The sequence below is a fragment of the Lepus europaeus genome, chromosome 3 (genome assembly GCF_033115175.1).
Source record: "Lepus europaeus isolate LE1 chromosome 3, mLepTim1.pri, whole genome shotgun sequence".
Taxonomy (NCBI): domain Eukaryota; kingdom Metazoa; phylum Chordata; class Mammalia; order Lagomorpha; family Leporidae; genus Lepus; species Lepus europaeus.
In genome coordinates, this window is record NC_084829.1 from 159,780,120 (window position 1) to 160,060,231 (window position 280,112).

A 280,112-nucleotide genomic window follows, 5' to 3' on the forward strand; every position below is an offset into this window, starting at 1 on the left:
TCCTCCCCATCCCAAGTCGGACGTTCAGTGACAATCGGCTTCCACACTCTGACAGGTCTCCCACGCCCACACCAGGTGGGCTCACCTGCCCTGGGGAGCAGGACTGGAGGCTGGGCTGTCAGGCTGAGCCCCTGTCCCAGGTGTCAGAGGAGCAGGTCTGAGTGGATCTCTCTGTGTGTCTCAGAAACAGGGTCTCGAGGTGTTAAACTATCTCAAATCAATGTCAAGTTCTGTTCGAATGACACCCCCAAGTAAAGGAGGGGCTCTAGCGTGCAGTGGGCCCCAGCAGGGAGCCGAGTTCTGGGAGTGGCATTGCTTCTGCCCCTCCCCACGAGCAGGAGTGTATTAAAGCCACTCTTAGCCCCACTGCTCCACGGGTGGGAGCGGGAGCCGTTGGTGTCGTCCTGAGACCTTTTCTTTGAAACTGGCCACCAAGGCAGGTTGCCTTTCTCTTTGTGAAATTATCACTGTGTTTGTCTTAAGGTAAATAAGCCTGAGCATTTCTTAAGCTGTAGCCACTTCTCGGGACGGTGGCCAGACACCTCGGGGTGCATTTTTCCCCTGGCCCTGTGACCCTGGCACCTTCTCCCGGGTGGGTGCCCTTGGAAATCCAGGTGGCCTCTTGGCTCACCTCTAGGCCCTTTCTGAGCCCAGAGGTTTTGGGGTATTTTCCTTGCAGACACAACTGTAGCTCTCCCTGCCTGACCCCCAAAAAGGTGGGGGAGCTTGGACGACCTAGCATGGCTGCCAGCAGCATCCCCATCCAGTCAGCCGGGCACCTCCCCTTGGGCAGGAATTGTTGACACTGGTTAAAGTAAAACAGGCTTCCGTGACAGTTTTCCAGAAACTTCCATATGCAAGCATGCTGTGCTTGGTGGGTTACCAAAGGGAAGGGACCCAGTGCTGTGTCACCAGAACTGTGTTGACCGGAATCCCGTCATAAAGGAACAGCTGGCAGGACCACTGACACAGGCAGCAGCTCTGGGAAACTGGGCCAGCGGCTCTCCCAAGTCCCAGCGGCAGGATTTTGTGCTTCGTGGGTTTCACTGCAAGCCCAAGGCAGGTTTCCTTCTGCTGTCCTGCTGGAGTAGGTGAGAGGCCCGGCTGCAGTCTCTGGTCCCTGGGGTGCAGAGGGGCACACCTGTGGGTGATGCTTAGCTGCGAGTGAGCATGTGTGTGCGTGTGGAGAGCCACTGCTCAGACGTTACACAGTGTATGAACGCTTACCTGCGTGTGCGTGTGGAGCCGCTGCTCGGACATCTGCCCGCGCTGGCCCCGACTGAAAGTGCCGCTCTCCCAAGAGGCCAGCCAGAGGGCACAGTGCCCAGAGGGTGAGAAGGTGGCTGGGGGAGGGCACTGAGGAGGTGAGCAGGAGGCCGGACACGTTGCTGGTGGGTTTGTCACTGCCTCCCTCCCACCGGGAGGCTGCTGGGCGCCGCAGCTGGGTGGGTGGACACTTGCCCGCCCTGTAAATTTCTGAGAGCATTCTGGCTTTCATAGCCACGTGCCTCCGAGCCCTCCTCTCCCCAGAGGACTTGTGAATCCATTTTCTGCCTCAGGATGGTGTGATGGGTAGAGGCGGGACAGTGCTCGGGTAAACATCCCAAACCCAACACCACAGCCCCATTCAGGGGCCGAGCACCCTGGTCCTGAACTGGTCTCTACCAGCAGAGAGGCTCATGGTTCCCGCTCGCCCTGCGGGAGGCTGAGGGGGTGAAACCAGGCAGTGCAGCGAAAAGGAGCGGCGAGAGACCGTGTGACAGCACTGTGGCTGCAGGCGCCCACGGACCAGTCCAGGATTGCCTCTCCCGGGCTTCTAACACGCCTCCGCCCCCGATCGTTTCTGAACACACCGCTCGGCTCAGCATCCCCTCCGGCCCTCCAAGGTCAGGCTGTAAGCTGGAGAAAGACGCATGCCTTCTGGGCAGCGCTGGTTACTTCCTGTGTCCTTGGAACATAACCACCGATTGCGAGGTAATCTTCCCAGTGCCAGTTTACTGTTCCTCAGGGGTGGGCTAGTTTCATTCTCTTCATGGGAAAATCCGGAATTTGCTTATTTAAACTGGATATATGAATGGACAACAGCCAGATCATATACAAAAATGAATTCTGACCCACGGCCTGAGGCAGCAGCCCAGGAAGACAGCCTGCTGTCCATGAGGCTGTAGGCAGGCTGATGTGCTATGGTTGGACTGTAGGAAGCCATGCTGTGGTTCACACTGTAGGCGAGCTGACGTGCTGAAGTTGGACTGTAGGAAGCTATGCTGTAGGCAGGCTGATGTGCTACAGCCGGACTGTGGTTCAGGCTGTAGGCAGGCTGACATGCTATGGTTGCACTGTAGGAAGTCATGTGGTTCAGGCTGTAGGCAGGCTGATGTGCTCTGGTCAGGCTGTAAGAAGTCATGTTGTGGTTCAGGCCATAGGCAGGCAGGTGTGCTCTGGTCGGGCTGTAGGAAGTCATGCTCTTCAGGCGGTAGGCAGGCTGACATGCTGCAGTTGTAGTGTAGGAAGTCATGTTGTGGTTCAGGCTGTAGGCAGGCTGACGTGCTGCTGGGCTGTAGAAAGGCAGACCCTCCATCTCTAGCAACAATTTTGGCAGCCAAACAGATCCAGAATGACCCAGATGGAAGAAAACTGACAAGTTCTCTGATATTTGTCCCCACATCCACCTCTGGTCCGACCACGGAAAGCCAAATATGCACCCCAGAGCAGTCCGGATGCCCCGGCTTCCAGCGAGCTATCTGCAGCTTCCCAGGGCCGGCAGCCTCCAGTTAGGGCGCCCCAGGAGCCATCCCCCACCTCCCCTCTGCAGCCTTCCCATCCCGCCCGCCAAACACAAGTGATGTGGCTGAGTGTCAGGCTGCAGCGAGCGCTCAGTAGATTGCCTATGTGTTTCTCCTTTTGTTGATTTCTATTGCTGCAAAAATATAAAAAAAAAGGTCCGCAGGTCTTCTCAGGCCAGCTCAGCCCCTAGGCTGCCCTCCTGGAGCCAGTGTGCAGCACTCGTCCTGGCCTAGGGCTTGGACAACCCTGGGAAGCTCAGTGATGGGCCTTTCCCTTCCATCTGAGTGCCCCAGGGGGATGCCAGCCACTTCCCCTCCTGTTGGAGCAGGCCCCAGGTGGATGCCAGCTGTTCAGGGGTCCCTGGGGCCCTCATCTGCCCCTGACTTTCCCATGTGGCCTCTTCATTGCCGGCGACTGAGAAGAGGAGAGGTCTTCGGCCAGAGTCCAGCAGAGCCGTTTCCTTTCGTGAGTCACCTCCCAGCCAGTTGGAGTTGTATTCATGGCCACGTTTCTGGAAATGAATTCTGACCCCTGGGGAGCAGAGAGCTTGGCATGGCGCCCGTGTCACCCACTGGCTTCAGCTCAGGGGCGTGCTCGCCTGGATTGAGGAAGGAGGGCGGCTAGGGCCTGGATTCGGTGGGAGGCAGAGAGCGCCAATGAAGCAGGAACAGAAGATGGGTTAGACCCGCGTGAGTCTGGCGTCCTTGAGCACGCTTGCTATGGGAGAATCACTCGCATGTTAGAGTTTGCAAGCTGAGTGAGGGAAGTGCCTTCCTCACTGCTGACTGTCAGAGGGCGGGAGCTCATTTCCGTTTGAGCCAGCTCGGGCTTTGTGATGGGGTTTCGTGACCCAAAGCTGTTGGCACCAAAGTAAACTTAACTTTGAATTCCGTTTTCTGTAAACTGTTGGAAATATGCTGGTACATGTTGCAAAGCAGAGTCATCCCGAGATGCTGCGGGAGCGTGGACCAGCAGGAGGCTCCGCCTCCGAGGCCACCTTGCTGGGTGCCGAAAGCCAAGGTCACCGGCATCCATTCTGCAAGCCAGAGCACTGGCTTCTACTGTGCTGGGACAAAGTCCAGGCTGCTCTTCAGTCCAGAGGCCCCCATGGCCTGGCCCCGCCTTCTCTCCTGCCACTCAGGGCCAAAGCTGTGGGCTGCTGTATTTCCGGTACAGTCTCACATGAGCTCTGTGCCCCACCTGGAATTTCTCCTCCCCTGGGAAGTCTTCCCAGATCCACAGAGCCTGGACTGAACTCACTGAAGACTTGATCAAAGTGTGTGGTTCTGTTTCCATGTGTCCAGTAGACAGGACAGGCTCTTACTTGATTCCAAATTCCCACTGCCTACTGGTTATTGCGAGTAAAATAAAATTAAAGTGCCTGGTTCCACCTCCACGCCTAAATGAAAAGCCAGGGTCTTTGGTTGTGCAGCTGCCTGTGGGTCCAAGCGAGCATCGCGGGCACTTCAGCATGGAGATGGCGGGGGATGGAAAGTGAGCCGCAAGCCGAGCAGCAGCGAGCAGCTCAGAGCCCAGGGTCTCCACCAGAACGGGTGACATCAGAGCAACTGGCCCTGCCACCCCACATGGGCCATGGGGCCCGTGGGTCAGACCCCTCCGAGTCCCAGCCATGGGAGGCCGCATCAGCCAGGAAGCATCCACGCGTCAGTGCAGGGACATTCTTACTGCTCTGGAGCTCCCCAAATTGTTACCTGCAAACCACAAGGCAGCCCCGGGGCCCCCTGGGGGCTGAGGGGTGGTGGCGTGTCCTTTGGCCCCTCCTCTTCCACCTCCATCTTCAGTGGCATCCCTAATAATCACTTCATTACACGATGGGGCCATGGTTGTGCCATGTCAAGGAAACAGGGAAAGTTGGGACTTTGTGTGACACGTGCAGGAGTGCCTGGGGTGGGTGTGGGGGTGCAGACGGACTTGGGGGCCAGGAAGGCCGGGCCCTGGGCTGTGGCCCCAACTTCCTCTTCTCATGTTCTGGGCTTTGGTTTGTGAGCCTTTCTCACATCCATGGAAGGGAGCAGGAGCGTCCACCGTGGTCCCGGGGCTGCCCCGGCCTGCTGGGTCCCTTCCCTGTGACCCGAAGCTGAGGGGAACCCAGAGCGCTCACGGCTGCCTGCTCCATACCCTTCCTCACTTCTCCTTGCGACTCCCGTGGAGCTGGGGCTGGGCACAGGATTCTCTCCTACAAGTCCTGTGTCGTCCCCACCAGCAGGCCTCGGATTCACGGACCCCAAGGGCCATTTTGTGGGCAGCGCATGCTCATTACCTTCTCCCCACCCCTGTCCCCAGACCTGTGTCCCTCCCAGAGCTGCCCAGTGCTGTGTCCCCGGAGGCCGACTGGGGGCTGCATCCCAGGAGCTCCCATCTCACGTGACCTTAAATGTGGGTGCGTCTTCAGTGGGTGGTCAGGGACGTGGAGCTGCTTCCCAATGAAGCCACAGCGCCTGTCGCCAACACAGTCCGTCTCCCACGGGTTCTCAGTGGAGGGTGAAAGCGAGACACACCGGGGTGCAAGACTTTTTCTACTACTTCCTCTGGGACTACGAGCGGACGGGCCGCACTGTAAGCTTCAGCTGTCTCAGGGCTGCACTGATTGTACTGCTCACCTTGTGACCTGTTAAGAATACTGAGTGTGTGCCGGCGCTGCGGCTCACTAGGCTAATCCTCCGCCTTGCGGCACCGGCACACCGGGTTCTAGTCCCGATTGGGGCACCAGATTCTATCCCGGTTGCCCCTCTTCCAGGCCAGCTCTCTGCTATGGCCCGGGAAGGCAGTGGAGGGTGGCCCAAGTGCTTGGGCCCTGCACCCGCATGGGAGACCAGGAGAAGCACCTGGCTCCTGGCTTCGGATCAGCATGATGCGCTGGCCGCAGTGGCCATTGGAGAGTGAACCAATGGCAAAAAGGAAAACCTTTCTCTCTGTCTCTCTCTCTCCCTCACTATCCACTCTGCCTGTCAAAAAAAAAAAATTCATAAGAAAATACTGAGTGTGACAACGCCAGCAGGTGCGTCCAGCTTGACTTCTTGTTGCTGGTGCTCAACCCATCTGGGGAGTGTTCTGATTAAGAGCCAGAAACACACTTCCTGTGTGTGAGAGCTGAAGAAAGATGCAGCAGTGAGGAAGTGCACCCACCATGAGCAGTGCACTCCCGTCCCGTTTTCTAGGTAGAGTGTCTTTGATCTTCCTTCATTGGGTCCCTCTCAGAGAACAGGAGTTGTCTGGAGTATTTTTCATTTGACGATGCTCTACAAATCCCCTTATGCTCTCAGAAGGAGTAATGCCATTTAATCGACAAAGAAACACACTAGAAAATGCCAGAGCATCTGTACACGATGTGAATGTGTGTTTCAAAGAGAGATTCAAAGGATGGATTTTCAGTTGTATCTTTAAAAACGATTTGAGATGGAGAGAGAAAGAGCTCCCACTGGTTCACTCCCTGAAACAGCTGGGACTGGCCTGGGCCATATCTGGAAGCTGGCACCTCCATCCAGGACTCCCGGTGGTTGGGAGGAACCCAGCGACTCCAGCCATCACCACTGCCTCCCGGGTTCTGTCTAAGCCGGAAGCTGGAATCAGGAGCAGGAGCCGGGGACAGACCCCAGGTGCTCCAACGAGGATTGTGGGGGTCTTGACTGCTAAGCCAAACACGTGCCCTGCTGTTTCTTTTATGCTACCAACGACTTTAAAAGTTGTATCAAAAATATGAGACATCTTTCCCGAAGTTCACAGAAAATGTGTTTTTTCAAAAACTCTGCATGGGTTTCCAAAAAAAAAAAAAGTTCACCCAAATAAACACCTTTTAATCCTGTTTTCCCATAAACATTTTCAAGTAGCGCTCACACACTGCATCCTGTTCGTTTTCATTTAGGTGAGCAATGGATTTCCCTCAGACAGTCTCATAAAGAGTACTGGCCTCATGTATTTTTCAAGACCTCATCGACATAATCTTGATTCCTTAAACAAACACTGGGGCAGAAGTGCAGCACTTTCATTGATCTTAATCTTGACGGACATCAAATTAAATCCTCATTACGTCCCAAACAACCTTAGGTGCTAAAACTGAATGACACTCAGTTCCTGCCTTCTGGGACTTCATACCCTGGCGGGAGGGGCACTAGAAGTCTGTCCATCATCCACCCTCCCCTTCCCTCTCCCTACCACCTGTCAAATAAATGAATGGATATTTTCAATAGTTTTTTTCGTAGGGTGATGTGTCACTTAAGTTCTTAGGTGAAAAAGCAGGATTCCAAATAGTTGATGTGATGTGGTTCCTGTTGTGTCAAACGTTAAGGAGTGGGGACCAGCGCTGTGGCATAGTGCAGTGCCAGCATCTCCTATGAGCACTGGTTCAAATCCCAGCTGCTCCACTTCTGATCCACTCCTGCTGATACGCCTGGGAAAGCAGTAGAAGATGGCCCAAGTGCTTGGGCCACATAGGAGACCCAGAAGAAGCTCTTGGCTCCTGGCTTCCACCTGGCCTAGCCTTAGCCATCGCAACCATTTGGGGAGTGAACCAGCAAATGGAAGGTCACACTGTCTCTCTATCTCTCCCTCTCTCTATAACTCTTTCAAATAAATAAAAAAATACATCTTAAAAAATAGAAAAATAATAATACACTTAGAGTGACAGACGCCAGGATGGTGGTTGTGACCGGAAGGGGACACCTGGAAAGGGGCAAGGCAGAGCTTCCGGGGCAGGAACTCTCCCGTGTGGCAGGGGTTACATGGATGAATATGTGCACAAGATGCGAAGGATTCTTAACTTTTAAGTCGAGCACTTTTGGGTGTTGCACGTCCCCAGCAGCTCCCAGCCCTCTGCCTCCATTCTACTCCCAGAGTGCTGAAGCCATACCTTCAGCCTCCACTGAGGAGTGAGTGTCCCTGACAGAACTGGACCACTGTGTCACTTTCCTATCATGGCAAAGTAAATCGTCCCAAATTTCACCCAAAGCATCAGCGACATGGTGATTCTATTGGGGTGCTGGGCGTGGGTGGGCATTTTTTTCTGCTCCCTGTGTTCTCTGTTGGTGTCACCCCCATGAGGCCGGCGTGCTCACGTGTCCAGTGGTTGGGCCGACAGTTGGCCACAGCCTCCTCCGGTCTCCACACAGCCTCTCATCCTCAGGGTCTCTCTCCACGTGGTCAAGCTGGCCTACAGGGAAATCCAGATTTCCTCCCACAGAGACTGGCTTTCAGGAGTCTCAAAACAGAAAGTGCAGTGCTTCGTAAGCCTAGGCACAGAGGACACACAGAGCGCCTCCCAGCTCATTTCACTTGTCCAGCAAGGTCCAGATCCAGCCCCGATTCGAGAGCCCATCTCCCGGTAGGAGGGATGGCACAGTCACAGGGCAAACAGGTGCCCTTTGCACAGCAGCCAGGGGACCGACGTGACAGTGTGGGTATCGGGGTATGCCTCGGAGGTAGCTCGCTCATGTTATGTACAACAAAGGCCACAGCCAACCACCCACCCCTCATTCACACACAGTCAGGGCTTCTGAGCATTTTAGTGCACCACTCTTCCAAAGGAGCACTCACCCAATTCACTGGCTCTAGGAAGAATACTAACATAAAGGTTGAGAGACAAACAAAAGGAAAAATCAAGTCAGAGGACCCCAAATAGCCAAAGCACTCTTGAGCAAAAATAACAAAGCAAGGAGGCATTATACTACTTGACTGTGAAACATGACAAAGGGGCCGGTGCTGTGGCATAATGGGTTAAAACCCCAGCCTGCGGCACCAGCATCCCATATGGGCACCCATTTGAGTCCCATCTGCTCCACTTCTGATCCAGCTCCCCACTAATGCACCTGGGAAAGCAGTTTAGGATGGCCCAAGTGCTTGGGCACCTGCATCCACGTGAGAGACCTGGAAGAAGCTCCAGGCTCCTGGCTTCAGCCTGGCCCAGCCCCAGCTGTTGCAGCCATTTGGGGAGTGAACCAGTGAACAAAAGATTCATTCCCTCCCTCCCCTCTCTATCTCCCCGTAACTCTGCCTTTCAAGTAAATAAAAATAAATAAATCTTTCCTTAAAAGTGTATGACAAAACTTTACTAATTAAAACCACATGTTTTCTCTCTGTCTCTCACTGTCCACTCTGCCTGTCAAAAAAAAAAAAAAAAACACATGTTATTGGCATAAAAATAGATGCTTGGACCAAAGGCGCAGAGACCCTAGGAGTCAGCCTGTGCATCTACAGCCAGGTCTTTGGCAAAGGTGCTGTTAAACATGCGTGAAGAAAGGACAGTCTTTAACAAATGGTGCTGGGGAAACTGGATATCCACATACACAGGAATGAAACTAGACTCTCTACCACGGACAGATGGATTGAAGACTTAAAATCTTTAAGAACCGCAACTTTGAACCACTAGAAGAAAACACAGGGCAAAGGCCATCAGGACATTGGCATGGGCAAGAATTTTCTAGATCCAAACCTGCCAAAGCACAGGGAATAAAAAAAATAGACAAATGGGATTTCCCCGACTAAAGAGCTGCTGCACAGCAAAGGAACCAATCAATGGAGTGCGGAATGGTAGAAAATATTTGCAAGTTACGCATCTGACAAGAGGATAATACCATGATATATAAGGAATGCAAACAAAATAGCAAAAAATATTTTTTTTTCATTTTAAAAATGGGCTTGATCCCAGGCACTTTTTTTTGCCAGGCAGAGTTAGTGTGAGAGAGAAGAGAGAAAGGTCTTCCGTCCATTGGTTCACCCCCCAAATGGCCGCTATGGCCAGCGCTGCACCAATCCCAAGCCAGGAGCCAGGTGCTTCCCCCTGGTCTCCCATGCGGGTGCAGGGCCCAAGCACTTGGGCCATCCTCCACTGCCCTCCCAGGCATTTTGACATGGGTTGCCAGCGTCCCACGCTGCGGCTTAGCCTGCTGCACCGCAGCACCTACGCCTGCGTGTGATATTTCATTTCATTTCTAGTTGTTTGGGGAAGAGAGAACAGAGAATCAGTGGCCCCACAACGCTGGAGCCAGGACTTGTATTGTCCTCTAGGGGTTACTGTACTTCAACGGGAGAGAGAGCCTGGGCTGGGAAAGCTGAGGAAGGCTTCCGGGAGGGGTGTAAGTGTTCTTGTTTGATAAGCTGTCTATAGCCAATCATAAGATATTTGAAATATGGCACACGCTGGACTCTCAGTCTCCATCTCATTGCAGAAAGCAAATGTGCACGTGTGTTTCTGAGGAGCTGTTCTTAGCACGCCTCCTTCTGCACTGTAGCCTGGGTATTACAAGTCTCAACTCCATTTTACATCATCTTGAGATAGAGAACAAATGGTCACTTTATGAATTGCACTCAAAACCTGTGTACAATGCTGAGAAATTATGGGAAGATATGCAAGGCCTGATGGGACAGGCTGTCTAGCAGACAAAAAGCTGCTCCAAAATGCAGAGGGAGGGCTGGCATCGGGGCTCAGTGGGTTAAGCCACCACTTGGAACACTGGCACCCATAGCAGAGTGCTGGTTTGAGTCCTGGTTGCTCCTCCTCCCATCCAGATTCCCACCAGTGTGCCTGCCACCACATGGGAAACCAGGACAGCATTCCAGGCTCCTGGCTTTGGCCTGGCACAGATCTGTCTATTGAGGACGTTTGAGGAGTAAAGCAGCAGATGGATTGTGTGTGTGTGTGCGCGTACATGCTCTGTCACTCTGCCTTTCAAATAAATTATAAATGTTTCTTTTAAAAAATATAAGGAGGGAAGAAATAAATGTGATGATAAAAAGCAAGGGAGAGTGGGTGAGGTCAGAGCATCCAATAGCTGGCAGGAAACCTGGGAATTCTGAGAATAACCGAAGTGAACATTAGACCTGCCTGGGGAGCCCTGCGAAGCGGATTCCTGGGCCGTGTTCTGGATTCCAGCTGTGCTGGATTCAGGTGGGAAAGCTCCAACAGCATCGGGAACAGCTGCTTCCCAGGAAGGGACCACACCACACCCAGAACACCGGATCCCTGGCAAGACGTGCTCAGTGGTGCGTCTTCACTTTGCACACGGGGTGACCCTCGCCGGGACGTGGTTGGTGACCGCGGTGCGTACGGGAACCGCACCTCGTCGGACGGACTCCACAATCGTTCCAAAATATTCGTTATGACCCCGCGGTTGTGGGTTAGAGCGTCAGACCGCGGGAGCCCCAGCGGCACCCGGGCTCCGCGGGCGCTGTCCGCGGTGCTGAGCGCAGAAGCCGCGTTTGCCTCCCGCCCGCACTAGCCGGGGCGGCGGAGGGCCGCGCCCTGGGCTTTCTGGCCCCCGCGCCTGCCCCTCCTCCTGCCTCCCCCTCCTCGGTGCCCGCGGCCGGCCGCAGGACCGGGACCCTTGCCCCACTCGCCGGGCCTGGCTCCCCGCGCGTTCGCGGCGGCGCCCAGAGCGCGCCCGGCGCCCGTTCCTGCGCGCCCCCTCCCCACCTCCCGCACCTGCTGCTGCTGCTCCTCCTCCTCCTTCCCGTCAGGCCCGCCCTGCGCGCCGGCAGCCGGGTCCCCGGGCCGGGAGCAGACGGGGCGAGCGAGGCCGCACAAAGCGGGGAGCGGGCATGGACGCCGAGTACCCGGCCCTGGAGCCCCCGCTCTGCGGCGAGCTCAAACGCCTGTGCAAGCGGCTGCAGGAGGCGCTCCACGAGCTGAGAGAGGACCTCGCGCCCTTCCGAGATGACCGCTACTACCGGTAGGCGCGGCGCGGCCGGCGGGGCGCGGGGGCGCCCGGCTGCGGCCCCCCATTCCCGGCCAGGCGAGTCCTGGAGCCGCCCCGGGGCGCCGAGCCTGGCGAAGGTCGGGATGGGGGCCGGGTCTGGGCCGCGGCGCGCGCTCCAGGGCTCAAGGGCAGACCCGCGCCCCTGGGGAGAAGGGCCTCTTTCCATCCCCAGAACGCGGAGCCGAAGTTCTCTCCTCCCAAGAAAGGGAAAGGGAACCGCGGGCTGTGGTGCCCACCTGTCTCTTCCTCCGGGGCCTGGCCACGCTTCCCTTCCCGGTCCAGCCCGCCGCCCCCGCCCCGCAGGCGCGCCTCGGCCTTGGCTCGGGAACCTCAGCGGTGGCTGGGGGAGCGGGGGGACGGGAGGGGCGATCTCTGGGGCGCGGCCGAGGGTCTCGGGACTGAATGGCGCCGCGGTGAGCGCCCCCCGGGAGCCGGGCTTGGCTCCCCTTTGCATTCGTTTCTGTCTCGCGCTCCTGCGGTGGCCGACAGCAGGGCGGCTGCAGCCGTGCGCAGAGCGCCCGCCCCTTCCTCCTTGCTCGCCGGGGACACTCGGTCCGGGGGCCGTGGCTGGGTCGGCCTAAAGGAGCCTGGTGCCAGACAGGGCCTCTGCCGGGGGACCCGAGACCGGGACCTCGATTGGTCTTGTTACTGAGTAGCTCCGCGGCCTGGCAGAGTCACCGGGCTCTGCACCTCGGGCTTCCGCGTCTGTCGGATGGGAAGCTTGAGGACTGGGGCGGGATCTGAGGCCCGCCCCGCGCTGACGCTGGCTCTGGAATGGGCGCGGGGGAGTCGCTTCTGAGACCCCACCCAGTGCTGGCGGAAGACGCCTCACTCCGGTCTCCAAACCTGCTGGCTCCCGGGGGCTGATCGTGGGCGCGTTGGCTCGGGGTAGGGGTGGGAGGAGTCAGGTCGTGTGCGGCGCTGTTGAATGAGCTCTAAGTCCCCCCCGCGGACTGGCCGTGTGCTAGAGAACCCACAGCTGGCTTCAGATCACGTTTGATTTCCAACCTCCCTCTCTACTGATTTTCCCACTTTGCTTGTTTTGTAATGGCGTCCTCTGTTTTCCTGGGAAGATCTCTTTGGGAAAGGAGGTCGCGACTCCTGGAAGGGCCTCAGGGCAGCACTGGGGACCCCCGTTGACTGTCTTGTTCACTCCCCTGCTTGCTCAGCTGAGGGCCTGGAGCACCTGTTTCTGCTGCCGACCTGGTGTTGGGGATAGAGCAGTGAGCGGGACAGACAGGGCCCCTCTGGCCACAAACACGTGAGAACGTGTTGTGCAGCCACGTGCGATAGTGACAGGGTGCTGCGTCGTGAAGGTGTGAGGGGCGCGTTTCGAGGAGGTCGTGTTTATTTGAACACTGAAGATGGGGCGCATGGTAGACCACGAGCTGGGGAGGAAAGTTCCGGAAGACGAACACGTGCTGTGTCCCTTGTGCCATAAAGAAGCGTGGTAAGTTCACAGAACGGACAGGAGGACTGGCTGTTCTAGAGCGACGTGGGCGACGACAGGTGTAGAGCCTTGAAACCAGACCGGGGAAGACAGATGTCAGCCGCGTCGCGTGTGACACCCCTGCAGGGTCCTGAGCCTTGGAAGTGACAAGGGTGCCGTCCTAGAGCCCGCACCTGCGCTTCTGCTCCAGACGCAACTTCACCAGATGCATTGCATCTTGAAGACAAAGTCCCCACGGCTGGGGCGGTGGGTGATGAATTCCGCCTCCCCGGGGGTGAGAGCGAGGTGGCCGCAGAGTTCACAGCCAGGCTGACTCACCGTGTTTTGCAGGAAGGGCCCGTCTGGTTCTCGAACCATCTTCAAATGCTCCATGACGCCTCCTTACCAGTGGGTTGCACCTTCACAAAACGAAGTGAGAGACTTGTTGCTAAGTTGGAGAGCGGACAGCTACAGCGCCTGTGTCCGGCTGGCTGCTGTGGCCTCTGCTCTCCCACCGTGTTCACTTCCTCATTGGTGACTTGTGACTAAAATGCCCCAGCTCTTTCTTCCCTGCAGGGCTGGGGACTCGCCTCACGCGGTTGACAGTTTTCTTATAATAGGGAGAGGCAAGGAACCCAGCTGCCCTTGCTCCATTGTCAGAAGGTGCTTGGCGCCTCTGTTAGCCGGCACAGCTGTGTGTGTGGGAGCTGCCTCACCCAGAGTTCTGGAAAGCTGCAGCCCACGGCGGCTGCACCGTGTGCTGGGGACGGGGCGGGAAAAGCAGTCAGCTGGGGAGCTGGAATCCCGGGCTCCCATCTCCACTCCACCCTTTGCTAACTCCCAGCCCGGTGCAAACTGAATTTCAGCGGACGATCCGTTTCCACCTCAGACAAATGAAGCCTGCAGCTGTCATCCTCACCCAAGTGTCCTACGATCAAGGTGCCTCCTGAGGGTGACGCTAAGGGTGCTCCCAGCCACAGACAGAAAACACTGTAGCAAACCCGTCTGCGCAACACGGTGATGGACTAGGTCGTTGGCCCAGCAGCTTCACGACATCACCCAGTTCTCCCTGCTTAGCTCGGTAGCACCTGGCCCCACCTGGGTGCTGATACCCATGCGGGCCCTTGCTAAGCTTCTCTCCCACCTTGGTGGGGAGAACTGTGGCTTTCTGTGGTTCTCTCTACATGCAAAGGAATAGCTTGACATCTCCAGGACAACTCCCAAGTCTCCTCTCCACCCTCGCCGAAAGATTAGCCAGGAGAAAGACAGGCGCGCTGACGAGGTCATGGAACCCTCACACCCTGCAGGAGGCGGGCTGGAAAGCATGGAGCACTGCCTGGTGAGGAGCCATGGCCAGCACCTCCCCTCAGGCTCTCACCCTACAGAGATGCGCCCGTGTGTCCATCAAGAGACAGGTGCTACAATATTCACGACTGCAGGAGTTGTGAGATGGGGAAGCCCCAAGCTCGCCACATCCACAGCTATGTTAGAATGTATCGATGCAATTGACCTGGTCCACGATGAGATATCATGTAGCAATACAGTGAATAACTTACAACTACATGCAAGGTGCTTCTCACACTCGAGTACAACCACTTGATTCCATTTCTGTCAAACATACCGAGCAGGCAAAACAACTCGACACCGTGAAAAGTGAGGGTGTGGTTATGCTGTACGGGGACAGGAACCGGAAGGGGGCAGAAGGTGGCTTTCTGGGTTCTAGCAGCCTTGAGCTTGTTGGCCTGGGTGTTGACTGTACAGGTCCCTTGGCTGTGAGTGTTCCCGGCTGTGTGCGCTGTGTGTGCATTTCTGTGTGTGTTGCAGACCTTAATCAAAAGCACACAAGAAAACCAAGCTCTGTGTCTCGCTGAGAACGAGGCCACTGGCCCTTCCTGGAGCGCACACAGGCAAGAGGGTAGGATTGGACTCATGCCCATGCGAGCCCCGCGTGACGGTGGGGCCGAGCTTCCCGAGGTCTGGGTCTTCCGGGGGGGATGAGGAGAGGTACAGGCCGGTGGAGCTGTGCTAGGAAGAAGGAAGGCACAGGGAGACAATCCGCTGTGCCCACGCCATGAATGGGAAAGGTTAAAGCAGTGTTCTTGAAGGTAAGCAGGTGTTCTTGAAGTCCCCAGAAATCTGTGGGCGGCCACCTGCTGGTCTGTGGGTTTTTTTTTTTTTTTTTTTGCTGTTGTTTTGTTTTGTTTTTAAATATTAACTTACCACTGTAAAACATAAGGGCAGCAAAGTTGGGTTTGAGTTTTCATGGCCAGTGACATATGTGCCATTGGGTGTGTCCCCACCTAAGAGGCGTCTGGAATCAGCAGGTCATCTCCGCGGATCCACCCTAGCTGGGGCCGTCGGTCTTGCTGGCCTGCATTAGCCAACACACGGAGCCTGCACAGGGCTCAAGCTTCGGACCAATACGCAGACCGCATGCCAGTGTAGTGACTGGGCTGACACAGTCCTATGGGGTACACATGGGGTCCCCCAGGGCTGGGGACCTCACTGACGAAGATTCTCCCAGCTGGCTGCACCTTAGAGTCACCAGGGGTGGGGGGAGCTTTAGAAACACTGCTGCTTGGGCCCCACCTGCCGGGTCTGGTCTGATTGTCTGGGCTGAGTCTCAGCCGGGCTGGAGAGCAGGGGTGTGTGTGTGTGTGTGTGTGTGTGCGTGCGCACAACCTGACCCCATCTCCTCCCTGGATGGTCTTGCCAAGGGGACAGCAGCACTGGTGGTCACCGGCCCGAGCTCCTCTCAGCACAGAGTTCAGTAGCTGCTATCAACCACGGTCTCAAACTGGCCAGCCCCCCTTGTGGATTCATGGATCCACGCCCCTGGCAGGCTGCGGTCAGGGTGAAGGTCTGAGAGCCACGTTCTCCATGGAAGCCGAGGCCGCATGTCTCTGCCTAAGCCAGCCAGTTTGGAGGACATTGGTTACTGGTTTGGATGGGATGTTCCAGGGGCCCCCTACTCTCTGTGTTCCGAGCCATTGGAGGTGCCTCCCTATAGCCTTTGATTGACAGCTGCCAGTGTGCTTCTTCCTTCGTGGTGGGAGGGACACAGCAGGTGTCCCGTGATGACGCTGTAACTTTAGTGCTGTTGAGGCGTGCGCGCGTGTGTGTGTGTGTGTGTATGGATATTTCTCCCAGGTCCTCGTCATGCACAAGGAGAAGCATTCTTAGTGCTGATATGCACAAGATGCATTCTATTGAGATGGTGAGAAAGCAGACACACACACACACACACACGTGAGCATGGGTTGCCCCATACGGAGATACCCATCAAAAGTGGGCAATGGGCTTGAAGGGGGAAAGGGCTGGGGGAAGAGAAACAGAGCACTCAGCACCTCCTTTATGAGGTGGGGGTCTCTACAGACACGAAGCCACCTGGGGGTTTTATGATACCCCCATAAATCGCACGTGGAGCTTAATTTCCGTATTTCTATGGTATCTTCCCCCAGATCCTGGGTAGAGCAAATCCATCCGGGAAAGGCAGCAATTGATTGATTGACAAGTAGAAGAATAGAATTCCACACAGAGCAGGTGGGGGCAGGGGCGGGGCAGGGAGGCGGGGGAGGTGGTTTGCAGCTACCCGCAGCTCAGCAGATCCTAAACTAGCTGCCTGCCCATCCCCTGTCAGTGCCGCTTCTCTGTCGCCCTCATCTCAATGGTAGAGAAATAATCTCATTAAACATCTACGTAAGGACGTGGCACCAAGTGCAAAGGAGGAAGCAGCAGCTCTGTCTTCCATTTGGTGCAAGGTGCAGGCCCCGGTTGGGCCACGGACCGAGGTCTGAGCAGATACATGGATGAGGGGCTAGGGTGGACGCTAGGGCTCAGGCGCGGCTCATGGCAACACCTGGGCAGTGCCCCTCTCCCCACTTCTGCAGGCTCCCCTCCCATGCCCTGTGGTCTTGTTCTGTCCTTTATGTATTTGTTCTCTGGCTCCCTCCTGCCTGCTCACAGCTTTTTGTCCGCGCACACCTCCCTCCAGGAGTACCCAGGTTGTCTTCTCCAACGTGGTGGCCAGCCCAGCTGCTCCCCACCACACGTGACCAAGGGCTCAGGCACAGCCCCTGCCCATGGGCTCCCATGTTCCTCCTTCCTCACAGCGGGTTGGGACCCTTAGCTCACAGCCCCCTGCTGCCAAATTCTTATGCATTCAGTTGCTTTAAGCATAGCCCAGGGGTGGGCATTGGGGGTAGCTGTTAAGACATCCCCTGGGACGCCAGCATCCCATTTCAGGGTGCCTGGTTCCAAGCCCCAGCTCCAGCTCTGCTTCCAGTTCCAGCTCCCTGCCAATGCGCCAAGAAAAGCAGCAAAAGATAGCCCAAGTTCTGGGGCCCCTGCACCCCTGTGGGAGACCCAGATGGAGTTCCAGTCTCCTGGCTTTGCCCTGGCCCAGTCCAGGTTGATGCAGCCATTTGGGGAGGGAAACACTGAATAGAAGACCTCTCTCCCTCTTTCTTCTCTCTCTCTCTCTCTCTCTCTCTCTCTCTCTCTCTCTCTCTCTCTGCCTTTCAAATACAGGGAACTACCAGTGCACAGCTAAGAGCCCTTTCCACGTGGGACCCATGATTGCTTTCTCTAAGGGTTCCCTGGGGCCGTGAGAGGGGCAGCTTGCTGCTGGCATGAGCCCTCGCCCTCTGCTGGCGGGCACGGGTCTGTTGCCCCTCACTTTCTGAGCCGGGACATCTCTGCTGAGCGGCCCCTTCCTCCGTGCCTGCAGCCCTGGGCTACGCTGAGGCATAGTTAGGCCGGCCATGCCCAGGGGGCGTCCCAGATGCTGGGAACCGTTTACCTGCCTGGAATTGAAACTGTGGTACAGTGCTGCGCACCTGTGCGCCCTCCTTCATGGTTGGTTATTTTTATGTGCACCCTAGTATGAGAGCAGAGCTAATGCCTGCACAGCAGAGCTTGGTTTTCAGAGCTGTACGATTTGAGAGGAAAAAAAATAAAGATCCAAATTTCCTGGACAGCAGAGCAGGTGTCAGCACCGCCCCTCCCCAGCTGTTCTCCGGGGCCCTGGCCATCCCTGGCTGCAGTGGTTACACAGCCTGGCAACCGAAGCAGCACCATGTGCCCAACGAGAACAGCCCGTGCGGCTCAGGCAGGACATCTGAAGCCCACAGCAAGCCTTGTGCCTGGAAGATGGGGGCCCACCTGCACCGCTAGCGAAAGTCTGCACATGGGCGGCGTGGACGTCAGATGCTCAGTCCCCCGCTATCCTAGAGGCTCCAAGATGGAGGTGCAGCAGTGCCGCGGACCGGCTCTCATGGAGACTCAGACCAAGGGAGAACAAGGGCGAAGGCTCGAGGAGAATCAGGAATCGGCGGGGAAATGACAGACAGACACACACGTTATGAGTATGCTGCTGCGATTTATTATAGTAAGGCTTGGGTTTATATAGTAAAGAGGACAATGCTACAGGCAAATGTTAAGCTTTTATCACAAAGGTTGGCAAAATGAGGTAAAGTTTAGTGGAACAATGATGTCATATGAGTGGTTTTACGAGGAACATAGTGGGGGCATTGTGGTTAATGTTTCCAGACAATTTACTGAGAATGAGAATTGATCTTTGGGTTAATGGGTAATTTTGTCTTATGAACTGTTTAGGGGAATTACTGCCCAAAGTTCCGCTCGCCTTTTAGATACTTGGAGATGACAGAGTCCCAACCCCCAAGCAATCTTAACATTTTTCTACCACTATAGTCTGAATGATACCATCGCCATAGGGCAGGCTTCATCATGTCCAGAATTTTCCTTCATTTTTCCTGGGACAATAGACACCATGGCCGCCGCATCCTGGCGAGATGGTCCATGAAAGGCAATTTATCCTAGCGCTGTCTTTTTCCCATCATGATTCACCCATCGAAATCCCCATTCATCATACCGGCCTGTATATGGTAATGGTTCTAAATTTACACCAGGGGTCCAGCGGGGGCGCGTCCACCTTTTGCCATTAATCAGATACTGCTCATAACCCCCCGGCAAAATACGTTTGGGAATTTCTTCTAATTCCTGTTTTCTTTTTTGACCAAAGTCACTGTGCTCATTTCCAAGCAACCTTTCAAGCCTAATTTCCTCTAAAGAATATGTTGAGCCACTGAGCAATTCTCTTTGTTCTACCTTATCTAAGAAGGAACCTAATGATATGTTTTGACTTGTATTCCTGGCTTCCTCGTAAACAGCTTTAAGAAACGGAGGGGCAAAGATTGTAATGTTCTCCATAATCTTATGGGAAACGTTAACTTCTTTCTTTTGATTTTCTTGTTTTTGATCATTGTGAGGGTAAGCAGTAAAGTGTAAACACAGCAGGTAGATAATGCATAATGAAATCATTAACAGAGCAGGGACACAGCGTCCCCAGAGCCAGCAAGGGCACGTCTTCGGCTTCCATTGTGTGAGCCAGGGGTCATTATAACCGCTGACTGCACAGGAACCGCCTGAGGCCCCGCTCCGCAGAGCTCTAACCTCAACCCTGCAGCCTTAGACCCCATACGCAGCACCATTCTGCTACGCAGGTATCACAGCTGTGGGCGTAGCAGTTCCTCCTTTTTTATTTGTAAGACGAAGCTCGAAAACTTCCTGCCGGACGCTCTGCAAAGAATTAAATATGCATTTTAGAATTCCAGGAAGAAAAATTATAATGATTAATACAACTAACACTACTATACCCATATATATGAGGTAGTTTTTCCAATTTAAGGGGTTTAGGTTTCTAATTCCTGCTTCTAAACTAGTAGCAATGTCTTGCAAGTCTCCTATTTGCAATTTAACCTGACTAGCGGCAGCTATATCCTTTTGTAACGCATTTAGATCATGAGTAATATCATTATCATGCCATACCCCTTGCAAATGTGCTTTTACCTTTTCCCATGATTCAGAGGTGTTATAGGGTAAAGGAGTGACGCAGATTGACTTAAAATTATCATGACAGCGAGCAGAAAAAAGTGTCTGTAGGTTAGCTATATCCTGGCCTAAAGCTAAGACCACTTCCTCTAACACATTGATTTTGGCTTCTAATTTTTGATCTATTGCTTCTTGTGTGATTAATGCCATTGTGATATTTCTATTTAATGTATTGACAAAGTGCGCAGTCTGAATTTCTTGAACTAGGGCAGTAGTGGCAATAGCAAAGGTAGTAATTATAGTAATTAAAGCGGTTATTCCCAATATTAGAGCAGCTACAAAGCGTTTTGGACGCAATAGTCCACTTAAAAGATCTAATACTTGCAGAGCAGAATTATCATACCAACTTTCTTTTCCTAACTCAACAGGTAGCAGCACAAATGGCGGTCTTCGTACTAGAAGTATGGTAGTAAAGTCTTTAGGTTTAGCAGAGGTAATACAGTTTGTCATTTTACATGCAGCACAGGTTATTTTATAAGAACGACCTTCCTTAGTTATATTAACAGCTTCAGTCTGAGCTAACAATATAGCACTGGGGTAAGCTACGCAAGCCTTTACACCTATTGGTTGAGGAGCAGTGTGATTAGGTTGTTTTTCTAACAACATATTAGCAGCAGCAACCAAGCGAAACAAATCAGTGTGTTTTCGAGTTACATTATTTTTCACAGCAAACCAAAAGGGTTCTACAAAGCCTGGAGAGAACCAACGACGCAGTGGTTCCCCAAGTCCATCATAAGTGTACCCATGAAATTTTTGTTCATGATTTTTTATATATTTTTCATATTCTCCAGTTCCCGTGTTAGAATTAGAAAAGTCCCAAATGGTTATATCACCCTCCTTAGGCTGAAACCACGAAGCTGATTTTGCGAAACCACATGATAGCCAAGTAGGAAATTTGGTTAAAGAAGAATCCCATGTTCTATCAGCATTTTGATATTTTTTGACACATGGGGTTATTGGCATATCTATTTCTGCGATTGAGGTAAAATTATCATTGTAAATTGGTGCTCCCAAAGTTTGAATTTGAGTTTCCCAAACCCAGCGCTTACCAGGATCATTACGATCTGGGCCGTCTGTTAAGAATGTTTCATATCTTGTGGTTAAACAGCCGTTAGGCGCTTCTCCCAGCAGTGTCAGGCAAATTGGCAATGAGTCTGCTCTTCCTTCAAATGAAATTATTGAGGAGGAGGAGACTCTTGCATCAGAGTCCTGAGTACCGCCCAATCTTAATGAGTCATTTGTTAACACCTTCACTGGCTCCCTATCTAGCCACCCAACCGGTTGTACAATAGGAGGACTAGGCACGTATGCCCAATAGGGAAGTCCCTGAACTTTTGGAGCTGAAACCAGAGCCAGGAAAGCTACAAATAGATAGGGAACTGTACGGGGCTTCCCCTGTTCAGTAAGAAGCTCCTTCGCTTCCCGAGCCAGATGACGAATCATTGTCCAAGTGATCTTTTGCCTCTGCTGAGTCAGCTGCATGTTTTTCATTTTGTGTGCCAGATGTTTCTTTTGTTTTTTCCAGCGACGTTTCTTGCGGCGCTGTTCCAGGGACCGTCCTGATGAGTCTGTCCGGGATCCAGACGGGGGAGTCGGCATCCTGTGGGAAAACACAAGCATAGCCTCGTCCCGAGGTTATTAGCACATCTGGGCCTTTCCATATTCCAGTTAACAAATCTTTCCATAAGACTTTAGGCAAGGGAGTCTTATACACCTCCCTGTCCCAATGCCTCAAAGCTGCCGTGAATCCTTTTTCATCGACATTGAGATGATTTAAAACAAATAGACTGTGAGACAATATGTGATGGGGAGAAAAATACGTATTTGCATTTTGCAATCGCTCCAGTTGTAATTTCAATGTTTGATGAGCTCTTTCAATAATTGCTTGTCCTTGGGGATTATAAGGAATACCCGTAATATGAGTTATGTGCCATTGGGCACAAAAATTTGCAAATGCTTTAGAGATATAAGCTGGTCCATTATCAGTTTTTATTTGAGAAGGAATGCCCATAATCTGAAAGCACTGAATTAAGTGCTGAATAACATCCTTTACAGCTTCCCCGGTTCTGGCGGAAGCGTGGACAAAATGAGAAAAGGTGTCAACAGTTACATGAACATAGCCTAACTTTCCAAATGAAGAAACATGAGTCACATCCATTTGCCAAATTATATTGGCTTTTAGCCCTCGAGGGTTTACTCCCATTTTAAGAGGATGGTGTGCCGGTGGGCAATGTGCACATTGTTTTACTATTTGTCTTGCCTGTTCCCTAGTAACGGAAAACATTTTTCGCAAAGAGGCTGCATTTTGATGGTGAATATTATGACTTTCTAATGCCTCCTGCACTGTAGCTACAATAGGCTGGGTATGCATATCTGCTATGGCATTTCCTTCTGCCAGAGGCCCTGGCAATTTACTATGGCCTCTTATATGTCCTATGAAGAATTTTGCTGTTCTTTCTCTTATTAATTTTTGTAATTGTCTTAATAGAGTAAGAATGGGTGATTTTCCTGATAAGAGAGCTGTCTCTAGAGCCGGAAATAAATTAACCACATACTTAGAATCCGAATAAAGGTTAACCGGTTGTGGAAACTTTGAAAAGGCCAATATGACTGCTTTTATTTCCGCCTGCTGGGCAGAGGTTTTTTCACCACTTTTAACATATACACCATGCTCTTTAGAATAAACCACAGCACAACCTGAAGATGACCCATCAGTAAAAATATTTTGAGCTTCAGCTAAAGGTTGCGGCGAAAACCAGACTGGAAATACCAATTCTACATGTCTTGCAAATTCTATAATTGGATGTTTTGGATAGTGATATTTGATTTGCCCCGCATAATTTTGTAGAGCTATCACCCAATCTTCATTATTTTGCATTAATTCTTCTACCTGACCTTTATTATATGGGGTTACAATTTCTGCCGGTTCTTTGCCGAATAACTCCCTTGAGCGAGCTCTTCCTTTAGTTATTAGTAATGAACATAAATAGGGGTAATCCGCAAGCATTTTTGCCTGAGTATGGGGCAAGTGGAGCCATTCTAACACTCCTTCCTGCCATAGACATGCTGTTGGAGTATAAGCTGTGGAAAAGATTAGCAATGTCCATGGTTTGTCGTAACTTATTTGATGTACTCTTGCTTTTGTTAATGCTTCCTCTACCAACCGCAGAGCCTGTAAGGCTTCTGGGGTCATAACCCTGAATGACTTTGGGTTAGCATCTCCATGTAATATGGAATACAAAGGGCTTAATTCACCTGTGGTTATTTTTAGATGAGGTCTAAGCCAATTAATGTCCCCCAATAGTTTTTGGTAATCGTTTAACGTTTTTAACCGATCTCTTCGGATTGTAATTTTTTGAGATATTATATAGTCATTTTTTATAACTTGACCTAAATAGGTTAAAGGTCGATCTCGCTGGACTTTATCAGGAGCAATAACCAAGCCATGGGCTGTTAAAGTTTGAATAGTATCATACAACAAATCGTCTAGTACAGCAGAATTCTCATGGGCCAATAATATATCATCCATATAATGAATTATATATGCAGTAGCATATTTTTTTCTTATTATTTGCATAGCCTTATCGACAAATTTTTGACATAATGTAGGAGAATTTTTCATACCTTGTGGTAAAGTAACCCATTGATACCTTCTATAAGGTTGTTTAAAATTTGATGAAGGTACACTAAAGGCAAAATGTTCACAGTCTGCCGGATCCAATTTTATGGTAAAGAAGCAATCTTGTAAATCTATTACTATAATCTTCCATCCTTGGGGGACAGCAACCGGTGACGGCAACCCTGGTTGCAAGGGTCCCATGTCTTTCATTACTGCATTTACTGCTCTTAAGTCTTGTAAAAGCCTCCACTTTCCAGACTTCTTTTTAATTACAAACACTGGCGTATTCCAGGGACTTTTTGACTCCACTAAATGTCCTTTCTCTAGTTGTTCTTGCACTAGCTGCTCAAGAGCCTGTATTTTTTCCTCTGTTAGGGGCCACTGACTCACCCACACAGGTTCTTGAGTCAGCCATTCTATTTTATCTGCTACCAAATTTTCTGCAGCGGCCCCTATATAAAATGCTGTTCATTTAAATTGTCTGCTGTTACTAAACGAACTTCCATAGCATCCAGCAAATCTCTCCCCCACAAGGTAAAAGGTAGGGAGGGAAGAACATAAGGTTGTATGTAGCCTTCTTTGCCTTCACATGACCATTTTAACATGGCCGAACTTTGTAGAACACCACTGGCCGACCCTAGGCCAAGCAATGAGGAGCCTGTCCGATGTACAGGCCAGGCTGAAGGCCAAGCAGAGGATGCTATGCAAGTTCTGTCAGCTCTGGTGTCTAAGAGCCCCTTAAATTTTCTACCATTGAGAGAGACTGTTTTAAATGGACATTGGCCAAGGTCTTGAATAAAGAATGCACTTTCATCGGTACTGCCAAACTGGCCTTGGCCCCTTTTTCCCGTTAATATCCTGTTTGGGAGGTTTACATAGGGCAACAAAAGCTGAGCTATTCTTTGACCTTTATGGATTTGAATCGTTTCTTTTAGAGGTCTGATCATTATCTTTATATCTGCCTCAGTATCCGCATCCAAGACACCAGGGAGGACTTCAAAATTCTTTGCATAATTTGAACTTCTGCCGATTATTAATCCTACAGTTTGAGGCAGCAATGTCCCTTTCACACTAGTGGGGATTAATGTTACCCCGTCCCACTTGGATACTATAATATCTTTTGAACTTGCCAAATCCAGACCAGCACTACCTGGTGTTGCCCTAGGCAAATCATGTACAGTAAATTCGGGTGCTTCAGGATTTAATAGTTGTTTCTGCCTTGGTGGCTCCTCTCCCTTTGGTGTGGGGCTAGGAGACCGCCCCTCACCTAGTTTTTTGTTTCCTCCTGTTTCTCTTTTTCCTTATTTAAAGGAGTCCCATCTTTATGGAATTTGGACTTACACTCATTTTTCCAATGTTTTCCCTTCTTACACCGAGGACACAGCCCCGGCGGCCCCTGCTTCTTTGAATCTTCTTTTGGATGTTTGCACTCCCTTTGCATATGCCCTGGTTGACCACAACTATAGCAAACATCCATGGACGATGATTTGGTGCCTCCTCCATATGTTTTTTTAACGTATGCACTAAACTTCTGACCTTTCATAGCTGCAGCATAGGCCATTCCCTGGACTATAGCTGGTGAGGCATCTAAACATGCTTTTATGTAATCCTGAATAGTTCCTGTCTTTCTGATAGGCCGAATTAAATCCTGACACAGAGGATTAGCATTTTCCCAAGCCAATTGTTTTAAGAGCATGTCTGTCCCCTCAGAGGGGGGCAGCATTCTCATGACTGCCTCTTCTAATCTTGAGATAAAATCCTGATAAGGCTCCTCAGTGCCTTGCCAAATACCTGCCAATGTTCCTGGCTTGGTTCCTGTAGGTGGCAAGCTGCGCCAAGCTTGCACAGCATTAGCCGTTATTAGTGCCAAGATATCTTTTGGGATTTTGGTCTGAGCATTTAGAGGGGTGTATTCACCTGACCCCATGAGCATAGACATTGTGGGCTTAGGGCCTCTTTTCTTAATCGATTGAACAATAGTTTCTTTACATTTATCCTCATACTCCGTTCTCCAGAGGATAAAGTCTCCAGGATTTAAAGTTGCTTTAGCTGTCTGCATCCAATCATAAGGAGTCAGCCATAGGCTGGCTATCATATCAACAATTTGTAGGGTATACGGTGCTGTGGCGCCGCTAGTTCTAACAGCACTTTGTAGTTCTTTAAGGGTTTTTAAGGGCAGAGGTTCCCAAGTGGGTTCCTCGTCATTTTCAAATGTTTCTGTTACTGGAAACGTACCAAAGGCAACATCCCCATTTTTTCTTGCTTCCGCTATAGCACCTTTAAAGCCCATAGGGGGAATAGGAGGCGGGCGCCTTTGTGGTCTGGAATGCGGTCTCCAGTCCGTCTCGTCCGCGTCCCTATCCTCATCTTTCTTCACTGCATTGTACACCAACGGAGGTGCGGAAGCCATAAGCAGAGTGCATTCCCCGGTATCGGAAGCTGTTTCTCGGCATAAGCCTTCAAATGGGGTAGTTCCCGCCAACAGTTCCCTAATCTGATACCAAAGTTGATATGCTTGTGGGGGCAAGGTATTTTCGCCCTGGTTCTGCACATACCTACGCATTTCTTTGCCAACCTTTTTCCAATCCTCTAAGGTTAAAGAGCCTCCCTCCAGGAACCAAGGACTAACCCTTCTGAGAAAAGAAGTAAAAGTTTCTACTGTTTTCACCGAGACAGGAAATCCAGATTTAGTCAGCATTTTCTGTAGCATGACAACTAACATTTTTTCATTCTTGGTCAATGCGTGCCCCATGGTTCCCTAGATTACTTACTCTTAGCCAGTGATCCTTTACCGGTGGGACTGCAGTTCCCTGGTAAGATCCGTTCCTGTTCTGAAGAAAGAAAGAGAAAAGAAAGATTACCTGTCCTTCAAGTCCCTGTTCGGGCGCCACCTGCCGCGGACCGGCTCTCGTGGAGACTCAGACCGAGGGAGAACAAGGGCGAAGGCTCGAGGAGAATCAGGAATCGGCGGGGAAATGACAGACAGACACACACGTTATGAGTATGCTGCTGCGATTTATTATAGTAAGGCTTGGGTTTATATAGTAAAGAGGACAATGCTACAGGCAAATGTTAAGCTTTTATCACAAAGGTTGGCAAAATGAGGTAAAGTTTAGTGGAACAATGATGTCATATGAGTGGTTTTATGAGGAACATAGTGGGGACATTGTGGTTAATGTTTCCAGACAATTTACTGAGAATGAGAATTGATCTTTGGGTTAATGGGTAATTTTGTCTTATGAACTGTTTAGGGGAATTACTGCCCAAAGTTCCGTTCGCCTTTTAGATACTTGGAGATGACAGAGTCCCAACCCCCGAGCAATCTTAACATTTTTCTACCACTATAGTCTGAATGATACCATCGCCATAGGGCAGGCTTCATCATGTCCAGACAGGTAGCACAGCAGGGCTGGTCTCTCCCGAGGGCTGTGAGGAGAGCCGGCTCCAGGCCTCTCCTGAGCCACAGACACCCCTGGGCTTGGCCCTGGCCACCTTCCCCCTCTGTCCCCACATCTCGTTTCTTTTGTGTGTGTGTCTCTCTGCATCCAAATGTTCCTCTTCATAAGGACTCCAGCTGCATTGGATTAGGGTGCACTCGTAACGACTCAGTGTTTTGTTTTCAAGATTTATTTATTTGAAAGGCAGAGTTGCAGGAAGGCAGAGAGAGAGAGGTTTTCCATCCGCTGGTTCACTTACAACGGTCAGAGCTGGGCTGATCTGAAGCCAGGAGCCAGGAGCTTCTTTTGAACGACCCAATCTTAACTCGACCATCTGCAGACTGGTTTCCAGATCAGGCCAATGTGCTGACTCTGGGGACGTGGCTCCGGCCATCACAGGCTCTACTGGGAGGGGACAGCTCGTGTGTGGACGCAGGGCTGCAGGTTTAGGTGTGTTTCTGTGAGCGATGCCTAACCTCGGCGCTGCACGCTCCATGAATGGTTGCCAGAAGTGGGGCCTGCCCAGCCTGTAGAGCGACCTCAGAGCCCTCGAGGTTTACAGCCAGGTCAGCAGTGTGGGTGGAGCTGGAGTCTGAAGACATGGGCCGTTTGCGCCCTCTGCCAGGGGTGTGCGAAAGCTTCCCTGTGTTGCCTGAGCTGTTTCGGGGGCAGCCTGGGAGGGGTGTGTGTGCGTGTGTTGGGGTGTGGGATGCCGTGGGCTCTGGAGCTGCAGGGTCAGGCATGGGGACACCAGCTCACCCTGGTGGGAGCACGGCCCGCCCAGTGGCCCGGGAAACCCCTGCCTCCCGAGGCCCTGGAACAAGTCCCATGGCAGTGAGGAGGCCTCAGGAGTGACCGCGGGTTATGCCAGTCTCGGAAGGCGGGGTCCCGGCCATGCAAGTGAGCTGTCTGCTGGGCTGTAGTGGACGCACACCTGGGGGGGGGGCGTGGTCAGGGTCCAGGGCCCCTGGATTCCTCACCTCCATGGACTTCCCCACGATGAAATCTTAAACTCTCCTTCATCCTGCTTGATCACGCTCCTTTCTGGTCAGCGCCAGCTGCCCTGACCCTGAGCAGCTGTCCGTAGGCCAGCCTGGGTCCCAGGGCTGTGGCTCCCGCCCCAGGCTTTCTAAAAGGATAGTTTATAGTGCCACCTTTCCTCCCCTGAAATGAAATTCCTGGGCAGCGATGGACACGTCGTCCCCACTAAAGTGTCCTAAAGGCGGCAGGACAGAGGGTAACCAGGGCTGAGACCCGGCTGTGCTCCGGCAGGACCTCCCTAAGGGGAAAAGGCACTGCGCGGCCCATGGGTGCCCCCCGTGCCCCCAGGTTCCGCCTGGCCCTCCTTCTGCAGGACACGGCCAAGCCCTCCCAGGCTGTTCTACACCAGTGTTCCCGCCCCAAACCCCTTCCTCCCTGCCTGTACTTACCTGAGTTGTGTGTTTTAACCAGATCTAGGAAATCAGGAGAAAGCCCCTTGCTCTTTCAGTTTTCTCTAAAGATTTGTTTTATTTATTTGAAAAGCAGATTGACAGAGAGACAGGGAGAGAGACATCTTTCATCTGCTTTTTCACTTCCCCAAATGGCTACAACAGCCAGGCCTGGCCTAGGCTGACACCAGGGGCCTGGAACTCCATCTGGGTCTCCCACGTGTGTGGCAGGGACCCAAGCTCTTGGGCTGCCCTTCGCTGCTTTCCCAGGCACACTAGAGGGAGCTGGATCAGAAGCAGAGCAGCCAGGACTCAAACCAGTGCTCTGATGTGAGATACCCATAACCCAGTGCACCACAACACCACCCTCAGCCCTGGTACTGTGTGTTCAAGGCCAAGCAGGGTCTGTCTGTGACTTTGAGAGCTGACACTAGACGGGCCTGGGAATGGCCCATCTCGGCCTTTACTGGAATGTGTTGGAGCAGCTCGTGGTCTGTTAGGTTGGAGATAGCTTGGGGGAAGGGCCGATCACTTGGCAGAAGCGGGGCCACGTGCGGGTGCACGCACACCAGGGACACACACTCAAGACCACCAGCAGCACTGCCTGCGGGGTGTGAGGTCATGGGTGGGCGGGGCATTGTGCTGCCGACTCTGCTCCCAGGGGATGGAAAGGTGCCATGACTGAGCCCAGCGGTGCACTGTCCATGCTGCTACTCCACGCACAGGGCTGCGCACCGTCCTGTCGGGTATTTGTTCCTGGGGTGGTGCGTCCAGCAAAGCCGGGCTGAGGCGCACTGCATCCTATCGGGACATGGGCACGGGCTTCTAGTGCCGAGTGGGCCTAACTCCCAATGTCTCCAGTTCCTCTCATGGTGTGGCTGGCAGCGGCTGGACGTGCCAGCCCACGCTCCTGGGGGTCTGGGGGAAGAGAGCCTCTGTGTAGGGCTCCGGCCAACTACGGTGGCCTCAGGGTCAGTCTGGGAAGGGCAAGCGTGTTCCTGCCTCCCCGTGATGTGGGTGCTCCTGGACCAGGGCGCCCATCCCTGCTCCTGCAGGCTGTAGAAGGAACTGGGACTTAGCGGCAGTTCCCATGGCTGAGAACTGAGTCAGGGAGACCGAGAGGTGTTAATTGTCACTTTATAAAGAGATGCCGTCAGGCGGCACTTAAGACTGTTTTTAAAAAAGATTTATTGGGGCTGGTGCTGTGGCGCACTGGGTTAATGCCCTTGCCTGAGCGCCGACATCCCATATGGGCGCTGGTTCAAAACCTGGCTGCTCCATTTCCAATCCAGCTCTCTGCTATGGCCTGGGAAATCAGTGGAGGATGGCCCGAGTCCTTGGGCCCCTGCACCTGTGTGGGAGACCTGGAAAAAAGCTCCTGACTGCTGGCTTCAGATCGGCGAAGTGAACCAGCAGATGGAAGACATCTCTCTCTCTCTCTCTCTCTCTCTCTCTCTCTCTCTCTCTCTCTCTCCCTCTCCTCTCTCTGTGTAACTCTTTCAATTAAATAAATAAATAAATAAATAAATCTTTAAAAAATAAAAAAGATGTATTTGAAAGGCAGTATGAGAGAGAGAGAGAGACAGAGTCTTTCCATCCACTGGTTCACACCTAAAATGGCTGCAATGGCTGGATCTGGCCAGGCCAAAGCCAAGAGCCTGAAACTCCATCTGGGTCTCCCACGAGGGTGCAGGGGCCCAAGCACTTGGTCCGTCTTCTACTGCTTTCCCAGGAGCATTTGCAGGGAGCTGGATTGGAAGAGGAGCATCCAGGACTCAAACCAGTGCCCACAAGGGATGCCGGTGTCGCAGGTGGCAGCTTCACCCACTGAGCCACATCTGGTCTCCACTTAGGGCTATTGGATGCAAGCAGTTTCAGTCAAAAAGGGGGTGCAGGATGATTCGCAGAATCAAATGGCAAAAATGCAAGTGGCCCACGGAAGGAGCCACAGGCCCATCTTTCTGATCTTTCTCGCCAGCGCCCCACGCCTCAGCTTCCCAGCCTCTGCACGCCAGCATCTGCTGCGGGGCTTCTCAGAGTGCTGCTGCCCGTGCCCCACTGCAGGACGCTGCTCGGCTTGGGGTCAGCCTGGACATGGGGTTTTACGTATCCAGGTGACGCTCACTTCACCCTTGTAAGCCAATTTGGGGCTCTGAACTTTGGTGCCATCCGCCCTGAGGCTCCATCCATGCTCCCTCCCACGCTCAGGCTGCCTGTGTAGCAGGAAGAAATCACCAGCAGGTGGACACCAAAGGAAGTCAGCGCTGAGACCAGATCATCAGTCTCCAGTTCATGGTCCCCACGTGTCCTGTGTCCCCATCCCTGACATCCTGCGGGGTTTTCCCAGGCCCCTCATTTCCCAACAGATCCCCCCCCAATCCCCTTGGCCCCTCCCAGCCTCGCTTCCCCCCGGAGCTGTCCTGCTGAAGGTCCTCGTGGTTCCAGCCTCTGCCCCTTGAGCCTCTCACCACCCCTGCCCCCTGACCAAGGACCCCTCAGTACCGATGGGCAGTCCACGCTGGCTGGACTGGTACCCACAGCCGCTGGCTCCCCAGTGGCTGCGTGCAGGGCTGGGCCACATCACCTGGATGCAGGCCAGACTGACCTGGGGGGGCGACAGGTGACAGGACAGCGCCCCAGACTGCTTGTGGACACGGCGGTTTCTGTGGTTCTCTCTGGCGCCGCCCTATGGGACTGCGCAGGCAGCCGCGTGTGCTGTGGAACTGTGGCCAGTGGAAGTGTGCTCCTCCCACTCCCGGCCTGATTCCTTCTCGCTCCTTCATGGATCCTTGGGACCGGTTTTTGCTTCTAAGTGAACGTAATTACCAGCGTGTCCCAGTCCATCCCCTGCTGTGACTGTCCCCGGTGGGACTCCCAGCACGGTTCACGTGGACACTTTGGTCTCAGGTTCCGTTTTCAAGGGAAGACATTCTTTAAATGCTCAGGTAATTTTTGCCCAGCAACTCACAGAAAAAACACAGGCCAGAAGCCGGGTGACCGGCTGTCCTGGTTTGCCCAGGGCTGAGGGCGTTCCCAGGTACAGGACACTCAGAGCTGATAGGTGGAAAGTCTCATGCAAATCAGGACACCTCCCCCCCTCGCCAGTCACCAGGGCAGATGATGGGAGCAGTGTCTCCCACCCCCACATGACACCCGTCCTGGCCCTGCCACCCCCTCCCTGCCACTTCCTATCTTCTATTAGAAAGCAGGCCGCTCTACACTGGTCCTCCAGCCAACCCCATTGAGCCATTCGTTCAGCACACACATTTGGGTGTGCTGCTGCTGCTGCTTCTTTTTTTTTTTTTTTTTTTTTTTTTGACAGGCAGAGTGGATAGACAGAGAGACAGAGAGAAAGGTCTTCCTTTTTTGCCGTTGGTTCACCCTCCAATGGCCGCTGCGGCCAGCTCATTGTGCTGATCTGAAGCCAGGAGCCAGGTGCTTCTCCTGGTCTCCCATGCGGGTGCAGGGCCCAAGGACTTGGGCCATCCTCCACTGCCTTCCCGGGCCATAGCAGAGAGCTGGCCTGGAAGAGGGGCAACCGGGATAGAATCCGGCGCCCCAACCGGGACTAGAACCCGGTGTGCCAGCGCTGCAAGGCGGAGGATTAGCCTGTTAAGCCACGGCGCCAGCCTGGATGTGCTTCTGTACCAGGCTGGGTGCCAGGTCCTGCAAAGGGGAAGACAAGCCAAAGCTGGCACCACGAAGCCACAGAAGACAGTGGAGGCACGGCACTGGAACTGCATGTTTCCATCTGAGCACTGGGACTAATGCAGCCACAGTCCGTGGTGCCAAGGGCACACGGGGGACGTGCAGGGATGCTGGGGACTGAGTCCTGCAGTGGCAGCTGCCCAGGGCGTGGGAGAAGGCCATGCAGATGGGAGTCGGGGAGACCATGCTCCTGGTTCCTAGTTTTGTGATTGTCAATGGCGGAAACCAACAGGTGCCAAGGAAAAAAAGGCGTTTATCTTAATGGTTGCTCAGGGGATGAAATGAGATGCGTGTGAACTCCTCTGCACGGTAGTAGCCTTGAGAGTGACTGTGAAAGTTCTGTGCACAACCACTCACCTTTGGAGATGAAGGAAAGAAAGGAAGCAAATGCTGCATTTTCTTACGGACTTCAACACTGGGGTAGCTCCACTCCAGAGATGATGCACCCCCCGCTCCTGCTCTTTGTTGTCCCTTCCTCTTGGATCCGGGCTGGTTGTGATCTTCCTACTAATGGGCCGTAACGCTGAATGACAGCTGAGCCCATGGGAAGCCTTGTGGCTGCGCTGTGGTGATGCAGAGCATCCATTCTAGGAGAAATCACCCCCCCTCCCCCATGGCGGAAGCTGATTGCTCTGAGCCCTCGGTGCTGTGAGAAAGCCCATCTGGTCGTGTGGAAGAGCCACACTGCAGAGCCCTGCCCAGCCATCCCACTGCAGGCCCCTGCCCTGTGAGTGAAGACAGAATTTTGGATGAGTCTTCTGGTGCCTGCAGCCCTAGATGTCACCTAAATGCATCCTCAATAAATGGCCTCAAGGCATCTCAGTAGGTGGCATGGATGCTGCCAGCGACAACCCCCGCCCCTCAGCTCCTGGTACCTGTGCCCTGCGTGATCCCCACCTCCTGAGTGTGGGCGGGACAGAAAGAGCAGCAGTGATGGGATGTCCCTTGTGAGACTAGGTTGTAAAGGACTGTGACCTCTGTCTGGCTCTCGCTCTCCTGGTTCTCTGCTCTGGCTCCCTCTGCTGAAGCCAAGCTGCTGTGTTGGCCACGAGCCCCACGTGGTAGGGATCTGAGAGCGCCGAGAATGAGCTACGTCTGCCCACGGCCACTTGTGGGGACGGGAGGCGGGTCCTTCCCTGGTTGAGCCTCGAGATGACCGTGGCCCTGCTGATACCTTGACTGCAATCTTGTGAGCAACGTGGAGCCAAAAGACCCAGTGAAGTGCATCGCGTTCCCGACCCCTAGAGGCTGTGAGATAGTGAAGTTGTGGTTTCATGCCACTGGGATTGGGGAGCTATTTTGTGTAGCTGTAGGAAACTTGTACAGCTGCTACCTTTTAGGGGAGCTTGTTAAGCAATAATCAAACCATGGGAACAAGTCCTATGACAAGAAAGTAAAAAACAGCAGCCTGCAGTGTTGATCCGGCTGAGCAGAAGATTGCCTGTGTTCCTGGCATCGCTCAACTGGGTAAGAACGATGCAGTATTGGAGCCAAATGAGCTAGACCCTGAATTCTAATGACCAGTCTTAGGCGTGAAGATGCCTTGGAGAAGTAAGCTCCCGTATTGGCTGCCTCAAGTCGAGGGGGCACGCCTCCCTCAAATGATGGCAGGGCCTGGGACAGGCAGTGGGTGACCTCCGGCTCCTGCCCTGCTGGCTGAAGAGAGGATGAGTCCACTGAAGATGGGTGTCCGGGGACCATCGAAACTACAGCCCGGAGATGGCTCCAACCGCAGCTGGCGTCAGCCATAGCAGGGGCTTAAGGGGAGGTCTGGACTTGGATTTTCCTGCCTTGGCGTGAAGACTGGGCAATTGGAGTCCTTGGGACTGAATTCTCTGCCCTTTGCAATGAGTATGTAAGTGAGTTTTCCTGTTGAAGAAATCTTGCACTTACGGGTATTACAAGGTACCCCTAGTGTGGTTGTATTTGGACTAAGGGAGTAATTAAAGGCTAAATGAGGTCATGGGTGGATCTCTGATCTGATAGGATTCATATCCTCATAGGGAGAGACGGGGGAGAGAGAGACAGAGACAGAGAGACAGAGAGATCCTGTGCACACACCCACTGAGAAAAGGCCATGTGAGCACACAGTGAGAAGGTGGCCATCTGCCAGCCGGGAAGAGCGCCCTCCCCAGGAACCAAACTGGCCAGCACCTTGATCTTGGACCTGCAGGTCTAGGGCTATGAGAAATCAATCTCTGTTGCTTAAGCCACCCAATCTATGGACGGGTGATGCTGCATGGGCAGACTAAGACAACGTGTAAGGGAGAACTGGAAAATGCCCTTTCTGTTTCAAGCCTATTTAACTCTGTCCAGAGTAGGAGTACTCACTGTTAGTCATCGATGATGACCATTATTAGTACATTAGGGGACGAGACCACAGAGTATATCGACAGAATGCCAGAAAAATGTTAGTTGTTAAAATAAGAAGTAGGTGGGGCCAACGCTGTGGCATAGAAGCCTCCACCTGCAGTGCCAGCATCCCATATGGGTGCTGGTTCGAGTCCTGGCTGTTCCACTTCTGATCCTGCTAGTGTGCCTGGGAAAGCGGCAGGGGATGACCCAAATGCTCGGGCCCCTGCACCCATGAGGGAGACCCAGAGGAAGCTCCTGGCTCCTGGCTTTGGACTGGACCAGCCCTGGCTGTTGGGGTCACTGGGGAGTAAACCAGCTGATGGAAGATCTCTCTCTCTCTCTCTCTCTCTGCCTTTCAAAATAAATAAATAAATAAATCTCTTAAAAAAAAAACAGTACGAAGTGGGTTTGAAAGCCTTGGAACAAGCAGTGGCTTTCCTAGGGCACCAAGGGTTCTTAGAAACGAGACTGTTCTCTTGGCTCTCTCCTGCTCTCTTGGTTCTGCTCTCTAGTCTCCTCCTCTTGTCTCTCTTCTCCCTTCTCTCTGTCTCTCTCTCTTATAGTCTCCTCTTTTTCCTTTGCCGCCCCTTCACTCTGGTCTGTAGGGTGTTTCCCAATAAGCCCTTTCCCGTAAAAAAAAAAAAAAAAAGAAACGAGACTGTTGAGTCGCTGCCATCAACTTTCAAAAATAGCGAGTGGGGGAGTCGGCAAACTAGACTGGTGACTTGGCTTTAGTCCAAGGCTGGAGGAAAATGATGTCTTTAATTTGGCCTTTAGAGAATGAGTTGAACATTGGGTGTAAACCAGAGGTTCTCTAGGGATAGGTGGTGTCAAACCCGTGTAGGTTCTGGAGTTAGAGCCGACCCAGATCAGATACTCCACTCGAATGGGGTCTCTGGGGAATGCTGCAGACACGGTGTATGTGAACCTTAGAGGGCTTTTCAAAACTGTTGTACCATTTAAGGATGCGCGGGAAGCCTGCATTTTAATATTTATTTTGAGACGGAGAGAGACCTCCCAACCAATATCTGTGACAGCCAGGGCTGAGTCGAGCTGAACCCAGGAGCCAGGATCTCCATCTGGGTCTCCCGCTTGGGCATCAGGGACCCAAGTACATGAGCCATCGCCTGCTGCTCCCCAGGGTCTGATTGGCAGGAAGCTGGAGTCAGGGGCTCAAACCCAGACACCCCGAAACGGGATTCTAGTGCCCCAACCATCACCTCGGCCGCTGTGCCAGCAGCCCGACCCTAGGAGGAGAACGCGAGGCTGTGCTTGGCGAGAGCATGGTTCATTGGCAGCCAGCTCTGTGCCTGCTGAGTGCGCTGGTGGGCTTGGGTCTCACTGGGAACTCAGCAGTGGGCGGCTGAGATCATGACTCCTGGGGCACCTGCTGCGCTCACAGGACGCCCCCCTGAGAGTGGACGAACCCGAGGGGCTGAAGCTGCCACCCCCACCCCCACCCCACCCCCTCCGGCGCTTCCCCTGCTGTGAAAGCCCTTTCCTTCCAGTGTGGGGGTTTAGTTTGCGGGGTGCTAATGGGCTTTCTTGCCTTGGTTCCGGCCGTTGCCTCCCCCTCTTCCACTCCATCTTCCTCAAGACAGCCCCGCGAGGTGCGGGCTCTCCCCCACCTCCCTCCTCCCACTCGGTGAGCCTGGTGCGCCCTTCCCCAGGGATTTGCCAGTCTGCTTTGCTGATGGCAGGACTGTCTCACACCTGCACCCTCCCAGGAGCAAGCGAGGATACATCAGGAAGGAATCTTGCCTCAAACCCCCCCAGCAACGTGGGGACAGCGGACGTCCTGACCAGCGCAGAGGGTCTCAGAATGTCCAGACCTTGGCTTTGGTGCGTCCCTGACGGCAGGAGTTCAGAGCTGAGCGCCGCGATCCCGACCGAGGAAGGTGCTTGGGGCGCTCGGCGGACACCTGCTCTCCACGGGAGGACCCGGGCTCGCCCCAGCGGAGACGATTCAGCTCTGCAGGTGCAGGACCCGCGGCGGCGCTTCCTGGGGCGCAGAGCCTGCAGCTCCCGTTAGGAGCCGGCCCGGGTCACCCCGCGAGCATTTTCGGCGTCACAGAGCCCTTTGGGGACAAGTCATTGATTCTCTGCGGGGGAAACACGCAGACGGGGCCGAAGCAGGACCCGGGGACCCCCAGGCCGGCAGACGGGTGAAGGGATGAGCGGATGAGCGGAGGGATGGAGGAGGGAAGGCGCCCGGGGCCGGAAGTAAGAGTCCGGGCTCCTCGGTCCTGCAGGGGAAGCCCCAGCCCCGGGGCCGCGCGCCCCGAGCTCGCGCGCCCGCCGCTTCCGCGCACGTGACCGGCCGCGTCGCGCTCTGATGCGTTTTCCTGGGCCGACAGCGCCCGGGCCGCCGTCGCTCCGGCTCCGGCTCCGGCTCCGGCTCCGGCTGGGGCTGCCGCGGCTGCTGCGCGACGCCTGGCGGGCTCGAGGCGCGCGGGCCGGGGCCGAGCGCGCGGGCCGCCGAGATGGAGCCGTGAGTTCTGGGGCCCGGCGCGGGTTCCAGCGCCCGGGGTCGGGGCGCCCGGGAGCCCTGCCTGGGCCCCTCTGCGCCCACGTGGGGTCGGCCGCGGGGAAGGGGCGCCGGAGGCTGGGAGCCCGAACCCCGACCCGCCTGCCCGCCGAGCCGGAGCTGCCGACGCGGCCGGGGTTCCGGCACCGGGCGGGCGGCGAGCCAGCGCGCCCGGGAGGGGCCGGGCCTGCGCGCCCGGGGGCCTCGGCTTCCCGCTCGCGTGTGGTGACGTGGGCGCGGCGGAGCCCGCTGGGCCCCGGGGTGGGCTCTCTGGGAGGCTGGGGATTGCGAGTTGCACTCGGGGGCTGCAGACCTCGGCCCCGCTCCCTCTGTGCGCCCGGGACGCCACCCCTCCAGCTGGCTTCCCACGCGGCAGTGGCCCTGGGGGTGTCCGGAGAGCGACCCCAAGGAAGGGGTAGCCGGGCGGAGCCGCGGGAGGTTCGGGGGCGCCTGGCACCTTGGCAGGAGCGGAGGCCGAAGGCGGGTCGGTGTGGGGTCTGCGCCTTATTTGGGGCTATAGGGGCAGGAGGGCTTTGCGCTGGACACCGTGGGAGAAGTCACTTCGAGGGGGTGGTCGACTGTGCACGCACCAGCGATGGACGGGCGCTTGCTTGCCCGATAGTTTATTACTGTGGTAGCTCGCTTTATTTAGCACACGGTGGGAACCCGGACTGGCACGGAAACGGATGTTTTGAGGATCTTTTCTTTCATTCGGTGCCGGGTAGCCGTGAGTTAGCAGGACCACCCCTGCACAACTCCAGGGGGCAGCATTCACGTGTGTGCTGTGTGAATTGCCCTGCTTGGAATAGGAAGGGAGCCCCACAGAGTGACAGCCGCATGTCGTGGGGGGGCCGGCCACCTGCCTCCTGTCGGTTCTCACGGCAGCCCGAGGTGGGCCTAGGAGAGGGTGAAGGGGGCATCCCTTGGGAGTCCTGTGCTGTTACAGGACAGAGAAGTGGCCCGGATGGAAGCTGTTAACCAAGGAAAGGCCCCCAGGGGAACCTGCGCACGCAGCGTGCACGGTGGACTTGGTGGAGCGGTGGACGGTGTCCCACTGTGTGGTGCTAGCAGCGCACCTCGGGCTCCGGGAAGCCCCAGGTTGGGGTGCTGGGGTGTGGCTGGCTGTCAGACAGCCACTGTCATCCAGCATTCAGAATGGCACTGAAATAAAGTTCTCCCCAGAACCAAGGCTGGGCATTGAAGTGCACCCTGAATTTAGGTGCCCGGTGGGTTCCGACTGTTCTGGGGGTGAGGGAGGTGAGAGGCAGCCGGGTCGGGCTTGGAGGAATAGGAGAGCACAGAGCTGCCCGCAGGAGCAGGTGCACTGCTGAGGGGCTGGGGGCGGCCCCGCTGCAAACCCTGCCCTGGTGCCCTTCCCCGACACACCCAGACTGTCCACCACATCTTGCAGAGAGGCGGGGGAGGCTGGTTAGGACACCTGTGTCTGGGTTCAGCTCCCAGCTCCGCTCCCTGAGAGGCAGCAGTGGTGGCTCAGGTGGTCGGGTTCCTGCCACCCTGCTGGCAGAGCTGGATTGAGTTCTAGGCGCCTGATGCACCCCTCAGCTGTTGTACACATTTGGGGACGTGAACTGGTAGCTAGGCGCTGTCTCCCCAACTCTCTCTCAAGCGGCGTGCCAGTCAGAAGGAAGAATCTTCAGTCCTTAAACCCTCGCCCTGGCGGTCAGCCCTTCTCTGACATGCCAGGGTGGGGCACGCCGTGGGCAGCTGCCGGCCTGACTTGCTGCTTGGACCCCGGAGAGCCATAGCTGAGCCTGCCTCACGTGCACTGTCGCCCTCTCTCTCTGTAGCGTTTCTCTGCGGGGTTCACTAAGGTTGGCCTTGTGTGTGCTGCTTGACACTTCAAGCCCTTTAAAACTTTTTTAAAAAATTTGTTTGGAAGTCAGAGAGACAGAGAGGGAGAGAGAGAGACCTCTCATCCCTGGGCGACTCCCCCAGTAGGTGCAGCGAGGAGGGCTGGGCTCAGAACTCCAGCTGGGCTTCCCACCAGGATGGCAGACTCGCACGCTGGAGCCGTCCCCTGCCGCCTCCCAGGGTGTGTGTCCGCAGAAGCTAGGACCGGAAGTGGAGCTGGGGCTTGATCCCAGGCGCTGTGGTTAGAGATCTGTACGTGTCCCAGGTGGCATCTTGACCACCGTGCGGAACACCAGCCCCCACCCCCAAGCTTTTTGTTTGTTAACTTCAGAGGCAGAGAGGGAGAACTGGCATCCACTGGGTCACTCCCCCAGCGCCTGCAACTGCTGGGCCTGAACCCCGCATGTAGGGGCCAGGACTCCAGTTACTCGAGCTGGTGCCTGCTGCCTCCCTGGGTCAGAGGGGCAGCAAGCCCTGGAGTGGGGGACCAGGCCTAGGCACTCGCCCACCCCCAGGCCAGCTTCTAGAGTGTGGTTCACGTGTCCCTTTAGTTCCAGAGCATGTGCATGTAGAAGTCTTTGAATTAGAGCCCCGTTTTTGCCATCAGCGAAGGTTGCCTGGGATGGTTTCAGGGTCCGAGTCTGCTGGGTGTCCTGCTTGGGGGACACCGGGTGGGGTCAGTAACCCGTTCCTGCACACACCGAGTTAGGTAGCATTGCGATTTTTTGAATATTTTGGGGGGAACCAAGACGATCCCTAGAAACAGTGAAGGGGAACTGGAGCTGTCGTTTCTTGGGGTGCTCACGAGCAGCCTCCCAGGTCAGCTTTGCTTACACCGGGGAAACTGGGTGCAGGGAACTCAAGTGGGTTCTCAGAGCTGAGAGCGAAGCCTGCGTGGACCCACGCGGAGCCCACACCTGACCACTGCACTTGACCCCTGTCAGGGACAGCTGCCGGGGCTTGCCACGCCCACGGGTGCCACCATCACAGCGGCCCTGGGCAGGAGGCGTGGAAGGGCAGAGCCGTGCCGCGCAGCTCACTGCTGGTCCCAGCTCCAGAAGCTTCCAGCCCAGGCTGCAGGGCCCGGTGCTGGGCTGGGCGCCGCTCCTGCGGCCAGCGCACGGCCTGCGCTGAGATAAGCTCACCGGCCAGTCGTCGAGCTGTTTCCTTATTTTCCTTGGCCGGGAAGGGGCATTTGGTGACCTAAGCAGCACACTCCCGGTGCACGCCCTGGGCTTGTGGCCGAGAGGGGACGCACGCACACGCACGCTTCTTTGAGCAGCTTCCAGCTGTGCTCATAAAAGTGCATTTTGAAGTTTTGGGCTCTGAGTGTCCCCTGTGGCTTTCTTGAAGTTTGCTTCGCTGTTGAGTAGCTTCAGAAATTACTGGGCAGGTGATGCTGGCTGTGTGACGTTTCAGCTTCACGCTCTGTTCTTCCCCTCAGAAATTTCCTTTCAAAACCCATTAAACGGCAGGTGTTTAGAAAGGACAGGTTAGGGTGAGCAGTCGGCGTGGTGGGAGGGTGTGGCGGCCTGCTTTCTGCCCTGACCTGCAGGTTCAGAGCCCGCCTCCACTGCCTGGGGCCTGAGCGGACTGAAGCCCGCCCTCAGGCTCTGCTTTCTCAGGTGTGGAATGGGCTGATCATTCCTGTCCCCCAGGGGAGTGCCTGGCCTGGGAACAAAAGGGTGCCCAGGAAGCACCGGCCCACCCTCTCCTGCAGTGGCTAAAGCCAGAGGGCGAGTGTGTCTGCAGAGGTGGTGTTCAGATGAAGAGGGCAGAGGAGAAGCACAGCTCTTTTTTGTTGTTGTTAATTATTTAAGGTGTACAGACTGCATGAATTTCATATGTACAGATTTAGGAACACAGTGATCCTTCCCACCCCACCCTCCCACCTGCTCACCCTTCTTCCTCCCCTTCTCCTCTTCCCACTCTTGATTTTTTTTTTTTTTTTTTGACAGGCAGAGTGGACAGTGAGAGAGAGAGACAGAGAGAAAGGTCTTCCTTTGCCGTTGGTTCACCCTCCAATGGCCGCCGCAATAGGCGCGCTGCAGCCAGCGTGCTGCGGCTGGCGTACCACGCTGATCCGAAGGCAGGAATCAGGTGCTTCTGGTCTCCCTGGGGTGCAGGGCCCAAGCACTTGGGCCATCCTCCACTGCACTCCCAGGCCATAGCAGAGAGCTGGCCTGGAAGAGGGGCAACCGGGACAGGATCGGTGCCCCGACTGGGACTAGAACCCGGTGTGCCGGCGCCACTAGGCAGAGGATTAGCCTGTTGAGCCACGGTGCCGGCCTTGATTTTTTTTTTTTTGACAGGCAGAGTTAGACAGGGAGAGAGAGAAACAGAGAAAAAGGTATTCTTTCCGTTGGTTCACCCCCCAGATGGCCACCATGGCCTGCGTGCTGTGCCAATCCAAAGCCAGGAGCCAGTTGCTTCTCCTGGTCTCCCATGCGGGTGCAGGGCCCAAGCACTGGGCCATCCTCCACTGCCTTCCCAGGTCACAGCAGAGAGCTGGACTGGAGGAGGAGCCACCAGGACAGAATCTGGCGCCCCAACCGGGACTAGAACCTGGGGTACTGGTACTGCAGGTGGAGGATTAGCCTAGTGAGCCGTGGCACTGGCCCCCACTCTTGATTTTTTTAAAGCTTTTATTTATTTACCTGAAAGGTAGGGTTACAGACAGAGGGAGGGAGAGACAGAGAAAGGTCTTCCATCCGCTGGTTCACTTCCCAAATGACCTCAGTGGTCAGAGCTGAGTGTGTCTGAAGCCAGGAGCCAAGAGCTTCTTCCAGGTTTCCCACATGGGTGCAGGGGCCCAGGCACTTGGGCCATCTTTTACTGCTTTCCCAGGCCATAGCAGAGAGCTGGATAGGAAGAGGAACAGCTGGGACACAAACCAGTGTCTCAGGTGGAGGCTTAGCTTACTATGGCAGCAGCCGTTCCCACTCTTAACTTTTATAAAGATCTATTTTCAGTTAATTTATACTTATAAGATTAACCCTACACTTGTAAAGAGTTCAACGAATACTATGAAGAAAAAACACTGTTCCTCAACAGTAGAGACAAGGGCTATAAATAATCATCAGACTTCAAAATGTTAATTTCACTCGAATACATTGCATTTTAGGTACTCCATTAGTAACCACAGATTATGGAAAACATGGTATTTGTCTTTTTGGGACTGGCTTATTTCACTAAATATTGTGGTTTCCAGTTGCATCTCTTTCGTTGCAATCGATAGGATTTCATTCTTTTTTATGGCTGAGCAGTATCCCATAGTGTATCTATACCATAATTTCTTAATCCAGTTATTATTTGATGGACATCTGGGTTGATTCCGTGTCTTTGCTATTGTGAATTGAGCTGTAGTGAACCTGGGGGTACGGATCACTCTTTGATCTGCTCATTTCATCGTTTGGGCAGTTTCCCAAGAGTGGGATTGGCAGGGTCAGGTGGTGCATCTGTATTCCGATTTCTGAGGTATCTCCATACTGTCTTCTACAGTGGCTGTACCAGTTTACGTTCCACCAGCAGTGGATTGGGGCACCTTTTTCACACATTTTTGCCACATTTGTTGTTTGTTGGTTTATGTATGAAAGCCATTCTAACCGGGGTGAAGTGAAACCTCATTGTGGTTTTGATTTGCATTTCCCTGATGGCTGGTGATCCTGAGCATTTTTTCATGTGTCTGTTGGCTATTTGGACTTCCTCTTTTGAAAAATGCCTGTTTAAGTCCTTTGCCCAATTCTTAACTGAACTATTTGTTTTGTTGTTGTTGAGTTTATTGAGCTTTTTATGGATTCTGGTTGTCAATCCTTTATCAGTTTCACCGTTTGCAAACATTTTCTCCCATTCTGTCGGTCGCCTCTTCACTTTGCTGAGTGTTTCTTTTGCAGTGCAGAAGCTTCTCAGCTTGATGGAACCCCGTTTGTTAATTTTGGCTTGGGTTGCCTGTGCTTCTGGGGTCTTTGCCTCTGCTAACGTTCTGCAGGGTTTCCCCAGTGTTCTCTAGTAATTTGATGGTATTGGGTTGTAGATTTAGGTCCTTGACCCATCTTGCATGGATTTTTGTGTTAGGTGTAAGGTGGGGGTCTTGTTTCCTACTTCTGGGTATGGAGATCCAGTTTTCCCGGGATCATTTGTTGGAGAGACTCCTTGCTTGAGGGGTTGATTTTGGCTCTTTATCAAAGACACGTTGGTTGTAGGTGTGTGAGAAGCACGGCTCTTGCCTGCAGTAAGTAACACGGTTGGGTTCTTGCTCCGATCCGACCACGCTGTCCAGGCGCGGCATGTTGCTCACTTCCCTTACGCCTCCTGCAGCCCCGTGGGACAAGGGCCCTGTGTGCTCCATTTGCAGGTGAGGAAACCAGGCCTGGAGAGCTCTTGCTTGCCGATCGTCTGAGGGTTGGAGGTGCAGCCAGGACCTGGGCCAGCGCCTCGAGGCGAGGTGTGAGATGTGGGAGCAGGCTGAGGGGCTTAAGACCCTTGCTAGTGCTCAGGGCCTCGTGTTTAGGTTCTGAGGTGAGAAGTCTATGTCGTTGACCCCGGGGCAGCTTTGCAATGCTGAGTGTGTGCAGTCTCCCCACCCGCTGGATGAGGGACTTGATGAGATGAGATAAACCCCGCCTCCCTGGCTGACCCTTGGCCTCGGGGCGCCGTGCTGGCCACCGGCAGGGTGCTGCTGGCACTTGGTGTCTGTGGAGGCAGCGGTGGTCAGGGCTCGAGTGTTCTTCCCATGTCTTCATCCGTGGTCTGAGACAGCCCCGCGGGGTGTTCCCTCGTGGCCTTGCCCTCCCACGCTTTGGCCGTGTTGCGGTTCTGTTTGTGGTGAGTCAGGCCCTTCCCGCAACCACGCTCGCCTCCCACCTTTCTTGGCAGCGCTGTTGTACGAGCCCTGCGTCGGGGGAGCAGTGCTGCATGGGCCCGTGTGGTGGCTGCAGAGTTGCCAGGCGCTCGGCCCAGCTAATGCAGATGTAGACGCTGTGGCGGCTGAGCCACGGTGGCCTCCGGGGTGGCAGGACCGGGTCCTAGGCGAAGGCCGTCTGGGCAGAGGGGAACCGCATGGGGCTGCTTAGGCCCATCGCTTGTGAGGTAGAAGGCAAAGGCTGGAGCTGCAGCTACGTTAAAGGATGGGGGTGGGGCCGGGGAGTTGGCACAGTGGTTAAGACACTGCGTGGGAAGCCGGCGCCGTGGCTCAATAGGCTAATCTCCACCTAGTGGCGCCGGCACACCGGGTTCTAGTCCCGGTTGGGGCGCCGGATTCTGTCCCGGTTGCCCCTCTTCCAGGCCAGCTCTCTGCTGTGGCCAGGGGAGGCAGTGGAGGATGGCCCAAGTGCTTTGGCCCTGCACCCCATGGGAGACCAGGAGAAGCACCTGGCTCCTGGCTTCGGATCAGCGAGATGCGCCGGCCGCAGCGGCCATTGGAGGGTGAACCAACGGCAAAGGAAGACCTTTCTCTCTGTCTCTCTCTCTCTCTCACTGTCCACTCTTCCTGTCAAAAAAAAAAAAAAAAAAAAAAAAAAAGACACTGCGTGGGATGCCACCATCAAATCAGCCTGGGTTCAGGTCCCGGCTCTGTTTCTGATCCCAGCTTCCTGCTGAGCCACACCACGGGAGGCAGCAGGGGATGGCTCCGGCACTTAGGCCCCTGCTGCCCGTATGGGAGACACATGGGGTTCCAGGCTCCTGGCTTTGGCCTGACCCAGCTCCAGCCATTGTGGGCACTTGGGGAGTGAACTAGTGGATGGACGATTTCTCTATCTCTTTCTGCCTTTCAAGTCAATAAGAAAAATTTTAAAATATAACATTGGGAGAAAGAAGTTCAGTTTTGACATAGGCCTCATATATAAATGTCAGTCCACTTTGCACAGTGGTCACTCCTGGGGGATCTCCCTGATGACCTTATCTGGTCCCAACCCCACTGAAGCCCACTGCAAACTCTAGAGTCCAGTTCACAACGAGGACCGAACTCCAGCTTGGGCTTTGGAGGGGTGAGCCATGTTCAGACCAGCATTGCAGCAGGAGGAAGAGTAGAACATGGGGGAGAAAACAGTCAGACTAGCGGGGCCGGCACTGTGGCATAGCGGGTAAAGCCGCCACCTGCAGTGCCGGCATCCCATATGGACAGTGGTTCGAGTCCCAGCTACTCCACTTCCGACCCAGCTCTCTGCTATGGCCTGGGAAAGCAGTGGAGCATGGCCCAAGTGCTAGGACTCCTGCACCCATGTGGGAGACATGGATGAAACTCCAGGCTCCTGGCATCAGATTGGCACAGCTCTGGCTGCTGCAGCCATTTGGAGAGTGAACCCAGCGGATAGAAGACCTCTCTTTCAGCCTCTACCTCTCTGTAACTCTGACTTTCAAATAAATAAATAAATCTTAAAAAAAAAAAAAATAGGCCGGCGCCGTGGCTTAACAGGCTAATCCTCCGCCTTGCGGCGCCGGCACACCGGGTTCTAGTCCCGGTTGGGGTGCCGGTTCTGTCCCGGCTGCCCCTCTTCCAGGCCAGCTCTCTGCTGTGGCCAGGGAGTGCAGAGGAGGATGGCCCAAGTGCTTGGGTCCTGCACCCCATGGGAGACCAGGATAGGCACCTGGCTCCTGCCATCGGATCAGCGCAGTGCGCCGGCCGCAGCGCACCAGCCGCGGCGGCCATTGGAGGGTGAACCAACGGCAAAGGAAGACCTTTCTCTCTGTCTCTCTCTCTCTCTCACTGTCCACTCTGCCTGTCAAAAAAAAAAAAATAATAATAATAATAATCAGGGGCCAGCGCCGTGGCTCACTTGGTTAATCCTCCACCTGAGGCACCGGCATCCCATATGAGTGCCAGGTTCTAGTCCCAGTTGCTCCTCTTCCAGTCCAGCTCTCTGCTGTGGCCCGGGAGGGCAGTGGAGGATGGCCCAAGTCCTTGGGCCCTGTACCTGCATGGGAGACCAGGAAGAAGCACCTGGCTCCTGGCTTCAGATCAGCACGGTGTGCCGGCCGCAGCGGCCATTGGAGGGTGAACCAACGGAAAAGGAAGACCTTTCTCTCTCACTGTCCACTCTGCCTGTCAAAAAATGATAATGATAATACTGGTTTAGGGACGTGGGCGTACAGGGAGCCTTGACTGATGGGTGGGAGTGGATTGTCTGTGGAGGGGCGGGGTGGACGGTGCTGAGGCGGAGCCTGGCTTGCCTGTGCTGGGATCATTGTTGTTCTTAGAGTTGCAGAATCCACCTGCGGAGGCTGGTGCTGGGTTTGAATGTTGCCGCCTCTCAGCCTTGGGGTCGAGGGCAAGCCACCTCATCCTTCCGTGATGGGGTCCTCAGAGTACCGCCCTGAGAAGGTGTGCTGATGACAAGGGCCAGGGGGACTCGGGTGCGATGCAGGGTGGCTGGGAGCTATAGGGCAGGATCTGGGGGACCTCAGGTGCAGGTGCAGGCTATGAGCAGCCGTGTGAAACCGCGAGGGAAGCAGAGTCTGGGAGGTGATGGCAATAATTCTGTTAGGAGTTGCAAGGCCTTGGGCAGTGGGATGGGTGTGGGGCGTGGAGAGGAGTGAGGAAGCCAGGACGCCCCCCTCCCTGCTGGCTGGGGTGTAGGATGGAGGGCGGGGTCTCAGCGAGAGGAGATCCAAGGCCCCACCCTCAGAGAGATGACGCTGAGGTTTCAGACTGAGGAAAAGGGACGGCAGGTTGTGGGCAGTGGAAGCCGGTTTCTCCCTTTGTGTTACTGGGCTCTGTGAGTGTTTGGTTTTCAGCCTATTGGCCATGAGGCAGTGAAGGACTTCCAGGTGAGAGTGTCCCGGGAGAAGCTGGTCCAGAGTGGGGTAGACTTGGGCAGATGTCTGGAATGGCCCCCCCCCCCTTATGATTTTAGAACTTTATTTGAAAGTAGAGAGAGCGAGAGCGAGGGAGCTTCCATCTACTGGCTGATGGCTGCAACCGCTGGTGCTGGGCTAGGCTGAGCCAGGAGCCAGGGACTCCATCCCAGTCTGCCAGTGGGTGACAGGAACTTGAGTATTTGGGCCGTCACCCACTGCTGCCCAGACGCATCCGCAGGGAGCGGGGTTGGAAGTGGAGCAGCTGGGATCCCGCTTCCCTCCTGCCTCCCCTCCAGGGGAGCAGCGGGTCCTGGCGCCGGAGGGCAGAGCTGTGGTGTCGCGGCAAGTGTCCTGCTGTCTCGGTACCTGTTTCCCCGCCTGTAACCTGGGTCTCTTCCTGGAGACCATTTCCAGCCTTGGCGCTCTAAGGCTCTTGGGTGCGCGTCGTCTGTGGACCCCACGTCTGAGTTAGGATCACCTCCCTAGCTTTCCCTTCCCCCCTGGCAGGGCCCAGGGTCGGGGTTTGGACCGGAGTCCTCTGGTTCTGCCCGTCAGGACACTGCCCTGAGAGCCTCCGGGCAGTGTGTCCTCCTGCCCGCGTGTCAGTACCGCCACGTCAGAGCAGCGCTGGCTCCCGGCCTCACCTTTGCCCCAGGACGCCAGCCGACCCCACAGCTGCCTTCCGGCCTGCAGAGGGGTGTGTGTGTGTACACACTTGTGTGAGCTGTGCGCGGGGAGAGTAAACAACCTCCAAGGCCAGGCCTGCCCCTCCCTCCTGCTGCTGGTGTCAGCCCCACCTCCACTCATCCTGTTGAGGTTGGGGGTCTCCCTCGGGGGCCCGGGGAGGGGTCTGTGGCTACTCGCCCGGGGCAGCTGCCGCATCTCTGGAACCTGCGGTTTGGTTGGGATGCAGCCCTGCCCCACGTCCACCTGAGCTGCTTCTGAGGGCGGGGCTGAGCGCCGGGAGGGACCCAGGGGCCCGCAGGCCCCCAACCCTTATCGCCTGACCCTTACAGATTTTTCTTCTGTTTGCTGGCCCTGATTGGGGAGTCCTAAAAGAGATAGGGCCACTGTACCCCGCCACCGCACCCCTATGATTTCTCCTGCCGGGAGGGCAGGCTGCAGCCTCTAGAAGGTTCCCTGGTGGTGTTGGTCAGTCGCAGCAGACTGCAGGCTGCCTGCTTGGCCACGTCAAAAGCAGACACCCCCGAGGCTGGGCTGCACTTCCCCAGGAGGACACAGGAGATCTGGGGTTGCGGTCCCTGGGGCTCCTGGTGCGGGCATGGCTGTGACAGCTCTCACCAAGCACGTGCCCGCACTCCATGTCGCACTGGGGCTCACCAGGGCAGCTGCAGGCGGGCGTGGTGCCCTGGGGACATAGGAGCCACAGTGCTCAGTGTTCCTGTGATGAGGCCTGGGGTTGGCCTGTCCCCCGCAGACCAGGGTGGGGTGTGCGGTCCCACTCCAGGGAGAGCCGTCTGCCGGCTTCCGCTGCCAGGGGTGTGGGGAGGGCGGCTGGGGCGGGACGCGTCCTGGGGCTGCCACAGACCCCTCCTGACCGCCCCCGCGTCGGCTTCCGTCCTCAGGCTGGCGCCCATGCGGCTCTACACGCTCTCCAAGCGCCACTTCGTCCTGGTGTTCGTCGTGTTCTTCGCCTGCTTTGGCCTGACCGTCTTTGTCGGCATCAGAGGTGAGTCCAGGCTACAGCCGCTCCATTCTGCCGGGCACGCCCCCCGGCCGAGGACGCAGTGTGGAGGGAGATTACCACTCGTTTCTTCTGAACCCACAGTGTGGGAGGGGCTCAGCCCTGCACCCCGACTTCTCCCTGAGCAGCCCTGGCCTTGCCTGCGTGGGAGCCGAGGGTCCCGTTGGCCTGGCTTGATCACATGCCTCTTATAGGCGACACAGATGCTTCCTAGAGAGCCCTGTGCCAGACCCCGCCCCGGGCGCTGGCGGCTGGCGGGGTGCAGCAGGGTGTGGGTGCACACCAGCCGGGCGCTCGGCTGAGGGGGGCCACAGCGGAGATGTGAGGCAGCCATGTGCCCTGCCACGTTCCCGGCAGCGCCGCGTGAGGAGCTCGTCCCCATGGGGCCTGCAGACCCAGTTCTGCCCTCGCCTTCCGGGCCCCTGCCATTCCACGGGGCCCTGCAGCGTGGCCAGGTGCTCTTCCCCTCTGCCTGACATCGTTTTCAGTTTGGGTGGTTTCTGGTAGGTGTTTGCTTGATTGATGCACCTAGCATTAACATGTGAAGGACAAGTAGGCTTAACCTGTCCCGGAGGCATTGGGCCCCAGAAAGCTGGTTCCTTCATCTAACCTGGGACCAGCTAGGGAATGGGCTGAGGAAGCCGGAGCAGCAGCAGCCCCTCGGTGCAGGGTGCTGGGATGATGATGGTACCATTAAGTCACCAAGAGGTGACAGTGCTGTGAGTCACAGCACAGGGGACAGCCACTGTCTTCCTTGATGTCCACAGCTGTCCTTTAAGAGTGGCGGGGACGTGCTCCTGTTCTCATGGTCTCCCGTCTCAGTGGGACCTCAGCCAACTCGGGTTTCTGTAGGCCACGCCGTCACCGCAGCTGTGATCACATCCAGCCTTCGTGCTGAAGTGGAGAGTGACCGCCAAGGCCCAGAGAGAAAAGCGCTAGTGGGATTTCACGTCCCTTTCCTGCTCCAGCTACTGTGTTCACAAGACAGGGTGGTCTTGTGTATCTGTCTGTGTATTTATTATCACGAATTGGCTTGTGGGATTTGAAGATGGAGAAATCCCTGTATCTGTAGTCACCTAGACCGAGACCCAGGAGTGCCCACTGAACACCAGTGCCAATGCCTGGCACCGGGAGGGCCAGTGTGGCACATGTTCCAGTCCACATCTAAGCGTGAGTCCAGAGGTAGAAGACTCTCTCTGGTGCCAGAAGGGAGACGGAGAGAGCCCAGGCAGAGAGAGTGAATTCTTCCACAGTCGTCTTGTTCTGTTGAGGCCTCCTGTGGGTGGTTGGAGGCCACCACACTGGGACGGGGGATCTGCCTGCCTCCGTCCCGACTCAGGTGTCGTCTCATTCAGCGATGTCCTCACAGATGCTCTAGAGTGACGTTTAACCAGGCACCCGGGCGCCTGTAGCCCGGTCACGTTGACACAGGGTTAACCATCACGAGCGCTTGTTTATAATTGCCTCACGTGGTAAGGTGACTACCATCTCAGAGTCAGGAGTGCCTTGGGACCTTTGAGTTTGTCATTCCCATTTTTTTTAAAGATTTATTTATTTTATTTGAAAAACAGAGTTACAGAGAGTGAGAAAGAAAGATCTTCCATCCGCTGGTTTACTCCCCAAATGGTCACAATGGATGGAGCTGGGCCAGACTGAAGCCGGGAGCCAGGAGCTTCTTCCAGGTCTCCCATGTGGGTAGCAGGGGCCCAAGCACTTGGGTCATCTTCTACTGCTTTCCTGGGTGCATTAGCAGGGAGCTGGATCGGAAGTGAAGCAGCCAGGACTCAAACCGATGCCCTTACAGGAAGATGGCATTGCAGGTGGTGGCTTTACCCATCACGTCACGACATCCCCTGGTTCTTTCTTTAAAAAAATTATTTATTTATTTTTATTTGAAAGATACACACACATACAGATCTTCCATCTGCTGTTTCACTCCCCAAATTGGGCTTGGCCAGGCAAAAGCCAGGAGCCCAGAACTCCATCTGGGTCTCCCAGGTAGGCGGCAGGGACCCAAGCATTGGAGCCATCAACTGCTGTCTCCCAGGGTGTGCATCGCAGGAAGGTAGAGTTGGAGTGGAGCCGTGGCTCAAACTCAGGCGTCCGTTAGGTGATTGGGCATCCCGAGAGACAGCCCGACTCTGGGTTTTACTTCTTGCCTGACTGCTTGCCTCCTGGGCTAGGAGACCACTCAGGCTGCAAATCTGAGAGAGGCCTCACCGCGGCCCCAGCCTGCTTCCTGCAGCGAGACCGCTTCTCAGTGTTGTAAATGCGGCGCGGAGAGGGTCCCGCCCTGGGCGGTGGAGCGCCAGGTGCTTCTCCCGCTTTCAGTGGGGAATGTCGGGGTCACGGAGGCAGCCCAGAAACTGGCGCCGCAAGATGAGAGGGGCGCGCTTTAGAATACAGTTCCAAATCTAACTGAAACGGTTCACGGTGTTTCCTTTGACTGCTCCTGTTAAGGCTAAAGCTTTGAAGCATCGCAGCCCAAGAATCTGGGTGGTGAAGGGTTCTGGGGAGACGGCGGGGCAGGAGCCCTGGGAATGTCTGGTGGGCGTGGCTGGTTTGGAACTTGGGAGTCTGTTACGGGCTTGCTACTTCCGGGGGAGCCCTGGCCATTCAATTGTGCATGACTTTGCTCAGTGCGGCTCTCAGCACGGCAGCAGCCACATCCCTGGAGCAGCCCACACACAGCTGGGCAAAAAGGCCCCGGGCCTCCAGACGACAGGGAGCCGTGCTGCAGTCCTGGTGGCCTTCTCTGGTCACGGAGGTGCCGGGAGGGGCGCTGTCATGCTCCTCCTGCCATGGCTGCAGCCCCCGTTTCTGGCTGGACTGAGTTCCAGTGTTTACAGGGCCGGCACGCCCCCACCCCACTTGCTTTTCTCTCTCCCCTTTGGGAGCCAGCCGTTGGAGACTGGCACATTCAAGGGCAGCGCGATGCCCAGTTGTCCCCCGTCAGTGGCTCTGCTTCGTGCAGTCTCAGTGCCCGTGGTCTACGTTAAACAGAAACCCCCAGGAGTAAACTGTCCCCAGAGCCTTCGTTTCTGTTCTAGAGGATTCTGTTAGATTGTTGTGAATCTCGCTGCATCTGATTAGAAACTCTCGTGGGGAAATGATGGTGCGTCCAGGACTCGGCACTCTGCAGGTTCAGGCATCCTCTGGGCACCTTGGAGTGGATCCCCCAGGGATACGGGGTCACAGAACCTGCCCAAGAAGGGCGCAGGCTCGGGGAGGACCGCGAAGACCGGGAGGTTCCACTTCAGCCTGGCTTTTCACACAGACAGTTCACGAACAGACAGCTCACGGACAGACAGCTCACGGACGGCTCACGGACAGACAGCTCACAGACACACAGCTCACGGACGGCTCACGGACAGACAGCTCACGGACACACAGCTTACGGATGGCTCACGGACAGCACACGGACACTCACAGACGGACAGCTCACGGACAGACAGCTCACGGACAGACACGGACAGACAGCACACGGACAGCGCATGGACAGACAGCTCACAGCACACGGACAGACAGCTCACAGACAGCGCATGGACGGCTCATGGACAGCTCACGGACGGCTCACGGACAGCTCACAGACGGCTCACGGACGGCTCTCGGCAGCAACAGCACAACAAAAACAAAGCAGCAGACCCTGGGAAGGAGAATGTGACTGCAGAGAGATCACTTGATTCCGTCCCAGTGTTCAGTTTTCCACCCAAACTCAGAAAGGATACAAAGACAGTGAAGGAGACTCCCCTGGACAGAGCCTCAGGGAGCTAGAGGAAGGCGGGGAACGCTGGCCAGCACAGAGCTACCAGCGAAGACACAGGAAACCTGACGGCAGGAACTGCAGCTGAGGGCGCGCGGTGGCTCAGACGGGGGCCTCCAGAGGCGGGGGGAGAAACCGCACAGCTGGGCAGAGCGTCTTGGCAGGTGTTCAGTGTGCGGGACAGAAGAGGAAGGTTGAAGGAGAGTGGACAGAGCCCGAGGGGCCCTGGGGACACCGGGCAGGCCGGGATCTGCATCGTGGAGGACAGCCAGAGGGGGCAGAGGAGGTATTTAAAGAAAGCGTAGCTGAGAACTGCAGGTCTGATGAAAGACGTGCGTGGAAGCGTCTAGGAGCAGCAGACACGATCTAGGACCAACTCAGAGGCACTCCTGTGGAGACCCAGCGTTCCTGAAGATACCCCCGGATGCCCTGTGAGGAGCCTTGCACGTCGGAAGGGTGGGCTGATACGTTCAGAGTGCTGGGAGACAGCTGTCCACCCGGGGCTCCACGCCGGGCAGAACTCCCAGTGTGGGGCGTTTAACCACCAGTTAAGACATCTTTGTCTGGTCTTAGAGTACCTGGGTAAGGCTCCTGATCCCATCCTGCTGATGTGGGCCCTGGGAGCAGTGAGGCCCCCGGCACCCCTGCGGGAGACTGGCTGGCACTCCTAGCTCCCAGCTTGGGCCTGGCCCAGTCCTAGACACTGCAGGTGTTTGGAGAGTGAGCCAGCAGATGATATGACTCTCAATTTCTCCTTCTCTCTGTCTCATGTAAAACATATATATACATATACATATACATGTATATATATGTTTTACTTATAAAACATATATGTATATATATGTTTTATTTATAAAACATTTAATATTTATAAAATATTTATTTATAAAAATATATATATATATATATTTCAGTGAGGGAAACGTTCTCAGATAAATAGCAGCTGAGAGGGGCTGGCATTGTGGTGTACCGGGTTAATCCACTGCGATGCCAGCATCCCATGTGAGCACTGGTTCGAGACATAGCTGCTCCACTTCCAATCCAGCTCCCTTCCAATGGCCTGGGAAAGCAGCAGAAGATGGCCCAAGTGCTTGGACCCCTGCACCCACATGGGAGACCTGGAAGCTCTGGGCTCCTGGGTTTGGCCTGGCCCAGCCCCTGCCATTTTGGCCATTTGGGGAGTGAACCAGTGTGGAAGATCTCTCTCTCTCTCACTCTCTCTTCCCTCTCTCTCTGTAACCATGCCTTTCAAATAAATAAGTACGTTAATAAATAAATAAATTTTTTTTAAAAAGCTGAGAGTTTGTTGCCGCTAGACCGCCTTGAAAGAATTACTAAAGGGAGCCCTGCGGATTGAAATGAAACGATACCAGACGGTGATTCAAAGCCATGTGACCTCAGTAAAGACAACGGCAGGGGAATTACAGAAGCTCGTGGTAGGGACAGGTGTTGTGGGGCAGCGGTTAAGCCGCCACTCAAATGCTGGCATCCTGTATCACAGTCAGGCCCCGGCTGCTCTGCTTCTGATCCACCTCCCTGCTAATGCACCTGGGAAAGCAGTGGAGGGTGGCCCAGGCACCTGAGTCCCTGCCACCCACATGGGGGACCCGGATGAAGTTCCAGGCTCCTGACTTTGCCCTGGACCAATCCCAGCCCCTGTGGCTGTTTGGGGAGTGAACCAGCAGACAGTCAATCATTCTCTCTCTCTCTCTCTGCCTTTCAGATAAATAAACAAATCATTTTTTACGAATGCTGATAGTATTGTAACAGTGGTCTGTTATTTTTTATTTTCTACACGATTTAAGAGATTAGTACATTAAATAATGACTAGTCTAAAAGCTAGTATTATTGTAATTTTGATTTGTAACTCCACATTTTATCTTCTGCATAATTAAACTAGTCCACTAAAGTTGAACGGTTTCGGACGTATGTAAAGATAAAATTCCGTCAAAATTATGAGAGCACAGTTGAACGGTGGAGAAGGAGCTGTGCAGAGGGTTTCCACGTTGTTGACGCTGAGCTGTGAGTCAGAATTTGAGTGCTGTGACTTTAGGGTGTAAGTGAGAGACAGAGGAACCAAGAGGCATTTGGAAAGCACGTCCATCACAGAGAGCAACATGGCAGAAGTGCGTGCCTCTTCATCAGTAATTACGGTAAATGTAAATGGCTTCAGTTCTCCAATCACAAAGCAGAGACTGGCAAAATGGATTTAAAAAACCCAACAATCCAACTAAATGTTGCTGGTAAGAAGTTTGTTTGTTTGTTTGTTTGTTTTGGGGGGGGGGTTCGGCGCTATGGCTCACTTGGTTAATCCTCCGCTTGAGGTGCCGGCATCCCATATTGGCGCCAGGTTCTAGTCCCGGTTGCTCCTCTTCCAGTCCAGCTCTCTGCTGTGGCCCGGGAGTGCAGTGGAGGATGGCCCAGGTGCTTGGGCCCCTGCACCCACATGGGAGACCAGGAAGAAGCACCTGGCTCCTGGCTTCAGATCAGCGCAGCGCACCGGCTGTGGCAGCCATTTTGGGGGTGAACCAACAGAACGAAGACCTTTTCTCTCTGTCTCTCTCTCTAACTCTGCCTGTCTAATAAAAAGTTTTCTGGGGCTGGCAGTGTGGTGCAGTGGGTTAAAGCCCTGGCCTGCAGTGCCGGCATCCCATATGGATATCAGTTCTACTCCCGGCTGCTCCTCTTCCGATCCAGCTCTCTGCTGTGGCCTGGGAAAGCAGGAGAAGATGGCCCAAGTCCTTGGTCCCCTGCACCCATGTAGGAGACCTGGAAGAAGCTCCTGGCTCCTGGCTTCAGATTGGCACAGCTCCAGCCATTATGGCCATCTAGGGGGTGAACCATTGGATGGAAGACCTCTCTGTCTCTACCTCTCTCTGTAACTCTTTCAAATAAATAAAATAATTAAAAAAAAAAGTTTTCCATGCAAATATATACCACAGGATGCAGCCATTCTTCTTCTGACAGAGTATCTGTACATCCACAGTAGCATTGTTCTTATGTATTTTACGCAACAGAAACATTTAGGGGGCATGTGTGGTGGCATGACAGGCAGAGCATCTGCTTGGGACGTCCACATCTCATTTTGGAGTACTGGGTTTGAGTCCTGACCACTCTGCTTTTGATCCAGCTTCCTGCTAATGCACCTGGGAGATAGTGCGTCATGGCCCAAGTACTTGGGTTCCTGCTACCCGTGTGGGAAGCTCCTGGCTGTGGCCTGGCCCAGCTCGGGCTGTTGGGAGCATTTGCTGAGTGAACCAATAGATGGAAGATTTCTCTCTCTCTCTCTCTCTTTCTCTCTTTCTCTCTCTCTCTCTCTCTCTCTCTCTCTCTCTCTCTCTGCCTTTTAAGTAAATAAATACATCAAAAAATTTTTTGAGAAGCAATCTATGCAGCTTGTACACCTGTTATTTCAGGAAAAGCCATATGCTGTTTTTTTTTTTTTTGTTTTTGGTTGTTGTTAAAAAAAAAGATTTTATTTATTTATTTGAGAGATAGAGTTACAGACAGTGAGAGAGAGAGAGAGAGAGAGAGAGAGAGGTCTTGCAATAGCCAGAGCTGCACCGATCTGAAGCCAGGAACCAGGTGCTTCTTTCTGGTCTCCCACGTGGCTGCAGGGGCCCAAGCACTTGGGCCATCTTCTCCTGCTTTCCCAGGCCACAGCAGAGAGCTGGATTGGAGGAGGAGCAGCTGGTAGTCAAACCGGTGCCCACATGGGATGCTGGTGCTGCAGGTGGAGGGTTAACCTATTATACCATGATGCCAGCCCCGCTGTTATTATTATTAGTATATATTGTGCCACTTTATGTCCCCTACTTATAAATGTATCTGCAAGACTGGTTTAATGGGGTGAACAGATAAGTCTTAGTTGTTGAGAAGAGATCCTTACACTTTGCAACCTTCATAGAGTGAGTCTGCATAGCTGATGTTTTCTTGGATCCATGTGTTGGAGAGAAAACTCCCATAGATAGGACCATGGAGCGTTCCCATGTTCCCATGGAAATCGTATGCACTGCACGTGGTCAGTGGTGTTGGTGTGTACTGGGAAGTCACACACAGCAGAGTGGATACTCTGTGTGTGTTTTCTGCATATTTATAATCTAAAGAAAGACTTGGTTTTAAATAAGACCATATCTGTAGACTGCACGAGTCCTTCTTGGCATTTGAAAAAAAAAAATCAACAAATGATCACCGTAGCTATAACGTGTTTTCCCCTTCTCTTCTCTGTTACACATTAGGACCCAAAGTGATCCAGACTTCTGCAGCTAATTTTTCACTAAATAATAGCAAAAAGGTAAGTAGGACTGGGTATGCGCGGTGGCTGGCGGGGCGTCACGGATGCCGATCACGGGCGGGTCCTGCTGCCAGGGTGTAAGAGCGGCTGCGTGTTCCTTTGTGTCTTGCTTCTCAGACACACAGAGTTCTGCTGCCGCTGTTTCCCGCTGGCTTCCTGGGCCCTTGTTTGCTGAAGCTGTCTTTTCCTCTGTGATCAACACCTGAGTCCTTAGGAGAGTGGTGTTGCTGGCAGGGAGCACAGGCGGCCACTCGGTCCCCGAGCCCTTGGTAGGGAGCAGAGGCGGCCACTCGGTCCCCGAGCCCGTTAGCAGGCGACCCCGTGTGCCTGACCTCGTCTCACTCAGTTTGCCCAGGTGAAGACGTGAGCTCTGTGTCCCTTTTCTAATGGTACCCCTTCTTTGCAGCAATTCTGGGGGTTCCCTCACATGAACTCAGCTTAAATGAAAACCCTTTTTTTTTTTTTAATGTGCTTTGATTCTCCAGTTGGAGACTTTTGGTGTCTTCAGTAGGCACTAACTCAGAACCCAAGCAGCAAAGCCCTTTTGTGTTTCTGTCAAGTGCGCACCTTGCACCTGCAGGGCACCCGAGGGCGGAGCTTGAACCTGAGTGTTGGACCCAAGTCCCTCCTCTCGCTGCTCCGTCCACCCTGCGGGCTCTCTGCTTCCACAGCTTTTCAAAGGGACAGAGGAGGAAGAATGCCCTAAGGCTTAGCCTTCGGGTTGCTCCGGCTCCTGCTAGTGTGGAGGGGCCCTCGGCTCAGCTGTCCTCACGTTTTCCTCGCATCCCTTTAGTTTTCTGTAACTCCTGGGCCGATCCCGTTGGAGTTTCCTAGCAGTTTTTGTTTTTTTTTTTTTTCAAGTCTCTTTTTGACCCTGCAGATAGCAGCTTCCCCCTGAGCCTGGCTTGTTCCCAAAGACCATCCTCACTGCAGGGACAATACAACTGTCCCTCGGTGTCCTCGGGCGTCGGGTCCAGGAACACCCTGTAGCACTGCGATCAGGGTTCTGACATCCAAGGCTGTTGTCTCTGCACGTAGCCTACACATCCCCCGTGCACCTCCGGTCACCCTGGGCCACTTGGGACTCCCAGCACGTGGAGAGCGGTGCAGGTCGTGGCCACCGCGTGTCACCCAGGGGGCGATGACGAGAAGCCGACTGATTGGTGCAGGTGCAGTGTCCTTCCCCTCGCGTTGTTTTAGCTGTGGTTGTCAAACCCCCAGCTTCCGAGCCTGCAGGTGTGGAGGGCCGGCCGTGGGTCCTCGAGAAGTTCTTGGACAATGTGTAGCATGAAAAACTCGTTTAAACAGCATTTGTACCCAATTAGTCTGAACTTTCTGAAGTGCCCTGGGTGTCGTGGCCATGGGGGCCTGTGGGCAAGTGTTTGGTCCCAGGCAGTGTCCTGGAGGTTGGAACACAAAGCAACACATTCAGACGATGCCGAGGACTGCTCTACCCCACCGAGGACCACGGGTGGGCTCCACACACGACTCCCGTCCCCCACCGCCGTGCATCCCAGAAGACTGCAGGAGAGGCCTTGGGAGCGCGGCCCCCTCTAGTTTTCCGCTGCAGGCCAGTGGCCGAGTGGCGCTCGGAGGTCATCCCAGGCCACCACCTTGGGAGTGAGAGGTTCTGTCTCTGGGCCCTCTGCTGCTCAGCACCGCCCCCCAGCCTGCTCTCACGCTGGCTTTTCTCTGTTATGTAAACGAGGCTGCAGGTGGGGAAGCCAGGCGCTGGGACAGAGCTAGGGGCTGCAGCCGAAGTTAGTCCTTGCTTCCAGAAGGCAGTCACTTGTGTTTCCAGAAGGAAAGTGCGCCGGAGCTCGGGCTCAACGTGAATCTGTGTGTTAAGGAATCTGTGTGTTGTCTGTGCTCAGCAAATAGCTTCCTGGTGTCACCTAACTTGTGTTCTCTTCTGCTGCAGCTAAAGCCCATTCAGTTACGTTCAAATCCACTGTCGACGTATAATCAGCAGCTGTGGCTGACGTGTGTGGTTGAATTGAATCAGTCAAAAGGTACGGGGCCTGGGGAGGGCATTTCACCCAGCGACTGTGATGCCCAGAGCCCCCATCAGTGTCTGGGTCAGGTGCTGCTTCTGGTCCCATCCAGCTTCCTGCTGTGAGCACCGGGAGGCAGGCGGGGATGGCTCAAGTGGTGGGGTCCCTGCCACCATGTGGGAGGCCTAGATCGAGTGCCTGGCCTGGCCGCAGCCCTTCTGGGTATTTGAGGGGTGAACCGGTGGGTGGAACCTTTCTCTGTCTTAAAACAAAAAGGATCCTGAGGTTTCCAGTTTCAGTGTGGTTTTCTTCGTACAAAACATTATATTTAGAGATTGAAAGGACTTTACACCATTTGGACCAGTGCTCAGAGAGAGATGTTTGTTGTTACAATAGCAGTGACTCGGAGCTCCTGGGATGCCGCCCAGCGGGCACCACCAAGTCACCACCAAGTCACCGTGCAGTCCCTGCTGAGCACGCACTGGCCCCCACGGCGGCGGCGGCGGCGGCACGGGGCAGGTGCCGAAGCTCCAGCTTTTCCCAGCAGGGTCCTGGGAGACAAAGCAGGGATTGGCACCCCAGAGACCCGGGGGCCGAGTGTCTGGCGACAGTCTGAGTTGTCACAGCTTGAAGGGGCAGGGGGCTGCTGCTGGCATCTCAGGACTGGGCCCCAGGCACGCCCCTGCCCAGGCCAGGTCCCAGCAGGGCTTGTCCGGGGTGTCCGCTGTGCGAGGCCGAGGAGCCCCACCCAGGGCGTCCCTGGAGTAGCGGACTCACTTCTGGGCGTTGGAATGTGCTAGTCTAACGTCATCCTGGGGAGAACTGGGAAGGGGCTCACCCCAGTTGTTTTCTCAGGTTTGCGATTCCGGTGAAGTTGAGGGAGAATTTGGAAAGATAACCCTGTGGCAGTCATTGCTCCCTTTTCGTAACATGGAAAGCAAAAGTGAAATCTGTGTCACCACGTATTTGTACGTCTAGCAGTGGTCTTTGACGAAGAGACACACAAAAAAGCTAATTACGGGCATGTCTAGCATTTAATGCCAGCTTCATTTTTTTTGATCTCTGGTTTTTTTTATAATAAGAATATAAGCCAAAAAATAGCAAATTATATAATCAGGAAAAATGAGACATGTATTTCTGTTTTGGTTAATGACAATTTTAGGTGGGGAAGGGAAAATATGATTGTATTAGCCATGAGACACAGCATATTATGCAGTAGAACCAGCGGGCCCGAGTGACAGGCTGGAGGTGGAGTGTTCTGGGCCCCTGAGGTGGGGGGTGGTCTCAGGACTGCCGGGCTCTCTGAGTGACAGCCGGGCAGCCCCTCTGGAAGCGTGACGCCGAGCCTCCCTGTTTTGTAGAGACCTCCATTCAGACGAGCTTCCCCTTGACGGTGAAGGTGGACGGTGTCGCTCAGGATGGAACCACGATGTACATTCACAACAAGGTCCACAACCGGACCAGGACGCTCACGTGCGCAGGGGTGAGTGTGGAGGCGGCTGCGCACCACCGCACGCCTGCAGGTGCAAAGTTGTGCTCCAGGAGAGCAAGTGCATTCACGCCTGGAAAATTCAGCTCAGCCGTCTCTTCCAAGTTCTTAGCCACTTGCACATGCATACACACACGTGCACACGTGTGTGCACTGACATCCTGCCGCATCCCCTGCACACGCACCATGGCTGTGGTCATCATCTGGGTGGCTCACTGCCTGGCATGTCCGCACACACCACTGGGCTGCGTCTCCCGGAGGGGGGCCTGCCGCACGCTGTGGTCACTCGGGGTTCCAGCCGTGCGCTGAGTGCCCGTCCTTGCTGGGGGTAGGATGCCCAGGCCTCGGGCTCAGCGGCAGTGTGGCTTTGGGACAGGAGACTGACAGCCACTGCCGACCCCTGCAGCACCAGGCTGTTCAGAGTGTGAAGGCCCACAGCGGGTCCCTGCCAGCCCGGAGGCCTTGTCGGGACTCCCCAGGTGACTGGCAGCGGGGGCCACTTGGAGAGTATCGGAAACGGCAGTGCACTTGCCGAGGGCACTGAAGAGGGCTGTGGGAGCCAGGCGTCCCGAGAGCCCCTCTCGTAGAAGGAGCGGAGGCTGGGGGCGGTTGGAGCTGTGCCCACCCCCACGCAGGTGACGGTGGAGGGGGCAGAGTCCCGCTGTCCCGGGACTCCTGCATGCCGGCCTGTCTGTCCGGGAAAGAAGGAAGTCGCCACGTGGGGAGGACCCCTGGATGGCAGCAGCCACCGCCGCTGGTCCCTGTGCTGACAGTTAACACGGGAGGCTGGAACGTGTCAGAGCTCCGGCTACAGGGTGGGCTGTGCCGGCAGGGCGGCCCCCTCTCAGCTGGCGCAGTGTCGGCCCCCTGACCTCGGCAGCCTCTGGCGCGCCCATCGCGGTGAGCTGGTGTCTGAGGAAGGCAGCCAAGTGGCTGGCCCTCCCGCTGCCTCCCCGTCTCGTTCACGAGTGGCCTGAGCAAGCTTCTGGGGTGTGTTTCCCCATCTGCATAGCGAGGGTACAGTCTTTCCCCCCATCTTGGCAAAGCGGCGAGAGGTCAGGGTGAATGATGTGTGTGGCCGTGCACAGCGCTGGTGGAGCCTCGGGCCCCCGGGGCTGCGTGCAGGAGGTGCGCCATCCACGGGCCGCACTTCAGCAGAGCTGGGGCGTGACGGCAGCCGGGCAGTGGGCGTCCCCCTGCCGCTGGGAGGGCCCGGCTTCCTGGCACACAGGGCCTTTGGGTTTGAAACAGGGACAGGTGGTGACCACACCCAGAGCCTCGGTTTCAGGAAGACCCAGGCCGCCGAAGGGGCCGGCTTGGCTGCACTGTTGCTCCCGGGACCTGGCTGCCGTGCTGTGCCCCTGGAGAAGGGCCCTTCGGTGCGTGTCCGTGGGGAGCCCACCTCAGTTCACACTGAGACCCCCTGGGGAACATCTCTGTTCTGTCTGCTCCAGGCTCTCCCTAGCCCTGCAGAAGCACTGCCCTGGCCTGAACAGGGTGGGCTCTATCATGTACATTACAAATATGTTACCTTGAAAAGTAAAAAAGAGGAAAAGGAGGAGAGAAAGGAGAGGGAGGGAGGAGGGGGCAGTGTTGTATCCCTAGAGCTGTACGGGTGAGCCTCATGGCTCTGCTCTCTTCCTGTTAAAGAAAGCCGCGCCCTAGGTCACAGGGACTCACCGCCCTAGGTCACAGGGGACTCACCGCCGTCTAGATGGCCGTTTCTGTGACGTGGAGAGAGACGACGGTCTTGCCTTGGTGGCAAGGTTGTCCATGCTGGCAGCCGAGAAGGGCAGTGCTCTGCTGGTTCACTCCCCCATCCCTGAAGCAGCCAGTGCTGGGCCAGTTTGAAGCCAGGGCAGCACATCCGCGGCTTGGGCTGGGGGCCATGGACCCTCGGGTGCCTTCCCAGCAGCTCTGGCAGAGTGGAAGGATGTAGTCTTTTGCTGATGAGAGAAGACCAAGGGTCCCACCTGCACCTGTCAGAAGTGTGTGTCTGCCCTGTTCCTGGTGTTTGACCTGCCCCTTCCTGGGGATGCCACACCCCCGCTGTCCCCTCCTAGAGGAAGGGGAATCGGCACTCACATGCCCAGAGCCAGCCAGGTGGGCAGGAAGCCGTGGCTCAGATGGGATAAAATGTGGCAGGTGACGTACTCTTCTAACACGGGAGAGTCGGCGGGGGGGGCAGGATGGAGAGCCCCGAGTGTGGCGGGCATCAGGGCAGGTGGTCAGCCGGAGAGCTCAGGGACACGAGTGTGGTAGGCATTGGGGCAGGTGGGCAGCCGAGAGCTCGTGTCCCCAAGTGTGGCGGGCATCGGGGCAGGTGGGCAGCCGAGAGCTCGTGTCCCCAAGTGTGGCGGGCATCGGGGCAGGTGGGCAGCCGAGAGCTCGTGTCCCCAAGTGTGGCGGGCATCGGGGCAGGTGGTCAGCCAGAGAGCTCGTGTCCCCAAGTGAGGCGGGCATGTGGGCAGGTGGTCAGCCAGAGAGCTTGGGGACACGAATGTGGCGGGCACTGGGGCAGGTGGGCAGCCGGAGAGCTCGGGGACATGAGTGTGGCGGGCATTGGGGCAGGTGGCCAGCCGAGAGTTCGTGTTCCCAAGTGTGGCAGGCATCAGGGCAGGTGCAGCATTGCCTTGTGACCTGGGCCTTGATGCTTCCATCAGACTGCTGCACGCTGGCTCTGCTCTACGCGCTCTACAGGTAGCAGCCTATGCTACCCAGGCCTTCTCTCCTCCAGGTGCCCTCACCTTGTAAAGCCCTCTTATTTACAACCAGATCTGTTTTCTGACCCTGACCTCAGATCTTGGAAGTGTGGAAAGCCTTTGTTCGCTGTAGGGGCAACTGCCCTGTTGAGAGCCACCGTGACAACAGGTGCACCTGGAAAGCCTCAGAGCTGCCCGTTAGTTCTGGGCACTGGCTGCACTGCCTGGTGGCACGGGGGGCCGTGCATCCATCCAGGTGACAGAGCCATGTCCCAGGTGTGCTGGCCCACGTGGCATGGCCGGCCAGAGCTCTGAAGGGGATGTCGCTGGCTCTGGACACCTGGCCAGTGAGTAGCATGCACATTTGTACCCCAAAGTGAGGGCTGCACCTCCCCGCCACTCCTGCAGGGGCTGACCAAACAGAGCAGACCTGGTTCTTAGTCCCCAGGAGGAGAAGGGTGTGCACGACAGGCAGTGAAGTGTGCACACGGCTGTTCTTGATGTGGTGGGGCTGGGACAGGCTCCCGGGGAGAGAGGGAAAGGTGTCGTCCACCCCGTGTGTCCTGATCGTGGCTGCAGGGGGACGGGCGGGCAGGCTGGGCACTGTAGTTTTACAGAAGTACCAGGTTTGGGTCTTTTGCATTGTTACCCTTTTAATGCAGGTGACATTTTCAGTCATCCAAATCAGAAACATTCTAATTACTTTAAGCTATAGTATGCTGCCGAAAACGACCCCGTGGTTCTTTTTTTTCTGGGACGGTTTTGGCCAGGCTCCGAGTCTGGGCTCGCGTGGAGTTCCTGGAAACGCGCAGTTCTGCTCCCCTGGTGCTGCGTGCGCTCCCGTCGTGGGACGGGGTGGGGAGTCCGCTTTGCCTGCCTTAACGACACAGGCCCTCCTTGTGCCTCTGCAGAAATGCGCGGAGATGATCGTGGCTCACCTCGGCTACTTGAACTACTCGCAGTACACCGTGACCGTGGGCTTTGAGCACCTCAAGCTGCCCGTCAAGGAGATGCACTTCACGGTGAGTGCGCCTGGCCCCGTGGCCGCACACGCGGCCCTGGCAGCCCCAGGCCTCTATGAGTGATTGCACGCATCACAGCAGCGAAAGAACGTAACGTTGGACAGCGGGAGACACGTAAGAGAGCCACAGTGTCTTACTTAAACGTGGAAGCCCCCGTAGCTTAAGGGACCAGCATAGAAGTGGAGAAGTCTTGGTGTTCTGAGCGTGTTCCAGCTGGAGGGTCACGAAGGGTTCTGAGGCACCCCCACCGTCAGGAGCACAGGGCCGCCTCCCAGCCTGGCGAGGGTCCTCAGACACCGCCGGGGCTGCTGGGGGGGGGGGGGGCGCTGCTTTGATCGTGGGGCTGCCTTTCCTCCTGCCTTTGTCCCTTCTGCCCGTTCAGGGTCAGTATAGCCAGCCCGGCGACCGGGATCTGACGGGGACTGGGTTCGAGTCCTGGCTGCGGCTGCACCTGCTCCCTTAGGTGTGGAGTAGCTGCTCTCAGGGGGGAATGTTAAGTGAAGTGCTAGTGGCACCTTTAGAAACGCCATCCTCACACCGGTAACGCGCCCTTCCCTCCCAAGGCGGGGCTCGGAGCCTTTGGGTGCCTCCGTGGGGCTGTGCCGTCTAATCCCAGCCTGTTGTCCCCCTGCTTACTCCCTGTCTGCCTCTCCCCACAGCCCCGGCGGGCCCTCCCTCTGGGCATTTCAGATGAGTGGAGTCGTGCACATGTGGTCTCCACCATTTTCCAGTGTTTAAAATACTTATGTTCATTTGTTTATTTGAAAGACAGAGACAGAGATGTTTGCTCTGCTGGTTCACTCCCCCATCCCTGAAGCAGCCAGTGCTGGGCCAGTTTGAAGCCAGGGTCCCAGAACTCAGTCCAGGTCTCCCATGGGGCTGGCAGGGGCCCAAGGGCCTGCTGCCTCCCAGGGTGACATTTGCTAACCGCTGGATTGGAAGCATGGAGGCTAGGACTGGAGCCAGGCAATTTGGCATGGGGTGTGGGTGTCCCCGGGGGCGTCTTAACCACTGTACCAGACACCTGTCCCGCTGAGTGTGGTCCCAGCTCGATGACGCCGACGTTCTGAGGGCTGCTGTGGGTGTCCCCGGGGGTGTCTTAACCACTGTACCAGACACCTGTCCCGCTGAGTGTGGTCCCAGCTCGATGACGCCGACATTCCGAGGGCTGCTGTGGGTGTCCCCAGGGGCATCTTAACCACTGTACCAGACACCTGTCCTGCTGAGTGTGGTCCCAGCTCGATGACGCCGATGTTCCGAGGGCTGCTGTGGGTGTCCCCGGGGGCGTCTTAACCACTGTACCAGACACCTGTCCCGCTGAGTGTGGTCCCAGCTCGATGACGCCGACGTTCCGAGGGCTGCTGTGGGTGTCCCCTGGGCGTCTTAACCACTGTACCAGACACCTGTCCCGCTGAGTGTGGTCCCAGCTCGATGACATGTTCCGACGTTCCGAGGGCTGCTGTGGGTGTCCCCTGGGCGTCTTAACCACTGTACCAGACACCTGTCCCGCTGAGTGTGGTCCCAGCTCGATGACATGTTCCGATGTTCCGAGGGCTGCTGTGGGTGTCCCCGGGGGCATCTTAACCACTGTACCAGACACCTGTCCTGCTGAGTGTGGTCCCAGCTCGATGACGCCGATGTTCCGAGGGCTGCTGTGGGTGTCCCCGGGGGCGTCTTAACCACTGTACCAGACACCTGTCCCGCTGAGTGTGGTCCCAGCTCGATGACGCCGACGTTCCGAGGGCTGCTGTGGGTGTCCCCTGGGCGTCTTAACCACTGTACCAGACACCTGTCCCGCTGAGTGTGGTCCCAGCTCGATGACATGTTCCGATGTTCCGAGGGCTGCTGTGGGTATGCGTGCTTCATCCTGGTATTTGCTGAGTAATGCTGAATTGTGGGGGTGGGGCCTGTTACTCATCCATCCATCACCTGACGGATATTTGGGTCATTTCTGCTTTTTGGCTATTGTGAACCTGCTTTGTATTTAGGGTTTTTGTGATAGATTTTTTTTGTAAAGATATAGTGATTGTTTTATTCGAAAGGCAGAGTGGCAGGGAGAGACAGAGAGAAGGGGTGGGGGAAGAGAGAGAGAGAGATCTTCCATCCACTGGTTCATTCCCCAAATGTCTGCAGTGGCCAAGGCTGGACTAGGCTCAGCCAGGAGCCAGGGACTCCATCCGGGTCTCCCATGTGGGTGGCAGGGCCCCAAGCACTTGGGCCACCATCTGCTGCCTCACTGGGCACCTCCGCAGGAAGCCGGATTGGAAGAAGAGCTGGGGCTCAACCCAGACACTCGCGTATGGGATGCCAGTGTCACAGGCGGCTACTTCACCCTCTGTGCCACGCGCTGGCCCCTGTGTGTGGGCTGCCAGTGCCCATACTGGGAGGGGACGGAGGGGCTGGGCTGTATATCCTTCTCACCTGCTCTGAGCCTCTTCCAGGCACGCTGTGCCGCTGGGGGAGCAGCGCTGCCCCCTGGGCTCGCTGAGTGGGGCCCTGTGAGGCTGATTGACTTGGTGTTCGCGGGCCGGGCGGGGCTCCCCAAGTGCGCCTTCTTCTTGGTCTCCCGGTGTTTGCCGGTGGCCCTCGGTGCCTCTGCCTTCACGGTGAGCAGGGGTTGCAGCTTCTTCCCTCTCTGGCTCCCGCCGCCCTTCCTGCGGCCGTTGGGGCCATCTGGCCCAGGGGCCTGCCGCCCCGGCGGGAGGAGCGCGTGCGCTGGGCTGTGCCGCAGCAGCCGCATCGCCAGTCAGGACCCGCAGGCTTCCCGGGCCGCCAAAGTGGGTCTCCACCCTTCTCTGTGGCTGCGTGGCGGTCATTCCCGACAGGCCTGAGATGGTGCCCTCGCGCTTCCTGCCCCAACCTCTGCAGCGTCTCAGTGTGCACCTGGCTTCTGTCTTTGGCTCCTTGGAGCTTTGTCCTCAGACAGTGTGACCCCCATGTCCGATTCAGCTGTGCCCCGCGTTCCTGGGAGAGGCAGAGCCCAGGTCAGGTGGAGGCAGGCGTGCGGAGCGCAGGCACGGACTCCGCTCTTCCAGGGCCGTCTGGGAGAGGCGCGTGGTTCCCACACAGGGCCTGTGCCTTCCTCCTCTGTATCAGAGCAGCATCTCTCAGCCCCGTGGTCGCAGCACCTGTCCCCGGTGGCCCTGTGCCGCCCTGCCCCGTGGCTGCAGCGGGGCCACTGGTTTGTCTTCGATTGTGGTTCCTTCCTCCATCCTTGTATCTGTTTCTTCTTAAACTTGCACCTAAAGAATTTGGTACGTGTTTTGGCTAAGCCAGGTGCGCGTCAGTCCGCCATTGTGCACAGAAGGCTGGCGACGGGATCTTGCCGTTGGGCTCAGAGAGGAAATGGTTGCAGATGGAAGCGGCCATCGCCTTGGGTGACACCGGAGCCGGAGCTGCGTTTCTGGTGGCAGCCCGGGGATTTGTCACCGGTGCCACCTGAGATGTTTCTGCATTTTTGTGTTTTTCTGTATTCCCAGGGCCCAGCAGAACCTGGCAGCTGGTCAGCCCGCAATAAATATGCATGGATTGCATCAAGGAGCAACACTGTGGCGCTTCACAAGTTAGAATTCGGGTGCTGGGCTGGTGGTGTGGGCAGTGGGCTAAGCATCGCGTGGGGAGAGCAGGCCTGAGACCTGGCTACTCTGCTGCTGACCCAGCTCCTTGCCACCGTGTTTGGAAAGCAGCGGAAGATGGCCCAGGTACTTGGGACCCTGCCACCCATGTGGGGGATCAGGATGGGGTTCCTGGTTCCTGGCTGTGGCTCGGCCTGGACCTGGCTGTCGTGGCCATATAGGGAGTGAACTGGTGAATGGAAGAGATAGTGTTCTCTTTCTCTCTCTCTCTCTCCTTCAAATAAATAATACGTCTAAAGCAAGAAGACACACTCTAGAGTGGGCAGAGTTGACCGCCTACCCCTACACAGAATGTAAACCACTTTATTAGGAAGAAAAGAAAGAAATGTGGGTAATCAACAGACTTAGAAAATGAAGTTTATTCTTACCGTAAACCAAGGAATTAGAGTACAAGAAGAAATACCTTTTTTTAATAAATTGATCAAATTGCAGCTATTTTAAACAAGACAACAGATAGCATCCTGGGCTGGTGAAACCCAAGGGCGCGCGTTTTCTCACCCACAGTAGTGGGGTGTGCATTGACTTAACTTTAGGGGGCCTTGGCAATGCCTCTGCTTGCATCTGCATTTTGACCTAGTAATGCTACTTCTGGGGACTTAGTCTAAGGAAATAATTAGAGACGCACACAGAGAATTATGTTTGCTCCGGTCCTCCCAGCGGGAAGTGGGGAGCACTCTGCATTGAAGCAGTAGAGTTCTGGCTAGATTAAAATAATAAACGAGTCACAAATAGGATAGTAGCACAAAGTATGTGTTGATAAAAAAAGAAAGTGCATGAATTAGAAGTGTTTAGGATGAAAGACTAGTGGACGGCTACCCTGCGGTGGGATTGATGTTCAAGTTCTTTGTTTTCCTGTTTCCAGTGAGGGCTTTTGCTATCTTTACTATCAGGAGAGAAATCACTGGGACAAACAGCAAGTCCCAGAGGACTGATATGGGGTGGGGGGGACGCTGAAGGGGTGAAGGGGCTGAGGGGGCAGGCCCGGCTTTGCTAGCTCAGGGGCTGGAGAGCGCAGTCCCACCTTTAGTGTCACAGGCAACCCCGCTGGACGTGGTGACTACGGCCCAAGACCCAAGAGACCCGCATGCAAAATGTCTCTGTATCTTTTGAAGATGGAATCCATTATGGCGTGACCTGTCATCTAAGCCTCCAGCAGAACTCCTTTTCTTTCAGGCTTTTAACATAATTAAGAGCATGTTTAGGTTCATACAAAGCGGGAAGGAGGGTGGAGCCTCCCGTCCGCCCTGGTCCCCCACGAGAGCAGAGCGCAGGCCACAGCGGGTGAGCTGGCACCCACGGCCGTTGCTTCACGTTCACCTGCTGGTCACTCTTGTGCTGCACGTCCTGTGGGCTTGGGCAAACACGATGACACACGGCCACCACTGCAGTGTGGTTCCGAGGATTGTCACCGTCTGGGACCCCTGCTGCTGCCTGGCAGCTCTCCCCGCAGCCCGGCAACCACTGGTCTTTCTACTGTCCCGGTAGCCTTGCCTGTTCCAGAAGGCCATCGGCTTGGAACCAGAGAGGGTGCAGGCCTTACACCCGCCTCCTTTCGCTCCGGTACCTGCATGTCAAGTTCCTCCGTGCCTGGCCGCGGCTGGCAGCTCATCACTCCGCTGTCCGCATGCCTCCCGCCACCCGCTGCCCGCTGTCGGACAGCTGGGTTGGTCCCAGGCTTTGGCAGTGACTTGTGGACAAGGCTGCCTTCAACATCCACGGGCAGGCTCCCGTGTGGACGCCAGCTTTTGAGTCTTTCAATTAAATACCAAGGAGCACACCCAGAATTGTTTCGGGCTGTTGGTTATAATTCTTTTATTAGGAAATGAGCGCCATAGCACTCGTCACATTTCTCTCTTGGCATGGGCTGCTAGGGATTTCAGAAAGAAGTTTTTGCCAAGTTGTGGTAATTCCTAACATCCAAATAGAGGTCTCTGGTGTACTGTCTACTGTCTGCCTTTGCTGCCTTGCCTTTTAAGAGTTGTTTCTGTTTTATCTCAGGATTGTATCTATGAAATCTGTTTTCTTTCTATTAATAAATTTTAAAAATGTAAGGAAAGTTGTTTCTATCTTATCTGGCTTTTTGTTTTAAGTTCCCTGAACTCCTTTTGGAAGCAGACAAGGTGTAGTGAGTCCGCACGTATTCCAGGTCTCTTGGATGTGTACGCACACCTACCGCAGGGCTGAAGTGAACAGAAAGCGCGGCGGTGGCGGGGTCCGGCCCGCACACCCTGCCGGTGAGGGCGCACACGTTTCAGCGTGCCCAGCGGTGCCGTGTCGGCAGCCCCACGCAGGCAGCAGCGTGTGCAGAGTGGGCGGCTCAGGTCCCCCACAAGCCCAGAGCAGAGAGCCGTGAGCAGATACCGAAACGCTGTGTGATCTCATTTGTATAAATTACCACAATAGGCAAACGCGCGTGTGCCCGTGAGTCAGGATCGGTGCCGTCACTCTTGGGTAGGCTGGTGACTTGAAGGGGGCGTGAGGGGCGGGACTTCTGGGCGCTGGTGGGGGTGTCTGTGGCCCAGGTGTGTGCGGCTTGTCGGCGTGTCGCGCTGTGCACACAGGACGCAGGTGTGGTTTCCTGTGCGTGTTCTCTCAGTGAAGAAAACCCGCGCACCTCAGAAATGAGCTCGCCAGGGTGCCGCTCGTGCGCCACGCACGTCCTGAGACGGCGCTTCTCCGGCGGACTCCCAGCGACCGTCCCGACGGAACTGGCTTCTGAGCACCGTCCGTCGTCTTGGTTAGCGCTTCCCAGGGCATCTCTGGCTTCCGATGCGCTGCCCCAGCCTGGAGCCCTGGCCCTTACGTGAGAGGCCGCTCGCCAGGGTAAGATGACCCTGATGGCGTCCCTGACCTCCAGAGAGACGGAGCTGTCACCACGGCTGCCCCGACGGATGAGCGGAGCATCTCGGCCTGCTGTGCGGGCTGTCTCCTGGCTGTCTCCTGGCTGGCGCTGGTGCGTGTTGCCCTAGTTTGACAAGCAGTCTTCTCCCTTCCTTTTGTCCTCAGAAACTGTGCGTCACGGACGTCTGGCGTGCTGCTTTCTGCTTCCGTGCGTAACTTGGACGTAGTGGTGATGGCCCGTCTGTGCTAGGGACACAGGGTCTGGGAAGCGCACAGGAATGGGGGCTGGGCGTCCGCCACCCAGGTGCTGGTGACTGTGGGTCTGGTGCGGGCCAGCAGTGACAGCAGCCGCGCTCCGTCGCAGGCTGTGTGGCTTCAGGGAGCCACGTGACTGGTCGTTCCCTCCCCCCAGCTCCCCTCAGCCCGGCTTCTCTGTAGTGTCTCTCCTCTTGGTACCTCTGGACCCTTGGCCGTGGCTGAGGACAGGGCCCCAGGCCGAGCATCTGCTCAGTGCTGCTGGGGTCTGAAGCTGCTCCCTACTGCCTCCCTGCCCCTGCGTGCTCCACTCACGTGCCCTGTGGCTCCTGGATTGTTTCCTCTGAGTTCGCTTACTCACGTCTGCCCAGGACTGACATCCCTAGGCACGTGTATGTAGGAGCAGGTGCACGGCTGGGCCTGGGCCAGACCACAGCCTGCAGATCGTAACGGAGGAATGGCCTAGAGCTGGAGTGGCGCTTGTTCTGAGGGTGGCTTCATGGTCTATGAAGGAGAGCAATGGCTTTGTGACGCCCAGGGGACCGCGACAAGGTCGCCAGCACGTGGGGTGGCAGCGCCTCTGACTTCAAAGGCAACCGCCGAAGTCTTAGTGGTTTCTGGCATTCTTGCTCTATTGCCTTTTACTTACTTTACAATTTCAATTTCAAAAATATATTTTGGGATTAAAAATGAACAGAAAAACAAAACCCCAGTCCTAATTCCAGTGGATCTGGAGGTATCCACAGGGCGTGTTCCCTGCCCGTTACCGTGCTGGCACTGTCTCCTGGGCCTGTCCTGGCTCTGACTCACTAGACCCCGCGTGGCTGGGGGGCTGGTGTCTGGTGGTGGCTGGACTGTCCATGCACCTGTTGGTGCAGCTCCATGGGAAATAGCCCCCCTGCCTGGCCTGGCCTCAGCGACATGTGGGCAGCTCCTGTCAGTGGCCGCTTACCTGGAAGTGGGTTCTTGCCTCAGGCAGGACCGGGCCCTGTACAGCAGGAGGCAGTGCCACTGCACAGACTGTGATAAAGGCGGGGCTGGGGGGCGGTGGGCGGGACCTATGTAATAGCATTAATTTTCTTCTCCTCTTCCACTCCCCGCCTTAACTCATGTATTTTAGAATTAAGTACATGTGTTGGTTTCAGCTGTGTTTTTTGACTAAAGCGCTGTTTCCTAGTTTGGTTTTGGCATGAGCCAGTCCTTTGCTGTTGTTCTGCTTCTTTAAGAGTTCTGTCCCTTGAAGCTTGGAAAAGAAGATATATTCCCGTTACTTTAAACACAGTTGCTGTTCTTCTCCCTCATGGTAGCGATTTCTTTTTCTCTTCTTGATTGAGCCTTAACATCTGCGTTTTTCTCTTTTTCTTTTTTTAAGATTTATTTATTTATTTGAAAGAGTTACACAGAGAGAGGAGAGGCAGAGAGAGAGAGAGAAAGGTCTTCCATCCGCTGGTTTACTCCCCAATTGGCCACAATGGCTGGAGCTGCGCCAATCCAGAGCCAGGAGCTTCTTCCAGGTCTCCCACGCTGGTGCAGGGGCCCAAGGACTTGGGTCATCTTCTACTGCTTTCCCAGGCCACAGCAGAGAGCTGGATCGGAAGTGGAGCAGCCAGGTCTTGAATCAGCGCCCATATGGGATACTGGGCTTCAGGCCAGGGCGTTCACCCGCTGTGCCACAGCGCCGGCCAGGCGTCTGCATTTTTCAACCAAGATGTGCGCTGTGCTTTTTCCTGTTTTCGTGTGAGGTTCATGTCCACACCCGCCGTGTGCCCACACTCACCGCCGCAGTCACTCTGCAAATGATCTGCTGGCGTGAGACTCAGCCCTGCAGCGAGCACGGATGTGCTGTGGTTCGGAATTGTGGTAGCAGCTGTTCACTGAGCTTCTGCCATGCATAACATTCTGCACACGTGCTCTGCTGCACGGGCCGGCACTGTCCCGGGAAGTGGTCACAGTGTCCCCAGCTGTGGGGGCGACGTCCGGCCTGGCCTGGGGCAAGTGCCCAGCTGGGAAGAGGAAGGGCTGGCGTCTGAGCCCAGCCTCTGGTGTCAGAACGCAGTGCCTCCCTCTCTGTGGTCTCCGCTTTCCCGGCGTCCTCAGTGGCTGGTTGCTGATTTGTGCCGGACAGCTGTACTGATGTGTACTTAATGCACAGTGAGGTGCCCTGATTTAAATGCGGGATTGGATCCCCACAGGACCCGCCCCCCAGCCAGTTACTGAGCACACCCCCGGCCCCAGTGCTGCCTGTCTTCCAGGCACCCGCCGGGCTGCTTCCCTGATGGGCTCACTCCGCACGTCTGAATTCTGTCCTGCCACGGGGGCCCCACAAGGTGCTTGGTGGTGGTGGTGGGTGTCAGGGGCCCTTCCATGTTCCTGCGTCACTGTGCGCTCACCTGTTGGGGAACTGTTTCCAGTCCAGACAGCTTCCGTGCCGACTTCACATCCCGCAGCCTCTCGGGGTCTGCGCGGCTGCTGACCCCTCCCACCCCCTTACGCAACCACCCGTCTTCACCAGGCTTCTTGGGGTGCCCCCAAGTGCAGCTCAGTGATGGGGTTCAGGGAGTGGCCTTCCTGCGCTCTGTTCTGGGGGTTGGTTGGGGTGGGGAGGAGCTGCTGCCTCCTGCCCTGCCGTCAGCAGGTGGCGCCTGCACGCTCCGCTCCGTCAGGTATCTGCTTGGCCCCGGTGGAACCAGGCAGTGAGCGTGGGGATGGACAAGCTGAACTGCAGCTCACTGTCCTGGTTTCGGGTTCACATCTGCGTGTCTGACTTACACTGTCTTGGGAAACATCCTACTCATTCTTTTGTGTCACTTGACAAATATGTTTCTGTGGCAGGCATTAGGCCCAGCGGGGAAGGCACTGGTTGGGGTGCCTGGGTCCCACGGCACCATCCCCGGGCCTGGAAGCCAGCACTGGCTTCTGACTCCAGCCTTCTGCTGGCGTGAATCGTGGGAGGCAGCAGCGATGGTTCGAGTACTTGGGTTCCTGTACCCCCCACTCCCCACGGGAGATGTGGATTGAGCTCCTTGCTGCCGGCTGCCGGTCTGACCCAGCCCAACCATTGCAGGCATTTGGAGAGTGGACTGGTGGTTTGGAGTGCATGTTCTGTGTCTCTATCTCTCAAAAAAAAGGAAATTTAAAAATCTGTTCCTTTTAATAGCGTGGCTTTTCCTAGTAGACAAATTGACACGGTTGATTGTTGGTTGTTTGAGAGGCCGAGAGAGAGACAGTGAGAATTCCCGTCTGCTGATTCATCTCCTAGATGTCCACAGTGGCCAGGCAGGGCTGAGGCTGAAGCCGGGAGCCAGCAGCAGCATCCCGGTCTCCCCCGAAGGTGGGGTGCAGGAAGCCATTGCTCGAGCTGTCAGTGTGGCATCTGAGGGTCTGCACAGCAGGAACCTGGGGCCAGCAGGCAGAGCCAGGACTCCTATGTGGACGTGGGCGCCTTACCCACTGGGCTGCATGCTCGCCTCCCCTTTTTGATCGATTTAAAATCCAGCTGCTCTTAATTACGATTTCAGAATCGTTCTCTGCCACAACCATCATTAATACAACTCTCGGAAGTGTTTTCAGCTCCTGGTAGTCAGGACTTTCTGATACCTGTGTCTTTGAGAGTAAAATGTGCGGAGTGTCAAACATGTGGGAAGGATAAAGAAGTGCATTTGAATCGACCTCCGGGCTTGTCTGGCGATGGCCACCGTGCGCAGTCTGCTCGTCTCCTGGGGTGCGTTTGCTTTCAGGTCACTCTGTCTGCTTCCCGTTGCAGTGGAAGACTTACGACCCCGCATTCTCCCAGTTGGAGATCTGGTTCCGATTTGTCTTCGTGGTGCTCACCTTCATCGTCACGGTGAGTGCCATCCGCGCACGGACAAAGCTGGTGTCGGCGGCTCTGTCGTCTGAGCATGGAGACTGATCTCCGAGAGGCTGCCCCCGGGGTCAGGCTTCTGTGACCGAGGGCCCTGTGTGTCCATGCCGTGCTGAGCACGGAGAGGAATGGCACTCAGTGAGTGCTGTGTGTTCGTCCTTACAGATCAGTCAGGTTTCCGTTCTGAGCGATGGCAAAGGCCACTCCCCCTGCGGGGGGCGGGGTTCTCCATTTGACCACCTCTGGCCGCAGGTTCAGCATATTTGGGCAGCTGTGCTGGGCCTTTCCATCTTTGGGCTTTCCAGAAAGAGGCCAAAGAGAAGCGGTTCGGGAACGTGCACCTGTGGCTCTACTGGGATGCGAGGGTCAGGTGCACACGCAGGCCATCGCCCACCTTGAGGGCAGCGCCTCCCCCGAACCCAGGGGCGCTCAGGGCCTATCTCTGAAGATGAGAGGGGCCGCGTGCTCCGTTGAGTGACCTGTGCCCTCTGCAGGGTGGCCGGTCACCCCAGTGCTGACAAGGAGGGGTGGCGTTTAGGCGATGTGTGGCTGCATCAGTGCAGTGGTGACCCCTCCAGCGGACACCCCGGGAACATCTGGGGCTTTGCAGACTCGCCATCCAGAGAGTGACACAGGCACGTGGTGGGAACGTGGAGGGCAGGACATGGGCACTGGAACCAGCAGGGAGCCCACGGCCTCGGGGTCCTCGGTCCACCCTGGCAAATGTCCTAAGTGTAGGAACCTTGCAGTGTGACCCGTCAGAGGCCCCTGCTGTTCCTGGAGGCTCTGGTGCCTGGTTTCCTGGGGCCCACAGAGCACGTTCCTAAGGAGAGATGGGTCTGAGCCTCGACCGGCGGCTGGGACTGGTGGTGGTGGCTCCCGGGCCGGGAGGTCCAGGCTGCCTAGGAATCACTGGCTTAGATTAAATTACAGACGGAGAGGAAACGACAGGACACAAAGCAAGCAACCCCCAGGCAGGCCTGAAGCCACTCGTTGTATCGTGTTCTGTGGGCTGGCGCTCCTTCTTCAGGGGCGTGATCTGACGGGGGCCGTGGGCCTGCTCCACTTGGGTTTTCCTCGGGGACCCCAATACCATGGGTGACAGCTGTGCTGCGGGAGCTCGGGGCCCTCCTTGGAATCCACAGACGGGGCTCTAGCCCAGGGGCTCCCTCTGAGCTGGGCTGCCTGGGGGTGGGGGTGCGAGGACAGGTGCTTCCTCTCTCGGGGGTTTCTGGCTGTCCTCTCCCAAGCTGCCCCGCGGGTGGCCTGTGACCTCTGCCGCCGGCCTCCGCAGCAGTTAGCTACTGTGTCTCGGGCACGGCCGGGGCCTCCGGATCCGCAGCAGCCGCGCAGCATGGAGGGTTGTGTGGGAGACTCGGCCGTGCCACGGCGGTCACGGGCCTCGCTTGGCTTGCAGTGCCTGTTTGCACACTCGCTGCGGAAGTTTTCCATGCGGGACTGGGGCATCGAGCAGAAGTGGATGTCCGTCCTCCTGCCCCTGCTGCTGCTGTACAACGGTAGGTGCTGTTTTGTTTCGGGGGTGGCTCCGTCCCAGAGCCCCGAGGGCCTGTGGGGGTCCCGGGAGGAACCCCGCTCCCCAGGCCGTGGCAGATGCCGCTGCTTCCGCAGTCCGCACTGGGACGTGCTGCAGACACAGCAGTCCCGGCACAGGGCTGTCTGCCCCGTCCGCCTCTCCTGCCTGTACGTGCTGCCCGTGCTGCAGTGCAGGACTCCCAGGCAGGGGAGGGGCCCGCGCGGGGGCCCTTGGGTGCCGGGCGCCCGCGAGCCCTGGGTCAAGTCTCCCGCTCGCTGCAGATCCGTTCTTCCCGCTGTCCTTCCTGGTGAACAGCTGGCTCCCGGGCATGCTGGACGACCTCTTCCAGTCCGTGTTCCTGTGCGCCTTGCTGCTCTTCTGGCTCTGCGTGTACCACGGGATCCGGGTGCAGGTGAGCCGCGGTGCCGCCCCCGCTCTGCTGGGGGTGCACGGGATCCGCGTGCAGGTGAGCCGTGGTGCCGCCCCCGCTCTGCTGGGGGTGCTGCAAGAGCGGGGGCCCCGGAGTACCTGTTGTGGGCTGCCTAGATGTGGCTGGGGTGCCCGCGGCCTGACGGGATGGGCGCTTCACTCGGCTCAGGGAGCCTGCTGGCTTCGTGTCTCACTTGTGTCTTCTTTGCAGGGAGAGAGAAAGTGCTTGACTTTCTATCTGCCCAAGTTCTTCATCGTCGGGCTGCTGTGGCTGGCGGCGGTGACGCTGGGGGTGTGGCAGACGTGAGTAGCCCTGTCCCGGGGAGCCTGGGCCCTGGTGGGCGGTTGACACGGTGGGCGGAGCCAGGCCCGGCTGTTCCTAGATGGCACCCCGTGTTTCCCGATCTTTGCCAGCGTGGCAAGTGGGGAAGGGCCGTGGCGCCCAGCACCGTGCTTCAGGCAGCAACGCTCGCACAGCTCCTGCCCCTGCCGCCCCCAGAGGCACCCTGCTCCCGGGCCCCTCCCCGGTTCTCAGGGTTCATCTCTGGTGCTGCTCCTGTGCTCTGCAGGGTGGCCGGGCAGAAGCCGAGCGTGGCAGAGCCTGATGCCCACCCCAGGAGGGCTCTCCCCGGGGGCGCCCAGTGCACCCACGTGACCCATGACCATGGCCGTGGCGCGTGCCTCCTGCCTCCCCGGCTCCCTGTCTCCCGGCCGCCCACTCTGAGCTTGAGGTGAACCTCCGGGAGTGTGTCCCGGCTTTGTCTGTGGCTGCCGTCTGTGCCACAGCGGTGCCTGGAAGACACCTGGGCCTGCGGGAGCGTGGGGCGGGGATCTGTGTGATAACACCGCAGCCGCGTGCCGACAGCACCTTGGCTTTGTGCGCCTGCAACACGTGGTGTAGGTTCCTCGTGAACGTAAGGGCCCTTCTTCCAAGCGCTTCACTCTGCGGCGGGTAGTTTGTGCTAAACGTTTCAAGAGTTGAGAGAGAAAACGCGTAAGCCTCGTTGCCGGTTAACCTGCGATCCTTTGATGACATCGCTTTTCAGAGTTAACGAATTGCACGATCCCATGTACCAGTACCGCGTGGACACGGGCAACTTTCAGGTAAGGGTCGTTCCTGAAGCCCGGCCTCCTTTATCAGACTCAGGGCAGAGGCGGCGAATTTGGGGAGAGGGTTTGAGTCACACGGAAATAAACTTTTAAAAACTGTTTTGACTCCATGTCTTTGGCCTCTGGTTGAAGACCAGATTGTAGGGGAATGGCAGGCGACTCGGAGCAGGTTTCTGTTGTTGCTGTTCTTTGAAGGTTTGCAGGAGCGCGTGGCCTGCCTGGGGTTGTGGGAGGCAGCGGGGTGGCGCCCCTCCGGCAAGAGGCCCAGCGCTTCCTGTCCTGCGTCAATCCCGAGTGTGGCTCCTTCTGCTCCCCTGGGCCACCCCCCTGGGTGCAGCTGGCGGCTGGGCTGGGCTGGGCTGGCCGTCCTGTGTGCCCGGAGAGAAAGGGTCCCAGGCCGATTGTTGGCAGCCAGGGGAGGAGGGCCCGTGCTCGGTGCACGGCCACGTGCTGGCCTGGCGCGTGGGCCGTGCTGGGGGCAGGAAGCGCAGTGAGTGGGGTGTTCTGAAGGGTGTCTGTGTGGGGGCCATGTGTGTCCAGGGCGAGGCCAGCAGCCCCTCCCTTCCGCTCTGCCGTGTAGGGGGCTTTGGAGGTTGCTGAATGCATGCAGGGTCTTTGAAAAGTTCCTAGAAGATGCATTTAGGAAAAAACTCTGCACAGATTTCAAAATCGTTTGCCCCAACACAGCTTCCCTTTTAATCCATTCTCCAACACATTTTTGAAGTCCCTGCGATGCTTATGGACGACATGCCCTTCCCCCTGCCCCCTTAGCGTCTGACCCTGTGAGGCCACAGGGCTTGGCCCGGGCACACGGAAGACAGCAGATGGGGACTGAGCTCTGGGCGGCACGGGGCTCGGCCCGGGCACACGGAAGACAGCAGATGGGGGAGTGAGGCCTGGGCGGCACGGGGCTCAGCCTGGGCACAGGGAAGACAGCAGATGGGGGAGTGAGCCCTGGGCGGCACGGGGCCATGAGAAGGCGCTGTCCCAGAGGCACAGGCTCCCAGGAGGAGGTGGCTTCTTTATTTCTGTGCATCCTCTGGGGGCTACCCTGAACTGCAGAGAGGGGGGAGGAGAGGACGTTGTGGCTGCACCCATGGGGGGCGTGTGGACTGTCAGGTGGGCTGGGGTCGTGGAGGCGTGGCAGGCTCTACACAGGGACTCAGCAGACCCCCGGGACAATGGCTGCTGCTGCGTGTAGGTAAAGCAGTAGAATGCGTGGTGCTAATCCGTGGCTGCCATAGCCTTTTCCTGGCACAGCGCCCTCGTGTTCTGCGGGGGTGGGGGGAACTGAGGGGCAGGGCAGGCTCACACAGCCGAGAGCCGCTGAGCCGGGCTGAAGGCAAACTCCCCGGACCGCGTGTGTCTTCATCTGTGAGATGGGCAGCCGAGGGGTCTCCCCTGAGGGTTGTAAGGGGCAGCGGCGCCCAGCAAAGTTCCGGTCTGCCCTTCCCGGGCCTCGGCTCCAGAAGGACAAGGCTGGGGACTTGAGTGTGGTGGCCGCAGCCGGTCTGGAGAGGCACAGGTCCCTCCGCCTCAGAAGCAGATCTGGCAGCCTGGCCGTCCCCAGGCCCTGCCGGCTGCCCTCCCCACAAGCCTCCGCGACCCCAGCCTGCCACGGCCTCTCATTCACCCTGCATTTCCCAGAAAACAGAGACCCAGAAAGGTTGGGCCTCGCCTGGGGCCTCTCGGGGTGCTGCCTCTGTCCCGATGGGGGTGGGGAGGGCCAGCTTCTGCCCCGGCCCCTCTGCCTCACGAGGGCTGGGTGCCCCCGTCCACAGAGGGGCCCAGAGGCCAGTCTGCCAGGAGCCTGTTCTGTCCTCCTGGAGTGAGCTGTGGGGTGCTGGGCCAGAGGCGCCCCGGGCCTGCTGTGACCCAGGCGGGGGGCTTGTCTTCTCCAGGGCATGAAGACCTTCTTCCTGGTGGGGGCAGCCGTGTACATCGCCGCCCTGCTGTTCTTGGTCGTGCGGGCCTGTTCCGAGCTGCGCCACATGCCGTACGTGGGTAAGCACCGGGCCAGGGAGCCCAGGGACTGTCCCTTCCCACCAGCTGGGCCCTGCTCTCCAGCCCCCTAGAGCCACAGCGGGCCTAAGGCGATGACCCTGGCCGCTTGGTGGGAGGCGCCAGGCCTGGGTGGCTGTGTTCTCAGTCCCCAGCTCATGGGGCCCTGTCCCCTCGAGGGGTCCCAGCCAGCGTGGTGTCGGGGTCTCGCTGGTTCCCACCGAGGGCTCCATGAGCTGCGAGCCTCGCTCCAGGCTTGAAGTCCAGAGGGAAAAGGATTTGTTCGGGACCTTTTGCTTTGTTTCTGTTTTTGTTTTTTAGATCCTGGAGATGAGAGTGGGATTTACTAACGGGAGGCTCTCTTTTTCAGATCTCAGGTTAAAGTTTTTGACAGCATTAACCTTCGTGGTGCTTGTCATTAGGTAAGAGCACCTCACTTCTTGGAAGAGGGGAAGACTGGCCTGGAGGGGAATTCTGGGGGGGGATGGCCTAGAGGAGGTGAATTCTGGTGGGGGGGATGGGGTTTGGCCATGAGGATGTGAATTTGGGAGGGGGGAGACGGCCGAGAGGCGGTGAATGAATGTGGGAGCGAGGTCGGGGGAGTGCGTGCCGCGGGTGCTCCCGGCCTTGTGGGCAGACGTGGCCTGTGTCGGTGGCACTGTGCTCTCCGGCAGCAGCTGGCCGGTGGTCTGGCCGTCCCAGCTCTGAGACTGGAAGGCCAGACACAGAGTTGCATGCCCACGTGGGTGCACATGCGTGGGTGCTGCACGTGAACAGAAGTTTCCGTGCAGAAATCACAGTGACAGACGAAGTCGTAGTGGGGTGGCGGTGGCCAGGTACCTGAGGCCGGTGCCATTTTTCACTTAATGTCTGCACCCGTTTTGCAGCATCGTCATCCTTTACTTAAGGTTTGGAGCCCAAGTATTACAAGACAACTTTGTAGCAGAACTGTCGACCCACTACCAGAACTATATCCTTTGAGCCTGGAGACGCGGCCGCAGGAGTGCCCCCTGGAGCCGTGGTTAGCATTGCAGCCTGGTGCTCCCCGTGGCCGGTTCTCCCTTCTGGCCGCACGTCAGCCCTGGGAAGGGGCGGCTCTGTCACTCCTCTCCGTGGGCGGGGCTTAGCAGCCCCCCGAGGTCACTGGCCTTGTGGCACAGCCTGGTGCAGTCCCAGAGCTGCTGGCCTGGAGCTGTTGTCCAGGAGGGCCCCGAGGTCACCCACGGTACCCAGACATAGCTGTACAGGGCTGTGGGAATGTAGCCACGGAGGCTGCGTGTTGAGGACAGGGCTCACGAGTCCTGGGGCCTCCTTCCACCTTCACTGTACCCAAGCCAGCGGAGCAAGCTGTCGCCTCCCAGGTGCCCCGTCCTCATTCCGCCTTGGGACAGCTCTGCCAGGACTTGGCACATCTCTCGGCGCTGGGGATGCTCGGCCGTCAGTCCTTCGAATCGTGGGTTCCTGCTGTAGGGGCTCTCAGTAGGCAGGGCGGTCCCATGCTTTGTGATTGGCCTTTTGTCATCCTCAAAGCAGCTGTCACACAGGGAAGGTTCGGGATGGCTGGCTTGTTCCACCCTTACCGTCTGGCGACGCTGATCAGCCGTGTGCTGTGGCCTGCCGGCCCCGGGTGCTGGAAGAGGAGGGCCGCCAGAGCTGCCCCCGGGGGCTGCCTCCTGTGGCTAGAAGAGGTCACGTTCATCCATCCTTTACCAACACCTCTGCCGTAGGCTTCGACGGCCGTCGGGGCCGGGCTTCCGGGGAGCAGCAGACGGGTCTGGGGGCGGCAGGGGCGGCCAGCCGCACGCCCACAGCTCCTTCCCTTGACTGGCGTCACCAGCGGAGTTCCTGTCTTTCTACGGCTTGTTGAACTTTTACCTCTACACTTTGGCCTTCGTGTACTCTCCGTCGAGGAACGCGCTGTATGGTAAGCCCCCCGGGGTCCGCGTCACCGGGACAGAAGCCTTGGTTCAGGACACACTTGCGGTTTTCCCTGAGTGCTGGGCTGGGTGCTGTGGCTCTCAGCGCTTCTCTGTGGGTGGGAGAGACGAGGCGCGTTTACATGGTAAGCTCTGAGTTTTCGTTAGAACACACGGACCTTGACCCTGAACCCACGTTGTGCCCTGACTGCACACAGTGAGTTTGTCTCGTGAGTGAGTCTGCACTAGCAGTGGCCTGTGGAATACGGGTGTCCCGAGCTTTCAGAAGAAACAGGGGAGTGGGTGTCCAGCCTGGTGGTCAGAATGCCTGCAGGCCACCCGGGAGTGCCTGGGTTCAGTTCCCACTTCCACCTTCCTGCTAGCATGCCAGGTGACGGCACAAGTCATTGGGTCCCTGCTGCCCACGGAGACCTGGACTGAGTTCCTGACCCCAGCTTTGGCCCCGGCTTAGCCCTGGCTGTTGCAGGCATTTGGGGAGTGAACCAGTAGGTGGGAGACTCTCTCTCTCTCTCTCTCACTGCTGCACAAGTAAAATTTCAAAGCCAGAATGTGCCAGCCCTATGTCACAGGCAGGAGAAGAAGGAGAACTTGCTAGAACGGACAGTGCTGCCCTGGCACCCACAGTGATCCAGCTTCCACAGCACCCTCACGAACGGTGTCTCATCTGAGTGTCGCAGGCACCTGGCAGTGCAGGTGTAGCTACACTCAGATCACAGAGACCCTGCAGGAGCGAGGACGAGACGAGGCCAAGTGCCGGCGGGAGCAGGCAGACAGAGCCGCATCTCGTGGGGCCTGTTTCCCATGCCCCTCGGCGTGGGCACCTGGAGCATACCTGCTCCTCCCGCAGGCTCTCACGTGACCCTCACGTCACCCTGCAGGCAGGGCCACCAGCCCCGGGTCACAGATGCTGGTCTGAACGGTGAGATCGGGCTGGGGACCCAGCCCCGCGCTGACCGCCTCTGTCGGCTTTCAGAGTCGCAGCTGAAAGACAATCCTGCCTTCTCCATGCTCAACGACTCGGACGACGACGTCATCTACGGGTAAGCCGCCACCCCACCGGGGCTTCCCGGCCTGCGGTAGTGCTGGACGGGTTCTTGTTTTAAAGTGATCTTCGGGGTATTGCAGCGTTGACTGCGCAGGCCGCGCGGCTCCACGGTTTTGTGTTTTCACGGGGTTCAGGCTCAGATGTCCTGGGCCTGCTTTCTGCTGGGTCCTGGTGACGGGGCAGTGGAGCGCACGATGGAGGCGTTGGAGCGGGGCTCCGCGTGCGGGCAGAGGGGCTGAAGAGCCCTCCCGGTGTGTCCCCGCAGGAGCGACTACGAGGAGATGCCCCTGCAGAACGGCCAGGCCATCCGCGCCAAGTACAAGGAGGAGTCGGACAGCGACTGAGCGCCCGGGGCCGCGCCCGCCCCGCCCGCCCCGCCACACTGCAAGCCGAGAATCCCCGTTCCTCGTGTGTTTACGTTTTTAAAAGGAAACCAAAATGGAGAGCAAATCTAAATCGGCCAAGTTTACGTCAGGGCAGCTCCATCTGTCTGGGAGGGGGGGGCTAAGTGTCAACAGCCGGATCCTCTCTGCAGAGGTTTCGGGTGAGAGGTTTCCATGGTGACAAGGAAATCGCCCATTTTCAGTAGAATTGCTTACCGGCACACTCCAGCTCCTGGGCAGCCCTCCCGGCCGGGGCCCGGCTAGCAGCCCTGCTCTCCTTCCTGCCTCCCGGAGCTGGGCCCGTGGCTTGTTTTGACCCTTTCGTCTGTGCCTGAGTGGGGCCGTCCTGCCTGTGGGCGGCGTCTGCAGACCCCTAGTGACGACGGACCACTGGCAGGGTGGCGGCCAGGCCTCAGCCCGGGCGCTCCGACGCAGCAGGGTGGCGCTGGCTCTCCCCACAGGGAAAGGCTGCAGTAACCTACCGGTTCCCAGCTCCGGGCTGGCTCTGAAGGTTGTGTTGAAGGACAGTGTGTGCCCCTGTGGCTGGGGTGGACAGCAGGGGAGCTGCCTCCATTCCAGTCAACAGCAATTTCTGCGAACTGTTGAACGTGAGATCCCGTGAGGCTTTATTTTTAAATAAAAGCTAAATAAGCGATTGATAGATTATTATAGATTCCTTATTACCAAAAAGATTTTCAGTTCCCCATTTGGAAACTAACTGAAAAGAAAGTGAATGGCTTACGGATAAGCACCTGTGGGTGGGAAGTCACTTGTCTGGAAGTCTCTCCTGGCCGTGAGTCCCGCCGTGGCCGGGCGCGCAGGTGCACAGCTCCAGAAGGGACGCTCATGGTGCTGCTGCATCTCGGGCATCCTAGGAGGCTCAAAGACTCCACGTGCAAGTGTGGTGCGGATGACCTGCCCGAGGCGCCTGACTCGGCGGGATGCCGGCAGCCGTGGTGACCGGTGATGCAGAGGCCCGGGAGGACCGTCCGCTCCGCACACAGCGCCTGCGTTTCCATCTATGCATTCACAGCTCGTCACTCAGAGCCGCAAGTGACAGCCACTCCAGGACCCTGGGCCCCGCAGGTGCAGAGGAAGCTCCTCCTTAGGGCTTCTCTAACTTAACGATAATGTGATGGGACCTTCATATGGATTCCATTTAATTTGTTTTAAAAGACTTGTAAATATGAATGAAGCAGCTGTTATGTAAGGGTGATTCAAGTTTACATGATTTTTACACTTGCAACGGTGTGAGATGACTTTTTTTTATTCTGTGTATTGCAAAAAGGTTTCTGTTACCCAGTTTTACAACTTCTAATACGACTACTCTAACTATGAATAGTTGATGTAGGAACGGATGAAGACTGGCAAGTGCTGACTGAGGCACTCCAACACGTGACGTGGTTACAGGCCTTACGGTCACGAAGCCGTGTCCGGATCTGGAATGCTGCTGTTCACCAGATGTAAAAGCTTCGCGCATTAGCCGTGTGCATTAGCACAGTGCACGTCACGGGTCTGTGTTCTGTGGGGCAGCAGGAAGCTGGGGCCGAGTCCTCACATCCACCCTCCAGGGCAGCCGCGAAGTGAAACAGTAGTGTGTATTTACTTTCTGTAACTAAAATGACAAAGTGCTCAACAGGAAAATGGTTGTTAAATTGTGTGCTTTTGATTTCTCCTCCCTGATGTAGTAGATAAGCATTTTGCATGCTCCGTGTAAGAACTGGCTTAGTGTGTGCAGCACTTAGCACGCCGGGTGACAGGCGTCATGTGACAGGCGTCATCCCTCCAGAAACTCGGGAGGGTGCCAGCTTTACTTCAAAGACATCAAAGTTTCGCAGACTTGAGTTCTTCATGATAACGGCCTGACATCACTGCTGGGTTTTTATATTGGTCTAGGGGAGTCTGGAGGCATCCCATGTCCCCAGGGGCCTCATTGGCCACGTGGGTAATAGGTCTGCTTGATTTATTATTCAACCACTACAGCCCTGCAGTGGTGCCATTCTCTCTGAAGCCCTGGTTGAAAGGCCAGAGAAGGGGATGTATAAAACGTATTCATGGTTGGTAAGGTTACTGCTGTACATAATTAATATTATAAGTTTGGATAACGTAGACCCGGCCCACTGAATGGGCAGGTTAGCAGACAGACGTCACCAGCGTCGAGTATTTCATGGGCTAGTTCCTGAATGCAGCTACGTTACCTAGGTTACATGGTGGCCACTGACTTCTCAAATCCTGCCCACAGCAGAAATACAGATGCTTACAAAGGGATGGTGACGGGGGCTGCTCTGTCACCAGGACTCGGCCAGAGGCGTCAGAAACCAGCTGCCTTAGAGGGTCCTTTTGAAAACACACACACACACACACACTCAGAAGAGAGAAACCTTACCGCCCGGACAGAGGGAGTTGCTTCTGTTTTTTGCTTTGCCTTTGTTACGCTGTTTGTCTTTGTGCCGTGTTAGGCATACCGGTAAGTCTAATACCACACTCTGCAACATTTTCTGTTAAGAAAACTGCCTTTTTACACACAAGCTGTACATATCTGTGAACTGAAACACTCGCCATTACGCTCAAAAGGAAGGGGGGGGCGTGGCGTGGCCGTCCTCCGTGGGCAACAGGAATCGCTGTCTGCTTAGGGCAAACTCGCCTCCTGGGAACGGCTTCATTCTGACACTCCCTTTCTGCAAATGGTAATAAATTTTTATTATTCATTCCTTATCTGTGTCTGACTTGTTTCTTTCTGGGGTAAATTTGGCCACTGCAACACGGGGGCGGAAGGCTTCGACGACAAGAACAGGCCCATGGACGTGTCTGACCTGGCCCTCAGCAGGCTCTGTGGAGGAGGAAGAGAAGGGGAAGGCTGGGGTTGGAGGCCTGGCCGTGCACCCTAACCAGAGACCCTCCAGACGCGGTGTGTGACTTTCAGGAACTGCACCGCGCTGGGGACACGGAAGGAGCGACTGGAAGGGTTTCCCAAGCCGCCGAGTCCAGGAGCTGCAGGGGCCGTACCAGGGGACCAGTGGTGGAGGGGGCACAGCCTCGGGCAGCGTGCGAGCCGGCAGCCGCCCAGCCGCACCCCCAGCCTCTGCAAGGGGGCGGCGCGTGACGTCTGCCAAGGGCCCAGCAGAGCCGGCGGGCTCCCGCTCCCGCGGGCGAGGTGGGCACACCAGCGTGCTAGAGGCGGGCCCGGGGCAGTGCCGCACCTGTCCGGCACTATGAAGATCCCACCTGGGAGGCGAGGCAGACCCCGGAACACCACAGACTTGAAACTTGAATAATTTATTCTAACAAAAGTAAAAAGTATGGAAAATTAGTATACTTGAATCATTTCAGAGAGAAGAGCTTCCCACCAGGATTTGAGTTTTAGCACCTTTGTAAAGAAACGTTCCCCGTTAAGAGGGGGCGGTGCAGGCTCTGCCCGCCCACTGGGGACAGTGAGTGGCTCGCGGTGCACAGCGCCTGGACACTGCAGCCACGGGTGTATTTCTCTACATTCTGAGAGTGCCACAGAACACAAGATACCGAGAGAGGTGTGCACGGACGCGCGGTGAGTGATGGGCAGACGGACAGAAGCGCTGAGGCAGAGCGGTGACCAGGGGCTCAGATGGACAGGCCGAAGGCGCTGACGATGCAGTACATGGTCTTGTTCTCCCATCGCACGGTGCAGCTCCCTGCGGGAAAGTGGAGCGGCGCTGACCACCGGGAAAGTGGGCTGCGTGTTCAGACTTCTCCCCGGGCCACCCCCGGCACCCACCTCTCCGTGGGACACAGGCCTGGCAAGCCTCTGGCAGAGGTGATTCTACTCAACACGATTGCGCAGTTCTGGATTCTGCAGTATTCACGTTCACAGGGTGAGGGATCTTGGGGACAGACCCTAGTCCACAGCTAAGTCCCTTTGTTTCCCGCACACCTGACACCCGGCCTCACTGCAGTGCGTCTGCGTTCTGGGACCCGTCACGTCGGGTCAGTGTGGAATGCGCCACTCGTGACGACACCGTGGCATTTACAATTTTACAAGCTCTGGAGCCCTTCTGATGCTCGCATTAAGGACGCCCGGCCTGGACTGCCACCCCAGCCTGGTGGGGGAGGAGCCGCCTACCGTCGGTGGAGCTGTCCCAGAAGCAGGAACTCGCCGTGTGCAGGCCGGCTCCGTTCTTCTGCATGATCACGCAGGTCACTGAAAGCAAACAAAACCTCTCGTCAGAGAACGCCTGGCCACGTGGCCACGTGACCGCCTGCCTGCTCAGCACGGGCGCATCGCACGGTACAGGCACAGAAGGCCTCGTCCACGGACGGACAAGTCAGCCCGCCCCTCCCGCTGCCGCCTGCTCAGAGCACCTGCTGGGCAGTCCCGCAGTCCTGCTTGACCCATGCCCTGGGACGGGGCCGGCGGCCAAGTGGGCCGAGTGTGCTACACACGTGACCTGTGCCCTGGGACGGGCCAGCGACTGAGTGGGCCAAGTGAGCTACACACATGACCCGTGCCCTGGGACGGGGCCGGCGACCGAGTGGGCCGAGTGTGCTACACACGTGACCTGTGCCCTGGGACGGGCCAGCGACCGAGCGGGCTGAGAGAGCTACACACATGTGACCTGCTCCAGGGATGGTGTGGAGTTAGCACACCACCTCTTTCCTAGCACGGCGAGGGAAAGAACCCCCACCCCACCCCCGACACAGGTCAGAAGCGAACCCCTCACCGATGTATTTGAACGGTTTCCCCAGCTTGGTGAGCTGGCTTAACGTCTGCTCCACGACGTTGGTGGTCCACTGGTTCACCTTGCTGTGCTGGTACGCGTTCCCGCCGATGGCGCTCTCTATAGCCTGCAAAGCAGAGCCCGTCAGCACCCGCGAGCCCGGTCCCGCCAGCGTGAGTGAAGCCCGCGGCGGGGGCACCTGAACAGGGCCGGGCTTCATCTGAGCTGACAAAAACAGCTACGTGGAATCTGTCCAAAGTGTTACCTGACCACTGGGTTCAAAGTTCGCTGCCGCTGTTCGTACCTGGAGCATGCAACATGCTTTTTTCCTACTGAGGCCAGAAAACACCTTTGCTGTTCCTTTCTTTAAAGTATATTAGATATGGGGCCGGGTAAACGCCCTGGCCTGAAGCGCCAGCATCCCATATGGGTGCCGGTTCAAAACCCGGCTGCTCCTCTTCCGATCCAGCTCTCTGCTATGGCCTGGGAAAGCAGTAGAAGATGACCCAAGTCCTTGGGGCCCTGCACCCACGTGGGAGTCCCGGAAGAAGCTCCTGGCTCCTGGCTTCAGATTGGCGCAGCTCCAGCTGTAGTGGCCAATTGGAAAGTGAACCAGCGGATGGAAGACCTCTTTCTCTTTCTCTCTGCCTCTCCTCTCTCTGTGCAACTCTGACTTTCAAAGAAATAAGTCAATCTTTAAAAAAAGGTATATTAGGTACTTTTATCTAACATAGCTAATGCTACATATTAGGTACATTTTTATCAGCTTTTTGTACAAATGACAATGCACACACTATCCAAATGATCATATATTCAAGAGCATTTTTCCCCAGCACTTGCTGGGACCTCCTGCCACATAAGAGCGCTTTCCAGATAACTAAGAACAGCCTGTTACGTTCCAAAACTTGCTGAGCTTCGTGGCAAACGCGCTGATCCCACACTCCCTGGAGAGAGTGCCGGCTCGCTCTCTGCTCTCGCTCAGCGTGGCGCTGTCCACACCAGCATTCTCCCGGGTCCCCCCTGGCAGCTCCGCCCCCTTCACGCTGCTGCCAGGGCACCCAGGTCTAAGCAGCTTCCCGCTCTACCCCTTCCTAGCCTGCTGTGCTGCAAACCAGAAAACTGTGCTTTTACGGCCTAAAATCAAAGCCACTCAGTGAAGGCCACGTTTGCCTGCGGGCACAGAGGAGAGCAGTGGTCGGGTCTGAGGTGTGCAGAGCGGGCATGGAGCCGGTGACCCTGCTCTGTAGCCAAGGCCACACCCAGACTGCTCCCCAGAGACCTTCCTCTCTGTCCTGGGGCTCCTGGCAGTCCCGCCCACAGCCCCCAGGGGACGCGTGGCGGGGCACAGAGGTGTTGTCCAGGGGGCCCCGTTCAAGCCGAACCTCTGGCAGCCCTCTCCGCAGCTGGAGACCCACTGTTTTCAGGGACGGAGGGAAGCCCTGCTCCAGCCGTGGACCTGCCCGAATGTCCTGCTGTCCAACACAGAGTGCACCTCCCACTGCTGGGCCCCGCACCTCCAATGGAACCGGCTGCCTGGTAACCGAGTCAACACAGTGCAGCAAACAGGGGCAAGCGCAGGCTTCCTGACCGTCCTCACTCCTGGCCTGTGCCTGCTGCCTCCGGCTCCCTGCTGTGTGCACACACAGTGTCACAGCCCCCGCAGAGCGACAGGGACTCACACGGGTGCTGAACCGAGCCTTCTGCTTTAGATACTGCTCACAAAAACAGGCCGCGGGCCTCACGGTGGTCAGTGATTTACATGGGAGTAATCTGCATTAAATTCAATTCCAAGCAACAAACAGAACCTCAAATGGTGCCTTAAATTCAGATCATCCGATGACCTGGCCAACGGCTTCGGTGTCGCTGCGCTCAGTCTCACCCTGGCAGGGAGGCGTCCCTGCTGCCCAGCACCTCAGCCCCACCTGCCTCCTGCCCTTGCCTCACGCCCACGTACATCCCCGCCCCAGGGCCTCTGCATGTGCCCAGGTGGGAACCTCTTCTCTCTCACCCTGCCCCTCCAGACTTCGGCTCAGGACAGTCCCTGTGCGCACGCACGCGCGTCAGTCCCCCTTTCCCTGCTCTCGGCACCCACTGGTAGCACGTGGGAGCTTTGTCTTCCACTGCGATGCTCTGACCGGCATGCGGTCTCCCCCCCCACTGCGTGAGCTGCAGGAGCACGGGCCCCGGTCTGCCCCCCGCCTCCCCGGCCCTGGCCGGCTCCCTCAGTGCCTGCCCGAGTGAGCGATGAGCCGTCCCTTGTCTTGTCCTCCTCCTGGGATGCTGAAGCCGGTGACCCACACGTTCCAACAGTAACTCGAGTTGGTGGTGGGAGGAGTTGGTGGTGGGAGAGAAGCCACCGAGCAGCCCTGAACGCCCGTGGGCTGACGGTCTTTGCCTCCACGTGTCCTCCACCGGACACTGGAAACGCTGACTCGTGGGGCCCGAGTCCTCTGCGAAAGGTCAGGGTCAAGCCCTGGGAACACGCAGTGGAACGCTCTGTGTGTCCAACGCCCGCCCGGCGGACGCACACAGCTGACCTCGCCCGGGGTCGCTCTCCGCTCGCTCCCGTGAACACCCTCGAAGCCCCAAGCGGGACTCAGGCACAGGGTGGAGCGCTCCTTACCTCTTTCACGATGTTGCTCACTTCATCAACGACGAAGGCGGTCTGTGGGCAGAAAACTCAGTTCAGCGGGGCTCATCGCAAAGGCCTGTTCCCAGCGCGCTGACAGCCTGCCTGGTTTGTGAACAGCTGGGGCATCCTCAGCGGGCTTGGTGCCGTGGGAGGGGCGGGCCCAGCAGCCCCCGAGGACCAGAGCGAGTGGGCCACAGCCAGGAACCAGAAACCCTGTCTGCGACGTACAGGTTTTCTGTTTCATTTGCACCTTGCCAAAATCCAAGCGTCACTTTCAGCCAGAGTTCAGTCCCCGCTCCCGCCTCTACTGTTAGGAGCACTGCTGGCGTCCCTTGTAAGTGAACGGAAGCTGCTCCACAAGTCCGGTTCGAGGTGGAGTTCTCTCTTCCCTAACGAGAACAGATCCGGGGGACTGAAACCCAAGAGCAGCTCTAAGCCGTCACAGTCAGCAAAGTTGGGGGCGGCGGCGTGGCCCAGCCGTTTAACCCACCACCTGCACCAGCTCGAGCCCCGGCTGCCCTGCTGCCTCCGTGGCTCCCTGCTGATGGCCCGGGGAAAGCGGCAGAGGACGGCCCAGGACCTCCTCTGTTTGGGAGACCAGGATGGAGTTCCTGGGCCCTGCCGCCATTTGGGGAATGAGCCAGTGGATGGAAGATCTCTTTGTGTAACTCTGCCTTTCAAATAAACAAATCTTTATTTATTTATTTATTTATTTGACAGGTAGAGTTACAGACAGTGAGAGAGACAGAGAGAAAGGTCTTCCTTCCGTTGGTTCACTCCCCAAATGGCCGCTACAGCTGGCGCACCACGCTGATCTGAAGCCAGGAGCCAGGTGCTTCCTCCTGGTCTCCCTTGCAGGTGCAGGGCCCAAGCACTTGGGCCATCCTCCACTGCCCTCCCGGGCCACAGCAGAGAGCTGGACTGGAAGAGGGGCAACCGGGACCAAAACCGGTGCCCGTATGGGATGCCGGCACCGCAGGCAGAGGATTAACCAAGTGAGCCACGGCGCCGGCGCTAAATAAACAAATCTTAGAAACAAACATTTTTTTCGTGCTAGTTCCAGATAATTATTTTCCCAACACTGACCTACTTCAGGACCAACCCCCAGCTGGGGGGAGGTGGGCCGCCAGCAGCACCCTGGTGCCTGTGAGCCTCTCCTCACGGGAAGGGGCAGCTTAAAGTCACCGCTGTCCCCGAGTGCCACTTCCCTCCGCACCTGCTCCTGGGAGGGCGGCCCGGGGGACCCGCCGTGAGCACCCCAGGGGAGAAAGGCAGAGAGCGCCCTGCTTACACAGCGAGTTCTCCCCCTGCCCCGATCCAGAAGACCTGTCCTTTCAGGAGGACCAAGAGCTGCTGGCCCAAAGCTGTCTCACTTGCTACACTGGATAGGAGGACAAAACCAAGCCAGCCAGTTGACGACAACCTGCAGCGTCTGAGATTCCAGCGATCCAGGGGGCTGAAAGGACCCTTCCATGTGACTGCAGCGACCCTAACCCACAAAGGAGACCCCCTGAATAACTTCCCGTATGGTTAAGGCGGGGAGGGGGCTAAGGGACATTCTAAGGTACTTAGTGGAAAGCAGAGTGGCCGTGGGCGCGCTAGACGGTCCCGGCTTCCACAAGAAGGCGAAACCAGGAGCTGAGAACACAACCACACGAAGCGACCCTGTACGCAGGTCTTAGGTGAGGGGCTGGGGGCCGGTGGGACTGGGGGGGGGGGGGTCCCTCGCGTTTGAGAGGCGGGAGCCAGCCCCTGCAGGCGAGCTCGGGACGAAGTTCTCCCCCACGGCAGCTTCCTCCCGGTTACGGGCGGCTCAGCCTGGCTGCAGCACAAGTCCTTCCAGGGCTGCATCAGTCACCGCCCCCCGGGGAGCCCCTGAACCCCCTCCTAGGGACCCCCCTGCTGCCCTGGGCGACCCCGCCAGGCAAAGCGCAAACCGGAACCCCACCGTGCGTCCGTCGGGCCCTGCTGTGCGCCCCCTCGGGACGTTGCAGCTCCACTTCGAAGCCGGCCTCGCCCCTCGGCCCACGGCGCGCAGCACCTGCTCGGAACCCCACCCGGGGGCTGCTCCCCGGGCCGGCGTCCGCCTGCGCCCCCACGAGCAGCCGCCCCGCTGGGCTCGCAGACAAAGGCGGGCGCTGCCCCGGCGCCGCCGCGCCTCTCCGGCTGGGGCCGGGGTCGCGTCATCCCCCGGGGCCTGCGCTCCGAGGACGCCGGGGGCAGCCAGCGCGGGAAGCAGCGGCCGCCCCGAGGCCCGGGGGACCCGGGCAGCGCCCCGCGCCGCCGCCGTTAGCCGGAGCCGCGGACAACGGCGGGCCAGCCGGCGCGGGAAGAGGGCAGCCGGGCCCCACCCGCGCCCCGGACTCCCTCTCCTCCACCCTCCGTCACCGATCGGGCGGCTACCTCCTCAGCACCCTGGTAGTCTTCCATCTTCCCTCCGGCTCGTCGCCTCCGCCTCCTTGAGTAGAGCGCACTGCGCAGGCGCACGCAGGCCCCGCCCACCTACGGCAAGCCGCCCCCGTGTTCCTCCCCCGCGCGCCACGCCCCAAGACCCGGCCACGCCCCCAGCCGCGGGCCACGCCCACCGTCCCGCTGCTCGGGCGCCCGCCGGGTCCCCGCCGCCGCAGTCGCCCCGAGAGCGGACTCCGAGTCCGGCGGTCTTTCCAGTCCTGGAGGCGGTGGTGATTCCCGCGCCTGAAGGCGGCACGCGCCAGAGTGGCTGGGGCCAGGCGCCTGGGGGCACGGGATTCGGACGCCGGAGTCCCTGGAACAAAATTTCCCTTGGAGAAGCAAGTTTCTCATATATACGGTAAATAAGAATTTCTCCTTTTTAAGCACCATTAAAAGAAAAAAAAATACTTTGGGTGGGAAAAGTGTGCCACACCGCGCCCTTCCGGGCTGCCTTAGCAGCGAACCCACAGACCGGCGCTGCACACCCCAGGGCCTCTGTGGGACCTGCTCGTGCCGCCGGTACACCTGTCTGCAGGTGCGCAGAACTGTGGCTCTGGGGTCGCTTTTTCTGATCCCACCGAGCCCTTGAAGTTGAGCTGTCACTTCAGAGCCCAGCCCCAGGACGAGCTGACCGTGAGGAGCCCAGGCAAGTGCAGACCCCACTCCAGGTTGGTGCCTCTCAGCGGGGTCACACCCTGCTGTGACCAGCTGGGCTGTCCTCAGGGTCTCAGTAGAGCCCCTGGGAGGGAGCCTAACCCCTCGGTCTCCCGTTGGCTCCGCTGTTGTCAGACCACAGCTTACTCCTGCTGGCGTTTGGGGGAACAGACTTGAACCCATCCTCGCTCTAAAATCCCCTCTGTAGGAGGCCTTCCCTGACACCCTTCCTCCTCCTCTCCCCACCCCGCGCCTTTCTCGCCTTGGAAGTTTGTGTTTATGGTCTCTCCATCTAGTGCGTAAGTTCTAGATGGGTCCCCTTCCGCTCATGCCGTCAAACTCTGCTGAATGGCAGGTGAACCTGCCGCCTGGGACCCTAGCATCACATATCAGGTGTCAGTTCCAGTCCCGGCTGCTCCACTTCCAATCCAGCTCCCTGCTGATGTGCACGGGGAAGCAGCAGAGGATGGCCCAAGTCCTTGATCCCTGCCACCTGTGTGGGAGACCTGGATGCTGTTACAAGCATTGGGGGAGTAAACCAGCATATGGAAGATCTCTCTCTCTTTCTCTCTCCCCTTTGAATTCATCAGATACATCATTTATTTAATGAATCCATGGATCCCCATACCCATGGGTGTTAGCCTTGCCTCAGATCCGAATAGAGAACTGGGGAGTGGGGGACACGGCAGTTGCTGCCCCCTTGTGTGCCACAGAGAGCTGCTGAGAGGACAGAGCAGTGACCGGCCGGGGGCGCTCTGTCCTGGATGCTGCACCTGACCAAGGAGAGGCACCGGGCAGACGGGCAGACGGGTGGTTCTGCAGCACCTTCTCTCCTGCGCCTCCGCTTCTGAACTTGACTTAGGTTTTCAGGCCCCTTCTTATTCTCTGGCTTCGACTCGCCCGGTCAGTGTGTCATTTTTGTCCCTCGGTGCACATGTGACTCTGATGTTGCTGTGTGACCTCCTGCCATTGCCAGCCTCACCTGAGACCACTTAGCTGTCCTCCACCTATCCTTTCCCTGTCCTCTACCCTCTGTGGCCCTGAGCCAAATAAGCTTATATATATATATATGTGTGTGTGTGTGTGTGTATTTATCTGAAAGGCAGAGTTACAGTGGAGCGGGGTGGAGGAGGGGAGAGAGAGAGGTCTTCCATCCGCTGGTTCACTCCCCAAATGACCGCAACAGTGAGAGCTGGGCTGATCTGAAGCCAGGAGCCAGGAGCTTCTTCCAGGTCTCCCACATGGGTGTGGGGCCCAAGGACTTGGCCATCCTCCACTGCTTTCCCAGGCCATTAGCGGGGAGGGAGCTGGAGTGGAAGTTTAGCATCCAGGACTCAGTACCCATATGGGATGCAGGCACTGCAGATAGTGGCTTCCTCTGCTATGCCAGGCACCAGCCCCAGGCTTTTTTTTTTTTTTTTTTTTTTTTTTTTAATTTGACCGATAGAGTTAGACAGTGAGAAAGAAAGACAGAAAGAAAGGTCTTCTTTCCATTGGTTCACTCCCCAAATGGCTGCCACAGCTGGAGCTATGCCGATCCGAAGCCAGGAGCCAGGAGCCAGGAGCTTCTTCCAGGCACCCAAGCACCTGGGCCATCCTCCACTGCACTCTTGGGCCACAGCAGAGAGATGGACTGGAAGAGGAGCAACTGGGGCTAGAACCCGGCGCCCATATGGGATGCCAGTGCCACAGGTGGAGGATTAACCAAGTGAGCCACGGCGCCAGTCCCCAGGCTTTTTAACTCTTGTTTCCTTCTGCTTCTTTGGGGTGGACCTGCAATCCCACTAATTCAATGTCTTAGAACTATGTGCAAGGCAAGATGTACAGGTTTCTGCGGGACATTGTCACTGAAGGGAGTGAATTTGCTCCACTGCCCCTTAGAAACTTGCCAAGTCCAATGAGCCTCCTGGATGGCAGTGCATCTTAGATCTAAAGAGAATGAGTCGCATGCATGCAAATCAGCCGAAAACATGCAAATGTGCATGTAAAAATATTGTGCGTGACTCAGCTTCTGTGCATTGGGTACCACTTTCCAATTGCAGCCATCAAGAGACTTTTATCAGGTGATCATGGGAGGTGGCATTTTGAGTGTGCCCAACAAGTGGATGAGTTCTTGTGTTGATCTGTCCGCTCATCCAACAACCGTATATCCAGCACTAGCTCAGTGTCAGGCTCTGAGCTTGGTGGGGGCTACAAAGTCTCTAAGACATGGTCTTTTGTTTTTCCTCTCTCAAAGATGTATTTATTTATTTGAAAGGCAGAGAGGGAGAGAGAATCTTGCATCCGCTGGTTTGCTCCTCCAGATGCCTGCAGCAGCCAGGGCTGGATCAGGCTGAAGTCAAGAGCCAGAAACTGCATCTGAACCTCTCCAGTGGGTGTCAGGGGCCCAGGTTCTTGAGCCATCTTCCATTGCCTTCCCAGGTGCCTGAGCAAGGAGCTGGATCAGAAGGAGGGCAGCCAGGCCGCTAAGCAGTGCTCCCGTAGGGGATTCAGCATTGCAGGCAGCGTTAATTCACTGCACCACAACGCTGGTCTTTGGGATAGTTTTTTTGTTTAAAAACTGGTTCCTGTAATTCAGAGGGCTTGAATCTCTAGGCTTGGGGGTTGTGTGGTACTTGGGAGAACATGGGGGCATGGTGTGGTATTCTGCCCAGTGGTGTTCGGTCGCAGGGTGAAGGACTTTGAAGTCAACGTGGCAGTTGGCAGGTCATAGCTACCATTTCCAGCACCTCCCTCCCGCCAAGAATTAGATCCCCCAGAGGCGCTGGGGCACGAGCACACTGACTCATAGCTGCGAGGGGATCTCTGTTCAAAATAGCATTCGGTTTCCTGCAGTAACTCAGGGGTGTGAAGCCTGAGTTTGCTTTTGAATTTTGGCGTTAGTCGTAGGTTAGCAGGTGCAGCGTGCCACCTTTCTCTGTTCCAGTCAAGTCTAACTGCACACTCTGTTGAACCCGGGACCGGAATCACTCAGCCTTTCTTTATCAAGCATGGGTCTGAGAATCCTAGCAACCAGCGCATGATTTCAACAATGTCTCCCAGTGGCATCCCAGAGTCTGAAGCTGTTCACAGCCCAATCCCATTCCGTGGCTACTTGAGTTTTTCCCTCCTTTCGCTGTGTCTAGGAGTGTGTTACAGGGATGTCACATGGGGTCATGCTAAGTCAACAATAATAATCCAAATAGAAGAAGATGGCAATGACAATGGCGGCAATGTCAAAACACTCAAGTCCAATGAGTGTAACATAATGGAAAAGAAGTTCCTGGCTGACATGTATCTGAAGTGAGAGTCCTGTGTCAAGAAATCGTGTGCTAAAGAGATTAGCTAAGACGTGCCTATATTTAGGTCAGCCCTCTGGTGAGCTAGGAAGCAGGGGCACCATTGTGTTGGAATATTTCCATGCCAACTGGGAAGAGCTGTTGCTATGGCTACCATGGACCCTTCCTTGGACCCCATCTCCAAGTCCAGTTGCTAATGTATGGCTCTCTGCACAGCAAGGCTCCAGCTGGCTTTGTGTTTAAATTGGTTGATATCATGCTTAGCTGTCAATATGTGTATATGAAAAAACACACAGCAGAGCAGTCAGGCTAGGTGGATAGGTGTGGCCTGCTGATAAACGTCGACTTCCGGTGGTTGATGACAACAAAGACCTGCTTGTCACTCATGTTATACAACCCATGTCTTCTTTTAAAAAAAAAAAAAATGTTTATTTGAAAGGCAGAGAGAGAGGGAGAGAGAAAGAGGTCTCCCATCTGCAGGTTCATTTCCCAAATGGCTGCAATTGTTGGGGCTGGGCCAGCTAGAAGTCAGGATCTAGCAACTCCATCCAGTGGCAGGGGCTCAAGTACTTGGGCCATCCTCCGCTGCTTTCCCAGGCACAACAGCAGGGTACTGGATGGGAAGTGGAGCAGCCGGGACTCGAATCAGCACCTCTATGGGATGATGACATTACAGGTGGGGTGGCTTAACCTTCTGCGCCACAATGCTGGTCCCACCGACTCATGTCTTCTATACTGATGGGGCAGCCATCTCTGGAGTCACTGAGGCACAGGGACAGAGCGCTGGCCTGAGTTCCGGTGTGCATCACTTCTGTACACATTTTACCCAGGACCAGTGTTTGGCCGCCTCTGGGTTTCCAGGGCAGGGACACTCAAGGGTGAAGTCGCCCCACCAAACACACGCAGCAGGTTTCCGTGGTGGCTTCATTGCCATGTTCATCCTGTTAGTCTGGCTCCTGTCCCGTTCTCCAGCTCAGCCACCCCTCTGCCCCCTCTGCTGATCTGACCTCACCCCCTGGCCAGCCCTGTGTCACCTACTTTGCTTTCCAATTTGCTGTAATTTATACCCCTCCATTTCAGCACCCCCCTGCGTTCAGTCCTGCCACCTCCTGCATCCATGTCCTTACAGCCCAAGGCCAGTGATCTCCAAACTTCTTCATGTCCTCCCCACCCCTAGCAGGAACAATTCTCTTTGTATTCCAAACGTGTGTTTATTTTGAAGCAGTATGGTCAACTGTGAATCCAGTAAACATTAAGTTTTAGTTTTTAACTGTTTTTGTTTTCATTAGTGAGCCAGAGAGAGAACAGAGTTCTCATCCCCTGGTTCACTTCCCAAATGCCTCAATGGCTGGCGGTGGGGCTGGGGCACGGCCAGGCGCTGGGAACACAAGGCAGGTGTCCCAGGTGGGTGACAAGCACCCAGCACCCATTCACTTGGGCCACCGCTACCTCCCAGGGTCTGCTGTAGCAGGAAGCTGGAGTCAGGGGCTTGAACCGCTCAGCTATACAGAGCACTATGTCGAGATCCCGCTGTGATACCACGACACACGCAGCCGGGCAGGCACCATGAGAAAGGCAGGCGGCATCAGGTGGGCGGGCAAGGGTGTGAAGCAGTCAGACCGTGGTGCTGGTAGGAGCATCAACGGGCACAGTCACGTGGCCAGCTTCTGCCACAGCGGATCCTGTTGCTGACCTCGATCCCAGCATCCCGACTCCCGGGCACTCATTCAACAGAAACCTGTGCAAATATTTACCCGAGAGACTTTTCCAAGATGTTTGTCGTAACATTCATCACGGCAGAAAAACACAAACGCTCATTACCCCTGCCAGAGGTGAATGATTTCTCTACGTCTGTACTGTGAAACACATCTGTGAGAGTGGGCAGAAGACGACCACCTGCAAAGGGAAGGCTGGCTCCACACTCAGTGCTGAACAGGAGCCAGACAGGAAAGAGTTAAAAGCAAAGGATTCCTTTATACAAAGCACAAGGGCACAAAAGTGTGCCCGGTCAGGGTAGAGAGTGAGTGGAAGAGGGGCAGAAAGTGCTTCATTCTCTCTCCTAATAGGGGTGTGCTCAGTCTGGGGCCCGTGGCAAGCTGCGTCTGCCTTCCTGGGCCAGCAGATGTGACTGGAGATGTGGGGATTCCATTTACGCCTGAGGTCGGGGTGAAGCCCCTGGCGATGGAGACCACTGGAATATCTGAAGTCCTGGTCCCCCCAGGGGCTCGCCTGGGGAGGGGCACACGTTCTGAACACCAGCATCGGTGTGGTCTCTCCTCCAGCTCTAGAGCTGACACACCCCCGTGTGGTGCTGGTGGTTTCGCCCCTGGGGCCCGGGAGGAGGTAGAACAGCCTAGTGGCAGGGCTGGCCACACAGCGAGGCCTGGGGCCAGCAGGAAGGAAAAGTTCTTCCTCCAGCTACCAGAAGGGACTTCCTTATCTCCAGAGAGGTTCCCCGAAGCAGGTGCAAAGGTAGGAGGTGGGCCCAACCCCAACCCCGGGAAGAGGTGGTCCTGGGGGCAGGACGGTGAGTTTGTTGGTTATTGTAACCTCTTAAACTGATGACATTAAAAGGACGGGCAACAAAAGCAAATGATAAATTAGATGAAGGCTGATTTCAATTTTATTGAGTAACACACATTTAAAATGTGGGATTATAATGATTTTAATGGTATGGATGGAGTAACTTCAAAGTTAGTTAAAAACAAAATGGAAAAATACTATCTAAAAGCCATAGGGTTTGACTTTTTTAGATTTTTAAAAAAATTTTTAAGATTTATTTTTATTTGAAGGGGAAGAGTTACAGACAGAGAGGGACAGAGTGAGTGATCTTTCATCCACTGGTTCACTCCCTGAATGGCCACAGTGGCTGGAGCTGGGCCAATCCAAAACCAGGAGCCAGGAGCTTCTTCTGGATCTCCCACGTGGGTGCAGGGGCCCAAGCACTTGGCCATCCTCTGCTGATTTCCCAGGCCATTATTGCTGTTTTGCTCTGGAACAACTCCATTGATTTAGAGTCTTTGATCAGCCATATCTCTGGTTTGCAAGGGGAACACAAATGTGTTCTTAGAATTTAAAAATTTAAGTTTGCCAGGGTCTAATTTTAATTTCATTAAGCTTCCTTAACCCCTAAACAAATTTCTTGGTAAGAGAGAGACTATAGAGGATCATACATATTAGATATGCTTATTAGATATTAAGGATCTATGAAGATGTTCAAATTGGTGTGAAAAAACTATTCAGCCAAGAGAGCATGCGAGCAGGAGATTCTAATTTCTTAACTTCTCTGCCTTAACAAAGCGTAAGGTTTTGAAAGTAAACAGCCTCAGATTAGAGTAGCTTTGATTTTGCCAAGGTGTGCTGGCCTCATCTGTTGGACAGGTGCACTTAGCTCATCATGTTGCAATGAGGCTGAAATGAGACAATGTGTGTGAAGGATCTGTCAGCGCAGGGTGAGTGCTTCATAAATAGCTGTTGCTACAACAAAAAGTTTCACAAGGATTATGAACAGGGCCTGTAACAATATAATATTCATTCTTTGACCTTCTATAAGAAGGCTATGGTGCCGTGAGTTAATCACAGCTGCAGCTTCAGAGTCCCAAATGGTCACTGGTTCAAGTCCTGCTGCTGCTCCTCCTCCTCTTCTTCTTTTAATATTTATTTTATTTTATTTGAAAGTCAGTTACAGAGAGGTAGAGGCAGAGAAAGAGAGAGAAATCTTCCATCCACTGGCTCACTCCCCAAACGGCACCAAAGGCCAGAGCTGAGCCGATCTGAAACCAGGAACTCCCACGCAGGTGCAAAGGCCCAAGCACTTGGACCATCTTCCACTGCTTTCCCAGGCCAAAGCAGAGAGCTGGATCAGAAGAGGAACAGCCGGGATTTGAACAAGTGCCCAAATAGGATGCAGGCTGCGGCCTCACCTGCTAAGCCACGGCGCCAGGCCCTGCTCCACTTCCGATCCAGCTCCCTGCTAATGCACCTGAGAAAGCAGCAGAAGATGGCCCAAGTGCTTGAGCCCTTGTCCCCATGTGGGAGACCTGGATGAAGTTCCTGCTTCCTGGCTTTGGGCTGGGCCAGCCCTGGCCGTTGTGGCCATTTAGGGAGTGAACCAGCAGATGGAGGACTTCTCTCTCTACCTCTGCCTCTCCCTCTCTGTAACTCCACCTTTGAAATAAATAAATATTTTTTTAAAAAAAGAAGAATCTACAGGTGAAATAGTAATGAAAGTAGCAGGAAAAATTTCCTGTTCTTTTTTTTTTTTTTTTTAAATTTGAGAGACAGAGAGAGAGAGAGAGGGAGAGAGGGAGAAATGGTGCTCCAATTCATTTGTTCACTCCCTGATTGCCTGCAACCATTGAAGCTGGGAGCAATCCAGGTCCTCCCACAGGGGCGGCAGGAACTTGACCTTCCAGGGGCAGCACTGGCAGGAGCCGGGGCCAGGTATGGAACGCAGGTGCTTGCTTAGGTAAAACTTCAAGTCTGTGTGGCCAGGCACCTGTTTCCCTGCATGGGCGGCAGAGAGCCCCGGGCTGCAGGCTGAAACCGAACCTGCCGGAGGAAGCAGCTGTGGTAAAGTAGCAGGGGCCTGGAGCGGGGCCCCTGAAATGAGCTGTGCCGCCCCCGCCGTGAGAGTGTGGCTAGCAGTTTCCCTTGAGCCTCCCCGTGGTGACGACAGTCACGGTCTGTGGCCGTCCCTGCCCGGCGTCATTTCTTCCCCTCTGTCTCAGCGAGACGGTGAAAGCTGGTTTCCTTTGATCTAATGGGGGCTGCCCAGGGGTGATAGCTGTGTGTCCCTTGACAATGGGGCAGCTGCTGAAAAACTCGTGTCTCGCTGGCTCGTTGTCGTGCAGGGTCGCAGAGTGCCCTCACGGTCCATCGCTGGACGCACTCTCTTGGTGCGACCAATGCAGTGAGCACGGGTGTGGGAAGCCACCGAAAGCAAAGCGTGGCCGGCTGTTCTGGGTGCTGTTTATACAAGCAGAAGGAGCGCCCCCTAAGATGTGACAAAGCCTAGTAAGCGAAGCACTTGTTATCATTGTTAAGCGTTATGTGCTGTGTGCAGGTGCACATGCTGGCTTGTATATGGCTGACAGGAGGGTAGTGGGCTGCCTGACACCAGCACCATCACAAACGTGGGTGATGCTGCCCTGCGGGCATAGCTTTTCCCTAACGTATATCTCCCATGACCTTTCTGAAGACCCCAGTATATGCATGAATTTTTGTGCACCAAAAAATACAAAACCCTTAGCATTTAATTCATCACTAACTGAGTGGGAGAAGTAGGGACCACTGCCTACAGATAAGGAATGTTTCTACTCGCATCCTCCTGTGTCTCCTCTCCCTCAGCCTGGCATTTCTTGCACTTTTCCCCCCGGCCAGATCTACAAGCCAAGGTCAAGTTTTGCTGTTAGGCTGAGGAGGGCGGGCAAGCATTGTTTCCAACTTCCAGCTCAGGACTAAATGTTGCCATCGCTGGCCAAGCTCTCCTGGAAGTGTCTCCCCAGGGAGCCCTTTCCGCCCTCTCCACGTGGAGCAGACCACACCTTCCTCTAAGCATCTCCTTTTCTGTAGACCCTTGGGTTGTTAGGTGCATCCAAGCGAGCTGTGATGCTGTTGCCTGCGTGTGCATTTTCGGCAGGATTGTGCACACCTTGGCTGTGAAGTCTCGCCGGTTTTCATGCCCTCAGGACCAGGTGCGTGACACCTGAAGACTACTAAAGATGCTGTCGTGCAGTTGATGCAGGAGGCACCGTGGCCCCCTGTGTCTGCTGGATGCCCAGCGCCCACTGGGACGCGGCATGACTGGAGAGAGACCCGGGAGGAATGCGGGAGTCAGCAGTCCTCTCTACCCAGCCATCTCGCTTTCTACCCATTTCCATTACCAGTTGCCAACTGTGGTCTGAAAATATTACCCGGAAAGTTCCAGAAGTAAATAACACCTAAATTTTCATGAACTTTTACTGCAATATGTTGTTAGAATTATTCTACTTTGCTGTCAGTAAGTGTGGTTAGTCTCTTACGGTTCCTAATTTATAAGTTGCACTTTATCGTAGGCATGTATGGATAGGAAAGAACGTGCTGTATTTAAGGCACAATTCTATCCAAAATTTCAGGCATCCCCTGGTGTCCCAGGACATAGCCCCATGGGGGATGGGGTGTCCATGCCTTGGCCATAGTACTCCCCACTGATGCCTGAGTCTCCGCCAACCCAGAGAATGGCTCAGTTTCCCGCTCTTAGCCTTTGTGGGGGGCATGGCAGGGGGCAGTGGAGGGAATACAGAGCTCACCCTCTCCTCCAGTGCTGGGGCTGCACTCGGATGACTAGCTGGGTTCCTGAAACCAGCTGGTGAAGTGGGATGATTTTCTCCATTGCGTGGAGGAGGCTGGTGAGTCTCCCAGAGGTTATGCCACTGGTCCAAGAATATGTGGCCACATGCAGGAACCAGGGCTGGTTCCCAGGCTAGCTAATTCCAAAAGCACTGCTGATATGGGATGGCTTATATGGGGAGCTTCTCTCAGTGGCTGGTGGACACATGTTCCCCCCACGTGATGCAGGATTTATTTATTTTTTAACTGTTAAATAGAATCAGACTGATAAGTGGAGTATGGCAAAGCTCCATGTGGGTGGACGGAGCCTGTTGACACCGTGGCTTGGATGCAGTAAACAAAATTTAGAAGTGTGTTGAGTGAGAGAGGGAGTGACGACTGGATAATAGAAAAAGGATCCGGGAGATTTCATTATTCAAGCTATGACATGGTGAAGTCTGCGTGAGATTGCCCCAGAGCAGTGATTCCTAGTGTTCTTTTCGAATTCTGAAATGACTCAGGTTGCCCTATGCTTGTCAGATTTCTGAAGGCTGACGCCCCCTGACCATGCTTCCTGCCCTACTTGAATTGGTGGGTAAACCTACACTTCACAGTAGTCACATCTTCCCGCATTAGGTGGGTAAACCTACACATCGCGGTAGTCATGGCTTCTCGCATTAGGTGGGTAAATCTACACATCACAGTAGTCACGGCTTCCTCCCTTCAAGGTGGGAGTCGCTCATAGCCCATGCCATCCCTGGCAGGGAGGCACCAACTCAGACACAAGCCAGAATCAAGTCAGGTCACCACAGAGCAATATGCCAAGTGGAAGGGAGTAAAGATGGAGGAGTAGTGACTTTGGTAGTAAGTAAGGAGAAGGTTCCAGAATTAGTGAGCTGTTGACCGGGCCCTTCAGCATTGACAAGAATAACTGATGCTCCTCCAACGGCTGCCGTCCGGCATTCACTGAGTCCTTAGTGCTCAGCACCGTGCACCCAGTCCTTTGGGTGAATGAACATTTAGTCATCACAGCAGCTCCTCGAAGTGGGTGCTGGGCTTCTCTCTGCCTTCTGTTAAGTCCCAAAGGGCTTGGGTTCCTCGTCCGACACCTAGTTAAGTGGCAGAGCGTAGCTGCTCACCGGTGGCCAGGCCCCGAGCCCTGCCCTCCTGACTGTCCCCTTGGTTGCCCGGCGTCAGTGGGATCTGGCTGGGTCCCAGGAAGAGCAGGGGCAGGTGCGTGGTCACGGAAGACTGTGTGATGTGCTGAGGGAATAGTGGATGCGCTCAGTGTGGGAGCTGGAACTGAAGAGGGGGCGGGAGGTGGGGAGAGGCGGGTCAGGGCGTCAGAGCGGCCAGCTTGATGCTGCAGAGTTTGTCTGCAGAATGGCGAACCTGGGCTGCTTCCCCGGGGGATGGAGCAGCCGTGGGGACTTCCGGCTCCCTCCTACCACTCGCTTTCCTCTTCCTTCCTGTCCGTTCAGCCACGCTGCCAACGGCGCCTGGGTACAACCCGCTCTGGGCCCTGTCAGTCCTCCACGCCACCCAGCGTGTGCATGTGAAAAATATCCTCACACTCGCTCTGTCACCTCCGAGGGCTGTGATGTGCAGGCCTGCCATTGTGGGGGGAGGCAGAGAACAATGTAGGAAACACACACGTGAACTTTCATAGAATCCTTTTTTTGTAAAGATTTGTATTTATTTGAGAGGTAGAGTTACCAACAGAGAAGAGAGACAGAAAGGTTTTCCATCCGCTGGTTCACTCCCCAGGTGACTGCAACGCCGGAGCTGAGCCAATCCAAAGCCAAGAGCCAGGAGCTTCTTCCCGGTCTCCCACACAGGTGCAGGAGCCCAAGCACTTGGTCCATCTTCTACTGCTTTTCCAGGCCATAGCAGAGAGATAGATCGGAAAAGGAGCAGCCAGGACTCGAACTGGCACCGCAGGCGGAGGCTTAACCTACTACACCACAGCGCCGGCCCCTCACACAGTGCTTTTACCTGCTGTGTTCCCTTCTAAAACATCACACAAATCACAAGCATTCGAGAGAGACATGCTTGTTTTATCCATGTTTCAAAGAATGTGGAAAGTAACACAATGGGGGTTTTGATTTCCCGCTGGATGGGTGGGCGGAGACTGTGTGGAAGCCTGCTCTGTCTGGATTCATAGTGCTGGGGCGTGAACAGTCATAGCTCACACTCTTGGTTCTTGCCTTGGGTCCGTTCAGCTCGCTCATCAACTCCATCTGCTGCCCTAAAAGCCAGTATTAGCTGGGGAGACGTTTACTCAAAAACAAAAACACCAAAGCTTTAAAACATACATTGTCACATAAGGGCATCTTGTCGTGGGGAAACAGACTCAGCGAGGAACCGCTGGAGTGATTCTGAGCGATTCGCAAGGTGGAACACAGAAGGGAATCTCCAAGTTGGCAGGTGACACGAAGCCTCTACGAGAACCAGTCCCAGCGGAGCGGACGTCACAGGCAGCAGGGCGGCAGAGCTTGTTCAAGAGAGGGGAGGCTGCAGCTGGGGTGGTTTAGGCCATCCCCATCCAATCTGTCATAACCTGGAAGTCAGAGCAAACCGGAATTCATTGCCTGAACAAATGACCTGACCAACCAGAGCCCCCAAACCCCACACCCACACCACTGAAAACAGCCATGCACCAGCTCTCTGTTTCTCTCTGCCCCGTTCTCCTTCAAACACAATAATATGTGAAAAAATCCATCAGAAAATTAGATAATTTAATTGACCTTAGAGATAATGGAATCATGTAATGCAGTGGTTCTTTTTTTTTTTTTTTGAAGAATTACACTTTAAAAATAAAATATTTTATTTACTTTTTTGAGAGGTAGGTGGAGTTACAGAGAGAGAGAGAGAGAGAGAGAGAGAGAGGTCTTCCATCCACTCATTGACTCCCCAGGTGGCCACAACAGCCGGAGCTGCACCGATCCAAAGCCAGGACCCAGGAGTTTCTTCTGGGTCTCCCATGTGGGTGCAGGGGCCCAAGCACGTGGACCATCTTCCACTGTTTTCCCAGGCCATAGGCGAGAGCTGGATTGGAAGAAGAGCAGTCAGGTCACGAACTGGCGCCCATATGGGACGCCAGCACTGCCGGTGGAGACTAAGTCCACTACGCCACAGCGTGGACCCCCGTGCAGTGGCTCTTAAACTCATGAGCCCCAATGCTCATTCTTCATAGAACATATTTTGTAACTTACCTTTTACTATCCTGAAATAAAATTCATATGTAATCTAACCTACCTACACATCTAATAATTGTCATGATGGTACAATGTTATGACTGTGATAAAAAGAGAACTAAAGGGAGAGTAAGTTACACTACACAAGCTGGACTTGTCTATGGAAACTGTGGTAGAAGACATGGTGAAGCAGCCAGACGTTTGCCTACGTGGACTCAGCATGCCGAATCCACATCCAGAAACGCAGGCTGCTGTTGGTGCGTGGCCTGGTGATTCAAATTCCACAGGGTATCTTTCTGAACTGAAAATAATCCCTTTTCTAAAAAAAAAAAAAAAAAGCTTATTTTTTTTTTATTTATCTGAAACGCAGGACAACAGATTGCGAGAGAGAGAGAGAGAGAGAGATCTGTCTGCTCATTCACTACTCGAGTGCCTGCAACAGCAGGGCTGGAGCAGGCCAAAACCGGGAGCCTGGAACCCCAGCTGGGTGTCCCACGTGGGTAGTAGGAAGCCAGCAGCTTGAACCATCACCGCTGCCTCCCGGGGGGCGTTGGCGGGAAGCTGGAGGCAGGAGCAGCATGCTACCCCCGAGTGCACTCCTGCTGCAGTCATTCCTGCTGTCCCCCTCCCGTTCCCGCCGCACCCCTGCTGTGGTCTCTCCCACCGTGCGTGTCCCCCGTGGACTCTCACTGTGAGCTGCGTCACTCGAGGTGCCTTCCAAAACCTCACGGAAAATGCGTACCATGTAAAACGCTGCAAGGATTTCAAAATGTTTGTCCACCAAAACTAGCTTCTGGTGGCATCCTTCCCCGAACTTTTTGAGTTAGCCTCGTGCTTTTGTTAGAAGCAGGTTCTGCATCCAGCCACATACTCAGGTCACGGCCCTGAACTAGCGCTTGGCACTGGGAAGGTGCCCAACAGCTATTGGCTGAGTGACTCCTGGACGGATCTAGAAAAGGAAGTGAAGTTCAGGTGGCTGCTGTAGGGGTGAATGGCATGAGCTCCCGCTCCTCCGGGGAGGGCGCCTCCCACACCTGCACCGGGAGCCTGCAGGCCTGGGCTTGGGGGAGCAGTGCGCAGTGTTTTCTCAGGATCATTAGCCCCTGTGTCTCTGAAGTAAGACCCAGCCAGCGGACGAATGTGCCCCAAGGAGTCCAGACTCCCAAGTGCTGCTCCCAGCGGCGTGTGCCCGCCCAGATAGGACAAGCGCGGCTCTGCTGGACTGACAGGCAGTGGAGCGGAACCGGCCACGTGGCGCGCAGGGCACAGGGTGGGTGTTTTGAGCCAAGTGCAAAACCTTTGTTTGAAATACTTGAGAACCGGACAAACCAGATAGCTGCGACCCAGAGTAGAAATCCGAGAGCAGTAGGAGGTGGGTTTGTAGGAGCCGGCCAGTGTTCCTTCGCTGGCTGTTTTGTTTTCTTCTTTTTTAAAAAAAGATTTATTTATTTATTTGAAAATCGGAGTTACACAGAGAGAGGGAGAGACAGAGATAGAGAGATTTTCCACCTGCTGGTTCACTCTCCAGATGGCTGAAACAGTCGGCATTGGGCCAGGCTAAAGCCAGGAGCCAGGAGCTTCTTCTGGGTCTCCCACACAGGTGCAGGGGCCCAAGGACTTGAGCCATCTTCCACTGCTTTCCCAGGCCATAGCATAGAGCTGTGGAAGTGGAGCAGCTGGGACTTGAACCAGTGACCATGTGGGAAGTGGCATCATAGGCAGTGACTTTACGCGCTATTCCATACTACAGTCCCCACCACCCCCTCTACCGCTGCTTTTCTCTTTTCCAGAGATTCAGAGCCTCAGGGAGCTAAGATCTGCTAGTTCTGTCTGCTCCCCTGGAAACCCAGCACCCCGGAGGCAGGTAGCTCTGCCCTGCTGGCACCGTGATCCACCAGCCCTCGGAGTGACAGCCCGGAGTCCTAGCCACCCGTGCCTTTCCTGCTGTCCAGCTAGGACATCTTCGGAGAGCAGGTGCGTGCATGTTCGTTGGAGACTGGAGGCCACCAGCTTCCCTTCCCAGGGCTCTGAGACCTCCTGGCCGGCTACCTCTGCTACTAGTGTAAGTGTTACAATCTATCTTACAATAGAGAAACTGACAAAGTCTTGTAGAAGCCCTTAAGTCAACAGTCGGTAGCTTGCAGTCCCAGGAACTTGGATGGGAAAAAAATTACATCTTTTTCTTCATTCTCCTTTAACCGTCATTTAGTATTTCCTTAAAGTGTGCGTATGAGGGTGCTTCACAAGGTTTGTGGGAAAATGGGGTTAAAAGCTGAGTTTCGTGCAGTCTGGGGCAGAGAACCTTTGAATCCGTTCAGAGTTTCTCTGTAAACTTTTTGAAGACCCCTTGAAGAGACAACAAACCACAGTGGAATCATCAGGACTTGCAACTTTGTCCCCAGACTGAAACCGCACGTGTTTTCATGCTGCATTGCATGTTGTAGATGCTTCCAAACAATGTGCTCATTACAACTTAGACATTACAACAGTGGCCAGCCACATCACTGCCAGACCTGACTTCATGTCTCCATGAACTTACATATTGCTATATTGTAATTTAAAAAATGTGTTTGAAAGGCAGAGTGTCAGAGAGAGAGAGAGAGAATCTTCCATCTGCTGGTTCATTCCTCAAAAGGCCACCATGGCCAGGGCTGGGCCAGGCTGAAGCCAGGAACCAGGAACTCCATCTGGGTCTCCCATGTGGGTGACAGGGGTCCAAGTATTTGGGCCATTTTTTGGTTGCTTTTCCAGGCGCATTAGCAGGGTGCTGGACTGGAAGTGAAGCAGCCAGGACTCAAGCTAGCACTCTGATATGGGATGCTGGCATCAAAAGCGGTGGTTTTACACATTGTGCAACAATGTCGGCCCCATAATTTTTAAAAAAGATTTTTGTATTTATTTTGAAAGTCAGACTTGCAGAGTAGGAGAGAGAGAGAGAGAGAAAGTGAGAGAGAGAGAGAAAGAGAGAGAGAGAGAGAGAGAGAGAGAGAGAGAGAGAGAAGTCGATCTTCCATCCTAAGATGAACACAACGGCTGGGCTAGGCCATGCCGAAGTCAGGAGCCAGGAGCTTCCTCGGGGTCTCCCATGTGGGTGGCAGGGCCCTAAGCACTTGGGCCATCCTCTGCTGCTTTCCCTGGCACATTAACAGGGAGCTGGTTGTAAGTGGAGCAGCCGGGACACAAACCAGTGCCCATATAGGATGCTGGTGTTGCAGGTGGTGTCTTTACCTGCTATGCCACAGCACCGGCCCCTTGGCCCCATCATTTAAAAAATATTTTTGTATGTGGGTTGGGCGTTGTGATGCAATTGGTTAAAACCATTACTGTGTGGACAACTACATCCCATATGGGAGTGCCTGGGTTCAAGTCCCACCTCTGCTCACATCCAACTTCCTGCTGATCCACACCCTGGCAGGCTGGCTGAAGTACTTGGGGCACTGCTAGCCACATGGGAAACCTAGATGGAGTTCTTGGCTCCTAGCTCAGCCTAGCTCAGCCCTGGCTGTTGCAGGCACTGGGGAGTGGAGCCAGCAGATAAAGACCTCTTTCTCTCTGTCTTTGTCTCTGTCTTTCTCTTTGTTGCTCTGCCTTTCAATAAATACATAAACTTTAAAAAAAATTTCCACATAACCAACTTCCTCTGTAACCCAATACATTTTATTTTATGCATTTAAATGCCTAGGCTTCAACAAACTACCGCAGATGATGCTGAAGGGTTAAGAACCTTTGCTCGGAGTGTTGCTTTCCTGCTCTGTTAGGCTCCCATTCGTGTGCTGGATGCTGTTAGTGTACTGTGCGTACCCAACCAAGGGAAGGTTAGCTTCTGCTGCAAGGATGCCCGATTCCTAGGGGATTCACATAGACTGAGAACCAGAACGACATTGTCGTCTCTGGATCAGAGGCCCTGGGCAGGACCTTTCAGCGAGCATCAAACAGATACGAGAGTTGACGCAGCTCTCGAAAACTTCTGAAGATCCTAAATAATTGATCGATTGAAGTTGTGGTGATGCCACTTCATTCGTCCCTAATTGATTACAATGTTTTTGAGGTTTTTTTTTATTTTAAAAGATTTATTTATTTATTTATTTATTTTGAAAGCATTACAGAGAGAGAGGGAGAGATTTTTTTTTTTTTTTTAGATTTGAAGTTGCTCATAAAAATAATAGCTCGCGCTTCTCCTAATGTATGGCGCTGATACAGACCACCCATAGACCGCGTGCCTCTGACCACTGAAGCTACAGGATTCACGTTGGGAAGGTTGAGGCTTTTAGAGGTCTGACTCCGTGGAATTTGAAATCGCACGTTATCAGCAGAGCAGGAAGCCCCGAGCTTCGCCTGCACGGAGCATTTTGTCTTTTCTACAGGCGTTTGCAGAGCTGGGCTTCCCGTGGCCACTGGGGGAAGTGCAGTGCCTCCTGGTCCTCACCGCCCTTCTGGTTGCCCTCACCAACTTTCCTGAGCCTGGGGATTGCTTCTGCTTTGCCGAAATCAACTGCTCGGAGCTGTGCATAATTTATAACCATCTCCGGCAAAACCTCAGAACTGAGATACGCCTTTGTCTCGGGCGGATGCCAGAGGCCGCCGCGGCAGCCCAGGTGGCACGGTGACTCGGCAGAGGGACAGCCTCCCTGGGGGGGGGTCTCTCCCAAAGGGTATGACACAGTCAAACAGGGGGGCAGGTGCACAAGCCGAACCCCGGCTCCCCTGAGACGGGGGAGGGAGCTCTTTCGAGGAACACGCGGCCGATGTTGTGAACGCCACTGACCGACGACGTGGGGCCCAGAAGAGACAGAGAACATGGCCCAGGAAGTGGACCTGAACTCCCTGCAGGAACGGGAACGGGAGGTCATCCTGCAGGTCCTCTACCGCGACCAGGCTGTCCGGAACATTGAGGAGCAGAGGATCCGGTAGGCTGTGTCCTGGGCAGGGCTGGGAGCTGCAGGTCCCGGGCTGACGGCTGCTTTCTTGTTACTCCTCTCTCCCCAAGAGCCTCTGCCCGGGGGTGGGTGCAGAGTGTCCTTGCCGTTGAACTGAACTTGAAGGACGGTGAGGACGCGGGGGCGGGAGGCAGGGCTGCCCCGTTGGCAGAAGTCTGCTGTGGTCTGCTTATCCATTCGCATCCTTGGTGAGGATAACTCGAGCGAAGTCTTGGGCTTCTGGGACACTGCTCGAGGGAAAGACCCCAATTCAGGGTTTTCCTACCTCATTTCTGGAGGTACACGAAAGCTCGGGAACCGCGGGCCGGAGAAACCCCCTCCTGTTCTCCTGGGCTTGCTTTCACTTCCCAGTTAAATGCTGACCCTGCTTGGCTGGCTCGCTGACTGGTGCGTGGCAGGGGGCTCTCTGTGGTCTCGGCTGCCCCAGCTGCTACCGAGGGTGAGCACTGACGGTCAGCGGTGTCTGTTGCCAGAGCCTGGTGCCTGTTTATCAAGGCTGAGGAGCGTGGGGGATTTAGAAGATAAGCAGGTGGAATAGGATTTGCTTCTAATGACCGAGTTCTTTCAGAGTCTTCCAAGAAAAACACATACATAAAATAAAACTTTGGACAACCCAAAGCTTGAGAAACAAGGGAGACTTTGTGCTTGACCAGAGGGACAGTGCTGCTTTCCAGCCTCCCTGGTTATTCCAGAACTTTCTAAATATCCCTGTAAATGGTGCTCCACTAGACACTGGAAGACGCTGAGGAAGATGGAGTTTTCTTTGGGGGTTCAAGAGCTCTCAATGACTTAGAGACATTCTGAATATTATTTTTAAAGGTTTATTTATTTATTTAAAAGGCAAAGTGACACAGAAGTAGGGACAGAGAGAGAAAAAGAGAGATCTTCCATCACCAATTCACTCCCCAAATGGCAACAATGACCAGGACTGGGCCAGGCTGAAGCCGGGAGCCAGGGACTCCAACTGGGTCTCTCACATGGGTGGCAGGGACCCAAGGACATGAGCCGAGCTCCACTGCTTTCCCAGGCACTTCAGCAGCGAGCTAGAGGGAAGTGGAGCAGCCAGGACTTGAACCCAGTGCTCATGGGATGCTGGCACCTCAGGCGGTGGCTTAGTCCGCTGTGCCTTAACCCTGAGCCCTGGAATTTTCTTTGATGATTCAAGATCTCTCAGTGACGTGGAGACGTCATTCTGAATATCAACACGGTAACACTGATGCTGGGGAGAGGGCTTTGCTCCAACTTTGGTTCTACAGTCATCCTGGACATCGACTTTCGAAGTCCATCTGATACAATCCTGCTTCCTGGGCTTGACTCCGCCTTCTAAAATTAGACAACAGACATTTCAGAAGAGAAGGCTCTGATTAGTGCCACGTTCGGGGGTCCAGTTCGATGGCCCTGTGCTCTATGACTGTTGTCTAGGGGAATCAGAAGCTGAGAGAATACTGACTGGCTGGTGCCGCTGCTCACTAGGCTAATCCTCTGCCTGCGGCGCCGGCACACCGGGTTCTAGTCCCGGTCGGGGCGCCGGATTCTGTCCCGTTGCCCCTCTTCCAGGCCAGCTCTCTGCTGTGGCCCAGGAAGGCAGTGGAGGATGGCCCAAGTGCTTGGGCCCTGCACCCGCATGGGAGACCAGGAGAAGCACCTGGCTCCTGGCTTCGGATCAGCGCGATGCGCTGGGCGCAGTGCACTGGCCACAGCGGCCATTGGAGGGTGAACCAACTGCAAAAGACCTTTCTCTCTGTCTCTCTTACTGTCCTCTCTGCCTGTAAAAAATAAAAATAATAAAAAAAAGAAAGAACACTGACAACCATAAAATAGGATGGTGAAAGCACAGAATCAGTTAATTTTTTAAAAAAGATTTATTTCATTTATTTGAAAGGCAGAGTAAGAGAGAAGAGAGAGAGGTGAGAGAGAGAGAGAGAGAGAGAGAGAGAGAGAGAGAGAAAGGATCTTCCGTCCTCCATCCGCTGGTTCACTCTCCAAATGACCACACAGCCTGGGCTGGGCCAGGCAGAAGTCAGGAGCCTGGACCTCCCTCCGGGTCTCCCACGTGGTGGCAGGGCCACTCGGGCCGTCTTCTGCTGCTGCTTTCTCAGGAGCATTAGCAGGGAGCTGGGTCAGAAGTGAAACAGTTGGCCGGTGCCACGGCTCACTTGGCTAATCTTCCGCCTGTGGCACTGGCACTCCAGGTTCTAGTCCCGGTTGGGGCACCGGTTCTGTCCCTGTTGGCCTCTTCCAGTCTAGCTCTCTGCTGTGGCCCAGGAAGGCAGTGGAGGATGGCCCAGTGCTTGGGCCCTGCACCCGCATGGGAGACCAGGAGAAGCACCTGGCTCCTGGCTTCACATCGATGCAGCGTGCCAGCCGTAGTGGCCGTTTGGGGGGTGAACCAATGGAAGGAAGACCTTTCTCTCTGTCTCGCTCTCTCTCACTGTCTAACTCTGCCTGTCAAAACAAACAAACAAACAAACAAACAACAACAACAAAAGGAGTGAAGCAGCTGGCACTCAAATCCATACCCCAACATGGGATGCCAGTGGCGTTGCGATGGCTGCCCTGTGCCACAGCGCCAGCCCCAGCACTGGTTAATTGCACTGGGTAACCTATACAAAGCAGGGATGTATGCAGTGTATTTGAGATCTTGCTGTGCCTGGGCTATTAGAATGGACACCCCTTCTCTCTCCTTTCCTCTTCTCTCTCTCTTCTTGCTTGCTATGCTAATGACCCTTGGGCACCGAGAGATGAACCAAGAACAAAATTAGCAGCCAGCCCCTCTGCACCGTAGGTTTATGCTTTGCCAAGGAATCCTCACTGGAAACTGGGAGGGAGGGAGGCTCTATTTTCTCTATTTCACAGTTGAGCAAACCCCGAGACAGCCCTAAGAGGTTGCATGAGTGCCCCAGCTCCCCCAGCCGTGTTGGAACCTGGGGCAGAGGGCTGTGGGATGGCCATGGGCCATGCTGTTGGGGGTCCTGCCCGCAGGCTGGCCTCTGGCGTCCCACCCGGTTGTGTCTCATTAACGCTGTGGGCCACAGGGAACTGAAAACGCACCTGCGGCGTCTCCGGTGGGAAGGGGCGAAGAGCTCAAGCCGGGAGTACAGAGAGAAGTGCTGTGCCCGCTGCCAGCGGCCCCTGGGGCTCCTGCTGAACCAGGGTGCCGTGTGCCAGGGCTGCAGCCACCGCGTGTGCTCCGAGTGCCGCGTGTTCCTGCGGAGGACCCGCGCCTGGAAGTGCACCGTGTGCTTCGAGGACAGGTGAGCATGGCCGGGGCGGTGGACCCCTCCCGCTGAGCCGTCCCCCCCAGACCCAGTCTACAGGTGGGGTGCACAGACCACCCAGAATGCAACGACCTTTCTCCACACGGGGGTTCTTTTGATTGGAATACAAACTTCATGGTATAGACAGGATTGTGTTTAAATCTACAAACGTTTGCAATGGCTGAGCATGGGATAACGAGGGGGTGAGGACGCCTCTGGTGCTGCCAAGGAGGTGCCTTAGCTTCTCAGAGAGTATTTCTCGTGGGACGCTTCAGTCCAAGTGCTGCGGCTTTAACGTCGGGAATTTTGGGGTGACCCTGTGCAGCTTTGAAGGAGGCCTCTGTGAAGGAGGCCGGCTGGCCTGGCCTCACCTGACGGTCGGATAAAGTGCTGGGCGTGCTTCTAACTGGTGATAGACTGAATGTACACCTGTTCCCATCTTCCGGTGCTGGGAGGTTTTCGCCCACGCAGGAACAAGGGACTGGCATTGCTGAACGACTCACTTTGGAAGTCAGAGGGTTCGAAGCCAGCATGAGCTGGTCAGTGGTTCCTTGGGCGTCTGTGCTGGGCGAGAGCAGCCGCAGGGCATCATGGAACTGAGGAGGGAAGTCAGGGACTGTGAGACCCCGAAACGGCTTCTTGTCACGGAAGCACAGGCGTGAGTGGCCGGGGTCGCGGTCAGGAGACACGCAGTGCTGCGTGGGGCGGCGGCCCGGCTCGCTCAGGACGGCTGTCCTGACCTGACCGTAGTCTGCTTAAATATGCTGTCCCTGGACGAGGCTCTGTGGAGCCCAGTTGTCCGGTGTGACTTCCTCGCCCTGGCACTGCACCTGCTCTGTGGCTCTGAGCCTGTGCCCCGCCACACGGGCTGACCCGCGGTGACTCTCCCGCACCTGCTTCAGGCTCAGAGGCCGAGTCTTTCAGGCTTTGCTGCGGCTGCCAGAGAACGGGCGCTGCCTGGGCTGCCAACCATATGTGTGTGTGTGTATATATATATATATATATATATATATACACACATATATATATATGGGGACTTGAGAAAGTTCATGGAAAATGGAATGAAAAGATGAGCACGAAGTTTTGAAATCCCTGCACACGTGGGGAGATCTTAAAAAGTTCATGGGAAACACGTGTCACCAAAAAACTGGCACATGGATTTCAAAATGTTCGCACCCAACTGCCACCGTTTCTTGGCATTTCCCATGCACTTTTCAAAGCCCCCTCGTGGCTGAAGTCTCACGGGCGGCACGGCCTGGGGAGCTGCTCTTCCTCTGAGGGTTCACTGTAAAGTGAAAATCAGAACCGAGGATAAGAGCTGAGGCCAAGGCGCAAGAAGCTGACGGTGGTGAGACCCCGCCCCGGAGGGCAGTGTGCCCGGCCGGCCCTGTCACTTGACCCGCTAAGTACATGAAGTGTGGTTTCCAAAACCCCACCTTCCCTCTTTTGAAATACGGAGGTTCTTCCAAACCGCCCACGCTTGCTGCAATACCAGGAGTGCGTTAGCACAGGAAGTGGCACGGGGAGACCCCAGCAGTCCCTTGGGGCGCTTCCTTCCGCGACCCCACTCCCCGTCTGAATTCTCTCCAGACGTCCACTCAGCTGTTGTGTTATTTCAGGACCAAAACCAAGATGGGTTTTTGGAAGACTTTAGGGTATTTGAATGCCACAACTCCTCACTTATCGGGACCCAGAAGAGGTGTTTTTTTTGTTTTGTTTTGTTTTGTTTTTGGTTTGTTTAATTATGAGAGACAGACAGCTCCTAACTGCTGGTTCAACCCCAGATGTGGCTGGGTCAGGCTGAAGCCAGGACTGGGAACTCATCTGGGTCTCCCATGTGGGCTAATAGGAAGCTAGAATTGGGAGTGGAGCCGGGATTTGAGCCCAGGAGCTCTGATGTGTGACCCAGGGTGCCAGTTGGTGTCCTGGCTGCTCCACTTCCAGTCCAGCTCTCTGCTATGGCCTGGGAAGGCAGTGGAAGATGGCCCAGAGCTTGGGCCCCTGCACCCACACAGGAGACCTGGATGCCGCTCCTGGCTTCGATCTGACCCAGCCCTGGCGTTACAGCCATTTAGGGATTGAACAAGCAGATGGAAGATCTCTTTCTCTTTCTGGTTCTCCCTTTCTCTGTAACTCCGCCTTTCAACTAAATAAATGTATCTTTTTTTAAAGATTTATTTATTTATTTGAAAGTCAGAGTTACACAGAGAGGAGAGGCAGAGAGAGAGAGAGGCAAAGAGGTCTTCCATCAGCTGGTTCACTCCCCAATTGGCGCAACGGCTGGAGCTGCGCCAATTCAAATCCAGGAGCCAGGAGCCTCCTCTGGGTCTCTCACACAGGTGCAGGGGCCCAAGGACTTGGGATCGTCTTCTACTGCTTTCCCAGGCCGCAGCAGAGAGCCAGATTGGAAGTGGAGCAGCCAGGACTAGAACCGGCTCCCATATGGGATGCTGGCACTGCAGGCACTGGCTCCACCTGCTACCCCACAGTGCTGGCCCCAATAAATAAATAAATATATCTTAAAAAAAGAAAAGACAAGCAAAGCGCAGAGATGGATGGCGGTGGTGGGTGGGCAGCAGTGTGAGTTATCCTGAACACCACTGAACCAAAAACTTTAAAAATGCCTAAAACGGTAAATGTTCTTATATATAGTTTGCAACGGTATAAAAATATTTTCAAAATATTCAAATAAACACATTGCATCAAGTTCCTTTTTTTTTTTTTTAGCAAGTTCAGCTTACTCTTCTTTTGTGAGATTGTATTCTTTCCACATTAACTGATAGCACACAAAGGCTTGAATGTCTGACGCATCTACAATTGTTGGAGGTGGACGTTTGGCCCAGTGGTTAAGACACCCACATCCCATTTCACAGTACTTGTTTGGGTTGGATGCCCACCTCTGGCTCCTGATCCGTTTCCTGCTAATGTAGCGAGCAGCGATGGCTCAAGTAATTGGGTCCCTGCCATCCATGTGGGAGCCCTGGGTTGAGTTCCCGGCTTCTGGCTCTGGCCCTGGCCCTGGCCCTTGCAGGCATCTGGGGAGTGAGCCAGTGAATGGAGGATTCTCCCTCCCTCCCTCCCTCTGTATCTCCCCTCCCCCTCCCCCATCTCTCCGCCTTACAAATGAAAGAAAAAAAGATTCTGGGATTTTTAGTGTGAGAGGCTGGGATGTGGTCCTGGGGAGAAATGAATTCCATGCTGGACCTGGCCAGTGTGCTGTGACCTCATGACAGTAGCATCCACTTGAGTTATTCTGTGAACCAGAGAAGATCCCGTGCGTTGGTGGTTGAAACCAGGGGCGTGTGTGGGCTTGCAGAAGTAGGGAAATTACTCAGAGAAAGATGGTCTGGGGCCGCTTTCTGAGTTAGGGGTGAGGTAGGAGTGAGTTGAGAGGAGGGAAACCGATCAAGGAGACTTCATTCTGTGACTCCTTGCAGAGCCATGAGTGGCGATGGAAATATGTTCCCCAGGGAATTAATAGAGAAATGCAATTGGGTGTGGCAGGGAGATGTCTGGATCGATCGATTGATTGATTGATTAGAAAGGCAGAGATACAGATGGAAGGAGAGAGGTCTTCCATCTGCTGGTTCCTTCCCCGAATGGCTGCAGTGACCCCAATGGCTGGGGCTGGGCCAGGCTGAAGCCAGGAGTCAGGAGTCTCCAGGTCTCCCACTCGCGAGGCAGGGACCCAAGGACTTGGACCAAGCACAGTAGCAGGGAGCTGGATTGGAAGCCGAGCAGCTGGGGCTTGAACCGGCACCTCTTATGGGATGCCAGCATTGCTAGCATTGGTGTAACCTGCTGCACCACAATGCCAGCCCCTGAATCTTTTTAAAAAGAGCATGGAAGAGGCCGGCGCGTGGCTCAATAGGCTAATCCTCCTCCTGCGGCGCCAGCACCCCGGGTTGGGGCGCCAGATTCTGCCCGGTTACTCCTCTTCCAGGCCAGCTCTCTGCTGTGGCCCGGGAGTGCAGTGGAGGGTGGCCAAAGTCCTTGGGCCCTGCACCCCATGGGAGACCAGGAGAAGCACCTGGCTCCTGCCTTCGGATCAGTGCAGCGCGCCGGCCGCAGTGGCCATTGGAGGGTAAACCAACGGTAAAAGGAAGACCTTTCTCTCTGTTTCTCTCTCTCACTGTCTACTCTGCATGTCAAAAAAAAAAAAAAAAAGAGCTTGGAAGAGAAGAAAAAGGAATCTTCCAGTGCTGTGTGACAGAAGGCAGGGCAGGAGCGATGTGGCTGCGCTGTGGGTAAGTAGGGGACAGCAGACATTTGTGAAGGCAAGGTGCATAGGGAGCCGGGGACAAGGACTTCCGAGTGTGACTCGGTGTAGAAATCTGTGGTTGGAGTGTGGCCCTGCAGTTCATGATGAAATCCAGGCCAATGCGCCCGTGACCCTTCAAGACCATTCAACATGGGGTAAATTCTTGGTGCGATCCCAGTGAAAGTGTCTAATAAATGTTATTCATTTAGCGAATCATTTTGCAAAACTCTATAATCGTATCCTTATTGCTTTTGAAGTTATATAGCATCGCCTTGCACGTTACTTCTGTAACTTCCTAATTAACTTCCAACACTTCCGTCAGCCGCTGCCTCTACACCTGAACCCAGCTCAGCGCCTGCTGCCTGTCTTTTGAGATCACGGTTTTCCGATGTGCGAGTTCTATATTTTGATTTTATGTTTTACAGGGGAGCGTGTGGGTGCCGGGTTTTCTAGGTTGCTGCGTAAGTGACAGTGCTTTTCAGGGGCTTCCCTCTGGAGCAATGACTTCCCTGGGTTTTAAAATCCTGAATCGAAACCTTTTAATCAGGAAAGTCAGCAACGTATCCTCATCTTTGGAATGTAATGTGACAGACGCCTGAGGCGCGCTTGCTTTTCATGTCATTACCTGGTTTTTATGCACTGGAGATGCGTTGTTTTCCTTGAAATTAAAAGCAGTTTCTAAGGTATGTCTGGGGGGTGTTGCGTTTTCTGGAATAAGCAGCATTCTTTTGAGCTGATGAATCAAACCAGTGGCTTTGCCTGCTTTTAAATTCAGTAACACTTTTCACTCACATCTGATTATTCTTTTAGTTAGAGAAGTTTTAAATGCATGTAGCTTTGAAGTTTATTTTTATATATTTGAAAGACAGAGTATCAGAGAAAGGGAGAGATGGAGAAAGAGAGAGAGAGAGGGGAGTGAGAGAAAGAGAAATCTTCCATCCGCTAGGTCACCCCACAATAGCCAGGGCTGGACCAGGCAGAAACCAAGAGGCAAGAGCTCCATTCTGCTCTCTCTCGTGGGTGACAGGGATCCCGCTGCTCAAGCCATCACCTGCTGCCTGCTAGGGTGCCCGCCAGCAGGAGGCTGGGTGGGAAGTGAGCGGGACCTGAGCCCAGGCTCCCATCCGGGACACAGTTGTCCAGGGAGCTGCCTGACTTGCTGTGCTACAGCACCTGCCCCTCCTTTGACGCCATTGGCCCTGGCTTCTTTGGGGAGAACTGAATTGTTGCAGGGTGGACTGGCCACGGCCTCTGTGTGTGTTGTCCTCTCCTGCAACACTGAGTGTCTTGCTTTCTCATTCGTGTTCTGGGCAAGCGTCTTCGCTGATGCGACTGACCAGGCTCCCGGTTCTGCTGCTTGCTGGCCACAGAGTCCTCCCTGCCCTGGCCTTGCTGGTGGCCTCCGTCTCCCTGGGGCCTGAGCCTCTTCACTCTTCAGCCTGGGTTTCCTTAGGTCTTTCTCTTCTGTTTGCACAGAGGTGGGTGTCACACACGGGGCTGCCTTCTGGAAGCTCACTCTAGTTTCCATGACACCGCCCCTTTTGCGTGGCTGTGCTCCGGGAATCAGAGGCTCCGGGTGGTGGGCGGGGCCCCTTGGCCCTGATGGGGTCCTCTCCTGGATCCTTGGGGGAGGGGAGGGCTGCGCCCGGCGCCCAACCCAGACTTCGCCATCCAGGCCTACACTGCGCAGCTCCGGCAGGCTGCAGGGGCAATTTCTCTCTTCCTCTCAGATTTGTTATCTGCTGGGCAAACCGGAAGTCACAAAGTCACTCCTGTGACCGACAGACAGGCCTTGTTTCTTGGCCTGCACGGTGCTTGGCATCCATCACTTGACTTCTTTAAGTGCCCCTCCCCCACTGTGGCCCTGCACTACCTGTAGGGCATGGCCCGCGGTGAACTTCAGTGCACGTGGTGGCCGTGAGTCCTGCCCGTTTTGGCCCCCACCTTATCCCTTTGATTCTCGGGGTGCCCCTGCAGAGGTGGGAGGGCAGTGTGCACATCACCCAAGAACGCCGGTCTCCCCTGAGGGCGAGGCAGGGTTCGGAATGTTTTGCAAGAAGTGTGGTAGCCTCTTGATGGAATCATCGTCTATCTTCATCTTGTCTCTCTGACTCCTCTCCTGGTTACCTAGGCTTCAATCACACCGATCGCCCCTTTTTCCTGTAAGAACACTGAAATCAGATCCGCTGAGCTGTTGGAAGCCTCCGCTCTTTGGCTTTGTAACTCGAAGCCACCTCAGATGCTCCGTTATTTGAAATGGAAATGTCTTCCGCTGTGTGCACGCATGAGCCTAGTGTAGCTGGGAATGGCCAAGCAGCTGGGGCAGCTCCACAGGAGATCACGTTGATTTTTTCTATACTCAGCTGCTAAATTGGGCGTTTGCTGCTGGTGGACCTGGTGAGGCACCGGGGCCCTCTCAAAGGCTCTGTGGCAGCTTCCTTGCCGTGAGGCGTGGGTTGGAGAGCAGATCTGCCCAGATGGACTTCCCTGGGCACCCCAGGGACCCCGACTCCTGCCAGTTGAGAGGTGAAGACACGAGGAGCAGATGTGGGGACGTTGCTGGCTGTTCCTGGAGCCCAGAGCACAGTGGCAAGAACTTAACCACCTGCAGGTGCAGGAACTTCAGATGAGAAATAAAAACGCATTGCAGCGTGGCCACGGGGCCAAGCCGTCTTTGTGTTAGGTCCTGCATCGATTTAGCCTTGAATAGCCGTGTGCTAGAATTTCCAACATACTTTGCAACAGTTCCTTCTCTTTTGCTGGGGGAATGGCAGCAGTAGCAGGGTTCAGAGCTGTGAACGTGAATGGGAGCTCTCAGACATGTATTAAGGAGCCACCTGCACACCAGGTGCTTGGTGTTGTGACTCCAGTGACTCACGCAGGGGCCTTCCTAGAGCAGGTGTGAGTCGGGTCTCCTGCCTCCGTGTCTGCTCTGTCTACCACCTGCACTTTTGCCTTTCAAGATATAATTTAAAACGTTTAAGAGCCAGCGCCGTGGCTCAATAGGCTAATCCTTCGCCTGCGGTGCCGGCACCCCAGGTTCTAGTCCCGGTCGGGGCGCCGGATTCTGTCCCTGTTGCCCCTCTTCCAGGCCAGCTCTCTGCTATGGCCCAGGAAGGCAATGGAGGATGGCCCAAGTCCTTGGGCCCTGCACCCCATGGGAGACCAGGAGAAGCACCTGGCTCCTGGCTTCGGATCAGCGCGGTGCACCGGCCGCAGCGTGCCAGCCGCGGCGGCCATTGGAGGGTGAACCAACGGCAAAAGGAAGACCTTTCTCTCTGTCTCTCTCTCTCTCACTGTCCACTCTGCCTGTCAAAACAAAAAAAAAGTTTAAGAAGCAAGTGACGATTCTGTCTGAGAAATGTGAAGGCATCTGCTGCTTGCTGGGAAAATGAAATTGTCCAGGCAGTGCCCATCGCTCAGCTGTAATGGACTCATCTGGGAAGAAGCGCTACAATGCTTCCTTTGGTTACTGTGAGTTGCACCAGGCTGTGTCGGCTCCGGGAGCACAGAGACTCGGGCCCTGATCACCTGTCATGGACAGGAGGAGCAGTTAAGTGTCCAGCTGTTAATCTGGGGTTGCAGTACACAGGGAATGCTCATGAAAGTTATCACTGCTTACAACACTGCTGACTCTGCGGGAAGGGGAGGTGGAGAGCAACCCACATCTGGCATTCAAGGAACAGGCTCAGACGCGGAGAGTGCCGGTCACCATATGGCTTAGGACGTGGGCGTTTTTATCTCTTGGTTCTTTAATCACAGAGGAGCCCGAATCTCTGTGCCAAATCAACTCCTGCTGTTCACTTAGCTGATAGGCGCTTCACTGTTGCTTGGGAGGTTCCGAAACCAGGGCTAGAAGCTTCCTTTTTTTGAAAAAAAAAAAAAAAAAAAAAAAAGATTTTATTTATTTGAAAGGCAGAGTTTCAAAGAGAGGGAGAGAGAGAGGTCTTCCATCCTCTGGTTCACTCCCCAAGTGGTTGCAACGGCTCTGGCTGGTCCAGGCCAAAACTGGGAGCCTGGAATAGGATCAGGGTCTCCTATGTGGGTGGCAAAGGCCCAGACATTTGGGCCATCTTCTGCTGCCTTCCAAGGCACGTTAGCTGGGAGCTTGGTGGGAAGTGGAGCAGCCGGAACGTGAGCCAGTGCTCCTATGGGTGCCTGTGTCCCAGGTGGAGGCTTAACCCACCCAGCGCCGGCCCTGGGGCTCCTTTTGGCCAAGGTGTCTGCAAGGGTGCTTTGCTCAGGTGCTCCTCCCTCCGCCCCTCCCCCACCGTGACAGGTTTTCATTGTCCACACTGTGTGTCTCCAGGTCAGTGTCCGCCTGCGCCTGCTCAGCTCAGCCAGGAATGCTTGTGGTCCAAGTGCAGGGGGCTGCAGAGTGAGACAGGACATCCCCGAAATGGTCTCTGCCACCAGGGAGAGAAACCCAGGGGTGAGGTCTGTGTCGGCTGGGCCCTCGGGGTTGGCTGCCCTGCTCGCCCGTCCGGCGCTCCCACCTTGCCCTGCGTGGTGAGGACAGAGGCGGCGGCCCCGGCTCGTGCCGGGCTTCTGGCCACGTGGGGTTCGGCGCCTCATGCGTCTCCCTGTGGGCTCTGGGTTTTGATTCCTGCTCGCCTTTGAGTGCTGGTTTCCAAGGGACTGGCGTTGTGGGTGTGTGCGTGCTTCCGGATCTGTCTAAATTCATTATCACATTTGCTGTGGTTCTGGCTCTGGAAGATAGTAACCGATGGTCAAAATTCTGCTTGGAAATTCTTAAACGCTCTACGAATATTTTCCTCCCCTAGCCACTAAGCATTGGTGAGGTACAGTTTCTCCCCAGATAAGGAGAATGTGACTGATATCTTGTAACAATTACTGGTGCCCCTAGAGAAAGAGATTTTTAAAAACATGTGGACCTGGGTATTTTTGTGGTCTTACACTGACAGCATTGGCATTCTTAAGAGAAGTCCGTCGGAGTTCATCGTAGCTTAAACAGCCCGGAGGAGAAGTTATTTCAGTAAATAGCTAATAAAAGATAATTTGTCATAAGCTGATGTTTTTTTTCTTAGACTTCCGTAACCAATGAATTGGCCAGTTGGTGTGGTGTGTTATTGGCATTTGCTTTTTTACTTCCTAAAAGGAGATTAACATTCCACCTTTCTGAGGTTTGTAGGGGTTTAGTGTGATTTCTTCACACACATTAGGGCTTCACTTGTGGCCAGTTAGCAAGTGCTCCACTGACTATGCGCGAGGCTGAGTTGGAGGGGAGGGATAGCCCTGCCCACCCCCCGCACCCCCAGCCTCCGTGGACCAGCTGGCCAGGGAGAGGCCGTGTTCTCTGTTTCTCAAGGAGTCCCCGAATCTCCATCAAAGCACACTGACCCCACAGCCCAGACTTAGTCCTCTCAGGAACCTCCTCGGGTTAGCCTACCCCGCTGGCCCTGGGTAAAGACATTCTAACCTTAGCCTAAGGCTGAGCTGCCCTCGCCAAATGAACGACCCTGAATTTTCCCGTGGCTCCTCTGCCAAGCCGTTTCTTCTCACCATTAACGTGGATACATTGATTATTTTCATAGCAACTTTTTAATCTTTATATATTTATTGTTTAAAATATCACGTATGTGATAAGTGCTAGACCCAGACATGGATGTGATCCATTACTGGTACGAATTGCATGAAGGGTAGGGCGTCCCAGATTGAGAGACACGCAGGTTTGCTGCTAACGAGGCACAGTAGTCAACCCGAGTTTCCTATGGGAAATCTGTAAAAGTAGGTGTTTGTGACAAAGTTGAACTCTGAGATCTCTTGCAAGATTAATATATTTTAAAAACTTTGTTTATTTGAAAGGCTGAATTACAGAGAGATCTTCTATCTGCTGCTTCACTCCCCAGATGGCTGCAACAGCCGTGACTGGGCCAGGCTGAAGCCAGGAGCCTGGAGCTCCATCTGGATCTCCCGTGTGGGTGCAGGGGCCCAAGCACTTGGGCTATCCTCTGCTGCTTTCCCAGGCCACTAGCAGGGAGCTGTATCAGAAGTGGAGCTGCTGGGGCTCAAACTGGCACTCATATGGGATGCTGGTGTTGCGGGTGGTGGCTTAGCCCACTGTACAATGCTGACCTCAGGATTAATATTTTCTGTTATTGCCTTCCCAGCTCTTTGGGGCCACATAGAAGAGGGAATCTGGGGGTCTCCAACAAGTTCATGGACAATGTGCATTATTTTTAATTCCGTTTGTCATGAACTCTTTGGGGTGCCCTGCAGCACTGCCTATGTCCACCCCACCTGAAGCCTGCTTTCTGCCTGCTTATTTTTCAGAAATGTGAAAATAAAAACCGGAGAGTGGTTCTTTGAGGAGCGAGCTAAGAAATTTCCAGCTGAAGGTAAGTGCTCTTGAACTTTTTACTGGAGTGCAATGATAGACTCCTACTTCCATCAAATGCTGGGGTCAAGACTTCCGAACAGAAAAAAGTGTAGTGGGGCTCGGTGTTGTCAAGGGGAGATGACAACACGGTAAGGGCTGGGGTGGCTTTGCTGACAATTCCTGGCATGAACGGCTTCCAGTCTACAAAGTGGAAATGGCACCCACTGTAAGATGGGAAGCGGGAAAACCAGCAGTGGGAGAAAAGCTGGTGGGTGAGCATCAGGCTACCTCGGGTCACTGGTCGGTCGACTTCAGGTCCCCTAGGGTTGGGTGGGTGAGCATCGGGCTACCTCGGTCACTGGTCGGTCGACTTCAGGCCACCTAGGGTTGGGTGGGTGAGCATCAGGCTACCTCGGTCACTGGTCGGTCGACTTCAGGTCCCCTAGGGTTGGGTGGGTGAGCATCGGGCTACCTCGGTCACTGGTCGGTCGACTTCAGGTCCCCTAGGGTTGGGTGGGTGCGCATTGGGCTACCTCGGGTCACTGGTCGGTTGACTTCAGGCCACCTAGGGGCGGGTGAGCATCGGGCTACCTCGGGTCACAGGTTGGTTGACTTCAGGCCACCTAGGGTTGGGTGGGTGCACATCGGGCTACCTCGGGTCACTGGTCAGTTGACTTCAGGCCACCTAGGGTTGGGCGGGTGAGCATCGGGCTACCTCGGGTCACAGGTTGGTTGACTTCAGGTCCCCTAGAGTTGGGCGGGTGAGTATCAGGCTACCTCGGGTCACTGGTCGGTCGACTTCAGGTCCCCTAGGGTTGGGTGGGTGAGCATCGGGCTACCTCGGGTCACTGGTCGGTTGACTTCAGGCCACCTAGGGGCGGGTGAGCATCGGGCTACCTCGGGTCACTGGTCGGTCGACTTCAGGTCCCCTAGGGTTGGGTGGGTGAGCACCAGGATATTCGGGGTGCTGGTGGGTTGACATCAGTTTATGTCACAATCCTTGTGGTTTGGGCAGGCAGGCGAGGCTAAAGCAGAGGGCACTTCTGTATTCCCCTGACGGAGGCGGACGGGACTCTCCTGTTTGCCGGAGCAGCTGGTCTGTTTTCAAATCCGTCAGCTTCCTCAGAGTTTGGGTGTTTGGGTTTGGTGTGGCGTGCGGCACAAGTGCCTCCCCTTTGGACTGGTCTGGTCTGTGGGGCCCAGCATGGGAACTCCATGCAAAACAATGGCCTCTCATAATTTATTTCTTTATTTTTTTAAGATTTATTTTTTATTTATTTGAAAGACAGAGTTACAAAAGAGAGGTAAAGACACACACAGAGAGAAAGGTCTTCCATCTGCTGGTTTACTCCCCAGTGACCGCGACAGCTGGAGCTGAGCTGATCCAAAGCCAGGAGCCAGGAGCTTCTTCCTGGTCTCCCACACGGGTACAGGGCCCCAAGCACTTGGGCCATCTTCTGCTGCTTTCCCAGGCCATAGCAGAGACTTGGATCAGAAGTGGAGCAGCCGGGAATTGAGCTGGCACCCATAAAGGATGCCAGCGCTGCAGTTGGCAGCTTAATCTGCTGAGTCACGGCGTCGGTGCCATCTCTCAGCCCTGTGCCTGGTCCGCTGTGTCACCGCCTCTCGGGCCCATCCCTGTCCGCCTGTGTCACCACCTCTCGGGCCCATCCCTGTCCGCCTGTGTCACCGTCTCTCAGGCCCATCCCTGGTCAGCCTGTGTCACCATCTCTCGGGCCTGTCCCTGGTCCGCCTGTGTCACTTGGGGAAGTTTCCTGCCCCGTCCGTTCACTCACGCTGGCCATGGCCTCTGTGTGGTTCTTCCTCCCTCCTGTTCCTCCATGTCTACCTGCTGAGAGAGGCCCACACTTTCAGGTCCGTGCTGCACGAAGTTGCCCCAACTTTCTGCTTCCTGGAGCGAGGACCCCCTCCTCTGGAAATCCAGCAGCTTCCGTTTCAGTCCCTCAAGCGCCCACAGTACCTGGGGCTGGGTCAGGTCAAAGCCAGGAACCTGGAACTCCATGCAGACCTCCCGCGGGGGTGGCTGGGATCCTGCTGCCTCCCAGGGGCGCACTGGCAGGCAGCTGAATGGGGAGTGAAGTCAGAACTGAAACCCAGGCGCCCTGACGTGGGAGGCAGACGTCCCAAGTGCTGCCTTACCCACCGCGCCCAGTGCCCACCCCTGCCCCGTGCTTTTAAAATGTTGACTCCCCACAGCACTGAGCCCCAAGCACAGTGCCACGTTTGCGATGCTTGGTCAGGGCGGTTGACGCCCTGGAGACCACAGAGAGCCGGTGACGTCAGAAGTGATGGCAGTGGGCACATATGATGTCTGGTGCCACGGGCACTATCTTGTCACAGGGTGCATGCCTGTAGCCAGTAGCCAGGACTCAAAACCGTGAAGGGAGCGAGTTGTGCCAGTCAGAGTGCGACAGAGAGCCGGACAAGGTGTGCACGTGTCAGTGCCATCGGCTGAGGCAGCGTGACTGCAGTGGTGACACGGTGGCCCTCTTCCTCTGTCACTGTGATGACACAGGCGAGCCCAGACTCTCAGGCTGACCTGGAAGGCGCGGTGTGGCTCCACTCTTCCTAGAAGAGGTGACAGTTTGAGGACAGGAAGAAGCGGTTAGCCTTAGGCAGAAGCGTGCTGGCTGCGGGGGAGGCCGCTTGTGTGAGACGGTGGCCGTCCAGTCCCTGCCTCTGGGCACTCGGGACATGGCGGCGCTTCTGCAGGGCCTGCCGGAAGTCTGCGGGAAGCCAGGAGCCTCTGACGTGAGCAAGGCCTTGTCTAATCTCATTGTCACCAGGCAGATGCTTCCTCCACCCACTCCGTGACATCTGATACCCAAGACACTGAGCCTGTGTGTGTGTGTGTGTGTGTCCCCAGAGAGCCCCAGCCCAGGACCTGCCTGGGGTGTGCTCATCCTCCTGGTGCCAACTGCTGCCCCCTGCAGGTGCTGCCCACCCCCTGCAGGCAAAGCAGCCATAGCAAGCACCCAGCAGCCAGGCGCTTTCTCTGGGTCTGTTTCTCTATGTTTTTATCTATCTATCTATCTATCTATCTATCTATCTATCTATCTATCTATCATCTCTATCTATCTATCTATCATCATCTATCTCTATCTATCTATCTATCTATAATTTACTTGGAAGGCAGGGAGAGGGAGGGAGGGAGGGAGGGAGGAAGAGAGACAATGCACTTCTACTCAAATGGTTGCAGTGGCCAGGGCTGGGCCAGTCAGGAGCCAGGAGCCTAGAACTCCATCTGGATCTCCCACGTGGCTGGCAAGGGCCCAAGCACTTGGCTCTTCTGCCACTTCCCCTGGCATTAGCAGGGAGCTGCATTGGAAGGGGAGCATCCAGGACTCAAGCCAGCACCCTTTCAGGATGTGATGTTGCAAGCGGTGGCTTAACCCACAGCACCACCATGCTGGCCAAAATACTCTTGTGTCGGTGTTCCGGGGCCGTCTTTAGGCAGTAGATGACCCCGCCTCCTTTCACTCAAATTCCTGGTTCAGAAATGCTACCACTGTAGCAGATGGCATTCCTGAGCTTTCTCAACACCGACTCACTGAAGATGTCCCGTGTCCCAGGAAGTTTTAGCACCATTGCTCCAGATAGGGGAATTCGTTTCCAAGGCAGAGTGTGTGTACATGCATGGACATGTGTGGTGTGTGTGCACACATGCATCTACGTGTATGTGTAGGCCTGAATGTATGTGTGAACACGTGTGCATGTCCACAAGGGTGGGTGTGTAGGGATGTGATAGTGTGCACAGCTGTGAGCGTGTGCCTCTGTGTACACATGTGCGTGAAAGCGTGCACCGTGTGAGCATGGGGGTTAGAGTGCACATGTGTGAACGTGCATATATGTATGGGTATCAGTGTGTGTACATGTATATACACGAGTGTGAACATGTGTGCCTGTGTGTACATAGGTGTGAGCATGTGTGCACAGCTGTGAGCGTGTGCCTCTGTGTACACATGTGTGTGAAAGCGTGCACCGTGTGAGCATAGGAGTTAGAGTGCACATGTGTGAGCGTGCATATGTGTATGGATATCAGTGTGTGCGCGTGCATATACACGGGTGTGAACATGTGTGCCTGTGTGTACATAGGTGTGAGCGTGTGTGCATGGTATGAGCATGTGTGCACAGGTTGTGTGCACGGATGTGAGCGTGTGCCTCTGCATGTGTGTGTGAAAGCGTGCACCATGTGAGCATGGGAGTTAGAGTGCACATGTGTGAGCGTGCATATATGTATGGGTATCAGTGTGTATGCATACATATACACGGGTGTGAACATGTGTGCCTGCGTGTACATAGGTGTGAGCGTGTGTGCACAGGTGTGTGTGTGCACGGATGGGAGAATGCACAGGGCGAGCATGTGTGTATATGTGTGAGCATGTACGTGATGTATGCGTGCACATATGAGCGTGTGCATGACGTGAGCATATGTGCATGGTGTAAGCATGTGGGTGTGCACAGGTGTGTGTGCCTCTGTACATGGGTGTGAGAATGCACAGGGTGAGCATGCGTGCCTGTGAGAGGGTGCACAGGTGTGAGCGTGTGTGCCTGTGTGTGCACAGTGTGAGCGTGTGTGTTCCTGCGCTTTACCATCTCATGTCTTTGCAGCACCTTGTCTTCCGCGTGAGTAGCAGAGGTCACCATGGTGGTTTACTTGCAACAAGAAGGGGAGGAGGAAAGAGAGAGCTGACATCTTGATGCTCTCTGTACTGTCCAGTAACTCTACGGGAAGGGAAATTTCAGTACAAAAAATTGGGAGGAAATTCAGCCTAAGCATGAAACCTTCTGTTTCACTTAAGATGTAAAACGCACACACGCGCACACACACATACACGCACATGCACACACACACGTACATGCACACACACATGCATACAGACACACGCACCCCGAAACCCCAATGCCTGCCCATCTCCAACAGTCTGTGATGCTGAGCTGTCTCATCTCGCTCTTCTCGTTAGGCAGTCGGGCTCGGGAGGCCTGGGTGGAGGGAGATGCCAGCCTGGGGGAGAGGAGGCAGGCCTGGCGGGGTGAGGTTTGCAGCAGGTGGTCAGGACGGGTCCTGGGGGCCAGGTGACGAAGGCTTCCAGAGCTCATCGGGAGGTGCCCTGCCTCCATTCGGGGCCCTAAAGGGGAGCCTGCGGCAACCCCTGGACATGTGAACTGATCTGTGCTGTCGCCGAAGGGCAGGTCAGGCACACAGGGATCGCGTGGTTACTCACTGAGGCTTCGATGTAGGGGTTAAACAGGACTGGAGAGGCAAGAGTGAGCCGCAAGGGAACCAGACACACACCATGGGAAGCAGATACCACTCCAGGCCTAGTGAGTTGCTATGGACCGGGCAGGAGGGGAACAGGAAGGAATGGACCCCCGTCCTTGAGCTCCCTCCAGCAGCCCCCCCTGTACCCTAACAGGGAGCCCACCACAGCCTCAGCCCTGGGCTATGTTAAGAGGAGTTAATGTTGGGATGCCAGCATCCCTTACTGGAGTGACAGTTTGAGTCCCGGCTGCTCCACTTCCCATGCAGCTCCTTGGTGATGAGCCTGGAGAGTCAACAGAAGAAGATGGCCCAAGTGCTTGGGCCCCTGACACACACATGGGAGGCCTGGGTTGAGTTTTGGGTTCCAGGGTTCTGGCTTCAGCTTTGCCCAGATGTGGATGTTGTGGGCACCTGGGGACTGAACCGCTGGATGGAAGATCTCTCTCTCTCTCTGTCTCTGTGTGTGTGTGTGTGTCACCCACTCTCTGTTGTTCTGCCTTTCAAATACATAACCCTTTAAAAGAGAAGAAGTATGGTTGACATATTCTCTAGTGTCCTCATTGCAATGGTATAAACAAGGCTTTTTCCAGCCAAAGCAGTGGAAGCCAAAGCAGCAGACAGTGATTCTAGCCAGGAAAGGGCCCAAGATGCCTGAAATCTATGCTCTTTCTGTGCCCCAGGTACCTGTGCTTGGTAATGAATCCCCCTAAGCTTAGCGGCTTGCAGCAGTTGAGGTTATTCTTTCGTGTAGTTCTGTCATCTGGGGCTGCAGGCTCTGCTGTGTTGGCGCGGAGTCGTGCACCTGGCCAGATGTTGCAGTACTGGCCCAAGACACGGTCTCCTGCCGTGTGGACATCTCTGCAGGGTGGCCGCGTTCCCCTAGGCAAGCGATCGGAGAGTAAGAGAAGGGCGGGGCCCTGCCACACTGTCTGCAGGTGCCCTGGCTTAGCTGTCACACCCTGGGCTGGCATTATGGCACAGCAGGCCAGGCCACCACCTGTGATGCTGGCATCCCGGATGGGACTGCTCCTGGCTGCTCGGCTTGCAGCCCAGCTCCCTTCTAATACGCAAGGGAAAGCAGCAGGAATGGCTCAAGTACTTGGAGCCCTGTGACCCATGTGGGGGATGCAGATAGAGTTCCAGACTCCTGGCTTCAGCCTGCCCAGTCCCGGCCATCATGGCCATTTGGGGAGTGAACCAGCAGGTGGGAGAGCACCTTGTCTCTCCCTCCTTCTTTCTCTTTCTCTGTAACTCAGCCTTTAAAATAAATATTTTAAAAAAATTTTAGAAAGCAGCCATCCACTGCCATCTCAGCAACGTGCCATTGGTCATGCAGGCGCTGCAGCCCTGGTCAGAGGACTCAGCCAGCGCGTGGCTGTTGGGAGGCAGCCAGCGCCAGGGCGGACTTCGAAGTCAAGCCAGGGATCCCAGGGAATGCCGGCTCCGCTCCTCTGTCTCCCAGTCCACAAGCCTCTCTCCCTCCTCCTCATCCACACCTCATCCAATCAGTCGGTAGACCTGACATCTCTGCCTGCCGAGGGCTTCCCTCTGCCTTCCGCCCCGCTGCCGAGCTACAGCTCTGGGTGGGCCCTGCTCCCACTGCCTTCGTCACCTGTGCTCCAGCTGCTGCTCTGAGCAGAGGCAGCTTCCTGCTCTCCTCTCTCTCTCTCTCTGAAGGTTTATTTTATTTATTTGAAAGACAGTTATAGAGAGAGGTAGACACACACACAGAGAGAAAGAAAGAGAGAGAGAGAGAGAGGTCTTCCATCTGCTGGTTCACTCCCCTAATGGCTACAATGGTTGGAGCTGTGCTGATCCGAAGCCAGGAGCCAGGAGCTTCTTCTGGGTCTCCCACACAGGTGCAAGGGCCCAAGCACTTGGGCCATCTTCTGCTGCTTTCCCAGGCCATAGCAGAGAGCTGGGTGGGAAGTGGAGCAGCCGGGACTTGAACCCGCGCCCACATGGGATGCCGGCACTGCAGGCAGGGCTTTAACTGGCTGTACCACAGCACTGCCTCTCTTCTCCTTTCGAAGAAACTTCACATATTCTAACTGTAAAAGTGATGCATGCTCATTGTAGAACTGGGCACATGTCTGTACACATAGATTTCTTAAAATTTTAAAAAAGATTGTTTATATGAAAGGCAAAGTTAGAGAGAGAGAGAGATACCTTCCATCCACTGGTTCATTCCCCAAATGGCTGCAATGGCCAGGTTGGGCCAGGCAAAAGCCAGGAGCCAGGCACTTCACCTGAGTCTCCCATGTGGGTGGCAGGGGCCCAAGCACTTGAGCCATCCTCCACTGTTTTCCAAGCCATTAGCAGGGAGCAGAGTTGGAAGTGGAGCAGCTGAGACCGGAACCTGCACCCATGTGGGATGCTGGCACTGCAGGCGGAGGCTTTGCTGGCCAAGCCACAATGCAGGGACTTATGTTTTCAGCGTGGTGGTCCCTGGGAGCCCTGCACCAGGGTCAGCTGGAAGCTGCCTCAAGTTCAAAGTTCCCGGCTTCCCTCCCGGAGCCTTGGATTCAGAGGGACTGGGGGAGGGGGCCCCAGGGAGTTCCTCGGGGGCACTTTAGATCTCAGAGTCACTGGTAAAGGAGCAAGGCTAATAAATCATTGTTATGGAAATTTCTAGATTACTAATAACCCTGAAAACCTCTACTCTTTTGGCGTCTGCTAAACCTAAAAAGATGGCGCCCTCTTCTGGCACCTCTCTGTAAATGCATGTACTTTAAAAAAAATGTTTAAAAATTTTATTTATTTGAAAGAACACAGAGGTAGTGGGAGGAAAGGGGAGAAAAAAAGAGAGGGAGGGAGACGGAGACAGACAGATTTCCCGTACAGTGGTTCACTCCCCAAATGCTGGCAAAAGCCGGGCTGGGGCCAGGCTGAAGCCAGGAGTCAAGAACTGAATCTGTTACAGAAATGGATACATATGTGAAAAGATGTATAGTGTAATGTAAGCAATGCATGGTGGCCACTGTAACAAAACTCAAGCTGAGTCTTTCAAATGGTGGCAGGGACCCAAGTAGTTGAGCCATCGCCTGCCGCCTCCGAGGGTGCATGCTCGCAGGGAGCTGGATTGGAAGGGGAGAAGCCAGGACTGGAACTGGGCTGTGAGGTGTGGGATGTGCGCAGCTGGGTGGAGGCTGACAGCTGTGCAAACGCCACCCCCAGCTGCGACATTTTATATTGATGTTCAAGCTTAAAAGCAGAAAGATGGCAATGTATACTAATACTTCTCTAAACTAAAAATGTCTAAATTTAATATAAAAATAATCTCAGATTTTCATTCTTTTTTTTGATGTAAGTTTTGATTTTTTAAAAAAGATTTATTTATTTGAAAGGCAGAGTGACACAGAGGGAGAGACAGATCTTCCATCTGCTGGTTTGTTCCCCACATCATTGCAATGGCCATGCCAAGGCCAACGCCAGGAGCCAGGGGGCTCTCAGGGTCTCCCATGTTGTCGGCAGGGCCCACAACAAGCACTTGGGCCATGTTCTGCTGTCTTCTAAGGCTTGACAGGAGGGAGCTGAATCGGAAGTGGGGCGGCCAGGACTCCCATGGGATACGGGCAGCAGCTTAGCCTGCTGGCCACAAAGCCAGCTCCACTGTATTGTTAATAATTGGGGAAATAAAATGATTTAGGGAGGGAGGGCCTTAACGTAGCCTCTGATAACTATAACTCTTCGCTGACTGGGGCGGTTATCGGGTCTGATAACCATGATGGAAACTAACCCTTGCCCGCCCCTCCCACTCCACTCGGTGTGAGTCACTCCCCAGGCAGCTGGTCAGGGTTCTACCCTTCCACACGCACAGCCTGGGCACGGCTGGACCGCCCACGTGGCTGTGAGGCCAGCGTCAGGCTGCCTCTGTGCGGGCTTGCTATGCGTGGGCTCATGGACCAAAGGAGCAGGGGGCGGTCACCACGGGGCTGACTCCCCGGGGGACGGGCTTGCTCAGCGAAGACCCCCACCCCTGCAGCTCAGCAGGAGGATGCTGTGTGGAAGGCTCTCGGAAGCCGGCTGTGAGTCCAAGCCCGCCCGTGCCTGCACCTGAGCTCTCCCAGGACCGCGTCTGTGTGCAGCCGTGGGTATTTTCAAGATAGAAAATGCTGAATGTGCTTTTGATTGTTTTGGGGAAAAAAAAAAAAAAGGTGACTTCCTCCTCTTGGATATTTTCTGACTCCCTTCCTTCAGAGGACAAAGCAGGAGGGCAAAGGGCTGGTTTTCCCGGCAGACTGGATTGCTCGTCGCGCCCTGACGAGACTCGGAGACTCGTCCCTTTGCACCGGCTGGGGTGGAGGTGGTCAAGTCCGAGTTCACAGTTCACGGGGTGGAGTGAGACCTGACCTTCCGACTTGCGGCTTCCGCCCTGGGTTTCTAGGCCGTCTTTCCAAAGCAGGTCCTTGACTTCATTTGCTTTTGTTGCTGTCAGTTTAATAGGTAGGTAGGTAGGTAGATATGTAAATACTATGTAAATACTTACATATGTGTGTGTACATTTGCACACACACATAACCAGCACATATGTGTAGCCACTGAAGAAGCAAAGAAACATGCAATGACTGAAGACAGAAGATCGTGTAGCAATGTGAAAATAGCCATTGTAAACAGAGAGAGAGGTCTTCCATCTGCTGGTTCACTCCCCAGATGGCCGCAATGGCTGGAGCTGCACCAATCCAAAGCCAGGAGCTTCTTCCAGGTCTCCCATGCAGGTTCAGGGGCCCAAGGACTTGGGCCATCTTCTGCTGCTATCCCAGGCCACAGCAGAGAGCTGGATCAGAAGAGGAGCAGCCGGGACTGGAACTGATGCCCATGTGGGATGCCGGCACTGCAGGCGGCAGCTTTACCCACTACACTAGCGCCGGTTCCTCAATTTCTTCTATGACCCATTGTTCCGTAGTATACTGTTCAGTGTGCATATATTTCTATAATTTCTAAAGTCTCTTTTGTGTTGATTCATTATTTTATTTTAAAGATCTATTTATTTGAGAGGTAGAGTTAGACACAGAAAGGGAAAGACAGAGAGAAAGGTCTTCCATCCACTGGCTCACTCCCCAAATGGCTACAACAGCCGGAGACGGGCTGATCGGGAGCCAGGAGCCAGGAGCTTCCTCCGGGTCTCCCAAATGAGAGCAGGGACCCTACGCTTGGGCCATTTTCCACTGCTTTTGCAGGCCATTAGCAGGAAGCTGGATCTGAAGAGGAGCAGCTGGGACTCGAACTGGCACCCATATGGGATGCTAACACTGCAGGTGGAGGCTTAGCCTACTATGCCACAGTGCTGGCTCCTGATACATAATTTTATTCCATTGTGGTCAGAAAAGATACATGATAGAATTTTAATTTTTTTTTTTTGACAGGCAGAGTGGACAGTGAGAGAGAGACAGAGAGAGAGAAAGGTCTTCCTTTTGCCGTTGGTTCACCCTCCATGGCCGCCGCGGCTGGTGCGCTGCGGCTGGGGCACCGCGCTGATCCGATGGCAGGAGCCAGGTGCTTCTCCTGGTCTCCCATGTGGGTGCAGGGCCCAAGGACTTGGGCCATCCTCCACTGCACTCCCTGGCCACAGCAGAGAGCTGGCCTGGAAGAGGGGCAACAGGGACAGAATCCGGCTCCCCGACCGGGACTAGAACCTGGTGTGCCGGCGCCGCGAGGCAGAGGATTAGCCTATTGAGCCGCAGCGCCAGCTTTAATTTTTTTTTTTTTTTTTTGACAGGCAGAGTGGATAGTGAGAGAGAGAGAGAGAGAGACAGAGAGAAAGGTCTTCCTTTTTGCTGTTGGTTCACCCTCCAATGGCCGCTGCGGCCAGCGCATCTCGCTGATCCGAAGCCAGGAGCCAGGTGCTTCTCCTGGTCTCCCATGGGGTGCAGGGCCCAAGGACTTGAGCCATCCTCCACTGCCTTCCCGGGCCATAGCAGAGAGCTGGCCTGGAAGAGGGGCAACCAGGATAGATCCGGCGCCCCAACCGGGACTAGAACCCGGTGTGCCAGCACTGCAAGGCGGAGGATTAGCCTGTTAAGCCACAGCGCCGGCCAGGATTTTAATTTTTTAAAATTCATTGAGATCTATTGTGGCCTAACAAGGACATGAATTCTAAAGCTGTTGGGTAAGATGTTGGGTAAAATACAATGTAAATATATCTGTTAGGTCCTTTTGATTTGCAGTATAGTTGGATTCTGATATTTCTTGGTTGATTTTTTTGGTCTGGATGATCTGTCCATTGATGAAAGGGGGGGCATTGAAATTTCCCACTGTTGGGCCAGTGCCGTGGCTCACTTGGTTAATCCTCTGCCTGCAGCACTGGCATCCCGGGTTCTGGTCCTGGTTGCTCCTCTTCCGGTCCAGCTCTCTGCTGTGGCCCGGGAGGGCAGTGGAGTATGGCCAAGTGCTTGGGCCCCTGCACCCGCATGGGAGACCACGAAGAAGCTCCTGGCTCCTGGCTTTGGATCAGTGCAGCGCTGGCCGTGGTGGCCATTTGGGGATTGAACCAGTGGAGGGAAGGCCTTTCTCTCTGTCTCTCTCTCTCACTGTCTATAACTCTGTCAAATAAAAAAAAATTAAAAAATAAAAAAAAGAAATTTCCCACTGTTACTGTATTGGAGTCTATCTGTCCCATTAGATTTATTTTTTTTTATAATGTTGGATGCACTGAGATTAGGTATATATACATTTAAAATAATTATCTTTTTAAAAAAACATTTATTTGAAAGACAGAATTAGAGGAGGAAGGAGAAAAAGTATGAGAGAGAGAGAGATAATAACTTCCATCTGCTGGTTCACTCTTCAAATGGCCACGACAGCCAGGCTAGGCCAGGCTAAAACCAGGAGCTGGGAGTTTCATCTGGGTCTCCCATGTGGGTGCAGGGGACCAAAGACTTGGGCCATCTTCCACTGCTTTCCCAGGTGCGTTAGCAGGGAGCTGGATCGAAGTGGCAGCTGGGACTTGAATCATTGCCATATGGTGTGCTTGTGTTGTAGGTGGCGACTTAATCCATTACACCACAATGCTGGCCCTTAATTATATCTTTTTATTTAATTGGTTCTCTGATCATTATATAGTGACTTTCTTTTTTCTTTTTACAGTTTTTATCTTAAAGTCTGTTTTTTCTGGTATAACTACTCCTGCTCATTTTTGGTTCTCACTTCTGTGGAATATCTTTTCCCACTCTTTTACACTCAGTCTGCACGCGTCTTTACTGGTGAAGTGAGTTTTTTATTTGCATTATCATTGGATTTTGTTTTTGAATCCATTCATCCAGTCTGTATCTTTTTTTTTTAAAGATTGATTTATTTGAGAGATCGAGTTGCAGACAGAGAGAGGTAGAGACACAGAGAAAGGTCTTCCATCAGATGGTTCCCTCTCCAAATGGACGCATTGACCGGAACTGGCCGATCCGAAGCCAGGAGCCAAGAGCTTGTTCTGGGTCTCCCATGTGGGAGCAGGGGCCTGAGCACTTGGGCCATCTTCTGCTGCTTTTCTGAGGCCATAGCAGAGAGCTGGATCGGAAGAGGAGCAGCTGGGACACAAACCGGCATCCATGTGGGATACCGGCGCTGCAGACAGAGGCTTAGCCTACTGCGCCACAGCGCTGGCCCGCCAGTCTGTACCTTTTAATGTAGTCCATGCAGACTCTGTCTGACTTGGTGGCTTGTGTGCTGATGAGGTGTGAGTATTCACGACTTCCCTCCTATGCACCTGCTGCTCTGGTGGGTTCATGGTGGCTACCCTTCCTCCACTTCTGACATCTTCTGTACGGCTGGTCTGGTGGGGATGAAGTCCCTTAGTTTTGTCCTCTAAAGCCATGATTTGGCCTTCGTTTATGAAGATCAGCTTTGCTGTGTCTGGTATTGGGTGCCAGTCATTTTCTATAGACACTGGAATGTGTCGCGTTGTTTCCTCTGGCCTGTAAGGTCGCGCTGAGAAATCAGTTACTCTCATGAGAGTTCCCTTAGTCTGTCTGGCACATGTGGCACATTTTTCTTGCGGTTTTTAGAACTCTCCCTCTTAGACCTTTGTCAGTTTGACTGCAACACGAGAATACTTCAAAACTTCCATGGAACGTTTGCCTTTTAATTCCATTTTCCCGTGAACTCTGAAGTCCCCTCACATGCTGTGCTGAGCAGCTTTTCGGGGTCACTTGGGGTCCAACAGACCTCCTACACCTGGATGTCCACATCTTTCCCAGGATTGGGACATTTCAATAAGGTTTCTATGACTTTGCCTGGAGTTTGAATATGTGCTCCAGAGTTTGAATATGTGCTCATTAATGATATCCCAAGGGTTCAGAGTCTGTCTTCACTCTTTTTTTCCCTCCAAACTGGGACATTTTGAGTTCAGATATTTTTATTTATTTTTTTTTTTGACAGGCAGAGTTAGACAGTGAGAGACAGAGAGAAATGTCTTCTTCCGTTTGTTCACTCCCCAAATGGCCGCTACGGTGGGCACTGCGCCAATCTGAAGCCAGGAGCCAGGTGCTTCTCCTGGTCTCCCATGTGGGTGCAGGGCCCAAGGACCTGGACCATCCTCCACTGCACTCCCAGGCCACAGCAGAGAGCTGGCCTGGAAGAGGAGCAACTGGGACAGACTCCGGCGCCCCAACTGGGACTAGAACCCGGGGTGCCGGCGCTGCAGGCAGAGGATTAGCCTAGTGAGCCGCGGCGCCGGCCTCAACTGTGTTTGTAAATTTGCCTTATATAAGTATTTCATTTCCAAGACTCCTGTTTGGTTCTTTTTCAGGCTCTCATATGTTTGCTGAATTTCTCATTCGCATCATGAATTGTCTTGCTCATTTTCTTGAACTGTCTGAATTCTCTTGACTGCACTGAATTTCCTTACAATCGTTCTTTTGAGTTCTCTCTTGGGCACCCCTACCCCCACCCCAGGGAATCAGTTGCTCGGGAGTTACGGTGTTCCTTTGGGTGTGTCATGCCACCTTGCTTCTTCACACTGCTTCTGTCCCACACTGTTTGCACATCTGGTGGGTCATTTGTCTCCACCAAGTTTTAAGAGGTGACTTTTGGGGTAAAAAGAGTTTTTCCTGGTGATGTGTCTTAGAGCGTGTTTGGTGGCTACTTTGGCTTTCTTCCAGTGTCCCTATAGTCTTTGGGTGTGGTGCAGAGAGCAGTGGATCAGAGAGCCTGTCACCATGGGCCATGTGAGGGTGAGGATACTCGAGTGATCCAAAAGGGTATGGTGCATAAGAAGTGGGGGTGGGTTGCCGCTGTGTGGCTACTTCAGGGGGCCTGGGCAGGTGTGGTGCAGCGTGCACACATCGGAGGTACATGGCGCTAGGCGTCTCCACGAGCTGAGCAAGGGTGGGGCCACTCCAGCGAGCCACGGGCAGGTGAGACGCAGCTCACGTGGCAGCAGAGGCTGAGCAACTCTCTGTGCACCTGTCAGTCTGGCGCGGGGGCGGGGTCACTCTCACCTGCCTGGGCAGGTGAGGTGCAACTTGTCGGTGCACTTCTGTCAGTCTCCAGGGACGGCAAGGGGTGGGGTGGCTCTAGCGTGCCTGGGCGATGCCTGTCAGTCTTTGCTGGTGGCCTGGCAGCAGGAACAGGGCACGGCTGGATTTGGCTCTATTGATGCTGTGTTTGTAGCAGCATGTCCTTCAGGGCAAGCTTGCTTCTGGGTTCTGTCCTGGGGAACACCAAGATGTGTAAGACAAGGCCCGTGACCTCACAAAGGTGACCCTCCAGGGGCCCGCATAGTGGTGCAGTAGGTTAAGCTGCTACCTAGGATGCTGGCATCCCTGATGGGCACCCACTTGAGTCCCGGCTGCTCCACTTCCAGTCCAGTGCCTTGGGATACTCGAATGGAGTTCCAGGTACCTGGCTTCAGCCTGGAACAGCCCTGGCCATTGCTGTCATTTGGGGAGTGAACGGATGAAGTCTGTCTCCCCCTCTCTTGTTGTAACTCTATTTCAAATAAAAAAAAATTAAAAAATAAAAAGGTCACTATCCCGAGGAGGAGATGGACATGTGGCGGGGACTTCATGGCAGAAGTGGAGTAGAAGACAGGAGTGGACGTCTAGGCCAGCCGTTCGGATGCCCCGTCTCCTATGCAGTGTCTGGATTTCATTCCAGGCTCTGGCTCCTGACCCCGGCTCCACTACTGCAGCCCCTGGGAGGCAGCAGTGATGCTCAGGTGACTGGGGTCCCGACCCATGAGGGAGACTCGGATGAAGAGCCCAGCTCCCGGATCTGGTCGGGCCCACACCTGGTTATCGCAAGCATTTGGGGAGTGAACCAGCAGATGGGACCTTGCCCTGTCTCTCACGTAAATAATAATATAAGAGAGATTTATTTTGACATCAAAATTTTGAAACCGATGCATGAGGAATGTTCAAAAAGTTCATGGAAATGTATATTATGAAATCCTGTGCACAAATTTTAAAACATTTTGGACACAAGATTTATTATTTGAAAGGCAGAGTTGCAGGGAGAGAAAGACACACACACAGAGAGAGAGAGAGAGAGAGAGAGAGATATCTTCCATTTGCTGGTTCACTCTCCAGATGACCACAGTGGCCAGGGCTATACCAGCCAGAAGTCGGGAGCCAGGAGTTTCTTCTGGGTCTCCCACACAGATGACAGGGGCCCAAGCACTTGTGCCATCTGCTGCTGCTTTCCCAGGCATGTTAGTAGGAGCGATATCGGAGGCGGAGCAGCCAGGACTTGAACTGGCACCTGTGTGGGATGCTGATGTTGTAGACGGCAGCTTTCCTCGCTGTGTTGTCCGCTGTGGACTTTGTGACGTGCCCTGTGCACAGCTGATGCAGCAGTCCAGGCACTTCCGTGCCAGCGGGCACAGAGATCCCTGTCCTTAAGCCCATAGATAGCACCATGGACCAAGTCGCGTAGGGTAGGCAGCTTCAACCAGCGACTGCCTCACGGTGCTGCAGAGGGAGGTCCAAAGCGAGCCTTCCCCTCCTCTCCTGGCCCTGGGAAGGACCCCTCCTGGCCTCTCCCAGCTCCTGGTGTTCCAGCTGCTCCTGGCACACGGCCACCCTCCCTCTGTGCGTCTCTCTGGGTCCAGCCCTCCTCATTTTAGAGGACACCAGTCCTCAGAACAGGACTTTCAGGGCTTATCCTAATGACCTCAACTTGACTTGACCTGCAAGAAATGTCCCTCTAGGACTGACCGGGGCTCAGAGCTAACAGCTCTTCCTGGGGCACACAGCTGAGTCCCTCACAGCACAGAGGCAGCAGGCTCAGAGCAAGGAGCAGCAGGTGCCTGTCTGCTCCGGGCTGGGCTGGTGGGGGGAGGCAGGGCGGGGCAGAGGAGGGTGCTGACCCCCCACCTTGGGGCCGCTCCCACCCGGGCCAGCGCCCGGCCCTCTAGATGGTCATGGTCTCACTTTTTATGGTGAACCATTTCCACCCATGCTGCTCTGGGGGTCCCCCTTGGCCCTGCGCCCACCTCCGGAGGCTGGAGGCTCCTGCGCCGCCACGGCCGGCAGGGGGCGGCAGAGAGCCATCCTGGGCCCCAGGCGAGGGGCGGAGGCTCCTGGACGCTTTGAGGTCCACCTGCCCCGGAGTCGCCAGGGGACTGACCCGGACAGGGCCCCGGGTTCGCGTGGGGCCTGGGCTTCGGCGGCACGCGCGGGTTGGGGTGGCCGAGACAGCGTCGCTTTGGGGGCCGTGCGAGGCCTTGGGCTCGCCCCAGCCTCCTGTGGCCCGGATCTGGCTGCCGGGGTTCTGGTTTCGCCCCAAGCCAGGCTGGACATTCGGGGTCCTGATTTGTCCCCACCCCCCCAGTCATCCACTCGCGGCGGGGCGGGCTCCCGCATCACGGGCGTGTGTCCGCTGTTGTGGGCCATTCGGGCTCGGGTCAGAATGTGGGGACCCCCATGGTGGGCCCCGGGAAGCACCAGTGGGCAGGGAGGCCCAACCCTGAGATGGGACCTGGAGGGTCCCGCCCACCCTGAGGCCACGACCCTTGACCTCTGGGGCTGACCCCTGACCTGGGAGCCCATCCCCGCTTACTGTAAGGATGTTTAGAAATACCCCAGCTGTCGGTGTGTGTTTGGGAAACACGAATAGGTAAGTCCGTCTTGGAATGGGTCAAAAGCTTCCAGGCATCCAAGGGTACTTCAACAAGTTCATGGACAATGGAATTAAAAGATAAGCTAATAATTTGGTGCAAAAAATTTGGAAATCTGCATATGTGGTGGTCTCCAAAAAGTTCCTGGAAGACCATAAGCATGGGTTTTGATTTTTTTGCACCAGAATAAACTTAGGTTTTAATTCCATTTTCCCAGGAACTTTGGGAAGTGCCCTGTGCCAGCCAGGTGCATGGCAGATGTGCTGGTGCCGCAGCCGTGGGGGCCGGACAGCCCTGGGGCCCCTTCCCAGCCGCCCCGGAAGGACACGCAGTGGGACTGCTGGTGTCTAGGCCCGGTGTGAAAGCCTCTTTGCCTTGGCACACTAAGGACACAGACGCAGCCTTGTTTGGGGAATTATCAGCCACTGTAACTAGAAATAAGCAGATTACATTTTTCAAGATTAATTTAATCTTCGTCACGAGGAATGTTTGCGGGAACATTTCATGCAATTATGAAATGTTTCCAACCGGGAGCTGGGGGGCTTGAACCGTTTTTCAAATTATCCCAATTTAGCAAATCTCATGCAACATCCACACTCTCTGGGTGTGGAAATATAGTTCCTAAGACATAAAATCCACCCTTCTTACGTATCAAATTCAGTGATTTTTGGTAAATTTGTAGAATAGTACAAGCATCACCCGGAGTCTAATGTCCGAATGTTTCTGGCAGCTCCCAGGGACCTCTGTTAATCACAAGAAGTGATATAAGAAACAAATGTAATTTATTGCTTCCTGTGTTTGCCTCACCTAAGTTACAGTCCTGCTAATGAATGACCTTTATTGATGTGTCCTGCAGGCAAACACGAGACAGCTGGGGCCAGGCTCCTGCAATCTTATCAGAATCCGAGGTGAGTGCTGGGGACAGGGTGTCCTCACCCCGGGGGCGGCCACAGGAGCCCCAACAGCTCGGAAGGGATCTCTTGACTTTCAGATGTCACTACTCTGGAATGTAACTTTTTTTTTTTTTTTTTTTTTGGTTTAATGATAAAGAGCCTGGAAAAGATTCAGACAGAGGCTTCTTATAAGAAGGCTTCTAGCTAGCATGGTATTTTCTTACTAAACCTTCTGTTATGTTCCTTACATTCCCCTGCGCTGTTGCATGTTTCCCCAAATGAAATTTTTTTGACTGTACATGCCATGACATTTCATTTTCTGCAACACCACATGCAGTGCCCGGTCCCTGAGGGGTGTTTGTGGACTAAACGTTGGTAGAATTGAATACATGGTGTCACTAAAAGTTCCCCACTGCCACTGTGTGGTTTCTCAGATCTGGAACTTCCTCGTTTCTCGTCCTGTTGGTTTCCACGCTTTGAGCACAAGTTCGCAGTTCTTCTCGTGGTTGGTTTCTGTATCCACGGCGGCTCTGGCTCATCTACCACTGTGGTCTGAGCTCAGAGAACCCAGGAGTCCACGTGGGACCCCGCGTGGGGAGTCGGGTTCTGGAGCAGCCCGGTGGACAAGCCAGGTCCCTGGCCTCCTGGCTGCTTCAGGCTCTCGATGGTGTGGACGCCCGGACCACAGGCAGCGTGACCTCATTGCCATGTTCGCATGGCAGGAACAGTGGCCCTCGGGGCAGCAAGTGCAAGTAGGACTACTGGATCTTTTTCTAAACCGTGAGACAGTTAAGGAAAGGCTTAGAACCCGAGTTATAGAACAGTGACACCTTGGATTTGTAACACCAGTTACCCACCTCGTTCATAACGAGTGTCTTATTTCTGTATTTTCTCTCAGTAGCAAAATTTCCGTGGTCCCTCCTACTCCACCGCCTCTCAGTGAAAACCAGTGTGGTGGCAGCCCTGGCAGGGTAACGTATCCACCTGTGCAGTCCCTGGGTGAAACAGGGCAGAGGAAGTGTGTGTGTGTGTGTGTGTTGGGGAGGGGGCACTGAGGGGCTGGCCCGGGAGCCTGCTAGCACAGAGGTGGGACTTGCTGGAGTGAGTCCTGGACACTGGGGCAGGGACCCCAGGACATGTGAGGTCGGAAGTCAGGTCACGAAGTCTCCTTCCACCTGCCTCTGGTGGCCATGGGCCATCTGCATTGTCAGCTGGTCCCCTTCTGTCTGCACCCACCCCCTACAGCCTCCTCTCTGACTCTTGTCATGTTGTCAGCACTCTTCCCCAACTGTGCACACGGTACATGGAGAATCTCTGGGGTTCAAGGAGAGATAAGGTTGGTACAGATGTGTGCGAGCGGGTGTGCCGTGGAATGTGTGGGCTGTACCGCAGGGTGGGCCAGCTTGGTTTGCGTCCACAGATGCTCATTTGCTGTGTGATCTCGGGAGACTTACCTGGGTTTCCCAACCCTGAGCTGGAAATAATTACATTTGTCTGACTTGCCTCCCACGACTGTTGGGAGAAGTCATAAATAACATCTGTGCTGGTGCTCAGAAACCATCAAGCACCGTGGAAAAATATGGTCTTGGTTCTCTTCGTTATTCTGTGAACCAAAGGGAGCAGTTTTATCTGTGGGAGCTGTGCTGATGATAGTGTGTACGTTCCTTTCTCATTTCCGATGGAGACTCCAGGGTGACCATTGAAATCCTGCTCGACTTTTGACTAGAGATTTTCAATTCCCTGGAGTTGTTCTAACACCTGTGTGCTCAGAGTATATTTATTAGATGGGTGGGTGGGTGGACAGATGGGTGACTCAATGGGTGGATCGATGAGTGGATGTATGACTGGATGGATCCATGAGTGGGTGGGTGGGTGGATGGATGGATGAGTGGGTGGGTGGATGGATGGATGGGTGGGTGGGTGGGTGGATAGATGGATGGATGGGTGGGTGGGTGGGTGGATGGATGAGTGGGTGGGTGGATAGATGGATGGATGGGTGGGTGGGTGGATAGATGGATGGATGGGTGGGTGGGTGGATAGATGGATGGATGGATGGATGAGTGGGTGGGTGGATAGATGGATGGATGGATGGGTGGGTGGATGGATGAGTGGGTGGGTGGGTGGGTGGATAGATGGATGGATGGGTGGGTGGATGGGTGGGTAGATAGATGGATGGATGGGTGGGTGGGTGGATGGATGGATGAGTGGGTGGGTGGATGGATGGATGGGTGGGTGGGTGGATAGATGGATGGATGGATGGATGAGTGGGTGGGTGGATGGATGGATGGGTGGGTGGGTGGATGAGTGGGTGGGTGGATGGATGGATGGATGAGTGGGTGGGTGGATGGATGGATGGGTGGGTGGGTGGATAGATGGATGGATGGATGGATGAGTGGGTGGGTGGATGGATGGATGGGTTGGTGGGTGGATGAGTGGGTGGGTGGATGGATGGATGGATGAGTGGGTGGGTGGATAGATGGATGGATGGGTGGGTGGGTGGGTGGGTGGATAGATGGATGGATGGGTGGGTGGGTGGGTGGGTGGATAGATGGATGGACGAGTGGGTGGGTGGGTGGATGGATGGATGGGTGGGTGGGTGGGTGGATGGATGGACGAGTGGGTGGGTGGGTGGATAGATGGATGGATGGGTGGGTGGGTGGGTGGGTGGATAGATGGATGATGGGTGGGTGGATAGATGGATGGATGAGTGGGTGGGTGGATGGATGGATGGGTGGGTGGATAGATGGATGGATGGATGGATGAGTGGGTGGGTGGATGGATGGATGGGTGGGTGGGTGGATGAGTGGGTGGGTGGATGGATGGATGGATGAGTGGGTGGGTGGGTGGATAGATGGATGGATGGGTGGGTGGGTGGATAGATGGATGGATGGATGGATGAGTGGGTGGGTGGATGGATGGACGAGTGGGTGGGTGGGTGGGTGGATGGATGGATGGGTGGGTGGGTGGATGGGAAGATGACTGGATAGATGGATGGATGGATGGATGGATGGATGACTGGGTAGATGGACTGATGGATGGACAGATGGGTGGATGGATGGACGGATGGACGGGTGTGCCTTGGAGGGGGAAGTGATCCCCTTTCTGTTACTTCCTTTCCTTCCTCCTCCTCTCTCTTGCTTCGGGGTGCGGAACTGCTTGGCTCCCGGCCGCTCACCTTGTGCCTTACACCCCTCGGCCCCGTGTCACACAGCAGCCTACCCATGTCGGCAGCCTTTCTGAGTGGAGTGGGGGTGGGGCCCTAGGAGAAAGGAGGTTAAACAAGCAGTCATTTCCCGTGTACAATCCTGGAGCCAATGAAATGCCAGTCATCACTTCTAAGAGGTCGTTGTCATCTTGTCCTTTAATGAGGAGGTCAAAATACAGAGGAGAAATGCTGAGTGAAGAGGACACTAGCTCTGGGCGCACTGTGCCCTCTCTGTCCACACACGCACGCCCACGCCCTTGCACACGCCCACGCCCACACCCAAACCCAAGCCCAAGCCCTCGCCCTCATGCAGCCCACACCTGCACGTACCCACATACACACGCCTGGCAGTGTTTGGGGCTGGCAGCCTGCAAACTGCAGGGCAAATAGAAGTCGATCAAGCGTAACTCATTCTCCCCTGTCTTTTAGTTACAGGAACTTGGTCAGTTTAAAGGATTTAATAAGTCCGTGGAAAATCTGTTTCTGTCTGTTACCACCCGCATGAGAAGTAAGTGGATGTCTCTTCATGTGTTCTCCCCTGCCCTGGAGACCTCGGCTGGCACTGCCCCCAGACCCAGAGGACACCCAGCCCTCCGTCTCCTCCCCCACGGAGCAGGCCTCTGGTCCTTGTGGCGTGAGGGGACGCCGTTCAGTCCTCTGTGCTGGCTAGGCCCCCTCCTGCTCCTGCCCAGACCTGCCTGGCTCAGAGCTGCAGGCAGAGGGGTTGATGTATCTTAGGACCCCTCTGAGGATCAACAAAGAAAACCCAAAGGTGGAATTCCAGCGCACCCAAAGCCAGAACATCGGCAGAGTGGAGCCCAGCGCCTGTCACTTGCATGGCGTCACTCGTCCCTTCTCCTTTTCTGACGGGTGGATCCGTGCTCTTAGCAGTGATCCTGCCATGTGCTGATGCTGGCTCATCTCCTTCAGCGTTCTGTGTTTTCCTGTTTATGCGAAAGTGCAAGTCCTGGAGGGTGGGGCCCATCCCGTGCCTCCCGAGGCTGGCTCAGGGGTCCCCGCATTTCTTATTTTTGTAAAGACTTATTCTTTGGAAAGCAAAGCGGCAGAGAGAGGGAGAGACTGAACTCTTTCATCCGCTGGTTCACTCCCCAAGTAACCACAACGGCCAGGGCTAGGCCAGGCTAAGCCAGGAGCTCCATCTGGGTCTCCTACTGGATGGCAGGGGTCTGAGTACTTGAGCCATCATTTACTCCCTCCCGGGTCCATCAGCGGGAAGCTGGAGAAGTGGGGTGTGGGCGCCCTGAGCGGCGGCTTATCCTGTTGCACCACAGCACGTGCTGCCCCCTCCCCCGGGCTTCTGTTCCGTTTCTACCCATCATCCTTTTCTGCGGTGGCCTGGGCGTGGTCGCACTGTCGCAGCTTGGCTCTGAGACGATCTTGTTTGATTTTCATTAGTCGCCTGCATTCCCCACAAGCTGTGTCTAAGCTGTCACACAATGACAATGGTAACCTCAGCTGATAACTGTGTCACATGGGGGTCTGCTCCCTTCTCTTTCAGGAGGGGAAATAGCTGGGTGTTATGGGCCTTTTTGCTCACAGAGCTCGGGGGTTTAAAAAGTCCAGGGGCTGTCCTTGTGGCACAGCGGGCTAGGCTGCTGCCTATGGTGCTGGCATCCCACGTCAGAGCGCCAGTTCAAGTCTTGGCGACTCTACTTCCGATCCAGATTCGTGCTAGTGTACCCGGGAAAGCAGCGGATGATGGCCCAAGTGCCTGGTGCCCTACCACCTCTGTGGGAGACCAGGATGGAATACCCGGCTGCTAGCTTCAGTCTGGCCCATTTGGGGAGTGAACCAGTGGATGGAGGAGCTCTCTCTTTTTCTGTTTCTCCCTGTTTATGTCCCTCTGTCTATCAAATAAATGGTTAACAATGTTTAAAGTCCCCCTGCCAGGTGCTCATCGGTGCCCCCGCAGTGGCCGTCAGCCTGGGCCAGGGTGTCCTGACTGTGCCAGCTGCTTGTGCGCTCTGCATCTGGGTTTTCTCCCGTTGATGGCCTCTGCACCTGTCAGCACACACAGCCCCTCCCCAGTCTGTGCAGGTTGTGCCTCAGCCATGGACCACCCGGAGACGGGGCCCGTCCTGGAGGCCTACGGCTGCACCCTGCGCTGGTGCACCTGGCGAACTTCCAGTTATTTAACAGCCACACTCAGCCTCGCCTGTGCACCTGCTCGCGTGCCTGAGGCTTGCTGGTTTAATACCCAAGTGGACAAGGGGCGCTGTCCTTGGGGACTGGTGACAGCACAGTGTCCCTTCTCAGATGTGGGAAGTTGGCTGCTGCAGTAGGACCTGTGTTCCCACTTGTCCTTGGCCTAGAGGTGGGACTACCAGGACCCAGCTGCCTTAAGTCCTGGTAATGACCGTGTGCCTGAGACCTTTGCCGAGTGCTCCTGCTGGTTCCACGGGGAAGGTGCCAGTGGTGGCTGCACAGGCGCTTCACCCCGTGTCCTCCAGAGGACTCGTGGCATCCTGTAGGCACCGAGGCAACTGTCTCTGGGTTTGGGGTGATTTCTTGCTTTTCTTGCTGCCTGTACCCTGCAGACGTGGGTACAAAGGAACACCTCACACTGGTGGGGGGAGGGGAGAGAAGATCAGCATCAGGGGAGCCGTGGGAGGGGCTGTTAGGGCCCCAGACTCTTCCGGGTCCAGTGGCCCAGAAGCTGCAGGGGAGGCCTCGGCCCGGCGGGTTTTAGGAAGCTGACCTCGTGTGACAACCCAGGTGCTGGGGGCTGCCCAGTGAGGTCAGGCCAGCCGGAGAGACGGGTTCTTCCAGCCCTTTTAATTACCAGTAATTTCTAGATTCCAGCGTGATAGTCGCCCTGAGACAGGAAGGAGTGAATGAGGACACTGGGTCTCGGGGGTAACCCATGTTCCTTCTCGTCCCCTCCCCTTTCCCCCTAACAGTGCAGGCAGGAGGGGCTGCCACAACGTCCACAGACGATGCATACTACGAAAAAGCCACTCATAGATTTCAAACATTTTTGCACCAAAATCCATGTCTCTAAGTTCCATGAACTTCATGAAGTCCTCCCAGGAGCCTGCTCATTAGCTCAGGAAGCCCCCCACCCAGGCCCTGCCCCCAGGCCATAAACTTCAAATGGGTCAAGTAGATACAAGCTTTGGGAGGATACTGGGGGAGTGGTGCCCCCAGGAGCTTAGAAGTCACAGCCTTTCACACCTGAGCGGAGGTCTGAGGTCGCTGAGGGCTGGGTTGTGCTGGCCCCTCTGGGTGCCAGGCATAGACAACGCCCCTGCTTCTGGGTGGTGGGCTAGACAGCACGGAGGGCAGTGCTGTCGGGAGAGCCTCAGAGCCCTCCCAGGGGGAAAGGCCGATGCCAGTGGATTGGGGGACCGGGTCTCCCTACGCAGAAAAGACAGGTGCTGTGGACAGAGCCCCAGGCAGTGTGGCCAGGAGTGCAGGGTTCCCACAAGGACACCTCAGTGAGCGGTCACCCCTAAGGACTCTGTGGAGCTCTGTGGTCCCTGAAGGCGGCCCCTGACCACACGGCACTGCCCAGCCCCTACCGTACGGCTGAAGATGTGGCCCAGAGGGGAGGACGCACCAGCTTTCGTACACAGGGTGTGAGAAAACCCTTCGTGGCAGGGGGCCCAGCTGCCTTCCGCTGCTTTCCTAGGTGCATTAGCAGGGGCCTGAATCAGGGGGAGTAGCCAGGAAACCGGTGCGCACGGGATGCCAGCGTTGCAGGTGGCATGCACAACACCGGCCCCTCTTTTTCGTTTTTTAATGTGGCTGCCAGAAAATTCGAAATTATGTGATGCAAACGCTCTCTCTCCTGGGCAGAGCTCCTAGGGGAGCTTTAATCTGGGAGAGGTGAGGGTTTCTTTTTTTAACAAAAAGATGTATTATTTTGTTGAAAGGCAGAGTTGAGAGAGAGAGGTCTGTCTGCTGGCTGACCCCCCAAGTGAGTGCAGTGGCCAGGGCTGGGCTGGGCTGAAGCCAGGAGCATGGCGCTCTACCTGGGCCTCCCGCGGTGGGAGCAGGCAGGTTGCTGGGTCACAAGTGGAGCAGCGGGGACTTAAACCAGCACTCACGTGGGGTGCTGGCATTGCAAGCGGTGGCTTAACTTGCTGTACCCCAACATCGGCCCCCTGAATCTTATTTTCACCTCACTTCAAAAAGTCCCAAGAAATTGAATTTAGGCATAACATTTTTGCAAGGAATTCCTAAAAAAAAAAAAAAAAAAAGCAAAACAAACCTGGCTTGTTGGGTACGCGCTGTCTTGGCGTTGGGAGGCATGTAGCCTCACGTGGATGGTGTAACCCAGAGGGACACGGGGCAGGAGATTTCCCGTCAGCTCCCACCCTGACAGCGGCTCTGCCTATGGAGCTGTGAACCCTGTGTGACCACGGGGGGCCTTGGAGGAACCCAGCCCATCTCCTGTGGTCTCGGTCCCGGCGTCTCCACGCTACCCTTGCCCCTCCCACAACTTTGCCCCCCTTGGACCTGGGGCCTCTGGGTGCAGGGGGCTCAGGTAGGGCCTGCAGTGCCCCCGGTCGCCACCACTCCCCTTTGTGTTCCAGAGCTCTCCAAGTCCCAGAACGACGTGACTTCTGAGAAGCACCTCCTGGCCACGGACCCCCGGCAGTGTACCAGCCGCACGGAGAGACGCAGCCAGTCGGACACCGCCGTCAACGTCACCAACAGGGTACCCCGGCCCGCTGCACCTGCCACCTTCCCGTTGTCTTTTTGGGGATTTGCTGCTTTCTCTATTTGCTTGTCCTTTGAGGGCAGAACAGTGAGCAGTCAGAGAAACAGAATGGAGAGCCTCTCTGTCTGAGCAGGGCTGGCTGCAGGGAGGTCGGACTTCAAGGTCACCCTGGAAGCCATTCCCAGCAGGGGAAGCTCCACCTGCTGCCGAGCCCTGGTGTGTCTGTGTGCCGAGCTGCAGCTCCGTGGCCACACAAAGGCAGAGGCCTGCCTTCCCTGGGCTCTGAGCACCACCCACTGAGGGGCGAGTGGCTTTCCTCCGCCTGTTCAGGACCAGCCAGCCTTGGTCCTGGTCTCTGATGGCCGCTTTGGGAATATAAATGCAGCATACTCCTGTGTGAGCAGGAGGCGGCTGTGTCCCCAGGCGCCTGCACCACGCGAGAGCGCTTGCTTAAGGAAGGCTTTCAGAGCAGGAATCAGTCCGCTCTCCACGGATTAGCCAGGCCCGAGGCAGGTGCACAGGGACCTGACGCCAGGATGGCAAGACCAGGCCAGCGCAGCCAAGGTGACCTGGCTGCACAGGCACCTGCACCTGCTGTTTGCAGGCCTGGGCAGGGCAGGACAGGACAGGTGCCCCTCTCTGCGGCTGTGGGCTCCACTCAGGACATCCCCAGGCAGACTGTCCTTGAGGCCAGGCCGTGAGCCAGCCCCGCTGTCCAGCTGGTGCCTCCTGCTGCTGTCCTGCCCACGAGCCCAGGGCGACCGTGCCCCTTTGCAAAATGAAGACCTTGATAATGAATCCCCACCCTGCCCCCAGCACAAGGCTCTTGTGGACATCAGTGAGAGACTGTCCCATCCGGATGCAGTCTTTGCATGGCCCACGTTGGTTAGGAAGTGTCGGCAGCAGTATCAGGACTGTCTCACTCTGCCCTCATGGCCGCCCCTGGGAGGGAGGCACTGCAGCACCCGTGGCCCCATTTTATGTTCAGGGAAACTGAGGCCTCCAGAGATTAAGTCACACGCGTGAAGGTCCACGGCCAGAACGTGGCGGGTTGGGGGCGCACAGCCCCGGCTTGGCTGCCTCCTGTCTCTGGGGCAGCCTGACACAGCTTTCCTGTGTGCCGGTGGAGGGGTCTTCTGGCTCTGGCTGGAATGTGGTTCCACACCTGTGGGGCTGGGCTGGCCTGGGCTCGAGGCACCCAACCTCAGATGCATTTCTAGTTCCTCCTGGGGGCCAGGTGATGCTGATGCCGCTGGCACCCAGCCACACCTTCGCGCAAGGTGTCTCGAGGGTTTGAAACACACATTTTTGGCAGGTGTTTGAAGTCCTACAGAGCAGACAGTGTAAGGCCGTGCTGGCTTCTGTCGCTGCGCTGGACTCCACTGCTTCCCTTCAGGTGCCACAGATGGAGGCGAGGTTAGCACCTGCCGTGGAATCTGCTCTCTAGCCTGTGATGCAATCCTCGAAGCCGGGTAGCCTCACGATGCCAGGAGGTTTACTTTGGCCCAGGGTTCTGATCCAGAGTGGAGGGCGCCTCTGCTGATGGCCCTCTCGCCAGCAGAGTCCGGGGCGGTGCAGGACGTCAGGTAGCAGAGGCTGGAGGCTCGTGTGCCCGTCTGAATCTTTGGCCTGTCTCCCTCGTAGGAACCTGCCCTTTTCAGCTTTGGCACTGTGATGAGCTCCTTCGGTCCTAACAACCCCATAAAAGCCCCACCTCTAAGCATCACGGTCTGGTGAAGTTTCTGCCCTCTTAATTCCTCACAGTGGGGGGGCTCCATTTCCACTGAGGACCCTTGGGCATGTGCTCGAACTACAGCCGAGCCAACGCAGCATCCATTTACGGCATGTTTGTGTTCTGGGCACGGGGTGACAGCACTTTTTATAATTTATCACATTTTTTTTAAATAGAGTCCACGTGATTTTCCATTCAATGGTTCACTCCCCAAATGACTGCAGCAGCCAGGGCCAGGCCGGGCCCAAGCACTTGGGCCATCTTCTGCTGCTTTCCCAGGCCATTAGCAGGAAATTGGATTGAACGTGGGGTAGCCAAGACAGGAACCCGGCGCCCATAGCGAAGGCCAGTGTTGCAGGCTGCGGTTTGACCCTCTATACCACCTCACCGGCCCCCACATTTAGTTCTTAAAAATGACAGTGAGAAAGATGTTGTCACTCCCTTGATCAAATCCAGAGCCTGGGTATAATGAGTGGTTTACCAGATGGCCTGATGGCGCATAGCCAGGAGAGTCAGAGCCTGGCAGCGTCCAGTTTGCGTGCTTCTGGCTTCTCAACGCTTCAGCGCTTCGTTCCATGCTCCACGTGAGAACAGACAAGGAAAAGGGGCTGGGGGGGGGGGAGGGGGAGGGTTCCGGACATGCTAGTGATGCTCTTCTCACCTGGATCAGGTGAAGCCACTCGGGCGCTAACGCTAAGGGCGGACACGTGGGCAGCCGCTGTGGTCGCTGTAAAACTCCCTGGGGCATTTGGCCTTCTCCATCCTGAAAGCTATCTTGTGCAGCTCACAGTACTGCTGCCCCCATTAAAAAGGAAGACAGAGGGGCAAAGAGCTGGCTAAGGGGCAGTGTGGTCAGAAGGGTAGGGCCAGGTAGAGCCTGCCCCGGGAGCTCCCCCATACCCCCCTGCTGTGAGGCACGCATTTCCCACCTGTGGTGCGGTCGGCCAAGGGTGGGCCGTCCCAAGGAGCTGCAGGCTTAGCTTTCGGCACCCTGGACGGTGATGTGACGTGGCATCCCTGGCGCACGCTGCCCTGGCTGCTCATTGCTGGTGGGCGGAGCCTGCCAGGCAGTTGGTGAGGTTGTCTGACGGGCTCGGGGAGTCCAGGGACAGAACAAGGAGGTGCAGGAGGTGGCCCTCGCTGGGGAGACCATGTGTGTTGTGTGTGCGTCCACCTCACTGCCATGTTCTCGTACAGACCCTCTCTGTCCCTGCCCCCCATTGAGGATTTGGCTGTTATACTCAGTAGTCACGGCGTGATCTGTAAAGGCCACGTAATGACTGGGCTGAATACTCAGAGGGTGCGTTAAACAGGACACCATCAGACAGCTGGTGAGCTCCGAGGAATCAGCACCAGTTAGACGAGGCAGCGCCCTCTGGAGGGAGGGGCTGACAGTGCCCACCTCGCAGGTGGTAGCGTTGAGAAGTCACGGATAACTGCCCCTGACGGAGCCCCTGGCCACTCTGGGATGTCCGCAGAGCAGATCAGGCAGTCGGGATCTCTTCCAGGTCACTTCTCTGACCCTGAAGTCTGAACTCCACCCTCTGAAAACAGCCCTCACACAGCATCAGGGCCAGGCTTCTTCGAGCGGTGGATCCTTCTTACCTGTCTGCCGTGGGCACCCCAGTGGGGTACACAATATGTAGTGTGTGCACATTGTGACCGTGGTTCACGGACGCTGCCCGGAAAGCCGTGCACCTGCTAAGCAGGAAGACGCAGAGAAAGCTGCTGGGGGCCATCTCTGGGGAAGCCGACGGAGGCCACAGGTGTAGGTGGGGGGCTTCATTTCATTCATTATTCTTCATCCCATATGAAGGTTTCCCCGTGGAAACCTGGAACCTCAAGACAGGACTGACTGCAGGGCCGGGCCTCCCAACCCCTCTCCCTCTGCCTGCCTGCTCACCTACAGGCTGAGCAAGGAGATAAAAAGTGGGAGAGGGAGGAGCAGTAGTGGCTCCTCCCTTGGCTACCACTTCACCCTCAGGTTCAAGGGCAGAGTCCTCCATGGTCCCAGGAGACGTGGCCAGGGAAATTTTCCATTGCTCTGAGCCCATGCTCTTGGCCAAGCCTCGAGTCTCTTTCTGTACTGAGCAGGTGAGGCGGGGACGGCTGCTCTTCCTCCTCTCGTGTCCTTGTGGGCACAGCTGATGTCAGCAAAAATCTCAAATGCGCACACAGGTTCCAGAGGGTCCATATTCCATCAGGTGAAACCTGCCCTCTGCTGATGTAGCCTCTATGATGTTCAGCGCCTGACTCTTTGCAGTGGTAAAGGCCTCATTCAGAGCAAGTGTTTTGCCTCTGTGTCTGGCCACAGCGAGAGAGTTATAGAAAAAATTTAAAAATCACATGGGAAAAAAAAAAGTTCATCTGCAGGACACAGAGGAGTAGCGAGGGTCTGGATGCCCTCGGAGAGGGGCAGACCACGGCGCCCCCATGCCTTCAGCATGTGCTGGGGGGACCTGGGGACACAGAATCTGCAGGACGCCTGCGCTGACCCAAAGAGGCGCGTCCCCCAGCGAGCACGTTCCCCGTCAGGGCGACAAGCTTGTTCTTGCGTCGAAGGTTCCTTCAAAGCCTGCGGGCTCCTGCCGCAGGGACCTCCCCGGCTGTGAGTTCGCTGGGCCGTGCAATCTCTGTTGGGAAGATCGCTCTCGCTGTTCCTTTTAGGAACTTTCTGTCATTAATTTTTTTTTTTTATGATGAAAAGAAACAGGTATCTCAACACTGTCAGCTCAGGCTGCCCTGACAACACAGCACGGGTCGGGGGCCTGAGCACAGCTGTTGGTTTTCTCACAGTCCTGGGTGGGGGCTGAAGTCTGAGCCAGGGTCCTGGTGAGCCTGCTCTTCCTGCTGGGTTGACTACCTCCGACCCATTGCCTCCCAAAGCCCCGCCTCCAAATCCCATCCAGTTGGGGAGTTAGGGCTTCAACCTAGGAGTCTGGGGGTGCAGGGTCGCCATGGTAACCACTGAGGAGGTAGATGGCTTTGCGTGAACTCGCGGCTCTGTCCTGTTCTGCCTGCCCTGTCTGCAGATGAAGGTCACTGCTCAGAACCTTCCACGTACCCTCACGGGAGGACCCGTGCCGCCCCCTCCCCACTGGCACCTCTCCAATTCCTGCACGTGGTTCTCCTGGTCCAGGGCACCCTTGTGTGGGTCCCCCCCACTGCTCACCGCTCCTCCAGAGCCTCACCCCACTCATTTGACCTTGATCTCGCCCCTCCTCCCCACATAAACACACCCCGCCCTCGCCACCCTAGAGGTCCATGCAGCAGCCTTGGAGGGATTCCTTGGCAAGCTGCTTTCCTGGTCCCCCTCGTGAGTGGCAGGGGCCCAGGCACTTGAGCCATCACGTGCTGCCTCCCGGGATGCACTGGCAGGAAGCTGGATCGGAAGTGGAGTGGCAGGGACGGAGACCCGCGCTCCAGTGGGCGGTGCCACATCCCAGGCGGTGGCTTGGGCTGCTACTCCGTAATGCCTGCACTTGCATTGTCACTTCCGTGAGGCCTTGTGGTTAGTGTGTCCTGCCAGATTGCCCTGTTCTGGGGGAGACTCCGTTGGGCCCATTTTCCAGACTCTTGTCTATGTTCAAGCTTATGCCTTTCTCCTCCCGATTTTTCATTGTGGTGAAACACACAGAAAACTTACGGTCGTGGCTGTTTTTAGACGTGCAGATTTGTAGCATGAAATACACCGGTAGAGGGGCCCGCGCTGTGGCATGGCAGGTAAATACAGCCTGCAGCCCTCACCAGCATTCGTCTCCAGAACCATTTTTATCTTGTAAAACTAAATATTTCTTCTTATTCTAGCATTTGCCAGTTTGATAGGCACTTGGTGGAAACTCACATTTCCTCATTTCGGGCAAGCTTTCCTTCTGCTTCTTCCTCCTCTTGTCCTTGCATTCCTCCTGCTGCACCTGCTGGCTCCCGCGGCCCTGTGCCTCCCTCCCTGGGGCTTTGGTTGATGCTTCTCTGCCTGCCAACCCCAGTCGCTGTGTGTCGCAATGTCTGTGTCCAGGTCTCCGCCTGGCGCTCGCGGGTCTGCAGCTGTGGGGACGTCCCCTCCCCTGGGACGCCTGACCTTTTGGTCTTTCCCAGCCCCCCTCAGACCTCATCCCCAGGTGTCTTCATTCTGCGTGAAGTCTCTGACCTCTTCCCAGAAGGCTTGGCTGCTGCCCCCATTTCCATGGTGTCCGTCTCCCTCCCAGCTGGTGACCCTCAGAGAACAGCTGTGGCGTCTCCTCGCCCGGAGCCCCCAGGGTGTAGAGTGGTGGGTTGAGCAGAAGGCCGCTTGGCCGCCTGTCTGTTGGAACCGTGCTGACGCTCTGGGCGTGGAGGACGGGAACCATCACGCAGCGGTCGTCCCTTCTCTCACTTGTTCTCTGCTACTCCCACTCCCTACTTTATCCCTGAAAACCATGACCACGGTGCAGCTGTGGAGTGTTCCAGCCCGGCACCGGGACCTGAAGTCTCCACGTGGAAGCTGCATTTCAGCCAGGAAGAGGTTTTCCCAAGTTGCCCGTGGCATTTGCTGCTCCGTGCGGGCTGTCCGGTGAATGTTCTGCAGCTATGGAAGCTGTCCTTAGCTCAGCTCTCTGATCTGCGGCCACTGCCACAGGTGCCTGCCGAGCACTTAAAATACGTCCAGTGCGACCGAGGAGCTGAGGTGATGGGTTTTATTTGGTTTAATTAATTTGAATTTAAATCTAAATACCCCAGGTGGCTGGAGACTTCCATATTGGAAAGCACAACTGGACCCATCATAGATGTGCCCGCTGTTAGCCAGACATTTTTATGGAATTTAGAGACGCATTTTGACTTTTTTCCCATTTCATGAGCATGCTAGAGTAAATAACTCGGCTTGTTAGGCTGAATATTATGATTAAATGACAGGATCGTCACTAAGGTGACTTGGGCTTGGGCTTCTTTAAGATTTTTCCAACCTGTAACTCGTTCATTACTGCTTATTAGTGCATTCTGATGATGTAGGGGGATGGGGGAGTAAAAGGTGCCTTCCCCAAACCCTGGGGCGGCCGGCCCCTCTGCAGCACGCGAGACGCTGGCTGGGCCTGCTGAAGGCGCCACCTTTGAACAGAGACTGGGAGGCCAATGACAGTGTTTTCCCTTCTCCAGAAAGCCAGAGCTCCAGATGTCCTGAGACCTCTCGGTCAAGAAAACCCCAAAGGCTCCACTAGCCCTGTCTTTAAGCAAGAGGACCTCTCGCCCAGTCCCTCGGCCAGCACTTTGTTCTCTGGAGGCCTGAGACACGTGAGTCTGTCCCCACCACCCCGGCCCACAGTGTGTGGCTATCACGACATTAACTTAAGAAGGGCGGGAACGAGCTGTTGTCTTCTGAGATAAGCCGGCCCAGGACCAGAGAGATTTAGAAGGAGCATTGTCCTTTGGTCGGGAGCTGGGAACACCTTGCTGTACTGGGAGTGTGGTTTTTGTTTTTTACATCCTCTTGTGAACATCGCCATGTGCACAGGGAGTCACAGAAGCTAATGATGTCTTTCGCTGAGAAGCTTTTCATTTGGGTGAAGTCTGACTTGTCAGATTCCTCTCGTTGTTTCTGTGTCTTGTCTAACCGCTAGCAATGAGGATATTCTCCATTTCCACTGAGAAGCTTTAAAAAAGGAGCTCTTCTACTTAGGTCTGTGTCCCAGCCCGTTAAGTTTTTGGTGAATGGTGGACTTTAAGGCTAATTTCTTTCTGTATGAATGTTTCGTCCCTGGGACCATCCGTTAGAAAAGACTTTCATTTCCCCTGGCGCCGTTGCGGTCTTTGTTGGAACTCACATGGATGTGGAAGTCTGTTCCTGGGCCCCTCTTCGGTTCCACTGACCCTGCTGTCTGTCATTTGGCCAGGAGCACCCAGTCTCGATTGCTGTAGCTTTGCAGGGAGCCTTGAGGTTGGATTATGTCAGACTTCCAACTCAGTCCTTCCTTGTGACGATTGCTTTGTGATATCTTAAGGGTAGTTTCTGTTTATAGGCAGGCATTTTTTTTTACTTATTAATTTATTTAAAAATTAATTGAACGCCTAGGACTGTGATACGTGGTGTCTGTGATACATGGTGATACTGTGATACGTGGACTGTGATACAGTAGAGAGAGCCCTGGATGAGGGGTTTGAGGCCTCCATCGTCGGATGTCTCTCCCGTGGTACAAGACCTTAGACAACCGCCAGACCTCTCTCAACTTGAGTCCTCACCAGGGACATGCGTTTCAGAGTTCCCTCTGCTTCCCTTGGTGCTTTGAGAGGGAAGTGAACGCACGAATTGCATGGAGTGATGTAATGTTCAGAAACTTCTAGAAACTGACTTCTGGCCCAGGTTCCAGCTCCTTCAGTGGCAGAGCGTGACCCAGGACGAGTTCTTCCAGCAGCCGATGCCCTTGGGTTCTTGTGTTCTTAGCGAAGTGGTGTTGTGCTCAGAGAAGTGCGTACGCCACCCTCCCCACGACTGTCCAGAGCGGGCCAGACCCTGCGCTGCGGGAGAGCTCACCTTGACCCACTCCACACTGGGCCCCCAGCCCGCCCCTTCCCCTCTCCTGTCACCTTCACCCCTCACAGCGTGGGGCTCAGCAGCATTGGCCTCACCTGGGGGCTCGTGAGAAGCACAGGACCTGGGCCCTACTCCAGTCCCACTGAGTCGGCGTGCTTAACTCACCGAAGCCCAGAGACTCATCGCACAGCCTAGTTTGGGAGACACTAGTGAAGCCCTGGCACTTTTTTTTTTTTTTTAAAGATTTATTTATTTATTTGAAAGTCAGAGTTACACAGAGAGAAGGAGAGGCAGAGAGAGAAGAGAGAGAGAGAGAGAGAGAGAGAGATCTTCCATCTGCTGGGTCACTCCCCAATTGGCCATAACGGCTGGAGCGGCACTGATCCGAAGCCAGGAGCCAGGAGCTTCTTCCAGGTCTCCCACGTGGGTGCAGCGGCCCAAGGACTTGGGCCATCTTCTACTGCTTCCCCAGGCCACAGCAGAGAGCTGGATTGGAAGTGGAGCAGCAGGGACTAGAACCGGTGCCCATATGGGATGCTGGTGCCGCAGGCGGAGGATTAACCTGCGCCATGGTGCCGGCCGCCACACTGGGTTTTGGAGACTAGTATGAAAAACATGTAAATGCCTCAGTAATCATTTTTAGATAGGCACATGCTGCTGACCGTACTTTGGATTCATAAGATATGCGATGAAAGTTAATGCCACCTATTTCTCAGTGTAGCTGCTGGAGCGTTTTCTTCCTTTCTTTTTAAAGATTTATTTATTTGAAAGTGAAAGTTAGAGAGAGGGAGAGACAGAGAGAGATCTTCCATCTCCTGGTTCACGCCCAAATGGCTGCAGCAGCCAGGGCTGGCCAGGCCAAAGCCAGGAGTCTGGAACTCCAGCCTGGTCTCCCATGTGGGTGGCAGGGACTCAGGTATTTGTGTGACCCTCTGCTGCTTTCCCAGGTGCATTAGCAGGGAGCCGGATGGAAGTGGAGCAGCCAGGACTGGACCTGGTGCTCCTGTGGGGTGCTGGTGTTGCAGGGGTGACCTAACCCCCTGCGCCACAATGCTGGCCCCTGGAGCATTTTCCAAGTTCAAGTACATATTTCGCTCACATTACATTTCTGCTGGACCGTGTTGGTCTGGATTCTATTTTGTGCACCAAGTAATGCCCAGAGGAGGAGCTCTTTTCTCTGAATTCTCTGGGGGCAGCACCCAAAAATGTGGTGGGCACGCCCCTCTGCACTTCCTGCAAACAATGTTCCTGTTTTCACCCAGTTCTCCAACAGGTCTGTGACAGCCCCAAACAGGCGCATGGCGTGGTCTCTGGCAGGCTTTTCTGAGACTCATCCAAAAGTTTGCCCCCTCCCCAGGTGACGGGAAGACTCCCAGTCTGAGCCCTGCGAGGTTGACCTGGGAGAATGAGGCCAACGGGCACTTTTCCCCTGAACTTGTTGGTGTTTCTGCCAGAGTGCACCTGGCAGGCCTTCAAGGTCCAGAATCACACGTTCGTAGGCTCAGAAACCACCACGTGGGCAGGTAGTCGGGCGAGGGCGCCCCCTCTGTAGTCCCTAGGGTCCCATCCAGCCTGCCCTATCCTGCCCTGACCCCACTGCCTCTCCCTTCCCCCCTTGCTCCCTCCACTCAGTCAGGACATAGCAGACGTGACCACGCCACTCCCATGAGGGCTTTGCTCCAAGGTCACCTTGCAGGGGAGGAGTCCGGGTCCTGTTCTCTATCTTGGCTCTATGTTTATCCCCATTCTTATCACCTTCTCCCACTGTGTAATTGGCTTATCTGTTGATAAGCCCCTCCCCGCTGGAATGCAGTCCCTGGTGCCCTGAGCAGTGACTGACACTTAGATGGCTGGCAGTGAAGACTCCTGGGATGGCTGGGTCATCCCCGCCCAGGAGGGTCCTGCTCTGCTGGGTGCCATTTCCCACTTCACAGCAGAGGGACCTGAGCTGCTCAGGGGTCAAGGACTTGCTGAGGTCGACTGGGACCACAGATCTCGAGCCGGGGACCCTGGGCCTCAGTGCCCACAGCGTGTGGTGACCTCTTGCAGTGACTGGTTTCCCTGACTCACACCCCTCTCCCAGAGTCACCCACTTGGTGCTGCTCCAAACCTCAGATGCCGTCAGGAGTTAAGGGCCGGGCTGCAGGGGAGGGGGCTGTAAGAGCTCCTCTGTCCATCTCTGCTTCTATGCGCTGTCCCTGGCCATCTCAGCGCAGATTCTGTGAGCCCGCTGGTCTCATCTGTTCTTCCGGAGTTCTCTCTGCCCTGTGCCCTTAAACCTTACGTCATCATGAGACTGAGCTAATGTGCACTTAACTGTGTCTTGTTCCACTTAGACCGAAGCCTGGAAACCAGACTCCCACAAGGAGAGTAACTGGTTATTGCTTCTTTTTTATTTTATTTTATTTTTATTATTTTTTTTGACAGAGTGGACAGTGAGAGAGAGAGAGACAGAGAGAAAGGTCTTCCTTTTGCCGTTGGCTCACCCTCCAATGGCCGCTGCGGCTGGTGCACCGTGCTGATCTGAAGCCAGGAGCCAGGTGCTTCTCCTGGTCTCCCATGCAAGTGCGGGGCCCAAGCACTTGGGCCATCCTTCACTGCCTTCCCAGGCCACAGCAGAGAGCTGGCCTGGAAGAGGGGCAACCGGGACAGAATCTGGCGCCCCGACCGGGACTAGAACCCGGTGTGCCGGCGCTGCAGGCGGAGGATTAGCCTATTGAGCCGCGGTGCCGGCCATGTAATTGCTTCTTGTTCTGAATGCCGCCTTTCTCTGAGACATATTTACACTCTGAGTCGGGCTAGAAAAGCTTACTAAATCTCCACTTAAAAAAAAGTATAAACGGGCAATAAACATGGAAGCTGCTCAACCTCCCACGTGCTCATCAGAGCAAAATCAAAGCACGTGCTGTCTTGGGCCTAGTTCATTGAGCGTAAAAGTGGTCTCACTCCGGGCTGGCAGGGGTGCAGGGCTGCAGGTGCGCTTAGGAGGTGCTGGGACGTTGCCACGTCTGTGGAGGGCAGTTAGCAAAATATCGCAAAAGCCTTTGAAAGGCCTCTCCTCTTAAACCCAACAACTTCAACTATAGGAAACACTCATAATTAAAATTATCAGGAGGGGTCAGCACTCTGGCACAGCGGGTTAAAGCCCAACCTGCAGCGCTGGCATCCTATATGGGTGCCAGTTCAAGTCCCGGTTGCTCCACTTCTGATCCAGCTCTCTACTAATGCACCTGGGAAAGCAGTAGAAGATGGCCCAAGTCCTTGGGCCCCTGCACCCAGGTGGGAGACCCAGAAGAAGCTCCTGGCTCCTGACTTTGGATCAGCTCAGCTCTGGCAATTGCAGCCATTTGGGAAGTGAACCAGCGGATGGAAGACCTCCCTCTCTCTCTGTGTCTCTACCTCTCTCTATAACTTTGTCTTTCAAATAAGTAAAATAAATCTTTTTAAAAAAATTATCAGGAATGCTACTCAAAATGGATATACACAGTTGTCCAGTACAGTGTTTATAAAATTTTGAAAAAATTGGCAATAACCAACATGTCGACAGAAAGTAAGGTACGGAGAACACACATGCACAGTGTGACTCTAGTTAGGTAAATTTCAAAAGCAGGCCAAACTACCCAGTGTCTTGTTTGGGAGCAGACACACCCACATGCTACAACTTCTCAAACTGCATCTGCTCAGAGACCTGAATGAGAGGGGGCTGGTAGGACAGGGCCACAGGATGCTTCTGAGGTCCCGGTGATACTATTAAAAAATTGATGATTTACTCCTAATGCCTACAATAATTATGGCTGGGCCAGGCTGGAGCCGGGAGCCAGGAACTCAGTCCAGGTCTCCCATGTGAGTGGCAGGGACCCGAGTATCTGAGCCACCACCTGCTGCCTCCCAGGGTGCACATCAGCAGGGAGCTGGGATAGAATCAGAGGAACCTGGGCTCAAACCGGGCACTGCAGCAGGGGACACGGGCATCCCGAGTGGCATCTTAACCACTACACCAAATGCCCAGCCCAATATTGTTACGCTGCGTGGTGGGCACACAAATGTTAATTTAATAATTATTGTTTAATTATACCTGTGAGTTATAGGTATGCTTTTATGTATTATTCATTGCAGAGCCAAAAGAAGAATAAAAGAAAAGCAAAAGAAAGGATTTGCCCAGTTTACAAAGGCCAGCCTTAGTATTACATTTTCAGAAGATTAATAAATCATGCATAAGGCAAGTTTCTAAGCCTTTTTATATGCAAGAGCTCACAAACCCTCATCACTGCCCTGTGAAATAAATCGCCATTTCACAGAGGAGGACACTGGGAGTGGTATACACAGTCAAGGGTTGGAGCTCTGACACAGTGGGCTAAAGCCCTGGTCTGCAGTGCCAGCATCCCATATGGGCACCTGTTCGAGTCCCAGCTGCTCCACTTCTGATCCAGCTCTCTGCTGTGGCCTGGGAAAGCAGCTGAAGGTGGCCCAAGTGCTTGAGCCCCTGACACACACATGGGAGACCAGGGAGAAGCTCCTGGCTTCAGATCAGTCCAGCTCTGGCCATTGTGGCCATTAGGAGTGTGAACCAGTGGATAGAAGACTTCTCCCTCTCTCTCTCTGCCTCTGCCTGTCTGTAACTCTGCCTTTCAAATAAATAAATAAGTCTTTAAAAAGAAAAGAAAAGAAAAAAGAAAACTGCTTTGAAAGCCCACAGCACTAAGCACTTGGAGCTGAAAGGCTGTCTCCCCCAACGCCCCCCACTTTGCAGTAATGTCCCTGGTAACATTATAAATAAACATAAATAAACATTGTTTATTTTTCCATATGAGGGCAGTTCACATCATTTGTGGAAAAAGGTAGCTTTCTTTTGCTGCAAAACCATCTTGAGATCTATGCATGGTTTTCCTTTTTCTTTTTGTAAAGATTTATTTTATTTATTTGAAAGGCAGAGTTAGAGACTCTTTTGTCCGCTGATTCACTTCCCAAATAGCCACAACGTCCGAGTGTGGGTCAGGCCGGAGCCAGGAGCTTCTTCCCAGTCTCCCACATGGGTGCAGGGTCCCAACCACTTGGGCCATCCTCCGCTGCTTTCCCGGGCCGTTAGCAGGGAGCTGGGTTGGAAGTGGAGTAGTGAGGACTTGAACCGGCACCACTGTGGAATACCAGCGCTGCAGACCGCGGCTTTACCTGCTACAGCACAGTGCCTGCCCCTGGTTGCATTTCCATGAAGGTTTTGAAGGCCCCCCTCCCCCACTGAACAGTGGGCAGAGAAAGCCCCTGGTAATACATCCCCTACCTGCCCTGGGTGGGTCTCAGCTCTTGTGCACCTTGGCTTTTCCTCCAGTGCCAGCAGCTCTGCTGGAGGCCAGGCTGAGTTCCTGGTGGCTGTCCCCGGGCCGCCTGACAGCTGGGTTCTGGCTCCGGGGAACGCAGAACCAGAAGTGCTGCGGGACACTGGGGTAGAGTCCCAGTCAGCTGAGAAGGAACGTGGGCAACCAAAGCAGGAGCCGTGCTGTTCTTGGCCCTCCGAGGGGATCCTCCTGGGCTGCCGAGTGCACAGTTACTGCCCGATGACCCAGGAGCACAGGCCCGCGTCCAGCTCTCTCCATCTCTGCCTCAGCTTGCCTGCACCGCCGCCTGTCCACCTGCAGAGTGAAGGGTGCGTCATCCTGGCACTTCCTGGATGCTGCCTAGCTCCGGGCCCCAGGCTGCATGGGCCCAGCTGGACGCCTTCTTCGTACCTGCCCCTAACAAGCATGCCCGAGGAGTGAGGCACAGAGCGGGACAAACCTGAGCACAGCCCTCTTACACACTGGGGCTCCACACTGCCCAGCCGTGTCGCCATCTCCACGCGCACCTGCTACTGTCTGGCGCTTCTGTTGGGTTTGTTTTGGTCGACTTCATTGTGTTCCCCCACAATAACCATTTCACACCTTTCCCAGTCTTTCTGTGACCACTTTTCCTCCTCCCTCTCCACAAAGACATCTCGCTTCCCACTGTTCTTAGGAGAAAAGATATGAGCGAGTCAGCTGTGCGTTCCCTCATCCCCACTACCCAGCCTGCTCGGCTTCCCCCGCGGCGGGGCTGCCATCCGCGCCTGCCTGCTCGATCCCCTGCTCCTCTTGGCTCTTGCACACCTACCCCCCTTGACCCTGCCCACGGGCCCTCGCCACATCCCCGCCTCTCCCAATAAAACCAAACGGAGCACACGGAAGCGACTTCCTGTTCCCTCCAGCCACCATTTTTCCTTCCCCTCCTCAGAGTTGTGACTTCCGCTAGCGCCGACACGGCAGCCCGCCCACTGGTGATCTGCCCGTGGGCGAATCTGCTAGCATTCCATCTCTGTTAAAAAATGCCCTGTGTAAAAATTAGGGCCCGGTGAATTGTGGGGCCTGTACTTACAGGAGCAGCAGAATGAAGGCAGAGACTTGGGGAGTCCTAACCCGCGGTAGCCTCACTTAAGGGACTTAGCCAGGGGCCGGTGTTGTGGTTCTGCAGGCTAAGCTGCTACTTGCAATGCTGGCATCCCATATGAGTGCTGGTTTGAGTCCTGGCTGCTCCACTTCTAATCCAGCTCCCTGCTAATGCACCTGGGAAAGCAGGGGAAGATGGTCAGAGTGCTTGGGCTCTGGTACCTCTGTGGGAGACCTGGATGGAGTTCCAGGCTCCTGGCTTCAGCCTGGCCCAGCCCTGGCCATCATGGCCATTCTGGGGAGTGAACCAGCAGATGGGAGATCTCTCTGTCTCTGTAACTCTGGCTTTCAAATGAATAACTAGAGGGACTTAACCCACTGGGTAATCTGTGTAATGGGGATGACAGAGTTAGCCTGGTCTCCCTGCAGAGATGTGTAACTCAGTGCCCCTGTGCATATGGTAGTGCAGCCACCATTGGTTCATCTTCCCATGAACCGTGTGCGACGCCTAGGGCTTTACATACAGTATGGTAGGCAATCCACATAACAACTCAGACTCGCCTTATGTTCTTGCTTATGGCTAAGTTTGTAAGAGAATCCTTCATCTGCATTGGTCATAAGGAATATTTTTTTTTAAGATTTATTTTATTTATTTGAAAGAGTTACAGAGAGAGGTAGAGACAGAGAGAGAGAGAGGCCCTCGATCCACTGGTTCACTCCCCAGATGGCTGCAATGGCCGGAGCTGCGCTGATCCAAAGCTAGGAGCCAGGAGCTTCCTCCAGGTCTCCCACACGGGTGCAGGGGCCCAAGGAGTTGGGCCATCTTCCACTGCTTTCTCAGACCAGAGCTGGATTGGAAGTAGAGCAGCTGGGTCTTGAACCTGTGTCCATACGGGATGTTGGCACTGCAGGCGGCTGCTTTACCGGCTGTGCCACAGCGCCAGTCCCCTTACTTTTTTTTTAAAAAAGATTTATTTTATGGCCAGTGCCGCAGCTCACTTGGCTAATCCTCCGCCTGTGGCGCCGGCACCCTGGGTTCTAGTCCTGGTTGGGGCGCTGGATTCTGTCCCGGTTGCTCCTCTTCCAGTCCAGCTCTCTGCTGTGGCCCGGGAGTGCAGTGGAGGATGGCCCAAGTCCTTGGGCCCTGCACCCACTTGGGAGACCAGGAGAAGCACCTGGCTCCTGGCTTCGGATCGGCACAGTGAGCCGGCTGCAGCGCACTGGCCGTAGTGGCCATTTGTGGGGGGTGAACCAACGGAAAAGGAGGACCTTTCTGTCTCTCTCTTACTGTCTAACTCTGCCTGTCCAAAAAAAAAAAAGGATTTATTTTACTTGTTTGAAAGAGTTACAGGGAGAGGTAGAGACAGAGAGAGAGGGCTTCCATTCGCTGGTTCACTCCCCCAGATGGCCGCAACGGCTGGAGCTGTGCCGATCTGGTCCTAGTAAGAAGGCCTTTGAGGGGACCTCGCTGGAAGTCTACGAGCTTACCAAGACCCTCCTCCATGGATTGCCTGAGCTTCCGACTCCACACAGGCTGAGGGGTGCGGGGAGCAGCGTCTCGTGTGGCTCCCACTTCAGTGCGTCCCCTTGATCCCGGGAGCTCAGGTCCTTGGTTCTGCATGCCTCCACAGCCTTGGGTGCTAGTTTTCGCCTCCTTCCCCTGTCACACTGCTAAAAATTGTACTCAACTTCTGCTTCTCCAAGCAGTGTCTCTTAGGCTTCTCGGTCTTCCAGCCTGAGCTGCTTAGATGTGAACAGACGCTCAGACTCTGGCTTGTCTCGTGGGCTGCGCTCCACCCCTGGCATCCTGGCTGTTGGTGGCTCCACGGTGCCTTGAGCCTGGCTGTTTAGTTCAGCTTTCTAACTGCCCCTGGCAGGAAAGCTGGGGTAGTACAGTGTGTCCCGCACAGCCGGCTGTGATCCCCTGGTGATGAGAACCTTTTAGCCCCTCCACGTGTCCCTGTGGTTCTCGTCCCAAGCAGCCTGCGTGTTCCCCCACCCCCCTACCCATTCGCCCCATGGCCACTTTCTGCACCTGACTTGTTCATGCTGTCTCTCCATCCTGAGTGTGTAAAAATAGAAAATGTTTGCGTTTTTACGAATTACATTTTTTCAGAACCAGCGGCTGGGTGTGGAGAAGCCGTTTGTATTCCTGGCATTGTTAACTCAGGTTCCCATCCCTCCGATGAGTGGTCGGTTTGGTTTGGTTTCTCTCTGTCTCTCTGGGGGTTCTACCTCTCTGCTCCCAGGCTCACCTCTTAGTTCCTTCTTGGGATGTTGCTTAGCTCGGAGGAACCAGTTAGGAATTGGGCGTGAATACTGGCTAGGCTTCTCTGTTTCGGGAAAGTCAGACCCCAAGTTCAGCCTCTGTTCTCGCCTCCGGCTCCATCACCTCACCCTCTCTAGGTATTCTCTGCTGACCCATCTTCCGGTTCCCAGTCCTCCTCTCAGGAGTGTCTGATCCTACGTTAAATTAATTTGTGGACTTCAGTCACCTTACTTTGCAGGGCTTACTTTTCATTTGATTCTGTTTTTCCGGATTCAAGCCCCTAAGGAAGTCCTCCATGTCCTCATCTGTGTCCTTGACCGTGTTAATCACAGTTACGAGATTGTCACATGCAAACGGTGGCAGTTTTTCAAGCAAATTGAATAGTGGTAAGGCAGTTAACCCTTCAGGCACAAGCATTCTCTACTGTTCATCTATGTCGTCTAAGCTTGGGTTGCCCTAACTTATGGTGGTAGCGTTGTGTTTTATTTTGTGTGCCCACACAAATTTAAAGACAATTGACTGTTACCATTGACTGCGCATCTTAGCACACCTCCTTCCATCTGCCCCTCACCGTAACCTAGGAGGCTGACAGCTGGGGGAGTAGCAGAGCCAGTGTTGGAATCTGGGTGCACCTGAGCCCCAGGCACAGCCACTTCGCCCACACCATGCTGGTTCTACTTCGCTGTTCTATCTGCCCTCCTGAGAGCCATCTTTGCAGAATGGCACGGGAGATAGTCTGCTTCATCCCAAGAGATTCGTGTAAGAATGAGATCGTGTGATTTTTATTGCTAGGCAGAGGCCATGCCTGGGCAACACAGGCCCGTCTGAGAATTGTGTCTTGAACACGTGGCCACTGACTGGCAAAGTACAAGCTAGTGCATTATTAACTCCACATGAGGCAGGGTGTGTGTTGTGTGTGAATTCTGATGGATTTGATATCTTGGAACCAGAACGGCAAAAACAGTTGACGGTGAAATAATGTATTGTATCTGTCATTCTTGATTTCAGGAGAGTTTAAGTAGCATTAATAGCACATGTACAGAGCTGGGTAATTTTGACAATGCCAATGTCACCGGAGAAATAGAATTTGCCATTCGTTATTGCTCCAACACCCATTCTTTAGAAATACACATCAAGGCCTGTAAGAACCTTGCCTACGGAGATGAAAAGAAGAAAAAGTGTAATCCGTAAGTGTTCTACGTTTTAACACAGACGATAGATGTGTTCATTCTAAAATGTATGTGGAAACATGAAAGTCCACGGAAAACCAAGCCATCGTGGAAAAGAACAAAAAGGAAGAGGCTGGCTTTAGGAATACGCGGCTGCTGCGATTCAAACAATGCTGCAGGTGTGGGGAAAACAGGCGGCCAGAGCAGGGTCAGGAGCCCGGATGAACTCCGGAGTGTCCACCGGAGCGCTCAAGGCCCAGCAGCGGGCTGCTCTAGCAGACTGGGCGGCTCGCCGACAGCAGGCACTTATGTCTCCCGGCTCTGGGGGCGGGGAGGTGCAAGACCGAGGTGCCAGCCGGTTTGGGGGTGCTCAGAGCTGGCTGTCTTCTTGTGTCTGCACATGATTGAGGGAGGCAGCTCAGCAGCTGGGCCTCTTTTATGTTAGAAAAAAATAGAGAGAGAAGTGGAGGAAGGAGGAAGAGGAGAGAGGGAGAGGTTAAAATGAGTTCTTTAACCTGTCCCTTGAAGCGCTCTCAAAGGGGCTGGCACTGTGGAATAGTAGGTAAAGCTGCCACCTATAGTGCTGGCATCCCTTGGGGGTGCTGGTTCAATTCCCAGCTGCTCTATTTCTGGTCCAGCTCTCTGCTATGGCCTGGGAAAGCAGTATAAGATGGCATAAGTCCTTGGGCCCCTGCACCTGCGTGGGAGACCCAATAGAAGCTCCTGGCTTCGGATTGGCCCAGCTCTGGCTGTTGCGGCCATCTGGGGAATGAACCAGTGGATGGAAGACCTCTCTCTCTCTCTCTCTCTCTTTCTCTCTGCGCCTCTGCCTCTCTGTAACTCTGCCCTTCAAATAAATAAATAAATCTTAAAAAAAAAATGCTCTAAAAGGAAGAGCATCAGTCTCTGGCTCCTGGCTTCAGCCTGGCCCATTCACAGCTGTTGCAGGCATTTGGGAAGTGAACCAGCAGATGAAAGATCTTTTTCTCTCTTCTCTCTGTTGCTCTCCTGTTCAAATGAAAAAAATAAAAAATAATTAAAAATAAATCAGGAGGGGCATTTTCGAGATGCATGCATGTTTTTTTGTTTGTTTGTTTGTTTGCTTGTTTTGACAGGCAGAGTGGATAGTGAGAGAGAGAGACAGAGAGAAAGGTCTTCCTTTTGCCATTGGTTCACCCTCCAATGGCCGCTGCGGCCGGCGCACTGCGCTGATCCGAAGCCAGGAGCCAGGTGCTTCTCCTGGTCTCCCATGGGGTGCAGGGCCCAAGCACTTGGGCCATCCGCCACTGCACTCCCGGGCCATAGCAGAGAGCTGGCCTGGAAGAGGGGCAACTGGGACAGAATCCAGCGCCCCGACCGGGACTAGAACCTGGTGTGCTGGCGCCGCAGGCGGAGGATTAGCCTATTGAGCCGCAGCGCCGGCCACATGCATGGTTTTTTATCCTATGTATTTGCCTTGAACTTTTTGAGGTACCCTCAAAAAAGTGATATCACATATTTGTGTCCCAATTTGTATCCCAATACATTTAGCAATTTAGATGACATAAACACATTTCTGAAAAGGCACTTGGTCCATCTGCTGCTTTCCCAGGCACATTAGCAGGGAGCTGGATTGGAAATGGAGCAGCCGGGGCTTGAACCAGTGACTTTGTGGGATGCTGGCCCTGCAGGCAGCAGTTTAACTCGCTATATCACATTGGTGACCCTTGAATTTTTTTTTTAAAAAAGATTTACTTATTTATTATGTGAAGGAAAAATAACTGAGAGAGGGAGAAGGGGAGAGCTCAGCCTTCCATCCACCAGTTCACTCCCCAGATGGCTGCAAGCCAGGAGCCTGGAGCTCCATCTGGGTTCCCTATATGGGTGGCAGAGGCCCAAATACTTGGGCCATCTTCCACTGCTTTCCCAGCCGCATTAGCAGGGAGCTGGATCAGAAGCAGAGCAGCCGGGACTTGAACCAGCACTTGATGGGATGAGCATTGTAAGTGGTGGCTTTTCAGTTAGGGAGGCTTGAACTGTAGCAAAAATGAAGACAAGTGTCCATCAAGAGGAGAAGTGGATTATGGGATATTCACACAATGGAAACCTAAGGGGATATGAATGAGTGAGCTGCGGCTGCACACACCAGCGCAGACGGACCCCCGACCTCGCACTGTGTGAGCACAGCGTATCTCAGCAGAATGAGCACAGAGCGCGTTGGCTTGAGACAGACGCGGGGCATGGGCCACTGTTTGGGGAGACATGTCACGTGGTGAAATGGGGACGATAACGGTGAAGCTGAGTTTGGTGACCACCTGGGCAGGAACAGGCCTGGGAGGGGAGGTCATTGCCAATGTCATCTCCCAAGCTAGGGAACAGGTGTGTGGGCCAGGATTTTATTGTCACGCTTCACACTGTCTCTCAAATATTTTTTAAAAGTTAGTGGAAGAATGCATTTAAAAGCTCGTTTTGCTACAAAAGACATTCTAGATCCATGCATAGTTTTTCCATAATAGGCATTTTGTAGGAACTTCTGGATGACCGCTTGTAGAAGCCAGGAGTTGGGTATGAGAAGGTAGGGAGAGCGTCCCACCTTCAGGAATATTCTAGAAGATTATGGAGCCAACATTGGGTCCAAGACTGTGAATCAGAAGCTGCACACGTGGCACTAACGGTGCTGGTGTCAGTCACGGTGGCCCAGCAGGAAGCCGAGGAAGGGAGATGCTGGGTGTGGGTTCTTGTCCTCTGGACGCCGGTTGCCCCCTGCCAGGCTCTCACTTTGTCCTTTCTGCCCTTGGCTACCAGGTATGTGAAGACCTACCTGCTGCCTGACAGATCCTCCCAGGGAAAACGCAAGACCGGGGTCCAGAAGAACACGCTGCACCCCACCTTCCAGGAGACCTTGAAGGTACTTGCTGGACTCACGCGCCGAGCGTGCTCCATGCCAGGCTGGGCACGTGGGTCACAGTCTGGCAGATGGTTCTTCCCCGCTCGCGAGTCAGTTCTCCGTAAGCACGACGCCTGTGTGTTTCTCCGTGGCTCTGTCAATCGTTGGCAGAACACAGGCCTCGGCCTTGTCCGGGAAAAGTGCAGCATCCGCCAGACTTGGGAATGGTTTCTGATTAATGATTTCTGAGAACGCGCGGAGGCAGCGGGCTGCCTCTCAGTGTCGGGTTAACAGCAGGGCACAGGGCGAGTTCGAGAATCAGCCCGTCTTGTCAGAGTTTTATGACCGTTGGAGGAGCGTTTTCCCGTGGGCCTGCTGAAAATCCAGCAGCCGAGTCACTGTCTCTGACAAACGTGGGTTTCTTCTTTTATGAAAAAAACAAAAATACAGTGTCTTTTCTGGGGCAGAAAGCAACGTGCATGGGAACCGTTTGGGTCTCCACCTTCCTGGACGCTGTAGCAGCAAAGCGTCCCAGGCGAGCACCGTCAGGGCCTGCAGGGCCCCAGGTGCAGCCGGGAAAAGCGCATGGCTCCATGCAGCAGGTGCACTTGGTGGTGAAACCTGGGGAAGTGACCCAAAGTCACAGGTTACCCACGCTGAACCTGCGGCGGCTGCTGGGGCTCAGGGGCAGTCGGCGGGGAGAAGCCAGTGTCTGCGGATGGGTTGGGGCTGTGCAAGCAGGACGTGGTGGCCCCCGGCAGTGGGGGTGGGGGATCACCGTAGGACTTAGAGGGTCGAACACCCATTCAAGAATGGAAACCGGCCCTAGGATCTTTTCCGCCCACAGCCTGTTACTGGTTAACCTCGCCCATCTCTCACCTCTGCCCTCTGTCTCAGAAATCCCCTCTTACCATTGCTAAGAAACAGGGCTTATGGTTTAGGACAGAGAGGGGGCCTCACGCTCTGATTTCGGTGGGGAGCCGGAGCTGGGTGTGTATGTGGGGAGCTGGTGGGGGTAGCCCTGCTGGGAGGGGCGCTGGCCCGGGGACGGACATGACTCGGGCAGGGCAGGCAGCCGCCTCTCCTGCTTGCTGCCTTGGCAAGGAAGGACCTTTGTGAATTGCCGGTCTGGGGCCATCTGGGTGGCCGGCACAGACCCTGTGTCCATTCAGTACTAACAGCCACGGTGTCGGCTGCACTGCTGAGGGTGCCACACACACCCTGCAGGAGGCACTGGGACCTCAGTGCCCACCAGGGGAAGCTGACACTCAGTACTCAGAGGCACAGCGCAAAGCCCAGATGCACTGGCAGTCCTTCTCAAAGCGAAGCTCGTGGGAGTCCCCTGCCGATTATGTAAAAGCCAAATTCTGCCCCAGCAGACGTGGGCGGGGCCCAAGACGCGGCCACTCCAAGGAGCTTTGGGCACTGAGAGCTTTGCTCACTTGCTGCTGAGAAAAAGTTTGAAAACCGAGGGTGCTTCCAAAAGTTCACGGAATGCAGGGGAAAGATAGGTTTATTAGGGTGCAGGTTTTTTTTTTAATCCATACATATGAGGCGCCTTCAAAGAGCTCATAGAAAATGTGTGTTATGAAAAATGCAGGCACGGATTTCAAAATTTCTTTGCAGAAACTTATCTTTCAGTTCCACTTTGCTCCACAGTCTTCAAAGTTGCCGCACGTATTCTGATCTCTAAAATCTGTCATCGCCAGTTTAATTGTGGTATTTTGTGTATAAATAGGGATTCATGAAATGCGATCACGCTAAGGACCGACTGTATCTTAGATATTTAATTGTACGGTTTGAGTCTCAAATCACTGAATGTTTTCACGGTTTTATTCATATCGTGAGTAGTCTGCAGTCGTGGGAGACGTGCCAGATTTCGAGGGAGCAGTGTCTCCTGTTTGGAACTCAGGATAGCCTGGCAGAGGCCACCTCATCCTTACTAGGAATGCACGTGAGCTGGGCGAGCTGGCAGGACGCAACAGCCTCACGGGGTCCAGTGTTGCTTTTCCTTTTTTTTTTTCCCTTAAGATTTTTATTTGCTTATTTCAAAGTCAGGGTTACAGGGGCCGGCGCTGTGGCTCACTAGGTTAATCCTCCACCTGCGGCGCTGGCATCCCATATGGGCACCTGGTTCTAGTCCTGGTTGCTCCTCTTCCAATCCAGCCCTCTGCTGTGGCCCGGGAAAGCAGTGGAGGATGGCCCAAGTGCTTGGGCCCCTGCACCCACATGGGAAAACGGGAGGAGGCACCTGGCTCCTGGCTTCGGATCGATGCAGTGCCAGCCGTTTGCGGCCATTTGGGGAGTGAACCAGCAGAAGGAAGACCTTTGTCTCTGTCTGTCACTGTCTGTAACTCTACCTGTCAAATAAATAAATAAAAATAAAAATAAAAAATCAGAGTTACAGACAGAAGGGGAGAGACAGACAGAGATCTTCCATCTGCTGATTCACTCCCAAGCAGAAGCCCCTAGCCAGGAGCTTCCTCTGAGTCTCCCATGTGTGGCAGGGGCCTGAGGACTTGGGCCATCTTCCACTGCTTTCCCAGGCACATCAGCAGGGGGCTGGATCAGAAGTGGAGCAGTCGGGACAGAAAGTGGCGCGCCCATGTGGGATGCCGGTGCTGCAGGCGGCAGCTTTACCGGCTATGCCACCCCTTTGGCCCCTGCAGTATTATTTCAGATGCTTCTTGGTTGGGCCCCCAGGAAGCTTCCACAGCCTGGGGCATCCCTGGAGTCCGAGCGGGTGGTGTGGGAGGTGAGGATCCGGAAGCCAACCCCCAGAGTGCACTGGGAAGCACTTTCACTGGGGTCAGGGGCAACAGAGGCTGAAGGCACCCCATGAGAGGGCTGGCCAGGGACGGCGCCCGCTGCTTGCCCGAGGGAGACTGGCGGGGGCTGTGGCTTCTCAGCTCCTGTCACGCCCATCTCGGCCCTCACTGGCCAAGGCAGGCACCGGGAGACTGGAGTTTCGGGCCTACGGCACGACAGCCACCTGGATGCAAACCCCAGCAGGGTCAGCGGCAAGAGCACAGCTGGACACAGGACACCTGGATCCGGGCCTGCCCCTGTGGCCTCGGGACAGCCGGAGAGCTCCTGAACTTCTGCACCTGCCGAGGGAGGATGGCCCTGAGCTGTTGGGGGCTGTGGAAGCCGAAGGGCAGCGTGGCTCCAGGGCCTGATACGAAACAGACAGGCTCAACGCAGGCTCCCGGGAGGGGGAGGGGATCCCGTGGGCCCCTCTGTGTCTGTGGGGCAGGAGCCTGAACCCGCTGTGACATGTGGGGAGGGGCTGTGCCAAGGGACATCGGGTGCTAGCTCAACCCAGCCTGTCGTCTCTCTCGGGCAAACACGCGGGGTCAGTGCGCATGTTTTGCATGTAGAAAGTGCAAGTCCTGTTTCAGGATTCTGGGGCGGCCCTGGCCGATCCAAGTTCAGGTGCAGGTCTGGCAGAGCTTGTGGCTCGACTTCCAGGAGCCTTGGGCTGGACAAGCTCTTTCACCTTCGTCTCGTTCTTAGAAAAGCAGAAGGGGGGTCGAGGGAGGAAGGGGGCTCTCTGGCTGCTGGGGCCATCTCAGCCTGTTCCCAGGCAGAGTGCCAGGGGCTTGGGGAGCTCTTGGGTAGAGAAAGATGCCCCCCGCACCTGGCTCCAAGCAGCTTGACTCCCCACCACCACCACCCTGGGGACGCTGGCAGCAGCCAAGTGTGGGGGCTCAGCTTGTGGGGGCCCTGGAGCCCTACTGACCACCCCGACTTTGTCCCTGCAGTACCAGGTGGACCCTGCCCAGCTGGCGACGCGGCGGCTGCAGGTCTCCGTGTGGCACCTGGGCACGCTGGCCCGGAGGGCGTTTCTCGGAGAAGTGGTCATTCCTCTGGCCACGTGGGACTTCGAGGACGGCGCAGCGAGGTCTTCCCACTGGTACCCGCTCCGGGCCAAGGTGATGTTTGGGACAGAGCTTGCTCCTCAGCAGCTGAACTCCACTGCGGTCAGCTCCGACAGGGCCAGGGACACCTCTGTCTCCAGCCCCTGGCACTGGCCTGGCACCAGACAGGTGTTGCCCAGAGCAGAGGGCACCAGGCCAGGAGGCTCCTCTCCCAGTGCTGGCCTGGGCAGTGCGCACTCACGGGCTGCCCGGAGCTCCCAGGGAGGGGCCGGGGACTGGTGCTGCCGTGGAAGCTGTGTCGTCTTACCTGGCACTCAAGAGCCAAGGAGGGCTGCTCTGAAACGGAGCTGGGTGGTCAGGGAGCGCTCACCACCAGAGGAGCCCGGAAGGTGTGTGGGGCAGTGAGGGGCCCGGGAATCCTCCCTCTGAGTTCTGCCTCTTGTCCCCAGGCAGAAAGATCTGAAGACGTCTGTCCTCAGAATAATGGAGAACTTGCAGTCCGGGCCAAACTGGTCCTGCCTGCAGGGCCCAGAGCCCCCCAGGGGGCTCCAGACGGTAGGTGACCCGCAGTCCCTGAACATTCCCGTGTCAAAGGCCCCAGAGCCCGGGTGAGAGGCGGGCAGAATGTTCTGCACTGGTGCCCCACTGCCCACCACCCCGCACACCCCAGTGACTCCGAGACCCACGGGGCCCTGAGCCCACTGCCTGGGGGCGAAAGCAGGCAAGGCCGCCTCTCTGTGGTCCCCAGCTTCCTCCCAGGGCAGACTGGCTGGCCTCTGGTGAGACGGCACCCCTCAGGACCAGGGGACCTGAAAGGGCTTTGACGGTTAACACTGGCTTCCTTCCAGGGACAGATCAGATGTCACTCAATGGCCAGCTCTGTCTGGTGGTGCTGGGAGCCAGGCATCTACCCGTGCGGTCAGACGGCACCCTGAACGCCTTTGTCAAAGGGTGAGTATTAGGTGCGCTCGAACGTTCACAGCCGCGCGGGCACACACTTGGCCTAGAACCTGCAGAGACCACAAAGCGGGAGCCATCTCAAACTTGCTTAGCTTCCCCATGAAAACCAAACACAACGCATGTGAAAGACCTTGACCGCCAAGACCGAGGCCAGGTTCAGACTGGGCAGCCCTAATCCAAAATCCAAAAACCCAGTGCTCTGAGCACTGACCGGTGAAGCCACACATGGAGCATTCCACACTTGACCTCGGGGGTGGGTGGCAGTCAGAACACACGTGTGCTAAATACCACGTCCAAAATGGTCTTCAGCTTACGTGTGTGTGGAACATGCACCAAGTATGCGCTCACACGTTGGTCCCCAGGGAGACGGACGGCTCCCCGTTGCTTCTTAGTCACACTACAGAGGAGTGCCGTCTCCACAGCCCAGCAACCACCGCTGGTTCTACCAGTGCATGGCTAAATCCCCGGCAGTGCTGCGTGGGGCGGTGATGGCTGACCGCGTGCAGACAGAGCCAAGGGTCTGTCCTGAGCCTGCAGCCTGCTAGGAGGCCCTGGGCAAGTGACTCAGGCTTTCTGAGCTCACTCCTGGGATCAGGGTCGCAATGCGGCAGCACGTATCGAGTGCTGGGTCCTGGGTATAGGGACAGCACGATGGAGGCCCACCAAGACGACGAGGGGGGTATAGGGACAGCACGGTGGAGGCCCACCAAGACGACGAGGGCACATGGCCGCAGAATTCCAACTCAGCCTCCAGGCCGCCTGCAGAGGGCTGCAGAGTTCAGCTCTGAGAAACCTGGCACGTCCTAGTGAGAGCGCACGGCCAGGTCCAGTCTGCACGGACATGTCACGGCCAGGCCCAGTCTGCACGGACACGTCACGGCCAGGTCCAGTCTACAGGGACACGTGCTAGTGAGAGCACACGGCCAGGTCCAGTCTGCAGGGACACGTGCTAGTGAGAGCGCACGGCCAGGTCCAGTCTGCAGGGACACGTCCTAGTGAGAGCACACGGCCAGGTCCAGTCTGCAGGGACACGTCCTAGTGAGAGTGCACGGCCAGGTCCAGTCTGCAGGGACACATCCTAGTGAGAGCGCACGGCCAGGTCCAGTCTGCAGGGACACGTCATGGCCAGGTCCAGTCTGCAGGGACACGTCCTAGTGAGAGCACAGCCAGGTCCAGTCTGCAGGGACACGTCCTAGTGAGAGCACACGGCCAGGTCCAGTCTGCACGGACACGTGCTAGTGAGAGCGCACGGCCAGGTCCAGTCTGCAGGGACACGTCCTAGTGAGAGCGCACGGCCAGGTCCAGTCTGCAGGGACACATCCTAGTGAGAGCGCACGGCCAGGTCCAGTCTGCAGGGACACGTCATGGCCAGGTCCAGTCTGCAGGGACACGTCCTAGTGAGAGCACAGCCAGGTCCAGTCTGCAGGGACACGTCCTAGTGAGAGCACACGGCCAGGTCCAGTCTGCACGGACACGTGCTAGTGAGAGCGCACGGCCAGGTCCAGTCTGCAGGGACACGTCCTAGTGAGAGCGCACGGCCAGGTCCAGTCTGCAGGGACACGTCCTAGTGAGAGCGCACGGCCAGGTCCAGTCTGCAGGGACACGTCATGGCCAGGTCCAGTCTGCACGGACACTTCCTAGTGAGAGCACACGGCCAGGTCCAGTCTGCACGGACACGTCACGGCCAGGTCCAGTCTACAGGGACACGTCCTAGTGAGAACGCATGGCCAGGTCCAGTCTACAGGGACACATCCTAGTGAGAACGCACAGCCAGGTCCAGTCTGCAGGACACATCCTAGTGAGAGCACACGGCCAGGTCCAGTCTGCAGGGACACGTCCTAGTGAGAGCACACGGCCAGGTCCAGTCTGCAGGGACACGTCCTAGTGAGAGCACACAGCCAGGTCCAGTCTGCAGGGACACGTCCTAGTGAGAGCACACGGCCAGGTCCAGTCTGCACGGACACGTCCTAGTGAGAGCACACGGCCAGGTCCAGTCTGCACGGACACGTGCTAGTGAGAGCACACGGCCAGGTCCAGTCTGCAGGGACACGTCATGGCCAGGTCCAGTCTGCATGGACACGTCACGGCCAGGTCCAGTCTACAGGGACACGTCCTAGTGAGAGCACACGGCCAGGTCCAGTCTACAGGGACACGTCCTAGTGAGAGCACACGGCCAGGTCCAGTCTGCACGGACACGTGCTAGTGAGAGCACACGGCCAGGTCCAGTCTGCAGGGACACGTCCTAGTGAGAGCACACAGCCAGGTCCAGTCTGCACGGACACGTCCTAGTGAGAGCACACGGCCAGGTCCAGTCTGCACGGACACATCATGGCCAGGTCCAGTCTGCAGGGACACGTCATGGCCAGGTCCAGTCTGCACGGACACGTGCTAGTGAGAGCACACGGCCAGGTCCAGTCTGCACGGACACGTCCTAGTGAGAGCATACGGCCAGGTCCAGTCTACAGGGACACATCATGGCCAGGTCCAGTCTGCACGGACACGTCCTAGTGAGAGCACACGGCCAGGTCCAGTCTGCAGGGACACGTCATGGCCAGGTCCAGTCTGCAGGACACGTCATGGCCAGGTCCAGTCTGCACGGACACGTCCTAGTGAGAGCACAGCCAGGTCCAGTCTGCACGGACACGGCACCTTTCCTAGGGCTTTCGGTCTGCACTGGGGCCCCCGTACCGGGGGGAGGTGGGGGCAGGGCAGTGATGAGTCTCCGTCTCTCCTTAGCTGCCTCACTCTGCCGGGCCGGCAGAGGCTGAGGCTGAAGTCCCCGGTCCTGAGGCAGCAGGCCTGTCCCCAGTGGAAACACTCCTTCGTGTTCAGGGGCGTGACTGCGTCCCAGCTGAGGCAGTCAAGCTTGGAGCTGACCGTCTGGGACCACGGCGTCTTTGGCATGAGTGACCGCTTGCTGGGAGGAGCCAAGCTTGGTCCAAGTAAGTCCATGGAAGACACCTGTTGGGTCCAAGCAGCGTAGCTTATCCTTAGTGGCTGGGGAGAAAAGGCTTCCCCCAGCATTCGACTTCAACAGGGTCTGGAAGTGCCCAAGTCTCGTTCGCCCCAACTGAGCGCTAATACAGCCAACTATTCTGACAATTTAAATCAGATTTAGATCTGCTGAGGAGACACAAGTAACAGGCCTCAAACATGGGCTCGGGACAGTGTTTGTTTTTGTTTCTGGTGTCAAGCGTAAAAGGATTATTTTCTTAAAGGCAAATATCTTCTTAACCCAAATGGTGATTCAGAAGCACTTCATTAGCAACACTACTGGGTGCTGCCCACTGGGGGCCTGGCCCCTATGACAGCCCCAAACACCTGCACAGCATCTCCACAGATCCCCAGGACCATGTCTCAAAGCTCACCCCCTTCAGGGAGTAAACCTGGCCCAGGCACGCACCCACTGCCCCGTGTGCCCGCCCACTTGCCTTGGTGGACACCGGTCCTGAGCCAGTGCTCTGGCCCAGGCACGCACCCACTGCCCCGTGTGCCCGTCCACTCGCCTTGGTGGACACCGGTCCTGAGCCAGTGCCCTGGCCCAGGCACGCACCCACTGCCCCGTGTGCCCGCCCACTCGCCTTGGTGAACGCCGGTCCTGAGCCAGTGCCCTGGCCCAGGCACGCACCCACTGCCCCGTGTGCCCGCCCACTCGCCTTGGTGAACACTGGTCCCGAGCCAGCCCTGCCCTGCCGGCTTCCAGCCCATCCTCACCCTGTTTTCTGGAGGGTCTCTCATTTATCAGGGGTCGCCATTCTATGCAGCTGTGAGGTCAAGACTTCTCCTGGGGATGCGCCCTTTCCGAAAGCCAAGAAGGGGTGGTGACGGTGCCCTCCCCTGCCCTAACGTGTCATCATGTTACAGAGGCAGAAGTGGCCGGTGGCGTGGACCCGTGTGCACAGTCCAAGCTCCAATGGCAGAGGGTTCTGTCCAGCCCCAACTTGTGGACAGACATGACGCTCGTCCTGCACTGAAGCGAGGGCTTCTGGCCCCAGGCTGCACCGGGTGTAACAAGGCCCCGTGTGCCCTTGGAGGAGGGCAGTGCACAGGCACCGTGGGACGTGATCCAACCGTGTGTCCTGTGGCTCAGACGTCCCTGACCACCTCTCTGTGTTACGCAGTTATCACCGAGTCTGCATTAGCCAGTCTAGGACTGGCTGGGACCTGTTTGTGAGAGGTGGGAAATGGCTGGATGTCAATGACAGTCGCTGTGACAAGGGTTGGGACAGGATGTCTCGCATGGCGCTCCCCTCGCCCCCACACGCAAGTAAAAGCCCACTGCCACGATGCCTGGTACAGCCTTTATTGTGGGCGCAATTCAACTCGGCCAGAGCCCACGGCACAGCGGGGCTGCCGTGTCGACTGCTACGGGGCCCCAGCAGGAAGGAAGCAGGGCTGGAGGCGGCTCTTCCCAGGAAGTGGACGACGCACAGGCCTAGAGTCCCTTCCCAGCCGGGATCTGAGCGATCATCAGTGCGTGTGGCACTTTCCAAACAAGCAGCTTCGACAGGAAATCGCGTACAGGCAGGAAGCAAACTCTCAAGGTAAAGAAGTCGTCCTTGGAGATGGACCACGGCAGCGGCTTGGCGCCTGCACTGCCCTCGCACCACATCAGACGAGGGCCGGGGGCCGGGGGTGTTATTTGGTAATTCTTTATTATTCTGTAAAAGGTAACAAAATATACAGAAGGCTTTCCCTTTTTGAAACTAATGTCACCAACTCCATTGTCGCGTACATAAATAGGATGCGCTAAGCTGATGGTTATTAGGAACAAGTCCCACAAGGTGGTCTGTGAAGCAGAGTTAACCGTGAGTGTCCACTGGGAGTGGCGCCTGCAGGTTCTGCCAGCTGCGCAGGGGCCATCAGGGGACACCGAGTCGACTGTTCACCCGTGGGCTGCAGAGGTGGGTCCTTCATAGAAATCAGGAACAAATCAATCAATCTGAGCTCATTTCAAATACAGAGAGTATGGCACGGGCGAAGGCGGGAGGAGGTGTCCCTAAGGAGGCGGAATCCTGCCCTCCCTGTTCGCCGGCTGGCGCCGAGCCTGGCACAGAGCCTCTGCGGGGGCAGGGAGCCATCCCACACCCAACCCCGCGAGGCCTGCTTGGCACTAGGAGACAGTGGGGACAGTGAACCAGGGCGCCTGGCCCGGGGCCCGGCCCAGACGACTCCTGCGGGCGCCTGGCCCCTGCGTGAAGGCACTGGACCTGCAGACAGAGCAGGAGGGCGCGGGAGCGCCGAGGCCTCACATGGCCTCAAACTCGTCGATGCGCTGCTTGGTGTTGCCCTGCCGGATCTGCCGCAGCGTCTTGTACTTGTCGCGGCCCTGCCTCATGTTCTCGTTGTGGATGATGTCGTTGTGCGTCCTCTTGTTCTCGTCTCTGGCCTTGGACAGCTCGTTGCTGAGGGTCTGTGGGGTGAGAACCCAGCTGTCAGCTCCCACGTGGGGGCGTGGCGTGGCTGGGCGGGGCATGGTGGGGCGGGGCATGGTAGGGCGTGGCTGGGCGGGGGATGGGGCGTGGTGGGGCGTGGCCGACCCCAGGTGCTGCCCCTGCTCACCAGCAGCTGCCGCTGCACGCGCTCATTCTTCTCGGCCTCGGTGATGCGCTTCTCCTCGTGGCGGTCGTCCAGGATGCCCTCGCTGGACAGCTCGGCGCTGTAGCCCAGGGGCTCCGCGCCCTCCTCGTGCAGGTGCTCCTGGACGTGGTAACTCACGGGCTCATACATGGGGGGCGGCGGGGGCGGGGGCGCCGTCATCACCAGGTGCAGCTCCTCCTTGGTCTTCACCAGGTCGTCCTGGGCCTCCCGGGCCTTGGGGAAGCAGATGGACAGGTGAGAAGACCCCCCAGGGCCCTCGTCCCGGAGAGCCTCTCCCGGGGCCGAACATCTCCTCGCACAAGTGGCCCTGGGCGGGAGCTCGGGGCAGCCACAGCGTGCAGGGGCCGTGGCCGCAGGACCTTTGTCGTCCCTTTCTGGGCGCCTCCTGTTCATCCCACCACCACTCCCCACCCAGCCCCGGACACGAGCTTCCCCTGGTTCTGCTCTGCGGGCCCGTGTCTCGCTGAGCACGTGTGAGCACATATGGGTGGGACAGCACCACTGGGTCCGGAGCCCTTGCACACTGCAGAATCCGCAGGTGCTCGGTCCCAACGGGAGCCCAGCTGGAGGCCACGTCCTGGGGTGGCCGGCACCAGTGTAGCGTGTGCCCGTGTAGGCAGCTGTTACGTCGCATCATGTAGGGGGAGCGTCAAGAAGTCTAGGGGCCGGCGCTGTGGCCTAGCAGGCTAAACCTCTGCCTGCAGTGCCGGTTCGAGTCCTGGCTGCTCCACTTCCAGGCCAGCTCTCTGCTGTGGCCTGGGAAAGCAGTGGAGGATGGCCTAAGTGTTTGGGCCCTGCACCTGCGTGGGAGACCCAGAAGAAGCTCCCGGCTCCTGGCTTTGGACTGGCCCAGCTCCGGCTGTTGCAGCCATTTGGGGAGTGAACCAGCGAGCGGAAGATCTGTCTGTAACTCTGCCTCTCAAATAATAAATGTCTTTAAAAAAAAAAGTCTGCACACGCTTGGTGCAGATGCCATTTTTTTACCCTGTTTTCCATGGACGGTTGGTGGACCTGCGGGTGTGGCACCTGTGGCACTTCCAAAAACCCAAGCACCCAAGTCTTCTGCTTGTACCTCGGGTGGGAAGGGCCTGGGGTTAAGTCTCCGCCATGGACCACACCTGCAGGCTCTCCTGGGGCTGTGCTGTGCCCCAGGGCCCCCGGGAGCACAGGCCCTCTTCTGATCGCCAGCCCACGGGTGGCGGCCTCGCCTGGGGAGCCAGGAGCTGCCCCCTGCTGCAGTGAGGGAGCCGTGGCTCCTGGGTGAGCCCAGATCTCACCAGCTCTGCAGACCTGCGAGCTCCCAGGACTCCCTGGGGTGCCCTGCGGTACAGACGGCGGCCATGTGAGCAGAGCTGGGCAGAGGAAAGTGGGGAACGAGGTTCCTCTTCTAGTCGCCAGTGCCCCAGCTCACACCCGGTCCTGCAAGTGCAGCTGGCGGAGTCACACCTCCTCCCGACCCGGCAGCCCCCACGCGGGAGCCAGGCTCACCCGGTGCTGCCACTCTTCCACCTCGCTCTCCTTGCGCCTCCGCGCCTCCTCCAGCAGGGCAATCTTGGCGGTGTACTCGGCGAGCTCTGCGGCCTGGGAACGGAGGGGGAGCCTCAGCGCTGAGAAGCAGTGTCCACCGGCCTCCCTTCCCCCCTGGCCCCGCGGGACCTACCCCTGCCAGAGCCCCCTCCCAGCCCCAGGGGACAGCCACGACAAGGCAGGTGTCACTGCCTCGGCTCCCAGAAGCTGCCCCTCCACCACTCAGCCTACCAGCTGCTCCTGGCTCTTTATCTGGTCCGCCGCCTGCCTCTCCAGCTCCTCCTTGGCCCGCAGCGCGGCCACGCGGTCCGCCTCCAGGCGCTCGGACTCCTCCTGGGCGCGCTTCCTCTCATCCTCCAGCTGCAGGGCTCTCTGGATCTGGTCGGAGAGCTCTGGAGGACGGCCGGGGCGGCTCAGACCGCGGCCAGGGGCCCAGCGTGGGAGCCACCCTCAGGACCCCTCAGGACAGGGAGAAACCCTCCTGCCAAGTGCTCCCAGGCCAGTGTCAGGGCCCGAGGTACAGCTCTTGCCACGCCTGTCTCGGGTCTCACGGCAGCTGGCCCCAGGCCCAGCCGCCTCGCTGGGGAAGAACGGCTGCAGGAGCTGTTGCCGTCACGCCGCATTGGGGCGTCCGGCTTGCTAGGGGGCCTGGCCTCTCATCCCCAGGGCCGGGGGCAGGCTGGGAAGCCCCCTTTCTGGCACAGTGCCTGTGAACTTGTAAACAGCCGGGTCGTGCCTTCCCTGGCAGGAGCCCCATTGCTGGGAACCTGCATTAAACCGAGACCCGTCCTGGGAACACGCTCCTCCCAGGTGTGCGTGGACTGGCCCTGCCTCTGCGCCCACACCGGGACGGGGCCCGCGGGCGCCACCTTTCTCTGCCTTCTTGGTCTTCTGCTCGTAGTCCTGCAGCCGCACCATCAGCTCCTCCTTCTCCCGCAACATCTGCTCCTTCTCCTGCTCCACGGCCTCCCTCCTCTTCTTCTCCGACTCCAGCTGTTGCCTGGACCGGGAGGAGGAAGAGGGGCCCTGCTCTCAGCTGCCGGCCCCACTCCCTGCGAGGGGGGCGGCGCGGAGGGGCCCTCGGCGTGCTCCCTGCTCCAGCCCCCGACACCCACCGCTCCAGCCCCGACACCCACCGCTCCAGCCCCCGACACCCACCGCTCCAGCCCCGACACCCACCGCTCCAGCTGCTTCTGGTGCTTCTCCTCGCGGGCCTGCGCCTTCATCTGCTGGACCTCGATGGTGTCCGGCTTCCGGCGGCGCATGTACAGCTCGTGGTTGCCCATGCAGAGCTGCAGGATCCGCTTGTTGATCCTCAGGCGGGGGGCGTAGAACACGAAGTCCTACAGGAGAGAGCAGGGCGGCGCCGCCTTGAGGCCACCTCTGCGTGGCCACGTCTCCCAGACCACGCTTCCCCGAGTTCTGAAAGGACAGCTGCGATGGCGAACGGGGCCAGCGGTGGGGCGGGGGCGGGGAGCAGGTGCAGGCCAGGCCTCCCACACCACTCAGGGGTGCCCACCTCTCCCACTGCGCAGCCCCTGTGTCCCCTCCTCCCTAGGCCTCGGCTCCTCCTGGGTAAGTTCCGTCTCCCAGCCTTTCCCGCACACACAAACCGAGTTGCCATTCGGGCCACCGGCCAGGCCTCCAACTGCCTCAGCTCCACCGATGCCTGCGTGAGCTCCGCCAGTGCCCTCTACCCAAGGACCCCCGCCCTGCTCCCTCTCCCATGGTCCCCCACGGACTCATCACACACTAGCATCCCTGGCTTTTGTCCCCATCAGGCTGCGGCCGCCGAGGGCGGGGGCTGTGCTCGCTCACCTCCATCTCTGGGGCCAGTGCAACGCTCAGGGTGTCCCGAGCCCTGCAGCCCCTGGCCACCGTGGGAGTCAGCGCATGGCTCTGGGGGTGCTGGTGCCTAACGGGCCTGTTGCGAACAACCCAGAGGTCTGTACGGTCCTTGGGCCAGCGTCTGGCTCAGACGGCAGCACGGAACCTTCTGCACAGCACGGAACCGGGCCCTCAGCAGTTCCATGACCAGGTGCCCAACCCTGGACAGGGGAGGGGGCGCGGCCTGGGAGATTTCCTAAGAGGTTCCTCTACAAGGAGAGCCTGTGTGTGCCTCCTCTCTACCTTGAGGCCCCGGGCAGCCAGACGCTGGGGAACAGGAGGGGAGGCCGCGGCGAGAAGCCCTGCACTTCCTGGGCGGGGCCCTCCTTGGGGTTTCACACACTTGTTATTAAGTCATCGGGTTTCCCAGGGAGGAGCCCGGAGCGGGAGAAACCGGAATTTTTATTACCTGCCCATCTCTTATTACCCAAGAGAAAGCAATCTTGTGTGTCGGGCTCAGAGGCCCAGCGGGGGGGCCCCTCCCCGATACTCAGACGGATCTGCAAAGATCAGCCCAGACCAAGGTCAGAAAAAAGTCCACTGAAACCACAAGGGGCCGGAACTCCAGGAACTCAGGTTAACTCGAGAATCTCAGGGCCTTGGCAGGGCAGAGGTGGGGAGGGGGCTCCTCCTGCCGCCTTTGATTTTAGGTGGAGCCACATAAACCCCAGGAGCCCCCAGGAGCCCCTTTCTAAATCCAAGTCCCGACCTGGGCTTTCTGATGCAAAACCAGGACAGCTGGGGGGGAGAAGGACCCCATTACCGCGGTGGGGGGTGGGAGGAGGAGGAGGGGCCCCAGACGGCTGGGAAAGTTACCCCTCGGGGACCCAGGCAGGCCGAGGGGCTCCCCCAGGCTCACAGCGCAGCCAGCAGCTCAGCCAGGGCCAGCCATTTTGTCAACCGTTCAAAAGCCTTTGCCACAGGCTGCAAGAACCAGAGGCCCTTAGCCAGCGGGAAAGGCAGCTGCCTAGCCCGGGGCGCAGGTCCACAGCAGGTTCCTCCCGCGGGAGCTCCCCGAGGGGGGCAGTGCCAGGTGCCCCCCGCAAGGCAGCCAGAAGGGGAGTCCTCGCCGCCCTGCTATACTTTCATGTGAACCTGACCAAGTGGAAGTCCAAGGCCAGGTGGCTGGCGGTGGGTGTAGGTTAAGCCCACACTGGAGTGCTGCTTCGAGCCCCAAGCCCGAGCCCTGTTGCTCCACTTCTGATGCGGCTCCCTGCTGATACGCCTGGGAAGGCAGTGGAGGAGGGACCAAGTGCTCGGGCCCCTGCCACCAGTGTGGAAGCGCAGGATGGAGTTCCTGGGCCTGGCCACTGTGGCCATTTGGGGAGTGAGCCAGTGGACAGGAGAGCTCTCTCTTCCCCTCTGTCATTCTGCCTTTCAAATAATGAAATCTTACAGACAGACCAGGCCCTGCTGCCCAGCAGCCCCCGAGGGCATGGAGGGTGACAAGACTGCGCTTCCCCCGCCCCCCCCCCAGCAATGCCGCCCCCCCCCCCCCACACACCCATCTTGCTTTGTTTTTCCAACACAGAAGCACCTTGTGGACCGGCTTCAGTTGCCTTCTTCCGCCAGAGTGGACAGGTGTTGTCCCGTTTGTGATGTGTGTGCCGGGCCCAGGAGTGCCGGGTACCTAGGGCGCGGCCAGCCCCCTCTTCCCTCCCTCTCTCCTGTGTCAGTGATGGCGACACAGGAGCGGGATGTGTCCCAGCTGCTGGGGCTCGGGGCTCGGGGCTCTGGGATGACACCCTCTTCAGCTTTCCCAAAGCTGAGCTTACACCAGGCCGGATGTGCACACGGCGCCCTGATTCTGAGTCTGGGCTGGCGCGGACTCTGGCTCCACCGGGAGCCGAATTTCTGAGTCCCGGGAGGTCGGCAGTGTTGCCCGGAGAGGGCAGACTGCTGTCCTCGGTCTCCCTGTTAGTTACCATGGAGCCACGGGGTCTGAGCGGAAGGCGGGCTTAATTTCAAATAACTGGGCCGCCACCCACAGAGTAAAGTCAAGAGTCTGCAGACAGCAGGAAGCGTTTCCAATAAAGAAGAAAATACTTTTTGCAAACGTCAGGACCTGCTGATTTTAAATTACGCTGGACTAACAAGGGTGTGGAACCTGCTGTTCCAGGCGGGCCGAGCAGCCCCACGCCAGGCGCCCGAGGCCTGGGCCCCAGGGGAACAGCGGTGACCTAAGAATCCATCCCCTGGGTCTAAAGGGGCAACAACTCCTTCAAGTGGCAACTTAAACCACATTTCCCCCTGACGCCACGCCAGTCATGGACGTACCCGTGCATCAGGTGTTCTGAGCAAACACCCGCCGCGAGGCCGAGGGCAGGCGGGACAGACAGAACCAGCCTGCAGCTCCCCGGCAGCACACAGCTCTGTGCGGCCACGACGGGAAGCGTGGCCCCGGTCCCAGCCTCATCTGGCAGACAGGTCACTTCCCAGCATGCACCTGGCAGAGGTGACGCTCTGGGCACACTTGGCTAAGGTCAAGGACGGCCCTGGAAGCCATCTCTGGCCCTTCAGATCTGGAGGTCTCATCGTCCGCCCTCCAGCAGGGGCCCCGCCCCAGGCATCTGTATGCAGATGGGCGGGCTGTCCACATGGACACTGGGCTGATTTCCCAGGCACGGGTGACGGACAAGGCATTCTGGGAAATGGTCATCGTCTGGCCGAGGTCAGCGACTCGGGAACTGCCCTCTTCTTGGTAGCCATGAGACCCTCTGGGCACCTGGGTTACAGTCAGCTGGGTTTTGATGGACACCCCATCTCCCCTGTCCCCTCCCACAATGGGCACTCGGCCACAGGACCCTTGGCCCTCACGGTGGCCGGCTGGAAGTTCTTCTCTGGCACAGATGGGGCATTCGAACGTCTCCTCCTTGTCACACAGAGAGGTCTGAGTGTTTCCCTGAGACTCACTGAGCCGTCACTCCGAAAAGCAGGAACCCCCACTTACAGGTGCCTTCTTATCGATGGGCTTAATGACAAACTTTTTGTCATTGAAAGAGATGTTCCTGATTTCACTCCAAGGAAAGCCAATCTTTGGGGTCAACCTGGGGTTAAAAAAAAAAAAAGAGGTGGGATCGTTAGCTGCAGGTACACACTCAGTGCGCTGGGATCGGCCGTGGAGGCCCCCAAGTCCAGTCTTCATCTGTAGCAGTTCAACACAAGACAACTGTAGAGAGGCAGCCTGGGGCACAACACCTGATACCCACTCTCGTCCAAGAGCCCCGACCTGTCCACGCTGCCACACGGTCATCTCGAGGCCAGGGGCCTCTGCTAACCATGCGCAGCCTTCTGCCTGCCGGGCCTCTCTCTACCCCACCCACCCACACTCCCTCCTTCCCCATCCCTGCAGCCATCAACACAGCACGTGAACGCGGCCTGCTGCAGCCCAAACGTGCTGGCTCAAACCCACCCTTCCAACCCGGGTCCCAACTGTCTCCCCAACATCTACTTAAGTATGGAGAGAGGGCAGAAACTTTGTAATATAAATAAGGTAACCATCACCCATGCCAGCCCCCCACCATGTGCAGGGAAAGGCCCCGCCCCGTCTCCACCCGCCGCTCTGGGCGGGTGTGGACTCTGAGCGCACTTTCAGTGCCAGGCGTTCTGGCCAGATCTTCCGTGTCACCCTCCAGCTTCCAGAAAGGCCCTCGGACCGCAGACCCCCGGGCAGCCCCCCAGCTCTCCTTAGCATACAGCATTTCTGCCTGAACCCCGTCTTTCTCACAAGGACCCTCGGAAAGTCCGTCCCATGACTCGGAACCACACCGCTCCACTTACTCGACAACTCTCCAACCCCGTTGCACATAAAATCGGACAATGGCAGACCTGCCAATTCCACCAAGACGTCCTTTCCACAGCCCTGCGAGCCTCGCTTTTCAGAACGCAGCGGGGGTGGGGAGGAGTGTCGTCCACCCAGGGTTCAGATGGGCAAGGCAGGTGAGGTGGCGAGGAGGACCCCGCGGCACACCTGCAGGGGCGCACCTACAGGGCTGGTCGGCTGCATCAGAGCCTCCTGTCTTACAGCTCTGTCCCCTTGTCGCCACTTCCCATAAAAACACACAGAGCAGGCGTGCCAGCAGGGGCTGTGCTCAGAGAAGTCCCCCTGTGTACGGGCACTGCGTGCTCAGAGATGTCGTTCTCTAATCTACCTGCCTTGTGGTGCTGGGGCTGCTGCCTGGTCCCGCTCACAGGTAGCAGGAAGCAGGCTGGGGGGCTGGCGCTGTGGTGCAGTGGGGAAAGCCGCCGCCTGCAGTGCCAGCATCCCACATGGAAGCCGGTTCAAGTCCTGGCTGCTGCACTTCCAGTCCAGCTCTCTGCTGTGGCCTGGGAAAGCAGTAGAAGATGGCCCAGTGTCTGGGCCCCTGCACCTGCGTCTGAAGCTCCTGGCTTCGGATCACCTCAGCTCTGGCCGTAGTAGCCATTTGGGGAGTCAATCAGTGGATGGAAGACCTCTCTGTCTGCCCCTACCTCTGCGTAGCTCTGCCTTTCAAGTAAGTAAATAAATACATCTTAAAAAAAAAAAAAAAAAAAAAAAGCAGGCTGGGTTAGGTTAGCATGGGAGTAGGTCTGTGGTGAGGAGTGGCCCCTGGTTGCTAAGCAACACTAGGGCATGCACTCAGGAGCTATGCTTTGCCAAAACGCAAAAGCCTGCAAAGACAATGAACAACCAGGGTAAGAGAGAAACCCATGATTGTAAATTAACGGGCCCAGGGCCCCAAAAACAGCAAGAGGGGAGCCCGGCTAAGACACGGACAGCACACCTGGGAGCAGGGGGACCACGTGGGAGGAATGGGAGGCAAGAGGGCAAGATGAGCCCAGCACGCGATGAACACTTTTCTTAGAGGGCCTCGTAGAAACGTCCCAGAGGGTCTACAAGCCCCAGACCACTGCCTTTCCAGGCTCTGTCCCTGATGAGAAAAGCGCTCCTGGCTGCTTTCCCAGGACTCCTCCCTGCCCCTTTCCAGGGGGCCTTTGTCGCTGGGCCTTGGCCATGAGAGCCGCCTCTGTTCACGTCAGTGAGACTTGGCTGAAAGAAGGCCACCCCGTTTGTTCATCAAACTCCGGCGTTCCCGTCAGCTGCAGCCCGCTGGGGCCTACCCGGGCCCACGAGGTGCAGGAAGGCCTGGGGGGGTCTGACCGGAGCCCCGAGAACTGAGCCGCGGTGGCTCAGCCCCCAGCCAGCATGAGACGGGGTCGCGACGCAGCCGCTGGCTCCTGCTCTCCCAGGGGTCTCAACGCAGGTTCCGAGCAGGAAAACTCGGGCCTCCGAGCTCCACGGGCTCCCTGGTGTCCAGGGCCGGGCACCCCACGGCCACGCGCACTCTGCTTCCTGTTGGGTCTGCAAAGTCTGTCCCTGCAGACTGCGAAGCCTCACCCGACGGTGACAGGCAGAAGAGCAGGACCCCAGGGGAAGTGGGGAGCCAGGCGGAGCAGAGCAAGCCCCCCAGTTCTGGGCCACGGTGGGGACATCAACGCCTTCCCGACACCCACTGCCGTTCCCGTTCCCCCTCCTGAAAGCTCCCTTGCAGGACCCCAACACCAGAAACGGGGCTTAGGGAGCCTCCCGGAAGAGGGCCCGGAGGTCTGGGCTGGAGTACCCCGAGGGGTGAGAACAGGCAGCGCTCCGAATCACGGAGCCACACGGCCGCCTCAGGGGCTCCTAGGGGCCAAATCTCAAGCAATTTGGCCAATCAGATCACCACCACTGGTGCAGGACAACACTAAGAGTGGGACAGAGTCGGGGCCGCGTCCACCCAACAGACGGGGAAGAGAAATCGGCCCCACGCAGGGAAACCGCGGCTAGCGAAGGCGGAAGGAATGAAAAACTCACTTCTCGAATTCCACACCAACACCTGCTTCCCCTTGGTCTCACCAGTGGTTGCTGGAATCGACCAGTAAGGGCTGCACAGGGGCAGGCGGCTGTCACGGCAGCTAAGTCACAGCTTGGGACACATGCGTGGCACCCGGCACACGTCCCGGCTCCTCTGCTTCCTGCTGGTGCACACTGGGAGGCCACAGAGGATGGCTCAGGTAGACGGGTTCCCTGCCACCCGCACCAGAGACCCGGCTTCAGTCTGGGGCTGTTGGCTTCAGTGCAGCCCAGCCCTGGGGGTGAACCAGCAGGTGACGATCTCTCTCACTCTCGCTCTCGCTCTCTGCCTCCTCTGCTCTGCCTTTCAAACACAATGAAAGCTTTTAAAGATTAAAACATTTAAAAATTGGGGCCAGTGCTGTGGCATAGCTGGTAAAGCCACTCCCTGCAGGGCCGGCATCCCATATGGATGTTGGTTTGAGTCCCAGGTCCTTGGGCCCCGGCACCCACATGGGAGACCTGGAGGAAGCTCCTGGCTCCTGGCTTTGGATTGGCCCGGCTCCAGCTGTTGTGGCTATTTGAGGAGTGAACCAGTGGATGAAGACCTCTCTCTCTCTGCCCCTAACTCTGCCTTTCAAATAAATAAATAAATCTTTTAAAAAAGTTAAAAAAATTAAGGATTTTACATAGTCTCAAGGTCTCTCCCTAGAATACACTCGATGCTTACAAAGAGAGGAATGGAAACCTGGTAGCCACCACGGTAGCCAACGAGCCAGGTGGGCACCAGCAGCGAGAGCGTGGCGTGAGCTCATGTGCCCCCCATCCCCCGGAGACCCCTGGATACCCTCCCAAAGCGCAAGGCCTGACTTTTATCACTAAAAACACCAGACAAACCCAGGGCCAAGGACGAGGGAGAGCACTCTTTAAAAATATGCAAGGTCCTACAGGTCAAAGGCAGGCCGTGCACCTGTCGCAGTCGGAGACTGGGAGGCGGCGGTGTAATCCTGCCAGGGTCCTGGGGGCCACAGGACACGAGTGGGAGCGAGGTCCACGGCCACCTAACACCGTGCATCAGGGTCACCTCACCTCAGGCGCTAAGCTCCAGGAAGCCGGGGGAAGCTACCCTGGATTTGGTTTGTAAAACATAGGAATAAACAGTTGCAAATTTAAACTGGAAGTATGCGCCCCGGGCTGGTTATGTCCTGTATCTTGCAGGTATCTTTACCTGTCGAAACTCTGTAGCAGAGGCAAATGTGGGGCGGCAGGTGAAGCCACGCCCACACGTGTCTCCGAGAGCCTGGCTCACGGCCTGGCTACTCAGTGCTTCTGATACCAACGCGCCTGCGCCTGGGAAGGCAGCGGGTGACGGTCCAAGTGCTTGGGCCCCCGACACCCATGAGGAGATGCAGATAGAGCTCCCAGCTCTTGGCTTCAGCCTGCCCAGCCTCCGCTGCTGTGGTCATGTGGGGAGTGAATCTGCAGGTGGAAGATCTGTCACTCTGCCTTTCAAATAAGCACGTCTTTTCTTTTAAAAAAATGAAGTTTATATCAAAGGAAAAAAGTGTATTGAGAGGCCAGCACTATGGCATAGCGGATAAAGCTGCTGCCGCCTGCAGTGCCGGCATCCCACATGGGTGCCAACTTGAGTCCCAACTGCTCCACTTCTGGTCCAGCTCCTGCACCTGCGTGGGAGACCTGGAAGAAGCTCCTGGCTCCTGGCTTCGGATCAGCACAGCTCCAGCCGTTGCAGCCAATTGGGGAGTGAACCAGCAGATGGAAGACCTCTCTCTCTCTCCCTCTCTGCCTTTCCTTCTCTCTCTATGTAACTGTGACTTTCAAATAAATAAATAAAATCTTAAAAAAAAAAAAAAAGGTGTACTGAGCCCAAGTAAATGGCACACTTCTCCACTTGGGGACAAATACCCTGGTGTCACAGTTCACTCCGAGATGGTCAGCAAGGCGGCCTGGGAGGCCACGGGAGGTGGAGATGTTGAGAGAAGCCACATGCTAGCGACTGCCCCGAATCACCACCCACGAGGAGCTGAAGGGAACAGACGCCTCGCACAGTGCCTCCCGGTCCCCAGCTGTGCACGAGCCCCAACACCTCCGAACACAGCCACTCTGAATCCCCCACCCTTCCCAAGACTGCCTTTTCTTTTATGATGGAATGGCTGCTGGGGTGTGTGGCCCAATAGTGGGGGAGTGGCCCAGAGAGGGAGGAAGATGGGGGGGAGTGACCCAGAGGGAGGAAGGTGGGGGGAGAGTGACCCAGAGAGAGAGAGAGGTGGGGGGAAGAGACCTAGAGAGGGAGGAGGATGGGGGAAGTGACCCAGAGAGGGAGGAGGGTGGGGGGGGGGAGTGACCCAGAGAGGGAGGAGGGTGGGGGGGGGAGTGACCCAGAGAGGGAGGAAGGGGAGGAGTGACCCAGAGAGGGAGGAAGGGGGGAAGTGACCCAGAGAGAGAAAGGTGGGGGGAGAGACCTAGAGGGAGGAGGGCGTGGGGGGAGTGACCCAGAGAGGGAAGAGAGGGGGGAGTGACCCAGAGAGAGAGGAAGGTGGGGGGAGAGTGACCCAGAGAGAGAGAGAGGTGGGGGGAAGAGACCTAGAGAGGGAGGAGGATGGGGGAAGTGACCCAGAGAGGGAGGAGGGTGGGGGGGGGAGTGACCCAGAGAGGGAGGGGGGGGAGTGACCCAGAGAGGGAGGAAGGGGAGGAGTGACCCAGAGAGGGAGGAAGGGGGGAAGTGACCCAGAGAGAGAAAGGTGGGGGGAGAGACCTAGAGGGAGGAGGGCGTGGGGGGAGTGACCCAGAGAGGGAAGAGAGGGGGGAGTGACCCAGAGAGAGAGGAAGGTGGGGGGAGTGACCCAGAGAGGGAGGAAGGGGGGAAGTGACCCAGAGAGAGAAAGGTGGGGGGAGAGACCTAGAGGGAGGAGGGCGTGGGGGGAGTGACCCAGAGAGAGAGGAAGGTGGGGGGAGTGACCCAGAGAGAGAGGAAGGTGGGGGGAGTGACCCAGAGAGGGAGGAGGGCGTGGGGGGAGTGACCCAGAGAGGGAGGAGGGCGTGGGGGGAGTGACCCAGAGAGAGAGGAAGGTGGGGGGAGTGACCCAGAGAGAGGAAGGTGGGGGGAGTGACCCAGAGAGGGGGGAAGCGGGGAGTGACCCAGAGAGAGAGGAAGGTGGGGGGAGTGACCCAGAGAGAGAGGAAGGTGGGGGGAGTGACCCAGAGAGGGAGGAGGGCGTGGGGGGAGTGACCCAGAGAGGGAGGAGGGCGTGGGGGGAGTGACCCAGAGAGAGAGGAAGGTGGGGGGAGTGACCCAGAGAGAGGAAGGTGGGGGGAGTGACCCAGAGAGGGGGGAAGTGGGGAGTGACCCAGAGAGAGAGGAAGGTGGGGGGAGTGACCCAGAGAGGGAGGAAGGGGGAGGAGTGACCCAGAGAGGGAGGAAGGGGGGAGTGACCCAGAGAGGGAGGAAGGGGGGAGTGACCCAGAGAGGGAGGAGGGTGTGGGGGGAGTGACCCAGAGAGAGAAAGGTGGGGGGAGAGACCCAGAGAGGGAGGAAAGGGGAGGAGTGACCCAGAGAGGGAGGGGGGAGGGAGTGACCCAGAGAGGGGGGAAGCGGGGAGTGACCCAGAGAGAGAAAGGTGGGGGGAGAGACCCAGAGAGGGAGGAAGGGGAAGGGGGAGTACCCCTGAAGGGCTGGAGAACGGAGGGGTGGGATGAGTCCCTGTGGTTCGTTTCTGGTCTGAGCGCAGCAGGCAGAGCTGTAACCGACACGTGAGCCCTGTTCACACGGCCCCCACGGGGAAGGCGTCTGCCCCCTCTTCCCAACCGCTCCCCTGAGCTCCGGATTTAAAGAAAGGGGAGCAGCCAGTGGCCAGGCCTCTGCGCCCCCCACAATGGAAAGGGGCCCCAGGGGACATTTCCCTGTCCAAGCGGAGCTCCAGCACCTCTCACATAAAGATGTATTTGTTCATTTGCAGGGTGGAGAAACCTCTCCTGGCTCAATTTACGTACTGAGTCTATCAGCCAGTCCGCCTGAACAACGCATCAAGAGTATCTATTCTTGCCCACGGCACGGCCGAGCTCTGAGCACCCTCAGCCTTACGGAGCGGCCATGCCCAGGCCAAGGACCTGGCCAATCAGCCACCAGCACTCTGACTGGAGGCCAGGGAGAGACCCTGTTTCGGGGTTCACTGCTAGGTGGGGGAAGGGCCGGAATGGGGTGTGTGGCTCCTGTTCTTCTTGGGCAAAAGAGAACGTGTACATGGGCCGGAGCAGTTACAGGCCGGCAGCAAGTGCCTGCCTATGGCTTTTCCGTGCAGCTTGAAAAACCTGTTTGGACAGCCTTGGCCATGGCCGCATTACAGAATCTGGCCATTCAAGGGACAGATTCAAAGGCCAAGGGCAGTTTCCCACACGTGTTCCCATGGGGCCGGGCATCCCAAACTCTGCTGGGGCCTCCGCCCCGCCAGCTCTGAGGAATGACTGGCAGGACCCCTGCTTCCCCGGCCCCGGGGGGGGCTTCCTCCGGAACCCACTCGCAGCCACAGGAGTCCCGCCGCTCAGTGCAGCACAGCACACCCCACCCGCCCCTCGGCCTGCGCACAGCCCCCTGCTGGGGCACTGACTGGGGTCTGGCGCAGGTCCCCCGGGCCCACCCCGTGCTCTGGGTTCCGGCAGGGACACACACGCGGCTGAGATTCTTCACGCGTGCATCAGGTGTCAGGAGCAGCAGGAGACGGGGACTCGGGTGAGCCAGGGCTGTCCCTCACAGGGGCAGCGCAAGGACGGTCCAGGCACTGAGCCTCGGCCCCACACCCACAGAAGCCGGACCCCAGGCCGACGGGCTGAGCTTGGCGTCATTGAGACCCCCGGAGCACTGCCCCTTCCTCCACCCTGCCAGTCCTAAACCTGATGTTGTCACAGGATGAGGCCGACAGCGCGGGTGGCTTCCAGCCACCAGAATCGAGCTGGCGGGCACACCCTGCGCTCAGGGGACCCCATGGACTCGAACCCTTTCTCTCCCTGGCAGAAAGGGGAACCTGCGCAGGCTCCACCCACGACCCAGCCCGACCCCACCACACAGCAGCGTGGCCCACGCGAGGCAACCGCCTGGCTGTTTCTACTCAGTGGCTACTGCTTCTGGAATCTTCAAGTCTCTGATGGCGACACAACTATTCCTGGTTGGGTGAACACAACCCTCAGGCCAGGAGCGCAGCTCAGGCTGAGCTGAGTGAGGTAGGGGTGAGTGGGCTCCGTGCAGGGGAAGGGGTGCTCCCCGCCTTCTTCACACAGGCCTCCGTCAGCAAGGCCACTGCCCCTCCTAGGCCGCCCCCTGACCCCGTGCTGCTGGGCAGCCCCCGGATGGCCAGAGATCCAGACACAGCCACGTGCACAGTGACCACGTCCGTCTGTCCCCAGCTACAGACAGGAATGAGCGCGACTCACTTGTCGTCCTTCTCGTAAATGTTCAGCCCGAGCGCGTCGACCCCGAGCCAGAGGTCCGTCCCCTTCTTGTTTTTGATCTCGAAGTAGTTGATGCCGTACATTTCCAGGTCCTGGGCGATCTTCAGGTACTCCAGCATGGCGCTGTCCCTGAGGGGAGGGCACACACGGGTATGACCGCCGTGAGCCACGATCCCTCGACCGACGCCGTGCAGCCACGGCCAACTGTGCCATGCAGGAGGGGCCTGGGGTCGGGGCAGCCCGGGAGCCAGGCTGCCTGGGGCCCCGGCTGCTGCTGCTGCTGCCCCCTGCACACTAGGGGGACCGACGCACTGCCATGCGTTTCCCGGGAGACAGGAGGGCTTTCTTTTCAAGTCTATGGCTGGGCACAGCTTCCTCCAGGGGCTCCCAGTGCCTCCCCCAGAGCCAGCCCGGCGGGCCTAGAGCTGTTTCTCCCCCACAGAGGACGCCTGGACCACTCACAAACTCTGAAGCAGCGGCTCGTGCTGTGGCTCAGCGGGCGAAGCCACCGCCCGGGATGCTGGCAGCCGGATGAGAACAGGTTCCGTCTGGCTGCCCCACTTCCCACCCAGCTCCCTGCTAACGTGCCTGGGAAGGCAGCAGAGCACGGCCCAAATACTTGGATCCCTGCCACCCACGTGGGAGACCCAGATGAAGTTCCTGGCTCCTGGCTTCAGCCTGGCCCACCCCAGCTATTGCAGCCACTGGAGGAGTGAATTGGAGGATGGCAGATCTCTCTCTGCCTTTCAAATAAATTTTTTTATAAAAAATTAACAAAACAAGGGGCCGATGCGATGGCATAGCGGGTAAAGCTGCTGCCTGAAGTGCCGGCATTGCACATGGGTGCCAGTTCGAGTCCCAGCTATTCCACTTCCGATCCAGCTCTCTGCCATGGCTTGGGAAAGCAGCAGACAATGGCCCAAGACCTTGGGCCTCTGCAAATTGTAAAAGACCTGGCAGAACTCCTAGCTCCTGGCTTTGGATCGGCTCAGCTCCGGCTGTGGAGGACACCTGGGGAGTGAACCAGCGGATGGAAGACCTCTCTCTCTGCCTCTGCCTCTCTGTAGCTCTGCCTTTCAAATAAATCAATCTTGGGGCCAGCGCTGCGGCGCAGTAGGTTAATTCTCCACCCACAGCGCCGGCATCCCATACAGGCGCCAGTTCTAGTCCCGGCTGCTCCTCTTCCGATCCAGCTCTCTGCTATGGCCTGGGAAAGCAGTAGAGGAGGGCCCAAGTGCATGGGCTGTCGCACCCATGTGGGAGACCTGGAAGAAGCTCCTGGCTCCTGGCTTCAGGTCTGCTCAGCTCCAGCTGTTGCAGTTAATTGGGGAGTGAACCAGTGGATGGAAGACCTATCTCTCTCTCTCTCTCTCTGTCTGTAACTCCATCTCTCAAATAAAAATCTTCAAAAAAAATTCTTTTTAAATTCAAACAAATAAATCTTTAAGAAAATTAACAAAACCAAATTAAAAAAAAACCCCAAAACACAAACTCCGAGTGCAGGGCTCCAGGCCCACGGCGCCCGAGTCAGTCTCTGGCGCGTACACTCAGCCGTCTCCCAGTCCCTCCATGCCCAGGCTGTGGCTGCTTCCGCCACAGCCAGTTTTCATTCCGTCCACTCTTGGAGACAATCCCCTTGGGGACAACAAGGGCAGCGGCGCCGGGACGGCGAGGAGCCGAGTCTCAGACACAAGGCTTCCCCCGTGCTGCGGGCCCAGGGAGGCTCCCATAGCACTGCTGCCTTCCCCAGGCCACAGCACCTGGCTCTACCGAACACACACCTGCCCTCCCCCCACCACCCCCAGAACCCACTTCGGCTCAGTTCCTTCTCGGCCAGGCCCGAGGGCCGGCACTCACTTGAGCATCCCGCGGTGCTCCGCGTGCCACACCTGGATCCGGTCCTCCCACTGGTCCCTGGAGAGCTTGTGCTGGTCCATGACCCTGCCATCGAGAGAGAGGGATGTGGGCCGTCACCTCCAGGGCCCCTTCCCACCCACAGGCCGGCCCTTCAACAAAACCACTGCGAGCCTGGAAGACGAAGCACCCAGAACAGGCCAAAGCTGGCCCTGCCGGCAGAATTAAAGGCGGCGATTTAGGGGGCCTGGTGACTGCGGGCCGCTAAGGGCCAGGCACCTGATGCGCGAAGTCGGCTGCTCGGGGTCTCCCGAGCACTGGGCAGGAGGGGCAGTCCCCACCCGTCCCGGGCACGCTCACCTCTGCGGGATCAGCCGCTCGGAGCTGAGGTAGCCGGCCTTGTGCGCCTCCTTGCTGTAGTCTCCGAACTTGGCCTGCACGGCGTAGGAGCCGAGCAGCACGGCCGTCTCGGGCGGGCAGTAGATCTCGTCGCCAAGGATGCCCTCCTTCACTTGCAGGAAGAACAGCTTCTGCGTGATGTCCTGGATGAGCTCCTCGGACACGTCCTCGGGGTAGAACTTGGCCCGGAACTTGAACTGGACCGGGTTCTCCTTCCTGACCTCCTGGGCGGACACCTGGGCACGGAAGCCAAGCCCTGTCACAGACGTGCATACGGGGCCTCCCTCACCCCGCGGCTGCCGGCCGTGTGGCACCTCCTCCGAGACGGCCTTGTAGCGCGGGAGACGAGCCAAGCCAGCCCGGAGCCCCCACACCGCGTTCGGCCTCCAGGGACAGCGCCACTGACCCCAGAGACCTCGAATCTGGAACGGAGCCCCCCACCCCGGCCTGTCGTGGGGACCCGGGGGGTAAGAGGGTGGGGGCGGCGTGGCTTTCAGAGTGCGCGATCGCGAGAGGAATCCTTTAGGAGTGGGAAGCTGATATGTCACGGACCCCGACAGCAGCCACGGGCTCGGACTACAGAGGCGACTCCCAGATCTGAGGTTCAGGTCTCATTTGAAAAGCCCAGGCCACGAGAAGCTAGGAGTCGGGCAGCAGCTGCACGCTGAGGGCCGGGGGAACCCCGACCCATCAGCAGCCGCATCGGCTGCCCGGGAAACCTGCAGGCCCAAGCCGCGGCGTGGGAACAGTTAAGCCGCCTCACCTTTTTATCAAGTTTCAGCCAGGTGGGAAACCCTTTATTATCCACGTACTGCAGGCCAAAGTACCACACTTCCCGGAGGCCGATGGTCTTCACCACCTGTGAGGGAGAGGGGAGGGAGGCCCGGTCAGGAGCCACGCCCTGGGCAGGCCCCGGCCATCACGTAGGCAGCAGCTCCCGAGACGAGATGGACGGCTGCCTGCACCTCGCCCGCGCGGTCTCACCCACGGGCGACCACGGCCAAGGAGGGCTCACTGTTCACATGATCCAGAGCAGACCCAGGGCGACTGCTGTCTCAGACAACCTTGCTCCTTCTCTGTGCCCCGGCACGCCCTCCTCTGTGGCAACCACCAGGCCCGGCTGAGGCAAAACCCAGGTGTCCCAGGTAGAAAAGAGCCGGACATGACCAGAGCCGCCCCCGGGGCCCTGCTCTGGGCCAGCTGGCCCGGGCCTCCGCCCTGTACAGGGGAAGCAGCCGTGGCACGCAAGGCAGAAGGCGGCGGGCTCCACAGGGGACGCTCCGCGCGACTGGCAGACTTCAGACCTCAGAAATGTGAAGCTCTGGGGCCAGCGCTGTGGCGTAGCAGGAAAGCCCTGGCCTGCAGTGCCTGCATCCCATATGGGCGCCGGTTCAAGTCCCAGCAGCTCCACTTCTGATCCAGCTTCCTGCTAACGCGCCCAGGAGAGCAGAGGAGGATGGCCCAAGTGCTTGGGCCCCTGCACTCACGTGGGAGACCCAGAGGAAGCCCTGGGCTCCTGGCTTCAGCCTGGCCCAGCGCTGGCCATGGTGGCCATCTGGGTAGTGAGCCAGCAGACGAAGATCTGTCTCTCCCTCTCTCTAATTCTACCTGGGCTCTCCCATGCAGTTACTGGTGGACACCTTCCCCAGCTGCACCAGGAATCCTGCACAGGGTGACTGCCCAGGCTCTGTGTCCTTCCCCGCGCCCCCCAGAGGGCACAGTCAGCCCCGCTCTCTCCAGTCCGCTTGAAAAGCCACCCTGGGGATCCTCCCTCCCAGGGAGAGCCCAGCGCCCCTGGATAAGGCCCGCCCCCACTCCGCTGACCCCTCGCGCGAGGTGCGTCTGGGCTCTGGGCAGGCCGGCGTGCACCACCCGTCACCTCTGTCCCAGCCGCTCCCACGGCAGGTTCTTAGACAGGAAAGGCGAGACGTGTCTTCTCATCTCTAGCCACGGTGGAGATGTCCTCTCCGATACTGGGAACAAGGGGCACGGAGGGGAGGGTCTCGGGCACAGCCCCGGGCGGGCCCCGCCGCCCCCACACAGGCACTGCCCCCGGGTGCTCTCCCGCAAAGAGGGGCCCTGGGCTGCAGTCAGACAGGGCGCCAGTGCTCCAGGGTCCGAACTGGGTGGGGAGGGGGCTGTGGCGGAAGACATCAAATGGCAGGGGTAGTGGGGGGCTGACTTTCCACGCCCCTGTGCCCACGCGGGGTGCTGGCGGGCTGGCGCTGTGGCGTAGTGGTGACGCCGGCATCCCATAGGGCACCAGTATGTTCCCAGCAGCTCTACTTCCGACCCAGCTCCCTGCTAATTCTTCTCGGAAGGCAGCGGAGGGCGGCCCAACTGCTTGGGCCCCTGCACCTGCGTGTGGGACCCAGAGAGAGCTCCCGGCTCCTGGCTCCGGCCTGGCCCAGCCCTGGCTGTTGTGCCTTTTGGGGAGTGAACCAGTGAATGGAAGACCTCTCTGTCTGTCCCTTGCTCTGTAACTCTGCCTTTCAAATAAACAAATCTTTAAAAAAGCAATCAAATCGAGAAGTGACAGCGCCCTCGATCTCTTGAAAGGTCCAAGGGGCCCAACGGCCACCCCCTCGGCGCCTCTGACCCGGCGGCCATGTCTCCACGAGTCAGTAATGCGGGTCTCGTCCGAGCTCAGCCAAGGCAGGAGCAGCAGCTACAGCCCATGGCCAATGTCATCTTCTGTCCGCCCAGCCCCAAGCTAGGAACGAAACCGTTGTTAAACGCTAGGGAGGGAAGAAGTCCCTGGAAACTTCTGGAAACCTCGGGACTGCGTTCAGCACCTCGGGAGCGGGTCCTGCTCACGCGCGCCCGTGTCCCCGGCTGCTTTCTCCAGGGCGGTGGCCGAGGGGCACGGCCCTGCCAGACTTCACGGGCTGCAGGCCCCAGCTGTCCCCCCCCACCCCCCCCCCGCAGACAAAGTCCGCTGACTTGGGACAGAAAGTTTGGAAACGAAGCCATGTCTCAGTTTTCAGCTACAGCCTAATGGGGAAAGAGACCAGGAGACAGGACTGCATTTGGAGCAGCTGTACTAGAAAAAAAATGAGCATGTTATAAGTGTTAATATCACTAATAAGTATTTGATAAAAACCTTCTGACTTTAAAGGTACTGAATTATTTTCTCGAAATCTGTATTTTTCACAGACGTTCAGGCAGGACCAGTTAGAAACCAGAGACGGCACCTCCTGAGCCAAGTGAGGATTCACGTCTCCAGTCATCGAGATGTGTTACACACAGGAGCAGAGGAGATGGCAGGGACTAGGCAGCCCTTCTGGGATGCAGAGGCCAGCAACACCTTAGCCGACCTGCACGGTCCCAATCCCTCCTCAGCCTCTTGTCTCTGTGCTGGACACACTTGATTTTCACTGGCTTCCCACAAATGCTATCAGGCAGGGTGCTGGCACGCACCTGCTGGGCAAGACTTAACCTCTGCTGCTGGGTTTTACTGGTGCAGTGTGAACCAGCTGAGCACTTTTATGGCTTTTCAAACATCCTGGATGACCTCAGGCGAGCAAACCCGGGCAAAGCACTGAGCAAACGCAATGATTTGGGTGCTCCCAAAATCATCAACATTTTTGTTTTTTGTTTCCCTTAATGGTAACCCCCTGGAGCTGGCGGAGACCCACCTGGTCGAACAGCTGTTTTCCGGTTGTGTTTGGCTGGACGGCAAACTCCAGCTCTGCGTCCATGGTGGTGACGCGCACGTTGATCTGAAACGGAAGCAAACAAACGACACTCAGCTGGGCTCCGCGCCCCGGCGGCCCACGCCACACACGCCAGCAACGTCACAGGAGCGCGGGTGGCCTCTGCCTTTAAGAAAGCCTGTTCGTGCCCGTGAAAGTGCTCTGACAGCTGTTAACCCACTTCCCACGCGCTGTCTGGGCCGAGTGAGGCCGGCCGGGTGGGGGCTTCACCCATGGCAGCCGGGAAGGGGAGGGAGGCGGCGCTGACACTGGAACCATCGGAGTAGCGACCAGAAATGCAAGGTGACAGAACACACAGGGAAGGGGGCGGGACGCGACGCGGCGGCCCAGGGGAAACTGCCACGAGGACGGAGAACGCCCGAGCCAGCCGTGCGCTGTCCACGCACAGCATCTTCTGCACCGAGACGGACGACGGAAGTCACGTGGAAACGGAAGGATGGGCCCAAAGACTGCACAGCAGAACGGCCTGGAACTAGCAGCTGCCTCTCACCACCTTCCAGCTGAGACACCCAGGTGCCGCAGAGGTCCCGCCCCCAACAGGAGAGACCCAGGACAGGAACTACAGGAGCGTCCCACCTGGGTGGCCCACACACTGCACATGCCCCAGAGGAACTGAATCGGGCTCCACCCACCCCCAACGGGCAACCCAGTGTTAGCTAACCAGTGTGTGGCCAAGGGTCCCGGCTGACAGTGACCACTAGGGCCAGCTCCCACAGCTCACCGGGTGCTCTCCAGCTCTGTGCTGTCAGGTTCGCAGTGGAACAATGCACCTAGCACCCGTGTCAGGAGAACCTGGCACTGAAGCATCGGGGGGGCCCTCAGAGCCCCGGGGTTCTCGGGAGCGCGCACAGGGCACTCAGCAGAAGCGGCCTCGCTTAGGTGAGCTCTGTTCTCACCGCGGCAGGGCGGAGTCTCTGATCTGGTACCAGAGTATCAAGGGATGCTACTGGTCTGTATCTTTCAAGAGAAACGAAAGACAGGAGTGAACTTCATTTTCTTTGTTAGAAACAGAAAGTGGCCAGTGAGGGCCATGCTGTGGCGCAGCGGGGTAGGCAGCCACCCATGACGCCGGTGTCCCAGCTGCTCTGACTCGGCTCCCTGCTACCGTGCCTGGGAAAGGAGGGGGGGGTGACCCAGGTGCACCTGCACCGAGGTGGAGTTTGTTCCAGGAGCCTGTCTTTAGCCTGGCCCAGCTCTAACCACTGCAGCCGTTTGGGAAGTGAACTAGCAAGTGAAGATGGATCTCTCTCTCTCTCTCTCTGTATTCTTCCTTTTAAATAAACCAATCTTTTATTTAAAAAATCGGCCAGAAAAACTTAAATTGACACAAAAATGTCCATTACCAAATTCTTGAGTGACGATGACACAGGGAAAGACACACACAGAAATGGAGAGCCAGAGATCGTCCGTGTGCCAGTTAATTCCCCAAATGCTGGCCACGGCCAGAGCTTGGCCAGGGCTGGAATCTCTGGAGCTGTGGCCTGAGCTTCCCAGGGCGCGCGCCAGCAGGAAGAAGAGCTGGAGTCCGGCGCAGAGCTGCCACTCAAGCCCAGGTACGCCAGTGTGGGACTTCACCAAACGCCCGCCGCACACATCGGTCACTTTGATTTAGTTTCTTTTTTTTTTTTATTTGAAAAGCAGAGAGAGAGACACACACAGAGACAGATCTTCCATCTGCGGATTTGCCCCCCAAATTCCTGCAACACTCGGGCCAGGACCAAGCTGAACTCCGTCAGGGTCCCCACACAGGCGGCGGGGACCGAAGCTCCTGAGCCATCACCTGCTGCCTCTCACGGTGCACGCTGGCAGGAAGGCACATCAAAGGGGGAGCAGCCAAGGCTCAAACCAGGCGCTGGGATCCGGGACGTGGGCATCCCGGGTGGGCACCTGACAGCCACTGCACACACTGCCCCACGTCTGGATTCCTTCACGCCATTCAAGTGATTCTGAGGGAGGAGCAAACTTGAGTGGCAGGGGCACGAGGGCTGGGATGCCCAGGTCTGAGAGCCAGTCCTGAGACCTGCTGACCCCGGGCCTCCATCACCTGGCCTGTGGCCCACGCAGCTCTGCAAAGCTGGGTGCGGTGCCAGGAGCACCACGAGCCAGCCAGGGTGCGTGCAGGGGGGTGGGGGACGTCCAGTGACGCTGCCCAAGCAGCAGACTCAACACCTAAGAGTGCAGAGCCAGCTGGGCACCGGCAGAAGGGCTCAAGTTCTCCTCTCCTGGGTGGGGACAGACTTCAGCTTCAGGGCTCCCACTGCCATGGACAGGAAAGGCATTCGGCTTCCAGCTGTGTGCCTTTACTAAACAATTCACCCCAGAAAGACAAAAGGCAATGTCCCACTGCTCCTCCCTCAACAGCTGAGGGGCTGTGAAGAGTGAGGCAGCGGGCAGTGGCCAGGGACCAGAGCCTCCCCTCCAACCCTCTGGTTGTAAAATCAAGCCGCTGGCACCCATCCCCCCTGCGGTGCCACCACGCTACAGCCTCAGCTTTATCTTGCCAGCCTCTCACACGGTCCCAGGCGGCTGCGCAGTTCCCCTGGAGATCGCTCGACCTTCCAAAGCCAAGGGCTGCACCAGCCGGGGGGCGCGGGGTCTCAACTCTGGAGCGGTGGAGTTACGGCTTTTGCTTCTTCTCTTCTTTATTTAGCACAAACGCTTTTGCACGCCTGCACGCAGTGAAGTCCCAGAATGGGGTTTCCGAAGGCTCCGCCCACTGAGATTTTTCCATGGATCTCAAAGAACCAGCATTTCCCAGAGTGTGCTTTGGAGTATGCGATTTCTGAGTCTTCCTGGTTGCTATCAAAATGGCTTCCAAACACCTTCTAGGGGTCTGAGGATTAGCCAGGAATGAGCCCCTGGCGCAGCAGGTGAGCCACCCTGCAGCGTCGGCAGCCCACATGAGCGCTGGTTCGAGACCTGCAGCTCCACCTGTGATCTGGCTGCCCGCCACTGTGCCTGGGAGGGCAGCGGAGGGTGGCCTGAGTGCTTGGGCTCCTCAGAGCCCAGTGGGAGACCCAGATGGAGCTCCTGGCACCAGTTTGGCCAAGCCACAGCCATTGCGCCCTTCTGGGGAGTGAACTACTGGATGGAAGATCTCTTTCTGTAACTCTGCCTTTTGAATAATAAATATTTTGAAATAATGAACTGATGGTGAAACAATGATTTTTACTTTTAATCTTCATATCAGTGAATTTTTGGTGAATCAAATCATCTCCCAGTTCTTCCCTTCCCTTTGGTAAGTTTTTCTTTGGTAAGTATCCATTTTCTTCTGCAAGACTTTAAACACAGGTTAAGATGACCTCTAGGTCACTTTTACAGAATAAATTGAAACTGTAACAGAAGCCCATGGGGGCGGGGCATGGGTTCGAGACCAGCTCCCCCCAGACGTTCAGGAAGGGAGGAACCAGACCTCCCGGCAGCAGCCGGATCGTGCAGGGAAAGCAGCTAGCAGCGATTTTCGTACGTGCTCAAGGTCAGGAACACCAGTGCAGACAGCAAGGGACATGCGAAGGGAGGCACCGGAACGTTTGCTCTGCAGGCAGCAGACTGCGATAAGGTTACGAATGCCCATCTATCACACCTGCACTTACTCAGAAGTCAAGGTGAGAAGGATCCCACCAGCGCCCAGTGTGCCCGGGCCTGGCCCGCCGGCCATCAGCACCGGCGTCCGGCACTCCAGCCTGCTCCCGAAGCCGCCGCTTCAGCAACTTGGAGCGGTCCTCAACTAGTTGGGCAAGACCTTTCCAGTGCTCCGACACGCTCTGCGGAAGCGGCCACGGCAAGCTTTCTCCCACGAGAGGCAGTGGGACGGGGAGAGGTCTCGCGGGACTGCTGCCCACGCCCACGCCGGGTCACCGCGTGCTCCCTCGCAGCAGCTCTGTTGAAACAGAATTCACGTCCCATAGACTTCACTCATTGGAAACACATAATTCAGGGGTCCTTAGGGTATTCACAGGTAGGCCAGCAACACTGCTGTTGAGTTCTGGGATATTCCGTCACCCCAAAAAGAAGCCCAGCGCCCACTCCCGGTCACTCCCATTATTCCCGAGGTCCTGTCCCCTGGCACCCACTCGGCAGCTCTCTCTCTCCGAGGACTCATCTACTGTGGACATTTCAGACAGGCAGAATCTTTGAACTTCTGCCCCCCAGCGTCTTGTGCTCCGGGGGCAGCCACGCTGGGCGAGCACCTGCCACGCACAATGCACCGCAGAGGTGTCCGTGCCGTCGGCAGCGGGAGGACGCTCGGGCTGAGGTCGCAGTCGCTGTTCCCATCTGCTTCAGTGACTGAACAGGGAACAGCTACAAAGGTGGCACTCAAACTAGACCTCTACGCCCACCTCCAGGGGAAAGCAAAGGTGAACAAAAAGTAATAATAATAAAACTAGACTTAACTTCAGTTTAGTGCTCTCGTTTAAGCTCTGTGTGAAAATAGCCCAGGCCCTTGGGAAGCTGCGAAACAGCCCCGTGCTCCCCCTGACACTTGCTCTCCTGGATGTGGGGGTCGGGGCTGGCCCCTCCCACTTCTAGAGGGCTCCCCACTGCCCAGCCGCCCCCTAGGGTGGAGGCGAGGACCTGCTCTTGAGAGCCGGCCCTGGGATCCGAAGCCTGGACTCAGGGTGCCGTTTGGCATCAACTCTTGTGACACGCCAGCCAGCTTCAAGTTGATCACAAAAAGAGAGGATGTTAACCAATCCCCCTCATAGTTTAGACTCCTGGATTAGCATGTGCCCCTCTCCCAGCCCTGTTCATGGCCACTCAAGGACCCTGGGCAGCAGCACACACGTCTTCCGGAGTCTGGCATGAGCTCGGCGGGAGGTGCTCCTTCCTAACCACTCAAGAAGTCTGGCCAAGCTGGAGTTCAGACCCGATCATGCAAAGGCAGCCCCTGAGAGCTTGCTCCGACAGTCAGGGTCCCGCAGGTGCAGGCACACTGACCACCAGCAGGGCCAGCCAGTGCGGTGCTGCCAGGTGTCCGGGAAGTGCAGAAGTCTCAACTCCTGAGGTTCATGATGCATGCACGCCCCCAGTCCATGACGTGGGTGCGCCCTGACAGAGGTTCCATGCACAAGGACGGGAGAGGACGGGAAACCGCCAGCTACCGCACGCAGTGGTCATTTTCCACCACACTGGCTAACAAACAGCCAGCCCTGTAAAACATTACCAGTAACCCAGCAAGCCTTAACTAGCCGAGCGCAGACAGCAGATGCTCCGCTCCGATCCAGCCAAGGCCGGCACAGCCAGGGCCCCAGAGGCAGGTGCACCATTTGTGGCTTTTTTTCCCCCTTTTTCTTTTGAAGGCTCTTCTGCCCCACCCCAATCTTTTCAGGTGTCACAGCGATGGGTACTATCTAAAAGACAACCCTGGGGACCGGCGTTTGATGTAGTGGCAAAGACACCACTTGGGCCGTCTGTATCCCACGTGGAGGCGCCTGGGTTCAAAGCCGCGGCTCCGTCCCCTTCCAGTTTCCTGCTAATGGGAGGCAGCAGATGGTGGCTCTACCTGCATGGTCCCTGCAACCTACACGGAGACATGAATTAAGCTGCAGGCTCCTGGCTTCAAACTGGCCCAGTCCAGCTGTTGCGGGCATTTGGGGGAGTGGACTGGAAGGCAGAAGCCCTCTCTATCCATCTCTTTTTCCCCTTGCAAATAAATAAAACTTAAAAAAAAACTTTAAAAAAAGAGTGGACCCGCGTTGTCACACAGTGGGTAAAGCCACTGCCTGCAGCGCCGCCATCCCACACGGGTGCCGGTTTATGTCCCAGCTGCTCCACTTCCAAGATCCAGCTCCCTGCTAATGGCCTGGGGAAAGCAGCGGAAGATGGGCCAAGTGTCCAGGCCCCTGCACCCACGGGGAGACCTGATGAAGCTCCTGGCCTCGGCCTGGCCATGGTGGCCATCTGGAGAGCAAACCAGAGGATGTAAGATCTCTCTCTCTCTCTGCAACTCTTTCAAATCCATCAATCAATCCTTTAAAAATTATTTTTAAAAATAGCTTTGTTTTCTAAGCATTACATAAAATGAATGTACATTCCTCACATGTCGCCCAGTGGTAATTTTATATAGACAAAACTGCCTATTTTGCATTGTTAGAGTTTCCACAGAACACATAAGAATCCAACTTTTAACCCAGAAAGTAACCCAGACCCCAAAGTTGTACCCATTCTTTCAAGGACAGAGGGCAAAATAAGAACCTCTATATGCTGTAGGTATTTTAGCAGAATATCAGAACATCGCTGCAGAGACAAGGAACACGAGCGGGGTCCTCAAACAGAACTTCCTACGCGGAGCAATGGCCACAGGTGCGGGCACTTCCAAAACTCATGTAGAATGGAATTAAAAGATGAGCTTATGTTGGTGTAAAAATTTTGAAAGCTACGTATGAGATATTCAAAAAGATTATGGAAAATGTGTATTATGAAAAACTTGCAGGGATTTCAAAACTTCTTTGCACCGAAATAAACTTCTCTGTTAATATTCTTTTTCCCACGAGCTTTCTGAAGTACCCTGATATGTCACTCACCACAACTGGTGATACACTTGGCCATGGCACCGGAACTTTGCTAAACACTCTCTAGCCACAGGAGTCCGTATCCCTGGGCACCCAAACACAGGCGGGGCCAGGGGTAAGACATTCCAGGGACGCATTTGAGGAGGGGTCAGTGTCTTGCTGAACATTAGACAAGGTGGAAACCACAGCACAAGGCTGTCTTAATAATACAATAACCAAGGGGGGCCGGCGCTGTGGCACAGGGGCGAGGCTGCCACCTGTCATGCTGGCTTCCCATAGGGGCGCCGGTCCGTGTCCAGCTGCTCCACTTCCAATCCAGCTCCCTGCTAACGCAGCTGGGAAAAGTAGAGGAAGATGGCCAAGGTGTTTGGGCCCCTGCACCCATGTGAGAGACCCAGATGAAGCTCCTGGCTTCGGCTTGGCCCAGTGAGGACCACTGTGGCCATCAGGGAATGAACCAGCAGATGGAAGATCTCTCTTCTTATCTCTTTCAAATAAATACATCTTAAAACACACACACACACACACACACAAGGGCAAAGGGCAAATCCACAACCCAAGGCATGAAGGCTTTTAGCACTGCTACCCCTTCCTGTCAAAGTCTGTTCTTTTAAAAATTGATTAATGTATTTACTCAAAACGCAGGGCAACAGAGTGCGAGTGTGCGCACAAGGCCATCCAGCCACTGGTTCACTCCCCAAGCAGCTGCAACAGCCAGGTCTGGGTCAGGAGAACTCCCTGGGGGTCTCCCACATGGCAGAAATCCAAGCGCTTGGGCCATCACCCGCTGTCCTCCCAGGCACACACGTCAGCAGGACGCTGAATCAGAAGCGGAGCAGCCGCTTCAACCTGGTGCTCCAGCATGGGGTGCCGGCGCTGCGCCACAGCGCCCCCGCGTTGCTCCCCTCTGCCAAGGCTAAGGAAGGGCACGGGGAGGGGGAGGAAACGTGCTGGACTACGGAGCTCTGGAAGACCTGCAGAGGCCAGACAGGCTACCTGCCCAGCTCCACAACTCCTGCAGGAAGGAGCACAGGGCATCGGTGACGCAGACGCGGCCGGCAGCTCCGGGACCCTCCTCCGCAGGTGTCCGGAAGCACGAGGACAGACACGAAACCCACACTGCGATCAAAGTTTCCACACCGTCTACACCGAGACAGCAACCGGCCTCTCACCGCCTAACAAGAACCATAAAGTCACCACATGTTGGTAGTGACCCCAGTCACCTGTCATACGTGGAAGCCACCAGACAACACCCTGACAGAGGTCAAAGTGCCACCCCCGAGTGTAGTTCTAGGTTCTTCCTCTAGGGACCGTGCACAGCGGTCCCCCAAGTCCTGGGAAAATGAAGTTCTGGAAGTCACTGAGAAACAGGTCGGGGGCAGAGTCCTGAACACAAGCTGCTGGGAGCTGCTCGGAGCTCCTGGCGCCCCCTAGGAGGCTGCAGACATGCCAGCCTTGTGACAGTGTTGGCAGAAGCTCAGACGGGCAGGCGACCCCAAGTCCAGCCACACAGGGGCTGGCGTGTCCCGTGATGGAATGCCTGAACTCCCGCAGGCAACTGACCTGCCACAGGGTGGCACTGCCTACCCCCCACTGCTCCTTGGAAGAGGACAGTAGGGGGACTGCTTTAGGCCGCCACCGGCAGCCCTGGCTGCTCCACTTCCCATCCAGCTCCCTGTTAACGCACCTGGGAAAGCAGTGGAGAATGGCTGCACCCACGCGGGAGACCTGGAGGAAGCTCCTGGCTCCAGCCTGGCCCAGCCCTGGCTGCTGTGGCCACTTGGGGAGTGAACCAGCAGATGGAAGACCTCTCTCTCCATTTCTCCGCCTCTGTAACTCTTGCCTTTCAAATAAATAAAATAAATCTTAACAACCACACATACACACACACACACACACCAGTTAGTGTTTGTCCATTGGTAATTTGCTAATTACCAATGAAAAGCAGTCATAACTAAGTTCAAAGCAAAACGAGCCAACTTAACAGAACATCCAAGTAGCTGTAACCTCAGACAGTTCACAAGGCAAGAGCATGAACCTGAACTTGCATGAAAAGACCTGGAACGCGGCCGCTGCTTCAGATCGAAATCGTAGCTGCCAGCCCTCTGGCAGAAAGCAAGGTGGGCCAAGTCCCACGAATTCTTGTGATGCACTTTTTAATTGCTCATATTCGCATTTATATCAAATCATCTACAAATGCCTGACCATTCACTTCCGGGATACATGCAAATGTCTACACAGGCTGTGATACACTGGGTTTTGTCTGCCTGGGTAACCTGGCAGGGGCAGCTTCCCAGGAGGACGGGGCAGGCGCGTCCAGCCCTGGGGTCCCCCGGGGCAGCAGGAGAGGCCAGGAGCGCTCTCCGGGAACCGGGCAACCTGAGCGACAGAAATTAACACCCCAGCCTCTCACCTACTCTCCCAGACCATCCCCCCACCTCCCCTCCACTACCTCTGAGCTACCCTTGAAACAAAAGCTGCGTTCCTAACACGCGGTGGATAGGAACAGGCAACTTTCAATGTGACTTTGTGTTATATGAACGTGCATAACATCTACGACAGATAGGACCTGTCACTGTTCCCCAGGGTGACCCAAAAGATGGGCACCACGGGGCTGCGCTGTGGTGCAGTGGGTAAAGATGCTGCCTGCAGTGCCGGCATCCCATAAGGGTGCAGGTTCTAGTCCTGGCTGCTCTACTTCTGATCCCGCTCTCTGCTATGGCCTGGGAAAGCAGTAGAAGATGGCCCAAGTCCTTGGGCCCCTGCACCTGCATGGGAGACCTGGAAGAGGCTTCCGACTCTTGGCTTTGGATAGGCCCAGCTCCAGCTATTTCAGCCATTTGGAGAGTGAAGCACTGGATGGAAAATTTCCCTCCCTCCCTGTCTCTCTCTCTACCCCTAACTCTGCCTTTCAAATAAATAAATAAATAAATAAATAAATAAAGATGGCCACCACATGGCGAGAGGTCTAAGGTTATCCTAGTCTTAGAGCCTTTTCTAAAAAAAGATTTTATTTTTCTTTACTTGAAAGGCAGAACTACAGAGAGAGAGAGAGAGAGAGAGAGATCTTCCATCTGCTGGTTCATTCCCCAAATGGCCCCCACAAGAGCCAGGAGCTTCTTCTGGGTCTCCAATGAGGGTGGCAGAGGCCCAAGCACTTGGGCCAGATTCTGCTGCTTTCCTGGGAGCTGGCTCAGAAGTGGAGCAGCCGGGACTCGAATCAGTGCCCACATGGGATGCCAGCACTGCAGAGAGAGGCCTAACCCACTATGCCACAGCACCGGCTGTACCACATTACTGCTCCTGTGTTTTTTTTTTTTTTTTTTTTTTTAAGATTTATTTATTTTATTTGAAAGGCAGAGTTACAGAGAGGCAGAGGCAGAGAGAGAGAGTCTTCCACTTGCTGGTTTACTCCCCAAGTGGCCGCAGCTGAGCCAACCTGAAGCCAGGAGCTTCTTCCAGGTCTCACGCAGGTGCAGGGGCCCAAGGACTCGGGCCATCTTCTATGCTTTCCCAGGCCACAGCAGAGAGCTGGGTCAGAAGTGGAGCAGCCGGGACCTGAACTGGCGCCCACGTGGGACGCCGGCACTGCAGGTGGAGGCTTTACCTGCCACACCACCGCGCCGGCCCCACAGCCTTTTCTTAATGCCTGAGACAAAACTGGGCCCAGAAAGGTTTCAGCACTTGTGGTGATCGGCTCCCCAAGCAGCTGCGTCTGCAGAGCTCCCAAAGGACTCTCCTGAAGCCGGATCTCTAAACACAAGCCCGAGGTTTCTAACTTCAGGCTGGAAAGCGCAGTCCAGATAACTACTGTCTGTCCCCGCTCCTCAGGACGTGAGAAATCCCACCGGGCAGCTCCGCAGGCTGGGAGAGCAAGCCACTTCCTGCCCCGACCCACTTCCTGTGAAACCAAGGCTACGGAACCGAAAGCGGACAAACCAGTCCCGTGTGCGCTCGCCCTCATCAGAAAATGGCGACCTTGGCCCCGGAAGGAAACATCCAGGCATTCACATTGGGAGGGTCGGTTCCGGTTCCCCTACTTCGAAACCAGGCCAGGGGCAGTGGGCACGGCCCTGCCCGGGCACCGCCCCGCACACGAAGTCACCGCCAGCCTCCCCCGGGGCCCAGGCCCGAGCCCGCAGCAGCACCTCGGGGCACTTCCTGACCTGAGAGCTCCTGTGCCTGTTAGCTGTTAATCTAAAAAAATTATTTACTTGAAAGACAGACTGATGGGGGTGGGGTGGGGGAGTCTTCCATCCTCTGGTTCACTCCCCAAATGCTCCCAACAGCCGGGGGCCAGGCCAGGCTGGAACCAGGAGCCAGGAGCTCCATCCCAGTCTCCCCCATGGGTGACAGCGACTCAAGTGCTGGAGCCGTCATCTGCGGCCTCCCAGGCACATTAGCAGGGAGCTGGACCAGGGGTGGAGCCGCCCAGACCCGGTTTAGGACACGAGTGTCCCAACCGGTGGCTTAACCCACTGCACCACGACACTCCTACTGTTTAAGACCCTTCATTTAGAAGCAGGAACCAACACACTATGAATGACAAACGTGTCATGTGTAAATTTAACATGGAATTAAACTAGCATCAGACCACCCTTTACACAGAACCCAATAATCAAATGTTATTTGCAGGCCGGCGCCGCGGCTCACTAGGCTAATCCTCTGCCTTGCGGCGCCGGCACACCGGGTTCTAGTCCCGGTCGGGGCACCGATCCTGTCCCGGTTGCCCCTCTTCCAGGCCAGCTCTCTGCTGTGGCCAGGGAGTGCAGTGGAGGATGGCCCAAGTGCTTGGGCCCTGCACCCCATGGGAGACCAGGAGAAGCACCTGGCTCCTGCCATCGGATCAGCGCGGTGCGCCGGCCGCAGCGCGCTACCGCGGCGGCCATTGGAGGGTGAACCAACGGCAAAAGGAAGACCTTTCTCTCTGTCTCTCTCTCACTATCCACTCTGCCTGTCCAAAAAAAAAAAAAAAAAAAAAAAAAAGTTATTTGCAAAAGAAACTTTTTCTAGAAAACACAATCTACGTCCTTCTCTCCGTACCCCAAGGCAGACAAAGCAACTTCTTCAAGGTCACTTTGTCTTTATCTAATAACCCTGCGAGCTCTGGGTCTGTGGCATGTGACTTCGGTTCCCCCAGCGTCATACATACTTCAGCACCGATCTAGGTCACGCAAATGTGAAGTTAATTATAGACACAAACGTGGGATCCCATCAAAGACAGAGGCACAAGGTGAGGCCGGCCACAGCTCGCCATGCCGGTTGTTTTAAACTAAAGGTCCACACACAGGCTGAACTTCATTGCCCACTTGGAAGGCATTATTTTCTCTGGAAACGGAGAAATCTGGGTGGTGGTGGGGGGAGCTTTTCCTTCCCAGTCTAGTGCAGGGGAGGGGCAGCCGGGGGACAGCGGAACCAGGAAGAACCAACTCCTGCGCGGGCCTGCCATGTTGGAGGTGCTGAGCCACAGCCCTGCGAGCTGCCCCAGCCCCGAGAACATCTCCCCACACAGAGCTTCGGCTTCGCAAGATCCATCCAGACTTGCCCAAGAAGGCTTCACGCTTCACTTTCGTCACCTACCAAAGTAATGAACCACCCCACGTGCTTACTTTTTTAAACTCGGAACTAAACTGGTAAGATTACAGTATCTGCCTGGATAAGCAAACTTCAGCAAGACTTAGCCTTCCGAACCGCCCTGCTTCTGAAATGACGCGGAACAACCCCGTGGGCCAGCCCTCCTCCCCTGGCCCCAGCCACAGGGTGTGTGCAAACCCCCCACACCCTAGGCAGATGGCTCCGTGAGGTTCCTTTCTGATTTTGGAGTCTGAGAGTTGCTGCTAAGACCACGTCCTGCTCGCAGCCTGGTCCCAGTGCCCCTGCGCTCCCCTGGGAATCAGAGACTGGCTTTGAGCACTGGGCCACCACCAGGGCGGGGCGGGTGGAGCGAATGGGAGGGGAGGGTTCCTCCCTCCAAGTGGGGGTGTTGCTGCTCCATTCACCCTTTGGGTCGCCTCCCAGATCCAGACACTCCCTGGAGCCAAAAGGGAGCCTTTCTCCACCGCTACCCCTGTAACACACCCTTCAAACAACCAACTTCCACTATGGGAAACTGGAAACGGTCACAGCCGGGGAGCTCACGGAATGTGCCTGCCCACTCTACTCTCCCCATCGCCACAGTTCCAGTAATTCCTAAATATAAAAACGCAGTCGGGATGCAATCTTTTCACAGCTGGTCCGGCCACAGCACATCAGTGCGTCCTGCAGCCCTGTTACCACGCTGTATTCCCACACGCCGACCACACCGACGTCTCCACATGGCAGCTCCCGGCCTGAGTCTCATTTAAGAATCTTACTCATCGAGCCAGGGTTGTGGCACAGCGGGGAAAGCTGCTGCCCGTGATGTGGGCATCCCATATGGGCACTGGTTCAAAACCCGGCTGCTCCACTTCCGATCCAGCTCTCTGCTGTGGCCTGGGAAAGCAGAGAAAAGATGGCCTAAGTGCTTGGGCCCCTGCACCCACGTGGGAGACCCGGAAGAAGCTCCTGGCTTCTGGCTTCAGATTGGCACAGCTCTGGCTGTTGTGGCCATTGGAGAGTGAACCAGCGGATGGAAGACCTCTCTCTGCCTCTGCCTCTAACTCTGTGCCTTTCAAATAAATGATCTTAGGAAGAAAAACAACAACTAAAGAACAAGGCTGGACCTCCACCCAAGACAAGCTGCATGCGAACTCCATAGACAGGGCCACAGGCACGGTCTTAGGTCAACCCACGTCCCCGAGCCAGCAATGCTCAGTACCAGACCCAGGTCAGATCATCATGGCTCCCTGCTAAAGCAAGACTGATCTATCAAAAAGCAAACAAATAAAAACAAGAATACATCACTCGCGCCCCATCATGAGTCATTCCACCCACAGCTTTAACTCCCCAGCGACCAGGGCGGAGACAGGAATCGACCTCTTGGCGAAACGTGACACGAAGTGCTCCCACCCTGAGACTTCCCCTCTACCCTCACTGGCCTGGTTCCCCACAGCCTCTGGCCCTGGGAAGAGGCCAGGTCCAAGGGCACGTAACGCAGAATCACCACTACGTGGCAACTGGTTCCACCACTGACTGCCGTGAGTGTGAACAAGCCACCAGCTCTCCCTGCTTCCCTGGGCTGAGGGGTAGGGATCATGGTTTGTTCTCCAGGACACCCCCAGGCCCTGCAACCCTGGCACCCTGCGGGGCTGTCTACTGGCGGGGTGTGGGCCGTCTTCACTGCAAAAGGTATAACCTCCTTCCCGCTTTACTGCGCTAGGCTGACGACCACGACCACGAGGAGACCGGAAAGCTCCTCAGGTGTTTGGAACACAGCCCAGCCCTCTCCGAGCAAGACCAAGAGCTTCCTGTGGGCTGACTCCTGGCCCTCACGGGCAGGCCTGTGGGTTCCTGTTCACAGGTGAGGGGCAGAGGGGTATCTGCTACCTGGTCATCCCCTAATTATCTGCCAATAAAGTGAGAATTGAAAGTGTGTTAGAAGCACAGAAACCACCTTGCCTTTGCAGCCGGGAGAGACGGCACGAATAGGCACCCAGCATCCTTGCAAGGTGCAGAGCAGCCCCACGATGGGCAATGGAGACAAGTCGGGGGGCGGGGGGGGGGGGGAGAGGATGGTGACGGAGCTCTCGGTAGAGAGCACGAGCTAGAGACGGACTCACAAAACTTCAGCCAGAGCTTCACACACAGCCCAGGGCAGGATCAAAGTTAGTTTTTAAATTATCAGTGACAGAGGCCAGCACTGTGGTGGGGCCGGCTGAGCCGCTGCCTTCAATGCTGCATCCCATGTGAGTGCCGGTTCAGGTCCCAGCTGCTCCACTTCCAATCGCGCTCCCTGCTAGTGCACCTGGGAAGGCAGCAGAGGATGGTCCGAGCGCTTGGGGCCCTGCCACCCACGTGGGAGACCCACAGAGAGTTCCAGACCCCTGATTTCTGCCCGGCCCAGCCTCGGCCATTGCAGCCATTTGGGGAGTGAACCAGTGGATGGCAGATCTCTCTCTCTGCCTTTCAACTAAGTAAATCTCTACTATTAAAAAAAAAGCAATGTTAGAGATGCAATTCATCTATACAACACTTTCTTCTCAACTCAAATGATCAGTACAAATTGCTTTGTTTTAGCATATGCCAGAGCTCTGTCATCGGACCACAGCTTAGCGTGTGACACAAGATACTGGCCCTCTCTCTGTGGAGACAAAGAGCCGCCCTGAACACCAGCCCTGTTTGAAGCAACCTGGGCACCAGCCACGCCTGGCTGGTGGGAGTTTCACAATAGATGTCCGTGCTCGGAGCCGCAGTGCTCTTAACACCAGCGAACAAAACACGTTCTTTGTTTTTGGAGAACGGGTTTTTAAAAATCGGGACCGCTGAGACGGATCTGCTTCCAAATATTAGTCTAGCCCTCAAAGCCACCCCAGGCTAGAACAAACGCTTACCAATTATCTCCATCCTAGCAGCAGGGGTGGAAAAATCTTTTTCTAGAAAGGGCCGGAGTAAATACTGTAGGCTTTGAAGGCCCTAGTGGTGTTGGTTGCCCACGGTCATCCATGTTTTAAAAACCATCCTTGGGGCTGGTGTTTAGGCGAAGCGGGTTCAAGCGTCCTCTGTGGCGGTGCCATATGGTTCAAGTCCCGGCTGCTCCACTTCCAATCCAGCTCCCTGCTCACGGCCTGGGAAAGCAGCCCAAGATGCCCCAGGTACCCCCGCACACACATGAGAGACCCGGACAAAGCTCCGGGCTGCTTCGGCCACTCGAGGAGTGAACCCACAGAGGGAGGATCTCTCTCCCTAACTCTGCCTTTTGAACAAATAAATAAATCTTTTTTAAAAAGAAAAAATGCAAAACACTTAGCAAAAACAGGCCAAGGCTGGGAGGGGCCCACAGGTGAGGAGGCGAAAGCAATTATTTACAACATCTGCGATGACAACTGTTGACCCAGGCCATTTTAAACTTATCTTCTCTCATCAAACGCGGCCCAGGAAGCCAGGCTGTGCAAGGTGACTTCAAACCCAGGGAGGGCAAGACCCGACAGGCCTGGCTGAGGTCACTTCCTCTGGCTTTTATCAGTATAAGGAGTCAAGGGTAGACGTGCCTTTGCCTTCACGACTGGTTTCCTCAAATCTGTTCCATCAGCAGGGTCAGGAGTCTGTGGATACAGTGTCCACCTCCTTTAGAATGGCACTGCCACTTGTCAGACCTGGAGCACAGAACTGGCCAGCGCTGCCCCGGAAGTGCCCTCTGCCCCAGCCGAGGCCAGGACCTCACCCCTGCTCAGGATCCTGTGTTTACACAGCCACCTCCCTCCCAGACTGAAAACTCCTCGGAGGCAGAGCCAATCTTAGGAATTTTTATTGTCCCAGCACAAGGCCCTGATGGCCCCACAGGGCCCCTGGGAGGGAGGGAGAGAGAGAGGGAGGGAGGGAGGGAGGAAGGGTGGGAGGGAGTTACAACCAGGACGGGCAGAGGATGGAGAGGAGATACAATCAGAGCAGAATGCGTCCTGCCTGTTCCAGGGGCCCGACCAGAGACAAACTTTACCTGGCTAACAGGTTACACCGCAAAGTTTGTAAGACATGGGGTGGGGGGACACACCAGAAACAGGCTGCGGTGTCTGAGGATACACCAGGTTTCACAGATATACAAAAGCCTTGTTTCAACTGAGTTTATGTAACCCGTCTCGTCACTTAAAAATTTCTGGTGTTTGACGGAAGACAGAATGGAGTCCCGGAAGCTAAGCGGCCATTCCACCCACAGGTAAGAAGTACCCCGGTTATGAAACTTTTGATGGTTGTTCATACTTTCGTTTTATTCAGAACTTCAGTGGAGAGTCTCTAAGACACATAGCACAACAGAAATCTGGAGCAAAATATTTATTCTTTATGCCGACAGGCAATGATGGTAAATAGGACACAGGGAAAATAATGCAACCTTCTAGACATTCAGTGTTTACAGTAAACACTCGCTGAGCAGTTCCAACGCTGCTACTACCCATGGGAAATGAAATGCAAGGGTGGCTCCCCATGCATTGGGCGACTCTGAAAGCCGACTCTGAAAGCCGACTGAATTTTTCTACTTCAGATGCCAGAGCTGAACTACTTAAACGCGGTCAGCCATACAGAACCATCCAAGGCCCCCGAATGGCCAAGGACGCAGAAGACAAAGAACTGCCACCCACACCCATTGCTTGGGTTCAAGTCCCAGCTCTGTTGTCCATGCCAGCTTCCTGCTAATGTGCACCCTAGGAAGTGGGTGGTTTGAGCACTGGCTGCTCCACTTCTGATCCAGCTCCTTGCTAATGTGCCTGGGAAAGCAGCAGAGGATGGCCCGAGTGCTTGGGCCCCTGCGCCCACGTGGGAGACCTAGAGGAAGCTCCTGGTTGCTGACTTCAACCTGGCCATTGTGGCCATTTGGGGAGTGAACCAGCAGATGGAGGACTTCTCTCTCCCTCTCCTCTTGTAATTCTACCTTTTTTTTTTTTTTAAGATTTTATTTATTTTATTTGAGAGAGTTACAGACAGCGAGAGGGAGAGACAGAGAAAGGTCTTCCTTCTGTTGGTTCACTCCCCCCCAAATGGCCGCAATGGTGGGAGCTGTGCTGATCTGAAGCCAGGAACCATGACTTTCTTCCTGGTCTCCCACGTGGGTGCAGGGGCCCAAGGACTTGGGCCATCTTCTACTGCCTTCCCAGGCCACAGCAGAGAGCTGGACCAGAAGTGGAGCAGCCGGGACTAGAACCGGTGCCCACATGGGATGCTGGCGCCTCAGGTGGAAGATTAACCTACTACACCATGGCGCTGGCCCCATAATTCTACCATTCTACCTTTCAAACAAATAATCTTTAAATCAATACAATAAAAAGATGCTAATTCACCAACTGATATTTTCCTTTCCCAAACCATAAGCATTAATAAAATTATTCAAAAACTGTTAGCAATCACAGCATTATTATTCAGGGCCATTAACAATGAAAGAGGCCAGTGTGGCAGGAATGAGAGGGACAGCGGAACAGAGTGGGATCTCTTTCTTTCCTACCAATTATTTCACAGGGACGATCTGGGAACTCTTCCCCTTTAAACACAAGAGGCCACATTTGAGAGCTCCAGTGGCCCCTAGAGGAAGCTCTGTGCCTCGACTCCGGGCGGACGTGCCCCTGCATCTTGGCTGGCCTCTGGAGGTGGAGACCTCCCTCGGCCATCGTCTCCTTTGTCCCAGCTGTGCTCTCTCCAGTAGAAGGTGAACTTTAGGAAGGCAAGGACTTCTGTTATCGGTCACAGTCACAGATTTGTTAGCAACATGCACAAAGCCAGACTCCCAACTCCTCCATCCCGGATCCCTGGCCAGGACTCCCAGCTCTGTGATGACGGCAGCGGCACCCACGCAGGTGCCCGGCCCCACACAGCCACTTTGCCATGAGTCCTATCCAGAGAGCCCTGCCCCCGTCCCCCACCCATGGCTGTCCATTGCCACAACCACCACCTTGGCCCAGGCCAGCACCGGCTCTCATCTGGGCTACGTCGGCAGCCTACACGGCCACCCTCGCCACCTCCCTCCTGCCTCCAGGGACTCTCCTGTCCCGGTTTCAAAGGGCACATCTGATCCCGTCGCCTCTTCCTGGTCAAACCCCGAGCTGGGCACAGCCTGGCTTCTCATTTCCTCTCTGGCCACTGAGTTTTCCTGGGAGCCCTGAACCACTCCTCTTCCCTTCCTCCAGGACTTCTGTCCCCACCGCCTGGGATGTCCCTCAAGTGTCGGGAAGAAAGGAACGAGGCAGCAGCTCCCCAGGGTGCTTCAGCACCAGCTCTCCCCGAAGGAGGCAGCTACCTGGCCACACAGCACACTGCGTCCCAGGGACCGGGCCAGGTGCCTGCTGCACCCCCAAATCGCCCTCCTTGGAAGTCTCTGGTCACAGGAGCCCCAAAGCTGGAAAGGCAGGAAAAAGCAAACCCATCCAGCCCTCCCCAGCCAGGCGAGGGTCCTCCCAAGGCCTCCCTCCAGCCCTGGTCACTCAGGGTGCCCAGCAGAGGACGAGATAGGCACTCCCAACCCCAGCCCCTGCAGGCGGCCAGCTTGAAAACGACCCACCCCCCACCTTTCTAATAAGCGGTGCAAGTAAGCACTTCCTTTATGCTCTTATCAGGTCAGCCCGGCTCGGTGCAGAGCCCCCTGCCGGCAGGGGGAGGCGCACCAGCCCGGCTACTGGGCCTCTCAGGTGGGTGCCTGCGGTTAAAACGCCAGATCCCAAGGAGGCAGCCCAGTAGGAGTCTCTGCCTTGGGTCTGAATTATTAGAATCTACACAGCTTGCCAGGCGATTCCATTTCACATTTACTGAGGCAGCAAAGCAAAACTGAAATCTAGAGCCAAGTACCAGGGGCTGTGAACCGTGCCCTGTGGGGTGGGCTTGGCAGAATTCAAATGAGGAAGAGCTTAGTCTGTTCATCTTATCTCTAAGACGCTCCCCCGTAACACCCAGCAGGCACGCAGGCCAGCAGGTACGGCTCACCCAGCCTGATCACCCAGCCGCTCACACCCACGCCATGCTGAGCCGCCTCAGCGGTTTCACAACCATCTTCATCCGGTCCAGCCTCAGAAATGCCACGGTGGGGTCCCTCATTATTATAGACTTTTAGAGCAAACACGAAACCAAGGCATACCCGACGTGAAAACATGAGTGCTTTCAGGATTCCAAAACTCGCTCTGACCTTGATGAAGACATTGTGTGAAGGGAGACAGGCAGCCAAAGACAACCCCCGTCCGGCTGCACCTGTGAGTCCCTGGAGACGTCAAAGCCATAGCCACAGAGGCCAGGCGGCAGCCAGGGGAGGGGAGCTGGGGGTGGCAGTGGAAGACATCGGAGTCTGGGCCTGGGTTTCCTCACTGTCAAAGTACTGAGCGCCACTCAGCTGGAAGACGGGTAAGAGAATGGCAAACTGCCTTATGTGCATTTTATCACAATTTTAAAAGGCACAGGGAATTCACGATGAGAAATGAGAAGGAAAAGGAGTGAAGTGGGATCCCCGAGTTCGGCGGGGACCCGAAAACCGCAGGGGCAGGGTCTTCTCCCGACCCCTCCCCTAAGGCTGCACTCCCAGGCTGCACTCCCGGGCCGCCCTTGGGTGTGGCGCGGTGTCGGTGCCACAGCGAAGGTGCCCTGAAGCCACACTCCAGGCGTCACTCGGAAGTTTGAAAAAAAAAAAAAAAAGAATTTTGGGCCGGAAAAAGTACCTTCCGCACCATGAGCAGATCCTCCGCAGCACAGGGAGAATGAGTTTTGTATCCTCGCCAGGAAACCAGGCTTCAAGCAAGATCTTTCCAGAGAGCAACAGTAGCGAGGCGCAGCCAAGCGCCGGGTACAGAAGCGACCCCCTTGAAAAGTTACAAAGAAACCCCGCACGCAGCTCCGGCTGCGGTTTCCCGTGGCTCCCGGTATTTTCAGCACTCTGCACCCGGAAGCCCCCCGCCCAGCAGCGCGCGCGAGCCCGCCGCCTTCGGGCAGGTGCACACACACCTTTCCAAGAACCGCGCCCTCGGCCCCGCCGGCCCGGGATCCGCGGGGGCAGGGGCGCTCTCCGCGGGCTTCTCCCTCCTCACCCGACTCCCCGCGAAACGCAGGTGCTCGCCGACCCTCCCAGCGCCACGAATCCCGCCGCGACCCGCACACTCCGCTGCCCTGCTGCGCGCCGGGCTGCGGTGGAGCCCCCGCCCCGGGCCCCGGCCCAGGAAGCCGCGGCCACACCTGGCTCCGGGCAAGTGGGCGGAGGTCGTCGGCAGCCCCCGAGCGCGGCCACAGCCGCGGCAGGGGCCCCCGGTCATCCCGCGACCCAGACGCGGCCCGGAGAGGGCTCTTGATGGCCGCGTTCCCCGGGTGTGACCCGCGAGCGACCAACAGGCCGGGAAAGGCCCAACTTCCGTCCTCTGAGCCCCGCTCCGGCACCAGCGGCCCAACACCTGGCGCAGGTGAGCCCCTCGACGGGGCGAGCCCGGCGCGTCCGCCCCGGCGCACCCGCGCGCGCCACTCACTGGCTTCGGCATCTTGGGGGTCTCGGCGGGTTCCTCCGTGCACGGAAACGCTGCTGACTCGGAGCTCGACCTGCGGGACGAGGACACCCTGAGCACGCAAACCCGCGTGCCCGCCGCGCCCGACTCCGGCGCCCGCCGCGCGCCGCCGCTTAAGACCCGGCCGGGCGGGCTTCGGCGGAGTCGCCGCCCAGGGCCGGGGCGGGGCCGGGGGCGGGGCCGGGGGCGGCGGGGGCGGGGTCCGCCGATGCCCGCCGGGTTTCACTTCGCGTAGCAACCGTCGCCCCGGGGCTGAAACCGCCGCCGTGGAGCCCGGGAGAAACTTTCGGGAACTTGGAACGGCCGCGGCGCGCCTAGAGGGGCGCGGCCACGCAGCCCGGGCCCGCGTCCGCCCCGGGAGGGCACCGAGGGGCGAGGAGCGATCGCACCTGCCCCGCGTGGGCGCCGCCGGAGGGCCCCGGCGCGGCCCCACGAGGCCGCCCTTGGCGCGCCGGCCCGGCCCCGGCCGCGCGGCCCGCTCACCCGCCGCACCTGCGGTGGACGCCGCGGCCCGGGCGCCGGCGGGGCGGGGTCGAGGTCCAGGTCCGCCCGGAGTAAGATGGCCTTGGCCGCCGAGGGGGCGCCCCGGCCCGGCCCGGCCGCGGGCATTGCGCCGCCCCCCGCCTCGTGCGGCCGGGAGACCCCCGCGTGTCCCCTTGCCCTCGCGGAAGCCCGCGGGGTTTGGGCCCGCTCCGGAGTGTGGACGGAGGAGCGGGATGGTCCCGCGGGCTAGTGGAGAAACGCAGCCACGTGCGGGGCGCGGGCTCCCGCAGGTCCCCGCCATCCCGGCTCGGAGGAGCGACCCGGGGCTTCGTCTGCCTCCGTGGGGACCCTTCGCTGCAATTCTGCGAACTGATTTTTTTTAAAGACTGATTTACTTATGTGAACGACTGGGGGCGGGCAGCGCGCGGGTCCCCCGCTGGGGTGTTGGGCCCAGGCACTTGGGGGCACCTGTCGCCGCGCGCGCCCAGGCGCGGCTGCGGAAGCGGGTGGGGAAGGGGAGGAGCCAGGACCCACAGCACCCAAGCCTCGGAGAGGACTTAGTAAAACATAGTCGTTGGCGGGCGCTGCGGGTTAAGCCGGGAGACACCTGCATCCCGTGTGGCGCAGGTTCCAGTCCCAGCTGCTCCGAGCCCGCTCCCTGCAGGTGGCCTGGGAAGGCCACGGAGGATGGCCCAGGTGCTTGGGCCCCTGCCGTTGCGGCCATTCGGAGAGTGAACCTAACTGGAAGTCTTTCTCTCTCACCCACTTCATCTGTAACTCTGCCTTTCAAGTAAAACAAATACGTCTTAAATAAATAAGGCAGGCGCATCCCGGTGAGTGGGCGGGCTTTGTGTGGTGACTAAGAGCTCTGCACACCCTCCCCCCCTTCCCCGTGCTGACTCAAAGTCTGGGTCAGCCGAGCGTGGAAGTCAGCGTCAGCCAAGAACCTGCAGAAGCGGAGATCCACAGGTGCTGCCCCGGGAACACAGGGGCTCCGGAACCGGGGCTGGTGCCCAGCAGGCCCCTGGACAGGTCGCTAGGTGACTGATGCTAGCAGCCGGCCCTGCCCCGCTCCTTTGCTGGCCTTGCTGGGTGAGCCGGCTGGTTGTTTGGGTGCTCGGTGCTTTAGTTTTGCCAACTGTAAGATGCCTACGTGTGGCACCTGGTTGCTAAGGTTTGCCACGAGGATTGGATAGACGGGTACGTCGGATGCCTGCAGCAGTGCTTGGCACACCGGAAGCCGGCAAGTCCGTCCTAACGGAGAGTAACCTGGAACTCAGTTTCCTCCTGGGTAAAATGGAGACACCAGGGGGCCTCTGCGTGACCTGTAAGGGTTGAATGAGATCTCCTGACAAGGTGCTAGCTCCTAGTGAGCTGTCGGGGGTCACCCTTGTCAGCACCCACACAGCTCCCAGCTGCAGGTCCCAGGGCAGCAGGATCTGTCAGGAAGGTTGGAGGTCAAGGTGAGGAAGAGGCCTTTCCTAGAGTCTCTGTCTATGCTGTGGGCAGATGGAAGTTCTTTTTTTATGAAAATGCACACACACGGAGCCAGCGCCATGGTGTAGTGGGTAAAGCAGCTGCCTGCAGTGCTGGCATCCTATATGGGCACTGGTTCGAGACCTGGCTGCTCCACTTCCAATCCAGCTGTCTGCTATGGCCTGGAAAAGCAGTAGAAGATAGCCCAAGTCCTTTGGCCCCTGCACCTGCGTGGAAGACCCAGAAGAAGCTCCTGGCTCCTGGCCTCGGGTTGGTGCAGCTCCAGCCATTGCCGTCATCTGGGGAGTGAACCAGCAGATGGAAGAATTTCTCTGTCTCTCTCTGTAACTCTGCCTTTCAAATAAATCTTTAAAAAAAGAAAGAAAATGAACATACAGTGGTAGCTGTAGTCGGAAGGAGGCTGTGGAAGATGTTTGCGTAGGATGGGACTCCTCCTAACACAGCCTGCCTCTGCCACCTTGGCACTGCCTGGAACCTGGTTAGGCACCTCTGGTTCCCATCTCTGCCGATAGGAGCCACCTCTGATTTTGATTTTGCTCAGTTTATTGTCTTTTTTTTTTTTTTTTTAAAGATTTGCTTATTTATTTGAGAGGTAGAGTTACAGAGAGAGGTAGAGACAGAGAGAGGTCTTCCATTTGCTGGTTCACTGCCTATATGGCCACAATGGCCAGAGCTAGGCTGATCCGAAGCCAGGAACCAGGAACTTCTTCTAGGTCTCCCATGCGAGTGCAGGGGTCCAAGGACTTGGGCCATCTTCCGCTTCCCCAGGCCATAGCAGAGAGCTGGATCGGAAGCGGAGCAGCTGGGACACGAACCTGCAGCCATATGGGATGCCGGTGCTGCAGGCTTAACCTACTGGCCCACAGCGCTGGCCCCTGGTCTGTTGCCTTCGAAACGATGTTTGTAAGGGTGGTGAGCTGGGTCCTGCCCGAGTAGTACTTGCTTCGTCTTTCTCTCCACCCTCCTGGGAAGCTCTTCCATTTAAAGTCACGTTTTTGTTGCTCTATGCTAATCAGCACCTTGGAAGGAAGTGCGGGAACTCTGGAGCCAGGAGCCTTGGCCACTCTTCCCCGTGCTGTTGGTGTGGCTATGACCTTGGATGACCACTCCCTTCGAGGTTCCAGGTTTTCAGTGGGAGCAGGGAATCGTGCTGCCAGCCCTGTAACTTGCCTGGAGTTCTTCAGCGTTGGGGAGGGCAGCCCTCTTGGGGGCAAAGGCAACAGTGCCCAGGACCACGCTGTGCATACAACAGTCGGTTCCCCGACACAGCCTCAGCTTTCTATCAAGTCTGCCCAGAGCCTGTCTCCTCTCGGGTGCCAGGCTAATCTCAAAAAAAAAAAAAAGTCCACAAATAGTTTGACAATCTCCAGCCTCACTCCCTTCAAAAGAGCAGTCCACAGGCAGAAGGGAGATACAGGCGCTCTTGACAAAATGAGCATCTGGGGGTTTTGGTTGCAACAACCTTGGGTGCAAATTCAGGGCAAGACTGTGCCGGGAGGGTGGGGCGAGTCTGGCTCTGGCGGTTCCTCCCCTCCACAGAGAAGGTTCTCTCCCAGGACAACTGGTGCACAGGTGCCTCTCTGGGCTCCAGGCTGCGTCTTTGTGGAGCTGACATTTGGGGAAGCTTGTCATTGGCAGAATGATAGCTGCAGAGAAATAAACATTTCATGGACTTTTAAAAAGTTCCATGACTCAATATGCAAACTCCTGATACTGCGCCTCGAACGCTCCCTCCTGACCCCTGGGAGGGTGACCGGTCCTCTGTGACAGGGACAGCTAAGGACTTGGGCAGCCTGGAAGGTGCCACTTGGCTATGCCTGAGTGACTGGACGCAGTTTAGTTTTTTTTTTTTAAAGGAGTTTTTCAGGGTTGGCGCTGTGGCATAGCAGGTAAAGCCACTGCCTGCAGTGCTGGCATCCCATATAGGTGTTGGTTTGAGTCCCAGCTGCTCCACTTCCAATCCAGCTCTCTGCTATGGCCTGCAAAAGCAGTAAAAGATAGCCCAAGTCCTTGAGCCCTTGCACCTGCATGGGAGACCTAGAAAAAGTTCCTGGTTCTTGGCTTCGGATTGGCACAGCTCCTGCCATTGCGGCCAATTGGGGAATGAACCAGTGGATGGAAGACCTCTCTCTGCCTCTCCTTCTTTCTCTGTGTAACTCTGTCAAATAAATAAATAAATAAATAAATCTTTAAAAAATAGTTTTGTAGAACAATAAGCTAGAAGCATCTCTGGCTACTATTCTGATGACACAGCTTATAGAATTTGGGTGTGTGAAGGGTTACTATGGCCAATAGCAGCTGTATTTTAACTGTTTCCTTGGCTGATTTCATGGTTTGCATTAATTTTTGTGTAAAAGAGTACCAGTGACCACATGAATTGTTTGACGAATAAACTCTCAAATATGGTGGTAATTCAGAAAGTTCGTGGGTTTCAAGTTTTTTGCACCAAAATAAACATATCCTGTAATCCCATTGCAGCAGGTAAGTCGGCAGCTGGGACGCCCATATCCCATGTCCAGATGTCTGGGTTCAGGTAGTTTCCAAGTCCAGCTTCCTGCTAATGTGCACCTGGGAGGCAGTGGCGGTGGCTCAAGTGCTTGGCTCCTTGCCACCCACATGGGAGAGCCAGATGGAATTCTGGGCTCCTGGCTTCAGCCTGGCTAGTCCTGGTGGTTATGGGTGTTTGGGGAGTAAACCAGCGGATGAGTGATCTCTTTCTTTCTGTCCCTCTGCCTTTCAAATAAATAAATATTTTTTAAAAAAGGTTTGTTTATATATGTGAAAGGCAGAGTTACAGACAGGGAGAGAGAGGTCTTCCTTCCGCTGATTCACTCCCCAAATGGCCACAACACCTAGAGCTAAGCCCATTCGAAGCCAGGAGCCTGGAGCTTCTTCTGGGTCTCCCATGTGAGTGCAGGAGCCCAAGCACTTGGGCAATCTTCCACTGTTTCCCCAGGTACATCAGCAAGAAGCTGGATCAGAAGTGGAGCAGCTGGGACTTGAACTGGCCCCCAAATGGGATGCCTGCACTGCAGGCAGCAGCTTTACCCATTACACCACAGCCCCAGCCCCCATAAATAATTTAAAAAAAAAATAGTTTCTGAAAGGTAAGAGCTACAGAGAGAGAAGGAAAGACAGAGAGAGAAAGAGATCTTCCATCCGCTGGTTCACTCCCCAAGTGGCTGCAATGGCCAGGGATGTGCAAGGCTGAAGCCAGGAGCCAAGAGTTTCTTCCTGGCCTCCCACGTGGGTGCTGGGGCCCAGATTCTTGGGCCACTTTCTTCTGCTTTTCCAGATGTGTAAGCAGGGAGCTGGATCAGAAGCGGAGCAGCGGGACTCAAACTGGCGCCCTTATGAGATGCCAGCACTGTAGGCCATGGCTTACCTCGCTGTGCCACAGCGCTGGCCCCCAGTTTTTAAAATTTTGAGAAAGAAAGAAAGAAAGAAGATATTGGGATAAAATATATTAGATGCTGTTAATTAGGGCTCCAGCTACAAAATACAAACAACCAACATTTAAAAATCACTGAGTTGCTTCCTGGTTTCTTTTCCCTTCCTTCGCTCTGCCCTCTCTCCACCTCCCTCTTTATTTACTTTATTTTATTTTTGGATTAGCCAAGGCTACCTCAACAAAGCAGAAATGTGCTGACATGCACGGCGGGACACGGAGGGTCATGGCGCTCTCGTGGCCTGCCACGTCCTTGTCCCCCCTGAGCTCCTCAAAGCTGAGGCTCCGGACGGCCCCGCAGCACAGCGGCTCAGGCAGTCTTGCACGTACGGGGCTCAGTGGAGATTTGTCCCTTGCAATCTCTGGAGTGAGACGGTGCCCTGCCAAACGCTTAGATGTCTGAGTCACAGGGCTGACGTGGGACCTGGAGAAGCGGCACTTAGTGTTTAATTTTCAAAGTTTTAAAAGCCATTAAAAGAGATTTATTTATTTGAAAGGCAGAGTTACAGAGAGAAGAGAGAGAGTGAGAGAGAGAGAGAGGTCTTTCATCCACTGGTTCACTCCCCAAATGACTGGAGCTGCCAGGGCCAGGCCAGGAGCCAGGAACTCTCCTTGGGTCTCCCATGTGGGTGCAGGGGTCCAAGCACTTGGGCCATCTTCTACTGCTTTCCCAGGCCATTAGCAGGGAGCTGAATCAGAGTGGAGAGTCCGGACTGGAACCGTGTCTCACGTGGGATTCCAGCGTCTTGGATGGCTGCCTAACCAGCCGCGCCACAATGCTGCCCTCTACAAAAAGCTTCTTAGTAACCAGGGCAAACGGTTGTCTGCAGCAGCCAATGACTTTCAACCATTTGCTCGCATCTTCCTGCAACTCGGACGGACTCACTCCAGATAAAGGCACCTGGACACCTTCTGCAGCATTGCTGTGTCCGAGGCTCAAGCACGGGGCACGGTGCCGTCTCACAAGTATTCCTCCAGGGTTGCTTCCCCTCCTCAGGCCGCGGGAGCCACGGAAAAGGGGGGCAGGGGGAGCCCCTGAAATTCACACTTCTTTAAAATGTGACCTTTGGCTATTTGGGGTTTACCAGACTGCCCGTGAGTTTCCATGAACTCAGTATGGTCACCAGTCCAAGCCACTTCCTCCGCTGGGTCCTCGGGTGACCCCAGGAATTAGATTCAGAAGCGCAGTGGCGGGGCGGGGGGGTGCTGATCCAAGACAACCGTGAGAGCTGGGTCTGCTCCTGCCCGGCACTGGCACAGTGCAGGCACCGCTCCAGGCTGGCGGGAGCTCCGGCAGCAGGCAGGACCAAGGGCTGGCTTTGCCCTGCTGCACGTCTCCTTTCCAACAAATGCCTGAAGTCCCGATTTTTGTATAAAATCTCTCACTTCTTAACTGTTAGCCGTGAGTCGGAGTTATTTTGGGCAGTCCTGAAGATGCCGCTCGGGATGCCTGCGCCCCCTTGGGAGTGCCGGCTTCTGATCCCAGCTTCCTGTGAATGGGGCGGCAGATGATGGTTCTAATGCTTGGTCCCTGCTACCCACGTGGGGGATCCAGATCGAGTGCTCCTGGCTTTGGCCTGGCCCAGCTCTGGCCCTTGTAGCACTTGGTGGGGGAGGGGGGTTAATAAAAGATCTCTCTCTCTCTCTCTCTCTTCTTTCTCTAGATGCTTACCTCTCAAGTAGAATGAATAAACTTTAAAGGAATTTTTTTTCAAGACTGTCAGCTGTATGGAATGTGTGTCTCGGCTGGGCACCTCGGCTGCCTTACACCTACTTTAGTATCTGTGTCCCGTATGTGTGTTCAGCAGGTGACTGGGGACATCCCACTCCGCTCCAGAGCGCTGTTGCTCCGGGCGTGCTGGGCACCCCAGGTGACTGCTGGGCAGGACTGCTCCCCGGGTTCCCGGGAGAAAGCCCACGGGCTGGCCAGTCTGCAGTCACAAAGGCAGGTCTGAGGTCACCCTTTCTGCTTGGGAGTCGGCACTGTTGGTAGCTCAAGGTCTTAGACTTCAGGGATGTTCGGGGAAAGGTTGTCGCCTGGTTTGTGGTGGACACAACACCCTGAGTGGCTGGGCACAGCTCTTCCTCCCTGGCGGGCCCCAGCGATCTGTCTGCCCTGTGGGGTCCTGAGCTGATGGCCCAGCCCCTCACTCCACCCTCCCTCCCTCCCTGCCCAGGAAAGGCCTCAGGGCCGTCTGGCTTGCTGGTGCTTCCTTGCCTGGAGCCTTGTGTTCTGCCTTTGAGACTGGCAGGGCCCCACCACCTGATCGCCTGCCAGCCCCTGGCCACACCACGTCCAGGCCACCTCAACACAAGGTCGCCAGACCTGCTCAGAGAAGTCCACAGGACGATGACCAAGGACACCAGCTGGATGTGGCCGTAGGCACAGAGTAACCTCCCTCCCAGGCTGCCTGCTTAATCATGGGGCCCCTTTAGCCGGCTTAGAACACATTTCTCCTCCTGGCTCTGCCCACGCGGAGCTGGGACCTTCGGCCGGGGTTTCCTGAGACTCGCTTTCATTTAGAAATGGTTTTTAAGAAAGGGAAGGGATCACAGCTGACCCCCAATCGGAAAGCCACTCCGCGTCCTGCAGTGACGTTCGCCTGCTTCCCAGGCATGTCCTAACTGGCCAGCGGTGAGCCCGTCAGAATGTGCACAGACTGGGTTTTGTGACCCTCTCCTAAGGTCAGAACTCCCGTGATGGAGCCTCCTCCTCCATCTCTGCCCTTGGGTGGGGCAGGCCTGGTACCCCAGTGCCCAGGCCCCCACAGCTCAGCCCTTTCTCTCGGGCACTGGCCACAGTGTCCACTGTCCTGCCTTTCCAGCTGCCCCTGTCCCAGGACTGGGCCCACTGGGCTCTCTGCTGTCACTCACCTGCAGGCCTGGGCCACATTCTCAGGGGAGGCTCTGGCAGGAGTAGTGCTTTTGGGTTTTGCCTCTGTTGTCTTAGCTCTGGGATGGGAAGAGAAGCGTTATCTATCAGCTCCCTTCACGCTGTAACACACGCCTCCCTCTGGCCTCTCCCAGGCTGCTCACTGGAGCAGAAAAGAACCATCACCCATCGCGTGTCAGTCTGTGCCCTGCTCTCCGTGTGCTCCTGCGGCAAACAACGTCTCAGGAAAGAGTTCAAGGTGTACCAACCAGTAAGGCTTAGCCAAAGGGCTTCCTGTAAGTTTATTTCTTTGACAGGTAGAGCAAGAGAGAGAGAGGGAGAGAGAGAGGGAGAGGGAGAGAGAGAGAGAGGGAGAGAGAGAAGGAGAGAGAGAGAGATTTCATCTGCTGGTTCACCTCCCACATGTCCACAACAGCCGGGCTGGGTTCAGGCTGAAGCCCGGAGCCAGGCACTCTGTCGGGGTCTCCCACGTGGGTGACAGGGACCCGAGTACTTGAGCCACCACCTGCTGCCTCCCAGGGTGTGCTGGCAGAAGCTGGATCGGAGGCAGGGGAACCAGGACTTGAACCAGACCTTCAGTGTGGGGCGTGGGCTTCACAGCGGCAGCTCTAACCTGCTGCACCCAGAGCCGGCCCCTAGCCCGATGCTTCTGACACCTGCAACATTTGAGCGTCTGACCTCTGCGCCATCCACGCCTGCCTCTAGCTGCCTTCATTCCCAGCTGTCCCAGGTCCCTCCTGAGCCATTGCGTTTTCTCCAGCTTCTCTTCGTCTGTCAACCAGGAATGCCTATCTTCAGCTCTTAAAATACTGACTCTTAAAATACTGAAAAGAAGGTAAAGGAAGGAAACCTCACAGCAAAAGATCACAGGAAGCTCAATTTCTCTTTGACATAGAATTAAACTCTGATGCTCTGTTAAAGCAATGTGTTAAAGTAATCTATTATGTTCTCTTGATGTCTGTTAAATTCTAATTGTTCAAAAACAGCTGAATTTTTATTAAGAGCTATGGGTTATTTAAATATGTGCTTTTTTCAAAAATTTGAATAATCACCTTGTAACAATGATCAAATTTGGTCTATGTTATGTCATGATTTTAAGAAATCTTATTTCAACCAGATATTTTGGATTTTGAGCCTTCTTGGCATTCTTGACAGGCATTCAAAAAATCAAAGTTTCAAACAATCTGGTCTCTAAAATTTCCAGTAAATCCTGGACTTTGGTTTTTCCAGTTTGGGCCCAACTGAAAAAATCGAAGGACCTATGTCTCTCATCTTATAGAGACACCAACTAATCAGTCTATTTGGAGTATATTAGAAGTACTGTCAAGATGTGATGTGGTACCAGACTTTAAGTTTCTATAATGGAAAATGCTATTAATACAAATGTTTGAGAATTAAAAAGTCTAATGATCTTGTGTTACTAGACATGATAGTTATCTTAATGAGAAAGCCCCAGAGGCTTAAAGGGTTAAATACTTGTAAAATCCTACAGGTGCTCTCAAAAATACTGTGAAGTAAGCAAGTGCCTCTTGTTGGTTGATGAGTTTATAATTTTAAACATGGCGACTTAAAGTCTTTTGTCATCCATAGTTATATATGATGTGCTGCTCATAAAACTAAAGCGTTGTTGGTTCTGTGTTTAGCTGTCCTCCTATAGGTTCCTATGGACTTTTTCCAGCCACTTTTATTGTATTCAGTACTTTGGGATGGCTCTGTAAACAGATGAAGCCAATAAGGTATTAACAGTACCAACTGAGAGAAAGTATGGTTAACTGAGGTTACTAAAAAGAAAAAGCAATTCAAATCAATTGGCAATCTACAAAAAGAGTTAAAGATTTTAAAAGCTATTATTAAAATTGCTATATTGGTCTATTATGCTATATTATATGTGTGTACATATTGTATGTCCACATGGGGAAATTTTATTAAGAGTTTTATTTTAAATGGCTTATAGATAAGATTGTCCATAAATTTAAGCTGCTAAAATCAATCAAAGATACATTTTAATTTGTGGGACCTGAATCTGTGTATCATATGTTTTAGACTTGTTGGTAGAAAGAAACTAAAAACATTTTAGATGGTTGTGCTTAAGTTTACTGGCTAAACAAACTACACCATGTTAGATATTTAAGAGGTGTTTTCAAATACATGATTCTTAAAATTTATAGAAGGCATTGGACCTTATGGTAAATGTTTTCTTAAGTTGTTATCTAATGGTTGAAACGGTTTGCTAAGTATTCATGTGATATTGCTATTGTCAGCAAGCGATCTAGGACTTGCTCCCTCATTTCTCTATTCTAAGCCCAACTTGTTCTTTCATTTCTCTATTCTCTTCAAGGTAGGAAACTAATTCTATTATGAAGGAATCTGTAGGATGCACAATTTAATCTTTAGACCTTATAAAAGAGATGGCTAACATTTTTCTGCAATAGCATAGCCAAAATAAGAACTCAAATAATAATCTCATAGCTAGATTCACTTCACCATCGGCGAAGTATACAGTAAGTAGAAAAAACCTCCCTTTCAGACCAAAGGGAAAGAAAGTTTTAAAGTGAGAATATAATTTTCCTCATGGGCATTGTCTACCTTAGAAAAACTACTACAGAACATGCCTGTGACTAAAGACTTGTAGTTCAGGCCACCGAAGATTAGAGATGGGAAACGGGCACTCCCTTGACTTGCATCCTCTGGTCTGCTTTAACACAAACCAGGAGGAAAAGAAAGCTCGGCATCAGAAGCAATGGGTGGCAGGCCTATTAATGGCTGATCTGTACAGTGATCTGCCCTCAAGGAGACCCAACAGGCCAGTCCACTGCAGTGGCTTTCAATGTGGTAAGCCTGGGCTTCAGCAGAAGTCAGCTTGTGAAGAGCCCTGGCAGCTCTGCCAAGAGTTGGATCACTGGAAATGGACCTGCCCTGGAGTCGAAGGATGCCCAGGTCAGAGCTACAGATCTTATTGGCTCTAAGCTGAAAAGCCCTTCACTCAGCCCAGCTTCCAAAGTGACCACTGCAGCTGAGGGGATGGTCAAGTAGGGTCAGCAACATTGCAGGCAGAACTGTAAATTTCTTGTTAGAGATGCCCCCTGCCTTTACCTGGCCAGCTCTCCTCCTAGGCCAGCCAAGTAATGAAAGTCAACAGAGTGCCTTCCCCTAGGAGGTTCACACCTCCCTTAGGATATACCCCATGTGATGAGATAGATAGGTCTGGGCCTCTGAATTTACAAGGCCTAAAGCCCACCAGATTATTATCAAGCCCCTTCTATCAGGTTCTATTTGCCTCTCAATCAGAAAACTTAATTGTAGCTTAGACAGCACCTTTCTTAGCTCCTCTAATAATGACTCTGTCCTTTGTTCTAGGCCCTGTCTAGTGCACTTGGGCCTCATTCCTTTGTAATCATAACCTCTACTCTACCACCAATGGCTCTATTCCCAACCTGTGTGTACTGATGGTCCTCTTCCACACTTAATGCTGTATAATTGTTCAAACCTGGTAAATGCCACTCTTAGGATCATTGGTTACTATCCTCACTCTGTCTTTTATGACCTTGTCTAAATATGATCAGAGTCGGTAAACTTGGAAGGCTTCCATAGCCTTGGCAACTCATGACGACAGCCTAGGATGGTTCCTGGCGCCATAAACTAGAGTGTCAATTTGTTGGGTCAACAACAGGAGCCACTGTGCACTTGCTCCTCATGTGGGATCTCTGTCCTTAATGTGCTGTACATTGTGATTTAATGCTATAACTAGTACTCAAACAGTATGTTTCACTTTGTGTTTCTATGTGGGTGCAAACTGTTGAAATCTTTATACTAAGTTGATCTTCTGTATATAAAGAGAATTGAAAATGAATCTTGATGCAAATGGAAGGGGAGAGGGAGCGGGAGAGGGGAGGGTTGCGGGTGGGAGGGAAGTTATGGGGGGGGGGGGAAGCCATTGTAATCCATAAGCTGTACACTGGAAATTTATATTCATTAAATAAAAGTTAAAAAAAAAATACTGACCAGGAATCCAGTTTCTCCAAAGTAGTGGAAGTTGGGCTTCCTTCCCTCTAAAGACTGTGCTGACTCAAGATATCTGAGGCTATGTTACTTGGTCCATGGAGACAGCGCGAGTTCTGCCCAGAGACTTTTCCATGACTAAGTGTTTTCGGGCAGGAACTTGGTCAAGACTCCTTGAAGACATCTGTCCTTCTCTCCCGGGGTCCGCCTCAGTGCCCGACACAGAGCAGGGCTCAGCCAACACGTTGGTTCCGCCGTGTGCTTGGATGAACCAGGACGTTCTCCTTTGGGACTGCCCATTGCACGAGCATTCTCAGCACATAGCAGACATGGAAGACTCCGCCTCTTCAGACTGAACCCAGGCCTTGGTGTTGTAATTTCTCCTTTCTAGACCCATTTTCTTTTCCCCATCGTCCTAATGTGTTTAATGCATTTTTGTCATAAGCATTTTCCACAAAAAGGCATGTTTTGTCTGTACACATACTTTCGGTCTGTATGAATCACATAAGATTATATATCTCCTTCTCCTTTTTCACCTCCCCACTCAGCACGCCTTTAATTACCCACTTATGTTGCTGCAGGTTCATCGAATCTGTTGTTCTCACACCTGCGTGCTCTTCACCTGTGCTCCCTCCCAGTTGGAGTGTTTGCGTTGTCTCCAGCTCCCCACACCACTGATGTCAAGACCACCTGCACACCGGTGTCTGTCTGGATCCCTGGGAATGTCCTTTGGGACATATGACCACAAGCGAAGCTACTAGGTTATAGGAAGGTAGCCATGTACCTTATCATCCAAACATAGACACTTTAGGGAATGAGGGGGGCACAATGAATAATTACACGCGGTCACGGGGCACAAACCAAGACCATCTGGGGGAAAAAGCTGCGAGCTGACCTCGATTGTCGGAGGAGCCCCGTGCTGCCCAGCTGAGCAGGGTACGGGGCCCTGCCGCAGTCCGACTGGGACCCTGACTTTCTTGTGTTGCAAGCCTCATCCCCAGAGTCACATGTCAACAGGACTTAGATGTGCTTTTGGGGGTGACTGGGTCACGTGAGCTCCGTCATCAGGAACGGACGGACTCATTCATGGATCAGTGGGGAGCTGGGAGAAGGGTTATTGGGGGGTGGTTGTACAATGGAGCTCTCCCTGGCCTTCTCTCGCCATATGCCACCCTGTACTGCCTTGGGGCTCTGCAGAGAGCACCTCCAGCAAGGAGGCTTCCCCCACTTGCAGCTGCCTGATGTTGGACTTCCTGGTCTCTTCCTGGACCAAGATAACAACGGTCACCTCTTTTCTTTATAACTTACTCAGTCTCAGGTACTCTGTTGTAGTAACAGGAGACCGAGGTTAGTTTCCCACCCACATTCTACCACTTTGCATCACCCAGCATTCTTACTCCGTGCCCAGGTAAGGACCAGAACCCAGCCCGTTGCCGCCATCGTCTGCTGTCCTCTGATTGACACAGCAAGCATCTCGGCTCGGAGTGTTGGGCTCTGGGGTTTCATTACCTGAAAATGGTCCCGAGTCTCTGCCTGTCCTTCTGCGGGTTCTCTTCCTGTTTATCCCTTTTGTTTTTGATGCTGTGAGTTCTTTGTCCGTGGTGTTCTTTGTAATCCGACTACTCGGCTGTTTGCATGTGAAAACACAAAACTACAAGGCCATTTGGGAGCATTTTCTCTCCCCCGGCTTCAGACGACATTCTGCACTTCCCTCTGCTCACGTTTCAGGCCGAGGGCGTTAATCCCCCTGGAAACGCAGTCCATGCCTGGCGGGATTAAGCAGAGCGTGGTTTTATTTTCCTCTGTGCAGGGAGCCAGTTCTCCCAGCTCCGTTCTTTCGGGGTCCATTCTTTCCGCCTGAATTGTGTCACCTCTGCGGGGTATCAGGTTCCCGTGTGTGCCCGGGTCTGTCTGCCAGTTCTCCGTTCTCAGTGGGCCTCGGTCTCTGTGTTCTTGCTTCTCATTGCGCTGTGGCTTTGCGGGAGGGAGATCTCGGGATCTGATGGGCGGGGGGGATGCCCGCCTCCCTGATGCAGATCTTCATGAGATCCCGTGGGTAACAGGCGAACCCCGTGAGGATCTCCGCTGGGCCACTTCTGGGGTGGCTGAGCTGGCCCCCTCGGGCATTTTCACCTTTGTCTCTTACAAGCATGCTTATTGTTGGATCCTTAAACACGAGAGTCCTTTAGGAACGCGAGCTGCTGTTACAGAGCTCAGAGCGGTCTCACGTCTCCCTGGGTATAATGGCTGTGAGCGTTTTAAGCATAAGCCCCTGGTGCCATCTGAGGGGGCCCAGGCCTCGCCTGCCTGCTGTGTGAATAACCGGGCGGTGTGGCCCTGCCTTTTCCTCGCCCCTGGTCTCTCAGGGAGTCGGACAAGAATCCTTGTTGCCTGTTCCAGGGCCTCTGCCGAGCAGGCTGTGAGGTGGAGCAGGCCGTGGGGTCAGCTCGCCCCGAGGGCACTCACGCTGGTTCCAGGCTCGGAGTCCCTGTCCACACCCGCGGGTCTAAGCCCCGACATTCCCACGCTTGCCTCTCTTGCCGCTTTTCCAGCTCTACTGCTATTTTCCCAGCCCGTTTTCCAGACTCCACAGCCCTCTCTCTCCCAACGCGAGCCATTCCAGCCCCAGGGGCCCAGCTGGGCCCAGCACCTCGGGCCCCAGCGCCAAGATGTGCACCAGGTGGTCCCTCCTCGACTCTGCTCCCACGGCTTCTTCCTGTGTGGCTCTCCGGACCTGGCCCTTCGTGCAGTTGGCCCTTGTCTTCCCGGCCACACATTCTCTGTTCTTCCTTATTAAGCAGTGACTCTCTGCCAGGCGCTGCTTGGTCCCAATTGTTGACATTGTCTTTCCTTTCCCATGCCCTGGGGGGTTCTAGGTAACCCCCGAATCCCTGGGAACCTGGAGGACGCGTGGTCTCTGCCCAGATAGTCAGGATCTGGGGTGGGGGCCCCACCACCTGTTGACCCATTTCTTGGATGCAGATCACCATAAATGTTAAACACCTGCTGCCCCTCGTTGACTGCCCCCAGTTGCTGAGGGCTGGATGTCAAGTATTTCCGAGCTCAGAAGAGCAACAACTAACCCAAGGCCTGTGGCCAGGGCAGCAGAGCCAGGCTTCAGACTGGGCCACCGAATGCATCCCAGAGCCGCAGACCCCTCGCCCCTCCCCTCACCCCAGTGCTGCTGCCCTGAACAGTTGGTGTAACTTCACAGGTGCCCCGCTGCCCATGCACTCATGGCTGTCTCACCCACGCTTCCACGTGATCTCTCGGCTCAGCATTGACTCAGCTGCCAGTGCTGGGCTTTGAGTCATGGCGTGTTCCTTCAGTGACACAGCTCCGGATCGGGCTTGCTAGAGCAGCTGGGGGAAGAGCTGGGACCAGAAACCAGGCCTGCCCACAGGGACGGAGAGGCCAGGGCCAGCGTGAGCTTGGGTACTGCAGGAAGGCAGAGCCAGTGTGCAAGGACGCAGCTCCTGGGGGCGGGGCTGGGCCTGGGGCTGCTCAGTCACAGGGGACCCTTTGTGACAGGATAGGCCCAGGGAGATGGCCACCCAGACTCAGGGAGGGGCCGATCCAGGCCAGGGAAAGACTCCAGGCGTGGTGGTGCGTCCAACAGAAGGCTGCCTGCTTGGAGCAGGAGGGGTCGTGAGCCCAGAAGAGACACTAGGACAGGAGGGCTGGACTCACGGAGGAGCAGGTGCCAACGGCCTCCCAGCTTACCTGCCGGCTCCCGAATCCCACCAGGATCCGGGGAGGGAGTCCCCAGTCCCCCACCTTGTCTGTCCCTGTCTCCGGCAAGCCTCCCCTCCCAGGTCGAGGTGAACACACCTGCTGTGTGTGCTTTCGGCCCCGCCAGGTGTGCTCTCCAGCCCCTCGGACCCCTCCCTCTTCACTTCCTTCCGAGTCTGCCCCGTCTGCTCCTACAGTACTCTCTGAGACTGTCGTTAAAACACACCTCATTCTGGCTGCTCCGTCCCAGGCTGCTAGGGCGAAGCGTGCAAGCTAGGGTTTCAGACAGCGGAAACGGATGGCCTCCCATCTGGGGGCTGCAAGGCTGAGCCCCAGGTGCCAGTGGCCCACGCTCCCTCTGCCGTTCCCTTCTCCTGACAGCCTGAGACGTCCCTTGGCTGTGGCAGCATCACTCCACCCCAAGTCCCGCATCAGTACCCCTGGCCACATCATCGTCGATCTCTGTGTCCCCTCTTATCCAGTAATGGATGCGGGCTCTCCATACTGCATGGGTTCATCGCCCCTTAACTGATACACCTGCAATGGCCCAGGTTTCAAATAAGGGGTTGGCGATTAGGATTTGCACGTGTCCTTTCTGGGAACCCAGCTCAACACACGACACCTGGTTTCAGAATCGGCTGTGCAGTCTGTCTCTCGGAGTCTTCACAACATAAGGCCCTGGCCTGCAGCTCGGTGGTTTGGGGGCAAGACCCCCATGATCTCTGTCGTCTCCCACCTGCAGACGAGCTCTCATAGCTGAGTTATTCGCATACGTGTTGGAGCAAATTCAGGTCCATAGCGAGTGTCCAGGGAAACTGGCATCGACAGTGTCTGGAACACGGCAGGTGCTCAGGCGAGAAGGAATCCACCCCTGCTTCCTCCGAGGGCGCCATGTGGGCAGGCTGGGCTGCGGGGCGCCGGAGCCCTGAGCGGCTCCAGAGCCCTGGTCTTATGGGGACTGCCGAGGGGGCCATGTGGTGCTGCCCGGCCCGGCCAGGCGCGGGGAGGTTCTGGTCCTGGTTCCCGCTGCTGCAGCACGGAGTCCCGCTGGCTCCACGGCAGAGGGAGGAGGGAGGAGCGGGGAGTCCTGTCTGCCTTTGTTCTCTAAGTCGCACGTGCGCACACGTGTGCGCACACATGTGCATACACACACATGTGTACTGTGCATGTGGGTGTGCACATGTGTGTGAGCGTACATGTGCATGTGGGTGTGTGCACATGTGTGCATGTCTGTATGTGTGTGTGTGGGTGTGCACGTGTGTGAGAGTGCGTGTGCATATGTGTGCGTGCGTACACACATGTGTATGTGTGCATGTGGGTGTGCACGTGTGTGTGTGTGAGGGCCTGGCTGTGAAGTATCCCTCCGCAGGCCGACAGGGGGGACACCCACCGTGGCACGACTCTGTGGGCCATCCTGATTTCCTCGGGGACCCAGACTGTGCTGTGGGAAGAAGGTGGGTGGTGACCCTGCCCAGCAGTGGGATCAGAACCCGCATCTGCAACCTGAGTACCCAGATGACCTCGGTGACCCCGGCTTCTGGGCAGGTGGGCCCATCGGGAGAGAAGCGCTGGCTTTGGACGCCAGCTGCTGATGCTCACGTGCCGTGCCGTGGTCGCCAGCCCTGGAGCTGCACCTGCAGGGCACATGGAGGTTTATGAGGTCCTCTCGCGGCTTGGCCCGGCTTTGCGTTTCAATTTTACCAGAAGCGAAAAGGCGATCTGTAATCACTACCACAAAGAAAGGACGGTGGCAAGGCTCCAACAGCCCCGACGGGGCCCTTCTGTCTGGTGGGGGGGATTCCTCTTCTTTGGGGGCTTCTGACCCCGCGCGTGCCCTCGGTGGACTTGGAACGAGCCACATTCTTGCACTGCACAGGCTAATCATCGACTCCCGAGTGCCCAGAAGCAGATGCCCCGAGTGAGATGCGGACTTTGGGGACAGAGGATGGCGGCGACAAGTCACCCAGGGACAACACGGCTAAGAGACAGACGCGGCCGTCCCGATCGGTACTGAGACACCGCAACACCTGAGCGGTCTCACGGCTAATTTGAAGTCTGCCAGCCCGACCGACCGTGAGGGGTAAGGGTCCAACCAACACAGACAACCCGAGAGAGGCACACAGGGTGACAAGCTCGAAGAAAGGGCTCGGGTCCTCGGGGGGCACAGAGGAGAGCTGCCGGAGTTCTGCTGTGGGACAGACCCGAGCCAGCCAAGGACGAGGGAGCTGGAGCTAGCACGCTCTGCGGGGACGGAGTTTGCGCGTCCATGACCCAGGTCCCCCCTTGCACTGGCGTCCGCCCAGGGAAGGTGGCTCTGCGATGCACAGTGTCTGGCGAACTCTGCGCTCTTAACAGAAGGTTGTAGAAAGGCTGACTTCTGAGTTCAGAGGCCTGGATAATTATTAGCCAAAGCTGCCTGCTAATCGCATCAGTGCACCGGAGGACGAACGCAGAGGCTAAAGGGAGCATTTCACTTGCAGAAAAAGTCCCTAAAACTTGAGCCGTGGCCTGGAAGGCAGCCAGCCCGCGGGTAGCACTGCTGGCCGGCCCCACACCCGCACACTTCCTGATACCACAGTGACGTCTTAAATAAACTTGGCGACTCCTCTTAGAAAACCTCTTCAGTCTATTTTCAGTACTGAGCCTTTATGTTTGTTATTTATAACTTTGTGGTCTAAAATAGATAAACAAACAAAAAATCACTGAGCCGTTTAAATCCCTCATTGCCATGTGGTCGCTTTGGGCTTTTACAAAGTTGGGTTTCCCGTTTGGGCTGCACAAGACTCATTCCTGAGGGACGGTGCAGGCTGGGCCTTCCTGGGAGGTGGTGTCACCAGGACCTCTGACGTCCACGGGCCACCGCAGGGGACCGCGCCAGCCACGATCGAGCCAAGGGGCAGCAGCGAGGGGACCCTGGGGCACGCACGTGGATTCTGGGGTGTGTGTGCACCACGGCCTGACTTGGGGCTGGTGGCTGTTAGGCGCTGTAAGACTCAGAGATGGGGATTTGTCTCTGCTAAGGCCAATGACTAAGCTGTGTGACTCCAAGTCCTGGAAAAGACCCAGCAAGAGACAGAACTCACCGTGGATAACTCGAACGGAAAGATCCACCATTTATTTATTTTTTATTATTATTATTTTTCTGACAGGCAGAGTGGACAGTGAGAGAGAGACACAGAGAAAAAGGTCTTCCTTTTGCCGTTGGTTCACCCTCCAATGGCCGCCGCGGCTGGCGCGCTGCGGCCGGTGCACCGCGCTGACCCAAAGGCAGGAGCCAGGTGCTCTCCTGGTCTCCCATGGGGTGCATGGGCCCAAGGACTTGGGCCATCCTCCACTGCACTCCTGGGCCACGGCAGAGGGCTGGACTGGAAGAGGGGCAACCGGGACAGAATCCGGCGCCCCAACCGGGACTAGAACCTGGTGTGCTGGCGCCGCAAGGCAGAGGATTAGCCTATTGAGCCACAGCGCCGGCCAAGATCCACCACTTAAATGTGGTTATCGCAAGGGCTGCACAACTTCTAGGGGCTAAAGTGCCAGGACTTCATTTTTTTATTATTATTATTATTTGACAGAGTTAGACAGTGAGAGAGAGAGACAGAGAGAAAGGTCTTCCTTCCGTTGGTTCACTTCCCAAATGGCTGCTACAGCCGGCACTGCACCGATCCGAAGCCAGGAGCCAGGTGCTTCCTCCTGGTCTCCCATGCGGGTGCAGGGCCCAAGCATTTGGGTCATCCTTCATTGCATTCCCAGGCCACAGCAGAGAGCGGGACTGGAAGAGGAGCAACTGGGACTAGAACCCGGGGTCCCAACCGGGACTAGAGCCTGGGGCAGAGGATGAACCAAGTGAGCCACGGCGCAGGCCCAGGACTTTGTATTTTTAAGATTAATTTATTTGAAAAGCAGACTAAAGAGTTGGGGTTGGGGTGGGAGGAGGGAGAGAGAAAGATAGAGAGAGAGAGATATTCCATCCATTGGTTCACTCCCCAAATGCCTCTAAGAGCCAAAGTCTGACCAGGACAAAGCCGGGTATGCTTTCCTCCCAAGATAACTTGTACAGCATCATGAGAACATGGAAATATAAAGTTCCCTGGTAGCAGTAAAGATATAAACAAGTACAGAACACTGTAGTACTGTAACGGTGGCGTGTAACCCACTTTTCATCCTGCATTGAAAATAACTAAACACATCTGCTAACAGATACACAACGTGAAAAGATGTCAACATGACATGACGACAAGAGAAGAGGGGAGACGGAAAGGACTAGAAAGTTTCTTGTCTGTGACTGGAGTTAAGTTCTTGTCACTTTAAAACTCATGTTTTAAGATATTTTATGGTGGCGCCGTGGCTTAACAGGCTAATCCTCCACCTTGCGGCGCCGGCACACCGGGTTCTAGTTCCGGTCGGGGCGCAGGATTCTGTCCCGGTTGCCCCTCTTCCAGGCCAGCTCTCTGCTATGGCCCGGGAAGGCAGTGGAGGATGGCTCAAGTGATTGGGCCCTGCACCCCATGGGAGACCAGGAGAGCACCTGGCTCCTGCCTTTGGATCAGCGCGGTGCGCCAGCTGCAGCGGCCATTGGAGGGTGAACCAACGGCAAAAAGGAAGACCTTTCTCTCTGTCTCTCTCTCACTATCCACTCTGCCTGTAAAAAAAAAAAAAAGATATTTTATGTGGAGCTAGTGTTGTGGCACAGAGGGTTAAGCTGCCACCAGCCATGCTGGCATCTCATATGAGTGCTGGTTCCAGTGCTGGCTGCTCCACTTCCAGCCCAGCTCCCTGTTAATGCCCCTGGGAAAGCAGCAGAGGATGGCCCACGTACTTGGGCCTCTGCCCAGATGGGAGACCCAGATGAAGCTCCTGGCTCCTGGCTTCCGTCTGGCTCAATCCTGGCCATTGTGGCCATCTGGGGAGCGAACAAGTGTATGGACGATCTCTCTCTTATAACTCTGCCTTTCAAATAAATAAATAAATCTTTAAAAAAAGATATTTATTGCAATCCATGTTAACCACACACAAATAAAATATCCATAGAATATACACTAAAGATGGACATGGGGTCAAAGCATTTTTTTGTCACTACAAAAAAGTCAACAGGAGCAAGCATCGAGGCCCAGCAAATGAAGCCCTGTCTGGGATGCCCGTGTAGCACTGCAGTGTCTGGTTTCAGTCTGGAATCCTCTGCTTCCAATCCAGCTTCCTGCCGATGCACACCCTGGGAGGCGCAGGTGACAGCTCAAGTCCTTGGGTCCCTGCTACCCACATGGGGAACCTGGATTGAGTTCTGGGCTCCTGGCTTCAGCTTGGCTCAGTCCTGACTGTTGGAAGAACTCTCTCTCTCTCTTTTTCTTTCTCTCTGCCTTTCAAATAATAAACATGAAAATAAAGTGATTCTATTAAAAAAGAATAAATTGAAAGGAAAATTAAGAAAATATCTGGAGACAAATGAAAATGCAACATAAAAATCTTCAGATTACAACAAAAGCAGTTCTAAGAGGGAAGTTTATAACAGAAAGTTCCAACATTAGGAGTTAAGAAGGATTGGGGCCGGCGCTGTGGCGTTGTGGGTAAAGCTGCAGCCTGCGATGCCGGCATCCCATGTGGGCAACAGTTCAGGTCCCAGCTGCTCCTCTTCCAATCCAGCTCTCTGCTATGGCCTGGGAAAGCAGTAGAAGATGACCCAGGTCCTTGGGTCCCTGCACTCACTGGGGAGATCCAGAAGAAGCTCCTGGCTCCTGGCTTCAGATCAGCACAGCTCCAGCTGTTACGGCCAACTAGGGAGTGAACCAGCAGATAGAAGACCTCTCTCTCTCTCTCTCTCTGCCTCTCCTTCTCTCCCTGTGTAACTCTGACCTTCAAATAAATAAATAAATCTTTTTAAAAAAATCAAGAATGATCCCAAATCAACAACCTAACATAACTTCAAAGAGCCAAACAAAGAGCCAACCAAACCCAAAGTTGGCAGAAGGAAGAAAATTAAGAAGTATTAGAGCAAAAATAAAGTGGAATAAAGAATGGAAAATATCAGCAAAGCCAAGTTGGCTTTTAGGGAAAAGAATGAAAATTTATAAAACCTTAGTTTAAGAAAAAAAGAGAAAAGATGAAATAACCAGAACCAGAAAGAGACACAAGTGGTGTGACAGAAACAAGGAGTAGTAGGAGCAACCAACTGAACACCCTAGAAGAAGTGCACAGGTCCCAGGAAATATACAAAATACCACTACAGAATCATGGAGAAATAAACAACGCAAACAAACCAACGAGTTGGGTGATGCAACCAAGAATCAAAAATCTCCAACCAAAAAATCCAGGATGAGATGGCTTCACTGGAGAAGTCTCCCACCAATCCTTCTCACCTGTTCCAAAAAACTGGAGACGAGGGAACACTGCCAGACTCGACTTACCAAGCTAGCATTGCCCTGATACCAGGCCTGATGCACGAGAAGACAGTTGTAGGCCAGTGTTCCAGATGAAAATTGGTATAAAAGGCCTTGACAAAATACCAGGAAACTGAACTCAGCAGCACATTGAAAGAATTATAATTATAATCATGGGGCCAGCGCTGTGGCATAGTGGGTAAAGCCACTGTCTGCAGGGCTGGTATCCCACTTGGGCACCATTTGAGTTCTGGCTGCTCCACTTCTGATCCAACTACCTGCTAATGCGCCTGGGAAAGCAGCAGAAGATGGCCCGAGTGCTTGGGCCCCTGAACCCACTGGGAGACCCAGAAGAAATGCCAGCTCCTGGCTTCATATTGGTACAGCTCCAGTTGTCACGGCCATCTGGGAAGTGAACCAGCGGATGGAAGATTCTCTCTCTCTCTCTTTCTCTATCGTCATGACGAGCTGGGATGTATCCTGGTTTAGCTGTGTGCATCCATCAGTCAGAGCAGCACCTTCACAGAGAGCAAGGTCGAGCCCCGCCCCCATCAGCTCCGTGGGTGTGGAGCAGGCATGGGATCAAATTCCACACGCTCTCCTGAGAAAACATTCAGCAAACAACGAGCAGAGGCAAACTCCCCCCAGATGCTAGAGGTCGAACACGAAAACCCACACTCCATGGTGCCGGGCCAGAAGGCTTTTCTTTCTGACCCGGGATAAGACAAAGTCAGGAGTCACCCACCCCAACCACCTCTGCTCACCACTGTCCTGGGAGTCTCACCCAGAGCAATCAGGTGGGGGAGCGGGGGGAGAGAGAACGGGGCCAGTGCAGTGGCGTAGCAGGTAAAGCCTCCATCCCATATGGGCGCCGGTTTGAGTCCCGCCTGCTCCACTTCCGACCCAGCTCTCTGCTGTGGCCTGGGAAAGCAGTGGAAGATGGCCCAGGTCCTTGGGCCCCTGCACCTGCATGGGAGACTGGGAAGAAGCTCCTGGCTCTCCTGGCTCCCGACTTCAGATCAGCACAGCTCCAGCCATTACGGCCATCTGGGGAGTGAACCAGCAGATCTCTCTCTCTCTGCCTCTCCTCTCTCTATATATAACTCTGCCTTTAAAATAAACAAATAAATAAATCTTAAACAAACAAACAAAAAAGAATCCTGATTGAAAGGGAGAAGTGAAACTGCACCTGTTGCAGATGACACAATCTTACTTATGGAAAACATGAGGACTTCATCAGAAAACTGTTAGAACAGCCCAGACCCGTACAGGTGCAGAATGCGAATCAATACGAGAAAATCAGCCGCTGGTCTCCACAGTAAAAATGAACACTCCCAGAAGGAGGTTTAGACAAATGAAATACTTAAGAATAGACTAAACCGAGGAGGTGGAAAACTTGTTCGCCGAAAATGGTAAGACAGGGACTGGCATTGTTCTGTGGCGGGTAAAGCTGCCACCTGCAATGCCGGCATCATATATGGGTACTTCTTTGTGTCCAGGCCGCTCCGTATCAGATCCAGGTCCCTGCTAATGTGCCTGGGAAAAGCAGTGGAGGATGGTCCAAGTGTCTGGGCCCCAGGTGGGAGACCTGGGAGAAGCTCCTGGCTCCTGGCTTCTGCCTGGCCCAGCCTTGGCTGTTGCTGCCATTTGGGGAGTAAATCAGCAGATGGAGGCTGTGTGTGTGTGTGTGTGTGTCCCTCTCTCTGTCACTCTGACTTTCAAATAAGTAAATCTTAAAAATAAAAAGAAAGAAAAGAAAATTGCAAGACATTGCTGAAGGCAGTTAAAGATGTAGATTAGCCGGAAGACTTCCTGCATAGCTGGAGGGAAGCCAGTGTCTCCACGCTGCCTGTGCTAGTCAGCTTTTGGTTACTTTTCTAGCTTGGGAGTGAGTGGGCATCGTGGTGCAGCCGGTGAGGCTGCTGCCTGGGGCACCTGCACCCCGCATTGGAGGTGTTCAGGCCCCAGGTGCTCCGCTTCCAGTCCGGCTTCCTGCTAACGCGTCCTGGGAGGCAGCACAGGACGGCTCGTGGGCTTGGGCTCCTGACACACATGGAGGGCACCTGGATGGAGTTTCAGGTTCCTGGCTTCAGCCTGGCCAGCCCTGGCTATTGCAGCCTTCTGGGGAGAGAAGCAGTGGATGAAACATTTTCTCTCTCTCTCTTTCTCTCTCTCTGTTGTTCTACCTTTCAAGTAGATTTAAATAAATAAACAAACCTTTAAAAATATTTCAGAAGAGCTACTCATAAGGGAAGAACTTCATTTTGGCTGCTGGTTTTGCAGATTCACAGTTCAAGATCAAGCAGCCCCATTAGTCTGTGGCAGGGCCCCGAGTCTGTCTGATGCAAGAGGTTGTGGCAGGGCCCCGAGTCTGTCTGATGGAGGAGGGGATGGGGGGCCCCGAGTCTGATGGAGGAGGTGATGGGGGGCCCCGAGTATGTCTGATGGAGGAGGGGATGGGGGGCCCTGAGTCTGTCTGATGGAGGAGGTGGTGGCGGGGCCCCGAGTCTGTCTGATGGAGGAGGTGGTGGGGCCCCGAGTCTGTCTGATGGAGGAGGGGATGGCAGGGCTCTGAGTCTGTCTGATGGAGGAGGTGGTGGGGACCTGAGTCTGTCTGATGGAGGAGGTGGTGGTGGGGCCCCAAGTCTGTCTGATGGAGGAGGTGGTGGCGGGGCTCTGAGTCTGTCTGATGGAGGAGGGGATGGCAGGGCTCTGAGTCTGTCTGATGGAGGCGGTGGTGGCGGGGCCCCGAGTCTGTCTGATGGAGGCGGTGGTGGCGGGGCACTGCTGAGCGAGGTTCACATGACCCACACTTCCTCTGCCCTCTGTGTGGTCTCTCCTTATAATGCCATCATGATTCAATCAAGGGGCTTTGCCCCAAAGGCCCAGTTGCTTTCCAAAGCCCCAGCTTTAGATACTGTGATTGGATTAAATCCATCCTTAATCCGCCAATCCATTAGCCATCAGCGTAAGACTTCAGAGTTTACATGTCTGCGTGTGTTCAGGGAGCCGAATTCGGTCAAACCATAACCATAACTCAAAGCCATCGCAGATCCGGTGCAATGCCTATAAAAGTCTCAGTGGCATTTATTTTCAGAAATAGAAAAAAAGCACTCAAAAATTCATATGAAATTTCAAAGGATCCTGAATAGCCAAAAACAATCTTGAAAAAGAAAAACAAAGCTGAGGTTTCAAGCCTCCTGATTCTAAAACATATTACAAAGCTCCAATAACCAATCCAGTATGGCACTGGCATAAAGACAGACATACAGACCAACTGACCAGAAAAGAGGGCCAGAAATAAACCCCACGTGCAGTGCTGAGTGACCTTCCACAAGGCGGCTGCGGTTGCACCATGGACGAGGCCGAATCTTCTTAAGAAGTGGCACAAGAGAAACCGGCTTCCCAAAATGAAGCTGGACTCGTTTACCTTACACCGTGTACAAACCTGAACTCAAAATGGAGTGACGACCTCAACATAAAGCTTGAAACTGCAAAACTAGAAGGGAACGCAGAGGAACATCCTCACGTCCTCTGCGGAGTGTGGCAGATGTTTCTTAGATGTGAAACCAAAGGCACAAGCGATGAAAGTGAAAGTAGACAAACGGGACAGTGCAAAGCACAGGAAGCGATCCACAGAGTGCAAGGCAGCCCGGGGAACGGGAGAAAGTATGTGCAAACCATGTACACGAGGAGGGGCTCATGTCCGAGATAAAGAGCTCCTACGATTCAGCAACAGTAAAAAATATAACTCAATGAAGAAGTAGACGAAGGGTTTAAATAGACTTTTCTCAAAAGATGATATGCAAATGGCCAGCAAACACATGAAAAGATGGTTCACATCTCTGACCATCAGGGAAACGCATACCAGCAGGGAGCTGGACAGGAAGTGGAGCAGCCGGGACTCGAACTGGTGCCCGTATGGGATGCGGTACCGCAGGCAGATGCTTAATCACTATACCACAGCATCGGCCCCAAAATCTTGATATTCTATTCAGTTTGCCTTACAGGGAACCAAAGTGTGTGTGTGTGTGTGTGTGTGTGGGTATGTGTGTATAAGATTCATTTATTTGAAAGGTAGAATGACAGGGGTAGGGAGAGAGCGAGAGTGAGAGCGAGAGCGAGAGAGCGAGAGAAAGAGAGAGAGAGAGAGTGAGAGAGAGAGAGAGAGTGAGACAGAGAGAGAGAAGGAGCACTTCTATTTGTTGGTTTACTCCCCACATGCCCACAACAGCCAGGCTGAGCCAGGTTGAAGCCAGGAGCCCAGACCTCCATCCAGATCTCCCACACAGGTGGCAGGGACTCCAGTGCTGAGCTGTCATTGGCTGCTTTCCCAGGACGTTAGGAGTGGCGTGGCAGGATTCGAATCGGCAATCCCATATGGTTTGCGGGCGCCCCGGGCGGTGGTGGCTTAGCCTGCCGTGCCACAGTGGAGAAATGAACTTCTAACAGGATGTCGGCTTAGCACTCCTCAGAACCACCACCGGGGAGACAGCATGGTTGAAAATGAAGTAAAATGGGAGAAAACAGGACCGAGAGGAGAGGCAAAGACCGGCTAGATGCTGGTGGTGTTGTTTGAGCTTTTGGAGCGGCTTTGAGGCTCCCCAGAGCTGTTCAGGGTGGTGAACTAATGCAGTCTCCTCCGGGCTGGGCTTGTTTGCGGTGGGCGTTCTGTCCCTCACAACCAAGAATCCAGCTAACTGTGATTCTCCGGCCGACTGTGGCCGACCTCACCTGCAGCTAACCCGGGTTTTCATCCGGCCGTGGAGCACGGTGGTAGCCCTGCCCCCTGCTTTGTTTCCCCTGTGCTGTCAAAGCAGGTCCCAGAGACTCCGAAAAAGCTGCAGATCCGTGCTGTTGGAACAACAACAACAAAGCTGATGTCATTGAATGAAGAGAGTCCAGACAAGAAAATTAATACTTTTTCTTAAAAAATATTTATTTATTTGAAAGGCAGAGTTACAGAGAGAGGGAAGGAGGAACAGAGAAGAAAACGAATAATTTAAAACAAATTGCATTTTGTTCTTCCCTTGCTAGGATATTTATCGGATGCAATTGAGTAAATCATTTAAAAAATATCCTAGATCTTGAGTTCTCCACACCAACAATAGAAACAAGCCTCAAATTTACGCAGCACTCTGGACTTTCGGACACATTCTACACAGACCGTTTGAGTGTGTGCACAGTTGGAAGCCTAGGATTAGTTGTGATATGCTTTGAACTTCATTATTTTTTTCTCAGCAGATAAACTTCTTCATTGCATTAAAATCGGGATCCGATGTCAATTAGTTTGATTTTTATGAGTAAGGACTAAGCAACAGGAGGAAATTTTTCAAAATGTTTGTTAGCTAGAAATGTCAAGAATTTTTTTTAAAAGATTTGTTTATCTATTTGAAAGTGAGAGCTACATAGAAGTAGGGGAGACAGAGAGAGAGAGAGAGAGAGAGAGAGAGAGAGAGAGAATCTTCCATCCTCTGGTTCACTCCCAAGATGGCTGCAATGGTCAGGGCTGGGCCAGGCTGAAGCCAAGAGCTTCTTCCAGGTCTCCCATGTGGGTAGTAGGGGTCCAGGCACCTGGGCCATCTTCCCCTGGTTTCTCAGGCTTTATCTGCTAAAACACAATGTTGCCCCCGCAAGAATTTTTAAGAATATTATCAAAAATATTCTCAAAGTGTTATCATGGCATGTCAAGTAAGCCTTCCGGGTCTGGCATGTGGCATAGCGGGTTAAGCTGCTGCCTGTGACACTGTTAGCCCGTATGAGCATTGGTTCAAAGTCTGGGCCACTCCGCCTCTGATGCAGCTCCCTGCTAATGCACCTGGGCAAAGCAGCAGAAGATGGCCCAAGTGCGTGGGCCCCTGCCACTCATGTGGGAGACCCGGATGAAGCTCCTGGCTCCGGGCTTTGGCCTGGCTCAGCCCTGGCAGTTGCAGCCATTTGGGAAGTGAACCAGCAGATGGGAGACCTCTCTTTCTCTCTGCCCTCCTCTCTCTCTTTGTAACTCTGCCTTGCCTTTCAAATAGGTGTCTTCAAAAAAAAAAAAAAAAAAAAAAGGAAGAAAGAAATAAAAGAAAAGCAAGTCATCCATCTCACACCCTTGTAAGAACACAAGTTTCTAAAATTCTTAATCCTTATATGCACAAAATTTCGTGCAAAGATGCCAGAATTAAGCAATGATGGGGGATTGGGCCAGAATCCTTGCCATCCGCGGTCACTGAAGCTGATGTCTGAGACTGTGTCAGAGGCATCACTGGGCTTCCTGGGTCGCCTGGAAATGAAAGGCAAGAACTTGATTCTCTTTCACCGACTTTCTCCTAAGCAGCAGGTGGATTTGGATTCTGGGACTAAAGTGTCCCTCCTCCTACACAGTCTATAGATAATTGAGTCTACCCCCAAATCTGGACAAGCACACCTGACCATGATTGTGTGGGGGTTGCTGCCTCCCTTGGCTGAGGGTAGCAGGACCCCCAAGGACTGGCTTAGCAGCATCAGAGATTTCTGGTTTCTTTTCTGCACACAAGGAGGTCTGTGGATTGAGATTGCTAACATGAGCGCAGCTCAGCGGGTCCCTGGGAACCCAGGCTGCTTCTCGCATTGTGTTTATCAATCCTTCTGTGCCTGTGCTTGTCCCCGAGTGGATGCAAGGCACGTGCGCTGACTCTGGCATCGCCTCGCCGTTTAGGACAGGGTGGTGGAAGGGCACAGGGCAGAAGGCACACACTGGGTGGACCTGGCTTCTTGTAGGGAGCGTGCCCAGCGCCCTACCCAGTAAATTCTGTTCCCTCCCTTGGCCTGCACTTGCCCCACTCCCTACCCTCCTCCACACACACCTACCCGGAGCTGGCAGGTACAAAGGAGCAGGAGATGAATATTTTCAGTCTTTTCAGATTAACGGTCGAGCTCTCAGAACTGAAATGAAGCATGGACAACTCCGAAGGTGAGAAATGGCTGACGTCCTTTGACGTGAACTTAAACGTGCTGCTCATGGTTTCTCAGCATAGGACAGCTGAGGGGTCTGGACGTCGGCCTGGGCTGCTCCTGGCTTCGTGCTTCGGCCTTTGCCGCAGTCCCCTGCTCCAGGCGCTGAGCCTTTCGGCGGCTTTGGGTCTCGGCTTCACTCTCGCTTCCTCAACGAGCCTTCTTTCCTTCCTTTCTTTTTTAAGATTCATTTATTTATTTGAAAGAGTTACAAAGAGAGAGGGACACACACACACACACACACAGAGCGCTTCCATCTGCTGATTGACTTCCCAAATGGCTGCAATGGCCCAGGGCTAGCCCAGGCCAAAGCCAGGAGCCAGGAGCTTCATTTGGGTCTGCCGTGTGTGTCCAAGGGCCCAAGCACTTGGGCCATCCTCCACTGCTTTCCCAGGCCATTAGCAGGGGGCAGCCTGGACGAGAGCCGGCACCCATAGGGGATGCTGGCATCGCAGGCGGTGGCTTTACCTGCTGTACCACAGCGCTGCCCCCCAGAGAGCCTTTCTCGCCCATCTTACTTCACTCAGTGCTCTCGGCTGGCATGTGCACTCCCTGCTGTGTTCTCTGCTGTCTCCACAGGGCCTAGGCTAGTGCGAGACACACGAAGGCGCTCGGTGATGTTACCTGCAGGACTGAACGGCCACGTGGCTGATCTATAACTAGCTGGTCACATGACTGGCTGAGGAGTCGTTGCTGGGGTCAAAGGCAGTGGACACCTGGTGAGGAACGAAGGTCTTCTCCCACCTGCGGGTCCCTGCATTGCCACCTCTTCTCTTAGAAGGGGCTCTCGGGGCACATGCTCGGCTTAGCAATGGAAGACACCGGTCACGATGCCCGCGTGCACACTGGGATGCCGACTCCGACACCCAGCTCGAGTTCCTGGTCCCGGCTTCCTGCGGATGCAGACCCATGTGGGCCCCTGTGTTCAGTTCCTGACTCCAGCTGCAGCCTGACCCAACCCTGGCCATGGCGGGCATTTGGGAGGTAGCCAGCAGGTGGGAGCTCTGTCTGTCCATCTCTCAAGAAAATAAAACAGGGGCTGGGCCAGGCTGAAGCCAGAAGCCTGGAACTCCATCTGGGTCTCCCACATGAGTGGTAGGGGTCCAAGCCCTTGGGCCACCTTCTGCTGCCTTCCCAGGTGCTGGATCAGGGAGCTGGATCAGAAGTGCGGCAGCCAGGATTCTAACCACAACTTTTATACAGGATGCCAGGGTAGCCAGCAATGGCTTAACCTGTTATGTCACAATGCTGGCCCTAAGGAGCTCTATTTCCTAAATTATGGTTGCAGTATTTTAGAATAATGTTACTCGCTAATATTTCCAGAATGTAATGGGAACTGATGGATTAAAAGAATATTAGTAGAAAACATTTTGACTCAGTGGAACACTTTTACTCCCTGAGGTCAGAAGACAAACAGTTAATAACAAATTATGCTTTAAGTAAAGAAGCATTTGCGGGGCCAGTGCTGTGGCATAGTGGGTAAAGCCACCACCTGCAGTGCCGGCATCCCATATGGGCACCAGTTCGAGTCCCGGCTGCTCCACTTGCAATCCAGCTCTCTGCTGTGGCCTGGGAAAGCAGTAGAGGATGGCCCAAGTGCTTGGGCCGCTGCACCCACGTGGGAGACCCAGAAGAAGCTCCTGGCTTCTGGCTTCAGATCAGCACAGCTCTAACTGTTGCAGCCAATTGGGAGTGAACCAGTGGATGGAAGACCTCTCTCTCTCTGCCTCTCCTTGTCTCTCTGACTTTCAAATAAATGAATAAATCTTTAAAAACAAAAGCATTTGCACTGAATGGATTAACATTTTTTTACTTCCTACCCCTATTCCCACATTGTTTAAATAGCTGCACCATACACCCCCAAAACCCAGGAGAAAGGATGAACCTGCGTCTTAGGAGCCTGACTCCCCCCCCCCCTCCAGATTCTCAAGTTGGTTACTTTATATATTTAAGAAAGCCAGAAACCAAGGAGGAGTCACTCTGAAGTCCACGATGTAGGGAGCCTTAGCTCACCCCCAAGGGAATGCGGTGCCGGAAGACCAGACACACGTGGGCAGCCACTGCGAGCAGCAGGAGGGGCACAAGGGTGCGGCGGGGGCGGGGGGGGGTGACTTTCTCACGAAGCTGCAACCCAGGAAACACTTCGCTCACTTTCTGAGAAGCGACGAAGGAGGCTCACGAACGGCCCTGCTGACAACCAGCACAGCTGGGTCCTGCTGTGGCTGGGATCTTTCCTTCTCTGACTGTGATACCTAGAGAAAGGTGGGGGCTGGGGGTGAGCGTGGACGTTCTCAGGTTCTCCGTTGGCCCGGTGAGGGTGATGGCGCTGTGCACCGTCCCCTGGTAGCGCTGTAGTAGTGGTTACACCGTGTGCCCCTTGCAGGAGCCAGAGCCTCCGCAGGGCTGGCGCTCTGGACGCACAGTCCTCCTTACGCGGGCACAACCATGAGACATTCAGGAGCGCAATGGTGGAGGAGATGCACCTTTGCTCTACACTTCCTTCAAAGGCATCCAACACTCCACTTAAGTCCAGAAGCTCTAGAAAATTCTTAGCTCAACAATGGAATCTGGTAGCTTGTCGCTAGTCAACTGGTGTCTGGTTGCTTTAAAAAAAAAGAAAGAGAGAGAGAGAGGAGAGAGAGAGAGAGATTAGAGTGACTTAAAAAATTCTCTAAAAATGTAAGGACGGGGGCTGGCATTGAACACTGGTTCAAGTCCCACCTGTTCCACCTCTGATCCAGCTCCCTGCCAATGCACCTGGGATGGCAGTGGAAGATGGCCCATGTGCTTGGGTCCCTCCACCCACGTTGGAGGCCCAGAAGAAGCTCCTGGCTCCTGGCTTTGACATGGCTCAGGCCTGGCTGTTGTGGCCATCTGGGACGTGAACCAGCAAATGGAAGATATCTTTCTCTGTCACTCTGCCTTTCAAACAAATAAAATAAATCTTTTTAAAAAAATTGAGGAGAGGGTTTTTTTTTTTGGTAGTAGATAGAATATTAAGTATTCAGGAACTATATTTTAAAGTATGACAGGAGGAATTTAATTTTTACAGATAAGAAGAACTTTTTAGTGAAGTTTTGTAACAAATTTATTTCTCCAGTAACACTCAAATACACGTTGACTTCGCCCACTCATTGACACATCGCTGCTTGTCAAATTTGACAGCTGCTTCCCCATTGGGAATTCAGGAGCCGTTCTCCATCAACTCCTGCACCTGTACACAGAGTTCCCACCACGGGCTAAGGCCATCGCAGTGAACAAGCACAGGCCAGCCTCACGAAGCTTAGGGTGACCAGACAATCGCGCAGGTGAATGAACAGTCCCAGCCGTTTGTGTGCTCCAGTTTAGAGGGAGAGTTGTCTCTGAGCTGGGTGCTCTAGAGTGCCGGTGGGTTCTCTAGAAGTGGTGATGGCCAATCAAGACCTGGAGGGTGGAGGGTCACCAGTCAGGAGGGAAGGGACCGGAGGCCCAGGCTCCAGCCAGTGTAGTGGAGCCATGGGCCCACGCCGGGGCAGGTGCCAGTAGCAGCTTAGTCTCTCCTGGGAATATGGGTGCCAGGCAGAGGTGGGGCGGGCTGGGCTGTGGCAAGATCCCATTTGGCTCCCCCAAAGACTCTGACCTGCGTGGAGGGCGGCGTGGGGGCGCCGCTGACCTGGAGGGGGAGGCGGGTGGCTCGGGCAGGGGACGTGAGGGGAGTCTACCATCCCCCAGCCTGGAAACGATGGTTCCCTCTTAGCAAAACTTCTTGCTTTGCTACAAAATTAAAAGCTGAAAACATATTTCCCATCTCACAAGGAACCCCAGCCACAAGGAACCTACATGATCTTTTTTAAATGGGTTTTCCCTCTGAAAGGCCACACACTTCTTAAGGGTCGGAAATGCGTATTACCCATCACAGTATCTGCAGGCCCAGCACAGCGTTGGAACTGCTCCCGTGCTTGTCAGATACCCAGAGAAGCACGGTGCATGCATTTGCTGCCATAACAAAGTGCCACAGCCCAGCGCTCAAACTACAGAAATTTGTTTTTGCACCACTCTGCAGGGTCGGCACTGAAGGTCTTGGTGTAGACAGGCCTGGGCTGGCCGGGGCTGGGGCTGGGGGAGGGAGACCCTGCTGCAGCCCCTGTGCCTACCTTGCGGAGGGCGTCTGCTCCCTTGCCTTCACGTCCCCCTCCATGTGGGTGTCTCTGGGCCCCAACTTTCCCTTTTATGACGCCAGCTGTATTGATTAAGGCACACCCTGAGGTCCTTGTTTGGAACTTGATCACCTCCATAAAGGTCCCGTCTCCAAATAAGGTCGCGTTCAGAAGTCCTGGGTGCTGGGACTTCAGCACCTGACTCTTGGGGGACATCTTGCAGCCCCGCGCACGTGGTAGAGGAATCTGTGTGCTGGGTGCCAGCTGGCTCCTCGCGTGCCGACCCCTGGGAAAGCAGGTGCAGAACACACAGAACTCCCTTTCCTGACCACTTCACTCTTTATCTCATTTTCTGGAAAAGGCCCAACCAAAGGAGCTGGATTTTCCAAACTCTGATGGGTCAAGTGGCGTCCCCTACCTAAAGCAAAGCAAAGCAAAGCAAAACAAAATTCATGTATTGAAGGCTCAGCCTGCAACGTCTTGAAAAGTGCCTACATTTGGAGGTGGGGGTCTTTAAAGCTGTGATCAAGTTAAAGAGACATCATTCGGGCAAGCCCTAACCCAATATGATTGGTGTCCTTAGAAGAAGACAAAATTAGGGTCCGGTATTGTGCAGTGGGCTAAGCCATTGCCTGTAACACAGTCACCCAAAATCAGCTCAAGTCCCAGCTGCTCCACTTCCTTTATTTTTTTTAAGATTTATTTATTTATTTGAAAGTCAGAGTTACACAGAGAGAGAAGGAGAGGCAGAGAGAGAGGGAGGTCTTCCATCCGCTGGTTCACTCCCCAGTTGTCCACAAAAGCTGGAGCTGCGCTGATCCGAAGCCAGGAGCCAGAAGCCTCCTCTGGGTCTTCCCATATGGATGGAGGGGCCCAAGGACTTGAGCCACAAAAATCCAGGCCATACCAGAGAGCTGGATTGGAAGTGGAGCAGCCAGGACCTGAACCGGCACCCATATGGGATGCCGGCACTGCGAGCGGTGGCTTTACCTGCTACACCACAGCACCACACCCCCTTCTCCACTTCTGATCCAGCTCTCTGCTGTGGCCTGGGAAAGCAGCAGAAGACGGCCCAAGTGCTTGGGCTCCTGCACCCACATAGGGGATCCAGATGCAGCTCCTGGCTTCAGCCTCGCACAGCCCTGGCCATCACAGCGTTTGGGGAGGGACCCAGAGGATGGGAAATCTATTTGTCTCTGTTTCTCCCTCTCTCTGTGTCACTCTGCCTTTCAAATGGTTAAAATTAATCTTTAAAATAAAAGCGAGAGAGGAGGAATCTTCGCCAGGCGAAGGTACAGGGAGGAGGTGGCCCGAGGACAGAGGCCGAGCAGGAAAGCTCCTGTCCACACAGGGATCCTAGACTTCCCTTTTACGGAAGGAAAAGAGCATAGATTTCCGTTGCTTTGACCAAAACATCGCCCTGGCTGTGGTGCTTGGTTAGGGCAGCCAGAGTAACGCACAAACCGAACGGGCCAGCGCACGTGCCTAGCCACGGCTCACTTGACAACCCCCTGCCGCTGTTTGCAGGCTCCCCGAGCGCGCCCCACGTGTCCGCCCTGTGCCGAGAGTTCTCAGTGCTATCTGATTGACTCTGCACAAACCCCTGGAGGTAGCGACTGCTGGCGCCTTGAGTTTTGTAGAAAGAAATCGCAGAGTGAGAGGAATTGAGAGTAAGAGGTGTGCAGTAACTTGACTAGGGCTTGGCCAGCAGGAAGGGCGCAGAGGCAGGGGGTCTGTAGGTGCTGCCCTTGAACTCGGAGTCCCCTGCGCTGGCCTGAGGACCTGTTCTGGGGCAGAGCCCCCCTGCAGCGTGGGGTCTAGAGGCACAGCTGACACGTCTGGGTGCTGAGGGGAGCTAGAGAGGCACTCACTGGTGAGGCGACTTCCTCTGTCTCTAGAGGTGCTTCTGCCTCCAGACGCTTCCTGGGCCTTGCAGAGGTCACCAGCCCTGCCCTGGCCCCACGGCACTGTCCATCCCGACCCCTCAGGGCCCACGTGAAGTCGCGTTGCTTTGCAATAGTCACGCAGTGTTGCATCCTTACAGAGGGAAAGGAGCCGGCATTGTGGTGCAGCGGGTTAGGCCACCGCCTGCAATGCCCACCTGATAGGAGTCCCGGCTGCTTCATTTCCGATCCAGCTCCCTGTTAACTTTAGCACCCAGGGGAGCAGCAGAAGATGGTCCAAATACTTGGGCCCCTGCCACCCACGTGGGAGACTCAGATGAACCTTTTGGCTCCTGGCTTTGGCCTGGCCCAACCCCGGCTGTTGCGACCCTTTAGGGAGTGAACCAGCGGATGGAAGATCTTGCTTTCTCTCTCTCCTCCTCTCTCTGTCGCTCTGCCTTTCAAACAAATAAGTGAACTTAAAAGAGAAACATAACAGAGGAAAAGAATATTGGAAGAAAATGAAAAACCATCACATCACCAAGAAATTGGAGGAACAGGGCCGAACGCATTCACCCTGACTTTGAAGCTGTGTCCCTGCGTGTATGCATGAGAGAACGGTGCAGATGCTGAGTGAGGTAGAAGCCACACGGGCTGTGGCAGACGGATGGCTCCCTCCTGCTCGGGGCTCCAGCCAGCATTGGGCGGTTAAGAGCTTGGCATGCCGACATAGACAGATAGACTTTCAAGTCTGCTTCAACCATTGCCCCTGTCGGCCGGGAAATTGGATGTTGAGGAAAAACAGAACAGAACTGATGTCGTTGTTAGAGGAGGCGGCTCCCCGTGCACCGCCACCTGCCCTGGCCAGCAGTTCCTGCCTCCTACAGAGCGCCTTGCCTCCAGCCAGAAGTGGAGACGAGAGGGGAGTGGAATTTCCCCACACCTGGAAGGGTTAAGCCCTGAGTCAGTGCAGAGCCAAAGGCACACCCAGTGTGAGGTCCACCAGGGCGCAGCGGTTTATCTGTGAGTCATAACCCTGAACACATTCTGTTCTATAGAATGTTGGCTAGCAACTCGCTCCCAAACATCGCGTCCCACGGCTCTGTGGGACGTTTCAAAGTGAGATGGGTTGCTCACTTAGTCCCAGTACCAGGTGATGAAATTGATCTGGCATTGGCAGGGACTCTGGGTTTACCAATGGGTACAGACCCTGAGCAAAAGCACTGTATTGCCTGATTCCATTTTCACCCTGAGCATGGGAGCCAGGGCAGGAGGACCACCCGGAGGTCCTGACTAAGGCCAAGGGTGACACGGCCGGGGAGGCTTTGGGGATGGGAAGAGGAACCCCAGGCCGGCGGTGCTCCTATTTTATTACACCGTGGCTTTCCCAGAGGCTCCGGCTCTGTGACTCAGTGCTTAGCAACCCCAGGCCTTCCCATTGACTGACGTTTCAAAGCACAATGGCAACATCCAGTTCTTCCAACCGCAGGTGCCATGGAAAGCCTGGATTTGTAAGCAGAGAGGAATGAGGCCACAGGAAGGTGGGGCTGAGCGGCTGTGGTGGAGAGGTGTGACGGACGGGGTGCTGTTTGGTTGCTAGGCAACAGGGTGTGTGTGACAACAGTTGTCTTTCCTCTGAAGACGGAGGTTTAAGGAAAGCGGTGCATTTTCTTGGTTCAAGAAGTAAACACAGCTTGCACTAATTGGTAGCGTTGGGGGACACCGTGCTCATGAAAGGGGAGGCTGCTCTATTGTGAATTCTCTGCCAACTCCAGAAATCGTTTGCCCAGGGCATCTGTGCTGTGACCTTCGTTTCGCACAGGACTTGTGTGGCCCGGATGTGCCTGTGACTGCCATTCTCCCGCGGAGCCTCCCAGGTCACCCGGATTGGGTTGTGAACGTGCTTCCGAGCGTCTTAACAGATGACATCATCGGGAGATTTGATTTTATCAGCACACACCAGCTAGCAAATCCACATGTAAATATGTTACGGTATCTCTTGTTAATTCTTTCATAATATGAAATCTATATTGGTCATGGTCTCCGTGAGGCATTTTTACAGCCTGAAGGCCACCGAGCACAGAACCTGGCAGACCATTGATGCAGGCTGAGCAAATGCGTGTTGAGTAGATGGATGGAGGGATGGGAAGATGGCTCCCAGAGACTGCAGTATGGGGAAAAGAGACAAAGCTGGGTCCATCCGTCCAGGGCCCTCCCTTCCTCCGTCTTTCTGTTTCACTAGAAATAGCAGTAGGAAGTCTCCAGGCACAGACAGAGACGCCTGACACTCTTTTTCATTTTAGGAGACCATGGAGTTAATTCCAAACATGGAAATTGCTCAGGCCTGATTGGCAGCCAATAGGGCGAGTATTTTCCCTACGGAACTGTCTCCCGGAGCCCACTGGCAGCGTCACTGCGCGCTTCAGCGTGATTGCAACGCGTGAGTGGAAGAAACACAGGGGCTGGCCTTGCCTTTCTTCCCCTCTTTATGGTGGGTGAAAATGTGCCCCTACTGTGTGCCTGGAAGACTCCATGCTGCCAACTCCTATTCCCAAAGGAGGATGGTTCCTCTCGCCCGAGGGCTTCCTGGATGCTGGCCACTGCTCCGAGCTCTTTAATTCTCACGAAAACTCCAGGTGGGGGCTGCTACTGCTGTCTGCTGTACAGAGCGAGAAACCGAGGCACAGTGAGCCTATGTCAGGACTCTGGACCTGGAGTATGGCCGCGCTGAGTTCGGAATCCAGACAGACGGGCTCCAGAATTCAAGCTCCTAACCCTTCTGGGAGGCCACCTCTCAGACAGAGAACGGAGAAAGGAAGACCTAACGCACAGGCCGCCACCCAGGGAGATGAGCCACATTCATTACTGAGAGAACATTCTAGCATTTGCGCTCTGCCCAAGGCCGCCAGAGCACAGGAGATCCAAGGGCGTGGGGGTCAGGCAGGCACACGTTACACACACATGCACACTGTGTGCACACAGACCTTACACACGTGGCATGCATGGATCTTGGATTCTTTTTTTTTTTTGCACCTAAATAACCTTGTCTTCTAATTCCATTTCCCTGTGCTGTTTGAAGTACCTCCATATACCCACATCACACAGCACGCGCACACACACACACACACACACGCCCAACGCTACGTGCCTTTACATAACAAGTTTGCCTTTGCACACTGCCTTCTATCAGCAAGCCCTCGGAGGTGGAGCCCGTGCCTGCATTCCAAAGGCCGCACAGTGGCTTCTCTCCCCGGAGGAACAAACAGCTCCGTGATTCAGGGCCGCTGTGGAGAGCCATAGGTCCTGCGGTGGGCCACGCCCTTCCCACAGGAAGTGAGAAAGAGCAAATAGATCGGCTTTCTTTCAGGGCTGGCGCACCTGTCAAGTGGGTGCCTACAAAGAGAAGGCTGTTGAGAGGCAGTGACAGCTCTGGGGAAAGACGTGGCAGCAGCTGGGAGGAGAGTGCCCGAGCGCTGTGAAGTCCTGTAGCACAGGGCGCTCCAGCACCCCGGGGGAGGTGCTCCCAGCTCCACAGCCAAGAATGCGCGGAGCACTGGGTGCACCCGGGCCGCCCGGGGTCAGCGGGGCCGCCCTCCAGGAGAATTCCACAGTTGGAGCTGGGTTTTTCTAGCACGAAAACAAATCAAAGTATCACTTCTTGCAAGACCTCCCCTAAAACCGTCTCCATAGAGGACTGCTGGTTTCTGCTCCTTTGGAATGCAAGGGAGGGCCCAGGAAAATGAGGTCTGCCAGCCCATCGGCTCTCTGGGGCCACACTGGCGGTCACCCACGACAGGAGGCTGTGAGCAGTCACCCGTGGGGAAGAGGGCAAGGATTCCCAGTGTCCAGCTCTACCCTCTGCTCCATATGCAGTGTAGACCGGCTTGGTAATGTGGGCCCGGCGGCATCCCACTTAATCTTCCAAAGAGACAAAGGGGCCACCTCCCAAACAGCTCCAGATTACAGGGAGGCATTGAGGCTTAGCTCAGACTCCACACCTGACCAGGCCCAGGAGGCCCCGCTTCACAAGGGGTTCTGGACTCTCAGACTAAGTTTCTGGAGTTGGGGGCAGGGGGAAGGGGGACTTCAGATAGGTCCTGGTGGCAAGACCCCTACCTGACACCTTACATAAAAATCCACTCAAAATGGATTTAAAGACCTAAATCTATGACCCGGCACCATCAAATTATTAGAGAACATTGGGAAAACCCTGCAAGACATTGTCATAGGCAAAGGGTTCTTGGAAAAGACCCCAGAGGCACAGGCAAACAAAGCCCAAATTGACAAATGGGATTACATCAAATTGAGAAGCTTCTGTACTGCAAAAGAAAAGAGGCAACAAACAGGATGGGAGAGATTGTTTGCAAACTATGCAACTGATAAAGGGTTAATAGCAAGAATCTATAAAGAGATCAAGAACCTCAACAACAACAAAACAAACAACTCAGTGAAAAAACAGGCAAAGGACTTAAATAGACATTTTTTGAAAGAGTAAATCAAAGGCCGGTGCCGTGGCTCAACAGGCTAATCCTCCACCTAGCGGCACCGGCACACTGGGTTCCAGTCCCGGTTGGGGCGCCAGATTCTGTCCCGGTTGCCCCTCTTCCAGGCCAGCTCTCTGCTATGGCCCGGGAAGGCAGTGGAGGATGGCCCAAGTGTTTGGGCCCTGCACCCGCATGGGAGACCAGGAGAAGCACCTGGCTCCTGGCTTTGGATCAGCACGGTGCACCGGCCGCAGCGCGCCGGCCGCGGTGGCCATTGGAGGGTGAACCAACAGCAAAGAAAGACCTCTCTCTCTGTCTCTCTCTCTCTCTCACTGTCCACTCTGCCTGTCAAAAAAAAAAAAAAAAAAAAAAAAAGGAAATCAAATAGCCAACAGACACACAAAAAAATGCTCAGGATCACCAGCCATCAGGGAAATGCAAATCAATACCACAATGAGGTTTCATCTCACCCCAGTTAGAATGGCTATCATACAGAAATCAACAAGCAACAAATGCTGGCGAGGATGTGGGGAAAAAGGTGCCCCGATCCACTGTTGGTGGGAATGTGAAATGGTATAGCCACTGTGGAGGACAGTATGGAGATACCTCATGAATCTGATACAGACCTACCACATGACCAAGTCATCCCACGCCTGTGACTTTACCCAGGGAAATGAAATCAGGATAGTAGAGAGTTATCTGCACCTCCGTGTTTACTACAGCTCAGTTCACAATAGCTAATATATGGAGTCAACGCAAATGTCAACTGAAGACTGGATAAACAAATTATGGGATATATACACCATGGACTACTACATGGCTGTAAAAAAATGAAATCCTGTCGTTCGCAACAAAATGGATGAAACATTATACTTAGTGAAATAAGCCAGTCCCGAAAAGACAAGTATCATATGTTTTCCCTGTGATAAATAATAGAGCACCTAAAAGGTAATCTATAGGGGCCAGCACTGTGGTGTGGCAGGTAAAGCCACCGCCTGCAGTGCTGGCATCCCATACAGGCGCCAGTTCAAGTCCCAAGTCCCGGCTGCTCCACTTCCAATCCAGCTCTCTGCTATGGTCTGGGAAAGCAGTAGAAGATGGCCCCTGTACCCACGTGGGAGACCTGGAAGAAGCTCCTGGCTTCTGGCTTCGGATCGGCATAGCTCCAGCCTTTGTGGCCAACTGGGGAGTGAACCAGCAGATGGAAGATCTCTCTCTCTCTCTCTCTCTCTCTGCCTTTCCTTCTCTCTGTGTGTAACTCTGACTTTCAAGTAAATAAATAAATCTTTTTTAAAAAAGTTAATTGAAAATAGATTTTAGTAAAAAATAAGAATGGGAATAGGAGAGGGAGGAGGAAGAGGGGTGGAAGTGTGGGTGCCAGGGTGGGTACGGTGGGAAGAATCACCATGTTCCTAAAGTTGTACTTATGAAATGCGTGAAGCTTGCATTCCTTAAATACGAAGTTTCTGGAAAAAAAAAAAAAAAAGATTTGGTGGGGCAGAGAAGCGAGACTCCCCAGGCCTGCCTTGTGGGGCAGTGCTGAGCCCAGCAGGCCAGTGGGCTCTCAGGCCCCACACTCAGGGGCCTTCCTTACGCCCAGAAGGAGCATACACACTGCCCCCACTCACGGCCCAGGATAAGCTGGCCAGGGGCCCTGGAGGAGCTGAATGGTGGGACGTTAAGGGGGACCTTGGAATCCTGGGCCTGCCACTCCGTAGCTGGGCGACTAGTCAGGTTTACTAACCCTGGTACAATGGGGAGAGCAACAGCAGTCACTCAGTGCCCTGCTGAGTTCCGAGTCAGAGGCAGCACCCGCAAGACAGACAGCCTGGGATGAGGCCGCAGCGCGCTTCTCCCTGGTCGTGGTCCTCAGGGGTGCAGGGCAGTTGGTGATGCTGAGACGCACAGGAGGGCAGAGAGGCCTCCATCCCTGAACCCCGGGAGGCTGCCCAGCTCCCTGCATGCCCAGGCAGGAGGATTCGGGGAACTCAGGACAAACTCGCTGGGCTGGATAAAGTTCTTTTAAAAGATTCCGGACAGCACTACATTGTCCTAGCGTCTCTGTGTCCCAGGGCAAGCCCGCCCCGCAGGACGTGTTGGGAGCAGAGGCGGAACCAGAGCTAGGCAGGGATTCCTAGTGCCAGGGTCTGCGCCGTCAGCCCCGGCCCTCCACGACGGGCAAGCCAGCGCTGAGAGGAGGTGCAGGGCCTTCCCTTGAGAGATAAACCAAGCAGAAGGTATCAGGCGACGCCAAGCACCAGCTGGGCTGGGCCGCGGGCAGAGCGGCCGAGAATGCGGATGGCCCGGCCAGCATCTCCGCACCAGCGATTTATTTTCCATACTTGCTGGCACTTTCTGTTCCCCACTTTCAGCCCTGATCTTTCAAACAGGGCAGGGCCAACAATCCTCAGGCCAACTGGCAATGCTTTGCGATTTCTTCACGTTGATTTATGTGGGACAACATGCATTTTGTTAAAGTGGCCCTTATGCAGGTAACTTTAAATGTTTATGGAAAACTGAAATGAGAAGGTACGCTTGTGGAGGTGGGCCCTGGGTGCTGCCTGGGACGCCTGCGTCCCTCTCGGCTGCCCGGGGCCGAGTGCTGCCTTTACCATCTGATTCGTGTTCACCCTGGGAGGCAGCAAGTACTCGGGTCCCTGCCACCCACGTGGGAAACCAGGTGGAGTTCCAGGCTCCTGGCTTTTACAGTTGTGGGAATTTGGAGAGTAAAACAGTGCATGAAATATTTCTCTCTGTCCGTCTTTTTCTCTCTGCTTTTCAAATAAATAGCAAAAAAATTTTAAAGTTCTTGGTATAAAAAAAAAAAAAAACCCACAAGTGAGCCCCTTGCACACCTTTCCTCTGAGCCTCTTAAAGACCCCTCCCATCAGTGCACAGATGCCCCGCCCCCTCCCCAGCGTGCAGAAATGTTCCCTAGGCCGGCGCCGTGGCTTAACAGGCTAATCCTCCGCCTTGTGGCGCCGGCACACAGGGTTCTAGTCCCGGTTGGGGCGCCGGATTTTATCCCGGTTGCCCCTCTTCCAGGCCAGCTCTCTGCTATGGCCCGGGAAGGCAATGGAGGATGGCCCAAGGGCTTGGGCCCTGCACCCGCATGGGAGACCAGGAGAGGCACCTGGCTCCTGGCTTCAGATCAGCGAGATGCGCCGGCCGCAGTGGCCATTGGAGGGTGAACCAACGGCAAAAAGGAAGACCTTTCTCTCTGTCTCTCTCTCTCACTATCCACTCTGCCTATAAAAAAAAAAAAAAGAAAAAGAAAAAGAAAAAAAAAAAGAAATGTTCCCAGTGGGGAGGCATTGAAACACAAGCCACCCTCCCTCCGTCCTTGTGCCCTGGGTCCTCTCCTCCTTGGCACTGTGCGGAGAGCCCCGTTACCTATGGCCTGCTCCCAGTGGCCCTCCCACGGGGCCCCAGGCCTGCCCCACCCTCCTGGGCAGCCCCACCCAGAGAGAACTCCCTGGACGCTCTCACATGGCCTGGGGCTGAGCAAAGTTTACTGTGGCCAGGAGTCCCTCGCCCCACGGACTTCCTGCTCCCAGGTCTCCATGGATCAAGAGGACAAGTGCTCTGGCTCTCTGTGGGAGGGAGGAGTCCAGGAGGCCTCTGCCCTCCGCTTGGCTTGCACTTGAACGTGCATTTGCCCGGCTACACTCACTGATGCACTAGGGAGAGGCCGGCAGTCAACAGAACCCTTGCTAATGCTATTATTATCCGTGGCCAGCTGTAAGCCAGACACAAGGCTGGGCGCTGTGTCTGCAGGCGCGAGCAGGAGGCGGTCCCGGCCTCTCTCTGGAAGGTCACTGGGGACGATGAGCAGGGGACAGAGTAGTGAAACCAAGGGGGACAAAGACAGAAGCAGCCACTGCATGCCCTGTGCCCCCAGGGATGGGCAGACTCTACCCTTGGTCCGTGGGAGAGACCATCACCAAGGTGACCTCGGCGGTTGGAGCTGCTTCCGCGGGGCTCCGCTGAGCTTTGCCAGAAGAAGGGGAGGGGAAGGACCTTTGAGCAGGGGGAGCCAGGAGGAGCCGTGGTGTGGTTTGGCTGGAGTGGAGGAGGTGAGGCCGCAGGGTGCGGTGAGCTGGCCTGAGACAGGCCCTTCGAGCACCAAGGGTCCGAACCTGTCTCCAGAGCAACCAGGAACTCCTGGGAGGGTGACCTTTTGCAGACCATGGTGGTTGTGGCGAGGGGAGCCCCCAGTGAGATCTGGACTGGGGTGTTGCCATGGGAGGCCGGGCACAGAAAAGCCTTGAGGTTCTCTGCAGGGGCAGGTGGAGCCCCAGAGGAGTGGCACACGCACAGCTGTGTCACCGCAGCCTGCCTCTTCCCCACGTGGCGCGGGGGAGGGGAACGTTGCTGCGAATGTTTGCTGGACTCCAGGATCTGCCCCAGGCTCAGCGGCGACGCAGATCCCACCGTGAACTCCTCAGTGGTTCTCCGTGGCCTTAAAGTGTGACCCCCAATATAAGATAGACTGGGGGCCGGAGCTGTGGTGCAGTGGGTTAACGCCCTGGCCTGAGGCGCTGGTATCCCATATGGGCGCCGGTTCTAGTCCCTGCTGCTCCACTTCCGATCCAGCTCTCTGCTGTGGCCTGGGAAAGCAGCAGAAGATGCCCCAAGGCCTTGGGCCCCTGCACCCGTGTGGGAGACTCAGGAGAAGCTCCTGGCTCCTGGCTTCAGATTGGCACAGCTCTGGCTGTTACAGCCAATTGGGGCGTGAACCAGCGGATGGAAGACCTCTGCCTCTCCTCTCTCTGTGTAACTCTGACTTTCAAATAAATGAGTAAAAATTAAAAAAAAAAAAAAAAGAGGGTAGACTGGTTGACAAACCCATCAGGACGCTGGCATGCCACAGAACACAGGCCCCTGCAGATGGGAGAGTGGTCATTCTGCTGATACCAACAGCAGGTGCCTAGAGGGATAACCAAATAAATGCTAGGCTTGTTTCCAGAGGAAGGCCCAAGAGGACGCTGGAGTCAACGTACTGAAGACACCACTCCAGGGGTGTGTGTTTGGTACACTGGTTAAGGCATTGCGTGGGAAGCCTGCATCCCATATTGGAGTGCTTGGTTCATGTCCCCGACGCTCTGATCCAGCTTGCACCCTGGGAGGCAGCAGGTGATGGCTTAGGGACTTGGGTTCCTACTACCATTTAGAAAACCAGAATTGAGCTTCTGACTCCTGGGTTCAGACTGGTCCCGTCACAGCTGTTGCAGGCATTTGGGGGAATGACATGGAGAGAGAGAGAGAGAGAGAGAGAGAGAGAGAGAGAGAGAGAAAGAGATCTTCCATTTACTGGTTTACTCCTCAAATGGCCAATATGGCTGGGGCTGGGCCAGGCTGAACCCAGGAGCTGGGAACTCTGTCCTTGTCTCCCACATGGGTGCAGGGGCCCCAGCACTTGCGCCATCTTCCACTGCCTTCCTAGGCACATCAACAGGAAGCTGCGTCAGAAGTGGAGCAGCACTCCGATGCTGCTGGCACAGGCAGTGGCTTAACCTGCTGTGCCACAACCCTGGCCCTGAAAATAAATCCTGAAAAATTAAAAGACACAGATGCAGAGGAAGCTGTGGGACTTAGTGACTCAAGATGGTGCAGGACCCTGGCTCCTGACTTCAGCCTGGCCCAGACCTGGCTGTTGTGGCCATTTGGGGAGTGAACCAAAGGATGGACGATCGCTCTCCCTCTCTTTGCCACTCTGCGTTTCAAATAAACAAATATTAGGGAAAAAAAAAGACCCAGCAGGTCTTACTTGGGTGGAGCCACAGAGGATCCACCCAGAGGGAAGTACAGTTTGGTTTCAGAGCCTTTGCTTGCGTGAGCCCTTCTAGGGTTCTGTATCAGCTCTTCAAACTTCACAGTTCTGTATTATTTTCCTTAAGTAAGGTGAGGTATAAAACCTGGCTCTGCCCGTGGGACCTGGGATGCCCCTGCATATGTAGGGTATATATATTCCCAATCTGAAGACGCCACGCTTAGGCAGTATGCAATGAGGGCCTTTGCAGTGTTTACATTTTATGGCTCAATCTGGCTCCTGTTTGTAGAGCGTTCTCAGTGTGAAGAACGAGTGGTTTGTGTTCACTGTGCTATAGATTCCGGTTTCAACAGACATCTGACATCAGAGAACAGGCTTCTGGGGCAGGCATCGTGGCGCGGCAGTCAGGGTGCTGCTGGGATGCCGACATCCCACACAGGAGTGCAGATTTGAGTCTCCACCACTCTGCTTCCAATCCCACTTCCTGCTAATGCACCCTGGGAGGCAGCAGGTGACGATGGCCCAGGTGCTTGGGCCCTGCCGCCTGCATCAAAGACCCTGATACTGTTCCGGGCTCCCGGCTTCACCCTGATCCAGGTCTGGCTGTTGTGGTCATTTGGGGAGTGAGCCCGTAGGTAGAAGATTCCTCTCCCTGCCTCCCCCAACCCCCATCTCTTACTCTGCCATTCTGCCTTTCAAATAAAGAACACAGACATTTGGGAGTTATTTTGTGTTTGACGTTTTCTCATAGGTTCAGCTGAGGCAGCTTTGGAAGGAGTTTCGCAGGAGTAATCCATGTCCCATCCGGCCGCACGTGAGTCCACGCTCATTGTCACCGCCGTTTAATTATTAATTTAGCTGCTGCACGGAAGGATGGCAGCCACACACAGACAGCAGCTGAAGGAGACCCCAGGCCTCCGTCCTCACACTGACAGATGGCGACAGCGCGGTGGGGAGGGGGGCTCTGCTCTGGGGGCAGAAGGGGGCCAAGCACGGTGGGAGCTGAGCTGCAGCCTGGACCCTCATTGGAGCCTTGGCCTTGGCCTGTGACCAGCAGAGGCTGGGACACCTTGGCCTTGGCCTGTGACCAGCAGAGCCTGGGATGCAGGTGATGTGGGCCCCTTGGGCGATGTGGGTGCAAGCACGCTCCCTGAGACGGGGCGGGAAAGGTAGATGCGCTGCCTGAACTTGTGCAGAAACTGCAACCTGGGGCTTGACCTGGATCTGTGAGGGCCCTGGGGGTCGGCAAGCACATCCATGACCTTGGCATTGTAGGCCTGCATCTCCTTCAGGTCCTCTCTCTGCTTCTTGGTAAACCACGTGATTCTCAGGTGTATTTTCACAGCTTCCTATATATAGAAGATGTATTTATTTATTGGAAAGACAGAGGGACACACAGAGAGAAGGAGATACCTTCCATTAACTGGTTTACTCCCCCAAATAGCTACAAAGGCCAGAGCTGGGCCAGGCTGCAGCCAGGATCCTGAACTCCATCCACATCAGCAAGACACTGCATTGGAGGTGTAGGATAGCTGGGGCTTGAACCAGGAACTTGGGGATGGGATGCAGGCTTCTCAAACGGCAGCTTGACCTGCTGACCACGGTGCAGCCTCTTCCGTGGCTCCTGGAGGCCGTTTTTGAGACTGGCTGTGCACGACATAGGGTGTGGACTCAGCCCCGCTCACACCGCTGCCCGCCAGTGATGTTAACCCAGAGCGCTTGGTTCAGGCAGTATCTGCCAGGTTTCCCCACCATTAATGCTATTTATTTTCTCTTTTTTAAAGTTTATTTTTCAAGATTTATTTTTATTTATTTGAAAGGTAGAGTGACAGAGAGAGAGAGGGAGAGACAGAGAAAGAGGGAGACAGAGAGAGATCTTCCATTTGCTGGTTCGCTCCCCAGATGGTGGCAATGGCTGGGCCTGGAAGGTTGGAGCCCGGAGCCTACAATTCCATCCAGGTCTCCCAGGTGGGTGCAGGGGCCCAAACACTGGGATCACCTTCTGCTGCTTTCCCAGGCTCATTAGGAGGAAGCTGGGGCAGCAGCAGAGTAGCCAGGACTCAATTCAGTGCTCGTGTGCGATGCTGGCATCACAGGTGGTAGCCTAACCCTTGGTGCCACGCCACTGCCTTAGTGAGGTACAGTGACTCCTTTGAGACAACGTAAATATTCTATTCCTCATCAAATTTTCAGTCACTATTTTTAGTATTCCTTGAAGTCTGCTGAAATTCTTACTATGACGGTTACCAAGAGGTGTTTTTTCTAACTCTAGCGTTCTGGCATGTTGCTGTACGGCTGGCCCTTCTCTCCCAGCTAGCATCTATTTGAGTACAGACTCGCGGGTTCCTGCTGTATTCAATGAATTTATTGCTTCTTTACCACCATTATAGATTTTGATGCTTCAATTGCCCCAGGTTTGGCAAGCGGAAGCACATCCAAGTCACCGTCTGTGTTCACGGTCTTGTATCCATCCCACGGCAGGTGCTTCCTGACTTTATAGCCCACAACGGTGTCCCAGAGTCGTGCCATACTTTCCATGACCAGCCCTGGACCCATGGAGCCCTGGTTCCTTTCAATGGAGAGAGTGGTTTCTAGGGACCAAGCTTTGGTGCTGGGTGTGCTCATTGCTACTGGAATCTCACAGCTTCGGGCTCTCCCAACAGTCAGAACTAGAAAATGTCTGTGCACACACACTCACGCACCACGCTGTTGACAGCTTTGTGCATACTGATCCCACCGATCCAACGCAGCATACGTGGTTCATTCTAGCTTCTCTTATTTCCATATCTGTAACTCCTCTCTTCAACAGTGAGAGGCATAACTCCCCCCATTCTCAGTATTGGTTGCTTTTTTGCTCAATCTCTTTGTATGGCAGCAACCTCTTGACTGCCTGCTCACTGCCCTGCTCAGCGCACCTGTGGACCACTGCTCTCAGGGGCTTTGTCCCCGAACTGGAAGGAAGCCAGGCAGGGAAGCCTTCCTTTGTGTTTAGCATGGGAGTCTGTGGGTGGTAAATACCTTCTATTTGTGGATTCGCACCGCCAGCACCGTGGATCTACTTCAGAAGGTGACTTCAGAAATTCTAATTTATGTCTCTCATTTTTTTTTTTTTTTTGACAGGCAGAGTGGATATATAGAGAGAGACAGAGAGAAAGGTCTTCCTTTTTGCCGTTGGTTCACCCTCTAATGGCCGCTGCGGCCGGCGCATTGCGCTGGTCCGAAGCCAGGAGCCAAGTGCTTCTCCTGGTCTCCCATGCGGGTGCAGGGCCCAAGCACTTGGGCCATCCTCCACTGCCTTCCCGGGCCATAGCAGAGAGCTGGACTGGAAGAGGAGCAACCAGGATAGAATCCGACTCCCCAACTGGGACTAGAACCCGGTGTGCCGGCGCCACAAGGCGGAGGATTAGCCTGTTGAGCCACGGCGCTGGCCAATATGTCTCTCATTTTTCACTAGCCAAGTCTATAACGAAGCTTGGGGGCAAGGATACAGTAGGACTGAACTCCTCACGCCCCTGGGCTACTGAGACCAGCAGGTCTTGCGCCATTAGCTGCGCATTTAAAGACAAGTACTCCATATCTTATTTTAAGGTGTTTTGTAGTGAAACGTTTTCAAATTAAGATGTCTACTTTTAACCAGAAATCCAGCCGCAACCACCCAGTGTGAAGACGCCTGAACGGTCTACTTCTATGGGGAAGTGCACCGTCATGTGGTCCCGTCTAGAGGGAATCCCTGGGACGACCCCTCCTGGGGGATCCCTGCAAGCCACCGGGTAGCAGCCAGATATGGGGTTTTCCACGGCCTGCCCGTCTTGACACGTAGAGGTGTGAAGCCGTCTTTCTGAGGGGTTCTCACGCACCTCTGGGAAGGGTCCGTGGCAGTCACCACCAAGATTGCACCTGGGATCCAGGTCGCCCAAAGCGAGCAAGGCAGCCTCTGCAGCTTTGCAGGAGGGGCTTGAATCCGATGTGACCGTGTCTAATGCCTCCTCCCCATAGCAACCGAAGAGCTTACCTTGCACTCCACGCATTGTAGGCTGACGGAAGATGCCAGTGTGGCAAGCCACTCTGCCCGGAACTGCCTGCCGGGGTACAACTCCTTACTTCCGCAATAACAAGACGTCTCCCAACCCTGGCGCAGCGAATGCGTGAGCATTCCTGGGTTTCATTCTGGTGACTCTGAGTCACAGGGCCGTTGCAGACGGCCGTTCCTGGAACACCGGCTCTGCCACCTTTCCAGGCTTGGCTGTCCCGGTCGGCGCTGCAGGCGCTCCTTGCCTGGTGTGCACTTCCCACGCTCTGCAGGTTACTCGGCCAGGAGCACTGCCTTCCCGTCTCCAACAGCGCTCATGTGACAATGTGCCCCCAGCGACTGCGGCCCATGGCCAGGGCCTTTATTTATACTTGTTTTATAGACATTTATAGCACTGAGTGTGTGCAATGTAAGCAGTATGTAAGCGTCAGGGTTTTTTTTTTTTTTATATAGGTAAGTTTTTATATTTTTTTTAAAGATTCATTTGATTTATTTGAAAGGCAAAGCTACAAAGAGAGAGGGAGAGAGAGATTTTCCATCTGCTGATTCACTCCCCGACCACAACAGCTGGAGCTGGGCCAGGCTGAAGCCAGGAGCTTTGTCCAGGTCGCCCACGTGGATGCAGGGGTCCAAGTACTTGGGCCATCTTCCACTGCTTTCCCAGGCACATTAGCAGGGGGCTGGATGAGAAGTGGATCTGGCTGCACCCGAACCATTGCTCATGTGGGATGCCAGTGTCAGAGGGCGGCTTCACCTGCTGTGCCACAGCGCAGGCCCTGGCTAGGGCCTTAAGGGAACAGTGTAAGCTCCCAAGCGGGGTGCCAGCAGGGAGCCTCACCCCGAGTTTTACTGGAATTACGTGCGGAATGTCAGGAAGAAGGCCTGGGGCCGGCAGTTTTCAGATGGAAAGCTGAGTCTGTATGTATTAGAACGTGGTAATTACTCATCTCCCAAGGCGGCTGGGACCATTTTTTTCTATCAGAGAACAAGGGCTGATGTAATCTGATAACATTATTTCCCTAAGAAACCCTCAAATTCACCGGACGTTCTAGTCCCAGAGTTGCGCAGAGACGATGAAAGGTCTTAGCGTGGCCAGGATGAGCGAGCACGTCCACACTCGGAAGCATCGTGCTCCGGGTCTGGTCCTGCGTTCTTCCCGAGGTACAGCGTGGAAAGCCAGCGGCAGACTCCAGGCAGCTGCTGCTCCCACATCCAGTTAACACTGCCGTCAGGATGGTGGCCAGACGCCTCGGCGCGGGTTCTGACTGCCTGCGTCTCCCGGAGCCCTCGCGCTTCGTTTAGCGCCGCCATCGTCATCTCCTGCTCCTGTTTTCACACTCCTGCCCGGGCCTGAAGGTCCCGGAAGTTAGTACCTGGCTCTCAACTGCATTACCTGTTCATCTCTTCCTCCCACTGGGCTGCAGGGGCCTTCCCCTTCCCTGGCGGGGGCCACGACCTGTTCATGTTTGTTTATTTATGCTTGGCACATAGGAAGAGATCAAAAAGGATTGTTGAGTGAACGGATGAATGGCTGAGTGGGTGCTGCATTTGAAATGTAGGTTCTCGTTGGCTCAGGCTCTGGGGTGCAGGCGGTTTCACTCGCTTAGCAATAGCAGAGAGCACTTGTACTGTCCGCTACCGTTTGGCTGCCCAGTTTGGTCAACAGCAGATGTTGTATTGGGACAACGGTAAAGAGTTAGCAGGTTGGCAGGCGCCGCGGCTCAATAGACTAATCTTCTGCCTGCGGCACCGGCACACCGGGTTCTAGTCCCGGTCGGGGTGCCGGATTCTGTCCCGGTTGCCCCTCTTCCGGGCCAGCTCTCTGCTGTGGCCCAGGAATGCAGTGGAGGATGGCCCAAGTGCTTGGGCCCTGCACCCCATGGGAGACCAGGAGAAGCACCTGGCTCCTGGCTTCGGATCAGTGTGGTGTGCTGGCTGCAGCGCGCTGGCTGCAGCAGCCGTTGGGGGGTGAACCAATGGTAAAGGAAGACCTTTCTCTCTGTCTCTCTCTCTCACTGTCCACTCTGCCTGTCCAAAAAAAAAAAAAAAAAAGTTAGGGGATGAAAAGGTTTTTAACAGTAGCAAAAACTGCTGGAGTTGGGCTTGTGTGGTGATGCAGCCTGCCGTGTCCGCATGCCACGTGAGCACCGGCTCCACTCCCAGCTGCTCTGCTTCTGATCCAGTTCCCTGCCAATGAACCTGGGAAAGTAACAGAAGACGGGGAAAGTACCTGGGTACCTGCCACCCACATGGGAGACCCGGATGGAGCCCCTGGCTTCCGGCTTTGGCTTAGCCCAGTCCCAGCCATTGCAGGCATTTGGGGAGTGAACCAGCAGGTGGAAGATTTCTCTCTGTGTCCCTCCCTCTCTCTGTATAAAGAAATCCTTAAAAAAAATTTACCAGAGTAACTCACACCTGAACTCACTGTTGCTGGCAATGACAGTTCCAACATGGGATGCCGGCACCATAATGCTGGCCTCCCCTCCCCCCACGTCACCATTTTTGTGGCTAATAACTTACCAGGTATTTGCAGTAACTGATGTGATGTATGTTATTACATAACAATGTCTCATATATATCGTACATTATTGCATGTTAATTTCTCATCCTAGAGATTCAAGTTCTACAGAAGATTTCTAAATCTACAAGTATATTTGTAGTGTAAAAATGTGAGTTTCTTCCATTTCTTTTCCCTTGAATTGGCTGCTTATTTGTCTGAATCAAACAACCCAAACAGTACATGCTGTCTCGTCACATGCTTTTGAGTTAATGAAAAAATAATCCTGCTTAAATCCAAGCCAGTCAGCTAATACTTTGCAATCTTCTGGCCATCAGCTCACTTTGAACGTATTTGGAAGTGTGTGGCTGGCAAAGTCTGCGTTTTAGTAGTGATACCCGCTGCCTTCTGCAACACACATACACTCATTGCACATTTGATAATTCTGCGCTTCTAAAAACCACTTAGCAGCCTCATTTTGATTGACTAGCAGTGTAGAAAATGATCTGGTGTATGTATTATGAAAAATCAATGGATTAAAAATATTGAATGGCCTTTCATGGGGCCAGTTTTGTGGCATTACAGGTAAAGCTGCTGCCTGCAGTGCCAGCATCCCATATGGGTGCCAGTTCCTGTCCCGGCTGCTCCATGTCTGATCCAGCTCCCTGCTAAGGTGCCTGGGAAGGCAGCAGAGGACGGCTTGAGTGCTTGAGCCCCTGCTACCCGCGTGGGAAACCCAAATGGAGTTTCAGGCTCCTGGTTTCAGCCTGGCCCAGCCCTGGACCATTGTAGCCATTTGTCCTTAAGCCCCTACACTCACATGGGATACCTGGGTGGAGCTCCTGGCTTCACCGTGGCTGTTGTGGCCACCTGGGGGAATGGACCAGTGAATGAAAGATCTCTCTCTGATCTTCAAAATAAATCAATCTTTTTTAAAAAAAATCCTTTTTAAAAACCTTATTTAATCAGCAGAGAGAGCCTCCCATCTGTTGGTTCGCTTCCCAGATGCCCACAATGGCCAGGACTGGCCCAGGAGCTGGTATTTCAATCCAGGCCTCCCAAGTGGATAGCAGAAACCCAAGGACTCGCACCATCACCCCTGCCTCCAGGGTCTTCAAGAGCAGGAAATTGGAGTCAGCTTGAAGTGGGTGTTTAGCCCAGGCAGTCCATACGGCAAGCCGCAGGTACACCCCTATTTCATGTCTCAATAAAGTTTTATTTATTTAGTCTTGCTAGACCAAAGCATTTCCAGTAAGAGCGGGTCACAACTGGAGCTCGGGAGGAGAAAGAGCAAATTACGACCACAAAGGACCATGTTTCTCTAACGCCTGTTTGTGAGCCGAGCTGTTATGCTGAAATATTTTCAGAAAGTTCTGTTAAAAAATAACCCATGCCACACACCTCACAGATCCCCAGTAATTACTTGTTGAATGAATGACAGACACAAGTAAAGCTGCAGCCGACATTCGGAAGTGATGTTGAAGTGGCACACGGAGACTTAGAGTGCTGGGTGGTAACTTTCTGTAAACTACGAGCTGAAACCCAGGACAATCAATGTAGCTCTGTAAAAGCAACAATAAAGATGTAATCGCCACGGCCAGATGCTTTTCTTCTTAATCATTCAGGGAAAGGGGTAAGAAAAAGGACAACCGTTTGGAATACTTTCGTTAGGGCACTCATTAGCTCGGGAACTTCACACGGCTCACTCCTTGAATCAAAGGAGGCTACAGTCAGGGAATGAAGGTTCAGAGAAGTTTGGGGGGAGAGAGGGGGAGGGGGGGGGGAGAGAGAGAGAGAGAGAGAGAGAGAGACACCCAGGGCTGCCTGGCTCCAAGGCAGCTTCCACTCCGGCATCTTTTGTATTTGGACCCTCCATCAGGTAGCTCTCGGAGGAAAATGTAGAAAAAGCCTGAAAGTCCTTATGAGCGGCTTGCTTCCTGGTTCCTAAGCAACCAAGTGACTCTAGGCGAGGCCTCTGGGTGACTGTGCAGTGCTGTCTCCAAACGGAACCCAGCAGAGCCCAGCACCTTTCCAAAAACCTGGTTCTGCAGGTGACCTAGGAGCCGCTGCCCAGGGGGAGTGGAGATAGGGACCCCCAGAGCCCTATATTCTCTTAGTCCTTCCTTCAATCTTCCGGGGGGTCTTTAAGCCTCGGTGACTGATCTCCGCTCCTCTCGCGCCAGCTAAGCCTGTCTGCCAAGGAAAGACGGACACAGCTGGAGTCCGCTGGTCTTGGGCGCGAATCCCGCACTGCCCCCGTGCTAACCTGTGGCTTCCGTCAGACCAGGAATCTGCCCGGCCTTGGTCTCCCCTCTGCCACTCGGCTGCCATACCAGCCTCTAACTGGCGTGGCGCAACTACTGCAACGAGGGCCAGTCCTCGTGGTTAGCCCTCAACAGGGACTGCAGCTCAAAGGAGGTCAGCGCCGCGAGTTACAGCGGCCTCGGAGGCCTGTCTGGGCTTGGAGGTCGGAGGTGAGAGGCGATTTCCAAGGCGGAAACACAGGTCTTTAACAGAGCCCCTCGCGGGCCAAATCCCACCCAACGCATGGCCCCTTCTGCTTCCGCTTGACCGACGGCCAGCGGAATCCAGGCGGGAACCGGTGTCTAATGGATGTTTTGTCTGGCCTCCGAGGAGAGGAGACCCGGGCAGCCCGGAGGGGACCCTGGAGGGCTCGTTTGGCACTGAGCAAGGTAAACATGGCGCAGACACAGCGCTTCCGCCCTCGGGCACCTCCGTCCCTGGAGGTTCTCAGCGAGCCCGTCGGGGACACAACGGCTCTTTTCCTGCCGCGAAACCCCAAGGCCGTGCGCGGAGCAGGGCACCGGGGCCGCAGACCGCGCCTGCAGACCGCGGAGGCCGCGCGTGGCCGAGCCGGGCCGCGGGAGCGCACTTCCGCCCGGAACTCGGCGGCCCTCCGCGGCGCGCGAGCGTGTCGTCACCGGCGGCCGGCCAATCAGAGAGCGCGACTAAAATAGCGCCGTATAAATACCGGCGGGCCGGCGCGGCGGGCTGCGCGCGCAGGTGCGGAGCTGGTGCGCGCGCGACCTGCCTGCCGAGCGGGGCGGCGCACCTGCCCCCGACGTGGACCCGGAAGTGGTCAACCATGACCGCGGGCCCGGCTCCGGTGAGACAGAACCCACGGCCGCCCGCCGCCCGCCTGGCGTCCCGCGGCCGACCCGCGCGGTCCGAGGGCAGGGCCCCTCCGGGCTCGCCTTCTCGTCCTGCGGGAAGGAGTAGTCGCGCAGCCCCGCCGGCCCTGGAGACAGTCTGGGAGGGAGCGCCCGGGGGGCAGCTCGCCCTGAGGGTGGGCGACCCTCTGTGGGAGGGGCTCTGCCTCGGGGGCCCAGGTGCAGAGACCCGCCTGTGCCCGGAGGGCGGCACCAGACCCGCCTGTGCCCGCAGGGCGGCGACCCCTGCGCTGGCTTCGAACACCCGCAGTCCTGGCGTGGTCCCGGACGCTGGTGGCCTCGGCGGACCTCGGAGCTTTTGTCTCTGAAGGTGCAGGAAACAACCTGCCCAGAGTTCAGACGTGTTCCTTCCCGCGCCCTCCCTGCTTTGCAGGGAAATTGCAGGCTTGTCAGTATCTCCCCAGATCCAGTTGACTGCCTCTCCTCTTCTGTGACTACCGAATGAATGAATGAATGAGTGAATGAGTGAATGCATGCAGCGGATTGAGCTGCAGCCTGCGGTGCCCTGGGATGCCGGTTCAGTCCCGGCTGCTCCACTTCACACCCAGCTCCCTGCTAATGCTCCCGGGGAAGCAGCAGAGGATGGCCAAGCCCCTGGGCCCCTGCACCCACGTGGAGACCCTGAAGAAGCTCCCGGCTTCCACCTGGCATAGCCCCGGCATTTGGGAGAGAGAACCAGTCAATGGAAGACCGATCTGTCTCTCTGCAACTCTGCCTTTCAAACCGATAAATAAATCTTTTTTAAAAATGCAATTGATAACGAAATTGAATCTTCCAATTTGTGAATTGGGTATTATTCCGTTTATCTTTTATTTCCTTTTTTTTTTTTTTTTTAAGATTTTATTCATTTGAGACGTGTAGTTACAATGAGAGGGAGAGACAGAGACACAGTTCTTCCATCCCCTGGTTCACTCCCCAAATGGCCTCAATGACCAAAGCTGGGCTGATCTGAAGCCGGGAGCCAGGAGTTTCTTCCTGATATCTCACGTGGGTGGCGGGGCCCAAGGACTTGGGCCATCCTCCACTGCCTTCCCAGGCCACAGCAGAGAGCTGGACTGGAAGAGAAGCAACTGAGACATAAACCGGCACCCAGGTGGGATGCCAACATCGCCCACTACACCACAGCACCAGGCCCTGTCTTTTACTTCTGTAGCGTTGTGTAGTGTTCGTTATGTAGATCCTTTTTACATCAATTGTTAGATTTATACCTACTTATGTTTTTTTGGAGCCATAGTAATTTTTAAAAAGTTTTTAGCTTCCAAGTGTTCATTGCTACTATGAAGAATACAGTTGGGTTTTGTATGTTTTTCTCGTACGCTCCAAACTCGCTATGAACTGATTTATTGTGGAAGGTTTCTGTGGCATCCATGAATCATGTGTG

At 55.5% G+C, this 280,112-nt stretch overlaps 4 protein-coding genes across 6 annotated transcripts; 2 read left to right on the forward strand and 2 right to left on the reverse strand.

Moving 5' to 3' along the window:
• The first annotated feature begins 11,334 nt into the window (after nt 1–11,334).
• TMEM181 (transmembrane protein 181) lies at nt 11,335–85,285 on the forward strand. Of its 2 annotated transcripts, none has more exons than XM_062186991.1 (17): nt 11,335–11,465; nt 48,165–48,268; nt 56,285–56,340; nt 58,262–58,352; nt 59,696–59,817; nt 63,437–63,547; nt 74,042–74,122; nt 75,558–75,657; nt 75,956–76,086; nt 76,315–76,406; nt 77,150–77,207; nt 79,115–79,217; nt 79,585–79,636; nt 80,102–80,184; nt 81,049–81,138; nt 82,125–82,191; nt 82,462–85,285. In XM_062186991.1, the coding sequence occupies exons 1-17, from the start codon at nt 11,335–11,337 to the stop codon at nt 82,538–82,540; spliced, it is 1,551 nt and encodes a 516-aa protein (XP_062042975.1). In that variant the 3' UTR covers nt 82,541–85,285. The 2 variants fall into 2 exon arrangements, with proteins under 2 accessions (XP_062042975.1, XP_062042976.1); XM_062186992.1 differs by lacking the exon at nt 11,335–11,465 and adding an exon at nt 36,830–36,873.
• Nucleotides 85,286–85,839: 554 nt separating this feature from the next.
• On the reverse strand, nt 85,840–92,388 carry DYNLT1 (dynein light chain Tctex-type 1). The gene is made up of 5 exons (XM_062186993.1): nt 92,306–92,388; nt 89,894–89,935; nt 87,274–87,397; nt 86,676–86,753; nt 85,840–86,247 (listed from the first exon to the last, which is right to left on the reverse strand). Exons 1-5 carry the CDS (start codon nt 92,330–92,332, stop codon nt 86,177–86,179), a joined length of 342 nt encoding a protein of 113 aa, XP_062042977.1. The 5' UTR covers nt 92,333–92,388; the 3' UTR covers nt 85,840–86,176.
• A 17,856-nt stretch (nt 92,389–110,244) lies between these two features.
• SYTL3 (synaptotagmin like 3) lies at nt 110,245–180,785 on the forward strand. Of its 2 annotated transcripts, XM_062186994.1 has the most exons (15): nt 110,245–110,698; nt 113,764–113,982; nt 124,541–124,605; nt 142,776–142,827; nt 143,714–143,783; nt 146,447–146,525; nt 150,577–150,701; nt 157,567–157,701; nt 168,611–168,789; nt 171,556–171,658; nt 175,402–175,572; nt 175,968–176,073; nt 176,367–176,469; nt 179,215–179,420; nt 180,343–180,785. In XM_062186994.1, the coding sequence occupies exons 1-15, from the start codon at nt 110,589–110,591 to the stop codon at nt 180,450–180,452; spliced, it is 1,833 nt and encodes a 610-aa protein (XP_062042978.1). In that variant the 5' UTR covers nt 110,245–110,588; the 3' UTR covers nt 180,453–180,785. The 2 variants fall into 2 exon arrangements, with proteins under 2 accessions (XP_062042978.1, XP_062042979.1); XM_062186995.1 differs by lacking the exons at nt 146,447–146,525; nt 150,577–150,701.
• A 4-nt stretch (nt 180,786–180,789) lies between these two features.
• EZR (ezrin) lies at nt 180,790–223,423 on the reverse strand. The gene is made up of 13 exons (XM_062186996.1): nt 223,301–223,423; nt 202,660–202,743; nt 199,785–199,880; nt 198,983–199,257; nt 198,626–198,709; nt 196,751–196,897; nt 188,444–188,540; nt 184,786–184,949; nt 184,476–184,606; nt 183,838–183,998; nt 183,568–183,660; nt 182,041–182,292; nt 180,790–181,891 (listed from the first exon to the last, which is right to left on the reverse strand). The coding sequence occupies exons 1-13, from the start codon at nt 223,310–223,312 to the stop codon at nt 181,727–181,729; spliced, it is 1,761 nt and encodes a 586-aa protein (XP_062042980.1). The 5' UTR covers nt 223,313–223,423; the 3' UTR covers nt 180,790–181,726.
• Between the last annotated feature and the right edge of the window lie 56,689 nt (nt 223,424–280,112).

What these genes read in the sequence shown, in the direction of transcription:
- TMEM181 (XM_062186991.1), top strand. Translation starts at nt 11,335, where the DNA reads ATGGACGCCGAGTACCCGGCCCTGGAGCCCCCGCTCTGCGGCGAGCTC. An exon ending in TCAAGGAGATGCACTTCACG is followed by an intron (nt 63,548 to 74,041) that starts GTGAGTGCGCCT and finishes TTCCCGTTGCAG; the next exon opens with TGGAAGACTTACGACCCCGC. An exon ending in GTCGAGGAACGCGCTGTATG is followed by an intron (nt 81,139 to 82,124) that starts GTAAGCCCCCCG and finishes GTCGGCTTTCAG; the next exon opens with AGTCGCAGCTGAAAGACAAT.
- DYNLT1 (XM_062186993.1), bottom strand. Translation starts at nt 92,332, where the DNA reads ATGGAAGACTACCAGGGTGCTGAGGAG. An exon ending in GAAACCGTTCAAATACATCG is followed by an intron (nt 86,754 to 87,273) that starts GTGAGGGGTTCG and finishes GTTTGCTTTCAG; the next exon opens with TGACCTGCGTGATCATGCAG. An exon ending in CTGGGACAGCTCCACCGACG is followed by an intron (nt 86,248 to 86,675) that starts GTAGGCGGCTCC and finishes ACTTTCCCGCAG; the next exon opens with GGAGCTGCACCGTGCGATGG.
- SYTL3 (XM_062186994.1), top strand. Translation starts at nt 110,589, where the DNA reads ATGGCCCAGGAAGTGGACCTGAACTCCCTGCAGGAACGGGAACGGGAG. An exon ending in TAAGAAATTTCCAGCTGAAG is followed by an intron (nt 124,606 to 142,775) that starts GTAAGTGCTCTT and finishes TGTGTCCTGCAG; the next exon opens with GCAAACACGAGACAGCTGGG. An exon ending in TGTTACCACCCGCATGAGAA is followed by an intron (nt 146,526 to 150,576) that starts GTAAGTGGATGT and finishes TTTGTGTTCCAG; the next exon opens with AGCTCTCCAAGTCCCAGAAC.
- EZR (XM_062186996.1), bottom strand. An exon ending in GAGCACCGCGGGATGCTCAA is followed by an intron (nt 196,898 to 198,625) that starts GTGAGTGCCGGC and finishes CCCTCCCCTCAG; the next exon opens with GGACAGCGCCATGCTGGAGT. An exon ending in TGGAAGAGTGGCAGCACCGG is followed by an intron (nt 182,293 to 183,567) that starts GTGAGCCTGGCT and finishes TGCTTCCCCAAG; the next exon opens with GCCCGGGAGGCCCAGGACGA.